General features: G+C 39.9%; 5 protein-coding genes and 2 pseudogenes across 13 annotated transcripts; 5 read left to right on the top strand and 2 right to left on the bottom strand.

The window, feature by feature from the left end:
* The first annotated feature begins 318 nt into the window (after positions 1 to 318).
* Positions 319 to 13,856, top strand: muc5.7 (mucin5.7). Its single transcript, XM_088329778.1, has 11 exons — positions 319 to 333; positions 404 to 431; positions 515 to 547; positions 1,768 to 1,939; positions 4,301 to 4,404; positions 4,480 to 4,651; positions 4,716 to 4,819; positions 7,220 to 7,400; positions 12,004 to 12,110; positions 12,192 to 12,363; positions 13,748 to 13,856. The coding sequence occupies exons 1-11, from the start codon at positions 319 to 321 to the stop codon at positions 13,854 to 13,856; spliced, it is 1,197 nt and encodes a 398-aa protein (XP_088185904.1).
* Positions 13,857 to 17,045: 3,189 nt separating this feature from the next.
* On the top strand, positions 17,046 to 33,901 carry tmem269 (transmembrane protein 269). 3 transcript variants are annotated; one of them, XM_088330696.1, is made up of 8 exons: positions 17,046 to 17,214; positions 17,488 to 17,534; positions 20,408 to 20,563; positions 23,395 to 23,542; positions 25,271 to 25,368; positions 28,847 to 28,990; positions 31,908 to 32,108; positions 33,237 to 33,901. In XM_088330696.1, exons 3-8 carry the CDS (start codon positions 20,557 to 20,559, stop codon positions 33,344 to 33,346), a joined length of 708 nt encoding a protein of 235 aa, XP_088186822.1. In that variant the 5' UTR covers positions 17,046 to 17,214; positions 17,488 to 17,534; positions 20,408 to 20,556; the 3' UTR covers positions 33,347 to 33,901. The 3 variants fall into 3 exon arrangements, with proteins under 3 accessions (XP_088186822.1, XP_088186821.1, XP_088186820.1); XM_088330695.1 differs by lacking the exon at positions 20,408 to 20,563; XM_088330694.1 differs by lacking the exons at positions 17,046 to 17,214; positions 17,488 to 17,534; positions 20,408 to 20,563 and having other exon boundaries at positions 22,670 to 23,542.
* A 2,453-nt stretch (positions 33,902 to 36,354) lies between these two features.
* On the top strand, positions 36,355 to 190,524 carry magi3a (membrane associated guanylate kinase, WW and PDZ domain containing 3a). Of its 4 annotated transcripts, none has more exons than XM_088330693.1 (22): positions 36,355 to 37,439; positions 125,663 to 125,779; positions 129,689 to 129,808; positions 141,956 to 142,162; positions 143,095 to 143,263; positions 143,851 to 143,930; positions 145,746 to 145,803; positions 150,779 to 150,885; positions 154,840 to 155,040; positions 162,697 to 163,314; positions 165,630 to 165,661; positions 168,107 to 168,365; positions 172,150 to 172,244; positions 173,110 to 173,302; positions 174,741 to 174,950; positions 176,129 to 176,314; positions 176,397 to 176,490; positions 180,301 to 180,346; positions 180,443 to 180,580; positions 184,478 to 184,616; positions 184,847 to 184,940; positions 187,792 to 187,936. In XM_088330693.1, exons 1-21 carry the CDS (start codon positions 37,133 to 37,135, stop codon positions 184,897 to 184,899), a joined length of 3,429 nt encoding a protein of 1,142 aa, XP_088186819.1. In that variant the 5' UTR covers positions 36,355 to 37,132; the 3' UTR covers positions 184,900 to 184,940; positions 187,792 to 187,936. The 4 variants fall into 4 exon arrangements, with proteins under 4 accessions (XP_088186819.1, XP_088186817.1, XP_088186816.1 ...); XM_088330691.1 differs by having other exon boundaries at positions 184,847 to 184,919; positions 187,792 to 187,931; XM_088330690.1 differs by lacking the exon at positions 184,847 to 184,940 and having other exon boundaries at positions 180,304 to 180,346; positions 187,792 to 190,524.
* On the top strand, positions 71,307 to 71,432 carry LOC148368680 (U2 spliceosomal RNA; annotated as a pseudogene).
* LOC148368679 (small ribosomal subunit protein eS24 pseudogene) lies at positions 137,562 to 137,970 on the bottom strand (annotated as a pseudogene).
* A 1,941-nt stretch (positions 190,525 to 192,465) lies between the features above and the next one.
* On the bottom strand, positions 192,466 to 218,014 carry LOC148368677 (uncharacterized). Of its 3 annotated transcripts, XM_088330686.1 has the most exons (22): positions 217,883 to 218,014; positions 215,562 to 215,652; positions 210,945 to 211,053; positions 207,757 to 207,833; positions 207,557 to 207,652; positions 207,363 to 207,401; positions 207,229 to 207,300; positions 205,381 to 205,440; positions 204,399 to 204,541; positions 202,000 to 202,066; positions 201,845 to 201,922; positions 201,021 to 201,107; positions 200,535 to 200,946; positions 198,792 to 198,869; positions 197,600 to 197,680; positions 196,401 to 196,504; positions 196,301 to 196,328; positions 196,141 to 196,197; positions 195,930 to 196,036; positions 194,996 to 195,029; positions 194,816 to 194,884; positions 192,466 to 194,739 (listed from the first exon to the last, which is right to left on the bottom strand). In XM_088330686.1, exons 5-22 carry the CDS (start codon positions 207,644 to 207,646, stop codon positions 194,678 to 194,680), a joined length of 1,668 nt encoding a protein of 555 aa, XP_088186812.1. In that variant the 5' UTR covers positions 207,647 to 207,652; positions 207,757 to 207,833; positions 210,945 to 211,053; positions 215,562 to 215,652; positions 217,883 to 218,014; the 3' UTR covers positions 192,466 to 194,677. The 3 variants fall into 3 exon arrangements, with proteins under 3 accessions (XP_088186812.1, XP_088186810.1, XP_088186811.1); XM_088330684.1 differs by lacking the exons at positions 215,562 to 215,652; positions 217,883 to 218,014 and adding an exon at positions 213,862 to 214,014; XM_088330685.1 differs by lacking the exons at positions 215,562 to 215,652; positions 217,883 to 218,014 and adding an exon at positions 213,862 to 214,014 and having other exon boundaries at positions 195,930 to 196,030.
* A 1,473-nt stretch (positions 218,015 to 219,487) lies between these two features.
* On the top strand, positions 219,488 to 233,613 carry LOC148368676 (C4b-binding protein alpha chain-like). 2 transcript variants are annotated; one of them, XM_088330687.1, is made up of 12 exons: positions 219,488 to 219,773; positions 223,439 to 223,507; positions 223,575 to 223,769; positions 226,391 to 226,490; positions 226,583 to 226,659; positions 226,734 to 226,913; positions 226,990 to 227,169; positions 228,561 to 228,590; positions 228,724 to 228,744; positions 228,830 to 228,877; positions 231,474 to 231,558; positions 233,079 to 233,613. In XM_088330687.1, exons 2-12 carry the CDS (start codon positions 223,447 to 223,449, stop codon positions 233,131 to 233,133), a joined length of 1,032 nt encoding a protein of 343 aa, XP_088186813.1. In that variant the 5' UTR covers positions 219,488 to 219,773; positions 223,439 to 223,446; the 3' UTR covers positions 233,134 to 233,613. The 2 variants fall into 2 exon arrangements, with proteins under 2 accessions (XP_088186813.1, XP_088186814.1); XM_088330688.1 differs by lacking the exon at positions 231,474 to 231,558.
* The last annotated feature ends 933 nt before the right edge of the window (positions 233,614 to 234,546 follow it).

Raw genomic sequence — 234,546 nt, 5'->3', positions numbered from 1 at the left:
CACCAGTGACCTATAGTATGAGTTACAAAGATGGCCAATCCCAACACCAAGGGTGGTGTCGTGTGTTTTTCTTTGTGGTATGTGCATCAACACAGAAAGAGGTAAAAAAAAAAAAAAAAAAAAACCACTCCCCTGCCCACCTAAACACTCTAGTTATCCCAGTGGAGGCTGTCTATTGGTCCGATAGCAATCTAGAGGACACTATCGTCTATCCTGACTGTTACATTTACTCTTTCGTTTGCCGATCAAGCTTGTGAGTTGACCACAAAAGACAGAATTTGATTTTCTTTTCCTCCCTTAAAAAACAATTATACTGTCATGACTTTCTTTCAGGTAACACAACTGTGATTTTTTTTTCTTCCTTGTGTATATTCAATCCACTTAATTTGTTTTCTTTCCATAGAGCATTGCATTGTGTTTCATTGTTTCCGGTAATATAATCAAAGATTGACTCCTTAAGTTCTGAAATAGATGTGTTCATTTTGATTAATATCCTACCATTCTTTTCCTCCAGACCTGCACTTATTTTCTATTCAAGCGCTTGAAAGTAAGTACTGAATTGAATTTTCTGTACGGACGCTGCCATACTTACCAACAAAATAGGTTTCGGACGTATGTTGAATTAGTTCATAAGTTGTTTCTCTGCTATATTTTATATAACTGTATGTTTAAGGTTTATATAAGTATGTTTAAGGCTTGTATAAGTAACATGTATTGTTTTGTACTAAAAAAAATGAACTTTTGTTAAAATAATATGCTCTATAAAGATAAATAAAGTAAAGTTTAACTTACTTTTGGAAGATGAGTTTAAAGAGTTAGGCGACTTCATCCTCCGTGGTAGAAAGTGGACGGAAAAAAGCAATCCAACCATTTTCTCAACCGCATCAAGCTTTCTTATTCCACTTTCGCTTCTAGAAAAACGGCTCTCATCTTATTTACACTTTACACCAACCATATTGAATGGATGCACGAGATATTAAACAATACAAATGTCAAAGAGATACAGTATAGAATGTTTACATACGAACTAGGAAGAAGAAGCCGATTTTTTTCTACGCAGTGGATGCAGGGTGATCCCTCACCCTCTACAGTACTGTCCTGTACTCGGAAAAAGGTGCACACAATACGAAATCTAATTTACAGCAATGTCCAGGTATTTTCTCGACATACCAAAAAAAATTATCGTATCTACCGTTATTCGTAAGTCAAATGGTTGTAAGTAGGGGAGGTTTTTGAGTTTTTCCTTGCACTCATGCCGGTTTCAGATCAGAGGATGGTTTTATGGTAGACTGTAGTCTGTACAGCCCTTTGAGACTTCACGAGATTAAGGGTCTCACAAATAAACATGACTTGACTTGGCACTCCAGGATGAATACGTAATTAACACTTTAATGAGAAAAATTGGATTTTAAAAAAACGCCAGGATAAGTAGGTAAACATATTTACTAGGTAGTGATTTGAAACTGGTTTAAGGTGTACTAATAGTGAAATGAGAAATAGTGCATGTGAAAGTAGTGCAACAATATTTGGTAGCAAAAAAATCCCAAATAAGTCGATAAATAAGATGCTAGTACCCATTTTTTAATGTGACTGGTAAGATAGCTCTTTTTCACTCTTTTCACACTTGTTTAGGGTGGTGCTGTCCCCAGGGAGTAAACTGTCTCTGTGCCTGTTAGTCCTTGTTTTAAAGGACCTGTAGTACTCCTAATGTGAGTTTGTTGATGGTAAATGGAAGCAAAGAGCTATTTCTTCTCTCCCCCTGTGCAGCATGCCAGACGGCCTGGTTCGACGATGGAGATGTTTCAATAGAAGGCGATTCTGAACTTTTGGCTGACTTGAGAAAGGAACATGGGACAATGATCTGCTCGGATCCAGAAGACATGGAGGCTCGCACGGTTGCCGGGATTGACTCTCAGTACACAGGGGACGTCTTCCAAACGTATGGTGATTTTCATATTTCCTTTTAATTTGATTTGATAATGTTGCAATTTGAGACAAGCAAAGTCAAGTTAGTATGGAGGAGATCAAAGCATCGTTCTGCATTTACAACAGTTTAACTTGTTTAACTTAGAAGGTATGCCATGAGTCTAATGGAAATCAACTTTTATAGAATATATTTAATATTCATATTTTGTTATTAATATTACAGGGCTGGGTGAGCTCATTAAGTCGCCAGCCTTATTGAGTTGAAACATTTGACAATATGGTCTGGGAGGAAAGCATTTTTCTAAATTATTTTGTATCTACCGATGCAGTCTCGAGTCCACAACATTGGCAATACATGACAGCATAAGATCGTGTAAGCCTTGTCATGATTACCGATTGGAATCACCTGTGCCCGCTTGTTTGGCAAAAATCGCCGCGGGTTCTGATTGGCTCCCTGCCACTATTTGAACCCAGTCCTGTCAATCCCCTGTTGTCAGTCCATCTGCGTATCTCCATGTATACAAGGCAAGGCTTTTATCGACCCTGTCCCGTTTTTGCTCCTGTTGGTCTCCGGCTACAACCCATTTTGATCCCAATCACGTCTGCTCTCCCGTCCCGGCTTACGACCCATTTTTGTTCCCGGTTACGTCTACTCTCCCTCTGGCTTACGACTCGTTTCCGACCCCGACCACGTCTTGCTCTCCCAGTCCCGGCTACCGACCAGTTTTCCGCCCCTGACATTGCCATCGCTCGCTACGGAAGATCCTCTTCCGTGTTCGGATCCCAATCCGAGTAAGAGAGGGATTTGCTTCGCGCGCCCAGCGGACACCGGATTGTGGGCGCAGCCCTTCCTCTCTCTTTCAATAAAACTTGGTAAACGTCATGCAAATGGGTCCCGTTTCCGTTCTGGTCCTGACAAGCCTATCTCTATTATTGGGGTATTTTTCAAAAATATATTTTTCATTTTTTGTAAATTCCATTCAGGCAAAAAGTAAAAATGACAAAAAAAAATGGAAAAGTATTTTTGGAGTAACAGTGACAATATGCATTTATCAATAAACAAACCCGCAGACATCTAAAAGTACATGTTATAGTGGTTTTGAAATGTTCCAATTTAAACATAGTAATAAGTTATGTCCATCTTTTAACACAGTTTCATAATAACACAGGTAAATCAGATTTTTTTTTTTTTAATTCAATTTGATACATATCTTGATAAACAAATCAGTTGCTATTTTTATCATGTATTTAAGAAAAATTTAGTCAGCTATTTGAATGATGAGGACACTGGGGAGAAAAAGTTGTACCAAATCAACACTTTAGTTGACACGGTCGCCATGGCGCCCAATTGGCCCCGCCCGTGTGGCGCCAGCTGCGGCTCGTTGACAGATTGGTTTTCCTTCTATTTAAGCTCAGTGCTCTCACTCACCTGTTGTCAGTCCGTCAATGAACCTCTGCCCCGCAAGTCGTGGGTTTTGACTCGGTCCTGTTTCCTGTTGGTATTTCCTGTTCTGTATTATTCCTGTTTATTTTGTCCTGTTTAATATCGGTTTCCAGTGTCGTTTCTGTCTACTTTGTCCTGTTTAATTTCGATATCCTGTTTTGATATCAATCCTGTCTGTCCCGTCCTGTCCAGTATCGACTCCATCTGACCGATATCTGCTCGGGCAATTGGTATCGATCTCGTCGGCCTCTGGCTTCCTGTCATTCCACACCAGAGTGCTGCCTAACGTGCATGACTGCCCTGTTTCCTGTAAAATAAAATGCTTAAAACGAAAAAAATGTATTGACCTGTGACAAAAAAGCAAGCACGGCATACAATAGTGTTGAAAGGAAAGGCGACGGTTTAGCAAAAGGTCTCTTTATTTGCCACCTGGTTATTGTAGGCCATAACCATGCACCACACCACAAAACACAACAAAAAACACGACAACTTGACTGATTTTCGTAAGTCTCAAAAAGATTTTTTCCCGCTTATACACTGTCCCTCCACCATTTTCCTCATCATTGCCCCGCCACCTCTCTCCTCTCAACCATTCACATGCCTAACTCAGACTTCCAGATGCATTCCGGTAACAAGAGAGGTAGGAATTTACAGAACGTCTGTACATGTCAGCATCATACATTTATAGTTACTACAATATATACTTTCTCCTTTTAGTGTAAAGACAAAAATTAAAAAGAAAATACAATATAGTAATTAAATACAGTAAAAATGTGTATACCCACATTAGCAGTAGTACCGAACTATTGCCCATATACATTATGCTCATGAACGTTGTAGATGGGAGTTCAGGGTGGTAATGGCTCTTGGGAAAAAATCCCAAGAAGCAGAACTCAGTTTTTTAACATATTTCAATCCGGATCATTTCAGCCACAGTGCATCCGAGGGCCTTTTGTGCCTCAACAGAGAGCAAGCGTTGAGTCCCTGTGAAGATTACAAGGTCAAGTTCACCTGTTCTGGACAGTTCTGCTCAGGTTTGCCATCACAAACTCACAATTTGACTGAATCTTCAGTTTAATGAGGTTCTTTGGTTGTTCAAATTTCCACAGAGTGCCAGACGGGCTGGTTTGACCTAGACGACCCCGAAGGGCACGGTGATTTTGAGCTTCTCACTGACCTCCTTCACAAGTACCCCGGAGAGATCTGCACCCGGCCAATTGCCATCCAAGCCCAGACAATTTCAGCAAGTCCCGCTTCTAGTACTCCTGAGACATTTCTAAGGTGTGAAAATCGTCTGAAACCACAATATAAAGGCAAGTGTTGCTTCACAATTGTTACTTTGCAGTCTTGATGCCACCTATGGGTTTGCTTGTTGGAATGCTGATCAAACTGACGGCAGCTGTGAGGACTACAAGGTCAGGTTCACGTGTCCCAAGGAGTTTTGTCAAGGTAAATCACATAAAAATGTTCAAATGTTACACATTTGGAGGTTCTTCTCTACACTTGCAAATGTGTACTTTAAAGTCAAGGAAATACGATAATGTACCATATTGTGTGGAAGGCAACTTGTATTAAAAAACTATGTTTTAATTTGATTTCCAAATTCATCTCTAATAATGCTCACTCTCCTACTATGATATTTCAGTGTTACCTTTAAAGCTAGTAATGTGAACATCCCTCATTCACTTCTGAGAAAACACTTGATGTCTCTATATCAGGGTCAAGAAGCTATGGCTCTTTTAATGAGTATATATGGGTCACAGTCAATCTGTTACTCGTGCAAATTGCCTCTGTAGCATTCCAATTTTGATAGGTTGCCAGTCAAGTTTGGTGTGTGCATAGCCGAAGCTACGCTGTCAGTATAAGCTGTTCAGTCCAATCAATAAAGGGCACAGCCTCAACTATAGTTGACAGTCAAGGGGTCACACCAACAGACCCTGTCCGAGTTCAGATCGGAGTAACACAGCACAGATGACCAGATGCTGTTTGGGACCTTGGGTTTCATCAGCAGGTCAGGGACACCACACATTGTTCTTATGGGTTGAATATAAGGTCCCATCACCCTTAGCAAATCTGAATTGATAACATAAAAAGTCAGTCATTTATAGTTTAATTTACCCTTCACTTTCTAAAAAAAAAAAAAAAAGAAATCAAATATTTTGCTATTATGACTCTTTCAGTCTAAAAGGTTTCTGACCAATGCTCTAAATCTTCGTAAACAATGTTTAGTTGTACCCTAGTTGTTCATATTTCGACCCCCTTATTAACATTTTAGTTCTTATCAATTTTATAACTGTAAATGTAGTCACTTTATACCCACAGCTGCTACTCTCTGGCCCAAAATGGAACTGCAGCCTCCATGCCAGAGTAAAAGACGGCATTCTACCTAAATTGTTCTTGAATGAAGGGACTATGTATGGCAGGGCTCTTTGCAAAAATAAATTAAAAAATGAAACTACAACGCTCCATATGCAAATTAATATCCTCGTTTAATTTTTGCAATAGTTTTCAATTGATAAAATTATCAAACTAGTATTCAAAATTTAGTTTTTTTCCAACTTCAGAAATACGACAAGTAGTACTTAAGACTGATTTCTTCTTCATTTTAAGAATGTTTTCCTAAAAGGGATAGTGTGTATTATCAAGCGCCTCCTAGTGGTAAAACTAATGAACGTTAATCAGTAGCAAAAAAGTCGCTTTCTAGATTCATATAGGTTGATGATCTCTGCACTAAGCAATAGAGCGACTTCTAGGGGGCAAATAACACACACAATATTTAGATGATCAAGAAAAATCTCAATTTTATAATTATTTTATCTATGAAATGGGCAAAACGATCTGCCTTTTGCTATACGCAAAACAAGTTAATATACAAATGCAAGACGCAAACTGGGTGTGAGAAAAGTTTTACATTTTTTTAAAGTTTGTGGGGGAGTCTGGGAGTTTAATGAGGAAATCATGAAAAAAAAAGATTGAGGGATGTCAAAATTGTACAAACTTCACCCAAATATTTATGTCACTTATTGGTCAACATCAACATAGAAATTAAGAGAAAGTAGCACTCAATTTTGTGAATTTTATGAAAGAGAATTTTATGTGTAATATTTATTCTCTCCTAGTGGTACAAAAAAAACTTTCATTCAGTCAATAAATACAAAATCTGATTTGCAAACTGAACAAAAATACATGAACCATAACATCAATATTAATTTTCATGAAAACATCATAGGTCGAGAAACTGGCGCAAAGTTTGTCAGGCATCCTGTCGCCACACAGTACCGTGAATTACTGGCCCTCGCTCATACGAGGCAACACGGTGCCATCTGGTGGCCAAATATCACACATTGGGTCTTTACAATCAGCCAAGACTGATTCTTGAAATTATTCCATCCATCCATTTATCATCTGCACCGCTTATCCTCAGTAGTGTAACGGAGTTGCTGGAGCCCATCCCGGCTATCTTCGAGTAGGGGACATCCTGAACTGGTTACCGAACAGTCGCAGCGCACACAATGACAAAAAACTCACTTTAGGGACGATTTACACAGGGTTTTAGGAAACCCACACAAGCACGGCGAGAACATGCAAACCCTGCACAGGAATGCTGGTAGCTGGATTTGAAACCATGACCTCAGAACTGTGCCGCGGACTACTCAGCCGCCGTGCCGCCTCTTGAAATTATTTTATGAGAAAAAATACTTGATGCGCAAAATACCCCAAAACAGTGATTGTCACTCTTAAAGGGGACATCACCTTCAATGAGTAACGAACACTGTTGATGCATGTTTAACTTTTATGGATCTAATAGCTCTGCCAGGGATTTGTTAAGTAAAAGAACCCACGCCTCAGTTTCACAGAACTGCCGCACAAGATGGCTGAACAGCGACAACTCATCCGCCCAGGGTGATGTAGAGTCTTTGAACAAGCTGATGAAGACGTTCCCAGGTCAGGTCTGCAAAAATCCAATCCATATCGAGGCCAGGACAACAAACGGGCTGCCTTCCAAACACACTGATGACGTCTTCCTCTCGTAAGTCAGAATCATTGGCCCTAGTTTGAGTTCTTTTTTAGTTTTAGACTCAGGGAATAGACGGATTGAGATCAGAATTTGGGTTTTTGGACAAAACTGATTAAAATGAAATGAATAAAATGATTGCGCCAGTTTCTTGACCTATGATCATGTCAATGACTTCCCAAAGTGCTTTACAGTGTGCTTCACATTTCCCAAAAGCAACCTTGTATTGCAGCCATGTAAGACGCTAACCTGCTTATTGGGGGTATTAGGGGTTCAGTGTCTTACCCAAGGACACTTCGACATGTAACACGGACAAGCCGGGATTCGAACTGGGATCCCAAGACGAGAGCTCTACCTCCTGAGCTACTGCCGCCCACTAAACATAATTTAGTCATCGGATTTGGCAATGACACGACCAGGATAGTGTGTAATATTTAATGTTTCTTAGTTGTACAAAAAACTGTAATTCAGTAAAAAAAAATGATTACTTTTACACAGTGGAATCCACACTTAGGTTGCCGCCTAGTTTGGCTGACATCCAGCCGCTACGCTGTGCTCTGTAGCCAGGGTTGGGTAGGGTTACTTTAACTTGATTACTTTCAATGACTTTTGGATTACTCCAATACCAAATATGCTAATAAAAGACAAAATAAACTAAATATGAATAAAATGATGACTCGCAACACGTGGTTCGCTTTATCTCCTAGCTTTGATCTCTTTGATCTCCGGCAAAACTAACATAAAATGCGACAGAAACAAAATGAAAATAAATCCAAACAGCTTGCCCACATCATTTTTGCCGTTCCATGTATTCCGTTACTCCCCCAGGCTGCACCAAATTTTGTAATTTTATTCATATTTAGTTTCTTTTGTCTTTTATTAGCATATTTGGTATTGGAGTAATCCAAAAGTAACTGAAAGTAATCAAGTTAAAGTAACACTACCCAACCCTTGCTCAAACCAGACAACACAGTCCCATACAGTCGTCAAATATTTTTAAAAGTGGTGTCCGTAATTTCAAAATATTGATGCCATCTTCTGGTTGAAATCATAATTGCAGCCTCTGCCGAGATGTTTTAGTGACGGGTGCAAGCCTGTGTCTCTCTTAGACGCTTCAGAGACAGTTGCTTTAAATTATATTTTAATGGTTTAGAATATAATTTGCGGGTGGCCGGATCACCCACTAGATGGGGCTGAACATCCATCTCCAGAAATAGTACAAAATAGCCTCTTTTGTCTCTGTAGTTTTATGATGGAAGCAATCTTCAAAACATATTGTATTTTAGCTTTAATTGTTCGATTTTGCAGTTCATTGATATTGATAAGGATGATTGATTGAATGGTAATGATAATCATTGATCCAAAGTGAAAGTAAAAAATAAAGACACACAAATAATTAATGCAATGTAGTTTGATGCTACCGAACTGATATTTTTTTACAAGGCAAGAAAATCAAATCAATAAAACAAAAGGACATTGTGGAAATTTCAATTTCTTACTAAGAAATAGTGGAGAGGGAGAGGGAGTGAACTAGCGATTGAAAGTACTGATCAATAAGCCCTATTTTGAGAGAATCAACTCATTACAATAATCTGAAATTACTTTATAGCGTGTCAGAATGATATTATTTATACCTATGCGTTATCTTTTCTTGTGTTAGCGTTGATCAGAGGTAGAATCCCATGGGGGTTGGTTCCCACATGGACCCAATGAAGAAAAACAAGATCTCGCTATTCAAACCTCGTGCGACAGGGCTCCTTGAGAGAGGCCAATGCCAGCCATGGTGGTCCAGTCCCAGCGCCCCCCTGGGTTGGCTGTCCTGGAAGAAAGCGAAAGAGCAGGCATTCGCGCCTGCCCTTTTAAAATGCAGATGATGTCATTGATCACAAGAAGCATATCCTGTGGCCGGAAGGGTGTCTACTGTTAATGCTATTCAAAATGAAGCTGTCCAATTGACTGATTGATGCAACGAACTAATTCTCTTGCATGAATCATGACGACATACATGGGCAAAAAATGAATCTTTTGGTTGCAAATGAACACTTTGGGGGTTCAAATATTTATTATACAGCTAGAAAGTCTGGTCTCTTTAAATCAGGGGTGTCAAACATGCGGCCCGGGGGCCAGATCAGGCCCACTAAGGGGTTGAATCCGGCCCGCGAGACAACGCTCAGAGAAGCGCAAGAGAAAAACGAGCTGCAGGTCGAAATATGTCCACTTGATGTTGCCAAAGCCAGGTGCCTCGAACAAAGACACTGTACTTGTATGTGTTTCTCGCTCTCTCTCTTCCTCCCTTTCCCTCTCTCTCTTTTCCTCTCTGTCTTTTCCTCCCTTTTCCTGGCTCTCTCGCTCTCCCTTTTCCTCTCTCTCTCGCGCTCTCCCTTTTCCTCCCTTTCTCTCTCTTTTCCTCCCTTTTTCTCTCTCTCTCTTTTCCTCCATTTTTCTCTCTCTCTCTCTTTTCCTCCCTTTTTCTCTCTTTTTCTCTTTCATTGTCCCACCCACTCTCTTTTTCTCTCCGCTTTGTCTTATTTCTTTCTCTCTTTTTCTTTCTCTCTAATATACTAGTCCGGCCCCCGACAGAATGTTTGTTCTATCGTGTGGCCCCCGAGCTAAAATGAGTTTGACACCCCTGCTTTAAATGAAGGGAATGTCTGTGTGCTCTTTTGTGCAGTTTAGTGTGGTTAATGTATTCCGATACTCTAGCATAACATAATTTAAGAAAAAGGAAAGGAAAAGGGTCTTGTGTGATGGACTGCGAGTTTTTTTAGGTTCTTTGTTGTTTTGGCAACGTTTTGGGCTGGGAAAAGTAAGGGTAAATGTATTTGCGTCATTGTAATCTACTACTTGAATAAACTCTTGTTTGGGGTTTGGGTTGGCATCTGGACTGTATTTGAAACATTCCTTTTTGTACCTTCACTTCCTTCATCCCAAATAAAAAGAACCCCAAGCCCGTATGTGTAATCCTGTGCAGTCCTTCGAGACATTTTTGTGATTAAGGGCGTCATAAATAAATGTGACTTGACTTGGCTACAGTAGAGGATGTAGTTACGTTATGCAACCATTAGATAGTGCCGCGCTAAAGGGAATGTCAACAAAACAGTCAGATAGGTCAGTCAAACGTTATTACTGTAATAGATAACAAACAAGCTTTCCACAACTCCATTCACTCCCAAAATGAATCAACAGCTGTTTTATTATTTTCTCTGAGGTAAAGCATTTTCGTGACACATCTTTAACATCTTTGAACAACAGCAAGGCATAACATTTTACTGTTCTTCCATTTAGTCAACACGCAAAAAAACGTCTGATACTGTTACGGTAAATTAAACGTTAGTGCAATCGCAATATAGTGACACTCGTAATGTGCAAAAACAACAAGTGCAAAACAATAACAATAAAGCAATAACATGATAACTGTAAAATGTAAAACGTAAACATACACCAAGTAGGACCACCTCTGAATTCTTTAATGTTAAATTCCCGTGCCAGCGCTGTTGCCTTCATTCGAATAGTTATTGTACTGACACTTCTACTTGCTGCTCTTTGTTCAACAACCCACTGTTCAAGTTTGTCCTCTAACTGTGGCCATCTCGCTTTATTGCCACGGAAACTGTGTTTAGTCTTCCTTACTTGGCGCAGCTTATCCTCATACTTCCTCCACTTCCGCATCATCGATTCATTAATGTTGAACTCTCTCGCTGCTGCTCTATTTCCGTGTTCTACTGCGTGACTGATCGCCTTGAGTTTAAACTCTGCGTTGTAAGCGTGTCTCTTAATAGGAGCCATTTCAGGGTCTTTATACAAACGCACAAATAAAAGAGAATCGTAGTTTAATTTTTCCCAGTATGCACAGCGCACTTCTTCTTCTACGCGAAAAATGGAGTCGGTGGCTGCTTCTCTTAGTTGCGAGACCTTGCAATCCAATATTGATCCATATATAAGGCGCACCGGATTATAAGGTGCATAGTCAGCTTTCTAACAAAAAAAATCAGATTTTATGTGCGCCTTATTGTGCGGAAAATACGGTACTGAATAGAAAAGTTCCCTTTGTATTTTTCCACACCTTAAAAAAACAACATGTGCAACAGTTTACAATGCAGACCTGTTTTGAGATCTTTAAAAAAGAAGCAGTATTTTGATTAGCCAAATCAACTAAAGGTAAGGAATAGTTAAAAAAAAAAAAAAAAAAAGAAAGGAAGCTGAAGAAAACTAGGTCGTTGCCCCTTTTGGAGGTTAATCTTTAAGCAGTTCTCATCTGAAAGACAGGGACGGATAGAACCCAGGGCTCTCCAAGCCTCGTGGCTGTGAGGTGGCCGGGTCCCAAGCCTGGAGACCTCAGTCGGCCATCTAAGTCCCGGCCCACTGTCGCCGTGCTTGCTTGCAATAGCTGTAGCTAAATTAGCATTTGCCTTGTTGCTAGCTTTAAATGCATCTTAATAATCGTTATGGTCGATCAGTCCAGATTAATCAAACATTTAGTTGGACAGTAAGAAGTCTGAATAAAATCAAATTAAGATTACTGTGCATGTTTACAAGTATTAAAAAACAATTATCAGCAATATTCTTATCTTAATAGATATTTCCTGACATACTGATCGTCTCGTATTTTAAATCGCAGCTACGATGTTACTTTTGGCTTTGCCTGCATCAACGAGAAGCAAAATACAGACAAACAATGCGAGGATTATGAAGTGTTACTGACTTGTCCCTACGATTTCTGTCGCAGTAAGTTTTTTAATCATCGTACAGTTTAACAAAAGATTAAAAACTGCCATTTGATTCCTAAAACTGTGTGTCTGTTTTCAGTTTGCAGGACCGGTTGGTTTGACATGGACAATCCCACCGACGGTGGGGATTACGAGACCCTGGACAAGGTGCAGAGCGTCAATGCTGCCGGGGTTTGTTCGCAGCCTCTGGCAGTGGAGGCTACGACTCTATCTGGTATTCCCGCACACCAGACTGGCGACGTATTTCAAACGTGAGCATTTTTCAATTTCATAAATACAGTGGAACCTCGGTTCTCGACCATAATCCGTTCCAGAACCCTGTTTGAAAAGCGATTTGTTCGAACACAGAAATCATTTTTCCCATTACAAATAATGTAAATCGTTTTAATCCGTTCCAACACCCTGAATGTTTACCTTTGTTTACCTTTAAGACACAAATAACATAAATGTAACCCAGGCTAATCCCACGTTCGCGTTAGCGTAATCTTCCCTTCCAAACAATCATGGACAATCCATCGCATCCACTACACAGCATTATCTCCAGACAGAAGAGCAGTTTCAGCGACAGACTGCTGTCACTGTCTTGTACTACGGACAGACTGAAGAGATCTTTTCTTCCTCATGCCATAAGGCTCTTTAACTCCACCCGGCAGAGTAAAGGCCCACATTAAACCACACCACCTACATTGGATATTACCGAATCTTACTGCAATATGTATTCTGTGTAGCACTATTTAGTTACTCTATATAACACGCTACAGTTGCACGTCACACTGGGTATTTGTATATTGTATTCTTTTGGCTTTATTATTGTACTGTTCTCAGCTCAGGGATGCTGCTGGAAATGTGAATTTCCCTTCGGGGATGAATAAAGTATCTATCTATCTATCTATCTATCTATCTATCTATCTATCTATCTATCTATCTATCTATCTATCTATCTATCTATCTATCTATCTATCTATCTATCTATCTATCTATCTATCTATCTATCTATCTATCTATCTATCTATCTATCTATCTATCTATCTATCTATCTATCTATCTATCTATCTATCTATCTATCTATCTATCTAAAAACTTCGGGGAGCTCTTCTGTCCGAGGGGTGCTCACATGTTCAAATCTCTTTGCTACGGATGACTGGCTACAGGATGTTCTTTTCTCTTAAAATATATATCCATTGACACTTGCTTCTGCCTTCTTTTTAGCACTTTTCGGAAGTGGTTCATGACAGTGTCATTAAAGTCATGATGACTCTGGTGGCTGGAGCTTCATCGGTGTGGTGAAATTCTATAACTCGGCCCATTTGCTACGCATTTGTTTAATCTCGAATGTCCCCTAGTGTATTGGAGGTGCAATTGCACCTGAGAAAATTAAAAGGAGTAAAAAAATGTGATGTGAAACGTCCACCCCGGCGTTCAAACTCCGATTTTTGTTCGAACAATGAAGCAAGAATTTCTCGAATTTTTTGTTCGGACTCCGATTTGTTCGAACTGAGAGTCGTTCGAAAACCGAGGTTCCACTGTACTGCCCTTTAACCACAAACACAGGAAATACAGTGTCAGAGAATTCAGTTTGTCTTTTATGTCTTAGAGAGGATACAGGGATGGATTTCACTGGTATGTTTTTTACAGGTATGACGCTAGCTATGGCTTCGCATGTGTGAATGATGAACAACCTGACAAGAAACAATGCGAAGACTACAAGGTCCGATTTACTTGCCCATCAGACTTCTGCGCCTGATCCAGAAAGCACACTTGAAGGGACATTGTGTAATATTTGAATACAAGATGTTGCCTTGATGTGAGTGCAACCTAAAATAAGTGCTTCAAAGCATACAGAACAATACAAACAATGGAGAAACAAAGAGACCAAACCACACTAATTGCACAGTGTAAGGGAATTTATAGTTTGATTATAGTATGAATGTGCCTTTGTATGATGTTATCCTCAAAAAGGGGGGGGGGGGGATTTTTTTATAAGTTTATTGTCCATTTTTCATTATCCATTATCCATTATCAGTCAAATCATTATACACTTCAAAGCCAACAGGCCGAGACACTTGCTCCTAGCCAAGAGGCTAAGCCAAGATCCTAGCCAAAAGGCCAAGAAGCGATTAGGGTTTTTGGTTTGAACAATTTTATTGACACTATTAACAGCAAATAAACAATGTGAGGTTTGACAATTTTAACAGCAATTAAGCATATTCACAATTTCGTTATATCTGACAATATGACGTTTTAACAATTTTTCCGACATTTTTAACAGCAATTAAACACACAATTTCATTATATGATATCCCAACAATATGAGTTTTTATCGACACTTTTAACATCAATTAAATACATTCACAATTTCATTATATCATATTCTAACAATATGAGTTTTGAACAAATTGTATTGACACTTTTAACAGCAGTTAACCAATGTGTAAAGGACAATACTATTGTGCAAGGGCATAGCTCTGTCTTCTCAAGTGGGACCCAGGTGCCGTTTGTATTCTTGCAACAAATATGGGGCCCGCTAACTATTAATCAAGATGGCCTTCACTTTAGTGCCGGGAAGCCTGGTCAAGAGCTTGTCTCTCTTATCTATTCCTTTGAATTCACAGTTACACATGATAACTTTTGTGGTACAAAGTTTCACTTTTGTTATTCCTCATTTATTATACTCACACGCCATCTAGCAACCAGCATTATTCACTTCATTTGAAGATGTGTTTTCTGTCCAAACAAATCAGATTCCTTTCATGTATTCACGTGATCTCGCTTAAGCCAATCAGATGTGTTGTTTTATTTCTGCTTTCCAATAAATGAGTCTATAGCCATAGGGGGTGCGTGATTCCTTCCTGAGCCGATCTTGGAAGCAGACATTGGAAGCACGAGCCTCTGATGGAAGAGCGCTCTACCTTCTGAGCTATGGATGAATGAATAACTTTTATTGTCATTATACAATTATACAAAATTGGAGGGCTTCTCCCTTCACTGCAGAAGAAAGATGACATTAAAAGTATGTGTGAAAAGATTTAAAAGAAATATTGAATCATTTTGTAACGGGTGTAATAATAACTTTTGTTTTATTGAAATTCCTGCTGAAATATGTTGTATAGTTTTTGTGTAAGTGTCCTGCAATGAGGAGTCGAACAGTGCCACCTGCTGGTATGGGGTAGGGTTTGGTTTGGCTTTTGACATGTGACGAAAGGCGGGGTTGTTGGCAGTCTACAATGAGCTGCCAACGCTAAGGCACGATCTTTTGGTGCTCCGCAAAAAGTTAATTTTAAACATTAAATCCAAACAGCTTGACAACATCAATCACATTACTGTGCATGTTGAGAGATTTGTCAGCTGTGGTTGTAATGTTTACAATGAATTCAACATATTTTTCTTTAGTCTGAATTTTAACCAACATCATCCTTTTTATATATATGGGAAAATAGAAATAATAACAATAATGAGTATAAAAACGGGTACAGTTCACCTGCAAATGAATGAGTCACAACACAACACGTGGTAAGCTTCTCTGCTGGCTTTGATCTCTATGAGGGGAATTAGTATTTTAGCACAACATGCAACGTCCGGCAAAACTAACATAAATGGCGACAGAAACAAAACGAAAATAAATCCAAACAGCTTGACAACATCAATCACATTACTGTGCATGTTGAGAGATTTGTCAGCTGTGGTTTTAATGTTTAAAATTAACTTTTTGCGGAGCACCAAAAGATAGTGTCTTACCGTTGGCAGCTCGTTGTAGACTGCCAAAAACCCCCACCTTCCTGTCGCAAAGTCTAAAGCCAAACCAAACCTTACCACATACCAGCAGGTGGCACTGTTGGACTCATCATTGCAGGACACTTATACAGAAACTATACAACATATTTTAGCAGGAATTTCAATAAAACAAAAGTTATTATTACACCCGTTACAATTTAATAAATATGTTCAAATTCACAGCGGCAGTCGCCCTCTGGGGACCCCAGCTTGCTGGGGCACCTCAAATAATAGCCTCAAATAAAGTTGTCTGATGGGAAACTACGACTCTGTTTTTATATCTCACTTACCTGGACCCAATAGAGGTTGCATTGTCATTAACATTAATCAGGGTTGGGTAGGGTTACTTTAACTTGATTACTTTCAATTACTTTTGGATTATTCCAACACCAAATATGCTAATAAAAGACAAAATAAACTAAATATGAATAAAATTATGACTCACAACACGTGGTAAGCTTTCTCTCCTGGCTTTGATCTCTTTGATCTCCGGCAAAACTAACATTAAATGCGACAGAACCAAAATGAAAATAAATCCAAACAGCTTGCCAACATCATTTTTGCCGTTCCATGTATTCCGTTACTCCCAAAGCCTGCACAAAATTTAGTAATTTTATTCATATTTAGTTTCTTTTGTCTTTTATTAGCATATTTGGTATTGGCAGCACGGCGGCGCAGTGGTTAGCGCTTGTGCGGCACAGTTCATGTCATGGGAACCTGTCGTGGGTTCAAATCCAGCTCCAGACTTCCTGTGCGGAGTTTGTATGTTCTCCCTGTGCTTGCGTGGGTTTCCTCCGGGCACTCCGGTTTCCTCCCACGTTCCAAAAAAATCCAGAAGTAATTGAAAGTAATCCAGTTAAAGTAACCCTACCCAACCCTGAACATTATCATACATACTAATGATAAATAATCGGCCCTGATTATAATTACATCTAATCATATCGGCGTGCCTGTATGCGAATTCTTTCAAAGTAAAGTTGCATGAAGTCTCGCGTGCAATGAAAAAAAAGCTAACGCATGTTCTGTTTGTTTTTTGTCACACGCATTCTTTCATGCTTTGTCCCAAACTGTGAGCGCTGAGAATCAGAGGGCAACGTTATAGAAAGTACTTGGAAACCTAGAATGACGTCACTTCCGGTGGAATATTCCAGCGCTCTCCCGAGGGCTCTTTAAAAGCCTGTGTCGCTGCGACGTTGACAGCTTGAACGTGCTGCTGAATCTGCAAACACTGTGAAGAAAAAAAAATCAAATTTTAGGGAGACTAGAGTGCGTGCATACTTCTGGGTTGGTGAAATTGCATTCATTTTTCTACTCCTAGACGCTCACTTCAGGTAAGATCATAGAAGAAAGTTACGTTAAATGTCACAGTTAAAGAGAGAAAAATCAAAAAAAAATTAGAATACTCTTTGCATCTTCAAGGAAAATACTCGTATCATGATTTAAACGCTTGCATTTTGCCACTTCTTCATGAAATTGTGACAATGCGCTGTTTGCAACCAGCAGGTGCATACACATTTGGAGATGCGTTAAAAAGTAATACTGGGCATCTGGAGAGATTGTATCGTCTTATTGAACACGTTTTTATCTTTTTTTTTTTCTTTTAGCTGTTGTGCTAGAGAGACGGTCATGATCCTGTTGACGCCATCCTCCGGTAGGTCCAATAATTATTCATCAAACTAATCTGGATTACGCAGTGCTTTGAGCGCTTTGCAGAAAAAAAAAGATTTGTTACAGTTCTTATTGACTTAAATTAAAAGGAATATCTGTCACCTCCAGGATTACAAAAGTAGCGCGTTACTCTGTACCGTATATACCCAAGTTGAAGCCTACCCCTAGAACTGTATACAATAACCACCAGGGTTGGGTAGGGTGACTTTAACGTGATTACTTTCAATTACTTTTGGATTACTCCAATACCAAATATGCTAATAAAAGACAAAAGAGACTAAATATGAATACAATTATGACTCACAACACGGGGTAAGCTTTCTCTCCTGGCTTTGATTTCTTTGATCTCCGTCAAAACTAACATAAAATGCGACACCAAAAAAATGAGAGTAATCCTAACATCTTGCCAACATCATTTTTGCCATTCCATATATTCCGATACTCCCCAAGCCTGCACAAAATTTAGTAATTTTATTCCTATTTAGTTTCTTTTGTCTTTTATTAGCATATTTTGTATTGGAGTAATCCAAAAGTAATTGAAAGTAATCAAGTTAAAGTTACCCTACCCAACCCTGATAGCCACCCAATAAAAGAAATAGAAGAAAATGTATACACCACCCTGTGTTAGCAGTGAAGCTTGCATATTCTTGGCATTCTCGAGAGCTTGCAAACTAACACAGTCGAGACACTCCATATCCATTTTTGTCTTTCGACTTCATATTGATCAAATATTTCCTTCTCCATTTCTGGGTAATGGCCAAAGCATTTTTTTCTCCAGGTGTATTGTAAAAAAAAATTAAGAAATAAAAAGACCAAATTCAGCACTCTTACTAGTGTAAATTCTGTGATCACGTTTGCCCCATTAATTTCGTTGTCCCTGTAATAGCCACGCCTCCTCTTCACGTGCTGCTGGTGATACGCTTATAAACTGACCCCCTGATTTCATAGTTACAAATTTAGCTAGGATTCCATTATTTACAGTAGGAAGAATATCAGAATATCATTAGGGAGAAATTACGTACTTGCACGCTGTACTCGAGAGGGCGCCAAAGTCACTATTCAGTTGTATTTTGTGAGTAAATATAAACATGCCCAACTACGGCGATTGAGTTGACAGAGTTGTGTTGCTGGAAGACTGATGATTGTATTTTGATTGATGAGCAAAGGAGAACAGAACAAATACTTCTTAATTCATTATTTGTTTTTAATACTGTAAGTAGCGGAGTAACAGTGTTGTACCAACAGTTGAGTTGCAAGATTTTGGTAATAACGCGTCACAGTACTTGTTATTGAGAAAAGTAATTGCATTCCAAAACTGTGTTCCTTTTGTAAAGCGTTACTAACAGTACTGAGCCTTCGCCGCAAAAATTTACAGTAGGTTGGATTGAATAAATGAGATTGAGTTCTTATCGGGACCAGAACGGAATCAGGACCCAATTGCGTAACATTTACCAAAAGTTTTATTGAAAGGAAGAGGAAGGGCTGCGCCCACGATCGGGTGTTCGCTGGACGCGGGAAGTAAGTTGCTCTTGCACTCGGATCACAATCCGAGTACAAGAGAGCGATGGCGGTGTCAGTGACGGAATACAGGTCGGTAGCCGGGACAGGGAGAGCAAGGCGTGGTCGAGGTCGGAAACGAGTCGTAAGCCAGGACGGGAGAGTAGACGTAGATGGATCAAAAATGGATCGTAAGCCGGGACGGTAGAGCTGACGGGGTCGGGATCAAAACAGGTAGTAGCCGGAGACAAACGGGACAGGCGGTAGTCAGGGACGAAAAAAGCTTACCTTGTATAAACAGAGGTTCACAGACAGACTGACAACAGGGGAATGACAGGACTGGGTTTAAATAGCGACATGAAGCCAAGCAGAACCCACGGCGGTTGGCGCCAAATGAGCGGGCACAGGTGATTCACATCTGTATTCATGACAGTTCTTGTTAAATTGCAGTACTGTACATGCTGCCTGTATTTTGTGTTTTTGTTTTAACAGTACATTTTACTTGTTTCTTTTCTGCCCTCTTGTTAAGTGGTTACTAGGTTACAGAGTACTATTTTATGCAACGCAGGACTTCCCATGTTTTTTGCACTCGTTATAGAGTGATTGGGATTTAGAGAGCTAAATCTGGATAGGCTTGCACTTACTCTTAGAGCCCCTCAAACATGAGCTGCTCTAACATGTTTTGTCTTGATGTGTCCCACAATTTTAAAGCTGCCTGAAAAATAGTCGTTAAAATGAAGCTTAAGTTTAAGAATTGTGGTTGGACGTGTACTATCAGGACCAGAACCGAAACAGGACCCAATTGCGTTACGTTTATCCCATGTTTTATTGAAGGAAAGAGGAAGGGCTGTGCCCACGATCCGGTGTTTGCTGGACGTGCGAAGCAAGTCGCTCTCGTAGTCGGATTGTGATCCAAACACGGAAGTGGATCTTCCGTAGCGAGTGATGGCGGTGTCAGGGACGGAAAAATTTTGTCGGTAGCTGGGACTGGTAGAGCAAGGCGTGGTCGGGGTCGGAAACGAGTCGTAAGCCAGAACGGGAGAGTAGTCGTAGTTGGGGACAAAAAGAGGTCGTAAGCCGGGACGGGAGAGCTGACGTGGTTGGGATCAAAACAGGTAGTAGCCGGAGACAGACGGGATCAAAAACGGGACAGGTGGGAGTCAGGGTCGAAAAAGGCTTGCCTTGTAATAAACAGAGGTTCGCAGACAGACTGACAACAGGGGATTGACAGGACTGGGTTCAAATAGTGACAGGGAGCCAATCAGAACCCGCGGCGGTTGGCGCCAAATGAGCGGGCACAGGTGAGTCACATCAGTCATCATGACATGTACTCTTGTCTCATTCGCTGTTTTGTTTCAGATGAAGAGTCTCTTGAACTGCCCTGCCTTTGGAATCACAGGAAGTTCAGGGTGAAACTTGTTACATCCGGGTTGCTAATGATGCCACGTTGAAATCTGTGTTGTTAACCTTTTAAGTCAAGATCTGATCACACTGTCTTGGACACTACTATGACATGTGAGAAAGTGGTAGAAAAAAATAAAAAAAACTAATTCACATGTTAATACAGCAAGATGTCGTCACCAGTGTTCTCTCTAAGCGCACTGCTCGCACATTCTCAGCGCACAAGAAAATCTAGCCAGCGCACAAAAATGAGGGCTCAAAATTACTAATTAAGAAGCGACTTAAGTCAAAGTTACAGAGCATGAAGGTAAAAATACATGGGTTCCCCTGACGTTGTGTCCTAAATACGGTACAGTATTTTGAAGTCAATGTTGAACGAAGTTGAAAAGTAAAGTTAGTAGAGTTTGTCGAGAACCGGCTACTTTAGCTCGGCTCACTAAAAGGAACCGGCTCTTTCGGGTCCTAAACGGCTCTTCAGGTTGTTTTTGCTTCTTTAATCCCAACATGACCAAATATTATGTAAAATTATGCACAAAATGACTTAAAGGAAGGGGGGAATAGAACAAAAAAGAAAAAATACCAAAATAAAAATGTAGTGAAAGCTGAGAAAAAAGAAAGAAAAGTAAAAAGTAAAAAAGAAGGAAAAATTTAGAAAAAGCCAGAAGAAAAGAAAGAAATGTAGGGAAAAAGTAAATAGAGAACAAAAAAGAAAAAGTAACAGCTCGGAAAAAATAACCATAATGAGACTTTTTTTTAAAGAAATTTTTAAAAAAGTAGAAAAAACACGGAAAAAAGAAGAAAAGGTTTGTGTTGCATTAAAATAATTTCCAATCATATCAAGTGAATCTTGTTGCCAACATTGTACTTCCACTAAAAAAATGTGATTAAGTACAGTTCTGTATCTTACAACCGACTAAATAAGCCCCCAAAAATGCTAATATTATGCGACAATATATATCAGGAAATAAAAAGAAATGGATATCTTGTGAAAGAATTGTAAGAACAAACGACGTTTGTAGGCCGTACAACCTTTGCAATAGTACATGAGTCAATTCATTCAAAAGAGAAATAATTGTGCATTGCCTGAAAATGTAACTTGATGTCAAGTTTTGGACATGTTTGATAATTAATTATCTTGCCACACTTGGGATTATGGTTGCTCACTGTTGTTTCAAGCGTTGCTCACCGACTTTGTGTGAACGCTCAGACCCGTGGATAATTAGAGGGAACATTGGTCGTCACAATTATTTACATCTTGCTAATATTACTGAATGACTTTGGTGACTACCTATCTGTAAAGCTAATTTTAGTCTGATCGTAACACAGTGGAATCTTAAAATTCGCCAAAAAGCAATCTTTTTACACACTCGGGGCAACACAAAAAATCGATGCGTCACTGGCACTTGTCGATAGACTGGCTCCATTAGCCTCTGCCACGCTGTCCTAGGTCACCTCTTTTAATTGGCGCTTGCAGACAAATTGATCTCACGTCTGGTAGGCGTCAATACAGTTGTTGCAGTACACACTAGCTACACGTTAGCACATTGTGCTTGTGTGTTTGTGTACTGAAATATTTTTTTTAATCATGTGGCAGCATGGCGGCCAAATGATTGTTACCTCTCACGTGGGTTGTGGGTTCGAATCCAAGATCTGGCTTTTTTATCTCTTTGGGCTTTCTTCTACATTTTTGCCATAGCTTGGAAATGTTTTAGCCTGCAACCCTTGTGCAGATGATTTTTTTTTTATTAGGTACTGTTTGTTAATTTAAAACTTTACAAATCTAAATAAAATTTGGCACAGTTGAAGTACTAACTCAAATGAAGAAATTTAAACGACCTTTTAGTGGTGTCTGTGAGGTATTAAGAGAGAATGAGCCGGTGGATAATGTTGCATGTTGTAAATGTTTTGTAAAACATTTAAACGGACATCACTATCATAATAATAAAGCTAATATTGTAGCTGTATATGGAGAACAGATTCTGCCATATTTAAAAATAAATGTATGAATAAATGTGTAACTACATAAATGAATACCTCCAAATATATCCCATGTCAGTAAATGAAGTTGTACAAGACATGCATATATATATATATATATATATATATATATATATCTATATATATCTATATATCAAATGTATTTATACATGACATGAACGCAAGGCAGCATGGCGGCTGGGTGATTAGCGTGCAGCCCCACGGTGAAGAGGTTCAGGGTTCAAGTCCAGCTACCGCTGCCTCACTGTGTGGAGTTTGCATGTTCTACCCGTGCCTCCAGGGGTTTCCTCCGGGCACTCCGGTTTCCTCCCACATTCCAAAAACATGCATGTCAGGTTAATTGGCCGGTTCAAATCGTCCCTAGGTGTGAATGAGCGAGTGAATGGTTGTCTGTGTCTATGTGCCCTAAAACTGGCTGGCAACCAGTTCAGGGTGTCCCCTGCCCACTGCCTGAAGATAGCTGGGATGGGCTCCAGCACCCCCGCAACCCTACTGAGGATAATTGGCACAGATGATGGATGGATGGACACAAATGCAATTTATTTATCTATGCATTTTGTCATTTATTTATTGTCATATTAGTTTTGCCATGTGTTTTGTCTTTTGTGTGTGTATTTTGCCCCATTAAAATGTTATTTGAATGAGGAGGTGGCCCTGTTTCCTGAGCTTTTCACCAATTGGTTGATCAGTGATAAACAAATAGGCTATAGGTGAAAGCTCAGCCGGTTTGACTAGCCCCTTATTGACCATAAAATGTATAATTACAGGCATTGGTTGGCACACATACGTAGACGCTAGGGTGAGAAACTTTAGATTGAAATATACTTTTTGTACATGTTTTACTTTTGACTGAGATTTGACTCAGTCTGGGAAAGTGCTTTAGCGATCGTAAAGTGGGCACATGTCGGCCCAGATGGCTTCTAACTGCTTCTATGATCCGGCCACAGGTCTGTTCCAGTGCACCAACAAGTTGTTTCTCAGTGATCGGGCCGCGGTTCTCCAGATTAAGGAGTTTGCTCGAAGAAATGCTGCAAACGCTCTCTCAGTTGCCAACATGATCATGGGCATTGCCTCCATCCTCAGCAGTCTTAATGGGTCAGTCAGAACGTCCTTTCGTTTGATTTTCCCCTTTTCATTTGAAGAATATCTTTAACCCAGAATGCACCACCAGCGATTTGCCCACCCCCACCCAGGGTTGCTCCACCCAAAATTGGGGAATTTTGTGTAAATGAATTTTGATAATTTAAAGAATGTGTTCAAAATAATTGTTTTCTCTCCATATATAATTCCTTTTTTGAAGAAAAAAGTTTCCATTTCAAAAAAAAAAAAGATGGAACGGCAAAAATGATGATGGCAAGCTGTTTGGATGTATTTTCATTTTGTTTCTGTCGCATTTTATGTTAGTTTTGCCGGAGATCAAAGAGATCAAAGCCAGGAGAGAAAGCTTACCACGTGTTGTGAGTCATAATTTGATTCATATTTAGTTTCTTTTGTCTTTTATTAGCATATTTGGTATTGGAGTAATCCAAAAGTAATTAAAAGTAATCAAATTAAAGTAACTCTACCCAACCCTGTTTGAGACAACACGTTTTTACAGAATTGCATAATTTTGTTGAAAACAAATCTAGAAAAAAACACAAAGTTGGCATTTTTTGTGTACATTAAACCGTGGAAATTACTTTCTTGTGCTTAAAAACAACCAATAAAGTTGAATGTATTGTTTAAAAGAATTTATAAAATGTGTTCTCTTTATGTCCTCCTAAAACAACCCTTAAAGTATTAGTTATTTGTTTAAATGTATCGTTTTAAATGTCTTAGTTTGTAATTTACTAACCAACTGCAAAATACTGGGGTCATTTGGTTTGAAACAACCAAAATAATGAGGTATTAAAAAAATTATTTTGTGCAAAACTATTCAGAAAGTTGGATTCATGTAATTCAAGAAGTGGATCAGTCGATTTTTGACCCAGGTAAGGTCAATTTTAAGTTTTTGGAAGATTACTTCTATATGGGGCGGCACGGCGGCTGGGTGGTTAACGTGCAGCCCCTCAGTACGGAGGTTCAGGATTCAAGTCCAGCTTCTGCTGCCTCCCCCGTGTGGAGTTTGCATGTTCTCCCCATGCCTGTGTGGGTTTCATCGAGGCACTCCACGCATGTCAGGTTAATTGGCTGGTCCAAATTGTCCCTAGGTGTGAATGAGCAAGTGAGTTGTCTGTCTCTGTGTGCCCTGGGACTGGCTGGCAACCAGTTCAGGGTGTCCCCTGCCCACTGCCCGAAGATTGCTGGGATGGGCTCCAGCGCCCCCGCGACTCTACTGAGGATAAGAGGTGAAGATAATGGATGGATGGATGGATGGACTTCGATATGGTTGATGTAATGAGACTTGAAACTTAACCAGGAGACTGATAACCTCTATTGACTTTCAAAGTCATGTCTTAAGTGGGTGAGAAAACAACTTAAATAATGCGGTTGCAAATGTGTAAACGTCCTCATAAATTTTAGTATGACTACCATATGAATTTCACTGAAATACATTTATTACAGTATCAGCACGCACCTTTTGCAACTTAAGATAAAGAACAAGTAAAGTCCAGGCAAAGCTCATTTTATCACTTTCTATCGGAAAACACTGACTCCTCTTCCTTATAGTTTATAATTCTTTCATATTTAAAGTTCCAGCCCTAAATTAGATTTGCACCCTAAAATTGAATAAGACCCAAACACAGAAATCCAGTCCCAATGTCTTTAAAAGGCGGAATAAATAACAGTGCTTCACATATCCTCTCGCATGTTGCTGCTATTAAACAAGTTTGTTTTGTCCAGGCACCACCACACAGCATGCTGGCTCATTCTGATTGGCTACCTGCTGGATTTGGCAGATGGAGCCGTTGCCAGGCGACTCAACGCCTGTTCTGCACTGGGTAAGTGGACTTGTTGTGGTCCATAGTCTGCCAAAGATCAACTTCAAGTGGAGCATTGGCTTGGGTTCTCTTCTTACCGCTTTGTTGTTTTTTTTTAATTTGGCCACTCAGAAAAGTTCCTGCCAGTGGAGATTCAGCCGATTAATCATTTGGATTGTCTTGCTAGGTACTTAATGCGAAAAGAGCCATGAGAAAGTAGACCCATTTCTTATAAATAATGCAACGACTATTTAGGTAGGTAGGTAGGAAGATAGATAGATAGATAGATAGATAGATAGATAGATAGATAGATAGATAGATAGATAGATAGATAGATAGATAGATAGATAGATAGATAGATAGATAGATAGATAGATAGATAGATAGATAGATAGATAGATAGATAGATAGATAGATAGATAGATAGATAGATAGATAGATAGATAGATAGATAGATAGATACTTTATTCATCCCCGTAAGGAAATTCACACTTCCAGCAGTATCCTTGTGTTGAAAAATAAAGTAAAGATATAGAATACAAAAATACCCAATATAACGTTTTGCTATAGAGTATTTAAATAGTGCTATGGAAAATACACACTGTCAAAGAATAGGCTAATATGAAAATGTGGGGGTGGGGTTTAATGGGGACTTTTACTCCTCTGAGTGGAGTTAAAGAGCCTCATGGCATGAGGAAGAAATAATCTCCTCAGTCTGTCCGTGGAACAAGACTGTGACAGCAGTCTGTTGCTGAAGCTGCTCTTCTATTAAGTTAGTTTAAACAGAAAGTTATTTCTCAGGGATGTGATTTTTCCGTTAATTCGCGGAATTCCGCTTTTTTTATCTCCAAAAATAAAATTTTAAAATTTCCGGTGTTTTAATTGGTAAAAAAAAACGATTTCGTCTCGACAGCATGCCATTTGAGTGTTTCCGTAACTGAAATGAAACGTACTTGCGATTGGTTGAAGTCTCGTGTTGACCAATAAACGCGCTTGTTATAGGAGTGTGCCATTGTTCATTTCTCACACGTTTTTGCCGGGTGTTTAAAGAAAGATGTCCGTGATCGAACGCAAAGATGCTCCGCGAGCTAAAGAAATTGATAAGATTGTAAAAAACAAGTTTCGATGGGACTGGTTGGAGAAGGAATTATCTACGAATGTTGGAAAGAAGACTGTGACGAATTTGTTCAATGACTTTATTCGGAAGATCGATCGTGCCGGGAAAGCACTTTGCATTTGGTGTCATGATACCATCGACTATGGTGGGAGAGGTTTCAAAGCTCTTGAAAGTCACGCAAAGAGCAAAAAACACGTGAAAGAACTCCAGTCAAGAACGACAAATTATTCCATCGCTGGAAGTTTCGGTGCCCAAACGAAAACTCCAAAACTTTACGGCCTCCATCCCTTATTGACATCACAATCGGAAGCGGTAATAAAGAGACGTGATCCACCCCAACAACCTGTACCAGTTGCTGATAGAGTCGTGAATTTTGAGGTAGGTGGTAAACTTTTCAAATTTATTTGACAGTTTTCCCATTTTTTTCGAAAATATTATAACGTAATAAAAATGGCCATAAATATTTAACAATTACAATAATAGATTTTCATGTGTACATTACACCAACACTTTACTGTAGGGCCTATACTTATTGTACTTTTTACTGCCCTGGTCCTACCTGGTTCCCCCCCCCCCCCCCCCCCCCCCCCCCAGCTAGCAATCACCCCCCCCCCCCCCCCCCCCCCGCTAATTTTCAGATAATTTCACTTTGGTCAAATCACATCCCTGATTTCTACTGTAGGCCATGTTCACTTAAAAAGCCAGGAAATTTCTTTTTTTTTTTTTTGATTTATCAAGATAAAATTCAACAGGATAAAAGCTAATTCTTCAGCACATTTTATGTCACTGAGTATCCTTTAATGATTTGATCAAATCTATGAAATAATAATGCAAGAGCCTAGTCCCCATATCAACACATATACCACTTAATGTGTCTCCCGCAGTGGCTTAAATAATTTTAAGTGCCTCTTAGTGGTACAAAAACCCTTAATTTGGAAAAAATAATAGGCAAAAATACACAAAACTATCCTACCCAGGTTAATTTTTATAATTATTCATGGGTCGAGAATTTTGTATTTCTTTTACACTGTGGAATCCATAGCTACTAGTCGCCGCCATGTTTGTCTGGTATCTTGCTGCTATGCTGTGGACACTTGGCACTGGTTTCATTCGCATTGGACAATATAGTGCCATTTAGTGGTCAAATATAACACAATATACCTTTAATATCGTTGAGGCTCATTTTGACTTTCATTTCTGTCTTAAATATGGGTTTCAAAACAAGGTGCAAGCAGATTTCTGTTATAAAAAGATCACAAAATACAACTGAGCTGGATACGGATGTATTTCTGGGAGTGTGCTATGTGTGCAGATCCCCGCCCACCCCTGCCGCTCACTCAGTCAAATTGCTTTGGGTGCTTGGCTGTTTTGTTTTCCAGTTTGTTCTATGGGTTTTTATCAGAAAGTGTTTCAACAATGAATATTTTGTGAAACGAGTGAACAAAAAAAGATTCCTTAGATACGTACAGTCACAATGCGGTACCTCGAGTGTAAACCACACTTGACACTCCAATCCTTTTTGGACCGCATGTCCTGCCTGGTTTTTGACGTTTCTCTGCTCCAATACAGGTGATTCCAAGCTCTTACCACCTTGCTAACTAGCTGATAAGTTGTATCACCTGAGTTGAAGAAGAGAAACTTCCAAAGTCATGCAGGGCATGCAGCCCCCGAGGACTGGAGTATGCAGGTCAGGTGTAAACTGTAAATAAAACTTTTACCTATAAATTTTGGACCGAACACTCCATCTTCCGTGTCACTTTGACTTTGCATACATCAAAATTGGGAAGGCATAAAGAAGATTATTATGGCCTTTGTAATATCTCTGAGCCAGATGTACTCATGAAAAGAGCCATACCTGCCTTGCGAGGCCATATATGCCTTACCCCTGCAGTAGGCTATACAGTAAATACATTCCCCCTCAATTTCCAACTATAAAACTCATCACAACAGTGAGGCACAGCTTTATTTACTCAAAAGCCCAAAATAGCGCGAGGCGCACCGTTCATTGTTGACTGCACATGTCACAGGTCTTTGTGTCTGTGCAGAATTTTTTCTGCATGACTTTGCAGGTGAATGCTGTTTTGACCCTCACATATTTTGCTAAATGAACTTTGTGATTAGGCAGACTAATTCCACTGGACGGCCTCTCAATTGTTCATGTGATCCATTGCTTTGGCTTTCCCTGCATTTCTGGAATTGCTAAAATGGTTGACCCTGGGCATCAGAATGCCACCTTGTCCATTCCAGCTGTGGTCCAATTCACCTCTTCCTGGCGCTGACGCCGAAATTCCTGCCTAGCGGATGACCTTTCAGAACTTTATGCTCAAGGAATGCCTTTACTTGTTTAGTTTATTCTCTTTTGTCCCTCTTTTCTCCCGCTAGGTGCAAAGCTGGATGACTTTGCCGATTTCACAACATTTGGGATTGCCACGTCCCTGCTGTTGAGGACATCTTACCTGCTGGATAACATCCTGTGCATGTGTTACATCCTCTCCGTCTTTGTCCGCCTCTGTTTCTTCTCAAGTGGTGAGTCCCTAAGGTGCCTCAGCTTTTTTGCTTTCTTCAGGTTTTCAGGTACAACGTTTTAAAAAACATGGGACCCTCCAATCAGTGTACATATCATGTTTTTCATCTAAGAATCTAATTTTAAAGCCTTACATTACCAGGGTTGGGTAGGGTTACTCTAACTTGATTACTTTCAATTACTTTTGGATTACTCCAACACCAAATATGCTAATAAAAGACAAAAGAAACTAATTATGAATAAAATGATGACTCACAACACGTGGTAAGCTTTCTCTCCTGGCCTTGTATCTCTTTGATCTCCGGCAAAACTAACATAAAATGCGACAGAAACAGAATGAAAATAAATCCAAACAGCTTGCCAACATCATTTTTGCCGTTCCATGTATTCCGTTACTCCCCAAGCCTGCACAAAATTCAGTCATTTTATTCATATTTAGTTTCTTTTGTCTTTTATTAGCATATTTGGTATTGGAGTAATCCAAAAGTAATTGAAAGTAATCCAGTTGGAGTAACCCAACCCTGTACATTATCTACATCAGCTGCATATACTGACAGTGCCCGATTTGAGTAAAATATGTGATATTTAGTTTTTAGTTCAGCTAAGTTCAGAAGAAATAACAGGTCCCTTAGAACTATTGCATAGAATTATTTGAATTGGAAAAGAATGATGTCCTATTTTGTAAATTACATGCATAAAGGTGTAATACTCCCACATACCGTGGTCATCTATAATAGTGAACTCAAACATTTTCTGTACAATAATACAGTGTTGTGCACAACCCACTCATCTAAATAGTCTTTCAATATAATATAGCATTTGTGGATTTGGAGTAGAGGGAGGTGTGATTAAAGGAAGGAGGACTCTGATCGATTGATTTATTGATTGATTGATTGTTCATCAAATACAAGATTACAATGAAATAAAAATCAACAATATAAAGAACAAAAGGCCTGACAGGAAAAAGCCAGCTCTTTTCTTGGTTCCGTCCCTGTGAAAGTCTCATCTTTTTTCCCAATAATTGAATCATGAGCCAAATTTTTATAACAAAGTGTATGTAAAAATCACATCTTTTCAGCATTGGAAAGAACCAACACATGACTAAATATGAAGTCAGATAATACATCTAAGATTATGAATATATTTACTTCACCTTTTTTAATTTTTATTTTTCCTTCAATTTTTTTGCTCCCCTTCATCTCGAGTTTGTTCCAGAGTTTGTGACTAGAAGAATAGATCAATAGAAATTAGTCAATCCACATTAGATGAACCTGACCTACTGGTCTGTTAAATGCTTAAAGTGGATACAAACTCAAAGATTTCCTATTAATATTGTGTTGTATGCGTGGTAAGATTTTGGAAGTGCTATTTTGTTATCCATCTCTGATGGTGGCCTCCTTCAGAGAAGAGGTGAAATATGATTGGTTATAAACTGAAACCATTTATGATATCATTTTAACTTGACTACACTCCAAAATGGTCACTCCCACATATAGAGGTCAACAAGTGGATTTTGTTTTGAAATATTTGAGTGTTGAAGTATCTAAGTTTTAAATACCGATAGATTTAAGTGTGATATCGATTATTAGCATTGAGAAGAGGCTGATAACCGATATTTGGAGACAATATTAATTTCCTGTAAGAGCTTACAAATTGGCGCAAGAATCGATTAATTATGCAAAAAGAAACAAAGACCTATTATAAATTCAAATAAAACTTTAATAACTCGCTGAAACCCTTTACAATGAATAAATTAGAATTTCAACACAACTAACATGATTAATCTTTTACTTAAACCAAAAACTAATAGGGCAGGAAATAAAATTAGGGTTAGCAGAAACTCGTATGACAGGACATAAAAACTAAAATTGCTCACTGAAACTTTTTAAAGTAAGTCATTTAGAATTTCAACACAACTAACATTACTAATCTTTCTCTTAAACCAAAAGCCAATAGTGCAGGAAAATAATAGGCTTAGCAGTAACTAATAAAAAAAAATGTTCAACTCAAAAACAACTTAAAAAAAAGTGCATTAAAATTTCATCAGAGCTCACGGATTAAAGTGTGGGCACTCGTGTTTTAGAGCCAAATTAACAAACTTATGTAATGGTAACAGCTAATTACTCAGCCTTTCACCTTAGCGTGCTTTTTATGCTCTCTCTCAATCACAAACACACGTGCTTGATTGACAAACTGTTATGATAAGAGCTCATGTATAAGTCTCCACCTGAACGTGGTTCCCTAGAACAAGTTGACTACTCTTTTTACGCTATCGCTTAATCACTCACCTGCTTTTTTACCACAATTAAAAAAAAAAAAATCACAATATTATCAGCGGTCTTGATTCACAGGCATGCCGGTACGAGTTAACAGAGCTGCCGCTCTAACGTTATTCTTCCTGCTCTTGTGGCTCCTCCCCCGGTTGCTTTTCCAATCACAAGCAGCAGGCTGGGTAGAATCTGAGGAAAGAGAGGGCTGCATCTAAACCTAAATAACAGAGTTTTAAATAAATATAATCAAATAGATAAAAATGCACACACTGATATCCGACAAAATTCCCAGATATCGGTGTTGTTGATGGGCCCGCCCAATAATCAGTCGACCTCCAATATTTACCCCAAGCTCTGACCTTAGGAATCAACTCCTCACTTCTGTTTTATAGATGCAAATCTTCAACATCATTGAAATCTGAAAATGTTTGTCTTCAGTCCTCAAGAGTGCCAATTATCATTCATCATATTTTCATAATTTATGCAGACTACACTTGAAAAAATATCCAAGAAATGGTAGAAGGCAGACGTCACATTCGCATGTGTACGCCAGAATGAATTGTCTCTGAGCCAAATGTAATCATGAAAAGGCCACACTTGGCCCCTAACCCGCGCATTAAAGTGTCACATTTCACTTCTTGGTCTGCAGGGATACCGTTCATGTATCGCGGACTCCCATGCCTCTACTCCTCGGGGGTGCTGGCCAGTACCTCGCTGCTGTCGGGAAACAACACGGCCATGCTGCGAATCATTGCCATGGCTATGATCCTCTTCATGATTAGTCACACTTTCTATCCCCACGACAGAGTGCTGGAGTCCCAGGCCTGGAAGAAAGTTGTTTATGCTGGGGGTAAGGCCAAAAACCATTATGATAATTTGATCAAATCGATTGAAACATTAAACTATTAACTGTTGAAAGACATATTAAATCAAGTCAAGGCAAGTCATGTTTATTTGTGACGCCCTTAATCACAAGGAGTCTCAAAGGGCTGCACATACCACAGACTGCATACTATTACAGCATCCCCTGATCTAAAACCTACAGGACGGCAAGGGAAAACTCAAAAACCTCAACGTGAGGAAAATGAAGATAGCTTGACCGCAGATGAGGCAAACCCCCTTCCAGGATGACCAGGCTGCAATGGAAGTTGTAATAACAATTAATACACAGATATCATCATCAGGAAATATAGATCGTTCATAAGCTATAAATAGAAGTGTGTTTTAAGCCTAGATTTAAACAGTTCCACTGAGGTTGCAAATCAGATCTCAGAGGGCAGAGCATTCCACAACATCAGGGCCCGAATGGAGAACGCTCTCGAACCTGTTGTTCTCTTCTTGGCTCTTGGGATCACTATTAGACCAGCATTTTCAGAGCGAAGGCTCCAGACTGGAACATAGGGCGAAATGAAATCTGAAAGACATGAGGGAGTAAGTCCATGCATGATTTTGTATAATACCAACAGAACCTTAAAATCACATCTTAAGCTAACAGGGAGCCAAAGCAGGTTAGCTAAAATCGGCGTAATGTGGTAAAACTTTCTTGTCTTAGGTAAAAGCCTCGCTGCAGCATTTTGTACTACCTAAAGGCTCTTGATTTTGGATTTGGGGAGACCGGAGAGTAGTACATTACAGTTATCTAGACGGTGGAACAAAAGGGGTCGTAAGTCGGGACGGGAGAGCAGACGTGGTCGGGATCAAAACGGTCATAGCCGGAGACAAACGGGAGCAAAAACGGGACATGGGTCAAAAAAGGCTTGCCTTGAAAAACAGGTTCGCAGACGGACTGACACCAGGGGACCGACAGGACTGGGTCCAAATAGTGACAGGGAGCCAATCAGAATCCGCGGCGAGTGGTGCCAAATGAGCGGGCACAGCTGAGTCACATCAGTAATCATGACAATTAGTCCTGCTTGGCTGACAATACATATACTCAACTATTATTTTCCCTTCTCCACTTTTTCTTTCCTTTTCTTAGGTGTCGTCATGTTGTTCTGCTCGTGTTTCCTCTCCCCTTCAGTGTACTACCTACTTTGGTCCATCTCTTATATTTTGTTCCCAACATCACTTTGGAGCAGTAAAGTTTGAAACCAGGGCAGTACGACGCTGAGCTTAGCTGCTGCCAGTCTGCCACAGAGGAACTAGGCACAGTCGAACCACTGCAGTATTTAGCACCTTTATTTAAAATGTGTTTTTAAATTTCAATTGTGACGCCTCATAGACATAATCCAAATGACAAAAAAATTGTCATGACAGGATTATCACCCGTGTTGTACTTTCATCAAAGGTGAACCACAAAGACTTGCACCACCTTCTGAATTTTCATGTGTCATTTAATCCCCTGACTACATTTTCAATCCGTTATCTCATCAGTGTTATGCAAATGAATGCAGGGAATACTAAACAAACTACCTAGTGTGTATACATATTCTTTCATGTACAGTACCTCAGAGTGTTTACCCCAGATTTGCTTTTTATATGTTATAGGCTACTATGCAATCAAACGCGACATCTATGGCAAGTTTGTGAATGCCAAATGTGTTGTTGTTGTTTTTTTATTATTTACAGGATTAACATTAATACAGTTTGCTTAAAGTGAGAGATTTTTTGTTAAAAAAAATAAAAAAGTGCGACATTTGTCAATACTGTCTTTATTACCTGACCTGACATCAGCATGCTGATAAATATCTAGTCTATCTAGACTAGGGGTGTCAAACTCATTTTAACTTGGGGGCCACACGATAGAACAAACATTCTGTCGGGGGCAGGACTAGTAAATTAAAGAGAAAGAAAAAGAGGGATAAAGACATAAGAGAAAGAGGGAAGGAAAAGGAGAGAGGGCGGGACAAAGAAAGAAAAAGATGGAGAGAGCGTGAGAAACAAAATATAAAAAGTCGTGAGAGAGGGGGAAAAGAAAGGGGAGGAAGAAAAAAATCCAAAGAGAAAAAGAAAGAAGGAGAGAAAAGAGAAAAAAAAGCGCGAAGGGTATGAAGAGAGAAAGAAAAGACAGAAAAGGAAAAAAGGAAGTTAGAGCAAAAGAGGTTAAAAGACACAGAGAGAGAGAGACAAAGAGCAACAAAGGAAGAGAAAAAGAGACACAGAGAGTGAAAGAGACAGAGACAGAGTGGGAGAAAAGGGGTGGAAAAGAGAGAGAGAGAAATAAATACAAGTACAGTGTCTTTGTGAGAGGCACCTGGCTTTGGGAACATCAAGTTGACATATTTCAACCAGCAGCTTGTTTTTCTCTTGCGCTTCTCTGAGTGTTGTCTCGCGGGCCGGATTCAATCCCTTAGGTCTGGCCCGCGGGCCGCCTGTTTGACACCTGTGATCTAGACCAATCTATAAATCCAGATTTGCGTGCTTGCACGTGTGTTCGTTGGTGGTGTTTAGGCTCTAAAACGGCTTAACCGATTTTCTCGAAGATTTACACAGTAGCACTTTAAGCTTCATGGTGTGTTTTTTGCTAGGTTCCATGTCAAAGCACCCACCAACATAAACGATGAACATCTGCTTTTGTGTACAAGCAGCCCTGGAGCGTATGCGGTCATACAGCTCTTTGACACTCCCTAGTGGCTCCCTGGTGCTTTTTCAACAAACCACCGACCCAACAACCTCGCTCAAGTAGAATGGCTGGAAACACCAAGCCCAGCAATGTTGGACCATTATGTTTATTATCTCTAAATCGAAATCTGCCATCTCTGAGATTTATCTCCAAATTAGAAGGGTCTCACCCAGTCAAGTCAAACATTTGGCCCGCGGGCTGTCATTTCTATCAAAAGTTGTTTTTTTTGATAAAAGCAAAGCAAATGCTCCCTCTGACCACTAGAGGGCAGTCAAGAATAGAGTCTCAGCGTTTGTAGACCCAGCCTATAAATTTTACTGATTTATATTCTATTGTATTTTTTTCCCCTGTCTTTCGGCACACCCGATATACTCAGTTTCTCTAAATAGCGCTGTTTGTGCTTTCTGACAAGGTGAGCCACCTGATCCGAGAGCTAGACATTATTGGTTTGACTCTTCATTGCCGATTGTTCTGAATAGTTTAGTTTTTGTTGTAATTGTTTACTGGCCTCAACTATTGTTTACTATGGTTTACAGACCGTCCATCATGGCGCCGTCACGTGGTTAGGTCACGTGCGTTTGTGTGTGTGTTTTCAATGGGTCTACAGAGCGATAGTTACAAACTCAGTTACTTTTTGGAAGAAGTCGTGAATAACTATAATCAATTACTTTCTAAAGTAACGTGCCCAACACTGCTGAACACATCGTACAGGATTGCAGCATTGCATCCAGGGTTGGGTAGGGTTACTTTAACGTGATTACTTTCAATTACTTTTGGATTACTCCAATACCAAATATCCCAATAAAAGACAAAAGAAACTAAATATGAATAAAATTATGACTCACAACACGTGGTAAGCTTTCTATATCTGATCTGGCGTTGATCTCTTTGATCTCCGGCAAAACGAACATAAAATGCGACAGAAACAAAATGAAAATAAATCCAAAGAGCTTGCCAACATCATTTTTGCCGTTCCATGTATTCTGTTACTCCCCATGCCTGCACAACATTTAGTCATTTTATTCATATTTAGTTTCTTTTGTCTTTTATTAGCATATTTGGTATTGGAGTAATCCAAAAGTAATTGAAAGTAATCCAGTTAAATTAACCCTACCCAACCCTGATTGCATCACATTTGGCTTTCATATTTTTGTACTGTGTTCCAACAACAGATTGAAGTTCTACCATACAAACAGAAGAGGGCGGGCTCGCAAAGGAAACGGTTGTAAAGTTCTTACGTAATGCAATACTATAGATTAGTTTTGAAAGTCTTGCTTGTTCCCATATAGAATTTTCAAGCTTCCTGAAGTAGGAACCTCATTTGACCGAGTTTTTAACACGAAAACCATCGTTTTTCCTCAGCAGAACAACTTCTGACATTTTTACTGAAGTTAGTTGAACGCCACACGTCGATCAGAAAAATCCCGCCTCCCACCCTTCGTGATTGGTTGATTCGGCCACGTTTGAGTCCCATCTCTGACTACTGATTGGACAGAAAACCCTCTAATCACAAAGCAACGCGGAACAAGCTGGGAGGGGGTGGCGGGGAGTAAAAAGTTATTGAGTGTAGTCTAATCGGATCATGTTTTGCGCATATACATGTGCTTTGTTTCGTCCAAAACATCCCGTGCGTGTGAAGAAGCCGAACGACGCCCGAAATCAACACATAAGCGGGCGCCCAGTCGAAAAAGGAGAGCAATTCCCTCTGGTTATAGAGGAGGGTCAGGTATGTTTTTCTGTTTCCAAGGGCTGCGCGCTGCTGATGTCACCGCGGAGGAGGAGGGCACCACACAAGGACAGGTGCGCGGCGTAAAGTTGCCGATCCAGTCCGTTCGGATCACGCTTGGAAATAAACAGCTGATACTAGTGATCGAAGGCATCTTGACTGCCATTTGATCAACTTGGCTGCAAATTTTGCCATTTGGATACAAACAAACGAGGAAGACTGCTCGGGAAGCTTCATCGATCGTCTTGGATTAGAAATCAAACGCAACAGAAGGGAAACAAAAAAAAGGAAGACCCGACGTTGTGGGGTCGAGACACCCCAGCACCAGAACCGATACTTCATGTCTCCGTGCAAAACTGACGCAGCCGGTTGTCCGTGCAGAGGAGGGGATGCGCGAGTGATCCAGTGGGGCGACTGAGCGACTTCCATGTGCAAACCCCTCTTGTCCACATCGATTTGGAATATGGAACTCGTCTTTCACAATCTGCAATGATTTTCCGGTGCGTCACTGCGTCATAGCACCGGCAACCGCTCTCGCCTTCAAGGACGATCGTCTTCGGATTGCAAAATAATAGAGCATCCGATCATGTCCAAGACTCTGAAAAAGAAGAAGCACTGGTCGTCTAAAGTCCAGGAGTGCGCCTTGTCGTGGGGGGGATCCAGCGACTTGGTCACGGTGGTGGAGCTGCGAGGCGGTGCGGAGCAAGGGGAGTTCCCCTATCTTGGCCACATTGCAGCCGAGGCCATAGTGTGCCACTCGGGAAGATTCCCTAGCAGCGGAGACGTGCTTCTGGAGGTCAACGGCACTCCGGTGAGTGGACTCACCCACCGGGACACTTTGGCTGTCGTCCGCCACTTCCGAGAGCCCATCCGCCTCAAGACTGTCAAACCAGGTATGCACGTGCGCGCGCACCATCGAGATGTGAGGTCTGTTAGTTTAGAATAGCGGTAGGCACTTTGGTCTGCATGATTTTGCAGGTTTCTCTGCTATAATACAGGTGATTTCAAACACAAGGATATCCCGAAAGACATTTTTTTTAATTAGACACAGAACGTATAGTAATCCTTCCCCTTAATTTTGCAAAATATTCGATGCATCAGAGGACTCGAAATATTTAGTCTCAAAATTGACCCACCTGGATAGTTTCCAGCGGAGCAGTGACGTCTTTGAAAGAACACAACACTTTCAAAATGGTGAATCCTGTTGACACACCATGTGTGGCAGCTCCAAAACAGACAGTGATTGTAATGAACTGTAGTAAACAGCGATTGCGTAACACTCATTTCTGCTTGGAGAACTTTGCTTAACCTGTTGGTGGGGGCCTTGTGGCTGTTCTGTTGGGGTTGACGTCCAAAAGTTGCGTTGGGTAAGTTTACCTACCACCGTTATAGTGTTCCTGTTTGCCTTTTCCTCTTTTTAGGTATGCAATTTTGTCGCAGTAGGTGTAACTTTGTCTGGCTAGCTCTTCAACAGTGTCGATCGGGGCTGAAGATGGCTTTCCTGTCTTATTTGCTTCCGGTTGGCGCCCGTTGGCTGCCCAATTTGCGTTGTTTGGCTGGCGAGCTTGGCATGAGCGCTGGTTTTGCCGTGTTCCTCGGTTTATTTATTCCCGACCAGCTTTTATCGCCATACCGATTCCGGGTTACCCTGGCTCCTCACTGCATATTATGTGGTCGGCCAGCTTTGCGTTTTCCCGCCGAGAGTGCGGCTGCCTTTCGATGATCAGTCCATTTAGATCCCTTTGGTGGCTCTCCCTCAAGTATTTATTTGGCCAATCGGCCCCTTATTACCTGCTGGCGCTTTGTTGTACCATTACTGCATTAACCTGTGACACCACGCCTAGGCATTCTCCATTAAAAATGACATAAACTTTGCTTAAAACACTCCTCTCTGAATAAAGAGGAGGCTTCGTCAGTCTACTGCCATCATGCAGGAGACTGCGAAGCCTGCGGGCCTGGACCAGCAGACTGCGGGACAGCTTCATCCACCAGGCTGTCAGGATGCTGAACTCACCACTCTCTCATCATTGCCCGCTCCATCTAGAGCCTGACTCTCGCCTTTTTTATTTTATTTTTAGTTTTTTTCAACAAATGGACACACGACCTCTGCCTTCAGTAAACTCTTTAACACCCATCCATTATCTGCACCGCTTATCCTCAGTAGGGTTGCGGGGGTGCTGAAGCCCATCCGACCTATCTTTGGGCAGTGGGCAGGGGACACCCTGAACTAGTTGCCAGTCGCAGGGCACACAGAGACGGACAATTCACTCGCTTATTCACACCCAGGGACAATTTGGACCGGCCAATTAACCTGACATACATGTTTTTGGAATGTGGGAGGAAACCGGAGTGCCCTTAGGAAACCCACACAAGCACGGGGTGAACATGCGAACTCCACACAGGAGGTTCGATCTTATGACCTCAGAACTGTGCCGCACACACGCTAACCACTGCCCCGCCGTGCTGCCCCACTTTAACACTTTAGGACCAACATAAGCTAATCTTGCTCATTGCACAATCATGTACATTTGCTTTACAACTCAGAACTTTTGGCACAACTCAGAACTTTTTGTTTACAAGTTACCTCGATGCACTTTATTACTTGTGTGTGCACTATCTACACCTGTGTCTTAGTGTAGTTTGTCCTAGCATAGTGTTTTTTTTAATCTTCTAGACACCAACGGCTGGGAGTAACACAATTTCAATTCTCTGTTTATGCTGCAGAATTGACAATAAAGCCGACTTTGACTTTAACTTGAATCAATCCATAAACCAAAATTTTGGCTGGCTTTCCTGCGTGCCTGTGTTCCTCACATGTCGCCAAAGCTCAAAGCATCAAAGTCGAAGATGAGACGGGCTGTCTTAAATGCATTATCTTGGAAAGTAATTGGAATATGCCAATGAATTATGCAAAAACCATGTAAGGTTTCCTCACATTTTGCATGCATAAGAATTTGGCAATACCTATAACAAGCTCCTGCCAGCTTGCTATTTGAGCTGATTGTTTTGTATGACTTAGGTTGAGGAAGAGAACCCTCCAAACCCTTCGAGAACAGGAGTGTCCGCCTCTGGTTTAGAATCTAAGAGTCAAATCCAGGTTTTGAACGTCTGTTTTTGCTGCAGCAGTACTCTTCCGCCAAACACGTGCATTTGCCCGCGTGCATGAGTGAGCGAGGCCACATCTGGCTGCAGTGCAACATCCGCCTGCCGCCCTTTGTCTGAACTCATTTTGTAATCTTCTTTGCATCCATGCACGGACGTTGCAATTGAGACTATTCAGTGCTAGATGTGTGGACACACTCGTGGTCTGTACCTTTTGTTAGTTTGTGTTTGTGGCTTTTTATGTAGACACTGCACAAAAAACATCATCAAGCGCTAATTAAGAAAAGGAAACGATGACATATTTGCTCAAACAGCTGAACAACACTATGATAAAATACCATATCGGTCAACCTCAGCCAATTTCTCACCGTATCAAGCGATAATAAACATTACTAACACAACGCCGCACCTTTTTCCTCACAGCAAGACAGAATAGATAATTCAAAATAGATAATTACTCATTTGTGTAAACAATTTATTTTATTTCTCAAAAAAATAACACATAAAAAATTATTTCATTATATTTCTTAGTTCTCTACCCACTTGCAGTATATCTAGTGTTGCCTGTAAAACGTAGCAGTACATGATTTTGCAGACTTCATTTATTCTACGGTAAGTTTCACTCTCTAAGATTCAGGTCGGCAACCTGCGGTTCAGAAGCCGCATTGGCCTGTTTAGCCCTGCGGAGTGGCTCCCTGGCAACTTTCCCAAAAATGTTTACAAATTGAAAAAAAATGGAGGAGGGAAATGTATTTTTCTTTTATCTGTTTTTTTTTTCTGTAAGGACAGACATGGCACAAACTCGCTTTCCAATGCTGTAAAATAGGAACAACATTTCAAATCCTGGTGTAATTGTTAGACGAGGGGGAAATCGGCTCCTTCGCTTGTTTTCCTATTTCTTCCGTCTTTTCTGTTAGAGCCTAGCCAAATGCAAGCCACTTTTAAAGCGGCAGCGTCACAATTTAAAGCTGAACTCCTAATTTCAACACAGAAGTCACAATATAAGGGTAGAAGCACAACCTTGTCATGAGCCTTTTTTTTGTAACAAAGTAGTGATTTCTGATTTTTGTCTACATATTTTCAATGACACTTGGGGATATTTTTTATGTTTTGTTGCTGCATTTATTATCAAAAGAGAGCGAGAGAGAAGGGATGCTGCTATGTTTTACCCATGCACAGACTTGTTTGACATGTGCACAGAAATCCAACTTGAACTGCAATGGGATTTTATTTACTTTGTTGTTTTATTTTCATTAACAAATTTCAAAAATAACAAATATTTCCTGTACAAAAATTATATGGCATACACAAATTGAAATGCTCAAAAACACACACCACGTGTTGCATTCATTTTAAGGTTTATATAAAACTTTCCATTTTCTTGCACCTCCAGACAAATTTCTTGTTTGTTTTGTCAAATATGGCTCTTTCAAGATTTTGTGTTGCTGACCCATGCTCTAAGAGAAACTGTCACAATGTAATTTGCGATAAAGATGTCTGAATATCTGTTCCCATTGTCTTTCTATACTCTGCATGCACTTTCCTCATATGGCATCAGAGTGTGGAAGGCAGAGCAGAACTTTCTATATCTCTTTCATCAATGGAAAGCAATCTTTCCCAAATTGACTTTTTTGTTTTTAGTGAAATATGTGTTTTTATTATCATTTATCAATCTATAATCATATTGTTGTCCGTTACTAGTGTCATGATTGCCGATTAGCATCACCTATGCCCGCTCGTTGGCGCCAGCCGCTGCGGGATACCTGACTGTTACCAGTCCCTTTTAAGCCCTGTCCTTTCACTCGCTTGTTGTCAGTCCGTCAGCTAACCTCTGTTGTTACAAGGCAAGCATATTGACCCTGACTCGCGCCTGTCCCATTTTGGCAACCGTTTTTCCACCCGTCCGTTCCTGAGCTCCCCGTTTGTCTCCGGCTCTGACCTGTTTTTGATTCCGACCACGTTTGCTCTCTCCTCTCTCAGCTTATGACCAGTTTTTGATCCAGACCACGTTTTTGCTCTCCTGTTCCGGGTATCGACCCGTTTTTCCATTCTTGACACCGCCATCTCCCTCTACGAAAGATCCACTTCCGTATTCGGATCACGACCCAATTGCATGAGCAGCTGGATTCCCGCGTACGGCCAGCACCGGATCGCGGGCGCTGCCCTTCCTCTTCCCATCAATAAACTTGTGGTTAACGCTAAGCATTTGGGTCCTGATTCCGTTCTGGTCGTGACAACCAGTGCCCGAGATGATCCGGATCAAACGCGAAAAAGGCAATATAAGAGCGGTTTAACAAGAAACTTAAAGTTGACAGGTACCTGTATTTATTAAATAAACATGTGCCCAAAGGGTGTACGCTGAAGCAGAAGATTCTAAGTGCCCACCCGTATTCCATTTTTTTCTTGCAAGAATAACATATTAGAATCCAAAAAAGAAAACGGAACAGAAAAGGAAAGTTATATAAAAAAAAAGGATAACATTTCATCAGCGGTTGATTATTTTTTCATATACTCAGTTTGAATTGTAATTCATTTAAATTACTTAATGGTCACATATATCCATCCATTGTCTGCACCGCTTATCCACAGTCGGGTCGCGGGGGTGCTGGAGCCCATCCCAGCTATCCTCGGGCAGTGGGCAGGGGACACCCTGATCTGGTTGCCAGCCAATTGCAGGGCACACAGAGACAGACAACTCACTTGCTCATTCACACATAGGGACGAGTTAAACCGGCCAGTTCACCTGAAATGCATGTTTTCGGAATGTGGGAGGAAACCGGTGTGCCCGGAGGAAACCCACGCAAGCACGTGGAGAACATGCAAACTCCACACTGGAGGTTCGAGCTCATAACCTCAGAACTGTGCCGCACACGCGCTAACCACTGCCCCGCCGTGCTGCTGGTCATATATATGTTAAATTAAAAAGTGTGTCAAGATAAATCACAATAAAGTCAAAAAGATAGAAGGGCCAAATAAAAAAAATCATCAGCTCAAGGTCGAGGTCAGATTGAATGTTGAAACATTTTAAAATGACACATAGTCCAGTAAATTCCAATTTGATCATATAGACAAATAATATTTCTTTTGCTCTATCAGTAGTCTTTTATTTTAAAAGGCATCAAAGTCACATTTCCTTTATATAAAAATCCCAATTACTTGAACATCAAATGAAAGAAGCCATTATAATTCAGAAACCATTAGTAGTCCATATCTTATTTTATAGCAAAATCTGGCTAAAATCACTTCAAAGAAAAAAATAAGCACAATTTTCTATCACTCACTAAACTACCAAAAAAAAGTTCCAGGAGGAGTCAAGTACTGTACAGTGAAAAACAACAATTCCTGGTGTATGATACTCATACGTGCAATATGCAATCATACTGTAACAATTCATGTTGATTTATCATATCTTTATTCTTACAACAGATTATGCTCTGACCTACAGTCGAAACCTGTTATGTGCCTCATACGTGGGTTACGCGGTAGTAGACTTACAGTATGTCACAAAAATAAAAAAATACATTCCTTTCATTTCTGCAGAAATTCCTTTACAGTGTTTAGTAGAAACAAACCTGAAGAATCACCACTTTGACATAATGAATGGTAGTCTATGTAAAGCTATTATAGCAGTGTAATGTTTTTAACCTTAAAAAAAAACTCAATAACAAAACCCCAAAACAATAGAGAACAGTTCCTGAAGTGTATGGTCTGGATACTTCCAGGCTGACCCGCCCATCTCTTCAATCTCTGCAGCAATGCTGACAGCACTCCTGCCCCTATCTTTCTTAGATAGCATTTGGATGTGAGGCTGTTCACGTTCACTCAGTTTCTTTGGACATCCAACACAAGCCCTATTGTGGGTGCATTCTGATTTTTTTAAAACTAGTGTTAATTTTACCTCTGAAAAGTGATAGGTCCCAGGGACTCGTATGCTCAAAAATCTATGGGTCCCAACAGAGATCTATGGTTCCCCAAAATTTAGTGTTATCGCGGTTGAAATTGTAACACGGCGACAAATATATAATATAAATCTATATATTCATTCAGTTTTAATTATCACAGTTTTTTGGTAATACAAATCAGTTATCACTTCAAAATTTTTCAGTTCACAACAATATTGTACATTATACAAAATATTATTGCTGAAATAATTATATTAATCTATATTTTCATTCAGTTTTAATCATCACAGTTCATTGGTAATACATAGCAGTTATCACTTCAGATTTTTCAGTTCACAATATTGTACACTATACAAAATAATTTTGCTGAAATATTTATATATTCTTACAGTTTTAATCATCACAGTTAATTGGTAGTACAAAGCAGTTATCACTTCAAATTTTTCAGTTCATATATTCTTTGTGGTTTTCTGTCCCGCCATAGTTGTAATGCCTTCTCAAGGTCCAATCTATTATCATCCTCCTCATGGCGTCACCAGGAATATAATTTAGTCCATTTTGGCAGAAAAGTCCTTTTCTTGCCCTAAGTCTTTTGTTTATTTTCTTTCGTCGAATCGTTCGCTTCAAAACACGTGTTTTCCTTGCCTTCGCGGTCTTCTGAAGAATTTCTCCGCCATTTTTTCGTGCCGGTATTATTGCCGTTGTTAACACTTTCTGTGTTATGTTTCGACTTATTACCGACACTGAAGAAATTACCAATTTTTTGTTGATTTGCACCTAATACCAACTGTTTTTTCAGAGGCATACTTCTCTTTCACTCGACGGATCTGCCTGACAAAAAGTTTGGAGTGCGGTTAATCTTTGTTAAAAAAAAAAAAAGTAATCGGGTAATAATGACAATTTGGTGTCAAAAACGTTGCGTCCCGGGGACGCACGTTGATTTGACACAATGCGTCCTTAGCAAAAATGATGCGTCTAGGACGCAGGGACGCGGCCAAACAAGAACACTGTAAAACGCTGGAGGATCTTGGCCACTGTACTGCAACTCGATGTTAGAGTGTTGGAAATCGTCTTGTAGCCTTGGGCATTCTTATGCAGTGCCACAATTCATTTTTTTTAAGGTCCCCAGAGAATTCCTTGCCATGATGTGCCTTATTGGGAGTTTCATTAACCAATATGACAGAGTGTACGTCAAATTGAACGCAAGTGCTTTCTTTTTATACCTGAGACCTAGTAAGAGTAACAAGTCGCATAGTATTTTGGAGGGAAAATGACAAGCAGTGCTTTGTTTGGACATATAGGGGTGTAGTGCCTTTGGGGTGTACTCCCTTTTGTTGCCAGGGGTTAAGTTATTGATTGCTGTATTTTGAGTTTTTTAACGGGAAAAATAAAATTGCTTTGCTGTATAGGCTTTTCTACAGAGCAGAAGTCAATTGAAGGAGACCAAGAGGAAGGCCGTGATTGACGTGGATGGATGGTGTTCTGAGTGCACTGCAGGAAAGAGGTCCAAATATAATGGAAGCTAGAGCCCTTGTTGGTGATAGAAAGGAGTGGAGAGGCGTTGTGAAAGGATAGTGGGATTGTGGACGCGTTCTTAAGGATAGGCTGGGCACCCGTATGATGCGGCAGGGGTAAACCAGTGAAAGCTGTCGGGCCCTGCTGTTGAACAAAAGAGTGTGTCGTGTCACCCTGACCCGAGTGACATGGTCGCTTTCTGGTGTCCCGTTTCATCTGGAGGGACGAAGCATGACCAACTTAGGTGCCGAGGTGCCTAACTTGTTTGGGTGTTTGGGCAATTGGGTTGGCCATGGTCCAAAAACTTTTGTGTGTGTTTTTTTGTTTTGCTTTTTTCCCCTTTTATTTTCTTTGTTATTGTTTGTGTTTGTCTTGCTGTCGGTCACCCCTCTTGAGGGATATGACCAAGGTAGATAGATAGATAGATATATAAGCTTTTCACAGACTTCTTTTCATTGTGTCAAAGCACTGTTTCTTCAGTGTTGTTCTATTAAATATTATAATGAAATCTCTGCAGAAATGTGAGGTGTGTACTCACTTTTGTGACATACTGTAGTCTCGAACAAAATAAAATAGACTGATTTGACTGTGTGAATGGATGTAAATATGAACTCCTTGGCATGTAAGCTCTATTGAAGGGTCATTGTGTATTATTTAGCGCCTCCCCGTTTTGAGACCGGGTAGAAAAATTTGTTGGCCTGGAGAGGGATGGCTGCCATAAGGGTATACTTGCCCAAGACACCAAAGGAAATGGTGCCCCATGACCCTAGTGGTTAAGGTATACAACCCAACCCAACCAACCAGATGTAAAACAAACCCAACATTCATTAAAAATAAAGTGGATTTGAACAATAAGCAAAAATATATAAACTCATATATAATGTTCTATCAGCCTGCCACTCATTCATTTTTACGCATCACTATCACGCGCAAGTGTGCACAACAGTGATAGAGACGCAAAAAGTCAAACATTATCAACTCTTTCAAAATGTCAAAAAATTTGGCCAATTGCAGAGGTTTTATAACTGTAAACTGGTCGTCCAACCGACACGATTATTTTGTGGATAAAAGATGAGGCCACTGTTTTCATTGAGATTGATGTGGTTCAATCAATACTATCTGCAGTTGTATGCAATAATTTCACCGAATGCAATTGTCCGTACGTGTGTGTCTCCTGACACGCTGCTGGAATGTGTAGATTGCCGATTTGTCTGCTCAGTGTTGCGTGCCCGAGTAGGAATACCGCGGTGAATTGAAATCCAAACCAACTCGTCAGGCCAACATTCCATCCCGCCTCAGGGCTTCACCTCGGTCACGTGGTTTTGGCGTATTTACACCCACGCGTACCTGTTGATGGTGGCTGTTTTGAGGTCAATCTGGGAGCGTGGCAAGATTTTATCGCCATACAACTGTTATTTTGATGTACTAAGTGACAAAACCTGGTACAATACATGCATCTCGTGTCAAGCAGCCTAAATACACCGTCATACATCATGCAATATTTAATAAGAGAGAACACTTAAGTCATTTTGTATTCCTACAATGTTTTCCCTGTGGGCAGTTAATCAGCACTGAAATTTCACGTTGACGTGTTCATATGGGCTTCTCGGCCTCCCTGTGGGCCCCTATCGTGTGTTTATATCTCAGTCTCTGTTTCCATGATTAATTCAAGCCTCATCTATCATTTATGGCTGCCCGGTGGTAAGATGATGTGGTTGATAGGAGGATCAAATGATTGCGCGACTGGTTTAGAATTTAGAAGGAAACCTTATAGAATTAATAGAGAAATTAGGCATTTTGCTCATGCGCTGGAAAACTGATGATTTTAGCATGCGTGTGTGTTTGTTCTACGACAATATTTCAAATTACGAGTTTGAGAATTAGAAACCTCACTTTGTTTTTAGCAATTAGTTGTTGGTGCTTTATCTCATTCACTTTTTTCCCCTTTTGGTGCCCTCTCATCCTAAAGTTCATTTTTATTCTGTATGTTATTCTGCATTTATCATTGCTTGTAAAAAAACTAAAACAAATGACCACTCATTTGTCTCAAATACCATTCATCACAATGGTGGTAGAATGGTTTACTGTTGCAATTATTACATTTTCTTCCACACTTTCTTTGTATTTATTCTCTGAAGTTGTTGAATTTATTTTCATCAAACAGGAATTTGTTAGCTCTAGATTTTGAACTTGTTTTGTAACTTAACGTAAAACCTGTTTAAAGATTTAACAAACCATTCTCCCGTTACGTATATCATTAAAGAACAACAATTACCTTTTAGAGACATGTTTTTGGGCTAAGATCTAAGGCTTCTACCTGATAGAAAGCATTTCAATTGGGATATTGTATTAGTATTCTTACCGCTAAAGATATTTATGTGCACTATTTTCAGCCAGGCATGTTATTGAACACCTAAGGGTCCTTAAACAAGAAATACTCTATGTTGGTTTGTGTTGGCAGCAAGGCGGCGCAGTGGGTAGCGCGTGTGCGGCACAGTTCTGAGGTCATGAGATCAAACTTTCCTGTTTGGAGTTTGCATGTTCTCCCCGTAGTTGCGTAGGTTTCCTCCGGGCACTCCAGTTTCCTCTCACATTCCAAAAACATGCGTTTCAGGTTAATTGGCTGGTCCAAATTGTCCCTAGGTGTGAATGAGCGAACCGAGTTGTCTGTCTCTGTATGCCCTGCGACTCGCTGGCAACCAGTTCAGGGTGTCCCCTGGCCACTGCCCGAAGATAGCTGGGATGGGCTCCAGCACCCCCGCGACCCTACTGAGGATAAGCGGTACAGATGAATGATGGATGGATGGTTTGTGTTGCAGCATTTATGGTTGTAATAAGGGAAAGAATGGGCTTTAAGCCACGGTTGGACCAGGACTTTCAATAATGACAAGAATACTTATAACTTGGTTCCGTTACAAAATTCTGACATACCTGTACTTACCTATAATAAGTAATCTATACATCTGATTAAGGTAGTCACTGTAAATAATAATAATAATAAAAATAATAGGGCAGCACGGCGGCGCAGTGGTTAGCGCTTGTGCGGCACAGTTCATGTCATGGGAACCTGTCGTGGGTTCAAATCCAGCTCCAGACTTCCTGTGCGGAGTTTGTATGTTCTCCCCGTGCTTGCGTGGGTTTCCTCCGGGCACTCCGGTTTCCTCCCACGTTCCAAAAACATGCATTTCAGGTGAATTGGCCGGTCCAAATTGTCCATAGGTGTGAATGAGCGAATGAGTTGTCTGTCCCTGTGTGCCCTGCGATTGGCTGGCAACCAGTTCAGGGTGTCCCCTGCCCACTGCCCGGAGATGGCTGGAATGGGCTCCAGCCCCCCCGCGACCCCAATGAGGATAAGCGGTACGGCTAATGAGATGAGATGAGATGAGATAAAAATAATATGTCGTGCGTCAGTAAAATTAATTAGTGGAATTTTCCTTTTTTACGTTTATCTTACGAGAGGGACAACAGTAAATTGTGTCATTTTGAAAGGTAACTTGCCTACTGACCGGAAATTGGACAGTCCAAATCCTCCTTAACCATTTGCTATCATTTTGTAAGTGCATTTTTAAATATTTCCAATTGTTTTACAAAATCAAATGAACTGAACTGAAATTATCAGCCATCGAAACAAAAACTGCACTTTTACTTGATTTACAGGAACTGGAACGCAAGTGCGAGCGTTCATCGCTTTTGCCGTAAATCTGTGTCTTATAACTGATAGCAACCAAAACTCTCGAACTAGAGTTGACATTTTAGAAGGATTGAAGTTTCAAATCTGCATTGTTTTTTGTGCTATTTCTTTTAATGCATGTGTGGATGAACAATCAGAGTTGGGTAGGGTTACTTTAACTTGATTACTGTCAATTACTTTTGGATTACTCCAATACCAATTATGCTATTAAAAGACAAAATAAACAAAATATGAATAAAATTATGACTCACAACACGTGGTAAGCTTTCTCTCCTGGCTTTGTTCTCTTTGATCTCCGGTAAAACTAACATAAAATTGGACAAAAACAAAATGAAAATAAATCCTAACAGCTTGCCAACATGATTTTTGCCGTTCCATGTGTTCCGTTACTCCCCAAGCCTGCACAAAATTTAGTAATTGTATTCATATTTAGTTTATTTTGTCTTTTATTGGCATATTTGGTATTGGAGTAATCCAAAAGTAATTGAAAGTAATCAAGTTAAAGTAACCCTACCCAACCCTGTGAACAATCATGTTGCAAAATGCAAACACATATTAATAAGTAATAGATTAGGAATTATAAACAATTGAATTAACGATAACACACTAATTTAATGCTTTATGTTATTGAGAAAATGCTTTTCAGGACTAGCATCCAAACATTAGGAGCCCACCCCATCTCCAGGGGGCAGGAGACATCTTGAAATGGTGGCCAGCCAATCACAGGGCACACCGACAGAGAACCAATAACACGCTCACTCTCACCTAGGGGCCATTTTGACCTGCCAATCAACATGCCAAACGCGTCTTTGGGACGTGAGAGGAAAACAAAGTGCCCTTAGAAAAAACCCACCATGCCGCCTGTTTGCACTTTTCAAAATTAAATACTTTGAGAGGGCATATTTGGCTCAATTTGGATTATTTTTTTTGTCGTTTTAGTTCAAAATGATAAGAAAATGGTAAAGATATGCCTGTAAACAAAATCAGACATGTAATAATATCAAGAGCATTATTTGAATTAAAAAAAATGTTTTTGTTGTTTTTTTTCCCAATCACCCCTAAAATAAAGTTGTAATATTATAAAATGCTTCCCTTATTTGAAAGCATTGAGCCATCAGATTTGTGAGGGAGTAACATAATTATATTAGACATTAGACATTTTCCCCTTTTTGTTTCTGTGTTCCTACGATGACAGCAAAAGAGTGTGATGCTTTGTGCAACGTAGATTGAGAGACTTAAAAGAAATGCAGAGGTACAATTTAACATACGGATGCAGATGTTGACAAGGGCTTGCGGCAAGCAGGTAGTTTTGACAGCCGATTGAACCCAGTTTCCTCCCCACACGCAGTCACGGTATTCTGAAGTGAGGAAGGGCCATCTGTTGTTCTGGTTTCTGGCCATGGGGTCTCTAAGAGAGACGTTAACCAAAACGGCAATGCTGCCGCAGTGTGCTTCCCATCTTGGATATTGAGTGAAGTGATGCAGTGAGGCACTCTGAGGATTGTACAGTTATGAGAAGCACGTAGTAGATGAAGAGAGCATTACTAATCTCAGAACCGGGGGCGATTATCCCGCCATTAATCATGATAATAGGACTGATTCACCGCTGTGACAACACTTATTGTTCATCTTGAACTCCCTGGAATAATCTTTTTGTTCTTTTGAAAAACAAAGAATACATCTCTGTCTCAGTCATTCTAGATGACATGATTGTCAACCCAATTCTGACCATTCACTATTTGCTAAATATGCAGACGACACCACGGTTACTGGCTTTATTTCAAATGGAGACAAAACTGAACACCGAGCAGAAATTGATTCACTTTCCACCTGGTGTCATGAGAGTAATCTGTTATTGAATGTAGGTAAAACTAAGGAGATGATAATAGATTTCCGTACTAAGCCTCCCCCGCATGTGCCACTGTCAATTAATGGTAGTGAGGTGGAACTGGTCCATTCATTCAAGTTCCTGGGTACTTACTTGTCAGCTGACCTCACATGGACTGTCAATGCTACTGATATTCTAAATTCAGCCTGACAAAAGCTCTACTTCCTTCGTCAACTCAAATCATTCGGAGTCCGTGTATTCATTCTAGTCAATTTTTATCGTGCTATCATTGAATTCGTTTTAACTAGGTCAATCACAGTTTGGTTTGGTCGCGTCAATCAGAAAGAATTCTCAAAGATGGAATCAGTAGTGAGGACGGCAGAGGAAATAATAGGTACTGGCGTCCCGTCCCTGCTAAGTATCTCCATCGATAGAACTAGAAAACGGACACTAAAAATTATAGACAATCCCAGTCACCCTGCTCGCAGGTACTTTGATTACCTGCCGTCAGGTCGCCGCCTTCGCTCCATTGCGAGCAAGACTTCACGTCTTAAGGAGAGTTTTTACCCTTCCGCTATCCGTATGTTCAACTGGAATTGATTTAGGTTATTATGTATAGTATTATTATGCCAATGGCGATCCTCCGACCTTTTCTACTCTACTCTTGTTATTTACATATTCTTTCTTTTTAAACTATTCTATATAATTACTTTGTATTATACACTACAATATCTTTTTTACTCTATTCTTTTCATTCTTTTAAATCTATTATTTTATCATTATTGAGTGTTCGCGTGTCAAATGATTTCTTGTATACATCATGTTTATGGTTTATACTGCCTGAATAAATAAATACAATACAATAAAATAGATGTGGAAGTGACACATGGGGAAAAATATTTGTGTTTCAAGGTGAGTCCGCTGCTAGCACCACCTGGCGATAAGATACGCTAGTTGGAACTGCTGCTCAAATATTTAATTGCAGCTGTATCACACAAAAAAATTGTTAAAAAATCATGCATTGTGATTACTGGATTTTTCTTTTTAGTTTATCTCTCGCATAGTAGACATGCACCTACGATGAACGTTTTAGACGCCCCCACGATTTGTGTGAGAAATAGCAAAATAGCAGGGTGTTCAAGTGCTTATTTTCTTCACTGTAAGCAATGAATAATTATAGTCGAATCACAGCGGCCTTTAAACTGTTGCTTACCTTTCTTAGCTGTTTGTGTTGCTTGAACACAGCTGGCGTTTCTTGATAAATCTCAAAGTGAAAATTAATGCTTTAAGCTGTGAACACACCTGCCCACATGCATCTTTTTTCTTCACTGTGTAATGTTCAAAGTCAATGGGAGTGAGGAATGTGCGGCAAGTGGAGTTGAGTGCTGCCATGGTCTGTCGTCTCTGGATAGCCACATCAAAGCCCAAATATGCACATCTACAGATTTGATTGAGAATAAATAACCTCAGCAGTTGGGTTGGATTCCGAAGGTCGGTGCTAGTATGGTACATAAACGGTAGTAACTGGAGTATTAGAATAGAATAGAATAGAATAGAATATACCTTTATTGTCATTGTTACAAAATGGGTTAACATATTCTGACAACGAAATTGGGCATGACACTTCAGTTTCACACATTCACAGTGAGGTAAAGAAACCAAGAAGATAAGGAACAGAGAAGAAAAGGTTATAAAACAAGGAGGATAAGGTTATACCGTAAATTCCGGACTATAAGCTGCTACTTTTTTCCCGAATGTTCAGCCCTGCCGCTTATTCAGTGAAGCGGCCAATTTATGGAATTTTTCTAACGGCCACCAGCGGCGCTGGAGTATAAAAGGTAAGATTAAGACCAGTAGAATGTGTGCGCCCAAGAAAGATTGCAACCTCTAAGTTTAAGCATACATTGTCTGTAAAGGTACGTTCCGATAATGAGGAAGACGCCCTTGATGCCGATAGTTATGAGGAGGAAGTTGAGGACGATCTACCGTGAATTTCACAATTAAGGGATGCTTTTTTTTAACAGGCACGTCTGATACATTGCGAGCGTGATCCTAACTAGCGTGTTGGTACCTTTCAAAGGCACGATTTGGGATGAAAGTTATATTATTATTATTATTAAAGCTTTGAAATGAAATGAAATGATCTGCATTTATATAGCGCTTTTCAAGTCAATGACTTCCCAAAGCGCTTTACAGTGTGCTTCACATTTCCCAATAGCAGCCGTGATCTGTACAGCCATGTAAGGCGTTAACCTGCTTATTGGGGGTATTGGGGGTTCAGTGTCTTACCCAAGGACACTTCGACATGTAACACGGACAAGCCGGGATTCGAACTGGGATCCCTTAATCCTAAAACGATCGCTCTACCTCCTGAGCTACTGCCGCCCGCTTTGAAAACTCTCTCGGTGTACCGTCTTTCTTCGTAAATATGTGTAACCATGTATAATATGTATTTGCAACTGTGTATTTTTGTAATGTATTTATTTTAGAGATTTATTCTGTTATGTGTTCTACGGACGAATCAAAAAGAAAGGGCGGAGCAAACGCGGGCTGATGGGAAGTGGGGTAAAGCTGAGTTACCGGTAGATCTGTCTGTTGTTGCAGCGGACAATAGTGGATATATATTTTTCCCCACCCTTAACTTTGGAAATATACATTTTGTTTCCTTGGATTACTTTCAACGGGATCTGTACTTTACAAGTGTGCATCATACGTTAATTACGGGTATCATTTTCCATTCATGATGCCAACTGTGATTCTAGGATTGTGTACTATCTATGTAGTTACAGTCGTGGAACTTACAGCCTGGTCTGGGTTAAACTTGTGATTGTGTCACGCGTCTTATACATGGGTTTGGCTTGTTTAAGTACAAAAGTGGCAAATCTCCTAATAAGTGGTGGATGCGGCTTATAATCAGGTGCGCTCTATAGTCCGGTATTTACGGTAGTTATAATTTACACAAAGAAATGACGACATGTAGGATGTTACATACAGTTGGTATTGTAAGGGTTTGTGCAATATAGTCAACATAGTGCAAAAAATAGTTGTGCAAGGTGAGCAGTAAACATAGTGCAGTCAACATTGTGCAAGAAACATAGACATGAGTACCATTTTACGTTCGTATGAGGTAGTGTGTTTGCAAGAGTTTTCAGTTTTTTGTGCGGTGTGTGTTTAAAGTGGTAATGGCTCTGGGGGAAGAAACTGTTTGTTTTTGTTTTTTGAGACCTGTAGCGCTTGCCGGAAGGCAGCAGGTCAAAGAGGTGGTGGCCGGGGTGAGAAAAGTCCTTGATTATGTTTTCTGCTCTGCTGAGGTAGCGAGAGCAGGCAATGTCCTCCAGACTGGGCAGAGAGCAACCGACGATTTTCTGGGCTGTTTTGATGACCCTCTGGAGCGTTTTCCTATCTGCTGCTGTGCACCCAGCATACCACACAATAATGCAGTAATAACAGGACAAAGCCATGTGACTTGTAACACGGTCTGAAAGAAAATTAATATGACGGTGGTGACTTCTATCGTTTTAGACACTTTTGTTTCTAGTTCTTTCTTCACCAACCACCTAGGGGCACTGTTTTGTTTTGGGACATATGCCGGTTGTGGGTTAGTGTTTCAGAGACCTATATAATTGAATCTGCATGGATAACCTTTACATTCTCCCTGGGCTTACGAGTAAATACATTCAGTTCAGAATCTCGTGTACCAGTCAGTAATGCAATGCTGTATTTATTATAATGAAATAGAATTGTTTTTATTGTCATTTATATCAACATTTCGAAACATTGTATGGAACGAGATCAGAAATGGCATTCCAGGGTAAAACATGTCGAAACAAATTATAATTACAATGTAGTGTTTAGAAACATTGGCGTAAGTTATAATAAAAATGTTATTAAAAGGATGGTGCATTGTAACAACAATGCAATGAAAATAGGTGCAATAGCATTTAGCAGCAATTTAAAACACCTAATGATATAATTAAAAAAGGTTTTATATGTCGAAGTGTTCTTGAGCAAGACAATGAATTGCTAATGCCTCGATAAGCAGGTAGTTTCCTTGCATGGCTGACGCTGCTGTCAGTGTGAGAGTGTTTGAGAGTGTGTGTGAATGGGTAAGTGTGAAGCACATTGTAAAGCGCTTTGGGAGGTCTTCAGTGACTTGTGAAAAGCGCTATATAAATGCACTCCATTTACTATCATATATATTTTTTTCACAGTTGCGTGCGATTGTATATATAGTTTTCAGTTTCATTTAGCGACCCAAAAAAAGAAAAAAAAGGTCCAAGACTTGAAGTGATGCCAAAGGGAGAAGCAAATGCATTATGTCCTGGAAATGATGCTTGTCATTATCAAGAAGATATGAAGAAATTCGTATAATTCTGCGAGGTTTCCTGTTGCCGTTCTAAAGGATTACCATCCAAACAAAACCTTTTCATTCAAAGGTGGTTGTTAATGTTATTGCCATAATACCTACTTTTTGGTGTAAAATTTTTTCATGGTGTATCGCCTGAAGGCTTCTGAAATAATGGCATTAATTGTCTGATAAGACATTTAAATATGAACTTTTTTAAATCAGTAAAACATACATATCTCTATTATTTAGTTAAACCTGGATGCTATTGTCCTGTTGAAATGAGAAAACCGTGGCTCTGCATATTTGGAATGCAAAGTGTATACTCCTTCAATGGTGAGATGTCATGCTTGCTGGAAATAAGCTTTCTGAGTGCCCTTATTTGAATTCATGAGTGTAAGGCCAATTTGCCTTTCTATGCTTCTGACTGTTACTAGGAGACTATTGATCATGTTTAATCTTTTCTCTGTCCGCCATATTGCCCAGTGCTTCAAAGATCCAGAGATTGAAGATTTGACGTGCATACATTTTATTTGCAACATTGTAAATGGTGACAATGAACTTGGAATCAGCAAATAAATAATCTCTTACCTCACTACTCTCGGTGACCCGGAGTCTTCAGCTGGTACAAAATGCTGCAGCGAGGCTTTTAACTAAGACAAGAAAGTTTGATCATATTACCCCAATATTAGCTAACCTGCATTGGCTCCCTGTTAGCTTAAGATGGGACTTTAAGGTTCTGGTGGTCGTATACAAAATCATGCATGGACTTGCTCCCTCATATCTTTCAGAATTAATTTCCCTCCATGTTCCGATTCGGAGCTTTCGCTCTGAAAATGCTGGTCTACTAGGGATCCCAAGAGCCAAGAAGAGATCCGCAGGTTCGAGAGCGTTTTCCATTCGGGCCCCGGTGCTGTAGAATGCTCTTCCCCCTGAGTTTCAATCTGCAACCTCAGTGGAGCTGTTTAAATCTAAGCTTAAAACACACTTCTATTCCATAGCATATGAATAACCTATATTTTATGTTGACAATATCTGTGTATTATTCATTATTGCAACATCCATTGCAGCCTGGTCATCCTGGAAGGGGGATTACCTCATGTGCGGTCCCTTCTCAAGGTTTCTTTATTTTGCTCATGTTGAGGTTTTTGAGTTTTTCCTTGCCCTTATGTAGGTTTTAGATCAGGGTATGGTGTAATAAGTCTGTGGTTTACAATAATCTGTGGTCTGTGCAGCCTTTTGAGACTCTTTGTGATTTGGCGTAACCAATTTGTGGAGCTTTTTGACCTTTATTGGTGCTTGCTGCATTTTTGTGGCTATGTGTCACGTGCCATATTAATTTCTGATGCAGAGATAAACAGACATAAAGTGTCATTGTCCCCAGGCGTTTGGCAGAAACTAGCTGCTGGCCAGCTCCAGAGAAGAAATTGACACAGGAGGTCACATGTTTATTAGTTACTGTTTAAAACACGGGCAAGGACATGGCACTTGCGCAACCGTGACATCACTATTTACAACCAGTAAAAAAGATCCTTGTCCTGTAGCCGTTAACATGGTTTCGACATTGCATTGCTTGGATTGCAAGGCTTTTACAAATGACTCAACCGTCACATTGTGTGACCTGTTTGGTTGATTGAGTATTCGCCCAAAATCGAGAGTCATGTGTGGAATGCAATTATTTTGAAGTCATTGAGCGCAATGAGACAGACTGCTCACACAGTACCACAAGTGTATTGTTGCCAACAGGTGCTGCTCTTGGCAGCTATTTGTCATTATTGAAGTTAGTAAGAAGCAATTACCTCACTGCCAAGGGAGAAAAAGCGTAAATATGTCAATGACTTGTGTTATATTAGGCTCAATAGACATAAATAAAGTCTGCTTTTACACCGTGTTTCCGTTAATAGAGCTTCAGTCAGTTTATATGCATCTATACATATATTTATACACGTAAAGAATATAAACCAAACTATGACTCCATGTAAGTTTATGAACATAACTCCAGTTCGGTTCAACAGGAAGCAGTTTTAGAGGAATGTGGTTCAGCATGTGGCAAATCTGGTTGTTTGTTTTGTTTTGTTTTTGGAAGAAAAATTAAAAAAAAGAAAGGAATTTTGGAATGAAGTGTTGGGTTTTTTCACTATTCAAAGCGCTCACATGAGTTACCTATTTAGTTTGTCTTTTTCTAGTTCTACTTTTTGTTAATATTGTCCACATTTCATTCAGTTTTGAACAGGTGTGTACTGAACACACTTTGGCAAAGAGCACAGTTTAGAAAGTAAATATCAACATTTAATAAATAAAATATAGTTACACATTTGTAAACGAGAGCTCATCTTATCTCATCTCATTAGCTGTACCGCTTATCCTTATTAGGGTCGTGGGGGGGCTGGAGCCCATCCCAGCCATCTCCGGGCAGTGGGCAGGGGACACCCTGAACTGGTTGCCAGCCAATCGCAGGGAACACAGGGACAGACAACTCACTCGCTCAGTCACCCCTAGGGACAATTTGGACCGGCCAATCCACCTGAAATGCATGTCTTTGGAATGTGGGAGGAAACCGGAGTGCCCGGAGGAAACCCACGCAAGCACAGGGAGAACATACAAACTCCGCACAGTATGGCCGGTAGCTGGATTTTAACCCACGCAGGAGGTTCCCACGACCTCAGAACTGTGCAGCACACGGGCTAACCATAGACGAGAGCTCTTAAACATTAACTTAAATGTAGAATGACAACTTTGATTTTGTAGATATAATATTGACTGGGCTAAATACGGGCGCCAATATGATCACTGTTCTTACAAGTGCTTGACATCCTTGAAAACGCTTGAATTTTAATGTTGTGTTTTCAAGGTTTGAAAAGTGCTTAAATTCTGAGTGACATGCTTGTTAATGCTTCAAATTTTTGCTCGGTTTGTCGGCAGTCTGAAAGTGAGTGCGCCGCTGCGTGTGTGTGGAATGAATGAGACGGCAGAGAGAGAGGCACGGACGGACATAGCAAATGTAAACAAAGCAATTGTGAAGAAGGAAAAAAATATAAAGAGTTTAAACTGACCTTAATATTGTCCTCTGTAGTGTGCAACATACAATACATTTAAATAAAATTGTAATCCTGCATAGTAATCCTTGTTTTCACCTAACATACCTGTTATTTAAATACGTCTTCAGATGGTGTAATAATATGAAATGAAATGAAATGATCTGCATTTCTATAGCGCTTTTTAAGTCAAGACTTCCCAAAGCGCTTTACAGTGTGCTTCACATTTCCCAATAGTCAGTCAAGTCAAGTCAAATTTATTTATATAGCCCTTAATCACAAAAATGTCTCAAAGGACTGCACAGGATTACAGTTACAAAATTACACAATTACCTCATCTTAAACCAGCAAACCAGCATGCGGGCAAGGAAAAACTCAAAAACCTCAGTGTGGGGAGAAAAGAGAAACCTTGAGAAAGGACCTCACATGTGGTAATCCCCCTTCCAGGATTGAACAGGGTGAATTACAATTAGCATTACTGTATTCAGAATAGTAAACACTAGGTAAAATGTTGAAAATGTCCGGAAAGAGCATGACATCAACGACGACGCCAGCTGGTAAATGCAGGGGTTGACATGCTGCAGGTCAGACCCCGGTCCGTTGACCCATCCCAGATCATCCTTCTCCTTCGTATCAGCCAGGCAGGCCTCAGAAAAAGACAGGACAAAACAGAATACAAGGTGGGCATCAATCATATGCTTTGGAATAGAAGTGTGTCTTAAGCCTCAATTTAAAAACTTCCGTTGAGGTTGCAGATCTTATCTCCAGAGGCAGGGCGTTCCACAACACCGGGGCCCGGATGGAGAACGCTCTCGAGCCCGCAGACTTCTTGGCTCTCGGAGTCACAAGTAGACCGGCATTTTCCGAGCGCAGACTCCGTGCAGGAACATAGGGGGAAATCAAATCGGAGAGATAAGAGGGTGCAAGCCCATGCAAACATTTATATGTTAATAAGAGAACCTTAAAGTCACATCTTAAGTGGACTGGGAGCCAGTGCAAGTTGGCCAATACAGGTGTAATATGCTCAAACTTTTTAGTCTTAGTCAAAAGTCTAGCTGCCGCATTCTGAACCAGCTGCAAACTTTTAATGCTAGACATCGGGAGACCAGAAAGCAATACATTACAGTAATCAAGCCGAGAAGTAATAAACGCATGAATTAAAATCTCTGCATCTGATTGGGACAGCATTGAACGAATCTTCGCAATATTACGGAGGTGGTAGAAAGCTATTCTAGTAATATTTTTCACATGTAACTGAAACGACAGGTTAGGATCAAATATAACACCTAGATTTTTGACCGAGTCACTATGGGTGATATTACATTTGTCTAGGTTCAGGGTAATGTTTGAAAACAAATGACGACAGTGAGCTGGACCAATAATCAACATTTCAGTTTTTTCTGGGTTAAGGCGTAAAAAATTATTTGACATCCATCTTTGAATCTCAGTAAGGCAATCCTCCAGATTTCTAAAACTTAAATGTCCAGTTTTTTCCAGTGGCACATACAGTTGAGTGTCATCTGCATAGCAATGGAAACTAATATTATACTTGCGGATAATGTCACCAAGCGGGATCATATAAATACTAAAAAGAAGGGGGCCAAGTACAGAGCCTTGAGGAACACCACAATAATAATAATAATAATAATTTCCTTGTATTGTCATTCTGTGTAACAATGTACACAGAACGAAATGTCGATTGCATCTGACCCGATGCAGCCGCAGCCAAGAGAGGGCGCCGCCGACCACTTTTTAAGTCTTAGGAATGACTCGGCCGGGGCGCGAACCCGAACCTCCCAGTCTCAAAGCGGGCGCCTTACCATCTAGGCTACTGAGGGGACATTAGATTGTTTAGAGGTCATATTGCCATAGTTAACACATTGCATCCTGTCTGACAGGTAGGACCTAAACCACGAGAGTACAGTTCCTGAGATACCAATGCGTTCTAGACGAATCAATAATATGTTGTGGTCGACCGTATCAAAAGCAGCGCTGAGATCCAGCAGCAGTAACATTGATGAGGCACCAGAATCTATTGTTAAAAGGAGATCATTGGTTACTTTTGCAAGGGCTGTCTCAGTAGAATGATTTGCTCTAAATGCTGACTGGACAGTTTCAAAAAGGTTATTTTCTGACATGAAGTCATTTAGCTGCTGTGCAACGACCTTTTCAAGTAATTTCGCAAGAAATGGCAGATTTGACACTGGCCTATAATTACCTAGGCTTTCTGGGTCAAGGTTAGGTCGCTTAAGCGTGGGTTTAATGACGGCAGACTTGAAGGCTACAGGAACAATACCCGAGGATAGCGATATATTAATAATATTTAAAACTGATGGTCCTAAGATCTCAAACAGATCCTTCACCAGTGAAGCTGGAAACGGATCAAGCAGGCACGTAGTTTGTTTGGCCCTACTGACCATCTGTGTTAGATTATCAAGGGACAATTCATTGAAACTGGAGAATGTTTCTAAACAACCGCTGACACAGTCCATACCTAGCACCTCCACATCTTTGATATAGGAGGAGGAAACAGAGCGTTCTTTTAAAATTTCATTCCTGATTAGTTGAATCTTTTTATTAAAAAATTCCATAATGTCATTAGCAGAATGAGTGCAACCATTTGGGTTAAGTTGTTGTCTGGTAAGTTTCGCCACTGTGTCAAATAAAAATTTTGGATTATTCTTATGTTCAACAATAATCTTAGAAAAATACGAAGCTTTAGCTGAGGCAAGAGCTACTTTATATTTCAGCAAACTGTCACACCAGGCCAGTCGAAAAACCTCCAGCTTAGTAGTGCGCCATTTTCGTTCAATTTTTCTGCAACTTTGTTTGAGTAACCTAGTTTCTTCAGTAAACCAAGGTGTATTCTTCTTGGGTCGGAATTTATACTTTAGGGGCGCCACAGAATCAAGAACATTTACCAAAGCAGTATTGAAGTTGTTTGTAAGTGAGTCAACAGACCCAGTGTACGAAGGGAAGGCTGCAGTTACCATAGGTAATAATTCTTTTAAGGCTAACACCGTTTTAGGGCGGATATTGCGACTGCTAAAGCCTATATTTTCCTTATCACAGTAAACATTAAACAACACCTCACATTTAACAAAATAGTGATCAGAGATGGCATTAGGATACGGTAACACTGTAACATTTGAGGCTACTACGCCACGGGTCAGGACAAGATCTAGAGTGTTCCCATCTTTATGAGTTGGCACATCAACTATTTGATTGAAACCAAATGTATCCATCAGTGACTTAAATGCAATTGCAAGTGAATTTGATGGGGAGTTTATGTGAACATTAAAATCACCAATAATTACAACATTGTCCGCATACGTAACTAAGTCTGTTAACAAATCAGAAAATTCTTCCAAAAAATTTGAGTATGGTCCAGGTGGGCGATACACAACAACTACATAAATTGGTGTTGACATTAAGGACCTCATAACAAGTGCTTCAAACGTTTTAAAGCTAGTAGGGGTATTAGAAGTAAATTTCAACCTATTTTCCGATATAAGAGCAACACCTCCACCTTTTTTGCATGGTCGTGCCAAGTGCGCACTCACAAAGTTAGGGGGAGAAGCCTCATTTAACACTACAAACTCATTTGGTTTCAACCAGGTCTCACAAAGGCCAATAAGGTTAAGATTGTGTTCATTAATAAGGTCATTAACAAGTAAAGCTTTGGAGGCTAGTGATCTAATATTAAGAAGGCCAAGCTTCAGCACTGTGGACTGAGCTGAAACCTTTCGCGAGTTTTGCACCTTAGTGGTAACCACCACAGGATTCGACTGCCGGTCCCGGGTCTTGTGCCTTGCATGACGGCAGATGCGGCCCGAATTCCATACCACAGGAATATTGTTGACCGGTGGAGTAGCAGGATGACTATTGGTAGAAAATAATGTTATTTCTTCTCCCTCCTCACCTAACAAGGGAGAAACAGAGGTAAGAGGCACAGAAGAAGATGCTATAGAATAGTATAGATCAGGGTGTATGGTGCAGTCAGTAGAACACTCTAAACTAGAAAAACTATGTGAATTGCATGAATCTAGCATAGCGCTAGTTAGCTCTAGCGTTACAGACTCCACACCCATGGTAACAGGTTCACTAATCACCTGTGACCTGGCCTGCACTAGTGTATCCTGTCATGGAAGGCTTAAACAGTAATCTATATTTTTAGAAAGAGTGAGAGCACCTTCCCAGTTAGGGTGAAGGCCGTCTCTCCTCAGCAGGTCAGGTCGGCCCCAGAAATCAGGCCAGTTATCCACAAACCTAAATCCCTTCTGATTGCAAAAACTTGCCAGCCATCGGTTTAGCGAGACTAGTCTGCTAAACCTCTCATCATTGCCTCTCGCAGGCAAGGGGCCAGAGACAATTACTCGATGCCGACTCATCTTTCTGGCGAGATTACAGGTCCTAGCAATATTTTTCTTTGTAATCTCAGATTGTCTCATTCTAGTATCATTGGAGCCGACGTGAATGACTATATCGGTGTAGCTAGCCCTGTCCTGGTGTCTAGGTTTGCTCGTCAGCTCCCTCAAATTAGCCTCAATGTCGGGTGCTCTGGCCCCAGAAATACACATAACCGTGGCTGGGGTGCTAAGCTTTATGTTACGGGTGATGGAGTCACCTATAACTAGGGTGCGGGAGCCAGTAGACCGGGGTGGAGTGGGACTAGCTAGGGGGCTGAACTTGTTATGCGTCTGAATTGGCTCACCGCGATTAGCATGCCGTTTAGGGCTAATGCTAACCGGACTAGCAGGTTCGCTACAACCCACGCTAACAGTTGTGTCCGAGGCACCTAACATTTTCTGTTTAAACTGCTCTAGCTCACGGACACGTCCCTCTAGAAGGGCAACCTGCCTACGGACACGGGAGCAACCTTTACAGCAACCCATACTCACTTGTAAGCGTCGGATGCCAAGGGCGTCCTAGCAGCCGTGGGAGGGGATAGCGGCCGTGCAGCCATGTAAGGCGCTAACCTGCTTATTGGGGGTATTAGAGGTTCAGTGTCTTACCCAAGGACACTTCGACATGTAACACGGAGGAGCCGGGATTCGAACTGCGATATCTTGATCCCAAGACAAGCACTCTACCTCCTGAGCCACTGCCGCCCCTAATAGTCTGTAGTATGCAGAAGTCCGTGATCTATGCAGCCGTTGAGACTCTTTGTGATTAAGGGTTATACAAATAAACAGGACTTGACTTCTTTAACTGTAACATAATACAATTACATTTTTTTGTATCCGGATTAAGTTATGCCGTTATATGTATTCCGTTCCTCGCTTAGCCTATGCACAGTCTCCTATGGGGATTTACTCTTCTGGGTTTACTCATGCTATCAGACATCCTCTTGACTGCCAAAGGGCTTAGAAAAGCTGGACCGAGACACACTCGTCTGCATGTGGACGCACCGGCTGCTTCAAAACCACTGTCAAGGGACTTTAGATGTCGGCTGAATCGTGCGACTCGCGCTAATTCACCACTTCTGTTTGCAAGCGCCAAAGTGAACACACATACACGTCTTGCGACTTCTGTGAGCTCTCTCACTATTTAAGCACAAGATGTGGCTGATAGGGCAAGCATGTAAGAGCCAGAATAAAATGATCACTTGGCCGTAAAGCTTGAAAACTGTCTTGTTGTCAGTTTCCTGGCTGCAAGTCTATCACACACATGTTTTTCTTTTGTGAGCGTTGCTGTATTGATCAAGGCACTCAAGAGATTTCAGTGCTGCGATAAATAATTTCCCTCACTCTTTGCTTGATTCACGGGTTTGATCTTATTTATTTTTCATTTTACCTTTAGTTGGGCTCCAACATCAAATATTCCTTTTGACACTTTTGTATTCTACGATTGGTAATTCACAATAAATGGTCTGATGTGCCAACTGGGATGAAGAGACCAACAATATTGCTAAAAGCACACTAGCGCTTAGTTCTTCTCTAAAAAGGGTTCTCAATTTGTGGGTCGTATCCCAAAAGTGTGTTGTGGACCTGTTTTAATTGGGTTTTGGGCCTCTGCCATGGCAAAAAAATATCAATTACACTCTTTAACTGTAGATGGTGATAATGCCCTGCAAGTTGACACCCGTCAATTAACACCACGGACAAAAACTCAGATACAGCAAAGAATATTTATAATATGGAATTTATTATCTTGAACATACTGTGCAGCCTGGTCATCCTGGAAGGGGGATTATCTCATGTGTGGTCCCCTATCAAGGTTTCTTTATTTTCCTCACGCTGTGGTTTTTAGTTTTTCCTTGCCTTCATGTAGGTTTTAAATCAGGGTATGGTGTGATAATAATCTGTAGTCTGTAATAGCCTTTGCATGATTAAGGGCTATACAAATAAATATGACTTTACTTGACTTTAAGAAAAAAGTACAAAAAAATAGTGTCTTGTCCAGTGTTGTGCTGACACATGGAAACATAAAGCCATTGTTTAATGTTTGTGCATGCTGAATCTGTTAACAGTTGATGCTTCACCCAAGTAGCTTCAACGATTCGATGATAAATATAGGTAATTGAGCATTTAAGGGAACATTATCAGATGAACTTGTTTTTGTATTTGCTGGTCATTTTGTTTAAAAAGTATCGAGAATATATAGAATGAATAAAAAATGGCCTTTATTGTCATTACAGTATACAGTATAATGAAATCGGAAGACTTGTCCATTCAGTGCAAGTAAAACAAATTAAAACGTTTAAAGGAAAAAACGCATATTCTACTACCTCTAGTTTAACCTGCACAATCCTTTCATTCATTTTTTTGAGAGGTGGAATACTTTTCTTGATTTGGGTCATGGCTTGTAAGTAGGGTGGGATGGTGGTTCATGAAGTCGGACCAGTTGAGAACCACTGTTCTAAAATTAATATTGTTTGCCAAATTTTATTTGCAGACTCGCTAAATATTTAACCCAAATAATGTGTTTGTTCAAAAATATTTTTAGTATTAACTGGTCATATTGGACTCTAATGTCTTTCCACTGCACTTTTACACCACAAAAAACATAAATCTACATTATCATCACAATTGGAGTTCTAATTAACGATTAGACATGCTATTTTTCATGATACGTTTATTATGTTTTAATATTAGACACCTGAGAAGGAGATTTTGTAGGATTCAAGTTCATTATTTTGACCATTATACCTCACCATAGTTCTTTATTTTGATTCTTACACTTCACTGTCCAAAGATTGCTGGGATGGGCTCCAGCACCCCCGCGACCCTACTGAGGATAAGCGGTGCAGCTAATGAGATGAGATGAGACTTCACTGTCGTTGGTTGTTTTGACTGTTATACTTTACTGTTGTTTGTTATTTTTGTCACAATAAGTCAATAAAGGTACATTATTTGATAACTACACCCTTTAGGATGAATATGCCTTTTGAAACCTGGGATATTTAATAAAAAGTAAGGCCTCAGTTGAGAGCTTTTCGAACAGATTTGGAATTAAGCATTGTGAGGGTTTCTTGTACAGTCCTCTCCTGTTTTCCTTGCAAGTTCATAATAAAATTATGTACTGTCTCCTCATTTTGAGTTTATACTAAACTATAAACTTATTGTCAGTAACTTATTCTATTAATTTGATCGAAGGACGTTTTCTCACTAATGAATGCAAATAATAGAAAACCAATAATGGTCAACCTTTATATTCTTTGCCTCAAGATTAGTGGCCAGATGAACTCTGTATCAGTATAATACACATATGCAAAGCACAAATATTTTTTGCCACTTTAAAGCTACTGCAGCTTTTGAGTGATTCATTCGATGACTTATTAACTTCGGCTTTGAGTCACATCAGAATGAATATTTGTCCTTTGTTGTGACTTTCTGGCGAGCTGCCCTCAGTAGCACTTCCAGTTCGGGGCTTGTTATGTTTTTTTTCATCTTGTCACTGAAACCAGCAACAGAAGAGGGAAAATCAATGACTGGTTATTTTCATATTTTTCTACACGAGTCTGCACACTATTGATCTGTAATTTTGTTGCAACACTGCACTGACTGAGAAAAAAATAAACTTAATTTAAGGCTGGTGTTTTTGCTTATCACGGTGAGTCAGACACTGCAAACAGACTGACATAATTTTTCTGAAAAATAAATCATCTACTAAAACCTTGGTCAGTATGATTCTCTTGTTGACGCAGTGAAAACTTTTAACTATTTTTGAAGATCATTTGAAATTTGCAATCCAAAAGATTACTAACATTAATCTTTACTCAAACCTCATGTTTGGTAATCATGAGTAAATTCTCTTTCAAAGCTTCAGTTATAAGTTGGCCTGTTGTACACGGTGACAAACAATGCTCTGAATTCATACATGTTACCCCCTTATGTTGAAATAGCCATATGGGACTGAAAATAAAACATGTTTTAACTTGCCAAAAAATAAAAACCTTATATAAGCCTTCTAAGAAAGGTATCTAAAGTGATATATACTGTATACATCTGTATTCTTTGGAAAATGTTAAGAATGTTTGTGTCATGTTTGTCCTCCTACAGAAAAATTATCATTTTCCATTATCAAACATTTTTGGAAAAGCGCCAGGGAGCTTCTAGGAGCGCAAATGAGCTGTATGCAACTGCAGAACTGCTTGTTGCTAACCCGTGGCTTAACCCATCAAGTATAGAAATCCTGGTGCTACATGTCTCTTAAGAATAACATTGACTTTTGAACTGTGCTTGTAAACCGGGGTTTTTCCTTGAAATGAAAATGTAATATGAAATTCCAGAGCACATATAATTCGGACAAAATTTACTAGTTTACATCTGTGACTTTCAAAAAAACCTATTACAAAATATGGACTATAAGCCGCACCTTTTTTCCCAATATTTCAACACTGCAGCTTATGCAATGATTTGGCTAATTTATGCATTTTTTCCAAACGGCTACCAGGGGCACCCGTGCAGTAAAGGTTAGAGCAGGGGTGTCAAACTCAATTATACAGAGGGCCAGAACTCAAACCACACCTTTGGTCGCAGGCTGTACAGAATAAATATTTATTAAATACACTAAAACTTGCCTTTTTAAAAAGAATAACTTAAAAAAATATGAGTTTAAAAAAGTCAGGAATATTATTCCAGAATAAACAAACTTAAAAATTAAATGAATTAAAAATCGTTGCTCTCCATAAAAATATCTCCTGTTCTGAAAAAACGGAAATATAATTAAAATTTGTCCTTTTCACTTTGGGAATTTGCTTTGGTGAAAAACATCTTCATATTCATCTTTAACCTTTCAACTTTCTGTATCTTTTCTCTGGATTCAAGTTTTTCAGCTTACTCTAAAGTTTTGTCTTGTAGTGCCGTTTTACATTAAATTCCTTAACTACGGCCACAAAAGCTCCACAAATAAGACACACGGGTTTACCGGCAATGTCAGTTAACATAATTTTCCCGGCCATTGTGGTTTTTAGCATCCGAGTATGGTTTGGAAGTTATCAGTGTTTCATAGACCCGGGCCATTATAGTAGATGTTTATAAAATGATTTCACGGGCCGGATATAATTGTACGCCGGGCCGGATGTGGCCCGCAGGCCCTGAAGTTGACACCTGTGGGTTAGAGTGAGACACCTAGAATTTATCCGTCAAGGAAGACAAAAGAGTAATGTAACTTTGTGCTTAAAACTAGCATGACCAGTCCCGCATCACGGAAAATATGTCAATCAAAAGGGGAAGGTTAACCTACCATATTAGGAAGAATTTTTTGAACATGTTTATTTCTAAACGGAAATAATGTGGCAAAACGAACGAATTACAAGAAGCAATGTCCAACAAAGCAGGAATGTTTTAGGTGGATTCCTATTCTTCCGTCTGCATTATCGTGTGTTTTGGAATAAACAATTCACACGGTTTAATTGTATGGCTTATCCTTGATGTAAATAAGCAATTTTTGCGGATATTTAAATAAGTTGAAGAGGGCCCTGGGACGTAATGGTGAGTCACGCCAGCTTTATAGTTTTCGGACTGATCGTGACGTTTCTCTGATAAGTAGTTTCTGAAGCTATCATCATGTCTTGAATCGCACGAGTTTAAGCTTCCCAATGATATGTGGCATGTTGTATTTCAATGACTGGTGTCATCGTACAGACACGTATTTGATAATCTCCGGTAAAAGTAAATCCAAATAAAAGATAGCTTTCGTTAGCCTGCACTGGCACACAAAATGAATACTTTCCCAAGACACAGTATGACAATTAATTATTGTGCCAGCACAAGCACAGTGGTTAAAAAAAACGCCGCCATTATAAATCCAAACTACATTTTGTATTTCCTTCGGTTGTCTCTGTGTGATGACAAGTTGATGATCTGAAACACTTGTGAGTGATATATATGCAAAAAATGAAGAAATTATTAACAAAATATACTCTTTCACGGAACCGTTTACTGTTGTGATTGTATGAACTTTAGGCAGAAGAGTTAGTTTTTCTGTTTCTGAATTTTTTGCACTCCTTGTGGAAGATTGACAGCTCCTAGTGTGCTTGTTGAATAAGCTTTATCGCTCCGTGGGCAGTCCACAAATGTGTCTTTTTTTGCGTGTCACTTGTCTGTATAATTTATTTATTGATAAAAACTTTCACTCGAGCGAAGGATGTGAATGACACGACTGCTTCTTTTTCATTTTCATACGGGAACGAAGGAGATCGAGAACATTTCATTACGAGAGCTTTTACCCAAACGACATATTCTCATGTTTGTGTGCTCCTTTGCATGCTCGTTTTATTAGCTGGTAGCTGGATTTTGGCTAATGTTTACATGCTAACTCAACAGAGCTAATTGTTGCAGTTCAGCAGTTTTAATTTGTAAACGCCTCCTTTGTGTAACATTTAATCTGTTTGTCCCCTAAATCGATTGCCCGGTAGCAAAATAATTAAATGTATTATTATTTTTTTCATTATGACAAATATCTGAGTGTGCCTTAGTTGTTGTAATAAACTGTGCCGACCAACGAACCAGAATTATCACCGTCATTAGTTCCCTCATTCTCCTGTTTCCTTGTCAAAATTCACTGCCCTGTCTTTTAAAAGCAAAATGCCCTAAATTAAGGCTCTCCAAGCATTTCTATGCTGAGAGCTTCTTTTTGTTACTAAATAGCGAAAACAGAACCCATTTTGATACGCATTTCTAAAATAACTTGTGTTATTTCAGTGTTGCTACTATACTATTACTTATTAATTATTAGAAGTAGGGTTAAATAGGTTCAGTTGAACAAAAAAAAAAAAATTGACTAGAAAATGACAATGACCCAGCACTGGTGAGCTATTATCAGAACAGGTCCACGGGCACCTCAGCTGTCCTCAGGGGCAGTCTGGGGCCTGTGGGCACCGCGTTTGAGAGCCATGTCCTAAATATATGTCGCTATAAAAGGGAGGTACTGTTTTTCTTCATAATCACCCACTTCACTCAAAGTACTGTAGTAAAATAAACGTGTTTGTGTTATTTGCATTTTAGATTTCTCAGCAGTTATACTTCATCTGTTGCACTTAACTAAATAATTAAAAATCTGCACATCACAAATTTAAACAAAGGAATAAACCAGTGACAGTACATGAACAGATTTTGTTACATTCACACAAAATTGTTTCTAATAAGATTGCATGTTTCCAATATTTGGAAACTGAGGTTGTTAGGCCATTTTCTATTTACAGAAACTGTATTGTGTAACTATTCACCGACATATTTTAAACAAAAGAAAAACAAACACAACATAATTGTTCTGCTACAGCAGTTCAAAAATTCCTTTCATTACTACAAAACTGGCAACGTGCTTTTTAGGCTTTGCAGGTCTTCAGTGCGCAGTTTGATCCAGCCGTCTGTTTGTTTAACCCACTTTATTACCCATTTTATCGTGATGCTGCAGCGAGCCCTGTTGCGAGCGCATGAAAATTTATGAGCAGCTTTGTCTCAAGCAAACAGCAGCGCGAGTGTAACATCAGGAGTCGTGACACGACCAAGGATTCAGCACTGCAGTCTCTGCTTGACGCCGCATGAAGCAAGCTTTGAGCTTGCTCCGCGTCAACAGATACACGTTGTCCCCTTCATTTCCCAACCTCCACTTCATTCAGATCCTTGGAGATAATGGTTACTCGGAAAAAAATCTCTACAGGTCTGCTGGGGCACAACCAATGATTTTGGTAGCAAATGCTTAGTAATTTTAATGTGAGGTTTCTCAATCCGGGAGACCTTGCCTATTTCACTGAATTACTGACAATAAATTGATAACTACAATCGCAAAAGTGTACTGTGCGAATATCTTTGCTCTAATGTGCTGTGCCTGTAAGAGATGACGTAATGACATCATTGTTGTAAAGCAAATATGCCCAGCACAAAAATGACTACCACGTTTTTCTGTTTCCCATGTCATTTTTTTTTCGTTTTCTCTTTCTTTTCCACAAACAAAAACTTAAAAGTTACAGTTGCCCAGTTCAAATAACTGGAATTGATGGAACGACTCATATGGACAGTTTCCGGATGAACCAATTTGCCATGTACCATGATGACATCTGATAACATGAAGTTTTGAATCTAATTAAAACATCCAAAGCTAGGTATTGATAAAATAATGTTCGTACGCAATTACGCCAATTGGAGGGACATTCTCAAGTACAGCACATTCTGCAAATTTCCCACTCCTTTGGATTTCTAAGATGTTTAGCAATTTCAAACACTGTCATCCGATACTGGGGGTATCAGTTATATGAGACCATGCCCTAAGAGGCATGATCTGGTCGAGCATCACTGGTCCATACATAAAGAATTGGCTGAGTGATAGCCGATCTTTTTTTTCCTGCCTGGCTTGTCTCGCACGACGGCTGCTTGGCGCGTCCGTGCAGGCCTGGACTACAACCTTGAGATCAGCACATGGGCCATGTTGCGACCATTCAGAGCACCAGACCAAATCTTTTAACGGCGACAAATAAGGTGACGGTGTTGGCTGGTTCTTGGGGAAAAAACTTTTTTTTCTGTGTATAGGAATCTCCCCAAACCGACTAGCATTATAGTGGGAAACTTTCTTTTTGTGCTAGTAACTTTCAGCGGTCGAAAACTCCCATGATCTCTTACCCGAATAGAAAATTCAATAAAATGCTCTGGTGCATTCTATAACTTCATGTTAGTTGTCACTGTCATTGCTGTGTTTCATCTACCAGTGATGTCATAAGTTGACTTTAGTTCTGAGGCTGTTAGGTGGTCTCTGTTGCATTCGTGTGGTCATTTCATGAAAGCCTATGCCAGTTACTTTAATCTTCTCAGGGCTGTAAATCTGCTACTAATACTTTGCATTTTTTCATGAAAATATTTGGTATTACTTATATTATATTACCTTGACTATACTCTTAGGGATCATTTCTCTAGTTTTTGACTTGTGAAATGTGATTTTTGCAATCCGGAGATGGAATAAGAGCTTGCTCTGTCCACTCCACGCATCGGCCCGGTATTGCAGTACCTCCGGGAACGGTGCATTCGCAATGATCGTAGCAAGGCTTTTAGGCTAGGACCTTAGCTTGGCCTTTTGGCTGAGAGTAAGAGTCCCGGTTCCTTGGCTTTGTAGCATATTATGAACTGACCGATAACGGATAATGGATAATTAATAAAGAAAATAGAACAATAACCCTTAAAAAATTCCCCCCACCTTATTATGAGACATTGCCAGCTTGCGATACCGCAACAAAGGGCTCTCCTCAACAGGGAAAACACCTCTTTGCCATCCGGTAAGCACCACAGGTCCTTTAAAACAAGGACTAATTGGCTTTTACTTTTCATTGCATTATTATTAGGCCAGTCTCCAAACACTAATTGTAAATATTTTTTTCCTATTTATTCTTTTTATTTTGTTTTTCCTCTTTTAATTTTTAATTATTTGTTTATCCTGGAGTGGCTCGTTTAATTTTGTTGCAAACAATGTTCGTTACATTGTTATCAATGACAATAAAAACAATTCTACGTCTGATGTGCAACCGTTTAAAAATTAAGCATGAGGCTGGAATCAGTTGTTTTAAATTATTCAATATGGGTGGTGTGCCTTGAGATGATTTTTCAATAAATAAAGTGTGCATTGAATCAAATATTCAGAAATAGTCAGGTCATGTTTATTTGTATAGCCCTTAATCACAGGGAGTCTCAAATGGCGGCACTGACCACAGAATATTGCAAACTACAGACTACTATTGCAGATCCCCTGATCTAAAACCTACATAATTGCAAGGAAAAGTTCAACAAGAGGAAAATGAAGAAGAGGGTTGAGCATTCCACAGCACCGTGGCCTGAACGGAGAATGCTCTCGAACCTGCCGATCTCTTCTTGGCTCTTGGGATCACTAGTAGACCAGCATTTTCAGAGTCTGATGTACAACCCTTTTGACATTTTCAACATTAGAAATTAGGCATGAGGCTGGAATCGGATGTTTTGAAACATTTAATATGGATGGTGTCCCTTCACATTTTTTTCAATGTATAAAGTGTGCATTGACTCAAAGGTTAAGAAATAGTCAAGTTTATTTGTATAGCCCCTAATCACGTCAACTCTCAAAGAGCTGCAGGGCCACAGACTATTGCAAACCGCAGACTATTATTACACATCCCCTGATCTAAAACCTAAAACTCAAAAACCTTTATCAAATACATTTTTGACAAAAATCCTGTTTTGAATTAACTAAAATATTTAAAATCTTTTTTTCTGATACCAGTTCATACAGTTTAAAATAAGCAAAGCTTTCAGTTTTGTTGCTATGAGAACTGTCCTTTTTTGCTCTATGTGTTGCTCTCCCTTTTAACATCATAAATGGGTAAAGGGTAATGGAATGGAATAAGAAGTAATGTTTATTACCATTGCATCTCATATGAACAATGAAATTGAATTCACTTAACATTTACAAGAATCATTAAAAAACAAACCGGTATTGACCAGCAGAGCGAAACAGGAAGCTCGACGGGTTGCCAAACCGTGCCACGATTTTGATGGGGCGGAAGCACAATGGGATAAACAAGACCGAAGTTGTGATTTTAGAGGCACAATATACTTTGATTTAAAAAAAAAACAAGCATCAAAGCAACAGTTAGTCATCTAGTGAAAAAAAGCCCCATTCACTTCTGCTTCATGCTTATCATTGTGATAAGATTTATTTTGGGTCACACCGTCAAGTCATGTTTATTTGTATAGCCCTTAATCACAAATTGTCTTAAAAGGCTGCACAGACCACAGATCATTGGAAACCACAGACTATTATGACACCATCCCCTGATCTAAAACCTAGATGAGGGCAAATAATACACATATATATTGTCAACATTAACTATATGTTATTCATATGCTATAGAATAGAAGTGTGTTTTAAGCTTAGATTTAAAAATTTCTACTGAGGTTGCAGATCAAATCTCAGGGGGAAGAGCATTCCACAGCACCGGGGTCCAAATGGAGAACGCTCTTGAACCTGCGGATCTCTTCTTGGCCCTTGGGATCACTAGTAGACCAGCGTTTTCAGGGCGAAGGCTCCGGACCGGAACGTAGGGGGAAATTAAATCTGAAAGATATGAGGGAGCATGTCCATGCATGATTTTGTATAATACCAACAGAACCTTAAAATCACATCTTAAGCTAACAGGGACCCAATGCAGGTTATCTAAAATCGGGGTAATGTGATCAAAATTTCTTGTCTTCGTCAACAGCCTTGCAGCAGCATTTTGTACCATCAGTTGGACGAATAAATTGTAATCCATCATATTGGGCCAGGAACACCTCACACTTCTGCCTTTATTTGCCACACTCGTTAAACTCGCCACACTTGTTTGCTGGTTTCGGGGGAGTTTCTAAAAGAGGTTATATTTCCAGCTCGAGAGGGGATTTTTGTTGTTGTACGTCCAGCTGACTATTAAGTCCTTGCCCTGCTGCTCCCCACTGCTGTCCTAGACGCCATAATGGGTGCAGTTATGGTAGCTCGGTGTCCAGATACCCTTTGTTATCGATTGCCTCCCATTCAGCGTTTTTGTTTACGTGCGGTTTAAACTTTTAGGAGGACTGCTTTTGCAGCCTTCAAAATAACACATAGCCCGAGAGCACTTTCATCCGCAGGTGTACTGAGCGTTCTCACCAAGTGTAGTTGTGGGGGGAGGTGTTTGAGGCATGCCTGGAACAAAAAAGATGAGAGACGCTCAGGGTGTGCGTATGTGTCGACATTCTTGATAAAGAATAGAGAAGGAAGACGCTGCAGTGAGACCAATTAATTGAGTCTTTGAAACCCGCAACCTACAGAAAGCCATAGCGATGCAGCACTGCGGCATCGTGCACAGAAGCTGCTTATTCTAACAGATCAAATATCACTCTGTCAAATGAAATGTCCCGGATGCGCGTACTTTTTTGCTCCGGAAAATTTGTCTGTTTTTTTTGTTGTATCACTTTGATCACACTGCTGATTTCCTCATTCGTTGCATTCCAGTACTGACGGCAAGGTTAGCTTGCCAGGCTTCTCTTAGGCATTGCTATGCTATTCACGGACTATAAATCTGTGCTGTCCTGCATAATTCCCTCTACTTTGAAGTTTTGCCCCTAAACACAGGATCATAAATCGAACTGTTAATAAGGATAAAACACATTTGCATTCCACTTGCCCCCTTTGCATTCTGCTTGTCTTTTTGCTTTTTTGCTTTCTTAAGCCAACACCACTTTGCATTCTGTGCAAATCCTTGGCCATCCCTATCTATTTAGTTAGAAGTTGAGTTCAAGAAAAAAAAGTTGATGAACTCCCTCAGATTTTGGATGAAACATAACAGCCTGTATACTGGTGTGTAAAATGTAAATTTTCTGATCCAGATAAAAAGTACAATGAGAGTTATGTATCTCTATGTGTTTACTTGCATTAAGTGTAAAACGTAAATAAGCAGAAAGACAAATTCCTCATGAGTAATGAAATAAAAGAGCTCATTTTATAAATTTTTGAAGTATAATTTCTTGACAAATTAATGACAGTGAAACTGTAAGGAAAAGAAAGGTACTTTTTTAACACCAAAGTTTGACATTTGACATTCTCATGATTTCTTCATTTTCCTCATGTTGAGGTTTTTGAGTTTTTCCTTGCCCTTATGTTGGTTTCAGATCAGGGGATGGTGTAATAATATTCTGAAATAATAGTCTGTGCAGCCCTTCGAGAGTCTTTGTGATTAAGGGCTATACAAATAAAAATGACTTGACTTGACTTGACATTAAATGTAAAAAAATGTGTATACCGGTATTCATCAATGCATCAAGTGCTTCAGTAAAGCTGTTTAATTTTTTAGCTAACATAAACATAGAAAACTACAAGTGAGGTCAAGTCATGTTTATTTATATAGCACTCAATCACAGGGAGTCTTGTAGGGCTGCACAAACCACAGATTATTGTTAACTACAGACTATTATTACACAATCCCCTCATCTAAAACCTACATGAGGGCAAGGAAAAACTTGAGGTAATCCCCCTTCCAGGATGACCAGTCTGCAACGGATGTTGCAATAACAAATAGTACAGGCGCTCCCCTACCTACGAACATTCGAGTTATAAAAAACGGTAGATACAAAAAAGTGCGTACATTTTATCTTTTTTACTGCGCAAACATTTTCTTGATTTTTTTGTTTTGTTTTGAAAGTTCAATATTTCCTTTTTTCAAATGTTATTCATTTTAGAGAGTCAATTAGGTCTTGATACTGTTTCAGTGGATCAAATAGGGCCATCTTTATAAACTACATGAAAGGTTTCTTGGCCGCTCCTCAATTATTAAAAACAATGTAGGTAAAACAAGGCCGTTAATACTTTTTATGATCCTCCAAACACCATATCTTCCTATTAACACACCCTAAGTGTATGTCTCAAACTAACCGACAATGTTCTTGCCCCTGAGCAAGATCTGTCCCTTGAGGGTGTCTTACACTGCTTACAATGCTCCAGAGTCTCACCGTTCATTCACTCATTACTAAAGTGCACGGAATATCTCCCAGGACATAAAGCAGGAATCGAGCTGTGAACTAAAGGTGTCATTGTTCCCATAAAGTGGTGGTGGGTGTGCACATGACAGATGCGTAATAATGTATACATTATGTGTGCGTCTTGTTGGGGCAACTTGAGTTTGAGTCAGATGCTGGCTTGGCTGACTGACCCTCGACTTGAGGGGCAGACGAACAACAGAGAGTGTTTTGCTAAACTCTGCTGGAACCCAGCTGAGAAATTATGAGCACACATTCACACACACACGGCCACACTCAGACTGTTTGTAGTTGACTGAGCACAGCGGCAAGTCATTGTTTAGTGAACTATGCCGAGGAAAGGCTGCAGACACGCACTTGTGTTTATTTGTCGGGATTTCCCGCTCTTATGTTTAAATCGAAGCTTAAAACACACTTCTATTCTATAGCATATGAATAACCTATATTTTATGTTGACAATATCTGTGTATTATTTGCCCTCATGTAGGTTTTAGATCAGGTGATGGTGTCATAGTGGTCTGTGGTTTGCAATAATATTTGGTCTGTGCAGCCCTTTGAGACTCTTTGTGATGAAGGGCTATACAAATAAACAGGACTTGACTTGACTCTTGCATCTGGACATTTCAAGTTTAACCCATTTGTGAAGCCAAGCCGTCATGTGGCGTGTACGCTCTCTGCTCCCCGTCTTTTTGTGTCTCTTATCTCCTTGCCTCATTTGCCTGCCGCCTTTCAGCCAGTGAAACTGTAACAGAGATGGAGGATATTTTGTCTTTACCACACCACAAGTGTAAACGATGTGTGTCTGATCAGATGCCCTTTGCTCCTATGTACAGTCAAGTCAAGTCAAGCCAAGTCATGTTTATTTGTATAATCCTTAATCACAAAGAGTCTTAAAGGGCTGCACAGATCAAAGACTATTACAAACCACCCTCCTCTGGCACCCTCCTCTGATCTAAAACCTACACGAGGGCAAATAATACACAGGTATTGTCAACATAAAATATAGGTTATTCATATGCTATAGACTGTAAGTGTGTTTTAAGCTCAAGGAGTTCCCCTGAGGTTGCAGATTGAATCTTAGGGGGAAGAGCATTCCACAGCACCAGGGGCCGAATAGAGAACGCTCTCGAACCTGCGGATCTCTTCTTGGCTCTTGGGATCATTCAGTCATCGTCCGATCAAGATTAATCACAAAAATGTCTCAAAGAACTGCACAGGATTACAATTACACCATCGCCTGATCTGAAACCAATATCAACATTCCAAGATTTTGATCCCCTCCCAAATATTGCTTTCCTCCCATGCAAACTTCTGTCAGCCCAAATTAATTATTTATCTCTGCCCTAGCGATGCGTCACTCACTGACTCTCTGGAGGCCCAAAGTGCAAAGCTCTCATTTCAAAGAATTACAGTCTTGCTCTTTATTTCTGATTCCAGCTGTTACATGCATAGAGGTTCCTCCCCCATAGTTAATTAATTATTTTTGCTATCAATTGTCAATGTAATTAAAAGCCTTTGGGTTCTTCAGAGGTCATGGATTTTTAAGGAGAATTTCTTTCCTCAACTGTCATTAACCGGAACAGGATCAGGACCCAAATGCATGATGTTTCTCACACGCCTTTCATTTTACGGGAAATGGGGAGTCATGCACGTTAGGCAGCAGTCTGGCGTGGAATGATAGGAAGCCAGAGGCCGACGAGATCGATACCAATTGCCCGAGCAGATATCGGCCAGATGGGGTCGATACCAGACAGGACGGGACAGGCAGGATTGATATCAAAACAGGATATCGAAACTAGACAGTACAAACTAGACGGGAACGAAACTGGAAACCGATACTAAACAACGGGACAGACAGGATCGATATCAAACCAGGATATTGAAATTAAACGGGACAAACTAGACTGGAACGAAACTGGAAACCGATAATAATTAGGACAAAATAAACGGGAACAATACAGGAAAGGAAATACCAGCAGGAAACAGGACCGAGTCAAAACCCACGACTTGTGGGACTCGTTGACGGACTGACAAAGAAAGAGTGAGAGCACTGAGCTTAAATAGAAGGAAAGCCAATCTGTCAACGAGCCGCAGCTGGCGCCATACGGGCGGGGCCAATTGGGCGCCACGTCAACCGTTTAGCTTTTTGTTTCTTTTAAAGAAGTACATTCTCATACATATCAAATTCGTTGACCAAGGTACATAAAAAACTGAAACCATCCCTACTTTTTTCAAATTACATTTTCCAACTTAACTATATTTTAGGACCTGTCTATTTTAACCATAGACAAGCCCTTGGGGTGTCACCTGTTTTTATTTATCCAGAGAGTTTGTTTTTCTCCCTCACCATCTGCTTCTCCCTTTTCTGTCTGTCAGCACCTTCAATTTTCCCTAAAGCTCAAGTGAAGATGCACACAAACAGTGTGAGCCCAGAGAATTACATAGTGCATTCTCTCTTTATGACCATTGCACGCGAGTCAGCGTTTTGAGGTGCCAGATGTGCTCTTTATGGGTGAACTAGTGAACAAAGATTTTACTTTAACTTAATTTGTCAGTTCAGAAATCAAGTATATATAATATGTATTCTTTTTTCCTGACTTGAGGCCACAATTTATTCTCATAGTTTTTAAACCATGCGGCTTATACAATAACGTGGCCAATGAACTGATTTTGTTCGGCAAATTTATGGATTTTATCCCAAAGCAGCCGGCATGATGGAAAAGATAAGAGTTAAACTGAGGGAATATATGTGTGGTAGAAGATGCCAGTTGGAATGTATGTCAAAGAAGACACTGGTTCGGACTATTCCTCATGAAATGCATATAATGCAGTTTTTCGTGCTCTGCTAGTGCTCTTCTACTTCAGTTGTGACTCAAATATCTACAAAATGGATTTTCCTTTACATTTTCGCACTGGGTGCATCTTATTATCACATGTGCTCTATCTATAGTCCGTTAAGGAGGGAACATCTATCCATATGACTATTATCAATGAAAAGAATAATACTGAAGTCAAATTTGAACAAAGCAGCACGGCAGGGCAGTGGTTAGCGCATGTGCGGCACAGTTCTGAGGTCATGAGATCAAACCTTCGTGTGTGGAGTTTGTATGTTCTCCCCGTGCTTGTGTGGGTTTCCTCCAGGCACTCCAGTTTCCTCCTACATTCCAAAAACATGCATGTCAGGTTAATTGCTCGGTTCAAATTGTCCCTAGGTGTGAATGAGCGAGCGAATTGTCTGTCCCTGTGTTCCCTGCGACTGGCTGGCAACTAGTTCAGGGTCTCCCCTGCTCCCCTGCCCACTGTCCGAGGATAGCTGGGATGGGTTCCAGCACCCCCGCGACCCTACTGAGGATAAGCGGTGAAGATAATGAATAATAATGAATGATAATTTTGAATAGTAGAAATCTTGCCCCTGACCTGGGTTTATTTTCAGCATATAGTTACTGCTATTTCCAATAGGTGTATCACATTTTTTCAGCATTTTTTTTTTTTTTTTTTTTTTTTGCATCTTTTACTATTTTGTCAAATTTCTATTGAAGCAAAAAATTTAAAATGGTAAACAACAGATGAGGGTTTTAGAAATAACCATGATGTTATATCTGTGTTTGTTTTTGTTTTGGAGAGGGCTGCAACTAAGGATTATTTTAATAATTGATTAATCTGCCTATTATTTTTTCGATTAATCGATGAATTGGATTAAAAAAAAAAAAAAAAATTTTCTTCTTTATTCAAATATTGAATTTTTGTGGACATAGAAATTGTGCACAAAACTGAATTTTCTACAATATTAATCAATGAAAAGAAATCAGTGTTTGTCAAATAAAAAACAAAATACATAATAATCTATGCTATACACCTGAAAATATAGATATTTATTATCAATTGAAACAAAAGGCATCTGTGTTGTGTAAGGCGCATGAGCTTTCGGAACAAGAAATAAATGCAAATCTAAAAACCCAGTAACATGATTTTTTTAACATTAATGAGCAAAAAGTAACCACTTTTACCCTTGCTCACTAACGCACTCACGCTTCCTTGTTTGAGATTTTTGCATCACAATGTAAAAATGTGAGGATGTCAATAAGGATCATGTTGCGGATACTCCCAGTGATGACAGCGTGCCATGGAGTGCTCCCACACCTTCGCATACTTGGGTCGGACTGTTTTTTTGTGTCCGTCATGTTTCATGAGTTGAATCTAACATACCCTTTGAAAATAGCACCTTAGTTTGCACTCAACCTCACTCTGTTATGCTCGCCGAGCTCCCGTGTGTGTGACGCCATTGACTCTGCGACGTGCTGAGTGAGGCATTCATCACGCGACACAACACACCGATTAAGATGTTCGTTGCCAATGCTTTAAAAGATCTATTTTAAAGGATTTGATCGATTCGTTGTTGCAGCCCTAGTCTCACACTTATTTTTAAATAATTGAGTACAACCAAGTTTCAAGTTGCCACTCCCTACAAGCAGATTACACTCTGCCCCATCCTCTGTGGGGGTCCTTATTTTGCCCTAGGGGCCCATGGCGACGTCTGACATCACACAACAGTGAGGAGACACTCTGAATTGCGCTTTTCTGTCTACTTCACCAGTTTCCCCTCCATCGACAAAATAGTTTTAGGGTACAAAAACTGAAGAATCACCCTGTGCGTCGTTCATCTGAATAATCTCAACAATGATCCACTGAAAGGTTCCAATGTTAATCCAGTGTCTGAAACTCATGACAAAAAGTTAGCGTACACCAGGGCAAACAACTCTGAAAAGTTGCCTGTCCCATTTTCCATAACTTGAAACACAATAAGACGACTAATCGCAAAAAAAAAGAAAAAAATACATTGTTGCAAAGTATTAAGGATTGATAATCAGAATATATAACATAACAACACTTTGAAATCAAGTTTATTATAAATCTATTTATTACATTCATTGCAAGAATATGACATCGCTGTTTTCCATCTGCCATCAGTATGTACCTGTATTTACTCATTATCATTAATGCAATGTTTGTGTTGCGTCGTCTGCTTCAAGCCACGTGAACTCTTCTTTCCACAATGCTTTTAATGTACGTTTACGTTTTGTAGCGTCATAAATTTTGTTAGCTTCTTTTGAATTTTTCTTCCGGGGCTGAGGTTTTGGCTTGATTCCTGGTAAGCGTATGTCAGTGTGCAGTTTCCTTATGCATGAGAAGATAAGCAGGACATTGTGGTTCAGCCTTTAAGCATATTTATTCCTCAAGAGCAAGCAAACAACAACACGGCTCCATTCAATACAACATGGCGATCAATAATAAGCAAAACGAAAAATGGTGCGTGCGTAATGACGTCACACAATGGAAAACGTCTTACCGCAATACCACAAGTAAGAGTGCTATTAAATTGACAAATCTCAACAATTCCTAACCACTTATCCATTTTTCTTGTGTTCTCTTTGCGTTAACTTTTCAAAATGATATGCAAATGTGCGACCTTGTAACGCTCGGGAAAGTCCGGAAGCACAAAGTTATTCGATGCAGGCTTCTGATTGGCTGCCGAGTATGCAAATTGCCAAACGAACCGAAATTCCAAAATTTCATAATGAACCGAAATTTCCAAAACGAACTAAGATTTTGAAATCGGAATGAAATGTTTTATTTGTTAAAAAAAAAAAAAAAAAAAGAAAGATGTTTTTTTTTCTTGAAAGCAGAGAGTTGTACGCTCGACGTAAAAGATGCACGCCTCGGGCATCCGGGCAGATGTTATTTCAGACACTGGTTAATCTGTTGGAGCACATCACTTCCCTGAAAAATATCCAAAATTTTCAATTAATTTGATTCCCAGACCCAAGAGAAATCTTCCTTTTGATCCATCTGGTGCATAATCACTTTACATAACAGTGCAGCAATTTTCGTGGTTGTATTGTTTACTCAGGCTGTTTTTTTCGGTCAAAGTGTGCAGATTGAATGTCAACCTTGGAGCTTTTGCTCACAGTAGCTAGTGCACTACAAGACAATAAGTGGGAAAAGCAATGAAAATTCTTGTGAATGCGAGCCATGATCGTCAGAGCTGCCGGTGTGATCTACATTGACTGCGAAAGAAAGACATAACCCTTCACAAGGAGATTGACCAGGGTGGCAGTTCCGTTTCACTCGCCGACAATGGAATCTACTCCAAGGTGAAGAGTGATGCTGTCGTTTTCTCCTATTTGGTTGCATAGTTTGGTTCTAATTAGAACACAAGGGCTTCTATTAACGTGGCTTGCAAATATCTAGTTTATGGAATGTGCAAAGCAACATCTGTTTTTACTTGGAAAAACAGTGATGCATATTTTCTTCCTTTCGCTTATACATATCAGACCAAAGAAATGCGTTTTTTCATGCTTATGCAGTTTCTGCGCAAACATGAATAAATATCCATTTCAAACCATGTTGAATGTTCCCTGTATAAAACACTAAAACATTGTGGATAAGAGAGTACTCGGTTGGTTTGGACACATGAAGAGGATCGATGAAGAGCGAATGTTGAAGAGGATCTACAGAGCAGAAGTCAATGGAAGGCGACCAAGAGGAAGGCTGCGATTGACGAGGATGGATGGTGTTATGAGTGCACTGCAGGCAAGAGGTCTAAACCTAGTGGAAGCTGAAGCTCTTGTTGGTGATAGGATTCAGATTCAGATTCAGATATACTTTATTGTCATTCGTGTACACGTGTATACAGAACGAAATGTCGATACATCTGACCCGCACAGTTTCCTTGAGCGTCAGCCGGGATAGATAAGTTTAACCATGTCTTCGTCATTATTTTAGCGCAGCAGTTCGTCATCTCGCGGTTCGATGTTAGTTCCAGTTCTAAATGGTCCAGTTTATTGTCCAGAGAGCGAACGTTGGAGAGGAAAATGGATGGGAGAGGCTTTTGAAGGGTTTAGCCTTTAGCCTAGCGGTTAGCCCGGCCCGACAACCTCGCTTCCTCCTGAGTGGAGATGTGTTGTAAAACGATAGTGGGATGTTTGGACGCGTTCTAAGGGATTCTAAGGTTCTAAGGGCACCTGTATGATGCGGCAGGGGTAAACCAGTGAAAGCTGTCTGGCCCTGCTGTTGAACAGAAGGGTGTGTTGTGTCACCCTGACCCGAGTGACACGGCCGTTTTCTTGTGTCTCGTTTCATCCGGAGGGACGAAAGCATGACCAACTTGGTGCCTAGGTGCCTAAGTTGTTTGGGTGTTAGGGCATTTGGGTTGGCCATGGTCCCAATTTTTGTGTGTGTTTTTGCTATATTTTTCCCCTTTTTATTTTCTTTTTAATTTCTTTTTATTTTATTTTCTTTGTTATTGTATGTGTTTGTCTTGCTGTCGGTCACCCCTCTTGAGGCATATGACCAAGGTAGATAGATAGATGGATAGATAAAACACTAAATGCAGGCGGCAGTGCTTTTTGTGATAGAAAGAACAAAAGCTCTTCAAAGTGATTACTTTTAACATTTTATTTTAGGATTTTGTTGTTATCAGGATAAACCGTTGTTATATTTGTAATTCGCTCTGAAAAAATTGAAAAACTGTTTTCAAACTGCATGCTCCTTATGAATGATACAAGGCATCTATTGGTTTTCATTGCTTTTCAAGTGTTTTTAATGAGCAGTATCTAATTTGGTAAACTCTTTGATGGCAGTGAAATGCAAATACAGTGCTGGCTAGTACAAACACCTTGTTCATTTTGCCGAATGTTTCAGCTACTTTTTTGGAATGAAAAGAAAAAAAAATATTCTAGAAGTACCTTAACTATAAGATACAAATAAAAGCGTCCTTTGTATTGGTGTGCATAATTCTAAACCTTCACAAAGGTTTTTTTCTTAACCCATGGTAAAATCTGCAGCATTGTACTTATGTTTTCTTACATTCCTAAAATTGCCTTTTTACCTGTGCTGATCATTCCCACACCTTTATGTAGCCTCCCACCTCACTTAAGCATTTAAAGTGGAAAACTTTATATTGTCACGACTGCATTAAGCCCCATGATGTGAGTGGGTTGTCTGCATTGAGCTATTTAAAAAGTGAGTTAGCGCCTCTTTGGATTCAGCTAAACAACAAAAACAAACAGTTATTTAGACGTTTGTATAAAGAGGCTTTGTTTGGGTGATATGGTTCCAAAAAAGATGAATGATTTTAGTTGTTCTCAACCAATACACCCCACATTTTTTAATCAAGTTTAAATGATTTAAAAAAAAAACACCCTCTGCTAAATTTCCCAGACAAGAATTGACTTTGAATCGATTGTTCTATGCAAACTAAGCACCCATAGCTCTTGTGAAAAGTAGGTATTTATAGCCTGTATGTGTAACCGAACATAGTTGTTCCAAATGAAAAACAGTTTGGATGAAAAATGGACCGACCCAATACTTAGGTTGATTTGGCCCATTGTTCTTTGTTGTTTTCCAGAAACACAGTGATTTGAAGAAACCACCCATCATCAAAACTCCTTACTGACTTCAAGTGTACATTAGTCACTGACTTGTTTCTCATCTTGAAATTTCAGTGGACCAAGCGGTTGTGCACTTTCGGTGTAATGACGCTGAGTCCAAAATTTTGATTATTCAGCAAAATAGAGTGACTGTTATTTTGTTGAACACGAGCTGGACATTATTGGGTGAATCATATTTTATTGTATCTAAGGGCCATTTAAGCTACAAAGATCTTGCCTCTCAAGCAGAATTAGCAAACCCAGTTGTCACATCTTGATAGTTACTGCCCGGGAACTAGAACTTTACAGGATATATCGGTGAGGCACGGGTGAGAAAAGCACAGTAAACAATGTCACGATGAGAAGTGATAGAAATTCTGAGGAGAATAGGGTGGATGACTGATAATTGAGGGAAGGAAAAAGGGTGGTGGGAAAATGGCAGGGATTGAAAAGTCAAAAGGGAGCAATTACCCATCATTCCATGCTGCTGCTCATTTTTATCTCTGCTACAGTGATGAGAGAGGGCTGACAGCTGAGAGCATCTTCTGACCTCATCAACAGGAGGGCTTCAGTATTTGACCTACAGGATGACCAATGAAGGTGGGGGTGTGGGATGGGGGTTATGACCATCAGGGGGCCGTCACTGGAAGCTACAGTGAGCAGTTCACACCAACACTTTTTTCAGAACCTTTTAGTTTCTGTACAAAATTTTCAATTTGATGCTGTGTGACAAAAACCCTTGGGGTTATTCCATGACAAAAAACCCGATGAAGACTATTTGTCAGAAAACCAGAACAGACCAGTGGACCCCAGAGCATTTGTTTTAGTCTTTTATTAAGGAAGCGTTCAGGGCTTGCTGGAGACGTGATGGCCGTCAGACGTCAGCAGCGGCGCCGGGGAGATAACTTCGGAACGAGTCGTCAATCGTAGTGTGGAAATCAGGCAGGTCGTGTTTACCGGGGCTGGAGAAGAGATCAAAACGTGGGACGGAAACAGGTCGGATCGGAGGCAGGCGGAATTGAATAAGCAGAGTTCTAAACGAACAAGACACCGGGAGAAACACACGGAGTTACAAGAATGTACGCTCTGACACTCCCCTCTGGGCGCAGGGCGCTTAAGAGAGGAGTGCCAGCCAATCAGAAGGCGCCCACCCAGGCACCACATGATTGCTCCAGGTGATCTGAGTTAGTAATCATGACACTATTAACCTTTTTTGACCAAGTATAGTACAGGTTGTTCGAAACAACCCAACCTTTCAAAACCTGGCTTTGACAAGACTGGAAAGGGCCAGTAATTACCAGAATTCTAGATGATACACAGGTGTTCAAATACTTATTTGCAGCTTAATCACTCAAATAAATTGTTAAAAAAAATCATGCATTGTGATTTCTGGATTTTTCTTTTTTGTTTATCTCTCTCAGTGGACATGCACCTAGGATGAAAACTTCAGACCCCTTCATGATTTCTAAGTGGGAGAAATAGTAAAATAGCAGGGTGTTCAAATACTTATTTTATTGACGGTATGTCTAACAAATCCCCCCTATTTTTTGATCTCACACCTGAGAGTGAAAGCAGGGTCATCACTTTTCTTATGTGTTCTCAAATAACTTTTTTTAGTCATTTTGCATCAAGTCCATATGATATGATATGAATGTTTGTGGTTAGATGCAGAAACTTGGCCTATGTTTGTAATGAATGGAGAAAGGGGGAGTGACTTTTGCCATAAAGCAGTCTGCATATTTGCATTTTATTCTGGAAGCAAATGCCTCTCACCTAAAATTCAGTTTCTGAATGCCAAAGAAAATGATACATACCCGCTAAGGCAATGAGACCACACAATTTACCTGTATTTTTGAAATTATTTTACTCTATATATATTGAAGGGTGCCTTAATACCAAAGTATTGGATAGTTTCTTTAAAGAAATAAAAAAACTAAGCGGTAAAATGTCAGCTGAAGAGCAAAATGGCCTAATTGGGTATGAACTACATGTTGTTATGCCTGACTGTTGTTGCATGTGGAGATGCAGATCCACAGATGGGAAAAGATGTTGACCAGATTGTGTCTATGCAGCCTCAGAACAGCTTAATACCCGCGTCCTCCAGGGATTACTGACATTTTGTCGCAAATTGGCCTAATCTACAGCAAATTCATTCGGATATATTGTAGTTAATTAATCACTCGTGACATGATGTCCTTTTGACCACAAGCAAACACATTTGACAAAGCTTTTGTTCTCACGCTTCAGTGAGCTTGCTGATGACACTCTAATTTAAAATACGTCATCAGGCAGCCGGGACTCGAGCACAACAACACATTGGACATGGAAACTGGGTAATTCTTGGCAGAAATATTACTAGAAAAGAATGAAAACAGAATTAAAATGATTAATTAAACTGTGAAATAATTAGTTCCATTTTCAGCTCTCCGTTTAAAGCAGTTGATGATGATACACTGCAGACATATAGTGATTTGGGCGCATGAGGGTAATTCTATTTGTGTCACATATTTTGCTTTTTAGAATGAGTTTTTACTGCCTGAGTTTTTTATGATTATTATTTGACAACAGACACTCAATTTGGTTTTACATGTTAGTGATGCCAACAAACCAGGCATGTCTTTAACAGCCCCTTTTTAAAAGAGTTACAATGATCTTTATCCATGTTAATCCTAAAAAAGAAGATTAAATGTTTTTGCCAGCCAGCACAGAAACGTAATTAAACCGACATAGAATAATCTTTCTAGATGTCTCTGAGGTTATTTTTCTCGACTTTAAGTAACATACAAACATACTGACGTTTGAGGTTATCCAAAGCCTGAAGTTTCTGATGTCACCAGCATGGTCGTGTAGGGTTACTTTAACTGGATTACTTTCAATTACTTTTGGATTACTCCAATACCAAATAATAATAATAATAATAATGTCCTTGTATTGTCATTCTATGTAACAATGCACACAGAACGAAATGTCGATACACCTGACCCGTACAGTTAAACTGTAGCGAAGCCGATGCAAATATGCTAATAAAAGACAAAAGAAACTAAATATGAATAAAATTACTTAATTTTGTGCAGGCTTGGGGAATAACGCAATACATGGAACGGCAAAAATAATGTTGGCAAGCTGTTTGGATTTATTTTCCTTTTGTTTCTGTCGCATTTTATGTTAGTTTTGCCGGAGATCAAAGAGATCAAAGCCAGGAGACAAAGCTTACCACGTGTTGTGAATCATCATTTTATTCATATTTAGTTTCTTTTGTCTTTTATTAGCATATTTGGTATTGGAGTAATCCAAAAGTAATTGAAAGTGGGGCGGCAGTAACTCAGGAGGTAGAGCGCTCGTCTTGGGATCAAGGGATCCCAGTTCGAATCCCGGCTCGTCCGTGTTATATGTCGAAGGGTCCTTGGGTAAGACACTGAACCCCTAATACCCCCAATAAGCAGGTTAGCGCCTTACATGGCTGCAAGGCCTATGGTAAGGCGCCCGCTTTGAGACTGGGAGGTCGGTGGTTCGCGCCCCGGCCGAGTCATTCCTAAGACTTAAAAAGTGGTCGGCGGCGCCCTCTGTTGGCTGCGGCTGCATCGGCTCGCTACAACGGGTCAGGTGCAATCGACATTTCGTTCTGTGTACATTGTTACACAGAATGACAATACAAGGAAATTATATTATTATAATTATATTATTGGGAAATGTGGAGCACATTGTAAAGCGCTTTGGGAAGTCAGTGACTTGAAAAGCGCTATATAAATACAGATCATTTCATTTCATTTTCAGTTCAAAGTAATCCAGTTAAAGTAACCCTACCCAACCCTGGGACTCACCAGTTATACTGATTTTGCTGCCAACTGCATGCCACTATCATTGGTGGCAAAATGGCCTCATGTTATACCAATGTTTGCGGTTCACGGATCCCAAAATTGCCTGAGTCATCGAGGCTGGTAGAGGAAGATGGAGGTAACCAGCACTTGCATTAGTCTTTTTGAGTTCAATGCAATCTTCTTTTCTCTCTAGATGGGTTTAAGTCTGGCAAGTACAATCCTGTAAATATAATTGTTTAGCAAGCATTTATTTGGGGATGGAGCACTTCTCATCCCTGTGGAAATTGTTTAAATGGATGAGTATGTCACGTCAGCCTTTGCATTACTCCGTTCTTCCCCATTTTAACCTAAACCTGGCATCATATCACTCTATCCGCACACCAAATACTTCTAGAATCTCCTTTCCCATTTAACTTTGGATAACAAGAGATCTAATGAAAAGAAAAGCAACAGAAGTATGACAAAGAAGTTAAAGAATAGTGCACCAGAAAACCAAATGAGGACCAAAGAAGTTGTAGGCAGGAGGATTTATCATCCCTGTCTACAGTGAGCAGGGCAGTGCGGTTGCCATGGGGCTTTACATAAATAACCTGGCTTCAGGGAAAGGCGGTGAGGAGGTTTGTTGCCATCTCCGCACGCTGACACACAAGCACTGAGTCCTTTTGATTGTTCCCATCTGAGTCAGCAATGCTGCATACTGTAGAGAAATCATACTGTAGCAGCACCATTGTGCTGCCGGTGTTACTCAACGATATTTGCAAACATGAAACGTAAAGGTACTTTGGAGAGGTGCTTTATCTTTGGTGTTTAATTAAAGGGATGAGATATACTGTCGACGTGAGCTGAACCACAATTACTTTTTGGTATTTGAGTTGTTGGGAATCTACCATTGTCTGGCCTTACATTTTCCGTTGCACTTTTCAATCTGTACTTCTGTATTCCAAATAGTATTTTCAACCAACCACCAATGTTCCCTCTAATTTTCCAAAGGTCTGAGCGTTCACACAAAGTCGGTGAGCAACGCTTGAAACAACAGTGAGCAACCATAATCCCAAGTGTGGCAAGATAATTAATCATCAAACATGTCCAAAACTTGAAATCAAGTTGCAATTTGCTGAGTTTCCGGCAATGCAAAATTATTTTTCTCTTTTGAATGAATTGACTCATGTACTATTGCAAAGGTTGTATGGCCTACAAACTTCGTTTGTTCTTACAATTCTTTCACAAGATATCCATTTCTTTTTATTTCCTGATATATTTTGTCGCATAATACTAAAATTTTTGGGGGCTTATTTAGTCGGTTGTAAGATACAGAACTGTACTTAATCACATTTTTTAGTGGAAGTACAATGTTGGCAACAAGATTCACTTGATATAATGGGAAATTATTCGAATGCAACACAAACTTTTCTTCTTTTTTCCGTGTTTTTTTTCTTTTTTTAAAATTCCATTAAAAAAAATCTCATTGTGTTTATTTTTTCCGAGCTGTGACTTTTTTGTTTTTGTTCTCTATTTACTTTTTTCCTACATTTCTTTCTTTTCTTTTTTTCAGTTTTTTCTAAATTCTTCCTTCTTTTTTTTCCTCTTCCTTTTTTTTCTTTTTTTCTCAGCTTTTCACTACTTTTTCATTTTGGTATTTTTTTCTTTGTTCTATCCCCCCGTCCTTTAATGCATAATTTTACATAATATTTGGTCATGTTGGGATTAAAGAAGCAAAAACAACCTGAAGAGCCGTTTAGGACCCGAAACAGCTGGTTCCTTTTAGTGAGCCGAGCCGAAGAAGCCAGTTCTCGACAAACTCTACTAACTTTACTCAACTTCGTTCTACTTCGACTCGACTTCAAAATACACGCAACCCGTGTATTTTTACCTTCATGCACTGTAACTTTGACTTAAGTCGCTTCTTAATTAGTCATTTTGAGCCCTCATTTTTGTGCCCCGCTAGATTTTCTCGTGCGCTGAGAATGTGCGAGCAGTGTGCAATTACGCACGCGCGCAGCTTAGAGGGAACACTGCCCACCACTAATACTAACAAGTCCTGCCCTTTTTATGGATTCAGGATTCTCCGCACATCTCTCCCAGTTGGAGCTTTAATTGTTTCGTTGTTGTCTTAGCTCATTCTGGCACAAGGGCTCATCAGACATTTTTGGCATTTGCAGCAAAGGTCGTTTCTTAAAGAGGCAAAACAATGGCAAGTGACCTTGAGTGAAAGGTCACGGTATGTCATGTGACTGGCCTGTATTTCAATACCAATTATACCGAATCTGAAAACCAGGTCGACCGCAATTGTTGTAAACGACTTGATTGATTCTCCAACTTGAGTGCTTTTGTCGATATGTGTCGGAGTAAGTCAATCAGAGAAATGGCAATCTCTCTGATCCTCATGAATTCACCCTGTGCATTGCACGCCAATATCAAGATGATGAGCAAGGACTTCTGCATTACTTTTAAATCTCAAGTAAGAAAGATGAGGTATGCAAGTGTGGAACGCTTTTGGTTTTAAATTTGAGGTTTCTATGCATCTTTTGTAACGATGACTTATCGTATGAGCAGCATGTGCATCAATGCACAGCTTTCTCAAATTTCGTTTGTAGTGTGCATCTTTGACTTGGGCTGTGTACTTATTCGAGCAGTTTCGAAATTCTGTATTATGCTTTTGTTTGTAGAATGTTCCCAAAATACAGGACTCATTTATTTATCCATCTTTTAAACATCAAACCATTTTCTATGTCATGATTACCGATGTGAATCACCTGTGCTCACTCCTTTGGCGCCAACTGCCTCGGACTCTGATTGGCTCCCTGTCCCTAGTTAAACCCACTCCTGTTTGTTGCCTTTTGTCAGTCCGTCTGTGAACCTCAGTTAACACTAGGCAAGCCTTTTTCGACCATGACTCCCACCTGGTTTTTGCTCCTGTCTGTCCCCCGGCTTCGACCCGATTTTTGATCCTGACCACGTCTCCTCTCGCATCCCGGCTTTTGGCTTCTTTTTGTCCCTGATCACGTTTACTCTCCTTTCCTGGCTTACGATTCGCTTCCGACCCCGACCACGTTTTTGCTCCTCTGTTCCGGCTACTGACCCATTTTTCCGTTCCCGACACCGCCATTGCTCGCCACGGAAGATCCACTTCCGCGTTCAGAGCACAATGCAAGTGGGTCCTGTCTCCGTTCTGGTCCTGACAGTCTATGTGGTATTTTTTTTGCACTGGTTTATTCCTGGACGCTGGCTATTTCAGCTGAAAATGAAAATCTCCATTCTGATCCCTGCTTATAAGACACTTACTGAAGCATTTCTAGAAAATATTATCGCCTCACAAGGATGTAAACACTGGTTGTCAATAAATGCGCATTTGTAACGGAGTATAAAAGTGCATAATTCATTTCAGTTCATGCATACTGCAATTTCAAAGTAGCCCCAAAAAAAGTCAAAATGATTAGTTCCATATTTGAAGCTTGAAAAGCGTTTTGATGCTTTTTCTTTTTTTTATGAAAACGTGTCCCTGACCTTGTGATCACTTAGTAACGACATAGTAATAACATGATAGGTTGCTATTTTATGTTTCTTCTTGGTAACAAAAAACTAACTCGGCGTCAAAATGTTGGTGACCCCTGACTCAACGTGTCGGGTGGAAAACAGAATGTCTCTTCCTTGTTCCCCTTTAGTTTTAATTGTCAGTTTTTTTAGGTTATTGGACATATTTTAATCATCGGAATTTGAATGTTTCTGAATCGATTCAGATTTGTTCATGTCAAGCTGAGGCTATTGGGATCATGATTTGTCTGCGTTCAATCAGATTATTTGAAAGGGCATTAAGATACTGATCAAAGCCCAAAATGGGAGGAATCATTGGTTGTCATGCCCATAAGAAAGTTACCTTAGCTCAAAAATAGATTTTATATTTATAAGTTTCTTGCCTGTCACTCTATGGATGCCTCCACACGTGTTTGCTAGATTGTCACTGTTGTCGTTTAAAATTTCAAACTGGTCCAGGTTCTTTTTTTCTTTGGGGTTTTTGTGGGTGGTGAATCCAATTTGAGGGATAACAAATGATTATGAGCTCTGCTAGTGTCTACAGAAGAAACTGCCTGTTTACTGATTTCTTAACAGTGTTTTTTTATTGATTGATTTATTTATTGATTATTTATTCATTCTGGTGTCCCATTTCATCTGGAGGGACAAAAGCATGACCAACTTGGGTGCCGACGTGCCTAACTTGTTTGGGTGTTTGGGCAATTGGGTTGGCCATGGTCCAAAAATTGTGTGTTTTTTTTTTTGCTATTTATTTCCCTTTTATTTTCTTTGTTATTGTATGTGTGTGTCTTGCTGTCGGTCACCCCTCTTGAGGGATATGACTGAGGTAGATAGATACCGTAAATTCCGGACTATGGAGCGCAAATGATTATAAGCCGCACCCACCACATTTGAAGAGGATAACCGCTTTTGTACTTACACAAGCCGCACCTGCATATAAGCCGCATGTGCCCACATTAAAACATGTAACACAATCACGAAATTAACCCAAACCCGACTTTGAGTCCCGCAATCTTAACTGAATATGAAGTACACAGTCCAAAAACAACAGCCGGCAAATTGAACGTAAAATGATACCGCTACTTAAGATATGACGCAGACCTGCAGAGTCCGGGTCCCGTTGAAAATAATCCAAGGAAAAAAAATGTATATTTCCAAAGGTAAGAGTGTGAAAAATATATATCCACTATTGTCCGCTGCGTCCACAAACACGTCTCACCTTTACTCCACTTCCCATCAGCCCACGTTGTATTCACCCCTTCTTTTTGATTCGCCCGTGGAAAACATATCAGAATAAGTCTCTAAAATAAATACATTACAAAAATATACAGTTGCAAATACATATTATACATGGTTACACATATTTACAAAGAAAGACGGTACACCGAGAGAGTTTTCAAAGCTTTAATAATAATATTAAAACTTTCATCCCAAACCGTGTGTGTGAAAGGTAGCAAAACGCTACTAGGAACACGCTCGCAACATGAGGAAATGGGTCCGTTAAAAAAAAAAATACGGTATTTGCTAAAATCATGGTAAACCGTGCTCATCTTCCTCCTTATAACTGACGTCATTAAAGTCGTCTTCTCCAGTATGGGAAAGAGACTTTGTCACATAGACGTCGTCCTACGCTCCTTTATTCAAAAACACGCTTGCAGCACACTCGCATATATTCCACCTGTCTAAATCTTACCTTTTGTACTCGAGCGCCGCTGGCGGCTGTTAGAGAAAATATATAAATTGGCCGCATCACTGAATAAGCCGCAGGGTTGGACATTTGGGAAAAAAAGACTTAAAGTTCGGAATTTACGGTAGATAGAGAGATAGTTTTTTTATTGTAAAAAGTAACCACCTATAGAATACATGTTGACTTTATGATTTACTGCAGCCAAGAACAGCGTTGACAATGACAACATAATAACAAAGAAGACTCGAATCACTGTTATCATGTGAATACAGCTGATTTCTTACCAAATGTATAAAAGATTCACAGTTTGAGTTTCTACCCATAATGAATATCAGGATCAGGGCATCCACTCGCAAATTGTGGCTACCATCCATACTTTTCTATTTTGAGCAAAGAAAAAAAAGAGGGTGGACCTTGAATATTTTCGCTTATCAGGTACTTTTTAGATCGGTCCATCTTTCCGGCCTTCTGTTTGTGTTTGTTAGCAGTGGGCTGATTCAACAGTGTTAGTCAATGACACCCACGTTTGAGCTTTTAAAGGAACGACCATAACATTGAACAGCAAATAAAGCATTGCAACCCAAGCTTTTTTGCCGCCTCTCACGTATGGCCATATAGTTAGCAAGACCATTTCAAAAGGTCATCATGATACCCAGTGGTTGATGTTGTACTCAAACCAGTGTAAGACTGCATCAGCACTGACTTGTGCATTTGATTGTTTCAAAATATCTCAAATGTAACTGTTTTTTGTCTACAATCCGTACAGTAATAATGCCTTTTCATGAAAGAGAACATCAACTGATTACTAAATCCCTTCACAGCAGTGTTTAGGAACCTATGGCTCGCGAGCCAGATAAGGCTCTTTTCATAGGAGCCATTTTAACCTTCCAATTCTTGAGTAGAAGCTGAAATAATACTGTAAAACATTTGTTCGGTCCCAAATATAAAGGGCAAAGTTTATGGTGTTACACCAACAGACCCTGTTGTGGCTGTACCGCTCTAAGGAATCCTCTATATGGAAGCTCATTAAACAATCTATGTTCATGTTGAGATACTTTATGATGAAAACCCACAGAACAAACTGTAAACTAGAAATCAACCGATATGTTTTTTTTCCTACTGATACCGATTATTAGTTTCAAGAGGACGCTAGGAACCGATATTTAGAGCTGAAATTAATTTGCTATAAAAGATTAAACATTGACGTAAGACATTTTTAATAATGCAAAAAGAAGAATTTTTCATGTGTCCATCGGGGAGTTAGCAGAGCTTCCCTTCTAACGTTGTTTCAGTGGCTCTGCCCCCGGTCCATTGTCCTACCAGAGGGTGTAGATAGGAGGAGGGGAGGGGAGCCCTTATCCAATCAGATGGTGCGTAGCAGGTTGCGAGGACAAAAGGGGAGGGGAGGAGGAGGGGAGGACTTAAAGTGAGGGAGAGAAAGCCTCTGCTGTATTTAAGGCTTGAATATCGTCCCGTCGAGGGGGGAAAAAAGCCGATACCGATATCCGTCAAATTCCCAAATATCGGTGCGATAATCGGCAACCCTCTAATGTAAACACCCGAAACCAGCCAAGCACCCAGAGCAATTTGATTGAGTAAGCAGTCGGCGTTGGCGAATCTCTGCACACATACCCCAAATACACTGTATTCCTCTAGTTTGTAGTACTTTGTTATTTTTTTTAAAACAACTCTGCTCGTACCTTCTTTTGAAACCATTAATTACAACAAAAATGACAGTCAAACGAGTCTTGAATATCTTAAATAACTGTGGGAGAGAGACACATTTTAAGTGGAATGTTTTAATATGGGATACAGACTATGGCATTATTATTCAATAGATTTGATCAAATTATCAAGCAGTGTTCTCGTTTGCCCGCGTCCCTGCGTCCTAGACGCATTATTTTTGCTGGGGACGCATCGTGTCAAATAAACGTGCGTGACCGGGACGCAACTTTTTTTACACAAAATTGTCATTATCATTTTTTAACAAAGATTTACCGCACTCCAAACTTTTCGCGAGGCAGATCCGCCATTGTTGTTTTGGTCTCGCGGTTCGAGTTTTCGTCTGCACGCCGATCTCCAATTCAAGTTGTGTAGTGATAGTCCGTTTCTTTTTAGAGAACCGGCTTTTTCGGCTCAACTCATTAAAGAGAGCCGGCTCTCAAACGGCTCACTTGCTTTGATGCATTATAATACGAATGATTATGTTGTATAAAGAAGTTAAGAAAAAAAGGAAGTATAAAAGGAGAAAATGAAAAAAGACAGGTTTGTGGTGATCTCTTTTAATCAGTATATTACCAACAATAATTTAATGCAGAAAATGAATTCATAATTTGAATAAGAAAATGTATTATTCTACCTAATTATATTTGCATGTATTTTTTCCTTCTACAGTAAACGTCCAAGCGACTTCATTTTTGAACTTTTTTTATAATAAACCTCATTCATGTCGAGCAACTCAGTGTCTCACAACAAAATGTTTATTACCAATATATATGATATAAGGAAACACATGTACAATATAACATAGATAGATAGATAGATAGATAGATACTTTGTTCATCCCCGAAGGGAAATTCACATTTCAACATGTTAAACTACATAAATAAACATGTTTGAAAAAAAAAGATTTTTTGTATTTTGTAAGGGAAAATACGACAGTTTGTAAGGGCATGGAGCACACTAAATTTTGGGGACCCATAGATCTCTGTTGGGACCCATAGATTTTTGAGCATGCGAGTCCCTGGGACCCATCACTTTTCACAGGTAAAATGAACACTGATCAAGCATCACATAGTGAAATAAAATTTGCTGAAGAATTAGCCTTTTTCTGGAAAGTGGGTTTGGTGGTTTTGTTGAATTTTGTCTTAATTAACGGTAAAAAGTCTAAATATTTTGCTTCTATGGCTTCTTGAGTCAAACAAGTTCCTGACCCCTGATTTTCAGTATCAGCAGTCTGGGTAATTAATTAATGTTTACCAAATTCCATCAACAATTTTGTAGCTTGTTTTTTTTTTTTGCTGTTTTTTGTGCTCCGGCATCACTGTTTAGAGAATCATTTTAGGCTATCCTTGGAAATTCGTTGGAAAGAGATTACCCGGCAGCATTCATAAATTTTCATGTGTTGCTAAACGAGGCTGCCTAAGGGAGACTGTGGCACAGACTGTCTGCAGTGTGGATGAGAGGAGATGACAACACCATTGCTCATTTGGCTTGTTGTGAAGAGTGTGTGTGTAGGGGGGAAGCAAACGTCAAGAATGTGGGTGCAGTATCAAGAAGATGTACACTTTGTAAATAGGCAACAGCAAAGGTTATGGTTACCCCGAGAATTGATGTCACCCAAGTGACTTGAAGATTTCTTGCTGCATTTCCCAACTGTTTGCCAGAGCAACATAAAATAAACCTGACTCACCACATTTGGGTTTAGAACCGCTAACCACGCATTTCATGATTTAATGTGGGGATTTTAATGACTTGGGATGTCTTTACTGAGATACACTTACGAGAAATTATTCATTTGGTTTTATTCTAGGATGTTTTCAGCCTTTGGCTGCCTGATCAGCACTAGTCCCTCTCCTAAAAGCAAAAGGCTGTGGAGTCACATGCGTCTCTTTGGGGCTTCTGAGTGGGAATTTGGCGCTTTTTGTTTGATAATGGAAAAGAATATGGTTTTTGTAGGTGGACAAACATGACACATACATTCTTAACATTTTACAACTAATATGGATATATGCAGTTTAGAAATACAGCATGTGTGGCCTTCTTCGAATCCCATTTTCTGGGCTGCTTATCCTCACTAGGGTCGTGGAGGGTGTTTGAGCCCATCCCAGATATCTTCAGGGAGTGAGCCGGGGACACTCTGAAGTGGTGGCCACCTAGTTGCACACAGAGACTTACAACTCACTCGCTCATTCATAATGTTGGGGCTTAGCACATGTTAGCGCATGCGAGGGACACGCACGGGCCGCAGTAGGTGGAATCGAACCCTGGACCTCGGCAACGTGGGGCTGCGCGCTAACCACCCAGCGCCTATGTGTTGCCTTTCTTATAAGGCTTTTTTAAAGCTTTTATTTTTTTCAGTTTCAAACAACCCCTAAGAGAAAGCCGACATAATGGTCTGCTGTCTTGCTGCTACAGGTGCAGCCAAACACATTGTGAAAGGCTGTGCATAGAAATAAGAAAGATTGTGTAGATTTGTCAATTTGGGTGTTCTTCCTTGTGCGTTGTAGCACATCTGTCATTGTCAAATCTTAAAAAGTGTACCTTAAAAAGTTTAGGAAAACTGCGCCGTGCCAATAGCGTTGAATGACAAACATGTTTGAACATTCTGGCGCTCAGTCGCCAAATTTCTTGAGTGTGCGTGTTTGGCCTTTAAAGAAAACTGTTCTTTTCCACAACGTATGCCCTTTAAATACAAAACAATGTGATGATGTCTGGAAACATTCATGACGAGCTTTTTGAGTAGCATATTATAAATACCTCAGCCATATCCCCCTAGTGGGAGGGGGCTAGAGTCATTTCTGACTCTTTTTTTGGGAGATTGATACAGAGGAGAGGATTCCCAGCCCCCTCGCTCAACCCAACTGAGGTGTTTGGAGTCATTAGGTGACCAAACACCCCAATTCCAACCCCTAATGCTGAACGCCAAGCAGGGAGGCAACGGGTACCAATGTTTTTTTAAGTCTTAGGTATGACTCGGCCGAGGCTTGAACCACAACCTCCCAGTCTCGGGGCGGGCGCCATACCCCCAAGGCCACTGAGCTTTTTGAGTAGTAGTTAGTAGATGTTTTGCCATCATTATTCATATAATGTATAACAGTAGCAAAACTGCTATATTCCTCTTTCCGTATCATCTGCGTCAATGTCAGGTGGCTGAAGTTTCCTTTAATCCCAGAGGAACGATAACAAAGGAATACAGTTTGGTTCGTTACTGCGGCAACCGCCAATGACAAAACAGCTGAAAGACAATGTCTCACATATGTGTTGCAATCTGGCACTATTCATTTCAGTATGGTAGCCCTGGTACTCTCATCTAGAAATATAGGTTCTGCAGCCATCATTCACATTTTATTTCAGTGCAATATTAAATACGTGCTCGTCTTGGGAACTTCCCTCTTAAATGGTCACAGGAACCAGAAACAAGTGTTGTAACAACTTGTGGCAGAGCTGAAAACGGCGTCAGGTGTGCAGGGGCATGGCACTATTCCTCACGCGGTTAGCCCCAAGTGTGCCCCGGGATTTAACGTTAATTACTATTTTAACATTTTCCTGTCCAACATATAATATTGTCTTTGTAAAATAAAAAGACTGCATTGAATATAGGTCTAACTACTTCATCACCAGATCTTGTGTATAAAACATACAGTATATCAAACGTTTTTATTCATTTATATCTAAAGAACTAGCCACACTTTCAATGTTACCTAATGGCATGTTGCTCAAATTCCATTCCCATTGCCAGCAACCTTGACATGTAAACCATTCATTTGACTTCCACAGCAGGGTGGCTCGGTCAGCCATAATAAATATACCATTGTGTATAAAACCACAACTGGAGTGTGAGGTTTGATGTTGTGGGGAAAGGAAGTGACTGCACACTATTGAGAAATTGCGGTTTTTGGAAGAAGTGCGCCTTCACAAATGCCTTTCAGATTATTATTCTCTGTTCAATGTTGTGGTTGTTCCTTGACAAGCTCTGTTCTTTTTGGGAACTATTTGTGCACATGAATGTTTTATGTGTGGTTACATGAGCTGAGGAAAGGCATATAAGGAATTGTATGAATATTTCAAACTGCTGTGTTTTAGTGTTTCGTTCGAACATTTCATATTTAATCTTGAGTCATAAACCTCAAGGGTATCAAGTGTGGAATATCCCTTCCAAGGTAAACCACGAAGCCAGTATTTTGATTAATACTGAGACATTTATCAGAACTTGTAATCAAACTCTGCCCATTACCATTTGCGTTGAATTGAGACTTTTCCCTTGCAGCAAAAGGTTTACTTTTAACCAAACTAAAGAAGGAAATGCCATCCATCCATCCATGCATTGTCTTCTGCTTATCCGGGGTCAGGTTGCGGGGGCAGCAGCCTTAAAAGGGAAGCCCAGACGTCCCTATTCCCAGCCACCTCGTCCAGCTCATCCGACGGGATCCTAAGGCGTTCCCAGGCCAGCCTAGAGAGATAGTCTCTCCAGCATGTCCTGGGTCGCTCCTGTCGAGGGAGGCATCCAGGAGGCATCCTTATCAGATGCCCGAGACACCTCAACTGGCTTCTCTCAATGCGGAGGAGCGGTGGCTCTACACAGAGTCCCTCCCGGATGACTGAACTTCTCACCATATCTCTAAGGGAAAACCCAGACACCCCTGTGGCGGAAACTCATTTCGGCCACTTGTATCCGGGATAGTGTTTTTTCGGTCGTAACCCACAGTTCATGACCATAGGTGAGGGTAGGAACGTAGATCGACCGGTAGATCGAGAGTTTTGCCTTTCGGCTCAGCTCCTTCTTCCCATTCTTACATTTGTTATTAGTCACAACTGTGTCGACTTTACATTCAAACATAAAATAAAAGATCCATGCTTAGTTTAAGGAAATGGCACATATTAAAGTCATGAATGGAGTTTATTTAGGCACACCACAAGAAAACAACATTGGATGTTCTTTACAACCGATATTCACAGTCCCAATATTTTTTTTCTGTAATCAAATAAGCAATTCTATATTTCTCTTATATGTCTCATCTCATCTCATTAGCCGTACCGCTTATCCTCATTAGGGTCGCGGGGGGGCTGGAGCCCATCCAAGCCATCTCCGGGCAGTGGGCAGGGGAGACCCTGAACTGGTTGCCAGTCAATCGCAGGGCACACGGGGACAGACAACTCACTCGCTCATTCTCACCTAGGGACAATTTGGACCGGCCAATTCACCTGAAATGTACGTTTTTGGAATGTGGGAGGAAACCGGAGTGCCCGGAGGAAACCCACGCAAGCACGGGAAGAACATACAAACTCCGCACAGGAAGTCTGGAGCTGGATTTGAACCCACGCAGGAGGTTCCCATGACATGAACTGTGCCGCACAAGCGCTAACCACTGCGCCGCCGTGCTGCCCCTCTCTTATATGTATTTTCCTAAATCTATACATTAATTTATAGAGATTAGGGGAAATATACTGTATATCAGCTCTTGCATCTATTTCCTCAAATCTCTATACAACAACTTATATAGATTTTGGGAAATACATATAAGAGCATATATTTAAAACTAAGTGAACCCCAAGTCATGAACGTTGACTACGTGATCCATATTTATTGAGATAAAACATTGCTGGTTGATGTTTATGTTACTGTATGAAACGGAGGATACAAAGGAGCATTCACGCCTCCTCTATTTCTGTTAGTTTATATCCCTGGTGATCCGTTTCTAATGCATTTGGTAAATTGCATCCTTTTGGTTGACTGTAGCTAACCTGATCATAACCTGATCATAGCATGTCATTCATATTGTTTAAAAACTCTTAAGTACTAAACTGCTACATATGTTAAAGGCACACTGTGTATTTGAGTTAAGATCGGGCCTAAAAAAATCCAGCCAGACCCGACACCGCGAGTATAAAAGCCCGAACCAGCCCGAACTCGACCGAATCAAAGGAGAAAAATGTTGCTATTAGGTCACTTTGGGTCTGTTTGTGTTCTTCCTTGTGCTTTTTAGTATTTGTTTTTTGGTTGCACCACAAAATACATCGACATCTAGTGGTCACATACAACAGCCATTGCAGCCTGGTCATCCTGGAAGGGGGATTACCTCATGTGCGGTCCCTTCTCACGATTTCTTCGTTTTCCTGATGTTGAGGTTTTTGAGTTTTTCCTTACCCTCATGTAGGTTTTAGATCAGGGGATGGTGTAATAATAGTCTGTGGTTTGCAATAAGCTGTGCAGCCCTTTGAGACTCTCCCTGATTAAGGGCTATACAAATAAACATGACTTGACTTGACTTGACTGATAAATGGTAAATGGTCTGCATTTATATAGCGCTTTTCAAGTCAATGAAGACCTCCCAAAGCGCTTTACAATGTGCTTCACACTTATCCATTCACACACACACTCTCATACCAATAGCGGCCATGCAGCCATGCAAGGCGCCGACCTGCTTATTGGGGGCATTAGGGATTCAGTGTCTTGACCAAGGACTTGACTACACAATGTCTCGAATGAAGCTAAAATAAACATATTTTCTACTTGTTAAGTGATTAGAATCAATCAAGGAATAAATCAATTACATTAGGAATGTTCTTTGAACTGGTTTTATCGCAAACATCTCGAATGATTTGGGAAAACGTAATGCATTTTGTGCCGTGGACATAAATTGAAAAACCTTCACTGTAATTTTGAGTGCAAATGCAGTTTCCATACTATTTCTCCTCTCTATGCTTGTAACAGTAGAAAGTGAACAGTGTTTTGTCCAAACACACATAGGCTTTGGAAAAGAGACAATAATCCAATAACATTTTACACAAATATAACACTGTTAAAAATTCATCCGATTCTTTTTTGGGTTAGCTGTTCATTTTCTCCTAATGAATTTGCATTTTGTCACACTTTTCATGCAACAACTATGTGTCAAAGAAAATCCACAATTGGATGTTTTGACCGGGCACATATCAACATCTAATCTGATTAAGCCTTATCTAAAGGTCACCCTTCCCTTTTTGTCATATAACAAGCACTCGGGTGTCTTGTTGCTCTTTGCTCCCTTTACCAAGAGAAAAACACACAAAAACAATACAATTTCTAAATAGAATTGCAGAACACTTTAAGTAATTGTCATAAACACCCTGGCTGGGGGTCCTATTTAAAACGTCAAATTGCTTGCATGTAGCCAAACAATTGAACCCCCAGATTTGCTAGTTTTGAGTAAAACCAATTGTAAACAACGTTGCATCATCATAAGACTTAAGGCACTTTTCTAACAAGTCACTAATTTATCAAGACGATACTTGTGGGGTGGAGAAACAGAAGGAAAATTATGTATCATTCACGTTTGTACTTGTTTTTGTTATTACTCCAATGCATATACAGTATCTTCACTTTTTTGTGTTTGATTCTTGCATCTTATATTTTTGTAACGTTTTTTTTTTCTGTTGTCGTTTGGACTTTTCCCCTCTTTAATACGGTTGCCAAGTGCTTTCAGTATAAAGAACACCATGGTCCACTTCCAGGCAATACAATCCACAAAACTGCATAGTGATAAGACAATGGGTTATAAATGGTAAGAAAATCCGAGCCTACAACGTCCCATTCTCCCCTTTGTTATTAGTCACAACTGTGTAGACTTTACATTCAAACATGAAATCTAAGATCCAAGTATTGCCTGGTTGAACACATGCTTCTCAATGTGACAGACGTTTCTCAGCAATCTTTCTGAGAAAATGTGCATAAAAACAGGGTTGGGTAAGGTTACTTTCAATTACTTTTGGATTACTCCAGTACCAAATATGCTAATAAAAGACAAAAGAAACTAAATATGAATAAAATTATGACTCGCGACACGTGGTAAGCTTTCTCTCCTGGCTTTGAGCTCTTTGATCTCCGGCAAAACTAACATAAAATGCGACAGAAACAAAATGAAAATAAATCCAAACAGCTTGCCAACATCATTTTTGCCGTTCCATGTGTTCTGTTACTCCCCAAGCCTGCACAAAATGTTGTAATTGTATTCATATTTAGTTTCTTTTGTCTTTTATTAGCATATTTGGTATTGGAGTAATCCAAAAGTAACTAAAAGTAATCAAGTTAAAGTAACCCTACCCAACGCTGCATAAAACATGCACGATCTTAAAAAGTCAGATTTGCCTGCCTTGTTGCAACACTTTCTCAGCAGGGTCATCCTTGTTTGCTGTTTATTGAGTACAAATCAGACTGTCACGTTCCATTAGTGCGGAAAAAGAGGTGTGATTAATGAAGTGTGGTAATTACTGATGTTCATCAGCACCTAAGTAGCATGCAGTTTAAATTAACTGGCTGCCATCACTTAGGTGAAGTGTTTTCAACCTCTTCATCTTGAAGGCACTACAATAAATATAATGTTTACTGTTTATATGATTGTATGGGCAGAGAGCACACAACATCAAAAATGCAAGCTTGACAATTCACATTCTTTGCTGCAAAATCAGGAGGTTACACTGTATTTTATCTGTAGGAGATCCTCCAGCTGGGATGTTTTTGCCTGTGTTGTGAAGTCCAATAAGTTGCTTATAGTGGTTTCGGTCTTTTCTTTTTTTCACCATTTTAATGCTATGATAACATCCATCCATTATCTGCACCACTTATCCTTAGTAGGGCCGCAGGGGTGCTGGAGCCCATCCCAGCTATCTTCGGGCAGTGGGCAGGGGATACCCTGAACTAGTTGCCAGCTAGTCGCAGGGAACACAAAGACAAACAACTCACTCGTTCATTCATACTTAGGGACAATTTGTACCGGCCAATTAACCTGACAAGCATGTTGTTGAAATGTGGGAGGAAACCAGAGTGCCCGGCAGAAACCCACGCAAGCACAGGGAGAACATGCAAAGCCTGCACAGGAAGGCTGGTAGCTGGATTCGATTCCATGACTTCAGATCTGTGACACCCACCGTGCTGCCTGCTATGATAACAGATAGAAAGGGAAAAAAAAACATCACGGGGACGATTCTGTCTACCCAATGTGTTCTGCTCCTAATAGCGTTGCTAAAAGTAAGTTAAAAGAAAAAAGGTGCAGTTGAAATTGAAGCATATGGACTCTTGGATCTCCAATGAACATATACTTTATATAGAAAATATTTAACGTTCAATTTTTTAAGGACACTTTAAATGACCCACCCCACCTTTTAAGTAGAATCAACTTGTTTGTGTTACTTGCATTTAAAATCCTTAATTAATTGTACTCCTTATGCATCACTTTGTCTGGAAGGGTTTCTTTTAACTACTTAAATGGCATTTTTTGGGGTTGTACGATGTTCAAAAAAAGCAAGTCTGTGAAAAATAAAAGTTAATAAAATAATAAATAATTGTATTTACTTTCATTAATATCAGCGTTGTCAAGCCTAGTCAAGTCATGTTTATTTGTATAGCCCTTAATCACAAGGAGTCTCAAAGGGCTGCACAGACCACAGATTATTGCAAACTACAGACTAGTATGACAGCATCCCCTGATCTAAAACCGACACAAGGGCAAGGAAAAACTCAAAAACCTGAATTCCTCCAGTGCTCAGCGTCAGCGTGCAAGATACAGCCAGTGGGTGGTTGAAGAGAAAGTCCATAATCCAGATGCAGATGAGGAGAGACCCAGTTGAGAGAGTTTTCCACCAGGATCTCTGGGACAATGGTGTTGAATGCAGAGCTAAAGCCCAGGAAGAGCATTCTGCCATAGCTCCTGGGTTACTTTTAATGGCTTAGCGCAGCATCCCCTGATCTGATACTGACATGCGGGCATAATCATCTGTAGTACCTGGTACATCCTCCTTGGGTCTTTTGCGACGAAGTAATTCTCAATCCTCCTCACTTAGCCTATCTTGGCAACCCTAATGACTCTCATCAGTTCAGCCCTGGCCATGCAGTAAAGGGCATACTCCCCTGACTTCAAGATCATATTATGTTCTTTGAGGAGTGCTCAAACTTTATGTAAAATAATACAGTATCAATGTGAACCTGTAGGTTATGAGTTTCAAACACCGCCCAGCAAGTTTATCGAAAATAGTTCTGCGCCTGAGAGAAAACGCACTCAGCCTATATCAGAATTTCCTTTGTCATTGGCTTTGTCATTCTCTTTAAAGGTTTATAAAGGTGGTCTGACCATCCAGGTGGGGGAGGAGGTAGCTCTGTATGCAGCTTTGATGTTGCTATACATATTGTCCAAAGTTTTACTTCACCTGGTTGCACAGTTAGGGAGTATACGCTCTAACTATGTCTGATTAAATAGGTGAGTGATTCATTGACATTTTTATTTTTGGTCATCATTTACAAGGTTACAATTAGTTGAAATTCAACTACTTCGCTAAACAATTGACAAAACAGAAGGAAAAATGGCAGATAGGAAAAAAACAGCGTATCTGCTCCCTGTCCCCTTAACAACCAAAACATTTTTCACACTATTCTTGTCATGTAATCAGATTTTTATAAAAAAGTCATTTTGAGTAACTTAAATCAAATCTCATCATCACACAAGAGAAATAATCCAAAACGTAAAATCTATATCAGCATAATCATGTTTAGCATAATATCTGGATTTCATGTTCACCTTGATATCTCCCCCTCATTTTTGATCAATTTTATTTTGATTTGGTATTTTTCTTAATTTCTACGAGAAGAGCCAAAAGTAAATCTTTATCCGATGAAACCAGCCTAGCTGGTTTGTAAGTCAGCAGTTTCCACTTTGACGTTGAATTTGCTGTAGAGATTAGATTTCAGTTTCTCCAATGCATTTTCAAGCGTGGTGGTCAGTTCATGAAGCTGTTGGGCCAGGATGGCATCACAATGTCGAAGTAAGACCTCGATTTTGCTGATCTAATCTGTGAGCAGTTGGTCAGACATTTAACGCAGCCATGTCCGCAAACTCCACATAAAACGTCATCACAAGTTCCTCTTATGAGAATGAAGAACAACAGATCTTTCATCAATTACAGCTCTCCTAGTAGACTAGATCCCTATCAATTCCACTGAATGCCCAAATAAGAAATTCCATTTTGACGGCAGTCACGTTTCGTGAGATTTGTGAAATGCAAGGGGAACTTTGAAAGTCTGTGGGTCAATCTTTTGCCCTCTGTGCAGCACTCGGCATCATTGTAACATAACAGTGATCTGGGTTTAACAGTAACATCTTTTGTGTGTTTGGTCGGTTTTTAACCTTGACAAAGTGCACTCAATAATATTACATCGAAAGTAGCAGGCTTTGGACCTTGTTTGGATTTTTATTATAAACCTTTGTGCATAGTCACTTCATCTTTATGTAACCTGCAGAGTCAATATATTTTGTTGTATGTGGGCTAACTTATTAATGTAACCTTGAATCAGTCTTGTTTTGTAGGATTTCTTAAAGATGTGAGAGCGTGACAATTCCTTAAAGTCACCGCTGATGATAAAAGGAAAGGAAGGAATTACAACTGGAGTGATGGGTCTCTGCTGTCTGCACCTTGGGCAAAGTCTGCACAAACTTTAGAGTTACCTGGCTCTGATAATGGCCTCTTACATCCATCAAACTGGGAGGATTTTGACAAAAGCTAAATTCCCAAAATCCTGATTAATGGATTATTGTTAGATGACTGGAAGAGAACACACTCTACCAGTCAGGGACTGAACAAATGTTCTGCCAAAGACAGTATACTAGGTGCCTACTCTGAAGGGAAGCCTAATTTTATTCTCAATTTGGAAACAAAAACCTCGTGGAAGTCTCTCCATTTCTTCGCCAATGAATGTTAAAGAAAGGAGAAAAAAAGTATATCAACAAAATATTATCCAAGCTCTTTTACGTATATATACATATATTAAATTGCAACGTTTACTCAGAAGTGAAGAAGTGGAGAAACTGTTTAACCGATCAAAACACGGAACAAAATGCACTATCCAAATCATTTTTTTCTAGAACCGTTAGTTGATATAATGTGATGATAAGTTGCAATATGTTGAAGTATGTCATCTTTACTAGTGGAAGGCTAGTGCTAAAGTGTCAGTTCTCCTACAGGAACAACTTGGATTTCATTTGCGATTTTTGTCAGTGACCCATCGACTGATCTACCATTGCATTATGATATACCGTTATTGTATAAAGAGCCTGACTGTTATACAGAAATACACACATAAGCTCTTATTGTAGCCTTTATTGTATGCGCCTTGTAGTGTGGTGTGCCTTATGTATAAAAAATATATGTCTACATCATATTTGTGTGGGGGGGGGGAGGGATGCCGTACATTTATGTGTCCAAAATATTCAAAGATATTATAATCAATATAGTCAATGGAACGGCTAATATGTGGAAAGGTATTAATTAGTATCACCGCTTGATTCAAGGATGCTAGGGTCAGGAGGATTTTAGTTTTTAACATTTTTAAAATGGTGGGTATTTTATCGTAACTCTTTGTCACAGATCCCTTGCTCGCACCCATCAGTTTATTAGTCATTCATCACCAAAAATGATGATCTGTCATTTAATGACTAAATGTTTGGCCTGGTGAGTAAAGATTAAACTGCTTCCATCACTCGTTAGATCATATTTTTATTTTATTATTAATATTTTCTTCTGTTATCAGAAGAAAAAACGGTTTCCGTCAGTGATGCATTGATTGATTCTGTCAGTCCTGAGAAAGCGCCTGCTTCTGTTATTTTACTGCCAATGACATTTTACATTACCTGCAAGCTTTAGAACTGCTATTTCTCTGAAATAAATTGTTCCAATTTAAAAAGATTTCCATCGTTATTATTTCTCTTTGACCTACATACATAAGGACTAACAGGCTCAGAGACAGTTTCTTCCCCAGGGCCATAACCACCATAAACAAGCCACAAAAATATGAAAATATATACAATTTGTTGGTAAAGTACAGTGTATGCACTACATTTCATCGGACTACTGTTACAATGCACTTTTCTTTCTTTGCACGATTGTAAGAACTTAAGCCATTCTCTAGACCAGACCTGGGCACTCCGGTCCTGGAGGGCCGTATGTTCTGCATGATTTTTGAGGTTTCTCTGATCCAATACAGGTGATTCCAATCACCAGTATCGTTAACGAGCACTTGCTAGCTTGCTAACGGGGTTATAATTTGTATCACCTGAGTTAAAGAAGAGCAAACTTCAAAATCTGGCAGGACGTATGGCCCTCCAGGACCGGAGTGCCCAGGTCTGCTCTAGACAATACTTTGTAAATATTTTTCTATTTATCCTGACAGTCTTTTATCACGTTTTCTCTTTCAAGTCTTTATTTAAAGTTTACTCTGGAATGCCATGTCCAACCCCATTGCATACAGTGTTTCGCAACGTTGATATCAATGTCAATAAAGACAATTCAGTTAAATTTAATCAGGCCGTAGGATGCTTGCAATACAGGGCTCTGTGCTCTTATTTACCCTTGCAGAATTGAATTTAAATGTTCCCTATCTTTTATTCTCTTTTGCTTCCTTTTTTCCTTCCCATTTAGTTTATCCAAAAACTTCGACTTTTCTGTTGATCGTTTTTTCACAATGATATCAGAAAATTGTACATTTGAGGCTGCGTTAATTTACTCTGCACTCACTCAAGTGGGATGGTGCCAAGGGCTGCAGAAGCAGATGAGAAATGAGATATAAGCTGCTTCAGCTTTTGCCTTGCCCTCTGACAAACGGGAATTAAGAGAAGAGCAGTGTGGTTGCTGGTTTTGTTGGATATCTTCACAGCCACAGTCTTATTTTAAGTCTTTTTTAAAGTACTGGAATAGTCGCCTTCTAGTTTTAACCCTACAGCCTTTAATGCATAGGATGTGACAGCTCATCTCATCTCATCTCATTAGCTGCACCGCTTATCCTCAGTAGGGTCGCGGGGGTGCTGGAGCCCATCCCAGCAATCATCGGGCAGTGGGCAGGGGACACCCTGAACTGGTTGCCAGCCAATCGCAGGGGGATGTGACAGCTATCATTGGAAAAACGAAAATTAATTTGGCTTATTTTGACCTTCTTTTCTGAACTTTATTATAAAAATTGCCCTTGTATTCCTGAAAGGAAATGTTACTATTGTAAGCGACTATCTTAATCCACCAACTCGATCTTGATCAATAGAAATAAGTAAAGTCGAATTAATATCTCAAACAGCAGAGCTAGACAAACACAGTAGAACCTTTATCTATAGCATAAATCATACTGCCGATATTCTTTTAATATTTCCTATCACAAAGCACTACCGAGTTCTCTCCATTGACATAGTAAGACCAATTCCTTCATTTTACTCTGGATTTAATTTGACATTAGCATTTGATTTTTATAAAATATCGCAATATCGTGAAACCGGAATTGCTACAATATATTGCCATAGTATTGTCATGATATTACCAGCTCAGTAGCCTAGATGGTAGTGTGCCCGCTTTGAGACTGGGAGGTCGCTGGTTCGCGCCTCGGCCGAGTCATACCTAATTGGTATAATGGCGGCGCCCTCTGTTGGCTGCGGCTGCATCGGCTCGCTACAACGGGTCAGGTGTATCGACATTTCGTTCTGTGTACATTGTTACAAAGAATGACAATACAAAGGAAATTATTATTATTATTATATTATAAGCACGCCTGGTTCTAGAGTTCAAGGATCAACTGGTGGCTAGTTAGTCGATATGTTTTCATTTGAATTAAGAATGTTTTGGGAACAGTGGATTCTGCGACTCTTCCATGCAAATATTTATTTTTACCTCTCTAATAAAATGCATTGCTTTGGATACTTTGGCTGAACACAGAATAATGACCTACCCACTTTGCGCCAATGAGCTAATAGAAGCACATGAAATGACATGGCTGGATGTAAAATGGACTTGATTTCATTTTTGTACAAAAATACATTGATTGTTTTTTTTTTACAATAAAGGCTATTTTATTCTATTCTATCTCTTTTGATCATCCTTCTTAAATATGCTGTCCAGGATTTTACAATGTTCTAGAGCAGCATGTGTGGCGCATGCTAGTATGAGCATGTCTTAGGAGGGCTTGAGTAAACCCTTTTTTTTCCCTGGGGAGGCCTTTCGACTGTAATTGGAACTGTATCTTCTTACTTTCACCATTTTCATGCAGCACTAACAGAAAACTTTAAGCAGGAGCATGCAATGACTCTCCAACCAACCTTCCTTTCTTCCTCCTTTTCATACTTCCTCATTTGCTGCAATCTTGTAACAGCTCTGATAAAAGTGGGATAAAAGCAGCAGATGGACAAAATTATAAAGGCTCTTAGAGCTCCGTTGTGCATTGTTAACACATTATTCATAAAGAAAATATTCTCTTGAATTTTAAGGACACCTCAAACAACGCACCCCACCATTAAAGAGAAGCCCTTTGTGAGAGAAGTGTGAATAAATAGTAATGAGTTTGTCTTCCCCTGAGTTTGACTTTATTTCAAGAGGTCTTCTTCCTCATACCCGAACATGCCTAATTGTGATTTTGCATGCATTTTGCTGCATGCTCCCACCGTTGCTGACAATAAGCATGTTCAAGCAGTGGGTGCTATCAGGTTTCACGTTAGCATTGTGGGACTTGAGTTTATCGCCAATGCCACCTGGTCGCACCGGTTGGCTTCAATCCATGCCAGTAATTGAAAATGATTCACATGCTTGAGCAGCTCTTTCCCAAGCATTCCGCCTGCTTTCAACAGATGTTGTCTGACACAGCAGACATGTTGCGGCAATTTATCCCCGCGGTGTACATCTTCAGAAACACAACAACTGTGATTGGCATCATTCTGTCATTCCAATTGTGTGCTTTAATCTCTGTGGCATGGAGTATAGCTGGCATTGACATGCAGGCGAATCTCCCGGGAACATAGTTTAGCGTGACGAGAGAAAGTATGGCTTCTGCTCTTGATGATGAGCACATTCGAATAAGGGTGCCATGTAACCAATATGTGCCATTTGCGCAGTACTTTGGTTTTATCTGAGGTAAATACTGTGTCCATTAATAGCACTGCAAACATCAATGTTTACGCCACTGGCCGTGAAAATTGCAACCTTCAGGGCCCACACTCACTCTGTTAATCCCTTTTGCAAATATTCAGGGGAAAAGTGCATTTTGGACCATAGTTGCATGAATTTCTCTGCAGTTTAATCTGATGGGTAATTACATTGCCTACAGAATTGGCCACGAATCCCTTTGCGCTCACTGTAATGTAATGTCTTTTTGAATAATTAGGTTTTTTATTACCGTAAAATTCGGACTATACGGAGCACCAGATTATAAGCCAACGTATGAGCAGAAGTATATAAACAGAAGAAGGAGACCAAGCGGAAGGCTGTGATTGACGTGGATGTATGGTGTTATGAGTGCACTGCAGGAAAGAGGTCTAAATATCATGGAAACTAGAGCTCTTGTTGGTGATAGGAATGAGTGGAGAGGTGTTGTAAAAGGATAGTGGGATGCTTGGATGCATTCTAAGGGATGGGCAGGGCACCTGTATGATGCGGCAGGGGTAAACCAGTGAAAGCTGTCGGGCCCTGCTGTTGAATAGAAGATTGTGTCGTGTCACCCTGACCCGAGTGACATGGCCGCTTTCTTGTGTCCCGTTTCATCTGGAGGGACGAAAGTATGACCAACTTGGGTGCCGAGGTGTCTAATTGTTTGGGTGTTTGGGCATTTTGGTTGGCCATAGTCAAATTTTTTTGTGTGTTTTTTTTTTTTTTTTTTTTTTTTTTTTGCTACTTTTACCTTTTTTCCTTTCTTTGTTTTTGTATACGTGTTTGTCTTGCTGTCGGTCACCCCTCTTGAAGGATATGACCAAGGTAGATAGATACATAGATAAATAGATAGATAAAGCTGGCGTAACTTACCATTACGTCCCCTGGCCGTCTTTGACTTCTGTGAATATCCGCGAGAATAGCTTAGTTACATCAAGGACAATCCTTAGAATCCAACTGTGTGAAATATGTACTCCAAAACACATGATAATGCCGACAGATAAATAGAAATTCCTCCTTAAACATTTCTGCTTTGATGGCCGTTGCTTCTTGTAATCCCTTTGTTTTGACACATCATTTCCGTTTACAAATAAACAGACTAAATTATTCCCAATATGATAGTTGACTGACTCCCATTCACACAGCCAACTACACGCCAGTTGTATACCTTACCAATAGAAGCAAATTTGGGTTCAGTATTTTGCTCGAGGACACTTCGATATGACTGCCATGGCCGGAGAAGCATCCTAGAATCCTCGGGCTGGGAGATGGATATTGGGAGGACAAGACTCTTCTCAACATTGCTCAGCAAAACTTTAAATCTAGTACAGAATTGCAATTTCCCATGCTGGAAGGTTACATTTTACACATAGACAATCTTCTTTCAAAAAATGATGCCGCTTTTGCAGTGGAAGAACAATGTTTTTTATTTTTCTAAGTATATTTTGTGACTGTTTTTCCACAAAAAAGTCTGTGTTCAGAGTGGGAGCATTGGCTCCCTGTTACCCTAAGATGTGATTTTAAGGTTCTGTTGGTATTATACAAAATCATGCCTGGACTTGTTCCCTCATATCTTTCAGATTTAATATCCCCCTATGTTCCGGTCCGGAGCCTTCGCTCTGAAAACTCTGGTCTACTAGTGATCCCAAGAGCCTAGAAGAGATCCGCAGGTTCGAGAGCATTCTCCATTCGGGTCCCAGTGCTGTGGAATACTCTTCCCCCTGAGATTCAATGTGCAACCTCAGTGGAAATGTTTAAATCTAAGCTTAAAACACACTTCTATTCTAAAGCATATGAATAACCTATATTTTATGTTGATAATGTGTGTATTATTTGCCCTCATGTAGGTTTTAGATGAGGGGATGGTGTCATAATAGTCCGTAGTTTGCAATAATCTTTGATCTGTGCAGCCCTTTGAGACTCTTTGTGATTAAAGGCTATACAAATAAACATGACTTGACTTGACTTGACTTAAAGATAATAACGTAAGTAGGGGTGATCGTGTTAATTTGCAAAGATATTTGGGATATTTTGTCTAACAAAGTAAGGACCATGTCTTTGAGAATTCAATTTCTTTTCCATTGAAATAAAAGTAGTCAAACGGCTCTGCACCTGGCCTCTTGTTTACGCTGCCTCTCAAATAAAACTACTTAGCCGTCCACAAAGGCAAATGCCTGAAAAGCTCTTGCAAGTATTCTTTTTTACGACCTATGGCCACAAAGATGAACACCCGGCAGCTTCTACTCCATCGCTTTCTTAAAAGCACAATACAATATTACTATGATTCAGCAGGCACCGACAATCTCTTCCAATCTCTTTCTGAATGTTTTGCTTTTAAGTAGAACTGACTCTGCACATTGACATTTTAATACATTTCACTGAATTATCGCGAGACCACAAAATAACTTGTTTTTGCATTTAGTGTATCAAAGACACAGATCCTCACATGAGGCAGCAGGAGTTACTCCAAACAAAATGAGGGCAAGCATCTGCTAACACGGAAAAATGGGTTATTTCTTCTCAGCCACACAAAGGTGTTCAGTGATTTGTTACTCATTCGCTCGTCATCTGCTTGCTGGTTGTCTCTAAAGGGACAAATGTGTTTTCTTGTCTTCCATGGAGGTCTGCCATGCTCATTGTGTTTCTTCTCTCAAGAGTGACACATCATTTAAGCACGAGATGTCATCGACCTGTAGCTATGGCAGCGTGATGGGAGGATGCGGATGCGCCACAGTGTCCTGCGTTTTTCCTCACGCTCCTGATGGGAGCGCACGACTATAATGGGCAGTGACTCTAAGGCTGCCGATGCTGTCACACGGGATGAATCGATGTGTTGTGGGATGGCAGTTCTTTCATTTGGCTTTGTCTTTGATGTGTTTATGATTTTCACACCTAAGCTAAGGCTAATGAAAAACATTTTTCATAAGAAGTTGTGAACACAAAAATGATCCTGAGTTGAACCTCTTGATTTATTTAAAGAGACTTTGTGTATTAGTCAGAGCCTCCTAGTGGTAAAAAAACGTCATTTATTTAAAAAAGAAAAACGATATTAATTTGAAGCAAACAATGCATGATCAAATAAACATGCTTTTTTTAAATACTCGTAAGTCAGGAAACTTTTATTTTACATAAAGGGCCTCACCTAAAGGGAGCCGACATGATGGTCAGCCATTTTTCTCCAACGGGAACCCCCCCAAAAAACCCAAAGAGCTGGACAAAACAAAAACACAAAAAAATGTGCTTTTTTGTCACTTTTAGTCTCTATAGTTTCTATTCTTTCTTTTGCATTGTAGCACTCTTTTTGGTTGCACTGCAATATAGCGACATATAGTGGTCAAGTAGTATACATTGTTCTTTTAATCCCCTGCCCCCAAAAATGCGGTTACCACGGAAACATTTAACAAAAAACGCATTTTCTTCCGAAAGTAAAGGAACATTTCCTGGTATGGATCATTATCAGCTGCTGCAGGAAATTCTTAATTCACAAACGTATTCGTTAAAGTAATGTTTTTTGTTACAAAGATAACAATAGTAATAGTAATAAATAGTCAAGTCAAGTCATGTTCATTTGTATAGCCCTTTATCACAAAGAGTCTCAAAGGGCTGCATAGATCAAAGACTATTGCAAACTACAGACTATTATGACAACATCCCCTTATATTGTCAACATAACATACGTTATTCATATGCTATAGAATAGTAGTGTGTTTTAAGCTTAGATTTAAACATCTCCACTGAGGTTGTAGATCAAATCTCAGGGGGAAGAGCATTCCACAGCACCGGGGCCCGAATGGAGAACGCTCTCGAACCTGCGGATCTCTTCTTGACTCTTGGGATCACTAGTAGACCAGCATTTTCAGAGCAAAGGCTCTGGATCGGAGCATAGAGGGAAATTAAATCTAAAAGATATGAGGGAGCAAGTCCATGCATGATATTGTATAATACCAACAGAACCTTAAAATCACATCTTATAAAAGGGAGCCAATGCAGGTTAGCTAAAATCGGGGTAAGGTGGTCAACAACAATAATACATTTACACTAGTTGTTATTACTTTCCTTTTATATATAATACATATGTAGTAGAGAAGTGCTTTCAAGAGATTGATACACACAATCAATAATGATAATTAATATTAACTCATTAGTAATACTCATTAATTTGGATTATTATGAAATGATGATTATTATGTACTAGCACAACCAGTAAAGATATTTCTTTAACATGGTGAAAATAAACCTTCATACAGGGAGTATTTTTTGAATAAACCTTTTTACATGTACCCATTCTCCATTGAAAAATGCAATTATTCTGAATAATTTTGCTAGTTTTAGCAAAATATGGTCGGCAGCCGGTACTCGTGGTCAGGAAACGAGGTAAGGGTTCGGTACACTGGAATTAAACAAGGCTGTGACAAGATGGCCTGGAACATGACAAAAGGGACAACAAACTTATCCTCAATCCTAGCCCTAACCATAGCCCTAACCCTCACCTTAACCCTAAGCCTAACCCTAACCATAACCCTAGCCCTAAACCTAACCGTAACCCTACCCCGAACCCTAACACTTACCCTAACCCTAACCCTCGCCTTAGCCATAACCCTAACACTAACCTTAACCCTAGCCAAAATCCTAACCATAACCTTAGCCCTTACCCTAGCCGTAACCCTAACCCTAGCCCTAAACCTAACCTTAACCCCAGCCCTAACCGTAACTGTAACACTAACATTAAACCTAACCCCAACCCTAGCCTTAGCCTTAACCCTAACCGTAACATTAAAATTAACCCTAACCCCAACCTTATCCCTAGCCCTAGCTAGGGACAAGGTTGTCAATATACTATTAAGAATACCAAAGTATAATTTGGTAATAGGGCAACCATTTTTATTGGATAGATTTATTAATGTACTTTGTTTCCTGAACACATCAAATGTCTTGTGAGGCTGAGTGAATGTAGCCAAAATTTGTGCTACACTTGAATGAAATAGGAAGCGAGATCCGGTGAAAGCAGCAGCATACAGGCCTTTCACATAAAAAGAGCAAAAGCTTTCCTCAAGGCAAGCTTTCCCATAAATCTTTTCTGCACAGCTGTGCGTATGATAAAGATGTCCTTTACACTGTCTTGGACAGCAGCGCTAGCGGTGATTGTCTTTTTGAGGTGATGCACAATCCTTCGTTAAATCAGGTGACATATGATCATCGTGGAAAAAAGTAAAATGTTTTAAGTGTTTTCTCTGAAAGATTTCAATCCAATTAGGTATTGACATCCATTAGTTGATTAAATGAAATCGGACCGGTTTCCATGGTGTTTTTTTTCCATACATGCTGGAGAATTCTGTTCATGCAAGTCAAATAATGACAGCGATGCCTTTTTATTTTTTTCTAATTTAAATTTACACGCAACTAGTTTTCAATTCCTCAGGCTAGATGATGCACTGATCTCCCGCCCCTCGTTCTCACTCTCTCTCTCTCTAACTGTGCCATCCATTCTTTCTGATCTGATGTCAACCGGTGCACAGAGATTCGACAGAATGCATTCTTCTGCACTTTGAACTTCTTATTATTATATTTGTGTGTGAGTGAGAGCTTAGGGTTGTATTGCAACCTTTTATTTTGATTGACAGGGACTGTTTATCACTAAAGTTTTTGTTCACGTTCCCAAAACTGTTTACAGGTCCTCAGATGAATCATTTTAAAGAAATGTTATGTGGCAAGTTCCAATAAAGAGTGATAATTAAAAAAACACGATAGTGTGCTTATGAGAGTGGCCACTAAGTCATTTTGTTTATAATTAACATGAGATGAACCAGATAGAACGCATGGGTGGTCCACTAAATTAATGTGCATAGTCCAGCAACACCTGAAAATCTGTAAGCAACGCTGGAGCCAAAACCCAACATTGCAGTAACATGCAGTGAGGTTTGTGTCTGAAGGCAAAGTCAAATTTACAACTAAATCAATCCATCCATCCCTTTTTTTCGCGGGGGCAGCAGCCTCATCAGGGAAGCCTAGACCTCGATATCCCCAGCCACTTCATCTAGCTCATGCCTCCTACCGGTGGGGCATGCCCTGTACACCTCCTGAGGCAGGCGTCCACAAGGCATCCTTATCAGATGCCCCAGCTACCCAACTAACTCCTCTCAATGTAGAAGAGCAGCAGTTAACCAAGCTTCCCACCCTATTTTTTCAGCGAGAGACCCACAGTTTATGACGGTAGGTAAGGGTAGGAACGAAGATCTACCAGTTAGTCGAGAACTTTGCCTTTCGGCTCAGCTCCTTTTTCACCACAACGGGACCGGTACAGGGTCCCCATGACGGCAGACAGTGCACCAATCCGTCTTGTCGATCTCCCATTCCATCGTACCCTCACAAGACCCCGAGATACGAACTCCTGAAAGAAATCAACATACCTCTTATTTATCATTTAATTGGCAAAACAAGATGTATAAACTGTAGTATAGGAATAAAAACAAAATATTCCCTTTCCTTAACTTATAAATGAAGTCTATGCGCTGCTACCTTTGAAGAGAAGCATCAATATATAGGTAATCCTCTATTATGTACATGAAACAAGAAAAAAAACAGTATGGCTTGACTTGCTGTTAGCTTGCTAATACTATTACTAATTCATATGTTAAGGGCTGACTGAGGTCTGCACTAAATCAGAATCCTTGGTCTCACTCTCGCCCCCTTTGATGAGGCAAGAGAATTGCGTGCCTCTCTCTGCATTTGCAGACACTCAGCACAGTTGCATGTATTCCTAGTATATTTTGATCATTCTGCAATTTTGAAGCCAAATGAGAAATAACTTTTAACACTGATTTTATATATAACCTTTTGATATATTTTATATCTCCATGCCTGCCCCGACTCCACGTCACTTCATCATGTACCTTAAACAGTTGATAAAGATGTTCTCCCTTCAGTCATAGTCTGAACTGAATGAGAACAAGGAGGATTAAATTAATCACAGCTTGTATCACCTACACAAATTTAAACTTGGCAGTTCCCCATTTGGGGAAAATGTGATTGAAGTATTCGAACAACTTGATATGAATTCAACAGCTTGGAGACTGGTTGAAATAGAAACGACGAGCCAGATGGTATGTTCTGAAGGCACAGCCACAACAAGCAACAGGAAGCTTAGAAGAATGCAAAATGGAGCTGCTCCTTGTTTTCAGCCTTCACCCGTAAAATGAACAATGAAATAGAAAGGAAATACATTTGATTGGCCCATGCTAACTGGCAATGAGGAATATTAGCATTTACAGTGTGTAGCGAGAGTATTGCCTCCCCCCAATAACCCTTTGTCATATTGCCACATTTCAGTCTTTAAACTTAAAGCTAAAAAACTGAAAATATTTTCTAAGCATCAACAACATGAGACACGATCGTAAAGTGGAACCAAATTACTTCAACAATTTCACAATACATTTACAACAAAACTATTGAAAACGATTGAATATATTAATTAATTAATTATTGTCCCCCTCTTCTCTCGGCTCAGCCAACGGACTCCAGATGTGTCCCCCATTCAAAATGTAGAACAAAATTCATGAATCATAGCTGTGCACAAAAAACAAAAATGTTCGAGGCTCGATGTTCCTAAAGCATTCAATCTCATTCATGTTGAAGGCGCATAAAATATGAGTTGTCACTCTTTCATTTAAAAATCTTGAAATGGAGCGTTCTTTCGATTTCAGTGAACGGATTCTTCGCTTGGGTTCTCCATATCTGAAATGAAACTGCTTTTGCTGCAGCTGTAAGTTGTTAAATACACCTAACAAAGGAGACAATTTGCAGTTATACTGTGACTTTTGGTATCAATCCAATCCAGGTAAACCACAGGGTAGTATTAATCGATACTGATTTGGCATCGAAATTAATGATCGTTTAATATTAGACCCAGGCGGCACGGCGACTTGGTGGTTAGCACGCAGCCCCATAGTGTGGAGGTTCAGGGTTGCATATTCTCCCTGTGCTTGTGTGGATTTCCTCTGGGCACCGCACTTTCCTCCCACATTCCCAAAAACATGTAAGGTTAATTGGCCAGTCCAAATTGTCCCTACGTGTGAATGAAAGAGCTAGGTGTCTGTCTCTGTGTGCCCTGCAACTGGCTGGCAACCAGTACAGAGTGTCCCCTGTACACTGAGATGGTCTCCAGCACACCCGTGACCCTACTGAGGATAAGCGGTGCAGATAATGAATAATATTAGACCCACTACCCTCTTGAGTTAGTTTATAATTACGATAAAAACAGCCTAAAATGATCTATTTTTATATTAACTATCCACTTGCAAAATTTAACAATGCAATATATATATATATATATATTTCTATTACTTCTGTTTTGGAACATAGGCCAATAGAGTCAAAACCCCCCCAAAAAAGGCAGTGATGTAATGAAAATACAAATATAGTAAAGTCAACATGACAAATATAATGCCTTCCATGACATGAACCAGAACTAGATCAGGACCCAAATGCGTGACGTTTCTCACACAAGCTTTTTATTTTACGGGAAATGCGGTGTCATGCATGTTGGGCAGCAGTCTGGCGTGAAGATCAGACGCCGTGGAGATCGATGCCAATTGCCTGAGTAGATATGGGACAGATGGGTTCAACACCGGACAGGACGGGATAGACAGGGTTGAAAATAAAACAGGATCTCATCTCATCTCATTTCATTAGCCGTACCGCTTATCCTCATTAGGGTCACGGGGGGGGCTGGAACCCATCCCAGCCATCTCCGGGCAGTGGGCAGGGGACACCCTGAACTGGTTGCCAGCCTGTTGAAATTAAACAGGACGAACTAGACGAGAACGAATACTGGAGAGAATAATAAACAGGACAAAAATAGACGAGAACAAAACTGGAAACCGATATTAAACAGGACAAAAATAAACGGGAACATTACCGGAGAGGAAATGCCAACAGGAAACCGGACCGAGTCAAAACTCACGTCTTGCTTAAAACCCACATCTTTCTTAAAAACGCTGAGCTTAAATAGACGGAAAACCAATCTGTCAATGAGCCGCAGCTGGCGCCACATGGGCGAGGCCAATTGGGCGCCATGGCAACCGTGACATTCCATTGCACAATATTTTGAAAATTAAGTCAAATTGCAAATAGTGTAAACAATACAATGTAACGGTATACAAATAAAAGTACTTCAACAACAATAACTGATTCATAACAAAAGTCAAGAGTGTCAAACGTAAAAAAACAGCAATGTCATACAACTATAAATACTGTATATACTGTTTAAAGTTTGCATTATAATCAGAGCGTGTTAATAAATCCAGAATTACTGTAAATAAATTTGGCAATGCATAATTATAACAAAACCGCTTCTACATACGGTAACTGTTTATGAACAAACATTTTGGCTGTTAAACCAGAATCCCTAGTATTTATGTTCGATGAATTACATTTGTTATCTTCTGTTTTAATATTCGATGCATCTTATATGGGCTACTAAAAAAAACAATTGAGTGTTTTTGAAGGTGTGTCTTATTATCAGTTGTGCCTTATAGTCCGGAACATATGGTAACTTTTCATTGTAAAATCAATTGTGGGAAAAAATTGTAACAACAATCGAATTGAATTTGAAAGTTAGAATGTAAGTATAATCTTACGACACGCCAACAACAATATTATAGTTATATTTAAAATGGGAAAACAGGGTGATTAGCTGACCCCAATGTTGTTGGCTTTTCTTCCTCTTTCATTCAGGAGAAACATTTTTCTTTGCAATAACGGAGTTATTCTTTTATTCACTTTGCAATCCTTTCGCATGAATAATTCAGTGTGTGTGTATTTATATTATTGAATTTTGATCTCATTTACTATGGGTATAATTTTGGAGCTGAGTTGTGCGTTTGACTGCTCATCAGCTGCCGATCTACGATTGTGATCTCCATTTCCGCTTTCAAAATCTGGCATTTTTTGTCTTACCGTCTGTCACTCGGTGAAATAATCAACATCAGTTTGTTTCACATTCATTTGAAGTAACGAAACGGAATCAAACACACCGGTTGATTCATTATGTGTTCAATCATTAGCCGAGGATGAATCGAAAGTCAACATTTGATTTCTTTATTAAGCAGTGATCTGTCAGGACCAGAATGGAGACATGACCCACTTGCGTTGCGTTTCTCACAAGTTCTATTGGAAGAAAAAGAAAGGGTTGCGCCCATGCTCTGGTGTTCGCTGGACGCGGGAAGCAGGTTGCTCTGATACTCGGACTGTGCTCCGAACGCGGAAGTGGACCTTCCGTGGCAAGCGATGGCGGTGTCAGGAACGGAAAAAGCGGGTCGGTAGCCGGGACAGGAGAGCAAAAACATGGTCGGAAGCGAGTCATAAGCCAGAATTGGAGAGAAGACGTAGTCGGGGACAAAAAGAGGTTGAAAGCCGGGACGGGAGAGCAGACATGGTCAGGAATAAAAAAAAACGGGTCGAAGCCAGGGACAGACTGGAGCAAAACACGGGACAGGTGGGAGTCAGGGTCGAAAGAGGCTTGCCTAGTGTTTACTGAGGTTCGCAGACGGACTGACAAAAGGGGACAGACGACATTTCGTTTTGTGTGCATTGTTACAAAGAATGACAATAAAAGTAAATTATATTCTATTCTATTCTATTCTAATATAGAACACCTGCAAAAGAGCTTTCATAGGATGCCATTTCAGTATTTTGACTATTTTGCTCTGCTGTTTTTTGTTTTTTCACTATTTGTTTATAATGTTATTGTTCTTAGAGGAAATCAAACTTTTTGGGAGAGTCTTTAGAATAGGTTGGACTTTCTTTACTGAAGGCTTCTCTCCATCTCCTCACTGCAAATTGATTGGCCGGTCCAAATGGTCCCAAGGTGTGGATGAGCGAGTGAGTTGTCTGTCTTTGTGTGTACTGCGACTGGCTGGCAACCAGTTCAGGGTGTCCCCTGCCCACTGCCCAAAGATAGCTGGGATGGGCTCCAGCACCCCCGTGACCCTACTGAGGATAAGCGGTGCAGATAATGGATGGATGGAATATAAGTATTTGGAAGGGAGTGTGAGCCTTTTGGATAGCTAAGTTCACTACTCAATTCAGTACATAAGATATACAGTATGTTTTTCCCTAAGTCTTAGAATGTTTTTTCTTTTGTAACGTTCATACCCCATTATCCTACTGGGGGCAGCAATGGATTACATATCAGTTTTTAACTATACTGCACTTGCATTCCTATGTTAAATCCTGTATACTGTTTATAAAACTGGTCAAAGTGAAGGCCTTAGCGAGCTCTTTTATCAGAAAAAGGTAGGGAGAAGAACGCTAGAGACACAGACTTTGGAAAGGCAGATATAATAATATTAAAGGTTAAATGTCAAGTATCATTGAAAGTAGAAGGAAACATTGCGCCATGATTACTGATGCGGGGCACCTCAGTCTGCTCCGTTGGCGCCAAAAGCCGTGGACCCTGATTGGCTGGTGACCTCTTTTTAAACCCCCGCCTTCCTGTCAACATTCGTCAGATCGTCTGCGAACCTTCGCTACACGCAAGGCAAGCTATTTTGACTCCTGACTCTATCCTGTCCTGTTTTCTGTCTGATTCCCGTTGCCGACCTCTTTTCTGAACATGTTTATGTTTTTGCTTCTCCGTCCCGGCCATTGACCTGTTTTCTCTCGCTCTCGACATTGCCTTTGATCGACACGGAAGTGCCAATTCCGCGTTCCCAGCGATCTGCTACCCGTGTCCGACGATCACTGGATCTTGGGTGCAAATAAAGCTGGGTAAAACAAACACACCTGGGTCCCGTTTCCCTTCCTGGTCCGTGACACGCTGTTTACGCTTAGTAGTCTTTCCTGAAAGTGATCTTGACAGAAGAGCAAGCTGTTTCAAAAGGAACTGCAAATTATGAAAATTGTACAATATCTTTATTATTTTGAAACAAGATGGACAAGTACGAGGGTTGGAGTGATAGAATGATAGAAGATGATTGAAACAGGCCACGTTTTGATTGGCTCCCATACAGTTTATGACCATAACTCTGTCTGCCAAAAAAAACTGCTCATCTATGGCCTCCCCTTGTCCTTAATGATTTCTCATCCCTAAAGTGCTCCCCTCACACCCACCAGTATTTGTCTAATCAACAAATGACAAGGCACAAAGACTTGTATTGTGTCGCGCATGCTTCAAACTAAGGCCACCAATGATAGCGCCATGTAAGTTAGTGAGAAGCTCTGAGGTAGCGCTGCCTCTATTTGTCTCTACCCCTTTTTGTCTGTGGTGATATGATGTAGCACACTAACACAAGCTGACAGGCGGGCCACAAAGACTGCCCTGTTCTTTGCACTCGGGTTGGGGATAGCTTTCGACAGGGGAGGTGATTTTCATTTGCATGAGTTTGCGTTCGGGAGATTGATTTTATCTCTGCAATCCCTCGGTGGCTATTAGTAACGTCTATTTACATTGCTGATCCCAGTTGATCCTTTCCGGGAATCTTTCCTGGGATATGAAACCATTTAGAAGACGAAACAACCCAAAAGGATAATTTTTGTTGAGATTTCTACTTCACTATTTTGCTCATAATACCGCTTCTGGGAACGCAAACCGCAGGCTCTTTGCTTCGTATGTGAAGCATGCATTGAGACCCAGCTTATATTCCCCTGACCTAAATTCCTCACTCACATTGTTCTGGTAAAAAAGTCCAAAGAGTTGCATAACAGTGAGCCGTGTGTCTATTGGCCCAGCATCGCCGCAGTTACTCGACTGGGTGAAGAGTAGCAGGAAAACATGGAATTGTTTGAAATTCCAGATAATATGTGTTCCATACAGCTGCAACAACAGGCATAACAGGTTTAACTCAAAGATGTAAAGCTGCCAACATTTTTAAGGAATGGAGCTCTTGTTGTAGTTGTTAATGCATAAGTATTGTTTTTCTTCCAATGAACTAAATGTGTTCTGCTTGCTGGAGCTTTCTCAGTATTGTTACTGAGGGGTCAGGTTACTTCCTTAACTTTGTACATGTCAAGTGGTAAACATGAGTGATTAGAATTTTGCAATGTTTCCAAATAGAAGCTGTTGACTTTAGGTACATTACTATTACCTTAAGTTTTGCACAAAAAAACAAAGTGCTTATGGAAAAAGCATGACTTTTGGAGAAAAAAACCCTGAATTTTTGCTACACTCTCTTTGGGTCACAATGTATCACAAAATAAATTGTCCGTGAAATTGTAATAAGAAAACTTCATGTGAACCAATCCAATAATGTACAAATGTCAGAAGTCATGATGAATTGTCAGATTTTGATCAATACTTGATTGACTATCATGTATAATAACACATAATGTGAATACGGGGGCAGCGCAGCAGAGCAGTGGTTAGCGCGTGCGCGGCACAGTGCTGAGGTCATGGGTTCAAATCTAGCTACCAGCTTTCCTGTGCTGAGTTTGCATGGCCGGTCCAAATTGTCCCTAGGTGTGAATGAGAGAGTGTTGTCTGTCTGTGTGCCTTGCAATTGGCTGGCAACCAGTTCAGGATGTCCCTCAACCTACTGCCAGAAGATAGCTGGGATGGGCTCCAGCACCCCCGCGACCCTACTGAGGATAAGCAGTGCAGATAATGGATGGATAAAATATGAATACGAAAACTTATACATGTAAAATTATTAGCTTTTTTCTTGTTTTTTTTTTTTTAAATCAAGTCAAGTCAAGTCAAGTTATCATGACAATGGCTGATATGTACTTATTTAAGCACTGAATACAGACTTTGAATTTGAATAATCAAACAGTACCTTTGTCTTCTGTTTAAAACTTCTAAAGCAGCAGCAGTTGATGCAAGCAAGGCTAATGTAAAAACTGCAGAAGATTTCGGGCACAAGGTCAGCTGTTGTTCTTGTTTGTGCCTGCCACTTAATTCTTCTAAGTTTAATTGTTTGTGGTTGCTGCTTTTTTATTTATTAATTTTTCTGAATACCTTTTACGGTTTTATTTTTGTTCTCTGCTCAATCGGTAAACGTTGTGCGACTGTTAGTTTTCATCAGATGGAAACATCTATGGGTCGATATTTTCCAAATTATGCAAAAGACGCTTCTCTACTTCATCATTTAATTGGCAAAGCAAGAATGCAATGTATAAACTGTAGAATATGAAAAAAAGAACGTTTTATTATTTTACCTTAACCTATAAATGAAGTCTTACCTGTGTCTGGTTACATATATAGTACATACCTATCCATCCATCCATCCATTATCTGCAGCACTTATCCTCAGTAGGGTCGCAGGGGTGCTGGAGCCCATCCCAGCTATCTTCGGGCAGTGGGCAGGGGACACCCTGAACTGGTTGCCAGCAAATTACAGTGCACACAGGGACAGACAACTCACTTGCTCTTTCACACATAGGGACAATTTGGTGAGGCCAATCAACATGACATGCATGTTTTTGGAATGTGGGTGGAAACCGGAGTGACCCACGCAAGCATCGGGAGAACATGTAAACTCCACACAGGAAGGTTCGATCTCATGACCTCAGAACTGTGCCGCACACGCGCTAATCAGTACATACCTAATCCTTGTAATTTGATTTCCTGTAATGCATTTTAAAATAAATTTTCTACGTTCAACAAAATAAATGCTTATCTGTTTTCCTGAAATCTGATCTTCTTCCTCTAGGAAAGGTGCTGAATACCGATTTGCATCACTACCTCAGTCTGCAGTTCCAGAAGGGTTCTCTGGACCACAAACTTCAGCAGGTGATCAGGGACAACTTGTACCTGCGCACAATTCCTTGTGAGTAATGAAAAATACCTGTAATTGTGACTTTAATAGTGATGCAGACGATTGCCTTTCAAGCAATTGTCAATAAAAATAAAAGGAGCAGTGCTTGGTGGTTTGGGGCCACTAGGTAAGCCATTACATTATTACTACAGGTCTACATGGAAGATTAGATAGATAGATAGATACTTTATTCATCCCCGCAGGGAAATTCACATTTCCAGCAGCATCCCTTCGCTGAGAACAATACAATAATAAAGCAAAAGGAATACAATATACAAATACCCAATGTGACGTGCTAATACCCACTATAGCGTGTTGTATAGAGTATTTAAATAGTGCTACATAAAATACACACTGCAATAAAAGTACGGTAATATGCAATGTAGGGGGTGTGGTTTAATGTGGGCCTTTACTCCGCCGGGTGGAGTTAAAGAGCCTCATGGCATGAGGAAGAAAATATCTCTTCAGTCTGTCCGTGGTACAAGACAGTGACAGCAGTCTGTCGCTGAAGCTGCTCTTCTGTCTGGATTTAATGCTTATGATTAGACATTTTCTTTACATTTTTTGCATTATTAACTTATGTATCGATGCTGTATCTCAATTTTTTTGTTTGTTTGCAATTTTTCAATGTTTTACATTTTAATTATTTCATAAATATAGAAGACAACAAATGCTGATACGTCTTTTTCACCAGACAAGAAAATTCCCTGCATGGTTAAAGTAGACCACGTTTATCTAAAATGATACACGTTCAATGCTATAGTTGTCAAAGATCTATTCTTTTACGTTCGGCATTAAATGAGCGAAAGATCCAAGCTCAGAAATACAAATATATTATAAATAATAAATAATAATATAATAATATAAATATATATACCATATTATCCGGACTGTAAGGCACACCCCCAAAACCCAAGTGGCCGTAAACTTGAGCGTGTGCTTAACTGTATATACGGACACAATTGTAAAAATACAATGGTATATTAACATATTTGTGCAATTATTGATCTGTCAGAAAATTTTGCTGACCAAAATTTCATAGAAATAATGTCAACAGGGATCGAACGTGGATAGCCAAGGGGAGAGTGCCGAATCCTAACCACCAGGCCACTAGGGACGTAGATGGCCTATGAAAAGGCATTAGGCCTTCTTATGTGTTGTCTTTATCTATAGTGGTTTAATGGATAAGATCCAGCACTTTCCCCGCCGCGATCCAGGTTAAATCCCTTTTGCATGCAATGTTTTGCAATTGTGATCAGCGATATCTTTTGACTGATCAATCAATCCACAAATATTGTACTTATTTTTGTGTGCAACGTTAGACCACACTATAGTTTTAATTCAATGCGCCTTATACTTGGTTGTTTTTTGAGGGAGGTGTGCACCTTATAGTTCGGAAAATTCGGTATATGCATTCGCAGCACATGTACAAGATCTACGTTTCAGTAACTCGAAGAATCATGACCTTTACAAACCAATTAAAATTGCAACTGTATGTAAGAGACTGCATAATTAAACAACGCATAGTCCATACTGATTAAAAAAAAGAAAAAAACAGATAGTCTCCCGGTTCACTAAGTTAAAGTGAGGTGGAAAAAATCTTCTCTCATGTTGTTATAATCACCTCTCCCTATTGCTGTCGGTTAGAAAAAACCACAGTCTTTTTAGCAAACTGAGCTTGTTTAGAAATGATGGCCCACAGCGGCGTCAGGATGGATGTTGGCGTAGTTCTAAAATGAAGAATGAGGACATTAAATATAAAGTAAAATGTCCCCCAAGTGTGCAAAAGATCTAGATAACTAAGCGACGTAGCGGTAAAAGCCCTGATTACAGCGAAAATGATGCTAAGCAGAGTTGGCGCGCTAAGAAGCGTGAAGTCTTTTCCATAACAATGCTTTGCAGCATCTCCAAGATGAGAGAGTCATCGAGGCAATACATGGTAGTTTGTTAATGAGGGGTAACATTTTGAGAGCATTGTCGTTTTATCAAAGGAACTGCAGGGATAATAAGTCTGGGGACCAGAAACATCACCTCAGTTTCTAGAAGTGATTTTGAGATGTTGATTTAGAAGTGAAAAACTGTGAGCCACTTTTAGTCTTGAAAAGTTCTTTAAACAATGTCTCATGCTTCCAGCCTCTGGCATTTCCCTCCATAGATTTTTTGTTTTTGTTTTCGTATTACTCCCACAACGTTACAACAATTGGGAATATACAGTGTCTTGTAAAAGAAATCGGCCTACTTAAACTTTCAAACATTTTACCACGTTTTAGGCTTCAAACATTAAAAAAGTTTTTTTTGTCGAGAAACAACATCAATGAGGACACAATGAAGAAGTAGAATGAACTTTATTTGATATTTTTTAGAATGAGAGGTGTCACTGCTAACTAGTGGCCAGAGTTAGTCAGTACAATATCGGGACAGCTTGATTTTCACAAGAGACATGGCTAATGCATTGCTCTGCTTATTCTTAATATTAGAGGTAGCTGAAAGAAAAAAATCATTGATTGTACGAGTCAAGAATAGGGAATTGTTCAAAAAATATTAAGAGAGTCTGAAATAACGTCTGCCCGGACGCCAGGGGCGTGCATCTTTTACGTCAGGTGCACAAATTACAAAACGTCTCCGCCCGGGTGGCTGACAACTTTTTCAAGGAGGGAAAAAAAAAAAATTCAGACAGATTTTTCATTCTAATCAAACATTTGCTTTATTTAGATTTCGAAATCTTCGTTCAGTTTGGAAATTCTGGTTCTTTTGGCAATTTGCATACTCTGCAGCCAATCAGAAGCCTGCATCAAATAACTTCGTGCCTCTGGACTTTCCCGAGCATTATAAGGTCGTGCATTTGCATATCATTTTCCAAAGTAGACGCACAGAGAACACAAGAAAAATGGAGAAGTGGTTAGGAATCAAGCCAAAACTTCAGCCCCAGAAGAAATATTTAAAAGAAGCAAACAAAATTTATGACGCTACAAAACGTAAAAGTACATTAAAAGCATCGTTGAAAGAGGAGTTCACGTGGCTTGTAGCAGACGACGCCACGCAAACATTGCATGAATGAAGATGAGTGAATACAGATACATATTGATGGCAGATGGAATACAGCGATGTCATATACATGCAATGAATGTTATAAGTAGATTTATAATAGACTTAATTTTAAAAGGTTTTTCTGTTATATCTTCTGATTATCAATACTTAATACTTTGCAACAATGTTTTTTTTTGCGAATAGTCGTCTTATTGTGTTTCAAGTTGTGAAAAATGGGTCAGGCAACTTTATGGCTGGGCAGGCAACTTTTCAGAGTTGTCTGCCCTGGTGTCCGGTAACTTTTTCGCATAAGTTTCAGACACTGATAATAAAGTAGCTATTGCTATGTATTGTTGTATCAAGATATTATCACACTTGACAAAAATGAAAAGGCTGGCTTGATTTATGTTCACTCAATTGACAATCTTGATTTTTACATGATTTAACATTAGCACAGGTGCCTGAAATGCTTGTATTTTAATATATGTTTGAAAAGTGCTTGAAATTATTGCCGTCTTACTCTGCAGTCTGACTCGATAGACCACGCATTAAAAAAAGAAAAGTCAACTAAGTCTGCTTAAAAATGGCTCTGACACTGCTCTCTGGTGGCTCTACTTTGCCATTGCAATTCACGGGAAGAAGTCCGGCATCAATCTATAGCTTTACAGTCTGAAATTGGCTTTTAAGTGCTTTAAAAGTGATTGAATTTGGCCATGTAAAAAGTCTGCAATCCCTTTTATTTTAGTGGCAGTATCGTTACTTGATTGTGAAGGTCATTTCGCTAAATCAATGATCATAGAAGATCTTTTAAGTAGACGTTAGAGCATCGTAGCCAATTGTTAGATTAAAGCTTGTTTTTCAATGCGCTCTTCTAATTTGTACCCTTATTGGCAGGTACAACTCGACAGCCCAGGGAGGGGGAAGTTCCTGGAGTGGATTACAACTTCATCAGTGTGGAGGAGTTCCGTAATCTAGAAGAATGTGGATTGCTGCTTGAGAGTGGAACCTATGATGGTATTTGGCTAGCAAAACAAACGTTACAAATTGATTGATTTCGAAAGATAGGGACTATACTTTTTAATGAACCCTCAAACTGGTTGGATGGATGGGTTGAAACCTGCTCTAGATGTGAGGTGGTTAATTTAATGGACGCAAGAGTGTGTGCAAGGGATACATATGAACAGCGAAGGATAATTTAGACTCATATGATGCGGAGGGGGTAAACCAGTGTATGCTGTTGGCCCTCTTTGCTTATGATGAGTTGCATGGCACAGCAACTTACCCCTTGTTGTGCTGTGGGTTTAATGTTCTGTGTCTGGTCCGTAAGAGCGAAGGGGAATGAATGTTGGGTGAATGTGAGTGTGTTCTTGACTCTAGCCACTTCCCATTAGGGGGATATAGCTTTGGTATATAGATATGAAAACTGGCAAAATTGTAACACTTTTATCTATAATGTGAATTCTCATCCATTTGCACCATTTTTGGGGGGGTTGGGGGATCAAAATTATAGTGGTGACCTCGTTTACGTCACAGTATTTGCTTTTGATAAAGTGTCTACTGCAGCATAGAATGAAATACACACACACACAGAATGGTTTGATGATGTATCACTCCACAAGTGAGAACAAACAGTCTCATTGACTCTATTGGAGCTCAAGTAAAAAATTGGATTCCATCGCCCCCGACTGCAAAATGACAAACAGAGCCGTACTCCTGTAGAAAGCACATAATTTAAAAAACTTTACTCTGTCTTGGGTCAGCACAAGTGCAACTGCATGTGGTAGAAAATGTATCAGTATTAAACATAGTAGTTTGATATTGAGGGTTTAATTTCACTAACTTTGTGTTTCATTGTGCATGTGCAAAGTAAGGAGTCAGTTGCAAACAACCAATGGCCACGGGCACCAGGTTGCTCCCTAAAGACAGCTGAGGTGCCCAGGGAGCTGTTCTGAAACTAGCTCACCAGTCCGAGGTCATTGTGATTTTTTAATTAAAATTGTATACCGTAAATTCCGGACTATAGAGCGCACCTGATTATAAGCCGCACCCACCACATTTCGGGAGAAAAAACGATTTTGTACATACACAAGCCGCACCTGTATATTAGCCGCATGCGCCCACATTGAAAATACGCAACACAAACACGAAATTAACCCATACCCGATACAGTCCCAAAAACACAGCCGGCAAAATGAACGTAAAATGTTACCGGTACTTTTAATTTAATGCAGACCTGCAGAGTCCAAGTGCCCGTTGAAAGTAATCCAAGGAAAAAAGTATATATTTCCTAAGGTAAGGGTGAGAAAAATATGTGTATCCACTATTGTCGGCCACGTGCACAAACACATCTCACCTTTACTCCACTTCCCGTCAGCCCGCGTTTGCCCCGCCCCTTCTTTCTCATTTGCTCGTTCAAAATATATCAGAATAAGTTTCTAAAATAAATACATTACAAAAATATACAGTTGCAAATACATATTATACATGGTTACACATATTTACAAAGAAAGACGGTACACCGAGAGAGTTTTCAAAGCTTTAGTAATAATATTATAACTTTCATCCCAAACCGTGCCTGTGAAGGGTAGCAAAACGCTACTAGGAACACGCTCGCAATACAGCAAATAACTCTGTAAAAAAAAAAACTTACCGTGCTTGTAGTAAGCACTGTAAAACGTCGGCATCTTCCTCCTTATAACTGACGTCATCAAAGTCGGCTTCCTTCAGTGTGGGAACGAGATTTTGTCATATAGACGTCGTCCCACGCTCTCCCTTTAATCAAAAACACGCTAACGTCAGGCTCGCAGAGTAAAGTTTACGTGCGGTAGGTCTGTTTCCTTCTTTATTGGACTACTCGATTGCGTTTAGCTTGAAAGTTGCGTCCTGTGCCTTTCTTTATGCAATTTGCATGACGAGGATATGTCTACGCTAATTGAATTTGTGCACAAGCTAAAAGGTTGCAGTCTAAATCTTACCTTTTGTACTCGAGCGCCGCTGGCGGCCATTAGAAAAATTACATAAATTGGCCGCATCACTGAATAAGCCGCAGGGTTGAAAGTTTGGGAAAAAAGTAGCGGCTTATAGTCCGGAATTTACGGTATTTGTGGTTGACTGAGTATATAACCCTACTTCCAATAATTAACCTGTTGGTAACAACAACAAAATTATAATAACATAAGTTGTTATTTTAGTTTATCAAACTGTGTACCCTTTGCGCTAGTTGGTAACAAAAAGTAGATCTCTGCTTGACAAAGGTTGGAGACCACTTTCCTATGGAGTGTAATTAATGTACCACTGACCAATGATTACGTAAGTAGTCAAAAATTCTTAAAGAGAGAACCTAAAGATCTTAATCAGACTACTCCTGAATGTAAACATACCGTCTTCCAACAACCTGTAAATGTAAAGCAAGACAGGTTAATATGCAACAAGGTGATTTGTGCCGGTGGGGGCACCATGTGATAAGGCTCTCAGCTGCCTGTCCAAAACGGCCCCCAGGTGACCGGCTATTCAACCCTGAAGCCATAAACTAGTCAACTTGATGACTAATAGAGTCCCTCTGCCCTTCCCATCATAAGGCAGAAAAAACATTGTTAATGAGATACCCGAAAATCACAAGCCCACTGAAGTTTAATTTCAATTAATTCTATTCATGTCAACACCCTCTGCAACTGGCTTTGTAATTGTAATTGTTTTGTACTTTAGACAACCACGTTGTGAAAATTATGCAATAAATTGAATCGTTACCAGTTCAACGTGTACACCGAATCCTGTCAATTGACAGCTGGGAATGGTTCCAACATACCTTAACCATAGTGAGGTTCAGAGAATGGATGGATGGCTAAATCAAATTGTTGATGACCGTACATAAATGTTGCATAATATGGTATTTCCTAAATTGATTGCCGTAAATTCCGGACTATAAGCCGCTACTTTTTTCCCAAACGTTCAACCCTGCGGCTTATTCAGTGATGCGGCCAATTTATGTAATTTTTCTAACAGCCGCCTGCGGCGCTCGAGTACAAAAGGTAAGGTAGACCGGTGGAATATATGCGCCGAGGAAGACTGCAACTTCTTAGCTTGTGCACAAATTAAATCAGCGTAGACATATCCTCATCATGCAAATTGCAAAAAGAAAGGCACATGACGCAGCTTTCAAGCTAAACGCAATCCAGCAGTCCGATAAAGAAGGAAACAAAGCTACTGCACGTAAACTTAACTTTGCGAGCGTGTTGCTAGCGTTTTTTGAAAAAGGGAGCGTGGGACGACGTCTATATGACAAAGTCTCTTTCCCATACTAAAGGAAGACGACTTTGACGGCGTCAGTTATAAGGAGGAAGATGAGGACGGTTTACCATGATTTCTACATGTACGGTATGTTTTTTTTAACAGACCCGTTTACTGTGTTGCGAGCGTGTTCCTAGTAGCGTTTTGCTACCCTTCACAGGCACGGTTTGGGATGAAAGTTATAATATTATTAAAGCTTTGAAAACTCTCGGTGTACCGTCTTTCTTTGTAAATATGTGTAACCATGTATAATATGTATTTGCAACTGTATATTTTTGTAATGTATTTATTTTAGAGACTCATTCTAATATGTTTTCCACGGGCGAATTAAAAAGAAGGGGCGAAAACAATGGGGGCTGACGGGATGTAGAGTAAAGGTGAGACGTGTTTGTGGACGCAGCGGACAATAGTGGATATATATTTTTCCCACCCTTACCTTTGGACATATACTTTTTTTTTCCTTGGATTATTTTCAACGGGACCCGGACTCTGCAGGTCGGCATCAAACCTTAAGTACCGGTATCATTTTCCGTACATTTTGCCGGCTTTGGTGTTTGGACTGTGTACTTTATATTCAGTTACAATCGCGGGACTCAAAGTCGGGTTTGGGTTAATTTTGTGATTGTGTTACATGTTTTAATGTGGGCGCATGCGGCTTATATACAGGTGCAGCTTGTGTAAGTACAAAAGCGGTTATCCTCTTAAAATGTGGTGGGTGCGGCTTATAATCAGGTGCGCTCTATAGTCCGGAATTTACGGTAGTTTATTTTTGGTTAACTACATGTTTTCATTGTTTTTCTTAAAGCCAGAACAAAGAATATATGGACTTTGTGATCCTCTCAAATCAAATTCCATCCAATCAATATTTGCCAATCATGTTCAACGTAAATTTTATTCACAGTATTCAAATTACTGAACTCTTTGTTGCTTATTGTTTGACTATTGAAACGAATATGTCTCTGTATGATGTCACCAGTCACTGAAGTATGTAATGCCAAATATCACTGGAAAGCTTAAACTTTTGGGATTCAAGATATGCCGACCATTTCAAAATGTACTCTTCACACCAACATCACAATCGGTGTGAAACAAGATACTCGAAAACTATAAAGCAGGTGTAGCTCACCAATTACAAATTATTTGAATTCAAGCAAGCATAGAGTCCCCACTTCCAGGAACGTCCAGTGAATCGAACTGTGTATAATATTTACTCTAAAACACATGATAATGCAAACAGAGAAAAAAATCCGCCTAAAAGCATTTCTGCATTGTAGGAGTTCCTTGTTGTAAATCCGTTTTTTTCGCTACATAACTTCCGTTTACAAATAAACAGACTTGTAAATAATTATTCCAAATCTGACTGTTAGCCTTGTCCCTGTCTCTGTCTGTGATTGACACCACCTTCGACCAATAGCGGGCTCAATCCCACCCCATTCCCCTACACAGCCCGCATTAGCCTATTAGGGCCTGTATTGATAAAAACAAGATCCCCAGTTTTAGTTTAAAATATTTTTAGCCAGTCGTAACCGAATGAAATGATGATTGACACATAGGTTAGCATTCCCAACATAAACATGTGCATATTTATTGTCTGTATTCAAATACAGTAATCCCTCGGTTATCGCGGTTAATGGGGACCAAAACCACCCGCGAAAAGTGAAAATCCGCGAAGTAGCGACGTCCCGTCGAAAATGCTTAAAAAGAAATAAATATTATTATTTTTTTATTATTATTTTATTTTATTATTTCTTTTTTTTAGACCCGCGAAGCTCTGAACCCGCAAACGTGGAACCACGATGTAGCGACGCCCCTTCAAAAATGCATGAAAAAAAAAAAAAATCTTTCTCTTTTTTTTTTTTTTAATTTATTTTATCATTATTATTTTTTAGACCCGCGAAGCTCTGAACCCGCGAACGTGGAACTGCGTAGTAGCGAGGTCCCACTGTAGAGCCAAAAGAGCATTTACACAACGTCAATCGTGATTCATTTCTAAGCACTATTGACTTCTGGAAAGAGAAGTCAAACATTTACAACTCTTTTAAAATTTCTAGAAAAAAATAACAAATGAAATAAATCTCTCATGGCTGACATTAATTATCTAAAATTTAAATGTTAAAAAAAAAGGCAGATACAATACAAAACATACTCCATGGACCCCAGGCTGTTATGATGACACAGTGGAGATTTATTAATTTGCAGTGGCGTGGATGATGATTCTGGTCAGAATACTCAACCGTTATAGTCTATGCTAATGTGTCCTGGAACAATTGGATGAAAAAATGAAGATGATAACATTTTTTCCTAAGACAAAACAAAAAAAAAATAACTTCACGCTCCCCAGACACTGATGAACTTTACTGCAAATGTAATTTTCCACCCCATTATTTTGCTGCTCCACAAAGCCCACAACTGTTTTTTAATAGAACCATTGCTGTTGTAAAGTCTTTGTAGTCACTTTGCAAAGTTGCATCGCTGTTTATTAGATAGAAATAGGGCAACATGCCAAAAGTCACTGACTCGTGAGGTAGGGTATAAAAGTGCTGTGCTGGCAACTACTTATAACTAAGATACGACAAAAGGGATTCTCTTTACAAGTGACAAATAAAAAGCCAAGGTAAAGGGCAGTATTGTTAATTACAATGTCCCCAAATGCTGCCTGTTTTGGAAGAGAGGAATGCAAGTTTGGAATAGGTAAATGAAGCGAGGCCATTGGTGCCGCGCAAGTCAAATGCTGCAACAGCTCTGTGCCAAAGTACAGAGCACAAGATTTGGCTTCAAATGCCTCAGGCTGTGGCAATCACAATCACAGCCTGCGCACACTGGGCACTGCCCCAGAGAGTGTAGCTCCATCCTTCAATGATTAATGAGGGTCTCTGACGGTGGCTGGCGAGGAGATAAATGGAAATGTGTTTGGCGAGGTTAATCGGGCAGGCCCCTGATAAATCTCTTTGACGAGCACATTTTTTTCGTGACTGAAATGCTGCCATTTTTTGATTTAAGAGTCATCTTTTTAGTGTTTGAGATTGTGTTGTCAGTATCTTTGGTCTCGGGTTTCTATAGGCTATGTTCTAAATTTTGAGTTACTGTACCAAACGTTGTCGTCAGATACTTTAGTCTCAGGTTTCGATACAGTGCCTTGCAAAAGCATCGGCTCCTGAAGAACTTTTTGACATTTTGTCATATTTCAGACTTCAAACTGAAAGAAAAAAAAATACAATTTTTTCCAAGAATCAACATCATGTGAGACATGAAAAAACCTAAAATATATTCCACGTTTTATGTTGTGCTAACAAATTTGAAAAGAAGGCGTTGCAAAAATGTTGCCCCCCTTGGAGTTATTACTTTGTACAGTTCAGTTTTGCTGCGATCACAGCCACAAGTTTTTTTGGGGGGGTATGTCCCTTGTCCATTCGAACACACGGATATTGTTAGTATTAAACCATTCCATTGTAGATATTGCTTTATGTTTAGAGTCATCGTTCAGTTGGGAAGTGAACCTGTGCCCCATTCTGAGGTCTGTTGCAGACTTCAATGAATACTGTTGTGGGCACAGAGCTCGACAGCCTGACAACAGTAGCTGAGAGACGGGCACTGAAAAAGCTGCGGTCAATCATGGACAATTCATCCCATCCACTACACAGCATTATATCCAGACAGAAGAGCAGCTTCAGCGACAGACTGCTGTCACTGTCTTGTACCACGGACAGACTGAAGAGATCTTTTCTTCCTCATGCCATGAGGCTCTTTAACTCCACCCGGCAGAGTAAAGGCCCAAACTAAACCACACCCTTCTACATTGCATATTACCGTACTTTTATTGCAGTGTGTATTTTATGTAGCACTATTTAAATACTCTATACAACACGCTACAGTGGGTATTAGCACGTCACATTGCGTATTTGTATATTGTATTCCTTTTGCTTTATTATTGTATTGTTCTCAGCGAAGGTATGCTGCTGGAAATGTGAATTTCCCTGCGGGGATGAATAAAGTATCTATCTATCTATCTATCAATTTTCTCTAATTGGCTCTATCCATCTTCCCATCAAATGTAACAATCTCCCTAATCCCTGCAGAAGAAAAGCAGCCGCAGAGCATGATGCTGCCACACCATGTTTGACAGTGGGGAATGGTGTTTTCAGGGTATTGTGCAGTGTTACTCCTACACCAAATGTAATGTTTTGCATTGAGTCCAAAAAGTTTAATGTTGGTCTCACTTGACCAGAGGACCTTGTTGCAAATGCCGAGCAGGCTTTTTAATGGCATTATTTTAGAAAAAGACTTTCTTTCTCCACTCTTCCATAAAAGGCAGATTTATGCAGCTTATGACCAATATTTGTCTTATGCTGAGATTGTCCCACCTCAGCTGTGTATGCCTGCAGGTGATCCAATGTGATCAAGGGCCTCTTGGCTGCTTTATTATTTTAGAACAGTATACAAGAACATCTTGAGCACAAGGACCATCCCTGGTTGTCTGGGCTCACTTTTTGCTGGATTTCCTGGTACCCCGTACTTTCTTCATTCTGTTCTTTGGTTCCTTGCGCTGCTTTCTGGAGGTCTTTTTTTTCCATACAGACCCTGCCTTGCCAATCTGTATTTGGGCTCATTTTTCTTTGCAAAATCTAGAGAATCATAGACCATGCCGAAGCCTGTTGTCTTGCCACCACCAAATTGAGTCTTGAAACCGAAGACGAACACAACGTCGGGTGTCGTTTTATACATCTTGGCGAGCTTTTCCCGGATTTCAGTCTTTGGGACTGTGGGTTTGCCAGGATGCAGAACATCAATAACCATTTGCTTCCTCTGAAGCAGACGGTTCGTCATGAACTTGCGGGTCCTGACTGTAACTGTGTTGTTCATCTTTCCAGCGGCCTAGCTCGGGAGCCTCGAAAAAATTATCTCTCCATTTTGATAGTATTGCTTGCACAGTGCTCTGGCAGATGTTAGAACTGATTAGAACTTTTCCACAACTTTATCCCGAACCCATCTGGTGAGTTCTTCGATCGTCATGATGCTCTCTGTTCTCCAATAACTCGTTTCAGAGACTTCTGAGATTAGGTGCCTTTCAACGTAGAGTTAGTGACACACAGGTGCACTCTGTTTTTCAATTTTCGTCATTTTGGTCGGCATTAGATCATTCAGATGTCATTAAAGAAGTTCTAGAGTCAGTCCACTGAGCTGAGAGAACAAGGGGCTAATATTTTTGCAACATCTACTGTTCCGTTTTTTTTTCATTGTAAATAACATATACGTTCACTATGCACTTAATGTTGGGTTACACATTTGCATGTCACTGCAATAAATTGTGTGTTCTTGTATTTCCAAATTTTGAGATATTGTTCTGCCTAGAAAGAGATGTTCTGTTACCTTTTGGCAGCCTTTAACCTATTCCGTGCGTCTACCCCAAGGGCGTAAGTTTGATGATGGCATTGGAGGGGACATAGCATGTTTAAATGCGATCCAATAATTTTGGTATGGACAAAAAAATTATTGCTCGATATTGGTGGGAACATGTCCCCGCCGTCCAATCCAAAACTACCCCTTTATCTACCCTAAATTTGACTTGACCTTAAAATTACCATATTTTCCAGACTGTAGGGTGTACCTAAAAACCCCAAATTGGCCAAAAATGTGAGCATGCGCATAATGTTCTGGAAACTACGGTGGACAAATGTGGAAATTAATTGCATGCAGACAATGTTCTGCCTTTGAGAATCATATATAGCAGTCCTCAAGTGCCCTCTTGTGGTTAATGTGTTAGGAAACAAAAGTGTTGCACAGGACTCCGATGGCAGCACTGATGCCAACTTTTGAGCGCGCATCGCAAATCCTCTTTTGTCGTCGCTTTGGACAATAATCGCCCGTAAGAATTTGAAACATCGTGATTACTTGAATGAAGATTTTTGTTTATGGCAACATTTTATACCCAATTACGTACTCTTTTTACAATTTTAGTTGTAAAACCGGATGTCATAATGTTAATTTATGTTGTATGAAAACAAATATTTTAATTTAAATATTTATATTTTATATTCATGCAAACCTAGCTCCTACTGTAGTTTTAATATAATGTACACTATTAATGTACACTCATAATTATTTGCACCTTATAGTGCAGAAAATTCAGTAAATTGGTTACACAAGTCATGTTACTTGAACATCAACAGCTGAAATTATCGTGCATAAAATTCATCAATTGGGTTTCTTGTGGGCACGAACTGTTAAACACATCTGTCAGTAGAGGCTCACTAAAAAACACTTTTGCCTAAGTTACACGATTAACTATTCCTATTTGAATGAACAAGTAAAAGTAAACAAGGAGTGCCATGGGGATTACTTCTCATGTCCAAGTGGGAATTTCACTTCTCCAAGAAAATGTAAACATATTAAATCAGTAAAAACAACAAGTCTCTTTAGTCCCACTTGTGTGAGGGTGTTTGGTTCTAGACGGATGCACAAAAGCACAGATTTCCTTAAGCTACAGTTTGTATAACAACTAATCAGCTCAGTAACATAAGTGCTGCATCCATCTTAGGGACGCACACTCCCTCATCCCTTGGTGTTCCCATTTTTATTGAACGGCATGATGAAATGGTACCAGCATGAATGATGAATACAACTTTTACAAATTGGTTCTGCCTCCATCACTCCCTGTTCATGACACATGCATAAAGAATACTTGTTTATGAAAGCTCCGACCGGTCTCATTTTACATTCATGCTACTGCAAAGAGCTCTTTGAAGGTAACTTAATGTCTTTCTATGTCCTCTTCACGGCAGGTCAGCCCTCTTAAATTTGGTATTTGGGGAAGTATGAAAATGAGTGGGGCTTTTGTCCATACACGCTCTGTGCCGTTAGCATTGCACAGCCTTGGGCACTGACATGACAGAAGAGGCTGATGGACTTAAATGGGGGGCCTAGATAGATAGATAGATAGATAGATAGATAGATAGATACTTTATTCATCCCCGAAGGGAAATTCACATTTCCAGCAGCATCCCTGAGCTGAGAACAATACAATAATAAAGCAAAAAGAATACAATATACAAATACCCAGTGTGATGTGCAAATGCCCACTGTAGCGTGTTATATAGAATAACTCAATAGTGCTACACAGAATACATATTGCAGTAAGATTCGGTAATATGCAATGTAGGTGGTGTGGTTTACTGTGGGCTTTTACTCTGCCGGGTAGAGTTAAAGAGCCTCATGGCATGAGGAAGAAAATATCTCTTCAGTCTGTCCGTAGTACAAGACAGTGACAGCAGTCTGTCGCTGAAACTGCTCTTCTGTCTTGAGATAATGCTGTGTAGTGGATGCGATGGATTGTCCATGATTGACCGCAGCTTTTTCAGTGCCCGTCTCTCAGCTACTGTTTTTAGGCTGTCCAGCTCTTTGCCCACAACAGAGCTCGGTTTCCTAGCCAGTTTATTGAGACTCATGCTTATTGTATTTAATATTTGGTATTTATAATTAAGGTATTCAATTGCGCTCACTTGGTCAACATTAATTGGAGCAAAACACCAAATGGTCTTTCTAGTTTTTGTAAATTTTGAAAGACCACAACGGGCTAAAGTTTGTTCCAGTGCTTTAGGCTCTCTCTTCCCTGTTGAAGGTGGTGTCTCCATGTCTTCTGATTTCAATGACCCACTTAATGCATTCCCTAAATTAATTGGCTTTTGTGGTTATTGTTTTACCCTTATCTCCCAGTCCATTTTGTTGTTCTCTTTTCTGCATTGACCTGTCGCCGACTAATTTTTTTTTGTCAAATATTGAAAAGATCAAAGCGGCGCCGCCGCGAGCGGCAGTCTTTCCAGCAGCTCTGTGTTATTTCGCAGCTTTTGTGATTTATTGTTTTAAGTGTCTGCTTCTATCTTTGGTGTTTTTCGTCCCGTTTGGCAACTACACTTTGTATTACTTTCTATCCTATCGTTATGGGTTTTAACGCACAAAAATGCGTTTATTCGAGGAATCAACTCCTTGCCCTGAATAATTCTCGTGCCGGCGTGATGAGGGGGCCCTATCGTGGATGGAGAGCCGGAGCTAGCTAAGCGGCTAGCGGTGTTATAAGTCTTAGGTACCGTCCGTTATCATGGTAACTGTGCCCAGGGATGCTGCTGGAAATGTGAATTTCCCTTAGGGGATGAATAAAGTATCTATCTATCTATCTATCTATCTAAATAAGACAGACGAACTGGCTGTGCTGGTGAAAAACATCAAAGCACACAGGGAGTGCAGTTTTCTACGTTTTACGGAAACGTGGCTCACGTCCAGCATCCCGGACGCTAACGTGGAGTTACCCGGAGCTACCGGAGCTACCCGGCTTCAGCGCTGTTAGACAGAGACAGGAAAGCCTGCGGGAAGCGGAGAGGAGGTGGACTCGCTTACACAAAGTGGTGTATCCCTGGGCACAAAGATTTCCAACTGCTGCAGGGAGTTCAAACTTTTGGACTAGCGCGTGACGTCATCCACTCCGCTGTGGCTAACGACAAAGCACCCTGAGGGCATCCTGTTAAACTGTTAATAAACAACAAAGGAGACTGCTGGAAGTGTGAATTTCTCTAGGGGGATGAATGAAGTATATGTCTATCTGTCTGTCTGTCTGTCTATCTATTCGTAAATGCCATTCCATACATTTTATTGGAGATTTTGCAGTTTATTTACATTTTTGGGGGAGAATTAACACTACAGAGACTTCCAAAACTCTGTCAAACATCATAATTATTGACAAAGAGCAGAAGGGAAACTCTTTTTAAACCAGCATCCAATTGCAACTGTAAAATCAGAATAGCGAAAATGCAAGTGTGACTCATTGATGCCGGGGATATTTTAAAAATAATTTTCTGACTCATCCTCCAAATGTACTTTTCCTAGGTAACTATTATGGAACACCTAAGCCACCTGCTGAGCCGAGTCCTGTGCAGCCGGATTTGGTGGACCAGGTCTTGTTTGATGAGGACTTCGACAATGAAGTCCAACGGAAGCGCACAACCTCTGTTAGCAAGATGGACAGAAAGGACAGTGCAGCACCAGAGGAGGAGGATGAAGAAGAGAGGCCCCCCATGGTCAATGGCCAGTCTGGTGAGACAAAAACTGTGCATGCATTTCCATCCACTGTAATATAAAGGTTTAAAAGGATCCATTCGATTTGAAATACAAAATGCGACATAATGACAGTGATTTGGACAAATAAATGCCCAATCAAAGGTTGTCCTCTGGCCGTTCTAAAGTCTTCATCAATATGAGAAGCCTGGCTTTAAGAACACCTGCAGGCAGAAGCTGGAGGTGGACAACTTGTAATTGAGCATGCTGTAGACCATCCCATTTTGCATCATCATCGTAGTCCTGGATGATTAGGAAGTAAAAGTTCAGCCAACAAAAGACACATTGCATAGTCTCAGGATATTGCACACATGGGCAAGGTGTATTGTTAATACCTACTATGTGCTTAGAAATCACCATGTGATTCTTTCTGTAAGAATCCGTCCAAAATATGTCCGCAAAACACTTTTGTCATGTTTTTTTTTGTCATTAACTAACAGAAAGTGTGCATACATATAAATCAATGATGTACTGAATGAAAATCTGTAGACCTAATCTTTGCTCACACGTGATGTTCAGTAGAGACTCTGGTCAGCTCTGGAAACATTGGTCAGTTCTGCTACTGCCCAGGAGGCAGTTCCCAGGATATCGCTGCTGACATGCAAATTATATGGCAATTGTTACACTCTTGTCCTTGTACTCTCTCTGCCTCCCTCTCTCCTCTCTCACTCTCTCTCTGACTCTCTACCCTTTCGTGTTTTGGTGGGATGAAACCATCCCCCAGTGCACAGAGGAAGACTAAGTTGAGCAGCAGTGTGGCACCATGCAGGGAGCCCATCACAGATCCAATGGTTCCACATTCTCACCTCCCGTCTCTTTCTCCTTCTACCACCTCCCATACCCCTACTCCCACCCACTTCCCCTTTCTGTGTCTGTGCCGGTGTCCCTGGCGGCATGTCGGGCCACCGCAGACCACAAGGACATGGAGGATTGGAGGAAGACTGTGCCCAGCTACAATCAGTCAGCGGCGGCCATGGACCTGCGAGCGTGGAGTGCAATGGCACAGGATGATAGTCAGGAGCCTCTGCCCAAGAACTGGGAAATGGCCTACACAGAGAGCGGCATGGTCTATTTTATAGAGTGAGTAGTCTTAACACTCCTTGGCTTTGGTCCAGTTGCTGTCCCATTGCATGAACTCCCAGCAGTCTCCTGACACCTTTTAGCCACATTACTTTCAACTATAGTCCAAATGCTTGCAATAAGCCACATAATGTCTGGTCACAGTTAGCTGCTATCACTCTGGTGAAGGTCCAGTTGTTGTTATACTGCAAGTATTTTCAGATTAAAAATGACAGCACCATTCAATATGATTTTAGAAAATAATAGTGTATCACACTATTTATTCTAAGTAACCCTTTTTATATTTTATTTCAAAAGCTGGTGAAATAGCTCTTGAGTAATATGAAGCTGCTATTCTCATTATATTTTTTTATTAAAAATATGCTAAAATAAGGAAAAAATGTCATAATATAGCCAATCAGATCATAAATATAAGCAGGTAGGTGCCTTGCATGGCATACTCCGTTATCGGTAAGTGTGAAGCAGATTGCAGAGCGCTTTGGGGGGTCTTCGGTGACTTGAAGAGCGCTATATAAAGTGCGATCCATTTACCATTATCTTTTTAATGACCTCGAGAAAATCCTGAAGATGTTTTTTTCTTTGTGCAGCCATAACAGCAAAACCACAACCTGGCTGGACCCACGGCTTGCCAAAAAGGCCAAAGCTCCTGAGAAATGTGAATTAGGAGGTGAGACAATTAGACATATTTCTTCAGGTTTCATCTATACTCAAGTTGAGTTGCTCAATATTGCATCTTTCGAGATATATATATGTTAAACATTAGGTAGAACAATTATAGTTCTGTACAAATCGGAAATGTTTAGGGATAGTAAAGAAATATTTTGGAGGTAAAGGAAATTATAGTTCTGCGTAGTCCTTCTTTGAACATATGTATAATTTGAGGTTTATATGTTGTTGTTTTTTTTTTCATTTTCTTTTTTGTTTTTATAAGCCTTTTTACATTTTCAAAATAAATTCAATCGACTCATTCAAAAGAATTTGCACCCTTACAAGTGCAACATGCCATAATGTTTATGGCAAGTTTATATACATTTGTAAATGATGGAATCTATTAAAAAATCTGTCACGATTACCGATGTGAATCACCTGTGCCCGCTCCTTTGGCGCCAACTGCCTCGGACTCTGATTGGCTCCCTGTCCCTATTTAAACCCACTCCTATCTGTACCCTTTTGTCAGTCCATCTGCGAACCTCAGTGAACACTAGGCAAGCCTTTTTCGACCCTGACTCCCACCTGTTTTTTGCTCCCGTCTGTCCCCCGGCTTCGACCCGTTTTGATTCTGACCACGTCTGCTCTCCCGTCCCGGCTTACGACCCATTTCTGACCCCGACCACGTTTTTGCTCTCCTGTCCCGGCTTTCGACCTGTTTGTCCGTCCTTGACACCGCCACCGCTCGCTACGGAAGATCCACTTCCTTGTTCGCATCACAAACTGAGTACGACAGCAACTTGCTTCCAGCGCCTAGCGAACGCCGGATCGTGGGCGCAGCCCTTCCTTTCTCCTTTAATAAAATTTGTGAGAAACGTAACGCAATTGGGTCCTGTTTCCATTCTGGTCCTGACAAAATCCAAATGAGATTAAGCAACTTGTAAATGCAGCACAACAGTACTGGTTGACTATTTGTAAGTAGATCTAACTTGGAGAAGAAAATGACCTGCCGTTTTAAATATGTCCGCTTGATGTCGCCAAAGCTAAGTAAACACTCACCAAATAAACCGCCCGCTATAGCTGTATTTGTTGAGTACCGTTTATCAACCGGGAACGGTCAAGCAAACAAAACGTCCCGATGCTGTTTGACTCAAAGTAGAAACCACGGACGCGCTGTTTGTTTATGGCATAAACACTCCTGTACATAATGTTTCTTCTTCAAGTTAGATCTACTTACAAATAGTCAACCAGTACTGCTGTGCTGCATTTACATGTTGCTTAATCTCTTTTGGATTCTTTTGGATTAGATTCCATCATTTACAAACTTATATGAACCTTTAGGGTAGCCACACGCTATTTTTGTCAATACTACACACCCAATACATTGCAGTGGAACAAAACTTGATTTTCTTTTTGAAGGACCAAATAATAGATTTAGTAGACACTCAAAAAAGGAGAGAAGACATCAATATATTTTGAACTTGCAAGGAGGACCAAGAGAAGGGCTGTCAGAAAAGAAATTTTTTGTCCATTCCTAAAGCCCTCCTTCAAGGTCACAAAAAAACAGATCAGCCATAAAGAGTGTGGATAATCAAAGAACTGCAACATGATTGGGCGATACCGACAATGAGGCAGTAATCAAAACAATCAACAACACTGAGTCCAAATAAGGAACTGACATCCAATGAAATCCGGTCCAATAGTAACAAACCCATCACACACATACACAAACTTATTCAGCATTTAAAAAGGAAAACAAAAATCAAGGCATCTTCTCATGGTGAACATTTTGCTGATTTAAAAAAACTTAATTTGTGATTTCTCTTCCCCATAGAGTTGCCCTACGGCTGGGAGAGAATTGAGGACCCCCAGTATGGCACCTACTATGTCGAGTGAGTAACTGTCTCTTGTTTGTGTGGTAAAGGCCTTTTAGTTGAGAGGTTGATGATGGAGGTGTGGCGCAATGTGTTGTCGTTTATTGGCGGTGAGTAGACTTAATCAGCTGCTTAGATAAATTTAGGCCAAAGCGCTGATGAATTTGATGTGGATGATGTAATGCAACAGGATACTTGGATAGTGCCTGTGCCCCAGCTTCCCACAGCCCCTAAAGCAGCTAATACAAAAGACAATAATGGTTTTGGGGCCCTGTGTAGGGAACAAAAGCGGAGATTCTTTTATAATCAACAGTACAAATAGAGCTCAATGTTTCATTTTGCTCCCATTACGATGAACAAAGAGACGTAATGGGAGGATGAGTGTCTCTGTTTATACAAGAGGGTCAACGGGAGGCTTCATCTCCCATCACTCTGCCTACTTTGTGTGACCATTTACAGTATCTGATGCAAAGGTGGGTAGAGTAGCCAAATATTTTACTCAAGTAAAAGTCCTGTTACTTCAGAATAATATTACTCAAGTAGAAGTCAAAGTAGTCATCCAAATACTTATTTAAGCAAAAGTAAGTATTGTAAGTACTGAGTAACTATAGCCACGTCGTATTTATTGATGTTTTAAAACAACCAATCGGATCATCAAACTATCGAAGTCCATGCAATCAACAAAAAATGACATTTAATTTAAAAGTAAAATAATCAACTTAAATTCAAGTGCTTTAATAAACAATAAAATAATAATGGTATAAGTCAAGTCAAGTCATGTTAATTTCTATAGCCCTTAATCACAAAGAGTCTCAAAGGGCTGCACAGACCACAGATTATTGCAAACCACTGACCATTATGACACCATCCCCTGATCTAAAACCTACATGAGGGCAAAAAATACACGGACATTGTAAACTTAAAATATAGGTTATCCATATGCTATTGAATAGAAGTGTATTTTAAGCTTAGATTTAAACATTTCCACTGAGGTTACAGATCGAATCTCAGGGGGCAGAGCATTCCACAACACCGGGGCCTGAATGGAGAGCGCTCTAGAAACCTGCGGATCTCTTCTTGGCTCTTGGGATCAATAGTAGACCAGCATTTTCAGAGCAAAATAAAGCACATATACCAAGTAGCACATTTAAAGCCCCAATACTTATCTTAGTCTCTGCAAGCAGAACAACAAGCCAGCCCATGAACTCGAACAAAGGAGCCATTGCATTTTGTAGCTGGTGTTTAGCATCCTTTTTAAGAGGAACATGATTTTAATATGAGGCCAGTGGTGCTTTTTCTGTGTTTTCACAGTCAGTATTGCTAAGCGACATTTTCAATCTGTTTCATTCGTAAACAATTTCCCCTTTTGCCGAAGTTGAATGTGGTCAGGTGACCAGGCTGCTACTTTGATTGGTTAAACATGGTAGAGCCTGGCAGAGTTCTGCGTCAAAATAAATGCGCCTTAGCGGAGACAGACAGATGCGTGGTTACGTGGAGGGGATTAATGAGTAACGAAGTAATGACTTCAATTACTTAATGGGGCCGCATTAGCTCGGAAAGTACAAATTTGAGTATAAATCACTCAATAACATGATGAAGTAAATAAAGCATGTCTTAAAAAGAATAAATACTTAAAATGAATGGCATTAGCTCAGGAGGTCAAGCTTGGGATCAGGAGTTCACGGGTTCGATTCCCGGCTCCTCCGTGTTATATGTCGAAGTGTCCTTGGGCAAGACACTGAATCCGTAATGCCCCAGATAAGCAGTTAGTTGCCTTGCGTGCCTGACGCTGCTATTGGTGTGTGTGAATGGGAAAGTGTGGAGCACATCGTGAAGCGCTTTGGGAGGTCTTCAGTGACTTGAAAAGCGCAGACCATTTACATCTAATGTAGCGGAGTAAAAGTAATTTTTCTTTTCTTCACAAATTTACTCAAGTAAAAGTATAGGAATTTGAAAATACTCCTAGAAGTACAAAATTTTCCAAATCTTACTTAAGTATATGTAATGGAGTAAATGTACTCTGTTACTACCTTGTTCTGATCCTACGTCTCATATTTTCCAAACCTGACTTGCAGTGACGAGGGAGTAAGAATAGACAGCAAAGTGGAGAACTTTACTCTGAGGGCAGAAATCATTGTGAGTCACATACAGGAAATGTCAGTAGGTGGCCACTTTGGTAGAGCTTCAAAGTTGCCATTTTGACTTAAGTGTCAACTTGTCAAGCTACTTCTGCGCCAACATTCAGATGATGCGTTCAGTTTTACAGATTTATTATATCTTTCAAGTGAGGGTGTTTACAAAGAGATGGATTTGTGATGTAAGTCAGAGGAGGCAGATGAATCACAAGTTGGCATGACAAGAAAAAGCATTCCCTTCAAAATAGATTTCAACCCTGGGAAAGAAATGTATTTTTTGCTGTAGATTGAAAGCATTTTGGGTTGGTATCACTAGATGAATATGAGACCCATGCTTGACAACATTATTGGTTACCAAGAATTTAATTTGTGGATTGAAAAAAAAGCCTAGACTTAAAATGGATTCTAGTAAACACAACACCACTTTTACAGTACAGTGTTGGGTTTTGAGTGACCTTGTCTAAAATAAAATCTGAAGTAAGTAATGCTCTAATTTACAGTTCCAGACTGTACAAGATAGATCCTATCTATCTATCTAAGACAAAAACAAAGAAAATTAAAAAAATGGAAAAAAGTAGCAAAAATCACACACAAAAATCTTTGGACCATGGCCAAACCAAATGCCCAAACACCCAAACAAGTTAAGCACCTCTGCACCCAAGTCAGTCATGCTTTTGTCCCTCAAGATGAAACGGGACACAAGAAAGCGGCCATGTCACTCGGGTCAGGGTGACACAGCACACTCTTCTGTTCAACAGCAGTGCCCGAGAGCTTTCACTGGTTTACCCCTGCCACATCATACAGGTTCCCTGCCCATCCCTTAGAACACGTCTGAACATCCCACTATCCTTTTACAACACCTCTCCAATCATTCCTATCACCAACAAGAGATCTAGCTTCCACTATATTTAGACCTCTTTCCTGCAGTGCAATCAGAACACCATCCATCCACGTCAATCATGGCCTTCCTCTTGGTCTCCTTCCATTTACTTCTGCCAATCTTCCAAAAACATTAAACATACTTTTGAGAGGACTTGATAATCACAATACATGCAAACCTTTTAAGTTTGAAGACAAGCTACAACCACAAAATTGATATCATAAGTGTACCTGTGGTAGCTTTGTCACTGGAGGTACTACCATTAACTGTTTTGATGATGAGTTTGTACTGCTACAAAAAAAGACTTTTTTATTTTACCATAGTTTAACCTGATTTTTAGTATTTTCAATTATAAGATAAGGGAGAAAAATAACTTAACAAAAGTATCCATCAGCAAATGAGAAATTTTACTGAGAAAGAGGATTCCTTTGCTTATTTTACTACGTTTTTGTAGTTAGATCTTTGGCTAGCTTATTCCACCTACAATGGACACAACCAAGTTTGTTTTATTAGAGCCCTAGTAAAGATGAATGTTAATTTCAGTTTCAGTTTTCAGTTTCAGTTTTTAATGGTACCACAGTCTTACAATGAGATTTTCATGTGCCCTTTTGAACACAACTGATGTGTTGGGAATCATTAGGTGACCAAACCCCCCCAGTTCCATGCCCTAATGCCGACGTCACCTAGCAGGCAATGGGTACCAATGTTGCAAGTCTTAGGTATGACCCGGCTGAGGCTCAAACCAGAAACCTCCCAGTCTTGGGGCGGGCGCCTTACCCACAAGTCCACCGAGCTCAATAACAGTCACTGTATTGCATGCCAGAATCCGGTTCTTCAGAGCCGTCGTGTGTTTTAGGTTTTTATCTTCAAACAAAAGTGAATCACACCAGCAAGATCGTTAATCAGGTTTCTGCAGAGCTTGTTAATGAATCAGGTTTGTGTGTAAAGAGAAGGCTTAAAGACATACGAAGCTGCAGGCCATTTGGACTTCATGTAAACATGAGTGCTGCATTGCCTCACTCCAGCGCTTTTGCTTTAGTGCTTTTCCAATCTGCTGACAGCTACTGTTGTGGAAGAACATTACCGTTACTTTGCTAATCACTGGAAGAGAGCAAAGATATGCAAAACAGTACGCTTGTTCCAAGTTGATATAAAACCTTGTTCCATGAATGAATGAATGAAAACTTTATTCGAACTTTAAAATGAAAACAGAACAAAAACAATAACTCAACAACAAAATAGTAGTACATAATATGTTCGAAAAGGGGTAGTCAGAAGCAAATGCCTTATATCCCCTACCCCTTCATCTTCCCTATTAAACACACCAACTATATAACAAAAATTGTAATAATATTAATGATAACAGTTTTGATATAACAACAGCAACAATAACACAAAGTTAATCATAGTTCTAGACGCACTATTCCCAATCTCGTATCACTCATACCCGATTTTCTTCATCTCTGTATTCCGCCGGGAATGTTTTTTTGTATTTAAATTTAAACAAGTGAATGGTTGGACATTATTTGATCTCGTCTTGCAAATCGTTCCAGAGCTTGATTCCACACACAGACACACACATACTTCTCCTGGTGGTTCTCACCTTTGGGATCGTGAATTCACTACAGCCCCTTAAGTTATAATTTCCTTCTTTCTGAATGAATAATTTATGGATGTTTTCTGGCACTATGTTTTTGGTGACCTTAAGTAGCAGTTGTGCAGTATGGTCTCAATATCCTACCCTGTGTATGGCTCTAATTGCACGTTTTTGGAGGATGAAAGGGGGCTGTAGTGAACTTTTGTAATTTTTGCCCCAGACTTCTGCACAATATAAAATTGTAAAAATAATTCTGTCTTACACAGACAAGATCTCAGTGATTGAGAAACACAGCTGTACATAGCAAAGTAATTCGATCCTAAATGAGGATAGTTGAGGCATAGAATTTTGCACCCTTATTTCATGCGTTTCCTCTTGCAGCCATATCAACCAAAAGACGCAGTTTGAGAATCCCGTCCTTGAAGCAAAGAAGAAAGTCAGTGTTGAGACACCCTCCGCGACATCCTCAACCACAATCACGCCCTCAGGTGAGTCCTCAGATAAACACTGCAGTAGAACTGTTGATGTAGCATGCAATTGAATCAAGTTGTGCCGGCATTTCCAAAAGCGCGGCATCAATAACTGCCCTGCGCGCATCTCATCCCCCCTGCTGTGATGTTTTAGGAGTTGACAGGCTGCGTCTAAACAGCCCCTCAACAGCGATAGTCCATTTGCATAACCGAGCTGAGCTGCACTGGGTAGCGAAAGTTATTTCTGCAGGCTGGCGGATATTACATTTAGAGGGCCCTGAGGTCCCCTTTAAATCAGAATCACTGCAGTTGAAAGTAACTTAATGATAACAGAATTACATTTTCTAAATTGACCTTACACCCGTTTGCTGCGTTTACTGAAAGCCATTTGTGTTGATATACATCTGAGTGTAAAAATTTACTGTTTCCCCTGCACATGAAAAACAAGCTCATTAGTATTCAGGTAGCTGCAGCGATTTCAACCTAGCACATCCTTGGGTCTCTGAGGATGAAACTGCCTTTATTTAGGTGCTACCAACTTCTCCGCCAATAAAACATCAACCGTATTTTCTGCACTATAAGACGCACCGGGTTATAGGGCGCACCCCCTGAAAATACATACATAAGGCGCACCGGATTATAAGGCGCTACAATGGGAACGTCGACAAAACAGTCAGATAGTTCAGTCAAACTTATTACCCCCTTAACATTCCGAAAGCTTGCAAAGAAGCAAATACGTGTCGTAGACACGTGCGGATGCGGTGTCCGTACGATGTCACCAAACAAACATTTCTTAGTTTCCATTTTATTTTTTGCTGGCAACTGTGTGGACAGCAAAGTAAGAATTTTATTGTGCAGGGAAACGGGGTTCTTTACTGTGCATATGACAATAAACACTTTGAATTGAATTTAGTTTAAAAATAGACTCATCACAGAAACATCAAGATCGTTCTAAAACAAGACACCGGGAAAATATAAATCCGCATAGCTCACCTAAGTTCTCTTGCAGCCTTCACGTTCATTAATGATACGTAACCATGGTCTTCTTACAACCGTGAGTGTAGTAAATCCAGGAGAGTAAAATATTTACAAATACAGAATAATAAAAAGTGTTTTCTCTATGCCGTAGTGCAACCCAACATGTGATTCACATTCATCTTTTTCGGCCAATTGCAGGCTCTGTTTCGCCCCTTTAGCCTATGCGAGCCTGTAAATCATGAAACAGGATCCGCCCCCTTTACCTCAGAATAACTTTAGCCAATAGTGACTGATTCAAATGATGATTGACACATTGGTTAGGAAATGAAACGCCGGTATATAAATCCCAGCATACACCGCGGATGACTTCGCCTTCGGGGGAAAATCTAGTCGGCGGCTGCTTGCTTTAGTTGCAAGACTTTGCGACTTAATTTTGATCCATATATAAGGCGCACTGTATTATAAGGCGCATGGTCAGCTTTTGAAAAAAATAAAGGCTTTTAGGTGCGCCTTATAGTGCGGAAAATATGGTACATCTTTAATCACCTCGTTAACGAATTAATATTAAGCAGGGACCTTGTGAACGTGTGTGAAGTTGCTTCCAAACAGTGTTCACACAGGACAACCACTCTGGCCTATCTGACCAAACAAAGTGAGTAAAGCCCAGCTCCAATATTCATCATAATTACACCACTGACTGGCCTGTCTGACATTTTATATAATGAGGCAGACCCTGATACATAAGATCGCCTCCCAGTGGGCCACAAATTAATTACCGCCATGTAAACATGAATTTGGTGTTAGCGTACCATGCCCACCCGACGAGCATTTAAGGCTGCTTTGTTCTCAAAATATTCTTCAAACTTATTAATGTTTTAAGTGTGGAGTTTGTAGAGTGATTGCTCACAGTGTTGCATGTATTTGTATGGCAATGTGCTCTTACTGGCTCGTAAATTTTCTCCAAATGTCGCAGTGAGAATGCGGCGGGCAAAGGGGTTGTCATTCATTTGGAGCATACAAATCACTCTGTCACGATTATGCGCCGAGTGAATCCTCTTTGTGGGGAAATAGTAAAGTTGCCTGTTTCTCGAAGCTTGCAGGTAATGTTGATTCCATCTACATGGAAATCAACACACACACACATTTATTATTTACATCAGACATATACATAATAGCTGCTGGTGTCCTTCTACAAGACCACAGTGGAGAGCATTCTGGCATACAGCGTCACAGTGTGGTATGCTGGCAGGATGGCAGCAGACAGAAAAATCAAGAATAACAAAGCCCACAAAATAACTGGTTCCTGCCCAGTCTGTAGGATGCCTACTTGCGATATTGCGACAAAGCCATTAACATTATTTAGGACCCATTCTCACTCTGGCTGCAACTTCTTTGACCTGTTGCCCTTTTGTAGGCACTACGGGCCCCTAAAACAGTGAATAACCGTCTCTCTTCTCCAAGGCCATCACCACCCTAAACAAGCATTCAAAACTGAAAATTATGTATCTTGCAAACGTATTTGGGAAATGTAATGCTGCTAAATGTTTTGGCACTACTTTTCTTTGCAATATTGTCCCGATGCAATATATTTCTGTGCGCTGTAATCACAACTTTGGCCAGTCTCTAAGCACTATGTTATAATTCTATTTACCTGAAGTGCCATGTCTAATCTTGTTGCATACAATGTTTCACTCCGTGAATATTAATGACAATTAATTCAATTGATATCCTCTGTGCCACTTTTTATTTATGTATTGGGCCCCGAGCATTGGTTACCTTTTGTTTTTCTTGTCATTTTAATTGTGGGTTTTTTTTTTGGTATTGTTGATCCTTTTTAACCGACACATAAACCAGATATGTTATTTTTAAATAGGAGTGTTTCAGCTATCACAATGATAAACCGCAACATTTAGGAGTTTTCACTAAGAAAACAGCTAAGGTTTAGTTGCATAACTCTGTTGCCATAGGTATAGAGTGAACCCTCATTTATCATGAAGGCTATGTTCTAAAAAGAACCTGTGATAGGCAAAATCCAGAAAGTTATTTGTGTAGCCCTTAATCACAAGGGGTCTCAAAGGGCTGCACAGATCAGACTATTGCAAACCAAAGACTATTATTACACCATACCCTGATCTATAACCTACATGAGGGCAAGAAAAAACTCAAAAACCTCAACATGAGGAAAATGAAGAAACCATGAGAAGGGACCGCACATGACCTAATCCTCCTTCCAGGATGACCAGGCTGCAATGGCTGTTTCAATAACAAATAATACACAGGTATTGTCAATAGGAAATATAGGTCAATCATAAGCTAGGGGATATAAGTGTGTTTTAATCTTAGATTTAAATAGTTCCACTGAGGTTGCAGATCGAATCTCAGGGGGAAGAGGACTTGGGCACGAATGGAGAAGACTCCTAAACCTGCGGATCTCTTCTTGGCTCTTGGGATCACTAGTATAAACGGTGTTTCTTGTTCATAGCACTTGTTTTGGTGATTTTAAATCTTCTGACCTACATTTTGAAGATTATTTAGGTCCCCTAGCATACAGAGAATAGATGTCTGAAATAAGGTGTTAGTAGAAACTTTTCTTTTTTCTTTTACAATTATTATACAATGAACTACTCTGTTATCCATTAAATTCAAAGAACAAACTCAGACTCAATCATTCGTTCATCAGAAAAATTACTGTACATGTAAACATTCATTTATTTATTGCCAATACCTACCCTGTGATGGACTGTTGCCAGTCAGAATAAAGAACTCAATGTGTGATAAAAATCTGTGATTCCGTGTGACTGTGAAAGTTGAATTATGTTATAGCGAGGGATTACTACACTGTACTGTACTGTCACATGAGCGCATACCGATGCTAGTTTTTAAGATTTTCATTTCTTGATATCAGAGAAACTTTGAAATCCCTCAAGTAACAGCTTTTGTGAGACTTTTAAACTTGCAGACGCTAATTTCTGTACATTCTTCTTCATTCAATAGAAGAGCCTGGACAGGGGGCTGCGCGGTGCTTCACGCGGGATCCGTCTCAGCTACAGGGCTCCATCTATCAGACTGCGCTCCGAAAAAGCCCGCAAGGCTTCGGCTTCACCATTATCGGAGGAGACCGTCCCGATGAGTTTCTTCAAGTCAAAAATGTCCTTCCTGATGGGCCTGCTGCACACGACAAAAAAATTGCCTCTGGTAGGAGTCCACACATAAATCTTTAGTATCGCCATGTAATAGGCGAAGAGGCTAAAGGCTCTTACGTACCAACTTCTGACCAACTCGTCTTGAAACTCTTATTGATCCATTTTTTTACAATCTGTTAATTATGGTGGACTGAAACTGCCTGATAAAGAGCTAGATGGATAGATGTTTGGTGGGGGGAAAGGTGATCTGTTGGATAAATGTACTGATGGATGTGTTGATTGATTAATTGATAGATGCGTACAAGATATAAAATAATAATTCTTAAATAAATTATAAACTAATTGGAAAAAACAATATGTACATAGATGAATAAAAATGTAAATTATTGGAAAAATGAACATAAAAAAAAATATTTAAAATCTAAAAATAAAAATAAATGCTAAAATGCAATTAAATATTGACATTAGATGAAAACGCTAAGCTTTCACAGGTTATGTCACATTTATTCCATGCTGCAGATTTGTTTTCCGAACAAAACGTTTTTGAAAGGGGGATGCATTTTGAGGTGACTCTTCACCCATTTTGTCCTGTAAGTTCATTAATAGACTGAATGTGACTGGCAGAAATAAACTCAAAATTACTTTCTCATTTGCATAATGCAGTAGCTCAGGAGGTAGAGCGATCGTTTTAGGATTAAGGGATCCCAGTTCAATCCTGGCTTGTCCGTGTTACATGCCGAAGTGTCCTTGGGTAAGACACTGAACCCCCGATACCCCCAATAAGCAAGTTAGCGCCTTACATGGCTGCACAGATCACGGCCGCTATTGGGAAATGTGAAGCACAATGTAAAGCGCTTTGGGAAGTCATTGACTTGAAAAGCGCTATATAAATGCTGATCATTTCATTTCATAACATGAAATAAAACATGTTTTATATTTATTTTTTGTATTTTTCATTTTGTTTTTTATTTTTAGATTTATCTATATTCATTTATTTCAGATTTGTTTTTCTTTTTATATATATTAGTATTAAATTTCAGTTTTTTAATCAATTTTTATATTGACGACCTTTTAATATTATTTTATTATATTATTTTATCTGTTGTAGAATTTTCAGTTCCTCGTAGTTAATCGTTATGATAGTGCAGCTCTATGTATCCTACATTCACACAAACAAATATTGAGGACCATTACCTACTGACCACTGTTGCTATAGAGTTTGCTCCCATGAGGAAAATCGGATCCGTGCTTGTCAGGAATTTGTATTGATTGTGTGGGAAGGTTGAGACAAGCGTGTGGGTCAGCAATTTAGCTGCCTTTCGATCTATTCTTCAACCTTTTCATCAGACAGGCCCTTCTTTCTAAGCACATTTGCCTTATGTTCAAATATACAGTGGTAGATCTTCCTACAAGCTTAATTCGGTACAGGATCGTGCTCGTAGCTCGAATTGCCGTATAATGAGCCCATTTTCCCGATATGAAATACCGTAAATTCCGGACTATAGAGCGCACCTGATTATAAACCGCACCCACCACATTTTAAGAGGAAAACCGATTTTGTACACAAGCCGCACCTGTATATAAGCCGCATGTGCCCACATTAAAAAAATGTAACACAAACACAAAATTAACCCAAACCCAACTTTAAGTCCCGCGATTGAAACTGAATGTCCTTCATTAAAGTACACAGTCCCAAATTCACAGCCGGCAAAATAAACGGAAAATGATACCGGTACTTAAGGTTTGATGCAGACCTGCAGAGTCCGGGTCCCGTTGAAAGTAATCCAAGGAAAAAAGTGTATATTTCCAAAGGCAAGGGTGGGAAAAATATATATCCACTATTGTCCGCCGCGTCCACAAACAGGTCTCACTTTTTCCCCACTTCCCGTCACCCCGCCTTTGTTCCGCCCCTTCTTTTTGATTCGCCCGTGCAAAACATATCAGAATAAGTGTCTAAAATAAAAACATTACAAAAATATACAGTGGCAAATACATATTATACATGGTTACACATATTTACAAAGAAAGACGGTACAACAAGAGAGTTTTCAAAGCTTAAATAATAATAATATAACTTTCATCCCAAACGGTGCCTGTGACAGGGCAGTTAATGGTAGCAACACGCTAGCAACACGCTCGCAACACAGTAAACATACCGTACTTGTAAAAATCACGGTAAACCGTCCTCATCTTCCTCCTTACAACTGAAGCCATCAAAGTAGTCTTCCTCAGTGTCGGAAAGAAACTTTGTCATACAGACGTCGTCCCACGCTTCCGCAGCCTCACTCGCGCTGTCACTGTCGCTGGAACTCTCATCCACTCCTGATTCTGTGCCCTCCTCTCCGTCACGCAGCAGACCGGCTTTTCGGAACCCGTTGGTGATGTTGGATTTTTTGATGTGCCTTTCTTTTTGCATTTTGCTTGATGAGGCTATGTTTACGCTAATTTAATTTAGGCACAAGCCAAGAAGTTGCAGTCTTCCTCTGCGCATATATTCCACCAGTCTAAATCTTACCTTTTGTACTCAAGCGCCGCTGGCGGCCGTTAGAAAAATTGCATACATTGGCCGCATCACTGAATAAGCTGCATGGTTGCACGTTTGGGAAAAAAGTAGCGGCTTATAGTCCGGAATTTATGGTAATTCAAAAGTAATTGACCTATTCCCGACCTCCCAAAAGCATAGCTATGAAACACATCTTCCTGATCACTGCATACATGAAAATAGTGATTAAACGTAAAAAAAATACAGTAATATGATAGATAAAATTATATTGATGAAAATGTGAGTTTATTATGAGCACTTATCATGGACTTGATCGCCAGAATTAAGGTGTGGGCGGAGTGTCCGCAGGAACAGGGCTTGGTTTGCATGTCGTGACAGAGATCCTCATCTCATCTCATCTCATTAGCCGTACCGCTTATCCTCATTAGGGTCGCGGGGGGCTGGAGCCCATCCCAGCTATCTCCAGGCAGTGGGCAGGGGACACCCTGAACTGGTTGCCAGTCAATCGCAGGGCACACAGGGACATACAACTCACTCGCTCATTCACACCTCGGGACAATTTGTACCAGCCAATTAACCTGACATGCATGTTTTTGGAATGTGGGAGGAAACCGGAGTGCCCTAAGGAAACCCACGCAAGCAAGGGGAGAACATGCAAACTCCACACAGGAAGGTTCGATCTCACTACCTGAGAACTGTGCCACACACGTGCTAACCACTATCCTACCGTGCTGCCCAAATGTTCCCGTATTTTATTAATTTTTGGATCTATTAAAATCATGTACGCCATATATTAATTTTTACTCTATAAAAAAAGACTCGACTTATCATGCCCATTTCGGCTTAAAACCGGATCGTCTCGGTCACTGGTAGCAGATGACAACCAACGTCATGGTGTATTGCTAATATTGTCTTGCTGTGATTAAATAGGTTCCGCGTTGTGTTTGTGTAGTTTATTATTGCTTAATAAGGAGGATTTTCGGTCATTATTATGGGAAGTAATTGGCGGAGGTTGTTCATACAGGGTCTTAAAATTCTTGAAAATGCTTATATTTTAAAGGTGGGGTACATAGCTTGTAGTGTCCTTAGAAAGTTTAAAGTTAAATATTTTCTCTATCAACTATGTGATAACAAAGCCCAACTGAGTTTAAAAAGCCTTTATATATTTTTTTCCACTGTGCCTTTCTGCTTGGAGTTCACATGCGTGGTCGTTGTTTTCTTTTATTCCATGATGAAAATGATGAAAATAAGAACGGTTTCAAAAACAGTCACTGCCAATACAAACCCCGAAAAAGATGAAAAAGGAAGAATTTATTTGACGCAGCTAACAATTTCACATACTTGAACGTGCAACAGAAAGAGCTGCATTAATTATTTCAACCAGAAGATGGTGTCAGCAAGTAGAATATTTTGAAGTTTCGCACACTGCCTTAAAGACCCACTGTGAAATATTTGACCACAAGATGGCACTGTTGTCTAATATGAACGCAAACCAGTGCCACAGCAAGTGAAAACACAGCAGACAAACATGGTGGCGACTTAGAGAAGGATTACACTTAAATGAAATAAATACAAATCTCTCGACCTATGAATTTTTTTTAGATTAAAAAATAACATTGGTATGGTGGTATTCAATTTTTTTCATTTTTTTCAACAGAATGAAAGTTTTTTTACCACGAGGAGGCACTAAATATTACACACCGTCCCTTTATGGTTGTGTTTTCAAGGTTTGAAAAGTGCTGGAATTTGGGGTGAAATACTTGTAAAATGCTTGGAATTTTTGCCTTTGCCGTGTTTCTTAGCTGTCTGTCTCAATAGACCATGCATAAAATGCAGAAAATTAGAACAATGTTGCTTAAAAATGATGCCAACACGTCTGCCGCATGATATAGCGTTGTCATGTGAAGCATCATTACCCCCTACTGGTCGCAAGAGGACAAGGTGCATCCGACTAGTGATTGGATTCCTCGTTGTTTAAAAAAAAAAAAAAAACTCTTTCGACTCGGCTCACTGAGAGGAGATGTTTTTTTTTTTAAGGTTTTAGTAATAAAACATCCTTTCATACATTATTTGCAAATTGAAATACAAAAATAAACTTTTAGTTTTTTCATGGTTTATGAATCCCTTGCTTGCATATTTCTGGTTCAAAAACAACTCTATGGCACGATGTTACGTCCTCTGCTTTTGTGACATATTAAAATCTCTTAGTCTGGGTAAAAGATTTTGCGTTTAGTGTAGTTTTGTAACTATAGTCAAAATTTGTATGTATTAATTTTGATTCAATTTCAATGTAAAAACAGTATCCCTAAAAAAACATATAAATATTTACATGTCAACAAAAACTAAATTGTAAAATACAAAACAATTTTTTGAATTTTTTTTTTACAGATTTAAAGTCAAACAACGACAAAGAATTCCTGAAAAGTCAAAACAAACAAATATAAATTGAAGATATTACCTTTTCAGTGCTATAAACAAACGATAATATACAAAAAATGACTAATTACAATTCTATTTTAACCAATTGAAAAGCACTTAAATATAAATAAAAAATATGTTTAATAAAAAGCAAAAGCTCTGCAGTCTGCTTTAGAGCCATCAATGTAATCAAAATGAGTCCAGATATATACTGGACTGTCTCAGAAAATTAGAATATTGTGATAAAGTTCTTTATTTTCTGTAATGCAATTAAAAAAACAAAAATGTCATACATTCTGGATTCATTACACATCAACTGAACTATTTCAAGCCTTTTATTATTTGAATATTGCTGATTTTGGCTTACAGCTGAAAAAAACAAAAAAATCCTATCTCAAAATATTAGAATACTTCCTCAGACCAAGTAAAAAAATAATTTTATAACAGCAAAACTAAATCAAACATTTGAAAATGTCCATTGATGCACTCAGTACTTGGTTGGGAATCCTTTTGCACGGATTACTGCATCAATCCGGCGTGGCATGGAGGCAATCAGCCTGTGGCATTGCTGAGGTGTTATTGATGCCCAGGATGCTTCGATAGCGACCTTCAGCTCATTTGCATTTGTAGGTCTGGTGTCTTTCATCTTCTTCTTAACTATACCCCACAAATTCTCAATGGGGTTCAGGTCAGGGGAATTAGCAGGCCAATCAAGGACAGTGATGCCATGGTCAGTGCACCAGTTACTGGTGGTTTTGGCACTGTGGGCAGGTGCCAGATCATGCTGGAAAATGAAATCCTCATCTCCATAGAGCTTTTCAGCAGATGGAAGCATGTAGTGCTCTAAAATCTCTTGGTACACAGTTGCATTTACTCTGGACTTGATGAAACACAGTGGACCAACACCAGCAGCTGACATGGCTCCCCAAACCATTGCTGATTGTGGGAACTTCACACTGGATTTCAAGCAACTTGGATTTTGCTCCTCTCCAGCCTTTCTCCAGACTCTGGCGCCTTGACTTCCAAATGAAATGCAAAACTTGCTTTCGTCTGAAAAGAGGACTTTGGACCACTCTGCAACTGTCCAGTGCTTCTTCTCCATAGCCCAAGTCAGACGCTTCTTCCGTTGTCTTGAGTTCAGAAGTGGCTTGACCATGGGAATACGGCTATTGTAGCCCATTTCCCGGACACGTCTGTGAACTGTGGCTTTTGATTCCTGGACTCCAGCTTCAGCCCACTGTCTTTGAAGCTCCCCCAAATTCTGGAAGTGGCTCTTATTCACAATTTTGTTAAGGCTGCGGTCATCTCTCTTGGTTGTGCAGCGTTTCCGGCCACATTTTCCCCTTCCAACAGACTTTTTGTGGATATGCTTTGAAACTGCACTCTGTGAACAGCCTGCTCTTTGAGAAATTTCTTTTTGTGTCTTACCCTCCTGATGGAGGGTATCAATGATGGTCCTCTGGACAGCAGACAGATCAGCAGTCTTCCCCATACTTGTGATTTAGTTTACTGAACCAAGCTGAGTGTTTTTAAGGCTCAGGAAACCCTCGCAAGGTGTTTCGAGTTAATTAGATGATTCAGGTGATTAGTTAAATAGCCTACTTGTATACTTTTTCATGATATTCTAATATTTTGAGATAGGATTTTTGAGTTTTCTTAAGCTGTAAGCCAAATTCAGCAATATTCAAATAATAAAAGGCTTGAAATAGTTCAGTTGATGTGTAATGAATCCAGAATGTATGACATTTTTGTTTTTTTAATTGCATTACAGAAAATAAAGAACTTTATCACAATATTCTAATTTTCCGAGACAGTCCAGTATATATATATATATATATTTATTATTTTTTATTTTTTTTATATACATATAGTACTTTTTTGGTCTTTCACATTGAACTCTATATATCACCACCTATAAACCCCTTTCCGTGTACGTAAACAAGTGTTATGTAATGAAGCTGTGCGAGCATTGTTGAGGCAAAATGGCAAAATGAATGTCCCTTTATACCAGCCCACTGACAGAAAAAGATTCTAACATCTCAAATAAGCACAAAGTATGTGCAAGATGGAAGCAAGAGTGAAAAATTGATTTTAAAAGTCCATAAAAAGTGTTTGAATTAGGCCAGGAAAAAGGTGTAGTCAAGTCAAGTCAAGTCATTTTTATTTGTATAGCCCTTAATCACAATTAGTCTCTAAGGGCTTCACAAGTTATTACATATAAGAAGATTAGGTTACTCGTATGCTATAGAGTAGAAGTGAGTTTTAAGCCTAGATTTAAACATTTCCACCGAGGCTGCAGATCGGATATCAGGGGGAAGAGCATTCCACAACACCGGTGCCCGGATGGAGAACGCTCTCGAACCAGCGGAACACTTCTTGGCTCTTGGGATCACCAGGAGACCGGCGCTCTGTACGAATCCTGGAGATGGAGAGACTGTTAATATTGTGTAAGAACTTACTGTAGACTTAAAATTTAAGTCAACTTAAAATGAACATACACACAAAGAATTTCCAGCACATTTTTTTGCCTGTAGTAGTTTGCATAAGCAAACTGGATGAGCTGATGCTGGCAATGAGCAGTCACGAGAGATGAGCAGCCTCTGGGACTGTTCATGAACTGGCGTTTCCTTCGTATAACGAGCAAGATTTTTGTTGCAAATAAAACTCATACCGAAATTCTTGTGTTTAGAGGTGCCCGTATATAAAGACGTACAACTGTAAATGATTGTGATCTCTTTGAGATTTTTTTTTCCATTGCATTGAAACTGCCATCCTGGGCTCTTGCAGGTGACGTGATTGTTGACATCAATAGGACATGCGTGCTGGGGAAGACGCATGCCGATGTGGTACAGATGTTCCAATCCATCCCCATCGGCCAATATGTGGACATGGTCCTTTGCCGGGGCTACCCGCTCCCTGAGGATCCTGGCAGTGGTGAAGATGTGCTCAAAGACATGTGCTCTTCTCCCACTGCTTCCAAGCCCCACGACCCCCTCCACAAAGTCCAGGAAGGAGGAACAATTCACCGGCAGACTGCTGCAGTACCACCCATGACCAACGGCGGGCGTCACCACCATAACCACCAGCACCATCACCACCAACATCACCACCCTTCACACAGCCACAACCAAGATGGCCCAGATGCCACCTTTCTTCAGCCAGAGCTCATAAGCGTGTCTTTGTTGAAAGGCCCCGGAGGCTTCGGCTTTGCTATTGCCGATTGCCCCCTGGGGCAAAAGGTGAAGATGATTCTCGATGCACAGTGGTGCCGTGGCTTGTTAAAGGGCGATGTCATCAAAGAGATAAACAGACAGAACGTACAGACGTTGAACCATTCGCAGGTTGTGGATATCCTCAAGGATTTGCCTGTGGGTAGTGAGGTCAACGTGCTTGTACTGCGTGGAGGTGAGTTGAATAGGTGGGGAAAAGCAAAACATGACCACCACCAACGTTAGAATACAGTCTCTTGTCCTTTAATGTCTCACACACACAAAAAAAGGGCAACAAAATAGCAGAATGGCATAACTCAGACAAGTCCATTGACGGACCAATGTATTTTCCCACTTTAAACCAAATACCATGAACAGTTGTCATACACTTACGATTAAAGGTTTTGGGTCACTAAGAAATATCCCCTTTTTTCGATAAAGCACTGTTTTTTTTTCAATGAGGACAACATCAGAAATACACACAATTTTAGCTCCAAATGTCTGTTAATAATGCATTATCTACATCAGTATATAAAGGCTCGTTTACAGCAAGCAGCACTCCAGTGTTCTTATAGTACATTGTTTTTGCTAATTCCATAAGAAGGCTAATGGATGATTAGAAATGCAATGTTAGCACAAGAAGGTTCAAGAAGTTTTAAAACTGACCTGCCTTTGAGCTGGTCGAGTATCTGGAGCATCACATTTTTGGAATGGCATGAAAAAGAGAAGTTTCATGTAAAAACTCAAACGTCTGTGCCAAGAAACTACTGTACTACACCCTTTAGAGAACATCACAGATTACATAGAGTAAAAAGAGAAGTGGGAGGCCCAACCCAGCAAGATGACAAGTCAAGTCATGTTTATTTTTATAGCCCTTAATCACAAAGAGTCTCAAAGGGCTGCACAGACCACTAATTATTGAAAACCACAGACTATTATGACATCTTCTCCTGATCTAAAACCTACATGAGGGCAAATAATACACAGATATTGTCAACATAAAATCTGGGTTATTCATATGCTATAGAATGTGTTTTAAGCTTAGATTCCCATATTTCCACTGAGGTTGCAGATTGAATCTCGGGGAAGACCATTCCACAGCACTGGGGCCCGAATGGAGAACGCTCTCGAACCTGCGGATATCTTCTTGGCTTTTGGGATCACTAGTAGAACAGCATTTTCAGAGCGAAGGACCCGGGCCGGAATGTAGGGGGGAAATTAGATCTAAAAGATATGAGGGAGCGAGTCCATGCATGATTTCTTATACTACCAACAGAACCTTAAAATCACATCTTAAGCTAACAGGGAGCCAATGCAGGTTAGCTAAAATCAGCGTAATGTGATCAAACTTTCTTGTCTTAGTTAAAAGCCTCGCTGCAGAATTTTGTACCAGTTGAAGGCTCCTTATTTTGGACTTTGGGAGACCGGAGAGTAGTGCATTACAGTACAGTACTCCAGACAAGAACATAAGAGTTTCTAGTTTGCGAAATAGATGCCTTAGAGGTCCTCAACTAACGGCTTGGTGACCTAGAACCTGGAAAACACCAGTGTCAACATCTACAGTGAACAGGTAACCTCAAGATGCTGGCCTTCAAGGCAGAGTGGCAAAGAAAAAGCCATATCTGAGACTGTCCAACAAAAAGAAGGGATTTATTTGGGCAGAAGAGCAAAACCGTTGTCCAGCTCATTTGATTAAAAAGTGTGACTTTTTTCATGGAAAACTCAAAATTGTCTTGTTGACCCCAAATTTTTGAACAGTAGTGTAGATATAATACAAACACAAACTGTGACTTGCTGGGTTTTTCATTTGGCTAGCCCACAAAAATGTTAAAACTATAATGTCAGCATGTATACAATTATTGTCCCCAGTGTCCCCAACATTCATGTAGCTGGCTAAATGTTACTTTACTTGCTATTTTTTAACATGTATTCATTTTAATTATTAATATATTTTTCACCCCCCTCAAAAACACTTCTTAGCTGCCTCTATTGCATTTTGAGTTTTTTAATGCAAACTTTCGGTTTAAAAAAAACGTAATATATTACAGTGCTTTGATTCGGTGTGTTTCAAAAACAATTTGATTAAATGGTCGATTTATTGACGAAAAATAAGTATCAAACTTAAATGTGGTAAATGTACATGTCGGCATGTTTCTTTGTTCATAGATTTTTCCGTTTGGCCCTTTTATCAAATATTTAACCCAATGCTGACCATCACTCATGGGTTTGCCCACCCCTGATATAATAAATCAAATTACAAAGTAAATGCTAAAAATCATACAGTATTTTCAAAACACTCTTTTTGTTTTTCAATGTATATTTTTGCTGTAGCTTACCTGGGTTGTTGTGTTCCTGCGGTTGACCTCCAGTATCATTTCAGTATGTGCTTGTAGATATTTAACATCCTCTTTATGGAGCCAAGGTCAATTTTAAAAATATATATAATTATGTATACCCTGTATATTTACTGCAATCAACAAAAGTGTTGACCTATTTCCTTTTTACTTGTAGGTCAGACATCACCTGTGAAATCACTGAAACCGGTAAGTGAAAACACACGAATGAGTGTGATCGCCACACGCTTACATTCGGACTACAAGGCGCACCTGATTTTAAGCCCAGTACAATTTTAAAGAAGAAAAAAAAAAATCTGTACATGTATAAGCCGCACCTGACTATAAACCTCATGTGCCCACTTTGAAACATGAGATCTTTACCAATAAAGACAGTACACAGAAAGAGTTTTAAATAATATAAGGTACCTTAACCCCTTAACATTCTGACGGGCCGCCGAATTTTAATGAACAAATACGTGTCCGTAGATGTCACCAGTCACTGAAATACGTCAGGCCAATAGCATTGTTAAGCTTAAAATCTTGGGATTTCAAATATACTCTTTGATCAGGCTGAAACGAGATACCCGAAAACTATAAAGTCGGCGTAACTCACCAGTATGTCCTCTGGCCGTCCTCAATTTTTTTGAATTTTCGCAAAAATGTCTCTGTCACATTAAGGACAATCCATAGAATTAAACCGTGTCAATATTTACTCAATAACACACAACAATACTGACAGATGAATAGCTTGCTACTAGTGACACATAACCAAATATACGCATATAAGCTGACCAAGCAACCAATCATAAGTATTTTGTGAAATATAGGAAATGCTTAGCCAGACTCGTTGGTCATATGTGTTCACGTTATAGCAGGATTCTTCCCACACTGCTTGGGAAACAATGTCGTTCAATTAATCTTCACAAGTTATTGGTGGGGACATAACAATCAGGGTTCATTCTGGTGCTAGAAAACCAAATTTTAATTTTAATTTTGGGTTTTCACTGATTGAAAAGTGATTTCACTTTGGCTGAAGTGCTTATAAAGGCTTGAAATCGTTGCTGACTAATGGCAGCTGGCATTAGTTTGCATGACATTGTCCTATGAAGCGTCATGCCCTATGTGTCGCGCTCAAGAGGACTGGTTTATGCTACACCTACACAGGGCACTATGAAATGTATATCAGTGCAAGGATGGCGTATCATCTATGGACATTTTTACGGGCCATGCAAAGAATTAAGATACATAATATCCTTTTTACTCAACACATATGTGGGGAGAGATTACCGATTTCCGGACTATAGAGCGCACCTGATTACAAGCCGCACCCACCACATTTTAAGAGGAAAACCGATTTTGTACATACACAACCCGCACCTGTATATAAGCCGCATGCGCCCACATTTAAACATGTAACACAAACACAAAAATAACCCAAACCCGACTTTAAGTCCCGCGATTGAAACTAAATGTCCTCTCATTAAAGTCCACAGTCAAAAAATCACAGCCGGCAAAAAGAACGGAAAATGATACCGGTATTTAAGGTTTGATGCAGACCTGCAGAGTCCAGGTCCCGTTGAAAGTAATCCAAGGAAAAAAGTGTATATTTCGAAAGGTAAGGGTGGGAAAAATATATCAGATGAACACATTTACTCACGCAACTCCTTTTTCTTTAACCAACTTTTTACCCCCTCTTCTTTCCTTGTCTGTCCCTCACCTTTAGCGGTCCCCACTTAAACTCGGCACCCCACGTTTGTTCCGCCCCTCATTTTTCGTTCATCCGTGCAAAACATATGAGAATAAGTGTCTAAAATAGATAAAAATAAATACATCACAAAAATATACAGTTGCAAATACATATTATACATGGGTTACACATGTTTACATAGAAAGACGGTACACCGAGAGAGTTTTCAAAGCTTTAATAATAATAATATAGCTTTGACAGGGCAGTTAATGGTAGCAACACTCGAGCGCCGCTAGCGGCCGTTAGAAAAATTACATAAATTGGCCGCATCACTGAATAATCCGCAGGGTTGAAAGTTAGGGAAAAAAGTAGCGGCTTATAGTCCGGAATTTACAGTAGTCTCAGAAACTAATAGATTTTTTAATTTACACAAGATAAGTGCTCATGCAAGATTTAAAATTGCATATTTAAATCGCAGATCTATTTGTGGCTCTGCAAAATATATGATTCACACCGGATTTCTTTTAACAATCCTCGATAAATTGGAAAATTGGCTTTGTAAGTCCTTAAAAAGCGCTTGAATTTCCCATGGCAAAAAAGGGTAAAAACCCTGAACAATGATTGCTCAATAACGGTGGGGACGCGTCCCCTTTGTCCATGCTAAAACGAAGCCCTTGCATTAAGCATCAGCTTCTGCTGCATTTTCCAGCCAGTGATTCGCTTGCAGGCTCACATTTCTAAAAAGTATGCTGTTTTGTGGCAAACACCATTTGTTCTTGTGTTGACTCCCTATGCTGCACTCTTAAAGCGGCATGCTGCTGTAGCAGCACGGGCTATCAAATACCGATGTATTGATTCCTTGCAAAATTGGAACCTGCGCGAAAGATGCACGAATGCAACCTACATCATCTAAGAACATGTGTTCTTGCTATTGTCAACATTCCTATGTGATTCCTCTGTTCCAGTGCACAGCACCAACATCTCAGCCTGCTCCCCACCATGCACCCCAACCTACGTATCAACCTGCCCCTCAACCGACACCTCACCACACTAACCCGACCCCAGTCGCACACTTGCAGAGGCTGGAGAGAAACGACAGCCCCGAAATGCTCGGCAATGCGGAATTGCCTCCCAGTCCAATGACCAACTCTACGCAGTCTACGTCTCCTAAACCCGATGCTTCCGAACTCTACATCAAGTCTAAGGCGATGCTGGACAGTCAGCGTACGTGTACCATCATTTTTTTTGTCAACAAATAGTTTTTTATCATCTAAATCAGGGATGTCCATTTTTTTCAGGCTAAGAGCTACTTTTTGTTACTAATTAGCGCAAAGGGCGCCCAGTTTGATATGCGTTTCTAGAATAACAACTTATCTTGTTATTACTATGTTGAGACTATGTTATTTTCTAGTCAATAATGGAAGCCGGGCTAAATAGACTTAGCCAAGCACTACAATTTCTTGTACTAGAAAATCACAATGACCCAGCACTGGTGAGCTATTTTATGAACAGGTCTGGGGGCACCCCAGTTGTGCTTTGGGGACACTACATTGGAGACCCCTTATCTGAACTGTCCCTTATAGGTTTAGATATTTTATTGTAGGTATTTTAGAGCATAATCATTTTCTAAATTTATCAATATTAAATGTATTGGAAAGAGGTCTAAATATAGTGGAAGCTATAGCTCTTGTTGGTGATAGGAATGAGTGCAGAGGTGTTGTAAAAGGATAGTGGGATGTTTATACATGTTCTAAGGGATGGGCAGGGCACCTCTATGATGCGGCAGGGGTAAACCAGTGAAAGCTGTCAGGCCCTGCTCTTGAACAGAACAGTGTGTTGTGTCACCCTGACCCGAGTGACATGGCCGATTTCTTGTGTCCCGTTTCATCCGGAGGGACGAAAGCATGACCGACGGGTGCCGAGGTGCTTAACTTGTTTGGGTGTTCGGGCATTTGGGTTGGCCATGGTCAAATTTTTAGTTTTTTGCTACTTTTTCCTTTTTCTTTTTTGTTTTTGTATGTCTTTGTCTTGCTGTCGGTCACCCCTCTCGAGGGATATGACCAAGGTAGGTAGGTAGTAGAAATGTATTATTGCTTTTGTATAAAAAAAATATCTCTGAGACTTTACGGTATACTTCCGTATTTGAGCGACAGTCATTGCTGGCCCAAAATCATAATACACTGTATGCAGTAGAATTGGACAGATGATAAAAGAAAAGGCATTAGAGCTTAACAATATTGCGAAAGACAGAAATGGACAGTGTTTCAACAAAATACTATACAAGCCCTTTTATGTACGTATACACATTATACCGAGTGGTTATTGATGCACAGTAGAGAGACTGTCCAACCTATCAGAATGCACTATGCAAATCAGTGGCATAGTTAGTGTGAAAAACCGTGTCATAATGAGAAGCTATAATGCCTTTCCGTATCTTATATATAGAACTAAAGGTCTAGTGGTAAAGTGTGATTTGGGTTCAATTTCTTTTGAAAACAATGTTTTGCGATTTTACTTATCTTATACTTATAGACTGGTTATTGCACTATTATATAGTGTAATTGTATAAAGGGCCTAACAGTTTAACTCTGTAGCTTTTACTTTAACCGCAATTTAATGCACCTTATAGTCTGGTACGCCTTATGTGTGATAAATATAAATGACGTAAGACTATTTTTCTGGGGGTTTGCAAAATACTGTAATCTTTTGATAAAAATAGTATTTTCTGGTCCTGTAAAAAGAGATTTTTTTAATAGTCATTTAGGATGTGTAGTAAGTTTACAGTTGAACTGCTCAGTCAGCAACCAACATTTCTTGTGTTGCTTCTCAATTCATTATTATGATTTTTATTATTGTTTTCTTCACCATAAGAAAAAGTTGACATCATTTTTTTGCCCCTTTCTATACCATTCCAAATAGTATTAATTTTTTCTGCGCTGTCGTATGGAAAGACAAAGTATCTTCTATTTTCAGTTTTTTTCATTTTTTAGTTTTTTGCCCTTATGAAATGACCCAATTCTGGGGACTTTTAAATGCATGACCTAGTTTTTGACTCGTCTTAAAAAAAGTAAACTAATTTTTGGGGCTTGCTTTGTACAACTTGACCCACTTTACATTAAAAATATTCCCTTAACGCAAACAAGTAAAAATTAACCTAAAAATTCACGTTACCGTGACAATATATAAAACTGGTATACCATTGCGTACTTTTTAGGACCTCCTTGTACATTGACCGCACCACTGGCATTTTATGTAGTGAATGTACAAATACATATATGATTTGAATAATAACAACAAAACGCCTGTTCTTTGGAAGAATTGAGCAAATAAACTAATGCACCACTTCAAAATATAAATAAAAGGGTGAAACCCTTCTATAAAGGATGTCTTACTTATTTTTTAAAGGGACAGTGGATGTTATTTAGTACATTCTTTAAAGACAATATTGCTTTAAACAAAAAGCAAAAATACATGAACTAAATGTAAACATGCCTTTAATAAATACTCATAGATCAAGAAATTAGCATGTATCTTACATAACAGCTTACATAACTGCCCGCCATCTTGCTGCTACAGCTACCCGAAAACAGTAAAACTACTGGGCAAAGAATTAGAAGTAAAATTGTCATTTTTAGTCTCTGTTGTTTGTAGTCTTACTTAGGCTTTTTTCTTTTGCAAAACACCTTACAGCAACTTCTAGTAGTCAAATAATGCACACTGTCCCTTTAAATCAGGGGTGTCAAACTCTTTTTAATTCGGGGGCCACACGATAGAACAAACATTCTGTCAGGGGCCGGACTAGTAGATTAAAGAGAAAGAAAAAGAGAGATAAAGAAATAAGAGAAAGAGAGAGGGAAAAGGAGAGAGGGCGGGACAAAGAATGAGAGAGAGGGAGAGAGCGTGAGAAACAAAAGAGATAAAAAGAGAAGTCGTGAGAGAGGGGGAAAGAAAGGCAGCGGAAGAAAGAAATCCAAAGAAAAATAGAAAAAAGGAAGGAGAGAAAAGAGAAAAGAAAGCGCGAAGGGTAGGATGAGAGAAAGAGAAAAGGAAAAAAGGAAGTTAGAGCAAAAGAGGTTAAAAAGACACCGAGAGAGAAAGAGACAAAGAGCAACAAAGGAAGAGTTTTAAAAAGACACAGAGAGTGAAAGAGACAGAGACAGATAGTGGAAGAAAAGGGGTGGAAAAGAGGGCGAGAGAGAGAGAGAAAGAGAGAAAAAGAAATACATGTACAGTGCCTTTGTTCGAGGCACCTTTCTTTGACAACATCAAGTTGACATATTTCAACCTGAAGCTTGTTTTTCTCTTGCGCTTCTCTGAGTGTTGTCTGGCGGGCCGGATTCAATCCCTTAGCGGGCCGGAACTGGCCCGCGGGCCGCCTGTTTGACACATGTGCTTTAAATGATGCCTAAAAAGCTATGAACATTTATTTTTACTATTCTTTGTTATTGTATGTGTTTGTCTTGCTTTAGGTCACCCCTCTTGAGGGATGTGACCAAGGTAGATAGATAGATAGATAGATAGATAGATAGATAGATAGATAGATAGATAGATAGATAGATAGATATAGATTGAAGATGGAATGGTCTAATGTTACCGTGGTAACTGTATTCATTAAAATCCAAATTTTGCAATTGGGGGCGGCAGTAGCTCAGGAGGTAGAGCGCTCGTCTTGGGATCAAGGGATCCCAGTTCGAATCCCTGCTTGTCCGTGTTACATGTCGAAGTGTCCTTGGGTAAGACACTGAACCCCTAATACCCCCAATAAGCAGGTTAGCGTCTTACATGGCTGCAATACAAGGCCGCTATTGGGAAATGTGAAGCACACTGTAAAGCGCTTTGGGAAGTCATTGACTTGAAAAGCGCTATATAAATGCAGATCATTTCATTTCATTTCAATTGTCTTTGGATAATAACAACAAACTAATGATTATGAAGGGTTTTTTTTTTATATTGTATATTGTTTCTCCTTTCGGACGAATGCAGATTTTTATTAAAAATTTCTCTGCAGCCGTAAACACGAAGGACCTGGATGTGTACATCAAGAGAAACCAAGAGTCTGGCTTTGGTTTCAGGGTTCTCGGAGGCGAGGGACCAGATCAGCCGGTAAGGAACTGCACGTGTCTTTGATTACCACATACAGTGGAACCTCGGTTCTCGACCATAATCAGTTCCAGAACCCTGTTCGAAAACCGATTTGGTCGATCACAGAAAATCGTTTTTCTTATTAAAAGTAATATAAAATAGTTTTAATCCGTTCCAACACCCTTAATGTTTAGCAAGAACTTAAACATGAAGCTAACCCAGGCTAATCGTACGTTAGCGTAATCTTCCGTACGAAAGATTACGCTAACATGAACGTGTAAAAATAAAAAAAAAGGATTATGAATAGGATTTCTTACCTTTGTGGTGGACGGTGGGGAAAGAAAAATCATCAAAAGTTTTTCAACCTCTTCCAAAACTTGCGGCAGTTGCTTGCTTATAGCGCTAACTTCCTTAGCCGCATCACTCGATTTCACAGCCTCCTTATTCTTTACTATCGTACTGATAGTAGATTTAGCCATGCTGTATTCACTAGCAAGATCGGAAATTCGTACACCTCTTTCATATTTAGCTATTATGTCTTTCTTAAAGGCAATAGTTGGACGAACAACTTTTTTTTTTTTTCACCTGTCCTGCGTGCACCAACCTTCTTCTGAGGCATAATTAGGGGCTAAAACACCCGTACGCCGCTCAGCATCGCACCCTAGCGTACCGGCGTTCGAACTCCGATTTTTCGACCGAACAGCGAAGCAAGAATTTCTCAAAATTTTTGGTCGAACACCGATTTGTCCGAACTGAGAGGCGTTCGAAAACCGAGGTTCCACTGTACTCAATTACTGCAGAGCACACAAAGGCATTTTCCCCGCCCTTGATTTCAGATTCACCACATGCACATTAAACGGTCCTTGTTCCTTTTTTGTTTCTGCAGGTTTACATCGGTGCCATTGTCCCATTGGGAGCGGCTGAGAAGGACGGGCGCCTGAGGGCAGGTGATGAGCTGCTTTGTATAGATGGCGTGCCGGTCAAAGGCAAATCGCATAAACAAGTGCTGGAGCTAATGACCAACGCTGCCCGCCATGGGCAGGTCTTGCTGACGGTCCGCAGAAAACTGACACATGCAGGTGGGTTGGCTGCCCCACTTTCTTTTTTTTGATAGACAAAATCACTTAAAATAACAGACAATTCTACGTGGTGTTTCCTGCCGTTTCAAAGTCAAGTCTTGTTTATTTGTTTAGCCCTTAATTACAAAGAGTCTCAAATGGCTGCCCTTGATCTAAAACCCAGTGTTCTAGTTTGCCCGCGTCCCTGCGTCCTAGACGCATCATTTTTGCTGGGGACGCATTGGGTCAAATCAACGTGCGTCCCCGGGACGCAACTTTTTTGACACCAAATTGTCATTACTACCCGATTACTTTTTTTTTTTAACAAATATTTACCGCACTCAAAACTTTTCGTCAGGCAGAACCGCCATCCGCCATTGTTGTTTTGGTCTCGCGCCGATCTCGACAAACGAGATCTCGTTGCTTCGAGATGACGTCATTGTTGTGGCGGTTGTCGAGTGAAAGAGAAGTATGCCTCCGAAAAAACAGTTGGTTTTAGGTGCAAATCAACCAAAAATTGGTAATTTCTTCAGTGTCGGTAATAAGTCGAAACATAACACAGAAAGTGGTTACAACGGCAATAATTGCAGCACAAAAAAACGGCGGATAAATTCTTCAGAAGACCGCGAAGGCAAGGAAAACATGTGTTTTGAAGCGAACGATTCGACGAAAGAAAATAAACAAAAGAATACTCTGAGCAAGAAAAGGACTTTTCTGCCAAAATGGACTAAATTATATTCCTGGTTACGCTATGAGGAGGATGATAAAGAATTGGACCTTGAGAAGGCATTACAACTATGGCGGGACAGCAAACCACAAAAAATATATGAACTGAAAAATTTAAAGTGATAACTGTTTTGTATTACCAATTAACTGTGATGATTAAAACTGCAAGAATATATAAATATTTCAGCAATATTATTTTGTATAGTGTACAATATTGTGAACTGAAAAATCTGAAGTGATAACTGCTTTGTATTACCAATTAACTGGGATGATTAAAACTGAATGAAAATATAGATTAATATAATTATTTCAGCAATAATATTTTGTATAATGTACAATATTGTTGTGAACTGAAAAATCTTGAAGTGATAACTGATTTGTATTACCAATAAAGTGTGATGATTAAAACTGAATGAATATATAGATTTATATTATATATTTGTCGCCGATTTACAATTTCAACCGCGATAACACTAAATTTTGGGGACCCATAGATCTCTGTTGGGACCCATCGATTTTTGAGCATGCGAGTCCCTGGGACCCATCACTTTTCAGAGGTAAAATGAACACTGGTGACAATGATGTTAATAGTGCACACTAGTCAAAATAACAAACTGGCATCCTATGCCATTTCCCAATCAAGTTTCCAATATTAAAAATGGAAAGAAGCAGAACATCATGCGGTTATGCAGCATAGAAAATGAATAATTGGACAACTGCCTGTGTTTGTCAGACGTCGGTGTTTGGGAAGCGGAAGGAATGCCGCATCCCCTTCAAGTGGCCCACACTCAGGTTGGCAGCTCCCCGACCACCCCCCGGGGGGAGCCTCCGAGGGCCGCCTATTCTTCTCGACAGGAGTCCTTTGACGTCACTCTGCATCGCAAAGACAACGAAGGCTTCGGCTTTGTCATCCTCACCTCGAAAAACAAGCCTCCTCCAGGAGGTCAGACATGCATTTATTCTCGCTTCGAACAAACAGAACTGTTTGTCATGTTCACTCGAGTTCAGAGGAGTTGCAGGAATATGAATCATTTCGCTGACAATTAGAACTTTTTTTAGTCTAGTCTTGAGCTCTGAATTAATATTAATCTTCATCTACCTTTAGACCAGGGGTGTCAAACTCATTTTAACTCGGGGGGCCACACGATAGAACAACCATTCTGTCGGGGGCCGGACTAGTAGAGAGAGAGAGAGAGAGAGAGAGAGAGAGAGAGAGAGAGAGAGAGAGAGAGAGAGAGAGAGAGAGAGAGAGAGAGAGAGAGAGAGAGAGAGAGAGAGAGAGAGAGAGAGAGAGAGAGAGAGAGAGAGAGAGAGAGAGAGAGAGAGAGAGAGAGAGAGAGAGAGAGAGAGAGAGAGAGAGAGAGAGAGAGAGAGAGAGAGAGAGAGATACAAGTAAAGTGTCTTTGTGAGAGGGACGTGGCTTTGGCAACATCAAGTTGACATATTTCAACCTGCATTTTATTTTGTTAATATCATCTTATTTATTTTATTACTTTATTTCTATGTTCAATTACTATTTGAATGTGTTTTAGTGGTCTTGAATATGTGTTTTATAGCTATTTACCTTACTGAGCTAAGATAAGCTGCGCAGAAAATGGATGGATGGATGGATGAGTTGGAGTAGAAAAACTCCAGGACACGTGGCTCTTGGGGACTGGGTTGGTCTATACAATCTACAGTATATGATTTCATGCCCCTTATATTCCGGTGCGCCCTGTGTATGAAAAACATGTGAAAAAAGAGGGAGGTGCCTTTTTTGGAGAGTCGTTGGGCGTTGCCCCAAAACATAAACAGAGCCGAAATATGACAAAAAGGGAACGTATTTATTCAACACATTCATCAACATACAAGCCACGTTCAAGCCCTTCTCAGAGAAGGTCAGCTTTTTTTATACTGTGTCCTCGTGGTTACGTAATGTTTTTTTCAAACTCGACAGTCTTTTTCCCGCCCCGACTTGGCTCAGTCAACACTGTGGTATTTCCTGTATCAACATTGTTTCATAACATCCAGATGTTTTCCATCAAGCCGACTTGCAGTTAATCCACAACACCTTAAATCCAGTGCGCCTTATAGTACGGAGAATACTGTAGTCACAATTTTTGTTGTCCATGTGTGCTTCAGTAATTCCTCACAAGATCGGACGCATCATCGAAGGCAGCCCAACCGACCGTTTGGGCCAGATGAAGGTGGGCGACCGAATCTCGGCCGTCAACGGTCAGTCCATCATGGAGTTGTCCCACAACGACATCGTCCAGCTTATCAAGGAAGCCGGAACTTCTGTTACCCTCAGCGTTGTACCTGAAGACGGTAGATCGGCGCCTTTTCAACAAAGTACGAGAGGCATTCTTTTGTTTTTAATACGGCCTGCTTGTGGCCTTTGCTCTTGCAGACAGCATGCCTCCATCCACCAGCAACTCCGCCATGCAGAGTCCGTCGGTGCATCCGAGAGCTGTCGGCCAGCAGCCGCCCAGCTATGCAGACAGGTATAGGTTAACCGCAATATCAAAGATGGAGTTTCTATGAATTAATAATGCCTCCAATCTTCTTAGTGCAGCCGGCGGTTCGTGCGTCAAGGAAAAAAGCGGAGATTAAAGGGAAAAAAAAAGATTACTGAGCAGTCGGGCTTCATTTAGGGCTGCGTTTTTTTTATCTTGCGACAGCAGTTTCCTACCTGCTTAGGGGCCGGTCACACAGACATTTGCGGCTGAATCACGGCTAAAATTTTGCGTTTTTTTTTTGCCCGTGGTTGCCCGGGATGGAAAATGCGCAAATTTGGCCAACCCGCTGTTCATCTGTGGTATGGCCGGAAAAAAAGACGCCGGCGACTGTTCCGCTTCCTCATCGCGTCATTTCCTCGTGTGGACCACGGGTATAAAAGCTCCCGAGCCGGTGTTGTGCCCATATCCAACTTCTACGCAACACCCGCACTGCCCCACCCCCTCGCGTGACTTTTTCATCCACGTTTACTAACGCATTTTGTAGAGTACGATCGCACTTTATTGTTATAATAAACGCGTTATATAGACTAGGATCTCCCAATTGTTATAATTAGCTCGCTTTATAGTTTTAATAAGTGTTTTATATAGAATACGATCGCTTTCGTTGGAAGCGCAGCAGAATGCGCGTACACGCGAGGGGGGGAGAATTTAGGGTTCGATTACGTTCACGCTCACAACAAAAACAAAGACGGAATGATTTGAGTTGTATTACATTTCCAACAAATGCAAGACGGAGTGGTTTTGGTCATAAGTTCGCCAATACTTTCCCTAAATGTGTGAAGAAACGAGGTAAATGTGGTTGTAGTAGCGAGGGTATGCAAATTTCGGCACCGGGCTGTTAAATTTATAACCGCACAAGACACAGCCACGTGATAATCAATATTTCAAGGTATGGCATCATTTTTATTTTAAAATCTTGAAAAGAAATGTCAAGAAATAAAATTGGATCAATACGAGATCTCTACGCTGACGGGGGGAGGGTGGGTTTAAGTGTTGTTGGTCTTTTATAATCATTATCCATTATCGATAAGTTCATAATACGCTTCAAAGCTTAGGAGTCGGGATTCTTACTCTCAGCCAATAGGCCAAGCTAAGGTCCTGGCATTAAAGCTTCGATGCGACCACTGCGAATGCACCGAAAGATTTATTCGAAATGAAGAGAAACTACGCTGACGGGGATCCATGTTCACCCCCTTGACGTCACGAGCACAACTGATGCTCGGCATTCGCGCTGTTTATACGCGGAGAAAGGCGTTTGACTGTCACACGCGTAACACGCTAATTTCACGTAATAACACCGCGATACAGGCGCAGAACATGCTATTACCATACTCCACCCACGATTACCTGCTGAAATTTCCCGTCCTACCCATGTGTAAGCACGCCCTGGCCGCGGCCAGAGCACGTCGTTTGCGCGTCATTTCCGCGTCATTTCCTCGTGTTGACCACGTGTGCGGCACGCGGTTTAACACGTGCTCAAACTTTTGAGCAGCTCAAAAGTTTTGAGCGCGGCCAACCACGTGAAAATTTCCGACCGCGAGTAAAGCACTGCTCTATCTCGTCTATATGGCGGTCTCAAAACGTCCTACAGCGCTCAACAGCTACTGCCTCACGGCCAGAAATTTCTGGCCGTAGTTTAGCCTCAATACGCCCGTGAAAGGCTGTGTACCCGCGCTCTGAAGAATTGAGCAGCGCCTGACAGTTTCGCGCTGCCACGTGCGCGCGAATTTCCGACCTCGTGTTAAGCACCGCTGTATCTCGTCTGAATGGCGACCTCAATGCGTCCAATAGCGTCCGCCTCAGAGGCAGAAATTTCTGGCCGTGATTCAGCCGCAAATGTCTGTGTGACCGGCCCCTTAGTATACCAATTTGGCCCATTGAGATGCATGGCAAAGATGTGACCCGTGTGGAGTTTGGGAGCATTGAAAAGTTCCTGTTACAAGTGCTGAAGCTTTCGTAGTCACGCAGCACTGAAATGAGTACAAATTGAAAGGTGGTGTCCGTAATTTCAAAAGATACTACTTGCTGACGCCATCTCCTGGCTGAAATCATTATTGCAGCCTCTGTCAAGCTGTTGTGTGTTGCGTGCACCTGCGTGTCCTTTTTAGATACGCCCCAATAAACTCTTCTTCTTCTTTATTTTTGGGGGTTTAGGTTGGCATTTGGACTGTATTTGAAACAGTCATTTTTAACTTTCACCATTTTCACACTAGAAATAGGAAAATCTCGAGCAAATTACTCATCCCCCTTACCCCCTTACCTTCTTTCTTCCAGCCTAATATGTTTCGTGGCCATAACACTCATGTTATAAAATTATATGAAAGCAGATATGTGTGGTAAAAAATATATCTAAAGGCTCTTTGAACTCAGTTGGACATTGTTATACCATACTCAATGGAGAAAATATTTAATATAAACACATTTTAAGGACACCTCAAACTACACACCCCAAGATGGGGAGCGTGTATTGTCACATGATATTACTTCTTATAGATTAAAATATTATTACAATTGTGTAAACGCTTTATATGTATTGTCTTGAATGACAGTCAGTGTGAAAGAACAAAAAAACAAAATGTCACACCAGAACAGGTCATCCAGCTATAAAAAATCTAGAAATGTATTCCAAAACACTCTTAAAGATCAATCCACTTGTTACTTTTCTAAATATTACAGGGAAATTGTGTATAATTTCACAATTAGATATTGTGTAGTCAAATCGTCTTAAAGGGCTACACAGACCACTACTACATCATTCCCTGTTCTGGAACCAACAATAAATTCAAGTATTTATTACCTGTATTTGGATTTTCTAACAGATTTTTTTCAAACAAACCGTTGAATTATATTAAGTGCTACAAAGCACAAGGAAAAATGAAAACTATGGAGGCTCAAGGTGACCTAACTACAACATTTAAGTTTTTTTTTTCTCGACCTTTCACCTAGTTTTTGTTTCTTTGGGGTGCCCATAGCCAGTGTCTGAAATAACGTCTGCCCGGACGCCCGGGGCGTGCATTTTTTACGTCGGGCGTACAACTTACAAAACGTCTCCGCCTGAGTGGCCGACAACTTTTTCAAGAGAAAAAAAAATGAGATTTTTTTTCAAATCAAACGTTTGCTTTATTCCGATTTCAAAATTGGAAATTTCGGAATTTCCGTTCGTTTGGCAATTTGCATACTCGGCAGCAAATCAGAAGCCTGCATCAAATAACTTCGTGCTTTCGGACTTTCCCGTGCGTTATGAGGTCGTGAATTTGCATATCATTTTACAAAGTAGGCGCACAGAGAACACAAAAAAATGAATAAGTGGTTAGGAATCGAGCCAAAACCTCAGCCCCAGAAGAAATATTCAAAAGAAGCTAACCAAATTTATGACGCTACAAAACGTAAACGTACATTAAGAGCATCGTGGAAAGAGTTCACGTCGCTTAGCAGACGAGGCAATGCAAACATTGCATGAATGAAGATGAGTAAATACAGGTACATACTGATGGCAGATGGAAAACAGCAATGTCATATACATGCAATGAATGTTACAAGTAGATTTATAATAAACTTAATTTTAAAGTGTTGTTCTGTTATATATTCTAATTATCAATCCTGAGTAATTTGCAACATTTTTTTTTAATTTGCGATTAGTCGTCTTATTGTGTTTCAAGTTGTGAAAAATGGCGCAGGCGACTTTATGGCTAGGCCGGCAACTTTTCAGAGTTGTCTCCCCTGGTGTCCGCCAACTTTTTGTCATGAGTTTCAGACACTGCTATTTACAATTTGTTATTTTATTTTTTTCTGGAGCAGGAACAGTGACATGGGAACAATAAACCCGACGGGCTTCAGGCAGGTGAGACAGCATTTTCCTGACATTCCTCTCAGTTCATGTAAAAGTTCATATTTTCCAAATCCCTGTCATATACCTGAACTGATTTTCCTGCTAAAGGACGGTTTTGTCGTGGAGCTGGACCGTAGCCAGAAGGGTTTCGGCTTCAGTCTGAGGGGAGGAAAAGAGTACAACATGGGCTTGTTTATCCTACGCCTGGCTGAGGATGGGCCCGCACTGAAAGATGGAAGGATACATGTGAGTTGTTGCTGTTTGTGTAGACTATTTTTATTGTAATTTTTTCCCCCATTATTCATCAAATACATGGTTAAAATGAATTCAGAATCAACAACTTTGATAAACAATTGAAAAAACAAAAGGGGGAAATAAGGGCTGTTGGGAAAAAAGCCAAAGCTTATTGCAATGGTCGACTTGTCACCAACTTTTGAAACAATCAGACGAATAATAATGTAGCATGAAGTTGATTTAAGTCAAGTCATGTTCATGGGTCTCAAAGGGCTTTACAGACTATTATGACACCATCCCCTGATCTAAAACCTACATGAGGGCAAGGAAAACTAAAAACCTTAAATGAGGAAAATGAAGAAACCTTGTGAAGGGACCACACATGAGGTAATCCCCCTTCCAGAATGACTAGATTCTAGAACATTTAATCTCAACACCCATCTTATACAGGCACTTAGATAGGTTACCCCAAATGTGAAAACTTTGAATTTTTTGTTTTGCTGCTCAGCAGTATCATGTTACACTCTACCAGGCCAGAACAACATTCAATTTCAGCACAATGTCTGTTTGAAGGGTTGACAAAAAAGTGCCCAAAAAGTAGACTCAGCACCTTTGTTTTATTTAACTCTGCAATTTTGTCCAGAAAGCCATTCCACTCTCCCTGTCAGGACCAGAACGGAGACAGGACCCACTTGCGTTGCGTTTTTCACAAGTTTTATTGGAAGAAAGAGAAAGGGCTGCGCCCACGATCTGGTGTTCGCTGGACGCGGGAAGCAAGTCGCTTTGGTACTCTGATTGGGCTCTGAATGCGGAAGTGGATCTTCCGTGGCGAGCTATGGCGGTGTCAGGGACGGAAAATGCGGGTCGGTAGCCGGGACAGGAGAGCAAAAACGTGGTCAGGGTCGGAAGCGAGTCGTAAGCCAGAATAGGAGAGAAGACATAGACAAAAAGGGGTCAAAAGCTGGGACGGGAGAGCAGACGTGGTCAGGATCAAAAACGGTTCGAAGCCGGGGACACACGGGAGCCAAAAAACGGTTGAGGTGGGAGTCAGGGTCGAAAAAGGCTTGCCTAGTGTTTACTGAGGTTCACAGATAGACTGACAAAAGGGGACAGACAGGACTGGGTTCAAATACTGATCGGGAGCCAATTAGAACCTGCGGCAGTTGGCGCCAAAAGAGTGGGCACAGCTGAGTCACATCAGTAATCATGACACTCCCAGCCGAGAACAGCATTGAATATCAGCATTATGTTTTATAGGCAGTCAGATAGGTTACCCTAGATGTGAAAACCGCCCCGAAAAAAGCTGATTCTGCTATTTGGTTTGGTTCGACTCCGCATCTTTCCCAGAATGACACGTTACTCTGTATTTAACACATAAAAAGGGCGCAACGCTCCCAAAAATATAGTACTGTTTTAGGTCCTGGTCTGCCAAAGAAACGAGTACGACAACCCTGGGAGACGAAATGTTGTACAATTAGTTGCAGCCCTAATTGCAACCATGAGTCATTTGAAATCGAATGGATATTTGTCTATATTTGTGAATTTTAGGGAATAGGTTAAAGTATAGTTCAGGAGAGTCAAGTCAAGTCGTTTTTATTTTCATAGCCCTTAATCACTAAGAGTCGCAAAGGGCTGCACAGGTTATTGCAAACCACAGACTATTATTACAGACTATTATTACACCATTCCCTGGTATAAAACCTACATGAGGGCAAGGAAAAACTCAAAAACCTCAACATGAGGAAAATTAAGAAGCACATGAGGTCATCCCCCTTCCAGGATGACCAGGCTGCAATGGATGTTGCAATAACAAATAATACACAGATATTGTCAACAAATAATATAGGTTATTCATATGCTATAGAGTAGAGGTGTGTTTTAAGCTTAGATTTAAACATTTCCACTGAGGTTGCAGATCGGATCTCAGGGGGAAGAGCATTCCACAGCACCGGTGCCCGGATGGAGAACGCTCTCGAACCTGGGGAAATATTCTTAGCTCTTGGAATCACTAGTAGACCGGCGCTTTCAGAAGAAAGGCTCCGGACCGGAACATAGGGGGAAATTAAATCTGAAAGATAAGAGGGAGCAAGTCCATGCATGATTTTGTATAATACCAAGAGAACCTTAAAATCAACTCTTAAGCTAACAGGGAGCCAATGCAGGTTAGCTAAAATCGGGGTACCGTGATCAAACTTTCTTGTCTTGGTTAAAAGCCTCCATGCAGCATTTTGTACTAGCTGAAAGCTCTTGATTTTGGACTTCGGGAGACCGAAGTGTGAATTCTAATCTCCGCATCCGACTGAGACAGCATAGGGCGAATTTTAGCAACGATGCGAAGATGGAAGAAAGCTGTTCTAGTAATATTCTTAATGTGTTTTTGAAAGGACAGATTGGGGTCAAATATGACACCTACATTTTTGACTGAGTCTCTCTGGGAGATAATACATTTGTTAATGTTCAGAGCAGTTTTTGACAACAAGTCACGGCATTTAGATGGACCAATAATTAACGTTTCGATCTTTTCAGAGTTAAGGCGCAAGAAGTTGAGGTCTGCTTTGCAAGTATTCTTTTTAATGGCCGAATCCAGGCTGAAATGTTCCGAAACTTTGAAGTTTTGGTGCACGTAGTTGATGTTGATGCCACCATTTCTGTATGTTTTTGTTACCACTCGAGACATAGACGGTACTGGCTACTGCGCAACTCCGAACAGAGATTATAATCTTGTCCAGCAACAATGAACATGCAAATTTTTGTTTGTTTCTATAATCGATTTTTTTCTACAACGTCGACTAATAATTGCAGACTGAGTGTAGAGATTAAGTACCGTAAAATCCGAACTATAGAGCGCACCTGATTATAAGCCGCACCCACCACATTTTAAGAGGAAAACCGCTTTTGTACTTACATTAGCCGCACCTGTATATAAGCCGCATGCGCCCACATTACAACGTGTAACACAATCACAAAATTGACCCAAACCCTATTTTGAGTCCCGCGATTTTAACTGAACTCAAAGTGCACAGTTTAAAAACCACAGCCGGCAAAATGAACGGAAAATGATACCGGTAGTTAAAATTTGATGCAGACCTGCACAGTCCAGGTTCCGTTAAAAGTAATCCAAGGAAAAAAAGTGTATATTTCCAAAGGTAAGGGTGGGAAAAATATATATCCACCTTTGTCTGCCTTGTCCACAAACACTCACCTTTACCGGTCCCCACTTCCCGTCATCCCTGTGTCTGTTACGCCCCTTCTTTTTAATTGGTCAGTGCAAGACTTATCAGAATAAGTGTCCAAAATAAATACAAATAAATACATTACAAAAATATACAGTTGCAAATACATATTATACATGGTTACACATATTTACAAAGAAAGACGGTACACCGAGAGAGTTTTCAAAGCTTTAATAATAATATCATAACTTTCCTCCCAAACCGTGCCTGTGAAGGGTAGCAAAACGCTACTAACAAGACGCTCGCAATTAGGTTAAAGTGCCTGTTAAAATAAATATACCATTCATATAGAAATCACGGTAAAATATTCCCATCTTCCTCCCTACAACTGTCGTCATCAAAGTTGTCCTCCTTCAGTATGGGAAAGAGAGTTTGCCATATAAACGTCTTCCCACGCTCCCTTATTCAAAAACACGCCAGCAACACGCTCGCAAGGTAAAGTTTGCGTGCAATAGCTCTGTTTCCTTCTTTATCGGACTGTTCGATTGCGTTTAGCTTGTAAGCTGCGTCATGTGCCTTGAACTCGAGCGCCGCTGGCGGCTGTTAGAAAAATTACATAAATTGGCCGCATCACTGAATAAGCTGCAGGGTTTAACCTTTGGGAAAAAAGTAGCGGCTTATAGTCCAGAATTTACGGTACATGACAGAAAAAGTAAACCATGCTTTTGCTTCACAGGTGGGTGATCAGATTGTTGAGATCAATGGTGAGGCCACTCAGGGCATCACACACACTCGGGCAATCGAGCTGATCCAAACGGGCGGAAATAAGGTTCATCTGCTGCTTCGACCCGGCCAGGGTTTGGTTCCTGATCACAGTGAGTGACACCCGACAAGCTCGCTCTCCGCTAGCTGTGCAAAGAGATGCTTAGTGTGGAATATTGCCCATATGCTTCTTCTTGCCACGCATGCGCAGCAAGCTTTCTCTCTCGCCTTTTAGCTTTAAGCTCGCAAGCTTTCTCATGCTCCTATATCTGACTTGCCTTCTCTTTGTTTTTTTTCCATTGGCACGGCTTCCTGTTTCTTTTTTTTTCTCTCCTTCCTTTAGGTCTGAACTCGTCTTCCAACCTGTGCTTCTACATGAAACAAGAGCATCACTAAAGGCCTCACTGCCTTTCTTGGTCTGTCCCTAAATAACCGCGGTAAAACCTTGTGCTCCTCTCCTTCTTCCCAAGTGATTGCTCTGCTTCCAGATTTAAGTGTGTTCCTTCTGCTCACTTGCTGTCCAAATGACAGAACGGTTGCCTTCGGCAGAACATTTCATTATGTACTCAATATAGTTAAACCAAAGCAGTGAGTTCTAAAGAACAAAAAACCTGCTGGGCTTCGGAAGTAGCTATTTCGGATGCCAATGGACACATAGCTGTGGGACAATTAGATTTTGATTAAGAACTATGCATTCTGGAAACGTATTTGTGTGATTTTAATTATGTTTTATGGATTCTCTTTCAATACTATTTTTTTGTAAACCGATACAAGTATAAGTGTTCAACTCTTGAGTAGTCAACTACAAACACAGCCCTACTTACGAATAAGATAGGTCCGAACGATTGTTCGTAAGTTGAATTTGTTTGTAAGTTGGTTCAGTGCTATATTTTGTATGTTTAAGGTTGATATAACTATGTTTAAGGCTTGTATAAGTAACCTGTATTGTTTTGTGCTAAAAAAATAAAAATCTCATAAAATAATATTTTATATAAAGATGAGTTTAACTTACTTTTGGAAGATGGGCTTCAAGAGGTCCTCCTCCGTGGTAGAGCGTGGACGAAGAAAAAGCAATCCAACCATTTTCTCAACCGCATCAAGCTTTCCTATTCCACTTTCCTTTCAAAAGAAACAGCTCACCTCTTCTTCACATTTTACACCAACCATATTGAATGGATGCACGAGATATTAAACAATAAAAAGTTCTTAGCGCGCTAGATATACAGTACACGTAGTATGTTTACACACGAACTAGGAAGTAGAAGCCGGATTTCTTATTCGGGGTGGATGCTTGGGTGACCTCTCACAGCGCCACATGGAGGAAAGAAGCACTACAGTAATGTCCTCTACTCAGAAAAAGGTGCACACAATAACAAAATCTAACTTACAGCAATGTCCAGATATTTTTCGACATCCCGAAAAAAATGATCGTATCTACCGTTTCTCGTAAGTCGAATGGTGGTGAGTAGGGGAGCATCTGTATACCGATTCAAAGTACAGTAATCATTTGCTTTTCGCAGGGAATTGTTTAAAAAAAGAGCCTGTAATAGGCAAAATCTGTGAAGTAGGAACCTTTTCTTTTAACAATCAATTTCAAATTAAATATACTATTATCCACTGAATTCAAAGAGCAAACCCTTTTCACAGGCCCTAATGTTGATGAACATAGTCGTGTCTTCACCATGTCACCTGCCACTGAAATAGTCCATGTCACATATCATTGGAAAGCTTAAACTCTTTAAATTCAAGATATGATGACCATTTCAAAATAGAATCATCACTAAAATGTCACGATCAGTCTGAGACAAGATACACGAAAACTATTACTCACCCAGAGGTTCTGTGAAGTTCTACTCATGACACATTTCCACGCAAATATGGTGTGGTTAAATTCACGAGAGTCCAATTAGTCTGTGTAAGATATTTACTCCAAAACACATGATAATGCTGACAAATTTAAAAAAAAATCCGCCTGAAAGCATTCCTGCATCGTTTGACGATCCCTGTTGCAATCCGTCTGTTTCGCTCCAAAACTGTCTTTTAAAAATAAAAACACTTACGATATAGCTGTTAGCCTCTGACCTTTTGATTGACACGACTCTTGGCCAATTGCTAGCTTTTTTTCATGCTCCTTAGCCTGTGACAACATATGTGGTCTTGTATTGAAAAAAATAGGTCATTACCTCTTTTGGCTTCAAAACTCTTTAGCCACTAGTGACCGATTCTAATGTGGATTGACACTTTGGTTAGCCAATCATAATTCCCAATGTAATTTTACAGTCTGTATCAAAACGTTTTTGCTCAATTATCACTCGAAAGTGTGCACAATCATAAATTGACTTCAGAAAGGGAAGTCAAGCGTTTACAACTCTTTCACTCTCATTGCATAGGCCGCAGGGTTGAAAGCTTGTGACAAAAGTTGTGGCTTATAGTCAGGAATTTACGTTACCATTTATACTAACACTATTGATTGCACTATGCATTTCAGGATACCAGACAAAGTTTTTGGGCTACAAACACTCGAAATTAACTTACAGAGCAAGTTGTCATCCTACTGAGAATCATAATTGATAAATTTCTGATAAATGGACTTGAGTGGACAGCAATGAAAAAAATAATAACTAGTAAATGTGTTTAAAATCCGAAATAAACTAAATCAGAATAGAAAAGAATTGAACATTCATTGTCTTTGTCACATAACACTAAAAACGTCAAAGTCAAAGTGCACACTAAATAAAATCTGTTCATATATTGGGAAAAAAAGCCCCGAAACATCTGTGCATCTAAAATTATAGAAAAATATTGACATTCTGAGTGAAGATGAAAATTATAGATGTGCTACACTTAATTATAGGGGCAAAATGAAACCTTTTAAGGGAAAACCTCTAGTGCCCTGAACATTGTTAACATTGCTAAAACCTAACATTTATGACAGTAGTTAGAATATCTCACCTTTGAAATACAAGATCAGTATTGGCGGAATTAAATACTTAATTGGCATTGAGTGGCTCCAGCATGGTGATTAGAGAATCTGAAATCAAAGTAGTTTAGATAACTGCAAAATTTGACAAGAACCCCCTCTGTGTGTTCACTGGCATCCTCTCACCACAAGATGAGGAATTTTCACAAGTTGTTGTGTCTGGAAATTGAGCACGATAACATCAATGGCTTTTTCTCTGTCTTTACTAAGCTTCATATTGCTGTGCTGCTGAAAGACAAGTGTTTTTTTCCCTGAATGTGTAAAGAGGTGTGGCATTTTCAGCTTACTTTGTACTATTTGTTTGGCAGGTTCCAAGGATAACGTAACCATTCCAACCTCGAGCTTGCCCAAACACTCTGCTACCGATGGCCAGTTGTCGTCTCCAACCTATCCGTCCTCCGTCTCTATCTCTACCTCGGAAGTGTCCCCGTCCTCACCGCCGTTTGCCTCCCCTGATGAGTTCTCCAGAACAGAGCCGCGGCATACCGGCTCACCAGGGAGGGAGCGTCAAACTAACAGGATCAAAGGACAATGGGCTTCCACTAAGAGGACCACAAACAGAAGTGACTCTAAGGCCGCCAGTCCCAAAAGAGCCTCTGAAAGCGGGGCGGATCGCGCTGACAGAAAAACCCAGCACTTATCTTCAGAGGACATCAGCAGTGATCGAAAGAGGGACCGCCGCTCTTCGAGCCCCAAGAAGAGCTCCAGGAGGGAACATGACGCGGCTGTGCCCGTCAAGAACCAGGAGGAACCCCAAAGCCCCCGTCGCCCAGCGGGACAGCAGCCGGCAGGGGAAAGGCGAAGGACCAAGGAGGAAACTGCTGCAACTTACCGGCCCGAGAGAGCCGCTCCGGAAAGTGATCGCCACAAAAAGGGCAAAAATGCTGAAGGGGCGCCGGTAAAGTCACATGGTAACAGGGAGAGGTCAGGATCAGACGGGGACACGCTTAGCCGCAGAGGCGCAAAAGAGAAGGAGGGTCACTCGCACAGGTCGCCTGAAGATCCCGGCAAAAAAGATCAGAAGGGTGCCAGCGGGAGTGTGCAAGACCCCAGCAAGAAGCCACCCATCACGCCGGGTCCTTGGAAGGTTCCCAGCCCCAGCAAGATCCAGTCCCAGGTGGACACTGCATAGCAAAACGTATTCTTTCTCACTTCGGAGAGGCTTCGGAGTTATCTTGCCTATACGTTTTTTGTTGTTGTTCAGTCCGCTTCTTAATTGTGTCTTGAGGTGCGCATGTTGCCACTCACTGTGAGACTCAGATAATTCATGTGATTCGAAGGTCGAGGCTTATTCCCGTGCCGGCTGTTTCCTAGGCTCATGGATGAATTCTTGGAGTCGCTTTTCATTCCATAAACTGACCGCTTCCACTTAAGATTCCCAACTTCCGTGTTTCTATCAGCGTATTGGCGGCTTTTCGCAGAGCATTTGTGTAACTCAAGCGACCGGACACTTGTGCTGATTGTTGTGGTGTTCGATATGTGTCGATAATAATGTAATTTATTGAAATCATATTTTTCCGCACAATTGCTGAGTCGGCAATATTTTGGGAGGGTCGGGCTTGTCACCCATTCTCGCAGTGTGATTGACTCTCACACACAAAGAGAAATGTGATATCGAAATGTCCCATGCGGGTACAGCTGTAAGTACTGCACAATGTATACATCTGATTTATTTTATTATGTGACCCACATGGGTCAAATTAGCAGCTCTGTGTTTTAGGTTCATGTGGATATTGTACGTTTGCAAGCTTTTCTATGTTGCTGTAGCATTGACTCAATCTACTAGAACATTATTAATCCATGTGTTTACGTCTTCGACACAGATTTTATATCCATTGAATTAACAGAACGTGTGATTGTAAAAAGTGCGTGCGCTGACTCGAGCATTCTCCGAGACTCTATCTATCTATCTACCTTGGTCATATCCCTCAAGAGGGGTGACAGACAGCAAGACAAACACATATCCATAAACAAAGAACAGGAAAAAGTAGCAAAAAACACACACAAAAATTTGGGGCCATGGTCAACCCAAATGCCCAAACACCCAAACAAGTTAGGCACCTCGGCACTCAAGTCGGTCTTGCTTTCGTCCCTCCGGAGGAAACGGGACACAAAAAAGCGGCCATATCACTCGGGTCAGGGTGGCACAACACACTCTTCTGTTCAACAGCAGGGCCCGACAACTTTCACTGGTTTACCCCTGCCGCATCATACGGGTGCCCTGCCCATCCCTTTGAACACGTCCAAACATCCCACTATCCTTTTACAACACCTCTCCACTCATTCTCTGAGAATGCTCCACTATTTTCATCATCAAACAAGGCTACCACGTCATTCTAACCTTTTTTTTTATTTTCAACTCACGATTACCAACATTATTTCTTAAATGAAGAGCTTGGTTGGAATGGACACCAGTGGTAGAGTTCTTTTTAAACGCTTTTTAATTCAAACTAATGTGTTGTGTTCTTCTGTGAAACAACCTAGACCTTTTCTAGGAGTGGTGCAATTGGGATTGGAAAATTACAGCATTTGTTTTAAAAAAAATAGCCAAAATTGTTTAAATAACCTGCATTTTATGAAAGGTAAATTTTACCATTGCACTGATTTTGCTGCTCTTGGGCACTGTGTCTCACACACACTGTTTCTTCTCGCTGGTTGCCATGCGAAGCGTTCGACTGCCTCTCTTGAAGGATGTACAGGAAAAAAAACATGCTTTCATCTGTGTTCTCTGTGGTGTTGATATGATACACCCCTGTACCGTTTACCGTGCATTCCATTTCCATGTAGAAGACTGTGGCCTTGTATCGCTCAAACATATATAAGAAAAAAATACGTTTCAACATTGCGGTTAGATGTAAATGTTTGTAAACTGTACAGCACCTGTATAAATCTTTGCATTCATGCAGAAAAAAATTATCACCTGTAAATTGTTTCATTATTTTTTTAAGGGAACTGACAGGAAAACATAGAAAATTGGTGACAATACATAATCTTGCATTCTGATCATGCACTGATGAATAAAGGTTTACTGAAGAAACAGATGTGTGTGTGTTGGTTGATTTGTTAATGTACGCGGTTGTATCTATCTATCTACCCTGGTCATATCCCTCGAGGGGTGACCGACAGCAAGACAAACACATACAAAAACCAGGAAAATTTAAAAAAAAAAAAGGAAAAAAGTAGCAAAAAACACAAACATTTTTGGACCATGGTCAACCCAAATGCCCAAAAACCCAAACAAGTTAAGCATCCCGGCACCGAAGTTGGTCATGCTTTCATCCCTCCAGATGAAACGGGACACAAGAAAGCGGCCATGTCACTCGGGTCAGGGTGACACAACACACTCTTATGTTCAACAGCAGGGCCCGACAGCTTTCACAGGTTTACCCCTGCCGCATCGTACAGGTGCCCTGCCCATCCCTTAGAACACTCCAAACATCCCACTATCAATGTACACGGTAATAATAAACTTGATTTTAAAGTTTTGTTCTGTTATATATTCTGATTATCAACAGGGTTAGGTAGGGTTACTTTAACTGGATTACTTTCAATGACTTTTGGATTACTCCAATACCAAATATGCTAATAAAAGACAAAAGAAACTAAATATGAATAAAATTATGACTCACAACACGTGGTAAGCTACACAATACAGCTTTATTTATATCTGTACACTGAAGGACACTGAGGGAAACTGTGGGAGTCAGATCCATCGACATTTCGTTCTGTATACACGTGTACTAGAATGACAATAAAGTAGATCTGAATCTGAATCTGAATCTGAATCTCTCCTGGCTTTGATCTCTTTGACCTCCGGCAAAACTAACATAAAATGCGACAGAAACAAAATGAAAATATATCCAAACAGCTTGCCAACATTATTTTTGCCGTTCCATGTATTCCGTTACTCCCCAAGCCTGCACAAAATTTAGTCATTTTATTCATCCTTTTTAACTTCCTTTTTTCCTTTTCTCTCTTTTCCCCCTCTCTCACGACTTTTTATCTTTTTTCTCTCACTGTACTTGTATCTGTCTGTCTCTCTGTCCCTCTCTCTCTCTCTGTCTCTCTCTCTGTGTGTCTCTCTCTGTCTGTCTGTCTCTCTGTCTGTGTCTCTCTCTATCTCTCTCTCTCTGAGGCGCTGGGCAAATTCACAATGAAAAACCCACGTAAAGCCTAACGTAAATGCTTTACATAACATGGCGCACAACTGAATATGTCTAAATTTCAGGTAAGTGCGCTTTAAAAAATATAAAAAATTATTATTAGGCCGTGCGCTCACGTGCCATAGGTTGCCGACCCCTGCTAAACCAACAGCTTTATCAAACACCGATGTTATGCCACCAGGCCTTCAGAATTGTTTTTGAAGGCCTCTGTGTACATTTCTGAGCCTGACAGCAAGTAGTGGTTGAAATGTGATTGGTTGTATACCTAAATATAAAAGCACATATCTGGAAGCAGCGTAACCAGAGGAAAACCAATTAAAAGAAGGTAAAAGACTATTTGGATTGATTTAATGAATATTGATGGTCAAAATATGATTAACATCACATGATTCAAATATTTGTAAGGCCAACAAGGCCTTGCAGGCTCTGGCGGCCCACCACTGTGTTTTAATATTAATCCATGTCTTCGATTTTGTAATATACACTTTGAATTTTTTTATTTCACGCATATCACAAATTTACTAACATGAAATGGATGAATCAAATAAATGTGGGGAATGAAAGGTACGGGCGGGGGCTGTGCCCACGACAATATCAAGAAATCATAGTCAGCTCAGTAGCCTAGATGGTAGTGTGCCCGCTTTGAGACTGAGAGGTCGCTGGTTCGCGCCTCGACCGAGACATACCTAATTGGTGTAATGGCGGCGCCCTCTGGCTGCGGCTGCATCGACTCGCTACAACGGGTCAGGTGTATCGACATTTCGTTCTGTGTACATTGTTACAAAGAATGACAATACAAAGGAAATTATTATTATTATTATTTTGTCCCCACCGATTTTATATGATCACTTAAATAAAATATGCTAAGTTTCCAACAATATTAAGACGAAATCTACGCCCTTGCTAAGTCAAGTCAAGTCATTTTTATTTGTATAGCCCTTAATCACAAAACGTCTCAAAGGGCTTTTAAAAAAATCTCAATTTGTTTATTTACATAACACTGTCAACAAACGCGAGAATTAAATAAGTTATTTTATTATGTTTCCTTTGGATTAATAAGGTGAGGACGTTGTAATTTGTTGTATTGGTAAAATATTGGTTTCACATGCTTTGTATGCGATTTGTGTTGATAATTTAGAGCAGTTAAAATAATATTTTATATCGACAACAAATTAATTCGTACTCACCTTTCAATCCGAAGCTTTCACTGACAGTGAAAGCACGCCTCCTAGTGACACGTTTCACTATCTGCCCAACACTCTCATCCACAATGAGTTTGAGGGTTTTGTTTAAAAAATGTGATTACCAAACTGTTTAGTCTTATTTTTCTTTTCTTGTTTTCTTTTATAATGTTGTTGTATTTTGGGGTTTTATTTTGTGATAAATATCACAATCAAACTAAGTTTTGTTCCCGGTACTTTTCCTTTTTAAATACGCACACTTGTTTTGGTATAAAAGGCAGTCGCGTGAGACTCGCTTCTAATTGGCCAGTGGGCCAGAGCAGTCGCATCCAATAGGTCAATGCGCCAAATGAGTGCGCCCTTTAAAACAGTGCGCCAAATGGGTGTGGAAATACAGTATAATAATGAGCTTTTGACTACCATAGCTGTCAACCTCAATGGCTCCATGTCCGTACAAACTGTCGTATTTACCCTTACAAAATACAAAATAATCTTACGCCATATTTTTTGGGGGGGAATGACGTATCATGGGAAATCCCCAGGCGGCAGACGCATGCGCACAGTATGAGACTGGAGATAGGCCGGGGCACAAAGCAGATTCCCCCCCTTTTCTCGGGAAATTTGGTTTATGCTGCTTTTGTATTGTTTAACCATATTAGCGCATACCATTAAGACTTTGCACTTTATTTTCCCGAAGCTAATTTATTTTGGTGCCCTCCTGGGCACTTGATTCCCTATGCACGTTATGTGCGTTTGTGGGGCTACGGCCCTGCTCCCAAGTTACGAACATATACAGTGGAACCTCGGTTTTCGAACGCCTCTCAGTTCGAACAAATCGGAGTCCGACCAAAAATTTTGAGAAATTCTTGCTTCGCTGTTCGGTCAAAAAATCGGAGATCGAATGCCGGTATTGCGTGAGTGCGAACGCTAGGATGCGATGCTGAGCGGCATGAGGGTGTAGAACGCTCTTTTCGTGACCAACTGTTATCGCGTGCGGACGTGCTTCGTTTTGCTTTCGCTTTTAATATAGGTGTACCAAGTGTTTTAGCCCCTAATTATGCCTCCGAATAAAGTCAGTGCAAGCAGCAAAGTTGCTACAGGTGAAAAAAGAAAAGTAGTGCGTACAACTATTGCATTTAAGAAAGAAATAATAGCAAAATATGAAAGAGGTGTGTGAGTGTCTGATCTTGCTAGGGAATACAGCATGGCTTCTGCTAACCACCACAAAAATAAGAAATCCTATTCATAATTATTTTCTTTATCCTTTTTTTTATATTTACACGTTCATGTTAGCGTAATATTTCGTACGGAAGATTACGATAACGCGAACGTACGATTAGCCTGGGTTAGCTTTATGTTTAAGCTAAACATTCAAGGTAAACATTCAGGGTGTTAGAACGGAGCCCAACATTCAGGGTGTTGGAACGGAGCCTGCTTTCCAATGAACCGCTCACCACTTGTTGTGGAGACCCGGGTGCTAAATGACTTGTAAACGACCAGATTTTTTTATTTTTACACGATCATGTTAGCGTAATCTTTCGTACGGAAGATTACGATAACACGGATGTACGATTAGCCTGGGTTAGCTTTATGTTTACGTTAAACATTTAAGGTAAACATTCAGGGTGTTGGAAGAGATTAAAACGAATTAAATTATTTTTAATGGGAAAAATGATTTCGGTGATCGAACAAATCGGTTTTTGAACAGGGCTCTGGAACGGATTATGGTCGAGAACCGAGGTTCCACTGTATCTACTGAGCAATTCTCATCGACGCGTAATTCGGCAAATGACCACTAAGAGGCTCTATCTGGCCATAAACGCAGCAACTCGCCATGATTTACATTAATTTTAGAACCAACTTTGGGGATAATTCCTGGGTCCTTTAGGCTTTCCAAACCTCTTTCCAAATCCTGCGAAGGACAGAAAAAAGACGCTGGTTTGGGGGTAAAATGAAACAAAAAAAGGTGAAATGATGATGAAGATTACCATATCTGAACAGTGAAGTTACTACTCCCTTTGGGGAATTCGGCAGTGGACCCGAAGTGGCTGGTTTCGCTGAAAACACACACATGTAAATAATTATCCGTTATTATTGTGTTATTACAGGTTTACCAACTTATTGGCCATATTAATGCGAATTGAAGCATGTTTCGAGAATTTACTCACGTTTCTGAGGCTTCTGTCTGAACCATTTGAGACTCTGGAGGAGACAAAAGAATGAAGAGTTATCCTGCTACATTTGGGCAAATTTTATTTCTTCAAAGTGACTGTGTTCAATATTTTGTGCAAATGTTGTGCAACCCAAAATGAGCACAAAAAAGCACAAACAAGAAAAAACAAAAAGAAGAACAGGAAAAAGGAAGAAATAAGAGAGAGCAGATAGAAAATTCAAAAAGGTGAGGCAAGAAAGGAGAAAAACATAAAAGGAAAAAGCATAAGTAAAAAGAGAGAAAAGGGAAAAGAAACAGGAAAAAAGGAATGAAAGTTGAAAAAAAACAGAAAGCAAGAAAAAAATTAGAGGAGGAAAAAGGAAAAGATAAAAAAAGGAACAAATAAGCTAGATAAAGGCAAGAAAAAAGAAGAAGGGAGGGGGAAAAAATTAGAAAAATGGGGGGGGGGGGCTATTGGGGGGGGGGGTATTGGGGGGGGTCTTGAGTACAAAACATAATGTGAGAAAACCGAAATCGCCCTGGCCTTACAGGACCAATAGATTAGATTCGGCTGCTTAACGTGGTTGGTGGTTGAGGCTACAGTGCCCTATTTGGCCGCTGGATGGCGTGAGAGCCCCTACAAAAGCATATTTGACCACTATATGGTGCTGTTTTGTAAGGTCCAACTAAAAACTGAGTGGTAAAAAGCACAAAAAAGAAAAATACAGACTACATTGACCGAAACCGACTAAACTGCAACATTTTTCCACCAACTCCTCTTCCTTATATGTCGAATAAATTCAAATGTCTCCATCAATGAGTATTTCATAACTGCATGAGAGTTGATGTGTTTTTTTCTTATTATTAAAATTGTTTTTTTAAGAAATGCAGTATTCCAACCACTAGGAGGCGCTTAATAATACACATTGTTTTTTTAAAGTACTGTATACCATTTTGCAGCAGGGGCCCTTCTCCTCCGATTTGTCTCCTGCCATGGACACCCCTCTGTGGGTCATCTGGGCCTCATTTGGAGCCAAATCGCCGCCTGCAACTGATGCTGAGAAGTGAGAAACAGATCTGCTGACATTGATTGAGATTTTCTAACCAAACGCGTGTTGCTACTTTTTCTGGTGCGCAGCTTGGGCTGCTGAAAGCACTCACCACTTCCTGCCTCGGCTACAGGAGGTGCGCGTGTCGGCCTCTCTAGAGACAGTGGCTCTGAGAAACACACAAAAAAACAAAACACAGATAAAGATCCTGGGGATGTCCACAGATTATAAACGTTTTCTTTTTAAGTGTTTGATTTTGAGAACGATCTCACCCGTGAAAGTCATCTTGGCCTTCAAACTCTGCAAGAGAAAATGAGCGCCATCTGGAGGGTGTCTTGACAAAATATGGCAAGGAGGACGTGTCCCACTTACCTTACTTCTCATCCATGGTTTTGTTTCTGGTTGAAACGGATCACCGGGCGGCTTCGAAGTACCCGACCACTCTGAGGACGTCCCGATTCGGTTCAGGTTTGGTGCTAAACAGGGCCCAAAAATGACATCATTGAATGCATTAACCAGCCACAACAATTTGACCGCTTTCATAAAAGTTCGCCGATCTTTTCGAAACAGAGAGCTAATTTTTTGTTATCAATTAGCGGAAAGGGATTTATTAGGGGTGCTTTGACACAAAACTTAGCTTAAGAAAGTTGTGGGGGCTTTGAGTACAACTATGTCAATTTTCACAAAAATCGGTTCAGCCATTTTAGAGCCTATGTATCACATAGTACACTGAGCTGATAAAAGATTGGATTGGGCTGCTGAGATTGTTTGGGAGCTGCAGTACCTGATTTGGCCGCTAAAGAGCATTATAGGCCCCTGAAGGACTTTATACATTTGACTATAAGGGATTTTGTACAATCAAATACAAATTACGATTATCGAGTGCAATGAAGATTTTCACTGAGTGAGCTTCAGATCACGCCGTTCCGAATGTGAATGTTTTGTATAGTTCTGTTGATAACAGGACTCTGACGCAGAAGGCCAGACGCACAAGGACAGACATCGCGGCGCTCTTCTCCGAGATGGTGGGGCCACGTGGTGGCTTTTCTCTGGCCCGCCCATAGCGTCTTCCATTTTCTAACAATTGCTCCAACAGTGGACCTTTTTTCACCAAGCTGCTTGGCAATTGCTCCGTAGCCCTTTCCAGCCTTGTGGAGGTGTACAATCTTGTCTCTGGTGTCATTGGACAGCTCTTTGGTCTTAGGGTGGGCAGGTGTCTTTATGCAGCTAACAACCTCAAACAGGTGAATCTGATTCAGGATGATACATGGAGTGCAGGTGGACTTCTAATGGGCGGAATAACAGGTCTTTCAGGGTCAAAACTCAGGTGTTGAAATACTTAGTTGCAGCCGTATCACACAAATAAATCGTTAAAAAAATAATTCATTGTGATTTCTAGATTTTTCTTTTTAGTTTATCTCTCTCACAGTGGACATGCACCTACGATGAAATATTTCAGACCCCTTCATGATTTCAAAGTGGGAGAAATAGCAAAATAGCAAGGTGTTCAAATAATAATTAATGATATTATATGTACTTTATCTAATTTGTATGATGATTCCAAATCTTACCCCTGGAATGACACCGCGCAGACTCTGCAACCCGGTTTGGTGAAATAGTGACAGTCAGCTGTTCCGAGCACCCGGAAGATTCTAAAGGCACGATAAAAGCAGAAACCAGGAAATAAGAGGCTGTTTTATGAAATTAAAATGGGGACAGAAAAAGTTGCAGTTGTGAGTTGGTTTTAGCTGATGCCTTCTTTTACTTTCTTTGTTTTTGTAGCATCTGCTTGCTTTCTCTGTGCCTGTGTGAGCTTTCCCCACGTGTTTAGGTCACGTTATACCAGTGATTGATATCTACAATAAATGTAAGAGCTGCTTTTCCTCCTCTCCACCCTCTTTTCTTTAAAGCAGGGGTGTCAAACTCATTTTAGCTTGGGGCCACGTGGTAGAAAAAAAACCTCACTGGGGCCGGACTAGTAAATCAAAAAGGCTGCACAGACCACAGACTATTGCAAACTACAGACTATTATTACGCCATTCCCTGATCTAAAACCTAGATGAGGGCATCAGGGCAAGGAAAAACTCAAAAACCTCAAGACAAGTCCCCTTTATTTGTGACACCCTTAATCATAAGGAGTCTAAAAGGGCTGCACGGACCAAAGATTTTTGCGAACTACAGACTATTATTACGCCATTCCCTCATCTAAAACCTACATGAGGGCAAGGAAAACCTCAAAAACCAAAGTCAAATCACGTTTATTTGTAAGGCCTTTAATCCCAAGTAGTCTCAAAGGGCTGTACGGGGCACAGATTATTGCGAACTACCCACTATTATTACGCCATTCCCTGAACTAAAATCTACATGAGGAAAGGAAAAACTCAAAAACCTCTAAATGAGGAAAATGAAGAAGCCTACCTTTGAAATGTAAATTACTGTGACACTTTCACAGTCAATTACATTTACATTCTAGATTGCCAATTGGGGATGTTAGGGTAATAATTTGTGGACCCCGACCTAATATGAAAGTTAAATGTAAGTGAGAGGAGCTCATGCAAATCATGGATTCGTTTACAATTGATTGGTTGATTGAAAACAATAAAACAGAATCAAGTTTCTCGTGTGGAAAATTTTAAAGTTCATATTGGAGAATAGTGGAATGTTTTTATCAGAACTTTTTCTGTAGAAGAACCAATCAGGGCTGAGCAGCCGGAGCCTCCGAAGTGAATTGAGTTTGAGACCACTGATGCGGCTTATACAAACCTGTGTTAACAGCCAGTTGATAGGATTCAGGGGTTCGTACTGGCAAAGGCGGGGGTACGTCTACATCGGTATCACCTCCTATTAAAAAAATAATAATAATTAACAAAATACCCTCCTTATTGTTTCTCTTAGGAATGAATCCATACTGGGCAGGTAAAAATAAAATGGATATTTGAAATTTGCCTTTTGAATGTTGTTGCCCAATCTTTAGCATTTGTCAGTGCAGGGGTCTCAATCTTGTGGCCCGCAGTCCATTTGCTACCCGCAAGACGACAGTTTGTGCCCCCCGCCCGTTAATGTAAAATCAAAATTAGTGCGGTCTGGGCGAGTTTGATATAGATGCTACCTCCTTACTATTGAGTTAGGCGGGGCTCAAAATTCACACGGTAACGTTTTAACATCGACATACCTCTGAATATGATTGGCTAGCTACTTCCCGGTTTGACCCAAAGCCAGTGTCTAAAATAACGAAAAAATATCTATATATTTTTTTCAGATCAAACATTTGCTTTATTCAGATTTTGAAATTTCCGTTCGGTTTGGAAATTTCGGAATCTCGGTTCGTTTGGCAATTTGCATACTCGGCGGCCAATCAGAAGCCTGCATCGAATAACTTCGTGCTTCCGGACTTTCTGGAGCGTTATAAGGTCGTGCATTTGCATATCATTTTCCAAAATAGACATACAGAAAACACAAAAAAAATGGATAAGTGGTTAGGAATCAAGCCAAAACTTCCGCCCCAGAAAAAAAATTCAAAAGAAGCTAACAAAATTGATGACGCTACAAAACATAAACATACATCAAAAGCATCGTGGAAAGAGGAGTTCACGTGGCTTGTAGCAGAGGATGCAACTTAAACATTGCATGAATAAAGATGAGTAAATACAGGTACACACTGATGGCAGATGGAAAACAGCGATGTCATATACATGCAATGAATGTTATAAGTAGATTTACAATAAACTTAATTTTAAAGGGTTGTTCTGTTATATATATAATGATTATCAATCCTTGATACTTTGCAACAACGTTTTGGTTTTTTTTTTTTTTTGCGATGAGTCGTCTTATTGTGTTTCAAGTTGTGAAAAATGGGGCAGGCAACTTTATGGCTGGGCAGGCAACTTTTCAGAGTTGTCTGCCCTGGTGTCCGCTAACTTTTTGTCATGGGTTTCAGACACTGCCATAGCAGTGACTATAAGTTTCAAACACATTAGCTGATACAAAAAAACATTTTTTTTGCAATTTAAAAATAAATAATTATATATTTAATTACATAGATAATTAAATAATTACACTTTATACTTGAATTGAAACGCGGAACAAGGGCCTTCCAGGGTGTGGGAGGAGATCGTCATAGCAGTTAAACTGATGACATTGGATGCATCCTCCAGGCAACTTTGGATGAGTTTCTGCCTTTAAGTTTGTTATTTTTATCTTTCTGCTATTATTTAGTATCTTATGCCATTATTTTTTGCTGTATTGTTTTCTTTATTTAATACGGATATATTTTCCTTTCAGTTCTAATAAATTAGTGTTAAAAAAAAAAGATCTTTGAGAACAGTGGAGTGCCTTTGTTGGACCTTTTCCTACCTACCCAACCTCACCAAACCTTAACTCAAGGAGCCCCCAATTAAATGGAGTTTGAGACCTCTGTGTCAGACTAAATCATTCAGGTCCTTAAAAGTATATAATCTACGATTGAAACTGACAAACTAATAGGCAGGATGTGAGCACTGCCGTTACCTGGTTCATCCAGACTCAACAAGGGACTGTTGAAAATTGGGCCGACAGTCCATCGCTTGCTAAAATGTTTTGTATTGTCCAACAGAGAGCTGTCAAAGTAGGGGTCCTCCACCATTAGACAGATATCGACTGCTCCAGCAGGTGGAGTTTTAGGGCTCGGCGATAAGACATTGTCACGCCGCTGTAGGTTTTCCACTTCAAGGCTATTGTGTATTTCTTTTGGTGAAGTTCCGTAGTCCACTTCCTGACGTGCTCCATTAAGTGAGTGTGGTTTGTCTTGTTGATCATTCATTTCTGAATCAAATGGTGTCATTATCTCCTTCTGCGATATGATGTTGATTTCCTTGTTATTGATACTGTGCAGCTCCTGACTTCCAGCATCTTGCTCCCTTGTAGCTGCTCCCGTTGGTACCTTAGTGATTTAAGAACGCGAGTTAGATATGGTGTTGCAATATGTTTAAAATGTATCTCCTTTGATGAGAGCACCTCATTTTTGCTGCCCTGTTCATTAGTGGACTGCAAGTATCTCTCAAAAAGTAGCTTGATAACCCTGTAGACTAGTCCATACTGTTGCTAGGGTGGAGCAACACACAAACCATGAATGTTTAGAAATAGGTTTATACATATGCAGTGTCTGAAATCACGTCTCCCCGGACACCATGGGCGTACATCTTTTACGTCGGGCGTACAACTCACAAAACGTCTCTGCCCGGGTGACCGACAACATTTTCAAGAATTTTTTTTTTTTCGTTTTTATTTATTTATTTATTCAAATCAAACATTTGCTTTTTTCCGATTTTGAAATCTTCGTTCGGTTTGGAAATTTCGGAATTTTGGTTTGATAGGCAATTTGCATACTCGGCAGCCAATCAGAAGCCTTCATCAAATAACTTCGTGCTTCCGGACTTTCCCGAGCATTATAAGGTTGTGCTTTTGCATATCATTTTCCAAAGTAGACACACAGAGAACACAAGAAAAATGCATAATTGGTTCAGAATCAAGCCAAAACCTCAGAAGAAAGATTCAAAAGAAGCAAACAAAATTTATGACGCTACAAAACGTAAACGTACATTAAAAGCATCGTGGAAAGAGGAGTTGACGTGGCTTGTAGCAGACAACGCAACGCAAACATTGCATGCTCTGTTAATACTTTGCAACAATGTTTTTTTTTTTGCGATTTATTGTCTTGTGAAAAATGGGGCAGGCAACTTTATGGCCGGGCAGGCAACCTTTCAGAGTTGTGTGCCCTGTCCGGGAACTTTTTGTCATGATTTTCAGACACTGACATATGACAAGAATCCAGAAGCTACCTTAGTTTGAACTACAGATGGCCTTTGGGTTCTCATCGTTTGAACTAAGTCACATATATCAAACTCTGAGGTGATCCTCTAAAAAAAAGAAATGAAATGTCTTAACGAGATGGCGTTTCATGTAAAGTTGAAATGAAAGCAATGCCATTTCTTACTCCTTTCTTGAGAAGGTTCCAAGTGTAATCAATGACGCAAAGGACTCCTGTTCTGCCACATCCTGCACTGAAACCACAGAAGAAGAAGATTGTTGCACTCAACAAATCGTTTTGACCGTTCATCCTTGAGCTATAAAATATGTTTTACTCACACAGTATAGGGTAAGTTGTTTTTAGGCTCATATATATTTAAAATGTAGCCCCATCCCCTTTTTTAAATTCTGTATATACTGTTTGGTACATAATATTTAGTATAACATTTTAGTTGCCGTATGTGAATAACTTGTCTTGAGTCAGGACCTCTTTTGAGTTTCTCTGTGAAGCCGTGTTTCTCAACTGGTGGGTCAGGACCCAAAAGTAGGTCATTGACTTATTTTCAGTGGATCGTGGGCCTTTACCTTGGCAAAATAAAAATTAGAAAAAAATATCTGAGGGTCAATTAAACTCCTTAACTTAAGATGGAGATAATAACAAAAACATACCCAGTTCTCTGATTTATTTCTCCGAACTCAGGTTAGTGTTACAGCTAAGAAGTATTTTGGATTGTCTTCAGGTTTTTCAGTATTTACGTATTGATGAGCTAACCCAAAGAAAAGTCATTTTTTAAACTTGAATAATTTTAAAATGCCCTTATTTTAATTCATCTGGAGTTTGTGGATAATACCTACTAAAGTAGAAATGTATTTTCCCACCCATAATGCAGAGTTTTGTCACGGTTGCCATGGTGCCCAATTGACCCCGCCCGTGTGGCGCCAGCTGCAGCTTGTTGACAGATTGGCTTCCCCACTATTTAAATCCTGTCCTGTCAATCCTCGGTTGTCGGTCTGTCTGCAAATTTCTGTTTTTACACGGCAAGCCCTTTTTCCGCTGTCCGGTTTTTTGCTCCTGTTTGTCTCCCGCTACGATTTGTTTTGAACTTGACCACATCTGCTCTGCCGTCCCGAATTACGACCTGTTTCGATCTCGACCACCTCTGTTCTCCCGTCCCGAATAACGATCCGTTTTTAAACTCAACCACGTCTACTCTCCTCTCCTGGCTTTCGACTTGTTTCCGATCCCGACCACGTTTGTTGCTCTCCTGTCCCGGCTACTGACCTGTTTTTTCGCTCCCGACACCGCCATCGCTCGCCACGGAAGTGCCACTCCCGCGAGCGACCTGCTTCCCCCGACCAGCGATCAACGGACCGGGTGTGCAATCCTTTTCTTTCTTCCCAATAAAACTGTGAGAAACGTTACGTGAGTGGGTCCTGCCTCCGTCCTGGTCCTGACAAGTTTATTGTTTGAATTTAGCGGGTGAGGTTTCTCTACTAAAAGTATATAATTTGAGTTGTTTTGAAATATTGCAGTATTTGCACTTTTTCATTTCATGTCAGTGCATGTTGAGTCTGCGAAAAATGACTGAAGCTTTTGAAGTGAAGAATTTGGGACTTTGTTAAAAACGCAGCTTATTGAGCATTATAAGGAATATTATTACTAAAAGTTGTTTTGGTTTTGCTGCATTTTGTTTAAAAAAAAGTGAATGTATTGGTCTAGATATGGCACAATTATTTGATTCAATACATTTCAGAAGTGGACATTTTTATGTGATTTGAGTCACGGAGGGTGGATCCTGAAGTCAGACCAGTTAAGAACCACTACTCTAAAGTTAATGAGAGTTAATCTAAGATTACTAACATATTTTTTATTTAACTTTTATACTATGCTGTGGTGGCACAGCGACTGGGTGGTTATCGCACAGCCCCACGGTGCAGAGGTTCAAGGTTCAAGTCCAGCTACCGCAGCCTCCTCTTGTGGAGTTTGCATGTTCTCAACATGCATGTCCGGTTAATTGGCCGGTTCGAATTGTCCCTAGGTGTGAATGAGCGAGTGAGTTGTCTGTCTCTATGTGCCCTGCGACTGGCTGGCAACCAGTTCAGGGTGTCCCCTGCCCACTGCCCGAAGATAGCTGAGATGAGCTCCAGCACCCCCGCGACCCTACTGAGGATAAACGGTGCAGATAATGGCTGAATGGATACTATATTCACACAATGTTCATGGTACAATGCGATTATGTGACAGAAATGAGGGGAAAGATAATAGGAAATTGGTATCCTGTCAAATCTATGGAAAAAAGACAAGATTTAAAAAACAGACTAACAGCAAAATAAGTATTTCCCCACTCAAATAAATTATGCAGTTTTGAAAATTGTGGAATTCTCCATATTATTTCAGCACAAAATTTTGACCAAATCAGATCAAAACAGGAAAAAATAGTGATTCAAGCATTTAATGGGAGACTAAATGAAACTGACAACAATTTTGAAAAAAAAAAAAAAAAAAAAAAAAAAAAGCTTGTCTTGTGCGTATGTCACCAAACCACTCAAAGATGATGTTTTTTGTAGAATCATGAAGAAGCTGACCTGCAGTGGATGCAAATGGGGATGTCATCATGGGGCTGATATGTGCGCATTTCCTCCAACATGTCCAAAATGGAAGGGATAAAATCCGGCACGCCGTGGTCCGGCCACTTGACATAGTGCAACTGCTTCACTTCTCGATGACACTGGAGAAGGTTCGGGGAAAAAAGTAAACCTAATTCAGGTAATGTCAGATAAATAAAGCAAAATGGATGAAAGATCAAAGATTAAAGGGACAGTCTGTAATATTTCACCAAAAGATGTGTTTGTATTGTGTAATGCGACCGAAAACGAGTGCTACAATGCACAAGGGAGATGACAAACTACAGAGACTCAAAATGACCTAACCGCACCATTTGTATTCTTATTTCTTTGGCCAGTCTTTCACAAGGTTTTTTTTGCGGGGGTCGCTTTAACAGCAAGATGGCAGACAATTATATCGAGCCTCATGTTATGTAAAATAAATACACATTTCTACAAGTATTTAAGAAATGCTTTTTTTATGTGTAGTTTTTGCTCCTTATTCAAATCCAAATTGTGTTTTTTTTTTACTGAATTAAGGTTTTTTTTTACCACTAGGAGGTACTAAATAATACACAATGTCCCTTTAAGTAATTCTGGAAGGGGCTAAGCAAAGCTCCACCTATTTGATTAGAACTGCATGTTACAAGTAAATGTCCCTGTTCTTTTTTTTTAATACTATTATGTTCATGTTTCATTATTACACAATAATTATTACATCAAAGTTTTAGCTTATTACAATAACTAATGAGACTTGTAACCTGCTGTGTTAAATATTTTGTTAAAAAGCTGTTGTTCAAACCAATATTGTTTTTTTTTAATGAATTGAGTTTGGTTTTTTTACTACTAGAAGGCACTAAATAATATACAATGTTCCATTAAAAACACCACAGTCGGGATCAAACAATTATAATGAAATTGTGTTTGTTATGGTAAACATGAGGGTTTCATAGTCATCACTTACATTTTCATATGTCAATTTTAATGTCCTCGTCACATAGGATTCTCTGTCTTGTTCAAAATCCTATAGAAAAAAGCAACATTGCAACATCAGTTTTCCGCTTTAGATTTAGTTTGTTTGGTTAAAGGCAGATAAATAAACAGGCATGAATATGTGTAGGTGGTTAAAAGGTGAGAAGGGTGTGGGTGAGATGTTCTGGTAAACTGTATATATAGTTCAGCTCAGTATATGTGGTAATTCATTCTCTATACGCTACCCAGCTCTTGACCGGGTTACTGTAAGGGAATTTATAGTTTGATTATAGTTTAAATGTGCCTTTGTATGATTTTATCGCCAAAATTACAGGCCCAAATATGATATCCGGGTGCTGTTTGCATTCTTTCAACAATTGTATCCTATTGGGGCCCGCTAACAATGAATCAAGATGGCCTTCACTTTAGTTTCGGGAAGTCTGGTCAAGACCTTGCCTCTCTTTTCTAATCCTTTGACTTCCCAGTGACACATTTAATTTTTGTGGTACAAAGTTTCACTTTTATTATTGCTCATTTATTATGCCCACACGCCATCTAGTGACCAGGACTTCATTTAAACATGTGATTTCTGTCTAAACCAATCAGATTCGTTTCATGTATTCATGTGACCTCGTTTAAGCCAATCAGATGTGTTGTTTTATGCCTCTGTTTTCAATAAATGAGTCTCTAGCCATTGGGGGTGTGTGGTTCCTTTCTGAGACGATCTTGGTATTAGATCTAGGAGAAAGCTCAGGTTGGACGCGCCTCCGATGGAAGGGCTATCAGAAACCTAATCTCCGACTCAGAGTGTGTTTTTTCTTCATCTTAATACGATTTCATGTTTTGACCTTAACATTTACCAACTATGCTAATATCCCCATCAGATACATCTGGCACTTCTACAGTCTCTCATGTGAAAAGTTAAAGTGTATATCATTTTCATTGACTTTCTTGATATGTGTCATCATTCTAACCAATGTTTTACTTGTAGGCTATGATTTATTGTCATTTATTTAAACTCTGATGTGTGTATAATCGCAACAGTCATTTCATAGCCATGTGTTTTATTGCTATGCCAATTGAGAATGCTTGTCAAATGGCTGTCAGAGTTTTGATGAATATGTATATTATTGCTGTTTTTGAGATTCTTAAACCTGACGCAAAAATTTGCATAGATGGTATCAATAAAGTACCCCATTCATATGCTCCCTCGTCAAAGAGAGAGAAGTTTATGCTTTATGAAGGATTAATGAAATAAAACCTAAAGAAAAAAAATAGAGACTAAATTAGAATTGGCAAACGTGCAACCATTGACAGTAAGCCAAAATGCGCCTGCTGTACTAGTTCAAGCTGCATTCAATCAGTGAGCCTGGATTTCTTTATTCCACTTTCGTGCAATACCCCTCCGGGCAACTCCGCGCTAACTTACAGCAACACACTCTGGTTTCTATTGAAACATTGTCACGTAGATCCCCGTGCCAAGAAATCAATAACGTGTGTTGGCGTTCTTGTTCTCAGTGTAGAGATTCCATAAACTGAACACAGCAATTGGCATCATTCTAGTTCTTTTTACGTTGCAATCTACGTATCATGACATATGGGCTGCAGTTGACCATTCTCTGCCCTGATTGGCTGGAAATACAGACGCAGCGTGTCAAATGCCCGGTTCATTCTCTGCAAAATCTCATGAAACCTGCCTTCCTCCAAACATTTTCTCCTTGGATTTACACAATTCACGTAAGTCACCCTTTTTGACTTCGAAACAGTGAATTACTCCGAATGGTGAGAGATTTTAGCGCCTGAGTGATGCCTGCTTATTATCGTATCATATCATACCTACACAAACTACAACGAAGGGCCCGCAGACAAATGACTTCTCTTCCTTTTGTGGCCAATAGCGTTCACACTTTTTCTGCAAAGAACAAAAAACGATGAAATAGCAAAACCACACACACGCAAGCAGGCAAACCTTACCTTTCCCATTTCAAATTCTCGGCAGGCCATGACGACAACCTAAAAAATAAAAGCTCTTAATTTGAAAGAATTCTACATACACTGAATCGTTGAGACTCCATGAAGTTAAACGGAAAACTTTAGAAAGGTTTTTATACTGACGGAAGTCATCCGCAATTAAAAGTGTTTTAAGGATGACAACAAGTGGCTTATACCTTTATGTCATACTCCCACAGCATCCTCAGGAAGTCCAGCACTGTGTTATGTAGTGGACCCTGAGTAGCTATATAAGCCTTGGTGCCCATCACTCCCTTCCCATACAAACACACACAAAAGCAGAGTTATTTTCAAGTCACTTCAGAAATATACAGTATACACTAGAATGATCTTAAACTGCCACTGATATTTCGCATACCTGTATGAAGCTGGCATTAATGTAGCTGTTGTCATCTTTAGAAGTGTTAAAGGTGAGCTTCACTCTGCTGTGGTCAACTAGGAAAGGTGTTATTGAACAATAATGTCAGGCAAAATAGTTCACTTTCCCCATCATGGTTAACCTTTCTTAAAGTTCACCTTGAGCTTTTTGTCACTAACTTGTGTCTTGGATATAGCATCTTGCAATGGGCCTAAAAAAAAACCCTTAATTGCAATTTGGATGACATTTCCTTTTAAATTGAGACATTTTTAGTCCTCCATATAGGGTTACTAACACTAACAAAAAGATAATACAGTGGAACCTCGGTTTTCGAATGCCTCTCAGTTTGGAAAAATCGGTGTTGGACCAAAAATTTAGAGAAATTCTTGCTTCGCTGTTCGGTCAAACGCCGGTACGCTAGGGTGCGATGCTGAGCGGCGTACGAGTGTTTTAGCCCCTAATTATGCCTCCGAAGAAGGTCGGTGCAAGCAGGACAGGTGAAAAAAGACAAGTTGTTCGTACAACTATTGCCTTTAAGAAAGACATAATAGCTAAATATGAAAGAGGTGTACGAATTTCTGATCTTGCTAGTGAATACAGCATGGCTAAATCTACTATCAGGAAGAGGTTGAAAAACCTTTGATGATTTTTCTCTCCCCACCGTCCACCACAAAGGTAAGAAATCCTATTCATAATCCTTTTTTTTATCTTTACACATTCATGTTAGCGTAATCTTTCGTACGGAAGATTACGCTAACGCGAACGTACGATTAGCCTGGGTTAGCTTCATGTTTACATTCATGGTAAACATTCAGGGTGTTGGAACGGATTAAAATGATTTTACATTACTTTTAATGGGAAAACCGATTTCGGTGATTGAACAAATCGGTTTTCGAACAGGGTTCTGGAACGGATTATCGTCGAGAACCGAGGTTCCACTGTAGGAGAACCTTCCAGGATGGCTGACCTGATTGCTGTGGACCTTTTCCAGCTTGAAATGTATATATGTATGCATTCATTTGTCATTGTGGGGTTAACTGATGTACCCAAAATTACTAGAATGCACATTCTTAAATGAATAAGTATTGGCTGTCCCTAAATTATCATTTTATGATCAGTGACAAAATGTTGAGAATTAATGTTTGCCATGAATAAAATGCAACATTAACAAAAAAAAATATAGCGAAGTGTAAAGGTAATTCTTTAAAACTGTAAATCATTGCTTTTGCAAAAAGAGAGAAATTGTATCTATTTCTCTTGGGTATCAGCATCAATGACAAGTCAAGAGTTGTGCCTCAGTCTGTGCCTCAGTTGTTTACCATACTAGCAATCAATTGTAGACTACAGGTTTATTACAACCAAGAATTCTTCACTCATACTATGCTGACATTTATTTCACAATAACCTTGATCAGAGATGACCAAAAATAACAGACCATTAGAATATTTGTCCTCTTCTACTTTATATATTCTTGCAGTTTTATATATCAAAGTTGTTTGTTGTCTAGCTGCGCAAAAGCCAAAGTCATTCAACTAATAAAAGGAACTGATCCTGTGCCGTCATCTATCCAACCATTATCTGCACTGCTTATCATCAGTAGGGTCACGAGGGGGGTGGAGCCCATCCCAGCCATCTTCGAGCAGTGGGCAGGTGACACCCTGAACTGGTTGCCAGCCTGTTGCAGGGCACACAGGGACAGACAATTCGCTCGCTCATTCACACCTGGGGACAATTTCGTTGTCATTGCCCAATTTCGTTGTCACAATATGTTAACCCATTTTGTAACAATGACAATAAAGGTATATTCTACTAATTTGGACCGGCCAATTAACCTGAGATGCAGGTTTTTGGAATGTGGGTTGGAAACCAGAGTGTCCAAAGGAAACCCATGCAAGCACGGGGAGAACATGCAAACTCCACACAGGACCTCAGAACTGTGCCACGGACGCGTTTACCACTCAGCCTGCCCTGTGCCGTCATACATGTCATTAAATCGCCTGCAACTTATAAGTGAGAGAATAGGGCATCATGTACAGAGCATGGTTGTTGATAAACTCTGTATATAGTATTACTTTGTGGATTATTTTTCACCCTCACTGTATTAAGGGATGAAGTTCTTTGAGAACTATCAATACTTGTACTTCTAAATTCGGAACGATTCCGCTATTTAAGGAAAGATTGGCAACCCTTCCTCCATATCCAATGGATGTCACAATTACAAAGTCTGCAAAATGCCTGAGGTGGAGGTTTTGATGAACAGTTTGTATTACAACACCTCCTAGTGGTGAAAAATATCAGTCATTAAAAAAACTACTGTATTGAGTTAAATAATAAGAAAAAATACATGAACTTTTCTATAAACTTGCATTTTCTTTAAATGCTCATGGGTCAAGAAATTTGTTTAGATGTTACAAAACATGGGCCTCACTTAGAATGAACCTACATGACCCAAACCTTGCGCTAGGCTGGCCAGAAATAATAAGAAAAAAAATTGTGTAGTTTGATCACATTGAGTCTCTGTACATTGCATTCTTGCTTGTGCTTTTAGCACTCAGTTTGGGTTGCACAACACAATACAGCGACATCTAATAGTTAATTTAACACCCCTTCTTTTAAGTTTTATTTTCAAGTTGGGTTTTCAAAAGGCATTTTAACCATATTGTTTTTTAGGCATATGTATTTTGAAGAGACAAAGAAGAAACCTTGTTGGGAATAAAAATCACACTCAGGATTCTGGATTTTGTCTGCTTGGAGTGATATCAAACCCGGAACATACAAGGCAAAAGATAGTTTTAGGGCTGCTCAGACTGATTTGTATTACAAAAATATATGATTACAATTATTATTATCATTATTAATACAGTTTGTTTAAATAAATACCATATATTGCTTTAGCTGATTTTACATTTTACAGACTTTTTAACACAACAAAAGTTGTCTTAAAAGACTGTATAAAAGGGCTGAGTTAAGCTGATCAGTGTTAGCTTTTAGCATTAGCATGTAAGCCCCAACAATGCTTGTCACTCGTATTAACAATTGGAGCACATTATTCCATTACACCCATATGTGGGCCTTTCTGCTTCTCTTGGATTGGATGTACGGAAAAATTTAAGTGGCAATAATGGAAAATAAAACATGGTGAATGTCAGAGTTTTGTCTTATAGGTTGCCTAATTGCATCGAGCTTACATGGGAGTATGTCCTTGTATCTGTTCTTCTTGATGTTTTCCTGCGTTTCAGCTGATTTGCTGGTGTAAGTCTTGTCATCGCGGTACTTAATTGATTGGTTTCGCAACTTCTGCAACAAAATGTATCACACACAGCTTTTTAAGGTCAACGGACAGTTGGGCATGACACAGTATTTTTAGTATTTTTGGTATTGGAAGACATCATTCACATAAGATTCATCAGCACATGCTCAGAATCTGTGACTTATGTGTAACAAAAAGAAACAGAGAAATAGACGGCTTCCACTTATATCCTACCGTCTGAAAAATGAGAACGACTATTTTCGTCATGAATTGTGAAGACGATAGCTCTAGTCTTTCTTCAAAAAGACTGTATATGGAGTTGCATTTTTTTTTTAAAAAAGGAAAAGACCTAAGTGGCATCATGACAAAGGAGTTCCATCTTCTGTGTCATGATTACTCATTACACTCACCTGTGCCTGCTAGTCTGGCGCCAGCTGCTGATGGTTACCTAATTGGTTCCCCGTCCTACTTAAGCTCAGTCCTTTCACTTACCTGTTGTCAGTCCGTCAGCGCACCTCTGTTTTCAGAAGGCAAGTATTTTTGACTCTGACTCCCGTCTGTTCCGTTTTGTCACCCATTTTCCACTCGTCCGTTCCTGATTTCCCCGTTTCACTGTCTCCTGCTACGACTCGTTTTTTGATCCCGACCGCGTTTTGATCTCCCGTCCCTGCTAACGACCCACTTTTTTTACCCCGACCACGTTCTGATCTCCCGTCCCGGCTAACGACCTGTTTTTCCGTCTTACTATGCTACGATCTCCCGTTCCGGAAGATCCACTTCCGCATTCGGAACACCTTCCGATCCCATGAGCGGCTTGCTTCCCGCGTCCAGCGAGCACCGGATCGCTGGCGCTGCCTTTTCTCCATATTTCAATAAACTTGTGAATAACATCACGCATCTGGGTCCTACTTCTGTTCTGGTCGTGACATTCTGACACCGGGATCCAACTGGTTACCATGGTAGCAGCTCTGCAATGATGATAATCTGTCAAGTCGTCTGCCAAGTCATTTTTTTTTTTAAACTCTTTTTTATTTCTGTAAATTCTGCTCTTACTTTCTGTCTGCCTGATTCAAATTAAGATACGGAATGCTTATTATCTTAATATAGGGGGGCAGGAACCATGTTTTGTGAGCAAGATGTGGCACTTTTCATGAGTATATCTGGCTTGGAGATAAAATGAGAGCCTCAGTAGGCTTCTATGTGACTTTCCAATATTAAGCCAAAGCACCACAGAAGCCTGATTATACGATCCAAAATATATAAAGTTTAAACTAAAGTTTACACCAACAGACCCCAATTTGGCTGTACGTCTCAAAGGAATGTCCCTGGTTTTTAGTATATTAGTTTTTAGTTTATTGTTACAGTTTTAGTTTATAAGTTACCAGTCGGTGCAGTAGATTCTCAGAAAACAATCAAGACCCAGAATTCATAATAGGCACGCTCAGAAGGCTGAGCTTTTGTTAAATAGTTCAAAGGGGTGTGTCAAAAAAATAGCAGTGTGGCAACCAATTTCTGAGTTCATCAATTTTGGGGAAAAAAACAAAAACAGGTGAGAATCAGGTGTGTAGTAGGTAGCACCTATTTAAGGATTATGAAGCCAGCACAGGTTGAACACACATGAGAGGAAATTGGGTCATTCAAGACACCGCTCCGAAGAATGGCGTTCTTTGATTAAAACGTTGTTTGGAGAAGGAAAAACCTACAAAGAGGTGCAAAAAATGTTGGTTGTTCAGTTAAAATAATCTCGAATGCCTTAAAATTTGAATAAAAACCACACACACGTGGGGAAAAAAACGGAATACAACTATTGAAATGGACCGGAAAATAATCGGAATGGCAAAGGCTCAGCCAATGATCAGCTCCAGGATGATCAAACACAGACTTGACTTGACAGTCTGGAGTTACCTGTGTTATTAGGGGCATTAGGGATTCAGTGCCTTGCCCAAGGACACTTCGACATATAACACGGAGGAGCCTGCAATCGAACCTGCGATCTCTTGATCCCAAGACGAGCGCTCTACCTCCTGAGCTAATGCCGCCCCGAATATAAAACAATTTCTGCGGAAAGCCCCAAAAAATAAATCAAGGTGATCTTCTGTTCATGTCTTGATAATGAGCCACATAAAAAGAAGAATATTAACATCTGTTTGTCAACTTTACTGAAGACACCCATCATACGCCAGCTTCATGAAACACAAATTTCCTTTATATAGGCTGTACTGCATTAAATGGTAAATGGTCTGCATTTATACAGCGCTTTTCAAAATGCTAAAGACCTTCCAAAGCGCTTTACAATGTGCTTCACACTTACCGAACCACAATCACACTCACGCAGTGATAGCGGCAACAGCAACCTGCTTATCGGGGGCATTCAAGGTTCAGTGTCTTGCCCAAGGACACTTGGACGTTTAACATTTAACTGTGTGATTTCCAATTGTATTCATTTTTAAAAAAACATGTTTATTGTTATCCCATAAGAGTGAGATGGAAATTGAAAACTACTGTATCGCAAGCTGCATTCTGAAAAATAATGATTGACGAAAGTTCAAACTAAAAAAAAGCATAAAGATATTGGCCTTTTCAGTGAAATTTTATGATGTACCTAAAATCAACTCAAACCTTCACAGGTTAAATTCATTTGAAGTATTTCTCTTTTTACGAAAATATGTTTAGACAAAGTAGATTTAAGCTTTCCTACAGTGATTTTTGTAAATCCCCAAATTGTAAAATTGTATCCAAAAACTTGCCGCCTTTTGTAAACAGTTAAGTATCATCGTGCCTGTTCTTGAAGCTTACATTCACAGAACTCTCTGCAGAGCTCTCTTGCGTTACTGAATCTTGACAAAAAGACTCACCACAAACTCCTTGTCCTCATTGTCTCGTCTTTCAAATTTGGTCAGTAAATTTCTCACAATGCTGGTCTGCTGCTGATCCATGACTGTGTCCCCTTTCATGTTTGGGGGCCGATTCACAGGTCGGGGACTGAGAGCACACTAAAGGCTCTCTTCTCTGACAAATCCCTCCGTCTCTTGCTAAACTATTTTCTTGAATTTTCACATGAGGGAACTCGACTTAAAAAAAATAACAAGAAAACAAGGAAGTGCGGCTTGTGTGGGTTTGTCTAACTGGGTCCTAAAGTCACTCAACAGTCAGTAGCGGAACATGCTAAGATCCCACTGAGGGCACAAAAGACTTATTCCAAAGATCCTAGATGATTACATTTTATAGACCAGTAGAAGTATTATCAAATCCACTTTTCTTGTACCTCCACAATACTATTTACAACGCAACATTTTGTTGCATGTGCATAGAACAGTAATAAGGATGATTGAATGAACCAAGCAAAAATATTAGACAAAATTCTATGTTTTGACTGTAAAGCAGGACTTTTTGAGTAGCGGGCCGCATTGGGTTAAAAGAAATGGCCATAGGGAACAAGCCTGAAGGGGAATAAATGGCTGATTTATGTATGATATTATGTAGATGCCGATAGACTAAAATCTGATACCTCAGCTGAACATGTGGAAAAAAGATTAATCCAACAAAGATAGTACAATACAGTAATACTAGAAATACTATAATCATAAAACTACTGTAATAATACAAAAGTTCTACGAAACTATTACAGATATACAACAATAAAATCTACTTTTGAAATACAACAAAACTATTACAGAAATACTAAAAAAAAATACTACTATGGAAATACTACATAAAATTACTTCAGAAATACTACAAAAATAGTATAAAAATAAAACTACAGTAACACTCCAAAAAAATGACAGAACTTCAATTAAAATCAGACTTCAGAAATACTAAAAAAAAAAAAAAAAACTTCAAAAAATACAGGACTACTTCAAAACCAGGGTTGGGTTGGGTTACTTTAACTGGATTACTTTCAATTACTTTTGGATTACTCCAATACCAAATATGCTAATAAAAGACAAAATAAACTAAATATGAATAAAATGATGACTCACAACACGTGGTAAGCTTTCTCTCCTGGCTTTGATCTCCGGCAAAACTAAGATAAAATGCGACAGAAAAAAAAAGAAAATAAATCCTAACAGCTTGCCAACATCATTTTTGCCGTTACATGTATTCCGTTACACACAAAATTTAGTCATTTTATTCATATTTAGTTTTTTTTGTCTTTTATTAGCATATTTAGTATTGGAGTAATCCAAAAGTAATTGAAAGTAATCCAGTTAAAGTAACCCTACCTAACCCTGTTCAAAACTAAATGACAAATGAAGTGCTTAAGACGGGGACCTGACATACTTTTTTGCTTGAAGTGTGGTCGTTTCAAAACCAATTTGATTAAACTAATTTACTTAAAAATAAGTTTATCATGTCATATGCGGCCACTGACTGCAAATAGTTGCCCACCCCTGGAGTAGTGTGGATGCAAATTATCAAGTAATAGGGGACCCAAAACTAATGGGCTCTATGCACAACTTACTTCTGCGTTTGAGTAAGGAGGGTTAGTCATTTCCGGTCTCTCATAAACATCACGAGCAAAGCGCGAAATAACGTCATGGCGGAGTTAACTTACACACGCTGTTTGTTAGAGTTGCCGAAGATCATCATCAGGTAAATGATGTCCAGCGCAGTACCACAGACCAAACTTGAAAAATCAAGAGTAACTAAAAAAGCAAGAGTAACTGCGTCACATTTCAGGGAGGTCAGTCATGTTGCTCCAAAAAAAGCAGAAAACAAGCAAGAAAGACTCATCTAAGGAACACGACTAGCTGAACACATGAAGAGGGGTCTGCAAATAGAATCAAGTGCCTTAAAGTATTATGCCGTTTTAAAAAATGTGAACTTAGCCACGTGTGGGCTAGTAGTTCATCCAGATGCACCGTGGTTGGGTGTGTCACCTGATGGGCTGGTATATGAACCTATCGAGTGACTATCATTTGAGCTCGTTGAAATTTAATGCTCAAATACAGGGTGTCTCGAAAAAATGTACTCACTCTTAGAATGACGAGAAAACCTTTATTTATGAACATAGAGTGAAGTGAAATAGCATCGAATACATGAGACAAATGTAATTGAAGAATCATGTTCGCAAATGTTCAAAGTCATGACCATTATTGTCCAGACAACGCTGATAACGCGCACCAAGGGATTCGCAAACGTCGCAAATTATGTCATTAGGAATATCACGACATTGTCTTTCAATTTCCAATTTCAATGCATCAATTGTCCTTGGTTTGTTGACATAAACGTGGTCTTCTAAGTATCCCCACAAAAAAAGTCCATGGGTGTTAGGTCTAGGGAACGCGCAGGGTATTCAGTGGGGCCCCTTTGTCCAATCCATCTCTCAGGTAACACTGCATCGAGGTAAACTCGTACATCGCGATGGTAGCGGGGAGGTGCTCCATCTTGCTGAAAGTAAATCTCGCCGTCATCACCAAACATCTCTGTTATCTGTGGACCAACAAATTCCCGAAGCATGTTGAGGTAGCTCTCACCATTGACAGTTTCGTTGAAAAAGAAAGGTCTTATGATGCCCAATGCGGATATCCCACACCACACTGTTACCCCTGGTAAGTTTACATGGCGTTCAATTGTTACGTGAGGATTTGCAAGACACCAGTACGTGCAATTATGGCGGTTAATGGTACCTTTTAATTTGAAGGTTGCTTCAACGCTCCACACAATTTTGTGTGCAAACTTGACATCTGCACATTTTGCCAGGTACCATTCACAAAATTCGACTCTCCGGTCAGGATCGTCTTTGTTGAGAGCATGACACCGCCTTGGAATGTAGCATTTTCAATGCAGACGCTTCATGATGGGGTTGACGCTATCTTTTGAGATGTGGGTTTCCCGAGCAGTTTGGCGAAGTGATTTCTGTGGTGATCGAAGGAGTGTTTCCTGCACCTGCAGTTCTTTTCCAGAGGACGTAGATCTCCGTGGTCGTCCTGAACGTTTATTGTTGGTATTCTGTACGGTTCCATCTGCTTCAAATTTGTCTCTGATGCGCGCAATGGTCCGGCGCGTGGGTGGCGGTTTTGCGAATTCACTTGTGAACCGGCGTTGCACTTCAGTGGCGTTTTCGGCCTTCCAATAGCATTTCAGGACAAACTTTCTTTCTTCGAAACTAAGTTGATTTCCTGCCATGGCTTCAGTAATTCAGGATATCTGCAACACATAAAAAGAATGAGTACAATTTTTTGGAGACACCCTGTTTACAAAGTTGCATGGATTGCAAGTACCTCAAAATTGATCATGGTGTGCATAAGCTAAAAGAAAGCCATTATTGGCAAGTCCAGGGGCAGTTGCTGATTACAGGATTTGAGTGGTGCGACTTTGTGATCTTTGCCAATGAAAAAATTCTTGTGCAGCGCATTCACACAGACAATGCTATGTTGCATTGTATGAAACAAAAAGTTGATTTGTTTTTGTTGAACACACAAATGTCAAAATATATATGTGCAAATAAGTTGACATGGAACACATTTCAATGCAATACTTTTATTAAGGAAAAAAGTCAACGAGCTGCAACAGGAGCAATCTGTGTGATTTAAAGAAAGCAAAAACATAACTCAAAATTCATCACGAAAGCATATTGCAGGGAATTTACCATGAGTCAAATATCTATACAGATCTGTGGGCATTAGCCATCAGGTCCGAGCTTTGAATATGTCAGCTACACACTCGAGAGCTACTCTTAACAATGAAATCGTCTCTTCGATTATTGATGACCCACCGTTTTCGTAATTCGGAGTTTTGGGGAAACGTATGGAATCTTAGGGCCGAATTACAAGTAGCTGAAGTCGTACATTGAGGTACACAGCAGCCGTGGCTGGCCTAACTGTCTCCCCGTTTTATAAAACAAACATTTGTGAGTTAACAAGTCATTCTGACCTTTGGTGGGCATAAGAAGAGTTGAAATTAATTGCAAATAACGTCAAAAAACAAATCCGTATTCGGCTTTTGCAGGTTGGGTGCTAGCATAACACTGAGACCATCGCTGACCGGAAACTCCCACCCATCCTGAAATTTTTCCGGAAATACGTCATCATCTCTCGAGCACAGAGCTCATTCTGTTTAGGGCCCCATTAAGGCTGGGTAGTAACAAGGTACATTTACTCCCTTACATTTAGTTGAGTAAGTTTGGGGAATTTCTGTACTTCTAGGAGTATCCCTGTACTTTAACTTGAGTAAATTTGTGAAGAAAAAAACGGTACCTTTACTCCATACCTTAAATAATTACTCCGTAACAAATTCCCTCCACGTTCGTACGCGTCTGACTTCATAATGACGAAGGCCTCCGCCAGCCTCTACCTCGTTTAACCAATAAAACGTAGCAGCCTCGTCACGTGACTATATTCAACTTGAGCGGTGGCGAAACGTTGTTTACGGATGAAACAGATGGAAAATGTCGCTTCGCAACACCGACTATAAAAACACAGAAGAGGAGAGGTGCATCCCTGGCCTCACATCAAAACCTGCAGGACGAAGACTAGTAACCTTACCGTGGTGTCCTGCGAAGGGCTCTCTCCCGTGGGAGCCTTACGAATCCAACTCAATCCACTCAGACTCGCTCTCTCTTTCTTTCTTGGTCCTCTCCTTTTCTCTCTTTCCCCTTTGCACTCTTGTCTCTCATTTTCTCTGTCCCTCTCTTTCCTGCTCTCTCCCCACCTCTTTCACTCTCTTTTCCCCCTTCTTGCGTTGTGCTGTCTGTCTTTCTCTCTTTCTATCTGTCCCTCTTCCTCTCTCTTCTACTCTCCTCTCTCTGTTCTTCTTAGGGCGGGCGACTTCGAGAGCAACCCTGGCCTCCAATCCAAATGCCAGTGGTGCTTTCGAACCATTCGCTGCGACCACACCCCAATCACCTGTGCTACCTGTCCACGGGGCTTCCATAAATCATGCACCGGCCTGTCCGAACGTACTTATGCAAATCTCGGCAGGGATGCATTTCTCGGCATAACACAGGCATTTTCAGAGCGAAGGCTTCGGACCGGAACATATGGGGAAATCAAATATGAAAGATATAAGGGAGCAAGTCCATGTATGATTTTGTATAATATTAAGAGAACCTTGAAGTCATGTCATCAAGCATGTGCTAATTCATTTATTTGATTTTTATTTTATTGTTTATTAAAGCACTTGAATTTACGTTGATTATTTTAATCTACTTAAAAAAAATTGTGGATTGGATGAACTTTGATAATTTGACGATCTGATTGGTTGTTTAAAAAAAATCAATAAAAACGACGTTGCTGCAGTTACTCAGTACTTAAGTAATTTTTTTTCACGAAGTACTTATTTTACTTTTACTCAAGTGCGTGTTTGGATGAATACTTCTACTTCTACTTGAGTATTATTATTCTGAACAATACTATTACTTGAGTAAACGTTTTGGCTCCTCTATCCACCTCTGGGCTTGGTGGAAGCATGACGTCATTCACTGCGCGGTCCTCTAACCACCTCTGGGCTTGGTGGAAGCATGACGTCATTCACTGCGCGACACAATAACACACATAAACACACTCATGGGTTATCAGTGCTTTCGCTCTATATCGCCTTCGCGCAATGTCAATCTTTATATAGGTTCCTGCATGCTACAGGATAGCACATGAAGAAATTCCACGCGACTTATTTTTTGGTAGGATCCAACTTGGTGAATTTGTGCGCAGGGTCGATTGCGTCTGGTCACGTGTTATTTTTGGCTGCCACTCCTTTTCCTGTTAATCAACTTTGAGACACAATCTCGAAAGCAACATTTCCGACCGACACTACCGAAAATCTTTGGGTGAGAAAAATGTCTTTATGTATTTGGAGATTTTTTTTTTGTTTTGTTAACACCGAGTATTTGGACTCACTGTGTTTGGGTTTACTGCGTCATGGCGCCTACAAACCTGAGGGCTAATATATCTAGCGGACACTTTCCGACAAATGTTCGCTACGCCACGCCGCGTGGATTAGTACATTGGAGTACACGCTATTTAGTATTTTACACTAATTTAAACTGATAGTACTCATAGAATTATCTGCTAGCTTGCCGGTAGATTAGGTAGCTAGCGATCTTAGCCCTTAAAACACTGTTCGGGAACTTATGGCTCGCGAGCCAGATATGGCACTTTTCATGAGTACATCTGGTTCGGAGGTGAAATAAAGGCCTTCGTATGCTTTTATGTGACTTTCCAATACTAATGTATGCGAAGCTAAAGCACCACGGAAAGCAGCTTGCCCGGTGCAAAAATACAGTGTGTTCTAAAATTCTTGGGCACGTTTTGACATGAAAGATTTCGGAAACTATTAAGGATATAAAACTTTCTATCCATATCTCTATCTTTCTATCTACCCACCCTGGTCATATCCCTCGAAAGGGGTGACTGACAGCAAGACACACATACAAAAACAAAGAAAAGGAAAAAGTAGCAAAAACCACACACAAAAATTTGGGGGCCATGGCCAACCCAAATGCCCAAACACCCAAACAAGTTAGGCACCTCGGCACCCAAGTCGGTCTTGCTTTCGTCCCTCCGGATGAAACGGGACACAAGAAAGCGACCATATCACTCGGATCAGGGTGACACAACACACTCTTTTGTTCAACAGCAGGGCCTGACAGCTTTCACTGGTTTACCCCTGCCGCATCATACGGGTGCCCTGCCCATCCCTTAGAACACGTCTAAACATCCCACTGTCCTTCTACAACACCTCTTCACTCATACCTATCAACAACAAGAGCTCTAGCTTCCACTACATTTAGACCTCTTTCCTGCAGTGCACTCATAACACCATCCATCCATGTCAATCACGGCCTTCCTCTTGGTCTCCTTCCATTTACTTCTGCTCTGTAGATCCTTTTCAACATTCGCCCGTCATCCATCCTCTCCATGTGTCCAAACCACCTCTCTTATCCACACGCTTGCTCAGTTCCACTACGATTCCAGTTCTGTCTCTCACAATTTCATTTCTCAATATATCCAATCTTGTCACTCCTAACATACTCCTCAAACAATTCATTTAAAAAACATTTCCTTCTCAAATCTACATTCAGGCTCCAATTCTCTGCACCATACAACACAGTCGGCACTATCACACTCTCATACAGTCCCCTCTTAACATCCACACTCATACTTTTGTTGCTCATCACTCTCCCCAGAGCACCCAAAACCTTGCTTCCTTGATTCACTCTGTGTAATACCTCGCACTCTATTCCACCAACTGCAGCCACATCACAACCCAAGTACCTAAAGCTTTCAACTTCTTCCAGCACCTGTCCATGCCACCTTATTTCTAACGCCATGCCCACTCCATCACGTGAACACTTCATCACCTTACTCTTCCCAACATTCACACATAACTTGCGCCTATCACATACTTCCAAACTCCATTACCAACCTTTTCAATGTTTCCTCAGATTCAGCCACAAGCGCTGTGTCATCTGCAAACAACAACTGACTTACCTGCCACATCGTTCCACTTTTATCCATCATCTCTACACCTCTCTCACCACATCATCCATGTACACATTAAACAGCCATGGTGACATTACACACACCCCTGTATCACATCAGTCAACACAGGGAACCACTCACTTGTCTCACTCCATACTCTTACATAAAACACATCCGGTAAATTCAGAAAGCGTGTAATCTTAATTTTTACACGCAATGCTAAAAATGTTCATACAACAAATATCAAGCCAGTAGTCAAATTCTTGCCAAACGCGTCCCTAGGATTGCATTGTCAATGGTGTCACCAGCGTCTGTAATGTGTGCCTTAAGCTCATCCACGCCACCACACTGGAGCCTCAGGGTTGGGCAGTTTCTGAACACAACACAGCCATACAGATGGATTGGACGTCTCGGCAGAATGATCACGAGCTCATGTCCCGGTCATCCATTTCTCTCACCATGTGATTGCCTTTTGTGGGGATTTGTAAAAGGATTGGTCGAGGTAACCCCCTATTCCAAGAAATTTAGATGAGCTGAAGGCACAAATGACAAAAGCAGTTGCAATCATTGACAATGCTGGGACATGATTGGCCAGAATTTGACTATTTGCTTGTGTGATCAATAGTGCTCACATTGAATTTTTTTTGAACATTTCATGTACAAATTAAAATTACATGCTTAACTGTGGGAGATAGACAGACTTTTTAGTGGTATACATGTTGATAAGGCACGGATATTTGTGAAATTGATGGATATTTATATCACATATTTATTAATTCGACAGGCTGGTTATTCAGGCTGAGATACAGCCGAGCCTTTCTCCCTCCAATGAGTCGAGTCAAGTCACATTTATTTGTATGGCCCTTGATCCCAAGATGTCTCAAAGGACTGCACAGGATTACAATTACACCATTCCCTGATCTTAAACCAACATGCGGACAAAGAAAAACTCAAATCTCTCAGCATGAGGATAATAAGAAACCTTGATAAGGGGCCTCACAAGTGGTAATCCCCCTTCCAGGAGGACCAGGGTGCAATAGATTTAGCAATGGGTAACCGTACACAAAACATGGTGAACATCAGTAAAGAAAACATATGGCCATATGTTGAAACATATGGCAATATGTTGAAAATTGTCTATAAAGTGCATGACAGCAACGACATATTGAGCCTGTAAAATAGTCCAAAATGTCCATTACGACACAGTAACCTTTTGAGTGGATAGGGCAGAGCCACTGAAGCACGGATAACGTTAGAACAAAGTAAACAGCGGCAGCTTTGCTGAGGCCTGAGTCCCGACATGCTTGTGATTCAAGCCACTGATAATATTAAGATTTTGAAAGTTATCTGCCGTGGTAGAAAAGTGAGTGTGTATGATTAAGAGGTAGCGTAAAAAGTGTATTTAACCTGTTTTATTGGCTCTTATTATTACATTGGTTTGTCAAGCGCGTGATTGTCATTGAGCATAAAAAGCACGCTAAAGTAGAAGGCTGAGTGATTAGCTGTTACCATAACGTTAGTTCGTCAATCTGGCTCTTTCAAAGTCTTTGTTTTAATTTGGTTTAAGTCATGTTCATTGTATTGATAGTTTTATTTATTTATGTATTAATTGTAAAAGATTTCAGGGAGCCATTTATGTTTTTATGTTACTTTCTATACAAGTTGCTGCTAAGCCTTATTTTATTTCCTCCACTGTTACTTTTTCGGTATACGTAAAATATGCTAGTTGTGTTGAAATTCTAATTAACTTACTGTAAAATGTTTCAGAAAGTTATTAAAGTAGTATTTGAATTTTGAACAAATATTTTTTGTTTCTTTTTACAGCAAATTAATATCAGTTATCTGTCTCCTCTTAGTAGAAGTAATCGGTATCAGCCCTGAAAAACCCAAACTGGTCAATCCTTAATGTATGCTGTGGCTCCCTCTCCCACAAATATTTTGCTTTCATTACTCTTTGAGTGAAAAGGGTTCCTAACCCCTACTTTAAAACTACACTACATTGTTTTTCCAGGACCAGTCATGGATGTCCTTTCCATGTTTCTGCTACCAATCTATCTCTGCCTTTCCAAAACTGCTCAAGGTAAGTGACAGCAAGTTTTAGGGCTGTTAACATTGGCATTGAAACTTACCTTTTTGGTCTCGTGCAGTTACAGCTCAAGACTGCTCACTACCCATTATAAGCAAAGACATGCACCTGAAAGGCGATGACATCCTTAAAGATACATTTCCGGATGGGAGCACAGCTACTCTGTCCTGTAATGTGGGTTTCATATGGTCAGGTGGGCACCCAACCCTGACTTGTACTGCTGGTGTCTGGAGCCCTGTGACATTTAAATGCGAGGGTAGGTCTTTTTTTTTTTTTTTTTTAATTTCAAAATATAATTATGAATGTCATATTTTGCGTGTGTGAATATCCTGTACATTCAACCAACATGATAATTGGGTATGCAAAGGACAATTTCACAACGCATTTGTACTGTACATGTCATAAATGCAGTACGACTAAAGGAAATCATTAAACTGAAAAGATTTGGGTTGATTTATGGGTGTTCAGTGTTGGGAGCATTACTAACAAAAGTAATTAGTTACAGTTACTAATAACTTCATTTAAAAAGTAATTGCGTTAACCTTCAGATTAGACACCTAAAAGTACAGACGCTGCCCTACTTATGAACAAAATAGGTTCCGGACGATCATTCTAAAGATGAATTTGTTTGTAAGTTGTTTAAGTGCTATATTTTGCATTGAATGTATGTTTAAGGTTTATAGAAGTATATTGAAGGCTTGTATGAGTAACCTGTATTGTTTTGAAACTAAAAAGTAAACGTTCAATAAAATAATATTGTCTATAACGTTACAAAGCAGGCTGAATAGATAGATAGATAGATACTTTATTCATCCCCGAAGGGAAATTCACATTTCCAGCAGCATCCCTGAGCTGAAAACAGTAGAATAATAAAGCCAAAAGAATACAATATACAAATACCCAGTGTGACGTGCAAATGCCCACTGTAGCGTGTTATATAGAGTAACTAAATAGTGCTACACAGAATAATAATAATGATAAAGCATAGTACTGAAAAACAAAGCTACACATTAGGCGTTGACATTCTGTGGTCTGGGAATCCCTTTGAGACTCCTTGTGATTAAGGGCGTCACAAATAAACTTGACTATAAAGATAAATAAAGTTGAGTTTAACTTACTTTTGGAAGATGCGCTTCAAGGGGTCCTCGTCCTAGGTAAACAGTAGGAAAAAAATAAACGATCCAACCATTTTCTTATGCGCATCAAGCTTTTTCGTTCCACATTCATTTGAAAATTAACGTCTCGCCTCTTCTTTACACTTTACACCAACCATATTGAATGGATGCACAATATATTAAACAATAATGATGCCAAATTTCTTGGGATGCTAGAGATACAGTGCAGTGTGTTTACACACGAACTAGGAAGTAGAAGCCGGATTTCTTCTTCAGGGTGGATGCGGAAATAAGCACTAAAAGTAATGTCTTTTACTCGGAAAAAGGTGCACATAATACAAAATCACAGCAATGTCCGGATATTTTTCGACGTCGCGAAAAAAAATGTTCGTATCTAAGGTTTTGCGTAAGTAGGGGAGCGTCTGTAGCGCGTTACTCTGAAAGTACCTATATACTTGCATTTAGGCCGACCTTCTAAAACTGCTTAAATACAGTATAGCCACATAATAACAGAAAAAGAATAAAACGTATACACCAACCTGTGGAAGCAATAACCCCTTTATATTTTTTGAGAGTTTGCAAACTATCGCCCAAAACACTCCATATGCATATTGTCATTTAAATTTAAAACACGTTTTTCCCCGGCAATGATGTATTGCAAAAATAATTTTAGTAATAGAGACCACCACTGAGCACTCTTTTACTATAAATTCTGTGCTCACGTTTCCTTATTGGTTTTGTTGTTCCTGTAAAAGCTACACCCATTTCCCCACGCGCTACCCAACATTAACTCCTGGTCACACACAACCGCATATTTGCAAATAAACTGAAACTTTGATTTCTGTTTTTGTATTTTATAGTTGTATATAGGGTAGGGAGAATTTTAGAATATGAGTAGGGAGATATTCAGCGCCATTGTACTCTGTGCTTGAACCATCGCCACCATAACTATTCAGTTGTATTTTTTCGGTAGGTAAGCGAAGGGGGAATCGTACAGAAGACATTGTATTCCATGGCCTTACTTTAAAAAGAGGCGGAGCAATGCACCATGTTGAAACGACAGTTGAGTCTGAAAGTGTTATTATTAGAGAAAAGTAATTAAGTCCCAGGATTGCGAGTATTAAGCAACTCCTCATTTTTGCAGTTGTGGCAGTTTTTTCAAAGATGGAACACTTAATATAATTATTTGTTTTGAACTGTGAACATCTTGTTCAGTTTGATGTGCTTTGGTTTGAACACTGGGATTCATGGAATACTGTATAACAATCTGTTTGTATTCTTCCATATTAACTGGAATATGCTTACAGGCTAACAGACATTCCTTTCAGTATGAAGTCACTCGCCAAAATGCTCAATATGCAAGTCGCCTTAGTAAAGGCTGTCAAATGTAGTTCATTCATTAATGTTTTTATTATTCACAAGCTTCATGTAAAGTCGATTTCATACTTGTGTTTGAATAGCTTCACACAAAATCCTTGGCTGCTACGCAGACTTCAAAAATTGGAATTCAACAAAGATTATGATTTGATAACAGAAACAGTAAAGCCAAGGGTTCATTAATTAAAAGCTTTTTAATTCGGCAAAATTATTTGACGTTTCACGAGAATAATTGAGTAATGAAATACTCAACAGGTGCATCACTAGAATTCAAAATATGGCATTTTTCCATTGTGACTTCACCACATTTTCAAGTTGCTCTTTAAATAAACACAATGATTAGCAATGCTCTCTTCTTTTATTTAATCTTACTTATTTACATCAGCGAAGGACTGTGCCCCTCCAGAACCAGTGGCCAATTCACACATAAAATTTACACAGGCGCTCCAATATGGTTCCATAGTAAGCATCACTTGCAAAGAAGGGTAAGAAAAATTCATTTTATACTACGAAGTCGCATTTGGGCCCCACTAAAAGCATTCAATGTATTTACACTTTTTCTCTGTTATTGTATTAGATACATCTTGGTTGGTGATCCAGAACGCAGATGTTTGCACACTGGGGTGTGGACTGGACACCCACCATCATGTGAAGGTATTTCAGTTGCTTAAATGATGATGATGATGATGATGAAAACCATTTCACGATTTGTTATTTTTCATTTACAGTGGTGGATTGTGATCCTCCTTCACAAATAGATAAAGGCTCTTTTACGCCTGTAACAGGACCATATAAATATGGAACTACTGTAGAGTACACATGTCTTGAAGGTTATGTTCTTAAAGGTAACAGAAGGCTATCATGTTCTAGTATAGGACTGTTCACACCTGATCCACCTGTTTGTATCAGTAAGTCTTCCTTTACAAGTTCCAAACCATCCCGTTTCGACATCTTAATAGTTTGATCTTTTCATTTTCTCTGCAGCAGTTGAATGTCCCGAGCTCTACATTATCAATGCGGAAGTCAATTCAGGTGCTCGATTCCCATATGGACACATGGATTACTTGAAGTATAAGTGCAAGTCTGGATACAGGATGGAAGGATCCGACACTGTGACATGTGACATCAATAGCAAGTGGTCTCCAGAACCACCAATGTGTCTGAGTAAGTTCTTCTCTAGTCCCGTAGCATGAAATGAACCTCAAACGGAAACCCCGGATTTGAGCATCTTATACTGCTTTTTACAGTAACATTTACCATTTACGGTATACTGGTAGCGCTGGTGCCAAATTGAGAAAAAGATACATCAGCTATTGTAGTTTTAGGAAATTTGAGGAGCGAGTTTTTTTTTCGAGCAAAAATCTTGAGCACGAGAAAAAAATCAAGTTAGGAGAATATTCAGACGCTACCACAAGGGGGCAGAGTGCTCGAGACCGCTCACCGCCAGGATTATCTGCTCCCAGTTAGCACGTGCATTTCATGGTCTCTTATGTTGTTTTTATCGGGTCTCTTGTGCTCCCTCACTCCTCCACCACACCCATTAGTAACTACTGCGTTCCTCCATGATAAGTACTCGTAACACATTCGCATTTTATTTCATTAAAATCATATTATTCATCTTGTTGCTGTATTATCATGTTTAATTACCGTATTTTCACGACTATCAGGTGCACCGTGTATAAAGGCTCAGTCACAGTTGCCGGTTCTATTTCTGAATTTACACATACATACGGCGCACCTGATTATTGGGCTTGTGTGTCCTCTGCTACTGTAGTGTGTCGTTTTGGATCACACCTTGTTACAGAAAAAATACATGTGAACGCGTATAGCTTCCTTGGAGAGTGACAAAGTTGGCACCTGTTTCACAGTTCCACACTTTTTGGAGAGGACGTCGTTGGGCGTTGCCCCAAAATATACGCAGACGAAATATGGCAAAGAGGGAACCTTTCTTGATTCAACAGCATTCATCCACATTCAAAGTCCGTCCGAGAGCCGCTGGGCTTTTATACTGTGTTCTCGTGGTTCGACAGTGTTTGTTTTTTTTCCCGCCCCGATTCTGCTCAGTCAACATCTTGTGATTTCTTGTATCAACATTGTTTCATAACATCGATGTTTGTTATCAAGCTGACTTGCAGTTGATCCACAACAACTTCACCTATTAGCATGTCTTTTTGGGGAGGTTTTGGATCACTCCTAGTTAAAGAAAAACTAAATTTAAACACACACTGCTTCGATGTGCGCCCTGTCGTAGTAATACCGTACTTTATGAATGTGTCTTGAGTGATCAGAAAAATGTGTTTTATATCTATTTTGGGTTAACTTGAATGATTTTGGGAGACTGGGAACGGATTGATTGGTTTTCAGTTATTTCTTATGGGAAAAAATGTGTTCGGGACACGAGAAATTCTCAATACGAGTGAGATCCTAGGTACCGTCATATTTTTAGGAGTTGTGTCGTTTCAAATTTAAAACATGTTTCAGAATATGTATTCGGAATCTAAAGGTGAATTTATTTATTTTTTTCAATTCCGTAAAACACTTTTTTGCTTCTACAGAAATTGAAGATGACAAAGAGACGCCAAAAGGTATGTGTCAACATGGGGCACATGTACATGCTTCACTCCTTTTTAATCTGTGCACTGTGATTTGGCCTCACCCTAAACACTTGAGTCAGTATAAATCATATAAAATGTAATGTGAATTTTATGTCCCTTTCAGTTTCTCCTGAACCAGATGACGGTAAGTAACAATCTTTTAAAGAAATCCTTTGTAAGTTTCTGGTAAATTGCTTTTTGATGAGTCTATTTTCTTGCATTTCTTTTAGAAAGTGGTGGTAGTCATTTGGGAATGTATATTGGTCTTGTAGTCGCAGGTGAGTGCCACTTCATTGTACTGTTATTACCGTGAAACATATTACTTAATCTGCAGCAAGGTTCTGTCCGTCTGAACTTGCTATCACCCAACGTGATAAATTACATTTGCTGTAATGCACGTGACCTGGGAATGTGTCTATCTGGTTCGGGCGTCCGCCTCACATTTCAGAATTCCTGGGTTTAATTACAGCTACGTCCCTCCCTGTGTAGAGTTGCATGTTCTCCAAGTGCCTCGGTGGGTTTTCTCCAGGCACTTCGGTCTCCTGATGCCTCCCCAAAACATGCGTAGCAGGTTGACTGGCTGGTGCAAATTGTCCCTACATATGTGTGAGCATGTGAATGATTGTCTGTCTCGGTGTGTCCTACAATTAGTTGGCAACCAGTCCAGGGGTGTCCCCTGCCCACTGCTCAAAGACAGTGGGGATGGTTGCCAGCACCTCTGCGACCCTAGTGAAGATAAGCAGTTTGGTGAACGTGACATGCAAGTGGCGTCTGTGATGCATGTGCGTCAGATTGTCCATGTGTTGAATGAGTGGAGTCATAACTTTGGAGAGTGTCCTAATTCTTGCCAAATTTTGGGTTTCCAATGAATTTATTTTGCCAGGCTGTTAACGGTTATTTATTTATTTTCATTAGTTTTTGACTTTTTATTTAGGTACAGCACCAAAAAACAACATGAAACATGAGTTAATAAAAGGAAGCAAACCGTTTTGCACCAAAATGTCGTTACAATACATTTATACGATACACAAACCTGTGCCCAAAGGGAGTAGGCTGCACCTTTTAAGTGTCTACCCCTATTCTGTTTCCCTTGCCGGGAAGATGTACGCAAAATAAAAACAAGGAAACCCCACCACACCCCACAAAGGAAAATAAGAAAACAAAGATGACATTTCAAACATATAATGGTTTCACTAATGGCTCCTTTAACATATAATACCCAAATAAACTTGAATGAATGAAAATTTAATTTGAACATTATAAAATAAAATCAGGACAAAAACAATGACTTAACAACAAAAATTATGTTCGAAAAGGGGTAGTAAGAAGCAGACGCTTATTTGCTCTACCCCTTTATCTTTCATATTAAATATCCATTTTGCAGATACCTCCTCTTGTGTCTAATATATTTTTGGATGTGTTCCGGAACTGTTTTTGTTGACCTTAAATAGCAGTTGTGAAGTGGAAAATTTTACTAAATCATCCAATTTTAATAATTTGGGCTGCAGGAATAAAATATTAGTATGAACCTTAATATCCTAGCCTGTGTATGGTTCTAATTGCACGTTTTTGGAGAATAAAAGCATGAGAACAGCTAACATAGTAGGCCCAATATATTAATCTTATTTCGTATTTTTGTCTGAAATAAGTATAGTATAAGATTTTATTTTTTAAAATGTCCATAAAGTAGGGACATTTTTAAAGTCAATACCCTAGTGAATGTTGCATTACTCCACATTACTGTGCTCTGTAAAAGACTAGACTACCAGTAACCTCAAATACGCCCCTCAAAAAAAGTGTACATTTTGTGGACCTTACAATTCAAACGATGCATTCTCTGAAACATGGGAGTGGTGTGCTTTGTGACACACGCTTTCAAATTCAAAGTGTTTATTGTCATATGCACAGTAAATAACCACGTTTCGCTGCACAATAAAATTCTTACTTTCCTGTCCACAGTTGCCAGCGTAAAATTAGAAACTATATACATGTATACATAAAAGAATATTAAAAAGATAAAAATACAAGATTAACTCAAGATGAGTTAAGGCGATAAGATAAAATTAGGATAAAATGCTATACAATACAGCGACATCTAGTGGTCTTATATTACAGTGTCCCTTCAAATCCAAAACAATTTTTCTTCCCCCTTGCACTATGATGCTTACATGGTGTATTCATTTTCTACTGTGCTAATTATGATCATTGTAGAAATATACACTGTCAAGACCAGAACGGAGACAGGACCCACTTGCGTTACGTCTCTCTGTTTTATTGGAAGAAAGGAAAGGGTTGCCACCACGGTCCGGTGATTGGTGAATGCAGGAAGCAGATCACTCTGAACGTGTAAATGGGACTTTCGTGGTGAACGATGGCGGGAAAGGAAAAACGGGTCAGCAGCCGGGACAGGAGATCAAAAACGTGGTTGGGGTCGTAAGCGAGTCATAAGCCAGGGTAGGAGAGTAGACGTGGTCATGGACAAAAAAGTTCGAAAGCCCGGATGGGAGAGTAGACATGATCAAAAACGGGTCGAAGCCGGGGGTCAGACAGGAGCAGAAAACAGGGTGGAGTGAGGGTCAAAAAAAGGCTTGCCTAGTGTAAACTGAGGTTCGCAGACGGACTGAGAAAATGGGACAGATAGGAGTAGGTTTAAATTGGGACAGAGCCAATCGGAGTCCGAGGAAGTTGGCGCCAAAAGAGTGGGCACAGGTGAGTCAGGTCAGTAATCATGACATTAACAGTCGTTCTTTGAGATATACAGTGACATTTGTTTTGTGTTCTTCCAAAAAATAAATATTTTGCATTTTGAATGTTCTATATATGACGTGAATATGACTTGGTTCATTGTATTTGTTTTCTTCCTGGTCCTCACAGTGATTTTGGGAGTGCCTATCATCATTATCGTCATTTGTTATTGCTTGAAAGGCCCTCTGTTTGCCAAGAAAAAGCACAAAAAAGGGTAAAATCCTCTTTTCTATGGTCGCCTACGCAGACTAACACCTTAGTGGCTGTGTTCTCTTTACATAATTGCACGCTCTTGGTACAACACTTTAACTACTTATTTTTAAGCTTGTGTGTTTCGACTGTTTTAACATTGCATGTAGATGTTGACCATTCTGTCAAAAAAAAGTGGCTAGAAATAAGGAATTCAGCAACCGTGGTTATGTGGTGGGAGCTTCAAGTAGAAGTAAATGGAACAAACTATGTCGGTTTGTTGTTCTGGGTAATTAACGACTTGGTTTGTTATTCTCTAATACAGTGTTTTTCAACCTCTTTTTTGACACAAGCCACGCTTGTGTGCATGAAAAAGCTCACCGTCCGTAGAAAATGTTTAAAGATAAATTGCCAGTACCAGTGTAATTATGTTGATTTTTTTTTTTACTTGAATTATCATGTTGCCAAAATGACAGTATATAGTCATAAACCCTTTGGTACACTGAACGGACTGTTGTAAAGGGCTGTGTAAATAAAGTACTGTACAGTTAACATTAACATTTTTATCATCATTTGTGGTCACCGTGGGTCAGGAGGTAAACCAATTTATTCATTCTGGTAAATAATTTTGCAGTGATTTGGGATTGTATTATGTTTTATCTTTTTTCAAGTTTAGCTTTAGTTTATGCTGTTTTCTTGATGTTAAGGTTTTTGAGTTTTTCCTTGCCCTCATGTCGGTTTAGGATCAGGGGATGGTGTACTAAGTCTATGGTTTGCAATATTCTGTGGTCAATGCAGGCTTTTGAGACTCTTTGTGATTAAGGGCGTCACAAACTAATTTGACTTGACTTTTTTTTAGAAAACAAACTAAAATGAGTAAAAAATGATTTTCTAGTAATACGAAACATGATTTAATACATTCTAACCTTTTTTCAATCTTTTTGGGGGGATTATAAAGTTATTTGAATTCTGATTTTTACTTTACTACATTTATATCATTGTTTTCTGTTGGTTGATGGATATTTGTACCAGTTCTCATGTTCAGAGAATTACTTCAAAAAAGGAGAGAAAGTAAATGCTGCCACCTACCGGTACGGATGAATATTACAGCAGGGTGATCGACGGCAGAAAGCTAGGTTTTATTTAAATACTAATGAAATACTAATAAGATTGGGCAATTTCCTGTGGCACACTAGACAAAGTCTCACGGCACACTGGTTGAAAAACACTGCTCTAATGTATAACTTCTAACTGTTCTCTCATTTTATTAACTACATTGTGGCAGTGGTGGTGTGTGTATGTATGTCATGTGTGTTGACTGATCGTTGCTGGATTGCAGCTATCAGAAAGGCCGTTCCTCTGATGTGGTTGCCTTAGATGGGCAAAGAGAGTTCTGCTGAGAGCGTTTTTCAAAAAAATTGTGCTTTGCCTTCTGTTGATTGCGTTTTATGTCTATGACATATCTACGCTATTTGGGATGGTTTTATAATCACTGTAATATGTGCCACTTGTTCTAATGCTCTGTTTTTCATCATTTGTGTTTAGTAAGCACAGGACTCCTGTTGGCACAACATTGCTAGAAATGGGAGGAGAACGTTAACTTGGTCAAGTGGACGTCGTAGGGTGGAATCTTCTCATGACCGATAAGTAATGTTGTGTATCATGCATTGTGTTTGACTTCTGCCTAATGCCTGCACTTTTTTTTTTTAAACACGAAAACATGTTTTAGCATTATGATTTCATTTTTTTTTTCTCTCATTACAGCTTTGCAAACGGTCAAAAAGTGTACTTAACGAATAGCGATGACTGCAATTTAGACAAGTAGTTGCCATTTTTTTTTTCAGGATGTCTTTGTTGTGTGTATCGGAGATCTTGGTAAATACTTAAAGGGGAAAGGGATTCCTGCGTTTGTGGACTTCAAGTGTTTTAGCTTGTAGACTTCGATTTCTTTACCACTATGCACTATGAATGCACTATTTATTGGCGATGAACATTTTTCCAACAGTGGTGTAAAATGACACCTTGTATTCGACCCAATGTAATTTTTGCTTATTTAGTAAATAAAATTTTCTCCATGTGATTTGGGGAATCCTTTTTTCTAACCTGGATGAACTGTCACAATGTTAAGTTAACTTCAACTATTTTCTGTGTAGTACACATTTTTGGAAGCATTCGTGGAGCACATGAATTTAATGCTACATGTTTAAACATACCCAATATTTTTTCAAAGTCAATCTTGCTGAAAACTAGAACAGTACTAATTTGAATTTTATAACACCAGCTCTCTCGTGGGGACTGCAGACTGGAACTAAAATTCACTATAGCTCCGCCCAGTGGTGGTAATGTGATTTGCTAGATTTCCAAGTTATATTGTGATCATCCTTTTAATCAATTTTGACCAATTGAGTTAAAGAAATTGGAAATTTCCTCTTCAAATTATGATTTAAAAAAAAAAACTACCCGTCCAGCACCAGGCTTCCTTTATATGTAATTTGAGACATTTAATGATTCAGGGCTATACAAAATATGTGACCTGGACAACTTAGTCCTAAAATTATAATTTATTAGGAAATTTTATATTTTGCGCCCACTAATGGTAAAAATACCTAATTTGTTAAAAGTAAAATATTTATTTGAAAAAAGAGCAAACGTGAATGACTGAATGTAATGTTTTTAGTTAAATACTTCGAGATGTTAATATTTATTTTACATAACATGAGGCTCACCTAGAAGGAGTTGACATGATTGTCCACCTTCTTACTGCTACAGGTACCAAAAGACCCCAAAACATTGATCTGGCGTGCCAAAGAAGTCAAGCCATGTGTATTTGTATAGCCCTCAATCAGAAAAAGTCTCAAAGGGCTGCACAGACCACAGATGATTGCAAACCACAGACTATCGTTACACAATCCCCTGATCTAAAACCTACATGAGGATAAGGAAAAAGTAAGAGGCCTCAGGTTGAGAAAAATGAAAAAGAAAACTTATTAACATGAGGTAGTTATGTCTCTCT

Source organism: Urocampus carinirostris, chromosome 3 (genome assembly GCF_059441175.1).
Source record: "Urocampus carinirostris isolate Australia breed hairy pipefish chromosome 3, RoL_Ucar_1.0, whole genome shotgun sequence".
NCBI classification, from domain to species: domain Eukaryota; kingdom Metazoa; phylum Chordata; class Actinopteri; order Syngnathiformes; family Syngnathidae; genus Urocampus; species Urocampus carinirostris.
The sequence above is the reverse complement of the archived record's forward strand: the minus strand, read 5'-3'. Positions and strand labels throughout refer to the sequence as shown.

Excerpts from the sequence above, each read along its gene's own strand:
- muc5.7 (XM_088329778.1), top strand. Across the intron at positions 548-1,767 it reads TTCTATTCAAGCGCTTGAAA|CATGCCAGACGGCCTGGTTC; the intron begins GTAAGTACTGAA and ends CCCCCTGTGCAG. Across the intron at positions 7,401-12,003 it reads ACTGATGACGTCTTCCTCTC|CTACGATGTTACTTTTGGCT; the intron begins GTAAGTCAGAAT and ends TTTAAATCGCAG.
- tmem269 (XM_088330694.1), top strand. The coding sequence starts at position 23,349 with ATGTCGGCCCAGATGGCTTCTAACTGCTTCTATGATCCGGCCACAGGT. Across the intron at positions 28,991-31,907 it reads CCTCTGTTTCTTCTCAAGTG|GGATACCGTTCATGTATCGC; the intron begins GTGAGTCCCTAA and ends CTTGGTCTGCAG. Across the intron at positions 32,109-33,236 it reads GAAAGTTGTTTATGCTGGGG|GTGTCGTCATGTTGTTCTGC; the intron begins GTAAGGCCAAAA and ends TCCTTTTCTTAG.
- magi3a (XM_088330689.1), top strand. The coding sequence starts at position 37,133 with ATGTCCAAGACTCTGAAAAAGAAGAAGCACTGGTCGTCTAAAGTCCAG. Across the intron at positions 129,809-141,955 it reads TGAGAGTGGAACCTATGATG|GTAACTATTATGGAACACCT; the intron begins GTATTTGGCTAG and ends TACTTTTCCTAG. Across the intron at positions 173,303-174,740 it reads CAGAAAACTGACACATGCAG|ACGTCGGTGTTTGGGAAGCG; the intron begins GTGGGTTGGCTG and ends TGTGTTTGTCAG.
- LOC148368677 (XM_088330684.1), bottom strand. The coding sequence starts at position 213,960 with ATGAAAGGGGACACAGTCATGGATCAGCAGCAGACCAGCATTGTGAGA. Across the intron at positions 207,834-210,944 it reads ATACAAGGACATACTCCCAT|TTGACCACAGCAGAGTGAAG; the intron begins GTAAGCTCGATG and ends CACCTTTCCTAG. Across the intron at positions 194,885-194,995 it reads CAGACAGAAGCCTCAGAAAC|CGAAACCAGCCACTTCGGGT; the intron begins GTGAGTAAATTC and ends GTGTGTTTTCAG.
- LOC148368676 (XM_088330687.1), top strand. The coding sequence starts at position 223,447 with ATGGATGTCCTTTCCATGTTTCTGCTACCAATCTATCTCTGCCTTTCC. Across the intron at positions 228,745-228,829 it reads TTCTCCTGAACCAGATGACG|AAAGTGGTGGTAGTCATTTG; the intron begins GTAAGTAACAAT and ends CATTTCTTTTAG. Across the intron at positions 231,559-233,078 it reads AAGAAAAAGCACAAAAAAGG|TAAGCACAGGACTCCTGTTG; the intron begins GTAAAATCCTCT and ends ATTTGTGTTTAG.